A 279,564-nucleotide genomic window follows, 5' to 3' on the forward strand; every position below is an offset into this window, starting at 1 on the left:
CAGGGGTTCGGGGGCTGATGCACAGCTTTGCTGAGGGCTGCCTACTTCCTACAGCGATAAGGCACCCATGAGGCGGCGTGAGAGGCGTCTGACGACTGCCCAGACTGACGAGTCGTTTGTGGGGCGGGAGAGAGGGTCAGGCAGCGCGGGCACCGCCGCGCCTACAAGTGCTAGGCCCAACCGCAAGATGGCGGCCGCCCAGCCCTGCCCTACATCCGCCTGTCTCGGCCAAGATGGCGCTGGGGCACCTCCCCTCGCCTAACGGCCTCTCGCACGCGGCAGGTTGGGCGCGCGCCCAACTGCCGGCCCAGCCCCGCCCCGCGCCTGCGCGCTCGGGCCCGCCGGCGTCGTGCGGTCGCAGGCCTAGACGTAAGCAGTGTGCGCCGCCGCCTGCCGCCGTCCGCGGGGGTGGGAGCGCCTGCGCAGTGGGGGTGCTGCTCGGTGCGGGAGGCTCGGAGGGGCTGGCGATGGCTCCGGCGAGGCGCCGCTCAGGTACCGGCGGCGGAAGGGGCCCGCAAGCCCCGGCGGCCTCTGCGGTGCACGTCCCGGCGGCGCCTGGGGCGGGGGAGCACGGCGGGCGGGGACACGCGCTCAGGCCCGCATTGTTGGCCGGGGGCGGCGGGAGGAGGAGAAGGAGGAGGGGCGGGCGGCGGCCTCGCCGCGGCGGGGGGTGGGGAGGCGCCTGCTTCCCGCCCGCCCGGCCTGCCGCCGCTGCGCCGGGCCGGGAGGAAGGGCCGGCCCTCGCCGCCTCCCCTTTTCCTTTCTCCTGTGCTGTGTTTTCCGCTCCTCGGCGGCGGGGCCCGGTTACGCGGCGGGTATTAGAGGCTGCGCGCACAAAAAAAAAAAAAAAGGGGGGGGGGGATGTTAGCGGCGCTGAGGGGGTTAAAGTCGTTTTTAGAAATAATCGTTGCGGGGCAGGAGCGGGCGGTTCCCCGGCGGGTGCGGGGGGGAGAGAGGGAGGCCCGTGGCGGAGTTGGTGAGCGGCCCTGCCATGTTCGCGTGGTGACTTGCCCTTGTTCGAGGGGAGGGAGACGGCACCGTGGCCGAGAGCGTACCCTGTTCTGCCGGCAGCGCTTCCCGGCGGCCGCCTGGGAATAGCCCGAAGAAAGAAACCGTAATAAAAAGTAAAAATTCTTCGTCCTGCAGAGCCACCTTTCCCCGTAGTCTTCGCTGGAAAGTTGAATAAATTTTTGCCTTTAAATAGCGTTAGTCCCATTGTTAAGACGGGGAGGGTGGAGATCGTGCGTTAGGAAAACGTGATAACTTGTCTCGCAACTTTTTGTGTTTCCCACTACATGCGTTGCCCGCCAGGTTTAGGGGTGTAAAGATAATCTTTCAACACTTTTTTTTATTTTCTTTCTTTCTTTTCTTTTTTGACCCAGAATTAAAATAGCCTGACGGTATATGTTTCAAAGATTGTAGCTGCGCTTTATTTTAATAGATTGCAGTTATAGAAGATAGACACCCAGGAGATTTTGCCTTTCGCCATGGCTCAGTTTGGAGGACAGAAGAATCCCCCTTGGGCTACTCAGTTTACAGCCACTGCAGTATCTCAGCCAGGTCAGTTTACGTATCACTTAATGTTTGAACCCTGACATCTAGTAGATTTGGAGATTCCGTAGTTGGGTATGCAGTTAAGAGTGGCACCATGCTAACGAACTTATTTAAATTCTATTTAAATGGTTTAAGTTGGGAGTTTCTCACACAATAGAGGCATTAAAGATCATTGCCTAATACTAGCTGTTTGTTGGGTTTTGTTTTTTTTAAGGGGTGATAAGTAAAATCCCAGGTGAATTTTTATTGATTCTCTTGGTCAGTAAACAGCATATCAAGTTACTCATATCCAAAGATCTGTAAATCAAATTACCTTTCATCAAATAGCATTGCTCTAGATTAAATAACAACAGCACTAGTAAGGCATTACAGATTTTTTAAGTGCTGCCAGAGTTGCATTTCCAGGGCAGCCTAAATCAATCTTAACAAAGTATTTTGCCTGTATGAATATATTGGACATACTTCGCATAGTGAAGAGGTCTCTAATTTGTTACTTGAGTGGGGAGGGGGGTATATTTTATATTTTTTTTGATGCCAAGTTAGAACTCAAGGATCTCCATAACCCAAGGTATCCCCTGATAATGATAATTTAGGTAAGAAGCCTTACTTAATCGCAGGGTAGTGTATTCAGAAACCTAGCTGGCTAGATTTTCATGTTTCACATTGGTGTATAGCGTAAAAGGTTTTGAGGCAGGAATGTGAAGCTTGCTGCGTGGTGAATTTTGGTGCTTCCGTTCCCAGTTCTGGGATGCCTTTTTCTCTTCTTGAATACAAAGTGTTTACTAAATATTGTAGTTTCATTGTCTGATGTGAAAAGGCTTCACCAAAGCTGTGGTACTCTGAGGATTCAGGATGTCAAAATGTGAGAACGGGCAGTAACCTTGTTGAAGAGATGTCTTTCTAAAGAGTTGTAGGTTTTTTGCAGTTGTCCTTTGCATCTTGCTCTAGTTAGATACGAAGCTGAATGTCATACCTCCTTTGTCAGTGGTTTTACGGCTGGGAGCTTAGCAAAAGTTGGGAATGCCTACTGTTCTTTGGAGGTGCGTGTCAGGGGGGCGGTGCAGGGAAGAACAAATCTTTCTCCTGACTTAGTTTTCTTTCCCAAAATGACTCCTCCATCCCCAGTTTTTCCTCTGGGCACTGGTCCAATCCGAGTGCATATCCTCAGGGAACCGCCACCCCTCACACCATGTATTTTACAATATTCGTCCCAGCGTGCCTGTGCCTTTTCCTACATACCCATTCGGTCCCACTCTCTGCCTAAACTGTTGCTGTACCTAACCAGCTGCCTTCAAGCGGTTTTTCACTGATTAGCTTACGCTTCCCTTCTCCAAATGGCACTACTCTCCTTCTGTAAGAAATTCCATAACAGCTGGAAAGGGTCAGCATTGGGAACACAGAGAGACAACCATTGTTTTTGGTTCTTGTGTCTGACTGGGTGATGCCTTGGAGTGATCAAAGTATGGCAGCAGTGGAGCTGGAGTATTGTTGATATGATGGCTGATGTGACAGCTAGTGCATCAAAAACAGTGGTGGAAGACGGAGGGCCAGCTTCATGTCCTGCTTCAGAGGGAAAGCTGTTTAAAACCTGCTGAAGGGGAGGAGCTGGCAGCCATCTTAGACCTCCCTGAGCTAGAACCAGAAGGGGGCCCTGGAGAAGAGGTGGATAGAGCAAGGGCACTAGAAGCACCAGCCAACTTCTTACCCATTTTTTTAAATTCCTGTGACTGCCTTTGGTTAGCCTACTTCTGAGCCTCCTTAAATGAAGTGCAAAATTTAATTGGGATAGACTGGTCAGCATCAGTTGCTGTGAGAGATTTTTCACCTGCTCAGTGAGGACAGTATCTCCAGGGGTTTTTAGCTGTTCATCAGATCCAGCAGCACCTGACTTAAACATGAGAGCCATTAAAGACTAACGTTTGGTTGTACTTTTCCCTTCTTCCTATACTAGTTCTACCATCCTTCACATTCCTAGTGTCCCTCTTTACACTGTAGTATCTTCTTTCCAGTATCACTTGAAGGCATTCAGCTCCTTGCATCCTTCTGTGCAATCCTTTCCTATTCCTACTGCAATATACAATCACAGTGTCTGCATCCTCTTTCTTCCCTGCCTGTACTACTGAATCCAGTCCCTGGGTTTCTGCCGCCCAGCTCCTGTTTTACTACCCATGTACATACTTGTTCCCCTGCTTTTTTTTTATTGGCAATTCTGATTTATAATGATTTATGATACAGAGCACAGGAAGCTTATTTTGCAAAATATGCAGTGCTCTTTGACCTTACTGAGAGCTGAGGAGCAGTGTTTACCATTGAACTGCAGCTAAGTAGTCACCTTGCACCTTTCAACATGAAGCTATCTATGACTGTCCAGCTCGGGTGCTTGCCTGATGAGGAGAGATGCTGTCAGTGCTCAGGCATGCTGGCTAGCATCTATTACTTCTCACCTGTGGCTGTGCTTCAGAAGTTGTGCAGATTGGCTTACCTTTGTGAATCTCTGTGTTTGTAAACTGATATTTAAAAAACATTTACCAAATTTTTATGTATTTTCAGAGGATTGCCTTAAGGTGTACATATACTTATGCATGCCATTTCTCCAGAGCATCAAGGTGCTTGGGTGTGGGGAAAAGAGGTCTTGATTTTTATAACAAAAGTAACATGATATCTAGTTTTTTCCTAAGCTGTAATCAAAAGTGGTGACTGATGGTGTTATAAACCCAGTTCAATAATTGCAAGAAGGTCATTTCAGGAAGGGTTTTTTGTGATACTGACTTGGGTGCTGTCTTGGCCATTCCTGTTGAAAAAGTAACTATATGAGTTAAGGCTCTTAATTATTAAGGTGTGACACTAAGGTAGTTGTAGAGTGACATGCCGTGTAACGAAGGGTTCCTGGGATCCCTTTGGGATAGCTTACTAATTACTGTCTGTGCCTGTGGTATTAGAAGAGAGACGGGTAATTCCAGGTGCCAGCAAAGAACTATGTGTGAAGAGAGACTCCTACTTGTAACACAGTGAAATTGTTTCTCTACTCCTTGTCTCGTGGTTTTGTGCATCACATGACTAAAACCAGAATAAAGTCCCTGCTATGCTGATTAATCATTGTGAAAGCATAAATTAAATCATGCCTACTACAGAAAATTAAAGTTTTAAAAATTAAAAATTATAAAATTCCTAGATAGCCCAGAGTGGTTTTTGCAGGTGCTCTTTCTACTTTTAACTTGCACAATGATGTGCAAGTTCCTGAAGTGCCTGCAAAGGAAAATCGCCTCCTATTCTCTCAGCTATTAATTTTTGACTTGTCTTTGGCTTGTATCACCGTGCTTGGAAAATGCTGTTTTCAATGTTAAGATTTCTGATTGCATTTTTATAGAACTGTAGTCAAGGGGAAGTCCTAGCTATGCTGTATTCTGGCTGATTACTGTTGTTGTCTTTGCTGTATCAAGACTTCATTGCATTAGAGTAAAAACCAGTGCACCTGATGGAAGCAAAAAGTGCCTGAAGCTCAGTCTCTTGTTATTGCTGGTGGCTCCTGTGAGGTGACTAAAGAAAAGTGAAAGAGTAGGACAAGCATGTAATGGATCTCAGAGCCACTAAGAAATAGTAGCTGATGCTTAATTTGCCGGCTTGCTTTAAACGGATGTCCTGTGATAAATACGCTGAGCCTGGTTTCTGTTATGTGCCTCTTAAAAGAAATTTTTTTGGAGTAGGTTGTATGGCATTTGTATTGCAAGTGCGTTAAGTTTGAAGAAACTTAAAAACCCAAGGACCCAAACACACTATTTCTGACAACTGCAAAAAACGTCCAAAGCCCTGGATAGGGTACTCCTTTACGGTAATCCAAATAAATCTGCATTACTTACCAAGGAGAGGTACGTAGCTACGTACTTTGAAGATGTTTCCTTAATCTTAAAGGGTCTCTGGAATTTAAAAGCTGCAAGAGTGACTACTAAATAGTCAGTTTATTTGCTACAACAGAAATTTCTATTACGTAGAAAGATGCTTGAGCTGCAGCCTAGGACTCCCAATTTCTATCCAAGCCCTTTCAGATGGATGTGCCATGCAGTATTTGGTGCAAGTGGAAATTGTTCAGACTGCATTTGAAGGAAGGCATCTCCATCACTGTACTTACTGAGATTACAAATCCTAAGAAGCTATTGTTCATCACTGCAGATGCTTGTTGCCAATAATAATAACATGGCAGTTGGATGTCAATTCCACATTCAGTCTGTGATTTGTTCTCTGTCTCTTGTTTTTCTGTGTGATTTTTTTTCCTTTTTTTTTTAACTCATAGTACAAACACAGTTGCCTATGTTTGTATTACTGGTAATCGGAGCCTGTTTGACCGAGATGAGTACATAGATGAAAGGTAGTCAAATTAAAATCCTGGAATACTTCAGGGCAAATCAGTAGGAACAAGATACAGCTTTGAAAAACTTGTTACTACAGGTGTTAGCCGATGAGGGGATCTCAGGAGTCTTTTGTCTTTGCCCTTTGTTAGTAAGTTGATCTGCAGTATTGTAGATTACATGATACCCAGTTAATTTTAAGTGCTCGTAAAGTGATGGTGGAGCTGGCAAATTTAAATTTTTTTCTGTCTTAATGGACAAAATGGGATAAGAGTCTTAGGGTGGGCTGGGAATTGTTTGAGATAATTATGGGTTATGCTGGAATGGAAACTGTTATAGTGGAAATTAAAGAGCAGAGAAACTCCAAGATCTGGTTTTGGGAGCAAGAATGTTAATATTTTTGTAGGTATCGTTCGTACAAAAAGTAGGAGAGAACTTGTGAAACTTGCTTGATGACACTTTGAAACTCCATCCCCCTGTGTTGGTACAACATTAGAATAGAACATTAGACTGAATGACAATAGTTACTGTAGTCAAATGGTTTAAAAGGTAATAGCATGAAGTGAATTTATGCACTAATAGGAATTTCTGCTTAGTGTGTGGAAATAAGAGGAGAAGCATTAAGGCATTGGTTATTTGCCTTGAGTGAGCCAGCAAAGTAATGCAGCCAAGAAGAGTGAAAATTGTCCTAGGATGCAGCAGCAAAGCATTTTCATTAGATGTAAAGGTCTGTTTGAGGTGTGTGAGGCATTGGTGAGGTTCCAGATAAGAGCGTGCTTCTGGATGGTCAAAAATACACATTCAAATTGGAGCTGATGTACAAACAGGAGGCAAGAGGATCAAGAGACTGGAGGACCTGTCACAGGAGAAGCCTCAGATTTGGCTTGCTTGGCTTGTAAAGAAACCTAAATTTTGGAATTTTCAGGGGGGAAAAGTCATGTAATACTGGAAATACTGTATTTTTGCTGTACTATAGAATGCTTGATTTCACTATTAAAATAGTATTACTTCCTGCAATATTTATGTGACAATATTTGATACAGATCATAGTGATGGTGATTATTTTCGCTGTTGCTTACATATTTCTTTCATGTTTCGTTCCAAATATGTAAGATGATACGTGCCATCAACTTGTTTTCTGCTGGAAATAATAGCATGGTAGAGAGGATTACCTCATTCAGGATCTGTTGAGTTGGTTAAGCGTTTTTGTGTAATCTATGGTGATGATCACCAGCTACAAGCAAACTCTACTGCATCCCTGGGTCAGGAATCACAGCTTCATTTTGGATCAGTAAGAATGGTGTGGAGCACAAACTCTGCAGGAAGAATACTGTAAATCCATTCTTCATTTCATTGTGCCTCTTAATGGCTTTGGAAGAGAAAGGAACCCTGTTCAACTTGAATGTTGTTCAGTTCTGAAGGTGGCTGGCTGACCTGTTTTTGCTGGCAGTGTGTTTCCCTGCTGAGTTTCTCTGGTTTTATTTAAACATGTGGACTAGACTGATAGCTTGACCAAGCTATATTTGATGATGCAGCTGCAGGTAACTTTTTCAAAAATTCCTGCTGAAGAGGGAGTGGGTTTCCTCCAGATATGTTTGCAGTTCTTCACTTAGATTTGCATTGTGCAGGGCTCTGTCCCTAAAAGTTCCATCTGTAAGGCTTAAGCATACCTTGTTCAGAAGTATTGTGTGAATAAGAAGCATAGCATGTGGGTAGCCGCTCCTCATGATTTGCTTAATCATCTGCAGTGAATTAAAAGCTGATATGACAATAAAATAAACTAATTTTTCCTTCCAGGCAGCGTGAGTCTGGGCACCACAAACCCTTCCTAGTAAGAACTGGAGAGAGCTTGACTTGGTCCCTTTATACATTGGGATGGGTTAAACTCCCTGTTATAAGGCTCTTCCTTCTCTACCAGTCCCCACATCTACAAAATCCAGCTCAGTCGGGGACAAAGACAGTACTGAGTGAAGTGAAGCCTTGTGTGTCTCCAGAGGACACGTTCTATAAGCCTCCGTTTCATAGCTGCTATTACAGTAAAGATTTCTCTTGGCCTCAAATAGAATGGAATGTATTAGTTGATTTACAGAACAGAGTAACAATCTTTGTTGGGCTCATCCAAAACGTGACATATGTTCAAGAAAGGATGCAGTGTGTGTATATGTTGAGGATGGGTGCAGATGGGGATGACAACTACTAGAGCTATAAAATCATGAGCAATTTGAGAGAAGGAAATAAGTGGTCTCTATGCCTCTGCTGTGGTGTACTACTTCTAAATAAATTTAGAAGAGAAGTTAGTGAGCTGTAATCCTTTATCTTGACTGTGGAATTGAATTTATCTACTTCATGAGCTTGACTCAGGAGTGAAGCATCACACACTGCATCTAGTATAACTGTCAGAAAACTCAGCTGTTTAAAATTGCTTAGTGCTTATTGTGTGTGTTCTCTTTTCAGCTGCTCTTGGTGTACAGCAGCCATCACTGCTTGGAGCCTCTCCTACAATATACACCCAGCAGACAGCATTGGCAGCAGCAGGCCTAACTACACAAACGCCAACGAACTATCAGCTAACTCAGACAGCTGCTTTGCAGCAGCAAGCTGCAGCTGCAGCAGCTGCCTTACAGCAGGTAAAGAAAAAAGAGCATTTGCTGTTGACTGCATGAACTTGAACAATGTGAAACAGGAGAAAAGCAGAATGGGGAATGGTGAACATTGCAGTATAAACTTGTTCAAAAAACAGAGGGCAATAGTTGTATTAATCTGTGAAGGAGGGAATTTTGGCTTTGGAAGTGCTGACTTTTAGCTACGGAAAGCCTCTTGGGAAAAGGAGTTTTGCTGCACCTAAACTGAGAATCTCAAGTTCCAAGTATCTTCCATCACTATGTGTATCCTTAATAGCAGTTTGCATGATTTCATACTGTGTCCTAGATAATGTATAAGTGTCAGGCTTAAGAAAAATTACTGCTTCTCGCTAGAAAGAGTACATTGGAGTCTACTCTAAGGGCTAAGAATATTTGTTATGAAAGTAATATATGTTGATACCATTAGTTATGTTTTGTATTAGAATTGTTCAATGTGCATAGTTTCTGTCTAAAACTTGCTTAGCAGATAACTTGTATTGGGTATTATTGGGGTAATAGTACTTCCTGTTTATGAGATATTTTGCTTTTATCTGTTTCAGCAATATTCACAACCTCAGCAGACTCTCTATAGTGTACAGCAACAGGTTTGTCTGATTCTTACTGTGTACATCACAAATAACTTTAAAAATAATGTTGATTGTGTGTCTTGTAGGATTTGTCTCCGAAACCATCCTCATATGGGAAGTTGTTAAAGAAACTAAGTAATATTTCTTTGTAGTGAAAGAGAGCTTGAAGTTCATAAACTTGGAGAGACGTATCCAGAATGGAAGCCTGCCTACCTTCATGCAAAAAGGAAATTTAAAAATATATACCATTCCATGTGTACATGATTCCTGCTAAACTTTGCTCTAAACAGGGCCGTGCATTTTAACTGCTGGAAAGATGCTGTCCAAAAAAAGTTCCCTTTTAGGTTTTTTTTATGGTCTTTGAACTTAACAGGATTTTGAAAAAGAATAAAAGGACGTGGAAATTAAAGGCCTAAGCTTCTCCAGCTGCCAAAACTTTTTTTGGTATTGCTATTAACTTTCAGTTACGAAAAACCCAGCGTTTCTGCTTACTGAATAAACCTGGGTTATACAATCTTAAAATTAACCACATGAGCACAATTTTATGCATATGCAAACTGCTGAAATGACCAAACCCTAAAGGACTATTAACTGACTCAGATTAAGCAAAAACTCTTACTTGTAAAGAGGAGGTAAAATTGTACGATGTCCTTAAGCATATAAAATTAATTTATAACTTTATTTATTTTAAGTTGCAGCAACCTCAGCAGACCCTTTTAACTCAGGTTAGTTTGGTTTTATTGTTTGGTCTTCATCCCCAAACACAGATAATGCAAGAGTGCAAATTTGTGACATCTTGGGTAGTTTAATCTGTAGAATGAACTAATATGAATGGACATTTTATTGGTACAGGTTTATTTTATCCAGATGTTAAAATATGCATAGCCTTGGTTTCAAAAATTAATTGCAACCACTTTTCCTTAACCTTGAAGGGAATATGTGTGTTGATTACATTATAATTTTTTTGTTTGTTTGAACTTCAAGTGGTCAGTTGTTTTGCAGTAAGTAACAAACTGGGAAAATCTTTCTTTCTCTTTGAGAAGGAATTTAACTTTCTGTGTTAACAGTATTGTAGTATGTGTGTAGAGAGGTTTAAAAAGAATCCTGCTGAGCTTGACAGGTTTAAAACACGCAACCATTTAACACACTAAATTGCTCTAGTTCCGTTTTCACTTAATCTTTTAAACATGCTTTTTAAAAAAAGGTAAAAAGAAAGTTTCTTAATTTCATTATCTTACTGTGTTCTGCTTTTGTAAGAAGGCAAGCACATGAATTGTTGAGTTTAGGAAGGGTTTGTGTTAGCCTCAACCTTTACTGACATCCAGTGCTACAGTTGGGATATGAATGGGGAATAATCTCTAAGCGTGTATTCCTAGCAAAGTTAGGAACTTAGCTTCTCTTCAGGCCCGCTGTATGGGTTACCTGTAAACAATAATGCAGTCATCTTTTTTTTTTCCTAGACAATGTATATATTTTGGGAAAGTTGACTTTTTAAAAGAGAAGGATAAATAAAGCCAGTCGTCATTCAAAATAGAACAAAGTAATCTAAAAAAAAAACCTAAACCAAAAAACCCCCACAACTTCCACTTTCTGAAAATCTCTATTCAGAATAATTGCTTTAGAGACATTTTAAACTCCTGTCTACATGGGTAAAGGAACTGTTCCTTGTAGATATGTCAGCTGGTTATAAGATTTATAGTTTGCTTTATTTTGCTTACAGCCAGCTGTTGCACTACCTACCAGTCTTAGCCTGTCTACTCCTCAGCCGGCAGCCCAGATAACTGTTTCTTATCCGGCACCCCGGTCAAGTCAGCAGCAAACCCAACCACAAAAGCAACGTGTCTTCACTGGGGTAGTTACTAAACTACATGACACATTTGGGTTCGTGGATGAAGATGTCTTTTTTCAGCTTAGGTAAGATGTAAATACTTGCCTGCAGATGTACGCTGTGATACCCTCACTAAATAAAAGGTTTAGATTATTGCATTCTAATTCTGTGACTCCATTGATAGTGCCTGCAGTTAGTATGTTTTTCCTGTTGACACTGAAAGTCAATGGTCACATAAGTTAATAGACACTAGATCTGAGTTCCTTTATGTGAATTTTTGAATTTTCTTAGTGCAAAACCCAAAGCTGGGACACTCAGAAGGTTTTAAGCTCCTTATAATAAGAAATAGCACAATTCGTGGGTGATTAAATGCATATAACTTGCCATCTGCCTATCTTAACTCAGTACTGTTTAGGGAACTTCTGCTTTTGGGCCAAAGAAAGGAATTAAATTCCTGTGCATACTCCGAACTGAAGCAAATAGTACTTTCACTGAATTTGGGGGTAGATGCTGTTCCTATAAGCTTTTTAAAATGAACTTTATGTACTTTCTCTCACCTCGAATGTAACTTGCAAATGCAGAACTAGCTAGATAAGACACTCACAATACATTTTCTGTGATGTTTGCAGTGCTGTTAAAGGAAAGACACCTCAGGTGGGTGACAGAGTTTTGGTAGAAGCTACTTACAATCCTAATATGCCATTCAAATGGAATGCACAAAGGATCCAGACACTTCCAAATCAGGTATACAGGGTTACCCAGTGTAACTTGTACTGATTGCTTATGGTTCAAGCTTGCTCACAACTCGTTTTCTCCTCTGCCGTTAGAACCAGACGCAAGCTCAGCCGTTACTGAAGACACCTCCGGCAGTTCTTCAGCCCATCGCACAGCAGACTGCATTCAGTGTTCAGGCACAGCCGCAGCCACAGTCCTTGTTGCAGGCACAGATATCAGCAGCTTCAATCACACCGTTGCTTCAGACACAGCCTCAGCCATTACTGCAGCAGCCACAGCAGAAAGGTGATCTTTTAGTGCACAAAGTTTGTTGTAGTCCTTCTGGTGCTTAGTGTGGGATTGTTATTTTTTGTTAGTCAGAAGACTGAAGTAATAGTTGAAGTAATACAAAAGGACCCTATAGAATTTTCAGTTTGAATATGCATCTTACTGCAGCTGTAGGCAAGGCACATTGCCTGCAGTAGCTCAAGAATCACCTAGTTAGTGAAATCCCCATGGACTCCTGTTCATATTCAGATTTCATAATCTGAAAGCAAATTCAGTGTAGTTTTTTGTTCTGATGCTTTCACAGACAAGATGGAGAGTTGAAAGTGTTAACGGGAATTTAGTTCAGCATCTTCTGGAGTGTTCAACAAGATCAGGTTTCACACAGTTGTATTGTTAAAACTATTATTTCTATATTTGTGTTTTATTTCAGTTAGCCAAATTGGGATTTGAGAGAAGAAACACTGCCAAACGTGGCAAATCTAAAACAAAGGTTGTTGAGGGGTCACTTGAACTTTGAATGGCTGAAGAATCAGTAATAGGATTGATAATAAGATAAAATTAAGACTTGTCTTGCACACAATAAAAGCAAGGGTAGAAATCTTAAGTTGTCATCTAAGCAGAACTGTTTTGGATCAATGCTTTTTACGATCTAATTAGTCCTAGTTGTTCATTGGTATTTAGTAATGTGTGCTCCATTTACAACCAGTTGTTTAAATGTCTTGAGACAGCAAAAGCATGTGCTGGAGGATTGATGCAGCAGTATAATAAATTGATTTAAGAATAATTTTTCAGGAAGCTAATTGTTTTTAACAATGAATAGCCTTTAAAATGTTTTTTTTGTTTTCTTTAGTTCAATGAGTAGGTAGTATAGCTATCTTAAATTACTCTTCCAAGAAAAGGCTTAGCTATTTACTGTGAAAGCTTCTGTGTGTTTAGATTATATTAGCTTCTATCTTAAGAAGATAGTTTTAAACCAATTTCACTTACTTAAGTCTCATTTTGCATCAGTGAAGAAAAGCATAGATCTCTTGAGTTTTTTGGGATGGGTGTTATTAATAAATAGATTTATTTGACTTGAGAGTTAGTTTAGAAAATGTCCAAGTGATACAACTGTAAAGCAGCAGTGCTTGTAAAGTGTAGCTAGTTGCCCCTATTATGTATTGATCTTGTAAATTTTTGTTTCAGGTGGTTTGTTACAGCCCCCTGTTCGTCTAGTTTCACAGCCTCAACCAGCTCGAAGATTAGACCCACCATCCAGATTTTCCGGGAGGAATGACAGAGGAGGAGACCCTATGCCAAACCGAAAAGATGACAGGAGGTATGTTGTAGAAGACTAGACTATAATCAAAACATTCCATAAAGACCTGTCCTCAAACAGAGCTGAGCTGCTTGCTCCAGAGTGAGTCAGTGATATGAACAGGTGGCTTTACCGTTAGTTATTAGTGAAGAGTTCTTGTTTATCTGAAATGAGGGAATTGCATACTCGGTCTCTCTTGTAAAGAGACAGTGTACTGAAACAAACTATGAGGAACTTCTCTCCTTTTTGCAAGTCGTCTCTCACAGGCCTGGCTTCTGTTGTGCTAGAAAGCTTTTTGTGTTACCAGCATGCAAAAATATTTGTATCTTGTATGCATTTTTTTAAGTCGTGAGAGAGAACGAGAGAGACGTAGGTCCCGGGAAAGATCACCCCAGAGAAAACGCTCCAGAGAGAGATCACCTAGACGAGAGAGGGAGAGGTCGCCTCGAAGACCACGACGTGTTGTTCCTCGTTACACGGTTCAGTTTTCCAAGTTTTCATTGGACTGGTATGTTTACAGGGCCAGATATTTACCTACATCTAACATTGATTGTGGGCACCGATTACTGTGAGCTGTGTCAACACACGTGTGTGTAGTGAGCGTTAAATGATGATCTTAGAAGAAAGATCAAATATGTAATGACTGAGAACCTTGTATGATAAACTTTTTCTAGGTTCTTTGTTATTTTTGAATGCTGCTGCAGAATACCTTGATAACCCTGTTTAATAAATACTCCCTAACATGCACACACCTTAATTGGAAGAGTGTTTAGTAGTTACTTGTTTGTAAGCTTCAATCCATGACACTAACTTAAATACATTGCTCTTTAAATTTTTTATATATAGTATTAAATACATAATGGCTGTAATTCCAATTAATATGCATCTTAAGTATGTGTTTTGTTAATGCTTCTTTTATTGCTGTATCTTTCAAATAATGTTGTTTATTTCAGCCGTAGCTGTGATATGATGGAGCTGAGGAGGCGTTACCAGAACTTGTATATCCCAAGCGATTTCTTTGATGCTCAGTTTACATGGGTGGATGCTTTTCCTATGTCTAGACCATTTCAGCTGGGAAACTACTGTAATTTCTACGTAATGCATAGAGAAGTAGATCCTATAGATAAAAACGCTGCTGTCCTTGATCCACCCGATGCTGATCATCTATACAGTGCAAAGGTTTGTATGGGTTTCAAGTATTATGACTATTCATTAGAATTTTTTTTTTACTAATAGGATGAAAAAGTAAGTATATCTGAACTGAAAATATTCTACAGAGATTTGAGCAAAATACAGCATTTTAAACTCTTCAGTAAAGAGCTAGTATTTAGAGCTTGAAGACTCATGACTGAAATTCAGTTTGGTTTTCTGTTACTGGAGTTGTCCTAAATCTTGTTTTCACTGAGGTCTCTTCCATTCTCTGCACCCCGTTGCACTGATCTGCTTCTAGGAAAGAAAGCTAGCTCCTGCAAGATCTCTGAATGCATTTCTTAGGGAATTCAGTCTGAATAGTTAACTGAGGCCCCCCCCCTTTTTTTTTATTCTTCAAGGGTCCTTTCTGTGCAGTTTGTGCTCTTCTGTCTAGTGATATTTTATTTTCTTCTTTCAGATTCATCGCAATATTTATTATTTTGTTGAAAATATATTGAGCATTTTGGGATTATTTGAACATCAAAAAATGCTACATCAAGGGCTGTAATGATGTCTAAAAGACCTCACTGTCAAAACATCTCCCTAAAACCTGGTTCCAGTTGAAAGGAGCATTAAAATGGGTCTGAGATTTCTAGGTCAATCTGGTTTAGAAGTATTTCATGTTAAAGATAGTTTTAGAAACAAAACTTCCTGTAACCCCTGTATTTCTGAAAGATGTTACTTTGCCTTCTGTGTATAAAAACTTTGAAGCCTTGGCTCAAGTATCAGACATACTGTTGTTTTTTTCAGTTTACTGATGCAGAGCAAGAGCTGTCTTTCAGAAGGTTAAGCTTCAAAATACATTCAGTAACTGAGGAATAGCACCCTGTTTCATAATATTAACCTCTTTAGGATATAAAGCAACTTTGTTAGATTTGACTGGGCTAACAGGATGCTACAAGGATGCAGATGAATGTGTTGGTCAGTTCTCTTGTGATTCTGACAAAATGGAAGGAGTCAGTTATCAAAACCAGAAACATACTCTGTGTGCTTCTTGGTGTAGACTATTTGGCATATAGTGATAACATGCGAAGCACGTTGCTTTTATATGCTTCCAGTTTGTTGGGTTTTTTTAATAAGACCACGTGTTGCATCCATGTGGCACGGAGGGAAATTGGTTCTTGTCAGACATTTTAACACTCAGTTCTACCATTTTATTTTACCTTTGCTTGTTCTGATTTTTTTTGTGATGTTAAGGAAAAAGTACTGGTATGTATGTGTTTGCAAGTTGTGGTCGTTGTTTACCAGTCTTAGTGGGAGACCTTCACAAGACTGATCTGACTTACACAACAGGTGATGTTGATGGCTAGTCCTAGTATGGAAGATCTCTATCACAAGTCATGCGCACTGGCTGAAGATCCCCAAGAACTTCGTGATGGATTTCAGCATCCTGCTAGACTTGTAAAGGTAAATATGCTTCAATGCCAGACGCTTTTGGCAATAAAGGTTGGTTATAGAGCTTTAAAATATTTGTGGATAAGGAGGAGTTTGTAGGCAGCTAAATGATGGCTTCATTCTTCCTCTGAAGAGACCTAGTTTATACATCGGTTCTTTTTCCAGTTTATAGGAGCTCCATCTTCACTGCATTCACATTTACTGCTTGCTTCAATGTAATCAAACTCAAACAATAGATATTTGGAGAAACCGACATTGATTATATAATAGTGAATTTTGTTAGCCTTTTTTTACAAGCACTTAGAGTTTCTTGTTTTAAGGGCTCAGCTGTGAAGAGCATACAAATGACACAACAGTTAAGGAACCATTGTATTAAGTGAAATTTAACTATTGTTGAACTGAACAACCTGTAAGTGCTCTGGTGTTTGGGAACAACACAGACTTGTTTGCCAATTAAACTCCATCATCTTGAAGCAAATGGGAGTACTTGAATTTGTAGATATAATACTCTTGTAGTCTTGTCTTTTGTAGCTTTGCTTTATAGCTTTTAAGCAGGAACATTTATAAATGTGTATTGGAATTAAGACACCATTTAAATTAGTATCTGTCTCTTGTATTAGAACACTTTTAATTGCAAAGGAACAAGCCTATATCAATAAAGAAACTTGATGGAAAGTCTTGCAAACAAGAATGAGTGATGATGTTTTAAACCTATTCCATTACTGAAATACTCTGTGGAAAAAAATAACTGAACTCTTTCTTGACTGACTTTCATTTTCAGATTTCAAAATAATGTGACAGTTTACTCACGGATTTCAGTGTATGTGCTATGAAATATTCTTTGCGCTTTGGGAAAATGACTCTTTACCCCTAGTAGGGGAACATTCAGAAGACTCTTTTTGTCTAGTTTTTAGTGGGTATGAAAGGCAAAGATGAAGCTATGGCTATTGGAGGACACTGGTCCCCATCACTGGATGGACCTGATCCAGAAAAGGACCCTTCCGTGCTGATAAAGACGGCTATTCGTTGTTGCAAGGCTCTTACAGGGATTGACTTAAGTGTGTGCACACAATGGTAAGTACTGTACTGCAAAGCAAAATATGCTATAGAAATACTTGTCTGTTACCTGAAGTTTAAAAAAAAAGATGGAAAACCCTCTTTTTCTTTGTCTGCTGCTCTTGGTAGTGCAGGTAAACTACTCAAAGGATGTTCTGTTTTGTAATAAGCTTGATTGGTGCCAACTGTGGTGAATACTGCATTAAGAACTAATTAAAAATTCTGGATTTATTTTGACATGTTATGCTGTAATTTTTTTAATGAATGTGCGTTGAAAATATTTTTCATTTTGTGCATAGCTGGAGAAGATCGTCAAGAGAACTTCATTTCATTGTTCTTTTGTTATAAATAAATAGCCGTTCGTTATATAGCCATATTTTCTCTTGATGAGATTTTGTCCTTTGTTCACGTTCATTGCGGTTTTACTAATACCAGGAAAGTCTGTTGTGCTACACTTCAAGTGCTTCAACAACTTTATTTGCGCATTAAACCTATGTGTGCTAAACAAGTTACATTAAAAAAGAATTTTTTTGTTTTCCTCCTTTTCAATTGTGATACCTTTTTACAGTGTGCCAAAAGAGAAAATATGGCTTCCATAATTTTTTTCTTTAGATAAACTTCAAGGTCTTGCAGCAAAGTTTCTTTACTTGATGTGCTACAAGTGATCTAGGCTCTTTAAAATGTATTGTAGAATTTTTTTTCCAACATGCTTCTTCCCTTGCAACAGGTACCGTTTTGCAGAGATTCGCTACCATCGCCCTGAGGAGACCCACAAGGGGCGTACAGTTCCAGCTCATGTGGAGACAGTGGTTTTATTTTTCCCGGATGTTTGGCATTGCCTTCCCACCCGCTCAGAGTGGGAAACCCTCTCCCGAGGATACAAGCAGCAGCTGGTCGAGAAGCTTCAGGGTGAACGCAAGGAGGCTGATGGAGAACAGGCACTGAACGCTAATCCCTTTTTCTATTTCTGCTTCTCACAGGCACAGGAACACAGGCACAAAATGCACACCACATACTACACAACATACATACATAGGAGGAACATAACTGGTAACAATGACTGGTAAACCAGCTTTCAGCAGTGTAGTGAATGTTGGTTTTTATTTTTTTCAGCTAGTTCACTAACTTTAAATGTGTATGCTGATATCACAAATGGAATTAAATTGTGCTTATGATGCGCAGAAAATTTTTTATCATAGACGTAGTTGCTGGAATCTGGGACCAGTTGTTGAGTGAGATGCAGTTTATGAATAGCTGTCTCTAAACATTTTGCCATTTTCTAAAATTTCTAAATTCTCTCTTGTGGCCAGTTCTAATTGTGGTATTTGAAATCGAATAAACACTAGTCTGAAACATCTGAATTTCAGGCCATGTGGCTGATCAACATCTTGGAATAAGGGAAGGTCTGACTGAACAAAGTAATTTGGGGGACTTAAAATCTGGGGGAAGATCACACACTGTGTGGTTAATGGAGACCAGCAGTGTCTGTGTAACCCCGATATTCTTTGTGGTGTTGCTTATCACCCTTTTGTGTTCCACAGATCTGGCTTGTATTGGCTGAGTGGCACTGTGATCATTTATAAAGTGGTAGAATGTGTGTGTGAACTTGTCTAAATAATAACTTTAGGAGAAGACTATCTGAAACAGTTGTGACCTTGCACAGATCAGCAACAGAATTTAAAAAATAACTGAAATGCTTTCAAGCCTTCTGAATGATAATTTCTAAATTTTATTTGTCAGGACGAAGAGGAAAAGGATGATGGGGAGGCTAAAGAGATCTCTACGCCTACGCACTGGTCTAAACTGGATCCCAAAACAATGAAGGTAACTAACACTTTTCTTAAAACTTAATTCTGTCGTATATTTTAAGGCACAACCCGAAATACAACTGTATATTCCCTTCACTGAGCAAAAAACCTTCAGTAGTGTTTTATCTTCCTTGCTGATTTTACAGGTATTAGATGTGATAACGCAGTATGCAAGCGTGACTCCTGACAGCTAATTGAAACTATTTTGAACTTTGTACAATTAAAGTGTATCACATATGATACATTAACTGGAAAATGAAAGTTCTGCAGTAATCTGGTCGTGTCTACTTGTGTTTAAAAATATGGGGTTTAAAATACTTTAATGTTAGTTTAAAAAGGCAATAATTATACAAAAATGTATGTCAGGAGATGCAATAAAAAGTTTCCTTGAAAGGATTAGTAGTACGAAACTATTTTACTATAGTAAAATCTTTTCCCTGCCACTCTGAAAAGTCCCTCAAAAAGGGGTTCTTTGAGAACACAATTTTAAATGTAGTATGTTTGATATCAGTAAATATTAGTGTTTTTCAGCACGGATTTAAAAAATAGAGTTGACTTTTCAGTGATCTTAATTTTTACTTCACCTTTTCTGCTAATCATATGTTTTGCAATGTCACTGGTTGATACCACTTACAGAGCTTTTATTTACCAGGTAAATGACCTTCGCAAAGAATTAGAAAGTCGAACCCTTAGCTCTAAAGGACTGAAATCTCAATTGATAGCTCGACTGACAAAGCAGCTGAAAGTAGAGGAACAAAAAGAAGAGCAAAAGGAGCTAGAGAAGTCTGAGAAAGAAGAGGAAGAGGAGGAGGATAGGAAGTCTGAAGATGACAAAGAGGTTAGGCTTTGGACACATTTGCTTTAAGTCTTATTAAATATACATAAAATATTCTATATAAAATTTGTATAAATATATATACGTATAAAAAGTACAGGAGTATGCCTAGTTGTGTTGGGATTTTGTAGTTCTCAGATGGCTGTACTGGGAACTCATGCTGTAACTGGAGCTGCTGAATTGGAACAAAACCTTGGCAAGTTTTAATTTCTTTATATCCGCAAAGTCAACTGAAATGTGCAACTGCACTAAGGGTGTCTGAATTAATGTCAGACCTTAAATGTAAGGAAGAATAAATCCCGAACTCCCCAGAAAAACTATGCTCAAGAACAGGTAAATGCACTTAACAAGATCTTAACTTCTTAAACCTACATGAAAAGTAGCTACTTAGTTATAGTGGGTTTTAGTGGTATACAAGCCTTAGGGAATTATTGTGGAAATGGAGGGGAGGGCAGGTTCCAGTCTGTAGAAGGTTATAGTGTCTCACACAGTCACGTGGCTAATGGTTTGCTTAGGTTTGTTTTCCCTTACGATGAAGCTTTAATTTTTGCTTTTGGATAAACTCCCTGTGCATTGAAGTTTCTCAGTTTTGCTGGTGGTAGTTTCAGTACTACTTATTCTGTTTTGCTATTTCACAAAGATAGATAAGATCTGTGCAATAAGGCCACAGCTCCACCAGAGAAAAGGGGCGTAAATGTCTGAAGAATGTATTCTGTGTTAGTTGTTTTTGAACCTGCCTTTTTGTGTATCACTTGCTAACCAGTATGGGATGATATGAAATCTTAGATATCTCTGCAAACCTTGTTGAGGGAGCAAAGGCCAAGAGATTGCTGATTCTGTCAGCTGCTGCCTTCCCCTACAGCTTGGATGGGCTTCAACTCTCTTGGGGTTTCTTGCCACAGCTTTTTTTAAAGATTAGGGGAGGAAGCTTTGATTGTGCTTGCTTTTTTTTAAAAAAGCACAAGCTCTGCCATGACTTTTTTCCATACTCATAAAGCTTTAATATTTCTCTCTTGGTAATCTGCTTGGTTTTTTTTCTTTTTTTAACCTCTTGTTCCAATTTGCATCAGTTGTATCTATAGACATTGCATTTCCCATAATCAAGAGCTGAGTAAATTGTCATCTGGTAATTGTTAAAGCTGTGTTGGATATCTTTGGGAAGATGATGTATGAAGCCTTTACTCTTGCTATGTAAGGAGTAAGACAGCTTACTGTACTATACAGCTCTAGAAACGCCCCTAAACAAACAAAAGACCACTCAGGAGTATTGACTCCTTTGCTAGCTCACATACCATTTCTTGAGGTGAACTAGCTTGAGTCCTTCCAATGTCAAGTAAACATGCTGCAGTTAGCATCATAAGATAGTTGGAAGGTACTCGTTGCTCTGTGGGCTAAACAGCACTGCGTGTCCTGCTTTGTGCTGCTCAAGTTTCCAGTCATCTGAGGTGAGTGTTGGCAGTAGTCACAGTACACGTTCTGGAAATTCTAGTCTGTAACTTGTCTTCTGTGTTGCATTCAGCAGCTTAGGCTTTCCTTCGCTTTCTTCAAAGCAGTGAGTCCTAAAAACTGATATATATATATATATAGGCTGAAAACTTAGCTTTGGAATATACTGTATTTTTTTACTCTTTTTAGGAAGAGGAAAGAAAACGTCAAGAAGAAATGGAACGTCAGCGGCGGGAGAGACGATATATCTTGCCTGATGAACCAGCAATCATTGTACATCCGAACTGGGCAGCAAAGAGTGGGAAGTTTGACTGCAGCATTATGTCTCTTAGTGTTCTTCTGGACTATAGATTAGAAGATAATAAAGAACATTCCTTTGAGGTAATTTAGCTATAGTACTTAGAGTTAGCCATTCTTGCCTTTTTTTTAATTCGATGTGATAACTGCAGTATTTTTAAATTGTAAAAGTTTATGATAGCATGACAAAACCTAAATAAGTTAGTTTCTTTGTGTGATACCTAGAAAAAATTGTCCGGGCTTTGGTACATGGATTACAATAGCAGTGTAGTCACTGTATGATATCCAGATGAAATCCACAGGTTTTCGGATATGGAACTGAGTTTATAATTTATACAGCTAGTCTAGGTCCTAAACTACTGCAGCACAAGAAAGAAGCATTTTTTTATAAAGTAGTTTAAGATTTCCATATTCAAAGTGGACAGTAAGAAATCTGACACTACATAAAAATCTGACGTGGTTCAAGTTGGTAAGATAGCACCTCGTAGCTATTTAGTCATAAGTGTACAAATTTTTAATATATATTTTAAAACTTTTTTGTTATTTCTCTCTCCATTTTTTTTTATGCGCAGGTATCATTGTTTGCAGAGCTCTTCAATGAAATGCTTCAGAGAGATTTTGGTGTCAGAATTTACAAAGCACTGATTTCTCTCCCAGAGAGGGAGGACAAAAAAGACAAAAAAAGCAAAAAAGATGAGAGAAAAGAAAAAAAAGAAGAAAAAGATGATGAAACAGACGATCCAAAACCGAAGAGGAGAAAATCTGGAGATGATAAAGACAAAAAAGAAGATAGAGATGAAAAGAAGGTCTGCAGCTAGCTCACATGAAGTACTACCCTGTCTGGATCACAGTTAAACTGTTCCTATTTGAATTTTACTTTATTGCTTTCAAAAACTCAGGTCTTGTTGTGTTAGTTAATTGATTTGACTTGTTGATCTATTTTCAATCATATTCAGTAATTTAAAAGCTTTACAGATATATTGGGGGTATTTTAATGTTCAGCTATACCACATACATTTGTATTTGTTTGTGACTAAATATAAATGTAAGCAAATTTTGAATGAATGGTAGTGAGGTTTTTGCCTTCCTGGTTTTTAGTTCTGACTGGATAAACTTTTATGAACTTTTGTTACAGAGGGAAGATAAAAGGAAAGATGATTCTAAAGATGAAGAAGAAACTGAAGATGACAATAATCAAGAAGAATATGATCCGATGGAGGCAGAAGATGCTGAAGATGAAGATGAAGGTATCTTGAATTATGAATTTCGTGGCTTTCAGAATTTTTTTTATTGTCACTGTGTATGTTCTTTCAAGCTGGAGAGTGCACTGGAACTAAATAATTTAAAGTTGCATTATTAGACTAATTTTATTTTAGTAACTCTGACCAGATCTACTTAAAATGTAAGTGCCTTTATGCTAGGCATTGTATGAACATAGTTAATATAAACTAGCTGTGATAGTCAAAGTAAGGCATGCATATAGAAGTGGTTTTATTTTTTTCAGAATGCAGACCACTCGCAACTCCCATTGAAGTCAGTAGGAGATGTGAGTATTCAGCACCTCTGAAAAACCAAGCCACTTTTAAGTGCCTAAACTTCCTATTCCTCAGTTCTGAAATGTCATCCTGTTTTTATTAGGCCAGAATGCAGTGTGGGGTGCTCTTTACATCATGTTATGAGGAGTTGATCTCTGGGTGGAGTTGTGTTTGCCTGAAGAAATGGGGAAAGGGACTGGGGAACTTTTCTGTCTCCAGGGAGCTGCAGTAGCCCTCTTTCCCTACTCAGAGATTTAGAAATGTGTAAGACATGGTGTATACTCTTTGGTTTGTACTTCTTTGGGGTTTTTGTCCTTTTGTGGAGAGTTTTTGCTGGAGATGCAAGTTTTAACTGTTTAGATACTGTAGTCCTAGCATTTTCTAACCAGCATTTTTAGTTGTATTTTTGGCAGAGTACTGCATCAGCCTTAAAAAATTGGTGCTAATCTGTGGTTTCCAAAATAAGAGTTATTTGCTTATAATCTGGCTGTGAGATTGCCCTGGGCTTGTCTGTTCTGTACTTCCCATAATCTGTCCTTGTGCCATTCCCAGTTAGAGTTGCTGAGAACAATCCAACGTGCTATGGAGGTGCAGGAGAAAGCTATTGGTTCTCAGAAACCTGTTGGCAAAATTAGACAAGTGTTGTGATACGTAGTTTTTTCCAAAGTTTTCCTCACAAGAAAGGTGAGCTTAAAGCTGAGCTTGGCACGTCATTCTCTGACCAAAGACTTGCACATAAGGAACAGAGCTGCATGCCATAATCCGTCCCTGCAGTTGTCATATTCGTCTTTCTCTCTTGATTTTAGATGTAGTTTTACTGTACTGTCCACCTTTAAACAAAAAACCTGCAGTTTGTAATTCACATCCAATAAGTGAAGTGATCTGTAACTTCTTGGAGAATCTAAATCATAGGAGTAGTAATATCTCACTTAAGCATGAGTATAAACGCATGCTTTTAATTATGTAGTTGATAAGGGGTTTATGATAGAAAATATTTGAGAGTAAATAGTACTGATTTTGTCCTAACAGGAATAACCATAGCTGAATGCAGACTCCGCCAAGCCTCAGTAGGGAGAGTTGTGGTAATTTTCTGCACACCACTTAAATAGATGGTGATGTTGGTGGAACTCATTTTGGCCTAGTTTAGCATTTGTTTTGGCTCTTCTATCCTCTGTGTGTGAAAGAAACACGGGGGGGGGAAGTTCCAAATGGCTTGTGTTAAAATAAGACCAGAGAAAAGTCAAAATTTAACAGGACTCACTTAAATGCCATTTGTTTTTTTATTTTTCAGGGAAATATACTAATTTCAGATATTTGGGGGGTTATGTGAACTTTTTCAATGAACATATGTATTTTGAGATAGTGGTTATAGAATTGTTTGCTGTGGGTGTTTTGAATTTTCTTTCTGTTTTACAGACAGGGAGGAAGAGGAAATGAACAAACGGGAGGACAGAAGAGAGGGAAATAGGCATTGTAAAGAGAGGTCGTCTAAAGATAAAGTAATTAACACCTTTCTTAACCACATATAACCTTGTTAGAGGTGTCCTAATTAAAGGTTAACTTTATTTTTGTTATAAGACCTATTTGCACTCCTTGATTCCTTCAGCACTTCTGGGCTGAAACATTAAGCGTATATTGAAGTTAGGGAACATGTGACAGCTTTGGATAAGATGCTTACCACCTACTTTCACTTACATTGTAAAGTTCCTTGGGTGAAAGCTGTTGGAAAAACTTTCTTATATGAGATAATGATCTGTCTGAAAGGTGTGAGGACTACTGTGTGTGCATGTAAGAGGCAGCAGATGTGATTATTTTGTCCATTATTTTCAAGTGCTGTATTCTTAACATAAGAAATGCAGAAGCTTAGCTTGATGGATAAACAAGTTTCTGATTCTTTTCATTTTTTCTTCAAGGAAAAATGGGAGATGTAGGAATAGAAATAATGTGAAAACACAGTCTGCAGAACTGCTGTAGCTGTGAGCTGGACGCTCATTCATTATATGTTTGTGGGGATTTTACTCTGAAAACAGTTGTTCAGTAAAATGTATGATTGGGAGGAAAAGGGATGTTTACTATTCCTTGTTTAATTAGGTTAATTCAATTTTTTTTGCATATTAGCATGAAAAAAAGGAAAATGTGTCTACCAGATGTTACTGTCCATTGTACTGTAATTCTTTTAAATATATGAAGGATTACTTGTGCTAAATAGGTTGCTTATATTTGAGCTCCGTAGGTAAATGCTAGTTATATTAATCACTCAACTGAAAGTAACAACAAAATGAACAGAGGAAAACATTTGTTAACTGAAAAGTTTACGTGGTTTTACTAGATGGTGGGAGAATATTTTAACTTCCTAATGATCCCATGATGAATTTTCCATAGGAGAAAGACAAGACGCAGATGGTAACTGTTAATAGGGATCTTCTGATGGCTTTCGTTTATTTTGATCAAAGTCATTGTGGCTATCTTCTGGAGAAGGACATGGAGGAGATACTTTACACTCTTGGACTACACCTGTCACGTGCTCAGGTTTTGTATAGTAATAGAATTCTCTTTGAAAATATTACAGGGAAGATGTAAGTGGGAGGAATACAGTTTAGCTTCTAAAGTCTGTTGCTTACATACTTGATCTCTAATTTTTATGTAGCCACTTCATATTTAGAATTAAATGCTATTTTAATCTTTTGTAAATTGTCTTGGAATGAAAAGATGAAATTTGCAGCTCTTAATATGCCTGTATTGTATATGTAGCCTTTGTCTCAAAATTGTATATTTTTTTTTCCCTAGCTTGTTTTCATTTTAAGCCCCAGTGTGTTAAAGTTCAAAAAGCAATTTCTCTTAAGCTTTTGAAGTTAAAATATTCTTGTTTAGGTAATAGAATGTCTGTGTATTAAGTAACACTGTGTTTCTTTCCATGGCTGTGTTTTAGGTCAAGAAGCTGCTTAATAAAGTAGTGCTTAGAGAATCTTGCTTTTATAGAAGACTAACAGATACTTCTAAAGATGAAGAAAATCAAGAAGAGTCTGAAGAGCTACAGGAAGATATGTTAGGTGGTATTACTTTTTTTTTTTAATGCTGTAGACTTCCAGAGAATTGTTTGTGCGAATTATAATGAGGGTTCTGAGATTCTTTCTTTCTTGCAGAAACTAACTCAGGTCTGCAGGGAACCTGCCAGTTTGGAAAAGTAAATATTGGGCGGTTCACAAATTACAGTATTTCTGGCTTCCAACACATCTTGTTGCATTTACAGGATAAATCTTACTATCTTGGAACAGGAAGGAGGACAGGGGTTAATGTTGAATATTGATGAACAACATTTTTCATTCACAGCAGTTTTGCATTCAAGAGGATCAGTGCTGTAGGTAGTAGAACATAGCCTGAGTTTTGAAGACAAATTACTGCAGAAAGGTGTAGAAGAATGTCATGAAAGATCATGCTCCTTTTTTTGGGGGAGAGGCATTGGGATAAGGAGGGAGGAGAGAAATGTGATGGATAGACCAGCAAACCTGAATCTATATTTATTCTTTTAGGAATTTATTCTTCTGAGAAGCTTTTCAGGTTGGCCACTAGAACTGAAAAATAGCAATGACTATTTTCTAATGCTACTTAATCTAATACAGGAAACAGATTACTGTTACCATCGCCTACTATAAAGCAAGAATCAAAAGCCATAGAAGAAAATGTCGGCCTCATTGTGTACAATGGAGCTATGGTGGATGTTGGGAGCCTTTTACAGAAGCTGGAGAAGAGTGAAAGAGTGCGGGCAGAGATAGAACAAAAGCTTCAGTTACTAGAAGAAAAAACAGGTGGGACATTACTTTGAAGGTGGTACTTAACATTGATGCAGGAGGCTAAGACTTTTTAAGTGGATAAACCAATTTGAGTAAAATTTGTGATCTAAATTTCTTAGCTGTTTGCTTACCATAAATATTTTCTATTTCCCAAGCCCTTTGAACTTGCACACCAACTATTGTTGAGTACCATATTCACCATGCTGAAAGGCTTTTTTTTTTTTTTTTTTTTTTTTCCCTAAGATGAGGATGAAAAGACCATGCTACAGCTGGAGAATTCTAACAAAAGTCTATCTGCGGAGCTCAAAGAAGTGAAAAAGGACCTTGGCCAACTGCAAGAAAATTTGAAGATTTCAGATGATAAAAATTTGCAATTTGAGGGTCAGCTGAATAAGACAATCAAAAATTTAGCTACTGTTATGGATGAAATACAGAGTGTTCTTAAACAGGTTAGAGTTGTTTAATTCCATTTTTTATTATTGTACGTGGGCTTTCTGTAGACTAAATTATCAGAAAAAAACTTCAAAAAATTTTCACATGAATTCAGGGCAATAGTATCTTAACATATATAAAAGATGCTCAGTGTGATACTGATTATTTAAAGATAACAAAATGTATTATTTTCTAAGCTATGAAACACATGTTTTTGACTTAAATGTTTTAAAAAAGATATAAATATTAATGTAAATCTCAAACCATCTTAATGATTTCCTGTCCTGATCTTGTCCATCCCCAACAGTCCAAGTCTGTTCTTCTGTTTTATCAGTTAAGAGTAATTTTTCAAAGCAGAACTTAAGTATTTAAACTTATGTGGGGGTATGTCAGTCAAATGAGTTCTAAGCAAAACACATAATGCTCCAGAGCATTTCTATCCCTGTACAGAAAGATACTTGCACATTCCCTAGGAATGCTGTAGGGGCCTGTTAAGTAAGGCTGAATAGAAGTAGGTTATGAGCCTTGCTTCTACTTCTATCTACATTTATTTTGAAAAGATAATATAGCATCTACAAAAGCTCTAAAACTAGAACAAAACTACCCACACCAAAAAAAGTAGAAAACTTAACAAATGTTAGAACTCTTTTCCCCTCCTTGTAGGATACAAGTGATGCATCATATAAGTCACTGTAGCTTATTAAATTGGCAGTACCTTGCAGCTGTCTGCTGTCAGTACTTTTATGCAGTCCCCTGCTCACTACATGTTGTAGACCTGCTACTGCACCAGAACCGGCAGCTGAAGGCACTGCATGACCCTGTTTTGCCATGCTCTTAGCTCATTTAAATAGCCTTGCTCATTCAGCTGTTACTTTTGAGATGAAAATGTCTTCTAAGCCTAGGGTTCTCAGGTGGCTTTGACCAGTAAAAGTATTTTATGTTAGAACTGTTATGGTAAATTATTATCCTAATGTAATGGATTTTGCAAAAACTGTTTTCACTTGCTCTTTAAAGAAAAAAAAAAAAAACAACAACAAAACCCCAACAAACAGCTAAACAAAACAAAACCCAGCCAACCAAGAGGAGAAAAAAAAACCCAAACCAACAACCCCCAAACCTTTAGACTATAAAGTGAGGCTTCTGGGGATGTTTTATGTGCTGCTCTTCAGAATTGCTTTAATTTCTGCCCCCTCTATTTTCAGGAAGATACCGGAAATATGAATTGGTTATAATTGAACTGAGTAAGATATCAGTTTGCATAGTATTTAAAGCTGACACCAAACAGTATGTTTGTCTCATGCTGCTTTACAGTTCACATGAGAAGTATCACTTCTAGAATTCATGTTATCCTCTCCCTTTTTTGTTTTAAAGGATATTGTGAAGAAAGAAGATAAAGATCAGAAATCCAAAGAAAATGGAGCAAACGTATGATAAAACTGCTGCTGTTTAGAAGAATGGTGTTACATAATGTAATATAAATCATGATACCAGAATGTATGGGAAGTGATGCATGTTTGATTTTAGTAGTATAAATATCTTAGTTCCAAAAGATGTATAAAGTTTTATGAACGTGAGTGTCTGCTTCTGAAGATTGCTTGTAATTCTTAGCATTCAATTTGAGACACTCCTCGAGTGAAAATAATTTTGCATTGCAAAATGTTTTAGGATGAACTTTGTTATAGTTTTAACCCTAATAAAGTTCATCAACGTAATGAACAGTAGCAAGTATTTAATTACCAAATGTTTTTCATTAAAGTCTAGTGAAATCAAAATTTTCATTATTTATAGAATTGCCATTTTTAGGTTTTTATTTTTATTTCGGTCTAATTAGTCTTTTTAAATACAAATATAAATCACAAAATAGCATGCTGCTTAATTTTGCAAGTAAAGATTTTTTTTTTTAAAAAAAGCTTCTTGGATTTTTTTTTTTTACTTGTCACAACTTTCTTTCACTTCCACATGTAACTTTCTTCCCCAAAGCTGCTTGTATTAAAGCCTCGTAATATACAGTAGTTCAGATGACTTAAGAAAGCAATAGAAACCTACCAAAATACAGGTAGGGTTGTGAGATTTATATGAAAATACATGGGCCTGTTTTAAATGTATGTCATTTGTGTTTCTTTAATTGTTCTTATCTTTGGATTAATATATATGCTCCTTTTTAATAACAAATGCAGTGTATTAAAAGGTATGGTAGGGTACCAGGCCAGTAGATGTCAGAATAATGCCTTACATGGAGGAAAAGCTACCATTGTAAGCTGCCTTTAATTAAATTTGGACTTCTTTCTTAGTATGTGTAATTACTTCAGAGATTTTAGTCCAACAAAAGAATGGATACACAAGTATCAATACTCCATGTTAAAATTACTAAGGAGCAGGAGACAACTTGTTTTGTTGAAAGTGGGTAAGATTGCCTTCCTTTTGTGTTCACAAATCACTAGAGATCTAAACTTAAAACTGACATCATTGTCAAAGGCAACTTATTCAAATAATGTGGAATATGAACAATTGTATTTTGGTGCAACTTCCAGGAAAATCAGTTTTGAAGGTTGGGACAGAAGTGTTTTGTTACAGATACGGTTAATTTTAGTAGACCTTTTTTAGCCTAGGTGTCCTAGGTAACTACATACCTGTTAGAGTCCAAGTGCCATAATATGTGTGAATAACCTACATGGAAACTCATGTAGCTTTATCAAGATACACATTAAAATGCCTGAGTTTATGTCCAAAAGAGTCTAAGCTGGTGCTTTTACCACTTCCCTTCCTTGGCTCTTTTGTAGCTAGGCAAGTAAAATACATTTTCATTAAAATAACATGCATAAGCTTCCCCCTCATTCATCTCAGTTGAGTCACTGTTCACACTGAAGTAGGAAGTACTATAAAAATACTAATTATTGCATAGAAGTACACAGAAAATGCATGCTTTATGAATTAAGAGATAGCATCCCATTAGAATGGTGATAATTAATCTTATGAAAAGCGTTATCTGTGGTGTACAGATAGTGTTAACAAATTCTTTTGTAATCAAATTCTATTTTTCACCTTTACCTTTGTACAAATTGTTGACAGCATGTTTCATTTTTGACATTGAGAACCGTTTATTTAAATGGACTTGAAAGGATTGCATTTGAAATGCTTTGTTCATGAATTTTCAGCAGTACACATGAACATACAAGAAAATAATTCTAGAATTAAAGATAACATCTTTTTAGGCACACTGAAATGTCTGTTGAAATATTTTGCTGGGGTGTTTTTACCTTAAACTGCTGAGCTGAAAGCGGTTGTTGCAACAAGCAGGCTTCATCTTGTGTTTCAGCGAGTGGCCCTGTGAGATAGTTGCTAGGCCGATAAAGATTTTTACAGTATTTAAGAAAAAAAGAGCGTTTGTTAGAATGAGTGTAATCTTTATATTGCTTTGATGTAATAGTGTTTCATATACTATGTACAGTCTGCATTTATGTTGGAAAGGAAATTAAAAGGGTAAAGAATAAAGGAAAAAAAACAACAACAAGGAAAAGTTTTACAACCTACACACAGCTTGACCAGTCTCCTGAAGCACAACTAACCTGAGGAAGAACAGACGTCTCTACAGACTGTTTACGTTGCTTTACAAAACAGCACAAGGTTCTGTGTATATATATATAGCATCAATGCTGGTTGTTAGCTAAAGCTTCTTTGTAATATTTGCAGAAATATAACTAATTCTTAAGAAAATTGAATAGAGTATCAGTAATTGAGGTTGGCAGAAGCCATCTTACGTTGGTTTTAATTTATGAACAATGTTTTTCCATTTCATGTCCACAGTTCCCACCTCCCAGGCTTTCTACTTCTAAGTCTTTCATTACATATCAGTTGCTGGTGAAAGGCTAGTAAAATTGAGCCTAAGCCAGGTCTTTCTCTGATGCCTCAATGTCCAATTTGTTTGTAGTTTTAAAATCATCATAGATGCTCTGTGGAAAGTAGTAAATCTCAGACTGCCTTGTTCTGTAGCGAAAGCACTGCTACAGCAGGCCAGAAAATGGAATCTGATCTCAGTTTATAGATTATTTCCCTCCCCTTTTATATTTTGACTAGTTTGGGGGAATTAATGGGTTAAACCCTTACAAAGTGACATTCAGACTAGTCGATGTCTGCAAATAAGGCTAGGAAGAAAGTTTCATGTGATGCATCTATGTGCAAAGTGGTCTAAAATAAAGTAGACTCTGGAGGCACCTTTGCTTTTGCTCTGGTAATGAAAAGGCAGAAGTACAGCGTTTCAGCACTACATAGCACCAGTGGCAAAAAGACCAATACTGAATTTTTGCCACAGTTAATGGAGCTGCTTCCACCACCGCTGCATGTTGTGCCACTTAATGTTTTCCTGACTCACTCAGTGCTTGATGCTTGTGCCTGTGGCGCCTGGGCACTGCTGCAAAATCACTTCCCAGTTCTTGCTGGCTTTATCTGGTGTCCTCTGGCTCAGCCTGGGGCGCCCTGAAGTGTACGATGGAGAAGTTGGAAATCTCTGGTGCTCAGTGGGTTTCCACACATTGAGCATTTACAATTGAATCGTTTCAGAATCTAACAATATGAAGCCTAGTCTTTTAACATAACTTTTTTTTGTGTGTTTAACTGCTTTGAGAGAGGTGAATGGCTTTCAGTCCATCTTTCTGCTGAGTAACGTACTGTGTGAATATCTGTTTGGACTTACATAACACAGTTAACTTTCACTGATAATTTTATCAGGAATGTGCACAAAATGTGTTTTTTCTCTTGCTTCTCTGTAATCTTTCTGTACCCAGGTCAGGTTCTTACCTTGAATGCATTTGTTCAGTGCAGTTTATATTTAAAAATACAAAATATAAAATAATTCATTTTGAGTGACTGAGTCTTATGACCAGCAATAGATTGCAAAATGTGTAGGTAGCACAGTCAACACACGCTAATATTTTCCAGAAAGAAGTGGTTCAAGTAGAAAGTCAACTGGAACTTGGATGTTGCCATGTAATGCAACAATAAAAATGGCATAAATATTGAATACCTCTACTCAGCTGTCAAAACTGCCAGTGTTTTTCCCACTAGACTTTTATGTTTCTGCATACTGGGTCTCATTAGATCTATGGCACAAAAGTAGTTACAGTAGAAAGCTCTAATAACAAAGCAAAAATAATTTTCCCTTTTTATTCATCCACTATATAATCCATGGCATTATAATACAAAGTATAACTTCAGAGTTTTGGAACACCCCAAATATTGCCTGAAGTCATGTTTTGCAGTAGTGTTTCAACTGGTTAGGAACATTGCTTTTGAATTTCTAGATATCTGATACCTGAATTTGTATTGAAAACGTGCCACTGCAGTTGTATGCTGCTTTTGATTTCCTGTATCCTCCTGGGTTTTAACTTGTGCTCTTTAACAAGTGGATTCTAACTTGTTTGAGAATTCAGGTCAAGTACCCTACAGTAAGTGTGAGAACCAGTATCTTTTCAGGTGTGATTCAGTAATCCTGCAAGGTGTTGTATCTAGCCCAATGTTAGTTCAGCTCTCTTTATTCTTGTTTCTAAAATGACAGCAGAATAGTGGTGCTGAGTAGAGTCGTTGCATGCTGCAATTTGATTTTTTTGGTGCAGGGTAATGAGGTTAAATTACTAGTTTTTCCCTAGTTCCTGCAGTACTTCACTACGCTTGGCCCATTTACAGAGCCTATTGAGCCACAGGTGCATGTTGAAATACTTTGTTGATTGAAATTGTTCAGTGATGTCCTTCTGTTTAGAACTAACAGCCTTCCCCCAGGCTGAGGAAGGAGCTTTTATTCTTTTATTCTTGCTAATAATTTGGTCTGCAGTGTGAAGGCATGTTCATGTGAACTTCCCAAGGCAAGCAATCTCCCAGTGTGGTTGAGGTCTGAGTATTTTGTTTCTTTATGGGAGGCAAGTGATATGGTCCCTGTGGTGCCTCTGAAAGTCCCTTCTCTCCTATGCTCTGGGATCTTCCACCTGAGCAGATATGGGAGCGTTGTAGTGATCTTTTGGAACAAATAGGTAACGATAGTCGGGTGAGGAGGCTCTGAATATTCGGAGAAAGTGCTTGAGCTGGATTTCAGCCAAGACAACAGATTCCCCAAGCCACGTGTTTTGATGGGAAATTGATTCCTAGGTTATTTTTCCCCTCAGTCTAGTGAGGGGCACAAGTGAAAGGATTCTGTTGAGTGAATCATTGTTCACATTTCATCATGAACTAACAGCTGTAGAGGGGAAAAGGGGAGAGGAGGAACTGCAGAGAATCCCAGCCTGAACTCTGCCACTTTGCTTTTCAGCAAATAGTTTTAGAGTACTTACTTGCTTTATTACTGGCTTGCAACCTTTTTAGTGGTGTACTAAAAAGGAAGGATTTGTTTGAGTGTGAGTTGTTTGAGGTTTTTTTCCCTGTATTGCTTAATTCTTTTTGGTCTCCCTGACACAGGGTCATTCAGTTACATTCCTGTTTTGTCACGCAAGGGGCAGAAACAGCTGGAGAACAGTAACCTTCAATTTTGGTCCCTTTTTAGCAGGGCTGGATGGTAGCCAGCAGATTTGCATACAAAAAAGCAGAAATTGCTGCCATATGTCGTATCATAGAAATGAACAGTTGGAGATAAAAGTACCTTGCTATGCTGGTCTCAAAAACCACTGTTGTCTCTCAGACCGGCCTGATTTACTGTAAAACAAGTCCATTGCATGTGTGCAGAGGAAAAGTTAAATGAGAAGTAGGCAATTTTCCCTGTAAGTATAATGTACAGGCAGGTTGGGAAGATGGGTTGTTAAGCTTTCAACTTGGTTCTAAATAGGGAGTTTTGGAAGTTTTCTTAAACATCTGGAAAGACTCCTGTCTGTTTCATGAGAGTTAGTCCAGCCCTCCCGTAAGAGACTTTCCTTTTCAGCTTGTCTCCTGATGCCTTGATTTATCAAAGTACTATTAAATCAAATTAAGTACTTCTATCGAGTACATTACATTAAATGTAACTATTAGAATGTTCATGTTACAAGTTGTAAAATCTTGGGGAAGGGTTTCCAAATCCTACATAAGAATACTCTTAAAACATTTGTTTAAAGAGAAAAGCTTACACTTGTCAAGTATCTCCTCTGATATAAGGAAGCCATGTATAATGTGACTAAAAAGATGATAATGAGGATTACCATGGCTTACCAATATTGAACCTGATTTGCTGCCTTGGTGTCTTTTCTGAAATCAAGCTGATGACCTTTTTCTTTTTTTTCTTTTTTTTTTCTTTTTTCTTTTTTCTTCTTTTTTTTTTTTTTTTTTTTTTGAGGAGTGGGGGTATCTTTTCATTATACTGAGGAGAGGAAAAATAGATGACCTTTAGTACTGGGACATGTATGGGTGGCAGCACATCTATAAATCCTCTGATTATCCACAGGACCCAGTAATATGCTTGCAAGGAATATGCAGTAAGCTTTTTCAGTCTTGTGATTTGGGAATGTAATGATGGACAGCACAAAAGGGGACTTGTGGGGGTAATACAATGTACAATAATTGTGATCCATGGACAAAAGCAGTTGCATAGTGTGACCTTTGGGTAGCAGGGGCTCAGAATAGGTAAGATTGATAAGAGATGGCTGTGCAGATATTGTGAGCAGCGAATTCATTCCAATATATACTTAACGCTTAAAGCTTAAAGAAAAGAAAATGTAATCCACTTGAGGTCTTTTTTTTTTTTCAATGAGGACAGTTTGGAAAAGGATTATTAAAATGCAACCTGCAATTTAAGAGACTATGCAAATTCCCTAAAGAATGCACTGAATTTGACACAAAATAGATCTGTGAGCACCGGGTTCCAAACCGAGCAGTCCTCTTATCGTGTCTGACAAGGATTTTCCACGGTAGATGAGAAGATGCGCTCTGTAGCCTTGCACAACAGGAACAAACTGCACGAGTAACACGTAAAAAACGTGCGGAGCAGTGCTAAAGCGTGGCCTGTGCGCCTTTGCACCCGTGTCTCCCCTGCCTGCTCTGCCAGGGCCTCCCTTCGTGACAGTGTAATCTGAGACAGCTTGCTCTGATCCTGGGGGAAAGAAAACGCGGAGGTGGGGTGGGGAGGGAGTCTTTTGTGTCTCTGAAATTTTAGTGCAAAATAGAGCCAGGTTCCTCCAACTCAGAGTGGGATTTTCTGGAGGGAGAGTGCTCCATCTTGGAGCAGCAGGGATGGGAAGGGAGAGCTGAGGCAAGGCTGACGATGGTGGCAGCAGCACATAGCCAGTGCCACTGAATTTATTTGCATTCATCTTGACTATTTCTTATCTCCTTCACTGCCTGCCTGTGTGATCCTGATGGTGAGATCTCTCTGTTTTGCAGAGCTGCTGGCTGATTCAAGCAGGGCAGCCTGAGCTGCCATCAGAGGCTTTATCAGCTGGAAGTACCAAACCACTCTCCCACGGCAGGTAACTTCTGCCTGTGGTATTTTGTGATTAGCGGTATCAGTGTAAATCCTGGCAGGCAAAAATCCTGCAGTCGGGCTGGCAGAAAAGCGAGGAGCAAGCAGGGCATCACCACCACAGCTTTCTCCAGAGAGACAGCCTCCCTGTCAGTACAGACACTGGAACAAACGGAGTTTCAGCTGCTGGCAGTCCGGTTTGAAGTCAAGTCAGTGGTGACCTGGTGAGTCATCGCAATGTAGACATGGGCACTCAGTTTTTAGGAAAAACGTGATGGGAAGCAGGTGTGCTGCTTGGTTTCAGTGTTTTGTTGTGGGTAATGTTGTTTCCTGGAGGAGGCGACTGCATGTAATGTCTTCAGAGACTGATACTGCAATGAATGGGAAGGTGCATTCATAACCAGCGGAAGACTAAATTTGTTTCATTCATCATAGATGTTTTTAGACAGAGGATGATCTGTAGAAAGAAACACTGGGGCTGGATATTATGGATGGACTCAGCACAAAGATTTCTCTGAGAAAGAGCTACAGAACATGCTGCCACCAGAGAAGGTAAAGGTGGAGGGCACACAGCACCGCGGGTGGGGTGATGGCTGCCTGGGAGGGAAGGCACTTTGCTACCTAATGCAGATGTGATGCTCTGAAGTCAGCAGCTGCTTTTGACTTAATTCCTCTGAAAATGTTGACCAAAACAAAACAAAGAACTACAAAGAGATCTGGTAAATCTTTTCTAAAAACACATAAAAGGGAAATTGATGGAAGATCTAAGAAGAAATCAGGCTCAGACACATTCAGGTTGCTACCTTAAATATGTAATTATTCACATTAAAATTTTAATTATGAGAATTTTGCAGAAGATGACATATTGCAGCACTTTTTTCCCTGCCCTTCTTTTAAATGGAATTTATTAACTTTGATGGGATACACAGAGAACATGCTATCAGATCTAGCAGTAGTAACAACGACAAAACAACCTCGAGATAAATTTATAGGTATTTTTAAGTAGATTGTACTGGTGAGTATTTTGCCATCATTTATGTTTGCTACCTGCAATTAGTTCATATTCAATTAATTGTGCTAGTGACTGTAGTCTAATGAGGCCAGGCTGCAGTGATGGGCTTAGTCTATACATAAAGGTACAGCTGCTGGAACTATCAAGTGCTCCTAACTCAAGGCTGCCACAAAAAGTCTTCTGAAATGTTAGTGGTTGCAGAATACACCAGCCAGCATGATAATTGCTGTTCACAAGCAGAGCAGATTAAATTTCTGCTCCTGGTATTGACTGCTGCCTCACAGCTCTTCATTTTTTACTTGAGGCATTGGTTTTGGTCAGTAAATCCCTCTACTGTTTGCAGTTCCAGGAGGGGGGCACGCAGACTTTTGTATGCTGGGGTCATTAATCCTTGAGTCTGTTTTACCCTTGGTACTGTGGGGCTTGTGTTGGTTTGTCCTGTGGAGCATCCTGGAAGGCTGTTCTTTAGCAGGAGGAGACAATACCATGGCACTGCTTCAGTTCTTTTCTGTCTGGGTTTGACATGGTTAATCAGTATCACTTTCTGTTGAAGATGATTATAGGAGATACCAAGTTCTAATTACTGAGCGTAATGCAGGTAAGTGACGTGAGCAGTGTAGTCCTTGCTTCATGGCAGCTTAGATGTCTCCTTTAACCTTCTGACGTGAAGCGCTTGTGCTTTAACTTTCCCAAAACTAAAGGATCGGAAGCATTAGCAGCCAAACCAGGAACGCTGCTAACAGAGACCAAGTAGAAGATGCTGAAGTGAAGACTTACTTATGTTCAACCACGTATTAACTACTAGGTACCTGGTGAAATGCAAACAGATCCCTTTTCAATTGGATTTCCAAAGGTTAGTAGGGGGTTTTATATCTGTCATTATTTGAAAAGATTGTTGTTATTTTTCCTTGAGTGTAGCTCTGTAATCCTCTCTGTCCAGCAATGAATTATAGTTTAAGATACAAGTACATTTTACCTCAGGCAGAACTGGATATAATGAGATCACAACAGCTTTTTGTTGAAGCTAACTAGCAGTTCTTCAAGTAAAAGTGCAGTTTTGAATTCTTTCTTGAAGCAAGAAATTTGTCAGCTTTTGGAAGACCTGAGGAATTCTTAATGTTCTGTTTCAAAATTTTTAACAGGAAAATTTCTGATGTCTAACCTGTGTTGTCCTTGGCCAGGTCAGCCTCTTTATGCTTCTCTTAATACTGGCTTTAGCCTAAATCACATAGATTTTTTTTTTTTCCTTATTTCTGGTATTTACCCTTCTTTCCCAATAATTTGTAGAGAATAGCCACTCCCTGTTGCAGCCCCATTTTCTGACCAGAAAATTGATCTCTCAGTGCAGTCTCATTTCTCAGGCACTCTAGTAACTTTACTAAATTGATAACATCTGCTCCGGCATGAGTTCATCTTCCCTGATCATGAGTAGCCTGCTGACCTTTTAACTCTTAGCCAGATGAGGTATTATAAGGAAGAACAGTGTTTTACTTACAGGTCTCCATCTAAAAAGCAGTAATATCTCCAGGTATGTTGGGAATGGTTCTCTCTTACTATACTTATGTTTTACATCACTGGTGAATATTGATAATATTACTTGCCAGTCTCCTGGGGGTGATTTAGAGAGAGAGTCCTTGACTCCTTTGTTTTCTACCTCCTTGCTTCCCAGTAACCTCTTTTTTGATGCATAGCATGGCTGGCTGAATCCAAATGTAAATTACTTTGGTAAATGAATTACATAATTTCCCCTATCATCATCTCTCTTGCGGCAGTAACACCCAAAGGGGTTTCTAACAAGTTAGAGTTCTCACACTTTATTTAATGAATGCCTTTGAAGAAGCTTCTTTGTGAATTTCACTTTTGCAGACATTTGTTGTTGAAGTGATGTTTTCATGGTTTTTACTTCCATTTCTGGAAGCTTAACTGAAACCAATTTGCAATTTGCGTGTCTTTATTTAGGTAATTTTCTGGTTAAAACTGATCTATTCTGTGCCTTCTCTTCCATCAGTCATCATAATGACCATTTTCTGCTCTGGAAGACTTTTCTCCCATTTCTTATATGTATTTTGCTCTAGGAAAGCAAGTGACAAGTTAGACAACTAAAATGCAAGAGACAAAGGTGTCTTTGTTTTTGTTTTTTAAATTACTTGACAATATTTAAAAATGAAGCTGTTGGTATCACATTTACTGTCTTTATTCTACATAGAGAGAGGTTTGACTGTTTTTTTTAATCTACCTGCTCTCATGTTGTCCTTTGCAATCATGTGGAATCCAAGCCACTTGGGTTTTTCATGCTTCATGACTAATGGCTGGGATGTTGGGAAGCAAGCAATGTCCTAAGTGGTTCTTAGGAAACATTTCCTGCAGTGCATAGCAATAGCAGCATCTGCAAACTCCAGCAGTGTTTGGGGAATTTTCAGAGATATCTAGGGGGCACCAGGTGTCAGTGATGGGAATCACTTGGCCTGCAGTCTCTTTATCCTTGGCCATGGTACATGAAAAGTGTTGAGACTGAATTTTCAGACTCATGAGAAAAATCAGCTAACTGTTTTGAGGTTTGTTTTTTTTTTTTTTTTTTTTCATTTTTAATCCACAACCACTTGTTTGCTGGACAGTAAGTGAGAAGCAATGGGCACTGCAGTGCTAATTTTGCCCAGTCGCATTTCAGTGAAGAATTATACTAGGGTCTTGGCATGCTCCAGACCCTGTTGCATGCTGGTTTTAAAGGCCTCAGCATTCAGAAGTCCTCCTCACTGCTGTATCTCAGGGAACTTTCCTGGCTATTGCTCATCATCCAAAGACACTGTGGTCCCACAGATCTTTGAGTTACTCTTTATATCAGCAGTTTAAATGGGGTTTCTTCTTGAGAAACATACTGGGGAGTTGGAAATCCTGACGTTAGGGAATAGACTACACCTTGACTGATGTCAGCCACTGGAAGACTAATCAAATCAAGGGAAAAGCCATTCCCAAAAACTTATAAAGAATCACAAACTGTCCTGTATTTATTCCCAGGTAAAATCCAAAATCTCTGTCTCTATCCTTCTGATGCAGAGCCCAGCTCTGGTTTGCACGGTACACCCAGGACTGGGTAGGAGCTGTTATATTCTCCTCCTTGGGGGATGGAAGGGAAGAAGGGAAAATCATGGTAATTCCACTCTCCCTCAGCGGGTGAAGTAGGGGCTAGTTTAAAAAACCTTCTCCTCTTGATCTGATAACTGAGCAGTCTCTGTCGAAATGCTAACTTGCCTCTGTCGGACCATCTCCTGCGCTTAGATGAGTTCTTCAGTCAATTGTTAACCAAACGAGGGGAAAACTGCTCCCTCTCACCTTTCCTGTATAGCCACGGCGGATGCATGCAGGGCAGTGCTGGGAAAGGAGCAGGGTCTCTCAACTGAGATTTATAGATACAATTGGAAATACTCAGTTTGAAGGCACTGACCTCCAGAGCCTTTGAAGAGAAGCTGAGGTGATCAGTCCAGGAGAATGCATCTCAGTAGCTGCTTGCTTGTTGTCCTTGGTCATAACCAGCTCGTTTGTCAGCCCAGCCTGCCTTCTCCCTTGACAGCAGCATTTTCCACGTGCCTGAACTGCCCGACTCCCTTTTTGTGGTTCCTATCGGTTAGAAGCAAACAACAGAAAATCGAAACATTTTTGCTCAGCCTTTAGAGGTTGAATTTGCTGACAGTTCAGCAACTCAGTTGCAGGGCTACAAACTATTCACCAGGAAAGCTAAGAAAGCCCTGTGCTCTCCAGTTAGACTGAGGCTGGGATTGGCATGCAGACTGTGACTTTTCTGTGGTCATGTAACCTGTTGATTACATCTATTAATGAGAGGTCTGCTTGTTGGGCTCTGCTGAGCCTTTCAGTCCCTACTATAGGCTGCAAATTTATCTCACATGGAAAATACCCTATTGAAGAGTGACATTGGAAGGACAGTACACTTTTCTGTGAAGTGTTAATTTTTATCCGGTTTTGCTGGAGGCATTGACTGAACTGGAATGAGATCAGACAGGGAATTGTTTTGTGTTCCTGTTGTTTGTGCATTTGGTGGAGTAATCTGATAGGTCTAGCTCCTCACTTCTTTACCTTGTGTGAGTCTCTCCCAGAACTTAAGGAGAAGAGAAGCACTCAGAAAAGTAATTAAAAAATGGGTAGAGATGGTCTCTGAAGCTCCTTGATTTGGGGGGGGGGGGGGGGGAGGGAGGTTAATGCTAATTTGATATTTAGACAGAGTCCCGTGATAGGAGAGGGGTGGAACTGTATCTCCTGAAAAAAGGTTCAGCAACGTCTTGAAGAGTAAGGAGCAAAATTTCTGTTATATTTATGGGCTGTAATTACTTTCCAAAGTGGGAGGCAAGTTTAGGGAACTATATTTGTTTCTGTGTGATGACTCACAAGTGTAACCTATTTAGTGATCTCTGCAGTGCTCACACGTGGCTCTGCAGACACTGGCCACCTCATTGTGGAGGACCTCATATGCTGAGCCTCTCTGCATGTTTGTGCCAGCTTTCAGGAACAGTTTTGAAGTGCCACCTGCAGAATTGGTACACCTGGAGTCCATCTATAACTGCATACTTGAGTATTCTCTACTTCTTAGCAATTCTCAACATTGCTTAAAATGAGAGACTTTTTTTTTTCTTTTTTTTTTTTTTTTCCTGAAATGGACCTGGCAAGCTTTTAGGGCAGATTTAATTTGAATAATTTAAATTTATTCACAGCAATTAATGTCAGTATCAGCATCGTTCTGCTGCTGATTCCTGTTTTGCCTACAAAAGGTCATGACTCTGGAGTGGATGTTGTTTGTCAGGCACTCTGCAGTTATGCACAGGAACACACAATCTTAATGAGGATGGCAGCTCAGCAAGAGGCTGGGGATGTGCTTCATGGGATTCCTTTCTTTTGGAGTCCCTTTCTTCCAGTGCCTTTCATCCTGCCTCACAAACAGGGATGTAGGTTTGCAAGTCAAAAGAGAATAATTTTGTACTTCAATGGTGCTGGTTTCTGTGAAGCGTAGCTCACAGTATGTGGTCATACTTCGTATGGGACTGTTTAGGATTATTTAGAGTTCTGTTCCTTTTTATTTTTGTCAGGCCTGAAAAGAGTGGATGACCTAAAATGGTGCTTTATTTTGCACTGTTGTGTATAAGCTGTCACAACATGAAGAACAGTTTAATTGAGTTTTTAACTGTTTTAATCTCAAACATTACTTTTAAAGTTATTTTCAGTAAGGTATCTGATACAGAACTTACTAACATACATATTCTGTCGTAATTGGGTTTTCCTGGTTATCACAGCTGTTCCAGTGGTGACTCTTTTGATATATTTTCAGGAGGAAAAAAGGAAGAAAATATTTATACTTCTTGAAGGACAACTTTTTACCTACCTTGCTATTATTTGCTTACTAATTTAATTCTCTCCATGTAATGGCTATGTAAACCTTACGTTATTTCATAACACTTAGCACCTAATTTTAGATGACATTCAGCCCTTTCCACTGACTTCACATGAGATTACACCCTTGCATGTTTCATGCATTTCCATATCAAATTCTTACTAAGGTATTAATTCTGTATTATAACAGCCTGATTGAACTCACAGCAGCAAGGCACGTGGTACTGTAATGTTTTTCAAAATCCTGATGCATGTACTACATCTGCTCAGATTGAATTACCTGAAAGGTGTAATCTGCAAAAGCATTTGGGTGTGGAAATTTTTTCACTATCTCAGCTAGAAGTCTCTAGTCACACTGTTTAACAAGTACCATTGAACAGGAGTGTATAATACTTTTATAATAACCTCCATTCAGTTTCATTTACTCTGATTTTTTTCTAAAAATAACCTCTTACAAGATTAGTTGTGAAGAACTTGATATGTTTTGTGTATTTCTCAGTGCTAAAGATTTTCAGCAGAATCAGCTCTTGCTTCTGTCTTCTGAGTGAGAAAACAAAATTCAAGAAAACAGGCTGAGCTGTGCTATCCTCAGTCTTTTGAATTCTTGCACCTTGAATCCTGAATGGCAGATCTTAAATGCCTTGATGCTCTTTTAGGATAAGAGTAATTTGAACACTGCTATTTTTTCTCTGTCTCAGAAAAGACAACAGTTTGTGTTAATATAATGTAGTTTATGAAATAAATTGATTAATTAGTAGTGTTTCTGCTATGGTCATTGATACAGTTTCAAAATCAGACACTTCAAGGCTAGTTTTAGTTTTTCTTTACTGCCATCTTGCTTTAGGACGTATCCACTCCATCACTGGGGAGAGCACCAGCTCTAACAATGAGCCTGTACAGATGGAGTTCAGTTTTGAAAAAAAAAAGTTACAAAAACAGTAGCTATTTATTTGAAGGTTGAAGAGAAAAACCAATAGTTTTACCATACAGACACTGTTTTGCATGGCCTCATTAACAGCATGATGTAAGTGTAACCTTTTTTCTTTAACGTGGTGTAATTTCACAGCTAGGGGAGGTCAAAAATGCCATTGCATTGGGTTATGGAAAGCAGGGTGGTCAAAGTGTGGAGTGAGAGTGGCTGTGGGAGGCACAGGTACTGGTGTCCAACTAAACTAGATGACTGGACTACTGTTTTATTTCTGGGAGCCTATCCTACCTCACACTCAAAGCAGGGTCAGCTATGGGGTCAGATCAGGTTGCTCAGGGCTTTACCCAGTCACATTTTGGGAATTCCCCAGGATTGGAGACTGCACAACCTCTCTGGGCAACATGCTCCACTGCTGCACTGTCCTTAAAGGTAAAAAGGTTTTCCTTATAGCCAGTCTGAACCTCTCCTGTTCCAACTGATGCCTGTTGTCTTTCATCCTCCCACCACACGCTGCTGTGCAGAGCCCGGCTCCATCTTCTCAAGGGGCTGCTGTCAGGCCGCCCAAAGCTATTTCTTCTCCAGGTTCAACAAGACCTGTTCCCTTGGGCAAGTATTCCAGCCTTGACCATCTTGGTGGCCCTCTGCTGAATTTGCCCCCATTTATACATGCCTTTTCTATTTTGGGGCCCAAAACTAGTCTTAGTATGCCAGACATGGTTTAACAAGCAGCAAGTAGAGGTGGATAATAATTTTCTTTGATCTGCTGGCTCTGCTCCTGTTAATATAGCCCAGGATGCTCTTGGCCTTTGTTGCTATGTGAGTAATATGAGCCTCCTCAATAATGAGGAGCCTTGTTAAAAGGCTTACTTTCATTCTATACCAAATGAAAATTGATTAGAAGTATCAGCAGAAAGAGATGAGTGGCTTTAGTCAGACAACTTTGCTTTTTGTTTCATACTTAGAGAGTTTTAGTGATCTTTTGATTATACAGTCCATGAGCAAAAATTTGCAGAATGAAGGGTGACGTGCACAGAGAAGCTGAGGTTGATGACAGCATGATTTTCTTTAACCTGATAAAACTGCTGTGGTACTTGCATGAGATTTTTCTTGCTATCTATTGTGGATTTTTTTAAACATCAGGTTAGAAAAATGTAGATATCTGCATTTCTAAAACAACGTACATGCAGAGGCGCTCTGCCAATTCCTTACTGTGTTTTATAAAAACACTCCTGGGAGAACTGAAGTAAAGATATGCTGGTAGTGTGTATCATTAATGTGACTCACACAGTGCTATCAAACTGTTAACAAACAGAAAGCTTAATATGCAAACCCCAACAAACTGCCCTCATTAGTGAGAATACAGTGAAGCCCTTGGGAATAGTTAATATATGATGTGAAACATTTTTTCTTTTTTCCCCCTACTATGCTTTATGTTATACTGATGCATCAGCAGCAATCCATGTTCCATTCACTGGCAGTGCACAGCTTCTCCATAAGCAGCCCGATTTGTACTGAAGCAGAAAGATTAATGTCAATGAAACAACTGAAACTGCTGTTTGTTTAGCAAACTCAGTCTGTTTTGAAAGCTGAAACATTGTCTATTTGAAAAACTGAAATAAACTGAACCTCTGTGAACTTCATTTTGTTTTTCTAAAAAAAAAAGCGAGCTTTATTTTTTGTCTTGTAGCAATATATTTTTTTCCAGATACTATGGACACCTATATGCTGAGTTTCCAAGGCTGAAAACTCCATTGAAATTATGAAATATTTTGCTTGTTCCCAATAAAATATTGCAGCAAAGCTAGCCTGTCATTCAGGTCACTTGCTTAGGTACTTCATGGACTGCATAATTTACTTTTTCCCCTGGAATTGTTCTACATTTTCAACATCCCGCAGGCACCCGCACATATTTTGTAATTTCCACTGGAGGCTTCACCTTGGTCTGTGAGATCCAACAACCCAGTATCTTCACATTAAGGGTTCTGCTAAACTGTCTTTTGAAAAGACATCTACTGAGTCTTCTGTAATACAATGGAGGTGCTCAGTTGCTCTCTTTGTCTTTTATCACTTCCTTTTGGCTAAAATTTAGATGAACTGAAACATGGAAAAGGTGTTTAATAGAGCCAAAGCCATGGAGAAAGGGCTAAGGTCCTCAAGTCCAAACTAATGCTGGTTAGTCTGCAGTGTCCAAACAACTCCTCTGAGATCTCCTGTGGTGGTAAAGATGCTGCTTTTCATTTCTAAACTGGTTTTTCATTTCTAAAATGTTTTTTGATTTTTTTTTTTTTGTGGTTTTGGTTTTTGTGGGCCACAAATTCCAGCCCAATTAAAGGGTGCAGAAACTTACTTTCTAGCAAAGGGAACATCTTTAAAATTGGATATCCGTTTCAGGAGAGTGGAAGGAAAAGTGGATGTGCACATCCATCTACATCACGAACTGCTCAGGCAGGTGTGGTTACCTGTATACCATCAAAGCTTTTTCTCAGCTGAATGAAAAAAACCTCCCTGCAGTGGGCTATGCCCTGAAACAAGATCTGAGGACTGCTTCGCTCCACCTCAGTGTGTGATAGTGACTCCTGTCCTCACTGCAAGCCAGGGGCCTGGGTCTGAGGGAAGCTACAACTGCACCAAGCTCTCTGACAGTCTGACAGCTTCTTCTGCAGTGGGTGGGATTTGGCCAAGTGTTGCCTGGGAGTGAGTTGGACATAATAGCTATCATGTGTCCCCTGATTCATGGTTTGCTGGAAACCCTCTGCAGGGGGCTATGTTCTCTTTTGAATAGCTCTGTGGGTGCTGCTTCTCTGAAAGACTTGTGTGTGACTTTCCTTGGCTGGGGTAAATGTGAGCTGAACCCAGGGAGTGTGCAAAGAAGTGAATTTTTGTCCATTCTGGGGAGAGGAGACATGACCGTAGGCATATCTTACTCCCATGACTGTAGCTTTGTATTGTATACTTTTTGTGACTGCCTTTTGTGTGACAGCACATTTCTAGGCAAAGTAGTCAGCCCTTGGAATATTGCAGCAGCTGGAGTTGACCTTTAGCTAAGTAAGCACAGGAATGCACAACTGCATAATGATGTTTTTATAGTAAGTGTTTCACTGTATAGGTAAGCACCTAATCAACAGCCAGTAACGCTTTCTACTTTGAACAAAGCTTTTGACGTTAAAGAGCTATTTGGATGGTCTGAGATTTATTGCAGAAGAGAGGACAGGGCTGGGAGCAAGGAAAAGGCAGAGCTGTTTTAGTGGAGAAAAGCCAGGGTTGCAAAGGAGGTTTTTTTTTGGACGAGGCCAAGCGGAAACAAATTTCTGTAGCAGTGGATGCCACCACCTGCAGACAGCTGAAAGAGCCAGAGACATCGCCAGTGACTTTTTTTATTCCTGTTCTGTTGTTCGGCTCCATGGGCTAGTCATTGACCGTTTTGCAACTTGCCTGGGACTGTTTCATTCTGTGTTATTTTTATATCTCTGCAATGAAACTTTTGACTTAATCAAGATCATAATCTTTTACAATCAAGCTTGACACTGAATGCCGAAATGGTTACAAATGATCTTCCTTGCTATCAGCTGTGCTGGTTATGTTCAATGCCATATGTGAATTGATTTGAAAGCTGGACAGCGGAAATGCCCCAAAGGCAGATGTGTTTATATTATGGTTTTGCTTATTGGCTATTTTGCCAGCTGTTGCACATGAAAGACAGATCTCCACTGGACAACTTTCCTGCTAGTCTTCAAGCAAGCAGAAGTGCTGTTTTCTTTTAAACAGTCTATTTGAAGCTGCATGCTTGCTCATGTGTTCAGTCAGTACTTTTGGAGCCTGAAACTTGCTCCCGAGATGGTCTTGGAGCATTTAAGAGGACACGTTGGTGGCCTCCATAAGTGTTGAAGAGGTTGATCTCTCTGAAGATCAGAGATAACATGTTTCAATGGCAAAAACTTTCACACTGTGCTCGGCTTAAGGGAAACTGTACCACACTGAACATATTGGTGTCTGCTGTGTAACTTGTTCCTGGGGGCTTGAACTAAGATTGCAGGAGAGAGCTCTTGCCTTTCTTCTTGAATACTGCTTTGTTTTCACCATATCTGCCTATGTCTTTTTTTTTTTTATTGCTGATGAAAGAAAACATGGCTGTGGGTTGCCATTAGCCCTAAGATTAGAGTAAGGGTTTAATGGCTCTTGGCTAGGAACCTCAGAAAGCATTTACAAGTCATATTTTTAAAAGTTCATGACACTTACAATTGGGACTAGACTTTTGGTAGTTATTGAGAAGGCAGAAAAAGTGGTTGGGTTTTGGCTGGGGTTTTTGGTTGGTTGGTTTGGTTTGGTTTTTTTACAAGTTGCATGGCATCCTCTGTTTGTAAAAACCAGCAATTGAGTCCAAAAGGAGAACATTGCTTGCCTAACTGTCCTGACTTGGGAGTGTCTGTTCTTGAAGAAATCAGTAGGTATAGAAATCTGACATTTTGATGTGTTTGTAGCTGCTTCTTTAATATCAACTGAAGACCTGTCAGTGACCTTAACTGACACTTAATTGTTTTGCTTCTCTCTTTGAGAATTGTACAAAATAATCAAACAGAAAGATATTCTGTGCTGTTCCTGTGAGCTTTTGTTTGTATCAGTAACAGATTAAACGTTACAAGATTTGACAGTTTTAATGCAGTTGAACTACTTACTCTTTGCTTCAGTAAAAGGTTTCTGAAAAGAGGATCTAGTACACATTAGTTGTGCCAAAATAAGAGTTTCCCTGTTGTATACTTAAAATTTAAAATGTTTTTATGATCTTAATTCTGTCTGTATAATCTATATAGAATTTTTAGTCTTTAATAAGGAAACATCTTGTAAAATCTTCATTAATGTTCAGAAAGCATTTTACTGCAGTTCCCAACTTTCTAGGATGTTCTTATTAACTTTTTGTTGCTTAAAATTCTTCATCTTTAATTATAAAATGTAATTTTTCCTATAAAATGTGCGCTCGAGTCTACAGAAAAGCAGAAGCCTTGCAGTTCTAACAGAACTGTACTTTCTCATGGCTTTCCTGGTGCATTCCTGCAAAAAGCCAAGTACATCAAATGTCCTAGGGCTCTCATGCAAAGAGGCGCAGGATCTGTGGGATCTTTTGAATGTTCAGCTTCATAGAGCATACAAAGCAATTCCAAGACAGATCTTTCCAGCTACAAAACAGAAAAGTCAATCTTCTATTTCCAAGTGCTGTATCTTCTCTGTCTCAACAGATATAAGTGGAATCATACAAGGGAGTTTATTCTTGATTTGCATTTGGGGTTTTTTTCTGGAATTAATTTACTGTCAAGCCTTTATTGTTATATAAATCGTTGACCTGAACTTTTAAAAAGTAAATTGAACGCTATTGCAATAAAATGCCTCTCTGTTCACTTCCCCAGAATTAGCCTGGTTTTTACCCAGATAAAACTTGTCCTGTATGTAATTTTTCTTAGAGCCAAAAGATACAGACATTCTGCAATTGTTAAACTACTCAGTGAAAAATGGTAAAGCTCACATTACAGAGATGGAACAAAAAATCACTTTGTACTAGTCAAGAATACCCAGAGGCTTTTCTGTGCGCTGAGTTTGGTTATCCAATGCTTGTATTACAGATGACTTCCCTGCGTTGTGACTGATATGTGCTCCAAAAGGCTTTTCTTGGGTTTCAGGTGTCCAGATAATGAGCAGAGTTTGAATAGACAGGTAAACCAAACTGAAGGATAGTAATACATGAGTACTGGCAAGCTGCCTAGATGGGTGTTGGTAAACATGATTCTGTAAGAGCTACAGAGCATGAAACAGGAACTGTGTTGTATTTAAATGATCAAGAGGATTAGCCTGAGTTCCTTGACTGCTGACAGGTACCTTGCACATAGGCACAAGCAAGTCCTTCGTAAAAACTATGAAGAAACCAGGAAGATGATTCTCATCAGATGACTTAAGCACAGTAGGGAAGGGGGCAGGGAATTCTGCTGTCTTTTTCTGAGCTGTAAAGGGACAGGTACTGAAGAGCTTTAATGAGCATGGCATTTTGGTGATTTTGCATCAGGCCTATGAGACATAGCTTGCACAAATTATTAATAGTGCTCCCTGTGCAAATCTGAGGGATGCAGCTTTCATGTATATCCATCAAACTTGGGAAAACATCTGAAGTGCAATCGCAATGGTTATTTAGTTATGGAAAGTAAATCAACAAAGTTTTTAATAAGAAATTGATAGACACTTGTAGGGTGCTGCCTGGGCCTTTTCCAGCATTGCTTATCAGTGTTGCCAATGATCTAATTCTTGCTTTCAATATTTCAGATTTTATTTCACAGTGGGGGGGAATGATATCTAATATTCATGTTGTTAGCATATGTGTACTCTGGTGCTATTGATCTGCAACAATCATTTTAGATAGACTTGCGTTTGAACACTGTTTTAGTGGTGGGTTTTTTTTCCTGGCTTTTGCTTAATGCTTTGTTTTAAATATTATTTTGAAAGGACCCTCCTTGGATGGAGACATGGGATTTGAGGCTGCGAGACAGATGCAGACAATGATAGCAAGATAATAATAATAACGATAACAAATAAATGTTGATTACACTTAGTGTTTTACTCCTTTAGCAGTTTGGTGCTCTGCAGGAACAAATGGTCAAACTAGCAGCAGCGTGGTGTGCCTACAGCAGAGACTTGAGACAACAAACTATCCGCAAGAGTTATGGGTGAATGATCTTTTCCCATACAAAATGAAAGTTTGCAATGGTTTCTGCACCTGCAAGGAGTATCCTAGCAACATCACTGAGGAAACTGTATGCCAGGACCTTTTTCTGAGTGCTTTTTGTTGAACATAGCAGCAGTTGTAAAACAAAGGTCAAGAGCAATTTAAGCTCTTAAAAGTGCTGTTGCTTAGTTCATTTACTCACAGAAATGTTTGTGTTGTAGTTTTCTGCCTAAAGGATAAATATTGGATTACAGAGTCATCCAACAGACCATCCAATTGAAGTTTAGTTAAACATGAATATAATTTAGTCTAAGATGTCACTTCTTACTTGCGGGAAAATTACTGTTAGCATTTAACTCTAGTTTTTGCCTTGTGAAGTAACCAGGAGTCCCTGCTGCCTTCTGCCGGCTCTGGCAGCTGAGGATATGCAGGGGCTATCTGTGCAACCCAGAACAGGGAAGCACAGAACACCACCAGATAGTGGGAACAGACCATCGGTCTAATTAAAAAAGAAAAGAAGAAAGCTTTTTTTTTTTTTAATCTGAGAAGGTGTACGCGGTCATTGTCTTACTGTATACACAGACCTCAGGTGAGTCCCTGCTTTGTGCTTTGTCATCACCTTTTAGGGGAAATATTTATTTCAGGTTTTCCTACATCATGTCAGAAGTACTTGCTGGGCTTGCTCCTACTGGCCCTCTTGTGAAGGGGAGAGGGCAGTGTTTATCTTTGTGGTCTGTGGATGGGGGAGTTGAGGTGAAGGACTAAGATCCTTTTCAGCCCCCTGGGCTGGGGCTGCAGAGTTACTGGGGGAGCTGGGCCATGCTCTTAGCCCCTCTGAGCTTCTGCTTTTGTCATGCAGAACAGGGACAAGCCTACTGTCTCTCACCAGGAGAGATGGTGATGTAGCCTAAAAAATGCATGCAGTTGTAATAAGTTTTTGCCCTCTACCCAGTCTAGTAGATAATTTCTAGTTCTAGAGCCCAGTCTAAAAATGGAATTTTTACCATTTCTATTCAAATTTGTGTGCTAGACAAGGGACAGAGCCTGTTGCTAGTCTTTTTTTTCCCCCTGCATTCTTACTCAGTGAAAAGATTTTGTACTTGATAAAGGTAAACATCCAATCTCTTAGCTACTGAGAGAAATACAGGTTCTCCATGGTTTCATATGTAAACAGTCATCTAAAAAGTCAGCAGACATCAGAGGTAATTCTCTCTCAGCTCCCTGTTTATTAAACTAAATGATGGTTTAAGATGGAAGTTAATCCCAAGTAAACTAATGTGCTTAAGGTAACCTTGATTACAAAGGCACTTGAAAAATGCTAGAGCCATCTCCCTTCTCTGAGAAGTATTTCTGAGTAATTTGCCAAAGAAAATAAGGCAACACAAACAATTTTCAGTGAAAATCTGTCACAGCTAATAGAAAAAATGTAACATTATTCCTTTTTTTTCCCCACCCCCCTTCCTTCTGGACTTCAGGTGGTGAACCCTGTTTTCATGAATCCTCTCTCGCAGTCACACTTCATTTCTCTGTCAGAAAGAATATGCCATACTGTATCAGACATGAATGCAGATCATGTGATGGTCACACAGGAAACTTTAATGGAGCGGTTAGTGAAAAATTATCCAGGTAATGTGTTTGTTTCTCCTGCCTTTTAAAAGTGACTGTATCATCAAGCTTGAGTTTCTGATACTGGGCAAGCGATCACTGAATGTTTACGAACAAAGCTGGCAATATGAAAGAATATAAATTAACAGGCAACTGGTAGAATACATGTATGTGCGTACTATCATCAATCTGTGTCACTAACATTGTTTTGAATATAATCCTTTTTACAGATTTTAATAAATCTTCTTTGAGGATAAGAGAGGGAACTGAGTGCAGTAGCATGTTGAGAGTATGCCCCTTCTAGAGGGTGGGAAAGCATAGATGAGGTATTTAGGTGCCAGATATGGAACAGCATAAAATAGACTGTGTGTCAGATCACAAAGACTTTGAGTCTTCCTTTAAGAGACAGGAACATAGCTGACTTTGATGGCAAAGGGACTGGGTAGGAGTCTACATCTGGTGTTTGCTATCAAAAAATATAACTGACTCAAATTCAGATTCGTTGGTCAAATTCCAGCCCCTTCCTTCCTGAAAGCAAATTACTTACACTAAATGAGTTTTATTCCTTCTTTTCTGATGAGGTAGCAGCCACTTCCCTTAAATGCTGCATTTTCTTTTGAATCTGAAAAATGTTCAATTTCCCTTAGATCTGCAATATTGAAGTGTGCCTGTATGTGCACGTGTGAGACTTTGTAAAGGCTCATTACGGCCCTCTGCAGGAGATTGCTTGGTTTGTTACTGAGCTTCCTCTTTTGTGTCTTCATAATATCATAGCTCTGCAAACGTTACAAGTCGATCTCGTAGGCAGTTTCACTAGTGGGAAGATTTGTAATGCAACCCCATACACTGACCCAGAACCCTGCCAAGAATGTGATGTAGTCCATTTTTAGGTCAGCCAGAAGTAGCACTCGCAAAGCCTGTAGGGAGAGAGTATCTTTCTTGCTATTTTTTCACCTTGCTCAAAGTTTTCATTCTTGTGGGCAGGAAATCAGCAGAAACCTGGAGCAGTAGATCAGATGTCGCTAGACTAATGACCCTGGGACTGTGACACCTGAGGTCAAACTAGCAGCTGAGACCAGTCTCAGTGAGGTAAACTTAGGTAGCAATTGTCATCTGACAAAATTATACCAGAAGCTTTAGAAAAGGTGATAAAAGCTGCTGTTAAATAACCTGACAAGAAAGAAATGTTTTGAACAACACATTGTTTGGTTTGTACCTGGCAGAAGGTCTCTCCTAGGAATATCATATCCTGACAGACACAAAGACAACATCCTTGCTTATTTGAAGGAGAACATCCTAAGCTCCATCACAGCAGTGCTACAGTGACAACCAGAAATGCAGCTCACCTTTACCTTCTTCCTCAGGGGTGACCTCGCCTCATCAGTGAGGAATGATCTTGGCAGAGTTAAAAAGGGTTTTACTGATCCGTAAGACACCGGCGGGATTGCACCTAGCAGAGCCCTCGGCTGGATGATGTTTCTGTGCTGCCCTCACCCGGCTGGCCCAGGAGGCCTCGCTCTGACCCAGGGCTGCAGCCTGTGCTGAGTCCAAGATTTGGGGCTGCCCTCCACGTCTGGTCACCGCTGCAGAGTGGGGCTGTCCCTGTTGTGCAGGGAGCCCAATGCTGTGGGTGGGGACAGCTGGGTGCAACAACAATTTCTGGCCCCTGAAGCTCAGCAGAGTAGTGACATATTAAAAAAAAAAAAATTCTGCCTTTTGGCTGGTGATACTGGATGCTTTCATGTTGAAATTGAGTATGCCCTACTCAAACTTCAGTTGCCAGGTCAGTTTCAAACTTCTTTTGGAATCTTGTGAACTAAATATATTGGGTATTTAATTTTCAGTTGCTTCCAGATCTGTTGTATGTAAGTTATTTTTTGGCCAGCTCCCATCTTATTTGAAAACATATTTCTGATTTGAAATATCGGTATCTTTGTTGTAGGCCTTGCAGTTCCCTCCCACAATATCTTATATAATATCCTTGGCACTTTAATTAAAGAAAGAAAAATCTATCATACGGGAGAAGGATACTTCATTGTGACTCCCAACACATACTTTATTACAAATGATGCCACAGAAGCTAATAGAAGGGTCCCGTTGGAGGACAGTTGTTGCTGTTCATCACCTTCCATCACTTACCTGGTCAACATTGACCACTGTGCAGACCTAGTGAAGGAAAACATTCCTACGGTATCCCGTTACAGATCCTGCCATCATTTCCCTGACCAGAATATGCTCTGTGAACAAAGACATTGGCAGCTAATGAACCACAAACATTATGAAGGAGGTAAGAAAGGCTGCAGTGAATTGAAGCCTTCAATTCAAACTCAAAGGATCTCCACATCTGCTGAAAACCATTCCTGGGACACCATCAAATACCTGACATCTGTGAAAGAGAAACTGAAATGCAAAAGGTTTGGCCTTGGCCTTTTCTGGAGAAGTGCTTCTAAAAAAGAAAAATGTAAGGACGAGTACTCCACTTTTTCAGCCCAGTTTCCTCCCAAGGAGTGGCCAGTCAGGGATGAAGATGACTTAGATAATATTCCACGTGATATTGAGCATGAAATCATCAAGCGTATTAACCCTACTCTTACAGTTGATAATTTGATTAAGCACACAATATTAATGCAGAAGTTTGAGGAGCAGAAGAAATATATCAGCAAGGGTACCTCGGCTGAAGTGTCAACAGTCAGACAAAACCATCTTTCAAAGGATTGTGTTCAAAAGACACAAAGTAAAATGGCAAAATGCACCAGGAAAACCAAATCAAACAAAGAGAAGCAGATTAGCTTAAGCAACAGGAAATCTCATGTACATGAGCTTACATCCCAAAATGAGAAACTGGAAGAGAACCTTTCACTGCCTCTCAGAAACCAACAGCTGCTTGATGTAGCAGTGGAATCCCATGTCATATATAAAAAACAAATTACAAACCCTTTTCAGGGTCTGTCATTGAGACGCAACTTTTATGTGAAAGGGTACAAAGGTACTATTAACAATCAGCTGAAGTCCAGGACTCGAAAGCAAGAAAGAGCTTTACAAAGGCCATGGTCCTTGGACTCCTCAAAAACCTTTGAATATGGAACTGAACAGCTGGCTGCTGAAACACAGGCTGACAAAGTTAAGCAAAACAAACTAGTCCATGCTAATAGGTCTTCTCTCCATCTAAAGAAAGGTAGTTTAAGTGAAAACTTCAGTTATCCGCATGGCAGTACTTCACAAATAGAAAATAAATGCAAATACTTTCTGGAGAATGATATTTCTGAAGAAAACATCTACAGAAGAACAGTAAAAAAATATCCTGGGGATATTAAAAAATACCCTCACTCCTACACTGATAATGGTGTGTGCAAAGAAGATGCAAAATTTTCATTAAATCTGAAGGATAAGTATTGCAGGTGCAAAGCTGACACTGTATGTGAGTTGTTAGATCAAACAGCAAATGAATTTCAAAATGTCTGTCTTTCAAATTATACAGCCAATGTTAACTTGGTAAAAAAAAATGGTGTGGAATACAGACAAAAGACTGATAAAAAGAGTGAACTTATATTTAAATATGACTGTGCCAGCCATCCCGGATCAATGAAGCTGGAAAGTGAAGTATTTACTGAGAACTGCCATCTTCTGTACCAAAAAGCACATGATGGTGACACCTGTAGCTTGTTACATCTGGATGACAGTTTTGAAGACAGTGAACCACCTCACCTGCCTCCTGGCCATGCTTTTTCAGATACAAGAGACTGGAGTAAAGCTGTGCAAGAGCTGGGGACAGCTATGTCTCTAAAAAACTGTAAGGTTAATACTTATCCTGCCCAGTACAACACACCTGTAAATAAACATGACTCTGGAGAGCATGGACATAAGGAAAGTGCTAGTTTTGAAGAATCAATAGATGGCTCAAAAGAGCATCCAAAAACAGATTTCACAGAAGAAAGTTGTTTGTGCAGTCTGGTTCTTCCAATAGTTCACAGAAAGGAAGAAGAAACTGGCCTTACTGAATGCGCGAAGGTTTCAGCTGTAGCAGATATCTGCCATGCTAATGAGGCTGACTCAGATGCTGACACTTTGCAGAACTTCACCTATGAGATGGGTGAAGTAGCAGCATGCTGTGCTTTGGGCTCTCAGACCAAAGAAACGAGAAACCCTCTGGGAAAAAAAGATCTGTTTTTCAAGAATGCATGTGCTGTGATATCAGGACAGAAACACTCGGAAGGGACAGAAAACCACAGCATTACAGGAGACAGTGGAATTGAATCCCCAAGGTAAGAAAACACAGGTAACTATGTTATATGTTTTATCTTCAAATTAACTATCAGATTTACTGAAATGTTGCTGTAAGTCATAGCCCTTTCTCCCCAACAACAAAACTCTTATTATCTTTAAAAACTTCGGTGTTATGTCCTAGAACTAGTCAAACTATATAGTTCTACCATGTCTTTTTACGTGAACATTCCCCCTAAATCAGCTATGCAAATGCTGCTGTTTATATTTTGCATTTGTTTTCATAAGGCAAGAAAACAGTAAGAGCTCTGCCTTGCAGATGGAGATGGCCAAGTGCAGAAATGTTAAAAAACATGGTGATTGATAAACTCCTGTTAGCAGGCAGGTTCAGCTTGCATTGATCTTGCCATATGACATTACAGATAATGTCACAGTTTCCCCAGTTGTAGACAAAGAATAAAAAGTGCTTTATAGAGGTGTTCAATCAAAATTTAAAGTACAAAATACCATCTGACTTGCTTATAATAGACAGGAGAATGTCTACATCACTTGAGCTAGAAGCTTCTGCTTCCTTTCATAGGGTACATTTTGCCTGTAACTATACTTGAAAAATCCCTTAAAACCAAATTGGTATGAAATATTTTTTTTACACAGTTGCATGTGGAGAAGACCTACAAAACTGTTAACTAAATTGGCAAGAACATAAGTTAAAATGCTGTGAGGGAAAAATCATATCCATTTTTTAATAGCATCACATATTCTTAAGATCTTAATTACACTTAAATACCAGTCATTTAAACCATTTGAATTCTCAATAGATATGTAGTGTCACCTTGAGAAGTCAGTGCATGAAGGAACAAATAATATACTACAGTTTTTAAAGAAATTCTGCTGATTCTTTTTTTCCCCTTAAGCAGCTTTTGGCTGTGCACCTTTCAAGCCCACTTCTAGTGTATTACTTGGATATGAACGCTTGAAATCTGTTGGATGCTCTTTAGCAAAATATATTTCAAAGGGTCATTTTGATTGTTTGTATTGATGCCATCTGTGGTACCAGAAGCTAAGCCAACTCAGTTTATTATTAGAATGTGAAGTCTGATGTCTAATAATTCTGTTATTTTAGATGGACTGAAAAGAAGGTGAAGCTTCCTGCCAAATTCTGAAAGCGTAAATACTAATGCAAAGAGGAAGACAACATGCAAAGACAATTGCAACAAAATTCCTTGCTTCAGCTAACTCTGGTCGTGAATATTTGATTGGTTTTTTTAAATGTAAACTTTGTAAACTTTCCCTTTGTAACAACGCAACAATGTGATCAGTCACATCTGTGAGGCTGTCTCTACATCAAAGCCATTAGTTTAAAGTTTTGACTGTAGCATTTGGAGAGCTAATATATATTTCTGTTTCTCTCATAAAGTAAACATTTATTTAGTTTTTGCATCCCTGTGATAATAAAAATGAGAACTGATATACTTCATTCAGATCACACCGTTAACCTGGAAAGGGTATGTGTTACTCTAATAAAAACTGTATCAGTTGGACAGCACTGTTTTATGCCATAATTCTTGAAAGTGTTTCCTACTTGTGCCACAGAAATAACAGCACCCTCCATCTCCCCTGTCAGAAACCAAACAGACCAGATTGGCACGCACCTACAAAAAACTCCTTGAATCTTGAGGTTCTCTCACTGTGTCCTGAAGAAATCTCAGCTGTCGTCCTGTATCTATGTGGTGTGTTTATATCTGGCAAGCAGGATTTGGTCTTTGCAAATGAAAATGTGTTGGTGCAGGAGACAACAGGTAAGGTCGGTGGCACTGCTTTGAGAGAAACCCTGCTGCAGGCTGCCACGGTCCACTCTGCTCCTGACCACCCCTTTCCTTCTCTTAGAGGAACAACATTCTGGCAGTCACCAGGATCACTTTATAGCTTTTAGTTCAGAAGACTAATTTTGACTTCTTAATCCCGATTTCTTCCTGTAGCTAAAAGCAGACTGTGCTGGTTTCGTGATGCTAATCATCACAGGCTTGTGGTCCTTTTACAGAGGCACTCGGTCATGCTGTTATTGACGATGTTAGGCTCTTTCGCTATTGAAAGCTTGTCTCCAGTAGTTCTGAAGACAGAAGGCTAAAGTTGTAGTGATCAGTTTTTAAAGCTATTGAAGATTTCTTTTAGGGAAGGTGTCGCTGGCTGTGAAGAAGTGGAAGAAACTGCGTTTGTGCTGGCTGGGGCTGAGCAGAGCCCTGCTCTCTCCCGCCCGCCTCAGCTCACGGCCGGTTTCAGTCACGCTGCTACCGGGATTTCCCCCTCAGATTTCTAAACCTCTCTGCTCCCAGCGCCTCACGCTGTCACTGCCGCCAGCAGCTTTTCCGCTTCCTCCAAAACCCCTCCCAGAAGCTTACACGCGCAATGGGGGGTATAGCACAACGCAAGCCCTGGTAGAAAGCCGGTAGATGAGGAGCAAGCCGCCATTTTCCCACCAGCTCAGCCCGCCCCACCCGTTCATCATGGCGGACACCTCACGGTGAAGGCACAAAACTCTCCACGAGCCCCACCACCTCGCAGCGCGCGGGGCAGGCTAGGCCTTGTAGTTCTGGGGGGGAAGCCCCGAGGCATGCTGGGCCTTGTAGTCTGGTGGCGGGGGCGGCAGGCTATTGGCTGCCCGGCGGCTGTTGCGCGATACGGTCCCGCCCCGCGTTGCCGGGACAGTGGGTGGGTTCTGTTTCTGTCACACAGCGGCCGGCGGCGGCGTGGCGCGGTTGCCGGCGAGCGGAGATGCCTGAAGCCACCCGGTTTAGCGCGAGCAGTGGGGCCGAGTCGGATCCCGAGTGCCCTATGGAGACCGAGTCAGCTCTGGAGACTAGCCGGCGGCGGCGCAAGGTACCGGGGGAGGGCTCCGGGGCCATTCGCCACCGGGTACGGCCTGGCCGCGCCACGCCGCCTCGCCTGCACGCTGTGGCTCGTGTCCGGCGGGTCTTGCCTTGGATCGCTCCTTCCCACACACACGTGGTGGCGTGGACCGGGGCGGATCTGTGCGGCGCGGCCACGGGGCGTGCCGTGCCGTGCCGGCCGGCCACGTGCGCGGCGGCGGCGGCAGGGCCTGCCGGGAGGGCGACGGGCTGCACGGCCTGTGGCACCGGGCCACGGCCCCCGCCTGGTGTCGGGGCGGCCCTGCCGGGGGTGGTGGGCCTGCTGTGGGGCAGGCGTCCGGCCGTCCTCGTCGCGCAGCAGCCCGGGGAGCGCTATCGGGTGCGCTCTGTGCGGGGAAGAGTCCCGAAAACGAAGGCCCGGTGCCTCGTGGTCAGGGAAATGCCTCCTGGCGGCACCTGCGCCGCGGCGGGGAGGGATCTGTTGCTTTGCACGAGTGTGTGTGTGTCCCCCCGCCCCGTCGGTAACTGGAACGCGGGCTTTTAGTTTTAACTCTTCTGCAACGACTTCTCTGTTTCGTGTCGCTTGGATCACGTGCGTGTATTTTCATTTACCGCTGTGTTGCTCTCTGCCTTACCAGAAGGAGAAAAAAGAGAAGAAATCTAAACGTCGTGACAAATCTCGGAGGAGAAAGACTCAGACGGATGAAAGCGAGCAGTCGGAGGATGACGTTGAGCGCCCGAAACACAAGAAATCAAGGAGTGCAGTTAAACAGAATGGTGACGTGAAAGAAGAAAGCCCGGAGAACACAAGATTATCTTCCTTAAAAATTAAATCCACCCACAACAAGCAGCACAGTAATTCTAGTGAAACATCAAGTGGTGATGGTGACAGCGAGCAAGAGCAGGTAAAACTAATGATTGATTTAGTTGTAGTGGTATGTTTAACTTTCAGCTGCTGCATTGTAACAAGGTTAAACTTAGGTTATTTTTCCTTTTTTTTTTCCAATCGGCAGAAAGACTGCTGTAAATTTTCAGGGTTTAAAGTTACTTGAACTGTTCCTTCTGTCGATTATTTGTAAAAATTTTAAATTATAAAAGTCCTGAAGTTCTAGATCAGCACACCATGGTTTCCTCACTTCAGCAGTCCAGTACTGTGGTCGCTGTTGGCAGATGGACAAGCTGCAGTGAGATGGTGCTTTGATATGATTCAGCATCATTAGGTATGATTGTAATTGCCACAGATATAGTTTGATTGACTTCTTTTTGGTGTTATGAGTACGTCTCTACTTGGTTTTAGCTAGTAGAAAAAGAAAAGTTACGTATTAATATGTTTTTGTATCATCTTATTAAGTAGTAGTTGTTAATGTGATAAGATGGTCCTTAATCTAATAAAATGTCATGTTGTAACAGTTTTGTAAGTCTTTTTAAGCCTTTCTGTAGGAAAGTTTTTATTTTGTCTATTTCTTTTTGATTCAGGTTCCTTTAAAATTGCTTTACTTGAGTCACTTTTTTTTTTTTGAAGGGAAATATATTTTGTTGTACCTAGGATTTGTTTTGGAAAGGCTTTATACCTGTGTGTTCCGCTGTTGCTTGGTTTTGTTTCTTGTTCCAATTGATGCTTCACAAAGCATCCAGGGTTTCCATGGTTTCCAGGGTTCGCATTCTTTCCTCACGCTTAGCATTTTAATCACTGTGCTGTTAAATGGTATATGGAAGCGATGCATTACTAAGTAGGTGTGTTTGATGCTCTGCCTCGTAATGCTGTTCTTCTGGGGATCGATTTCTGTATCTGTAAATCACTGGGCTGTATTAGTTGGGAAGTAGGAAATAGGCTAGATATCAAGCGTGATTCTTGCATATTACAACATAATCTGTTAGGCCATTGGTAGTTATTTAAAATAAAATGTTAAAATTTAATTAAGAGTTTGCAGAGTTTTAATTTAGGTGTTTTGCATTTATAGGTTATGCTGTTAGATATGAAACAGTCTTAACTTAAATTACAGATCACTTTTGTCTAACTTTGAAATATGATAGTAAGTAAAACAAAGAAGGCTCTTTAGCTGCAGCTGTGATACTGTTACTGAAAATTTGACCCTTGGGCATGGCATCAGTGCCTATGTCATTACCTTGAATTTTCTGATGGTCATATGATACTCACATGGAATGTTATCTGATTTATTGTTTACCTAACAGGAGATGACTGAAGAACAGAAAGAGGGAGCGTTCTCCAATTTTTCTATTTCCAAAGGGACTGTTCAGCTTCTTCAAGGTAAATTTCTTGGCATGATGTGGCTACAGAAAGTAAATGATCTCTGTCGTGTGTTTTTATGCTCAACATATTCCATCAGTGAGCTTTGACACGTGCTCCGCTTGTGTGTATGCAAGCACAGATGCTATACAGAAGGCATATTGATTGCCTACTCTAAATACATCTTTGAACGTAGACTTTCTGTTTGCAGTATTGCCCATTTCGTCTTTTACAGTAGAATTTTAAATTATATAAGCAAAAAAAAAAAAGGTAATTCTGTGCAAGAATTTTTCAATTTTAAAAGTTATTTCAGTGTGAGTAAAGGAAAACCAGTTATATATTTAGTATCTTTGATGTTAGTTTGTGCATGACTTAGCATGAATTGAGAGAAGAAGTGCCTTTGACACATGTTTTATTTGAAAGGAAGAGATTTTCATAGATAGGTGGGGAGTATTACATAAATAAAGCCACAGTACTTAAAGGCTTTTAATTAAAGGTTAGTAACTTTGTCCCAGCTAGCACTATGTCTGGTGGTATGAAGTGGGACAATAAAATGGACAGTCCCAGGACACTCTTTACAGATGACATCTGTGATGAAATAAATCAGTGGAGGTGATGATATAATCCTGACTGACTTGAGAGTTGATTGAAGGAAGTTCTGTTTGGGATAACTTCCTCTGAAGAGTATGCAAGAACACTTGTAAAACGATCGTATTAAGGAAATCTGTTGAAATTGTCACAGCTCGAGGAGTGACGTACCTGTTCCCCGTGCAAGTGAAGACCTTCAACCCAGTGTATTCTGGCAAAGATGTAATTGCTCAAGCGCGAACTGGAACAGGGAAAACATTCTCTTTTGCTATTCCTTTAATTGAAAAGCTTCAGGGAGACTCACAGGAAAGAAGAAGAGGCCGTTCACCAAAGGTAACTCTGCTTAGTTAGAATGCTGAATTTTGCTTTGTCTTAGGTCAGAGTGATTCAGAGTTTTAACCTGCTGGAAAACTTCTTCAAGTTTGTGCATGGATAAACTAACCCACATTAAAGATTCTTTGAAAGTTGTGTATGTTGGGCTTCGCCTGCATCCTGTGCTGCCTCATACTCTCTGATCAAGGATAAAGAGCAAAATAGCTCTATCCACTTGTCAATTCCTTTTTCTGCTTCCAGGGAGACTGAAACTCCAGGTGTTCAATGTGTTCCTATTTAACTGTGTTCAGTCACCTTACCTGTTCAGATCCAGTGTTTACTGAGCGTTTTTCTCCCAAATTAGCAACAGATTAGTGACTTTTTCTGACTGATAAAAGCTGTCTACTTAAACATGTTTGTAGTGGGATGTTTTAAAAATAGACTTAGTTTTCACTAAGACCACCATCACCTATTGAAGTTTCTGCTCCAGAGAAAGCAGATTCATTATGAGCTCTCTGGATCCTGCTAGGTAACACCATGTATGTTTTTTCACCAAATTCTTATGATGCCCTTCAAAACTAGATAGGCCAAAGCTTATCGTATCCACAATAATAGTGGAAATTTTTTTGGTCACTTTATTTCATCTTGTCACTCATCTCATAGACTACTTGAAACTCATTTCGAAACTACTACTAGCTGTTTTATTAGCATCTGCCCGTAACGTTGGCTATCTGATTGGCAATGCTGGGTCTAGATTTGGCAGAGTGGAGTAGGGAAAGCTTTCTTTGAAGGAGTTACCAGTCTTAAAATAAAAAAGATTTCAGGCTTTGCTCTACCACACTACACTACTACTTTCTTTTTTATAATGTGTTTCAATGTTGAAAGAAGTAACAGGATAAGGATTTTAATGTTCCTTTTGTCAAGCCAGTGATGCCAGGTTTGAGAGCAGTACTGCAATCACATGTTAAACTAAATTAGTTCAAACTCCTAGCTAGTAGCTTGTCTGTCACCTGCAGTGAAACCTGTGTATTGGAAGAGAGGATGGTTCCTTGGTTGCTTCTGCAGGGATATCAGCACAGGCTCCTGATTCATGGTGAACACCAGCTTTGCAGACTGAACATATGTTTCCCTGAGTCACAGGGAAGCTGAGAGACAGTTGATGGCTCTTTCTTACACTTTCTCGCAGGACTGTGAAGCAAAAACCTTTTATTATCCAAATCCTTCAGTCTTGTAATCAAACAGCATATGCGCATGTAGAAGTAAACGTGTAGCTGAACTGTTCAAGAGCTGAAGTTAAATAAGATTTAAGTACCTCCTGTCTATCTCATTTAAAAAGAAGTTGGCCTGTCCTAAACGAGTATGTGCTGAAGGAGATTAATGATGTTACGAGAGCCTTAAGCAGTCTGTTTCTCTAATCTTTGCTTAGATAACTATTTAAACCAGATTTTTTTTTTTATTATATAAATGGTCAGACCTAAGCTAATGATTAGAAGTCTAGCGGTTTCTTGGCAGAAGCCATGTTGAGAGAACACACCTGTTTGTCTGTCTTCTATCCAGGTACTAGTTCTTTGTCCAACAAGAGAGCTGGCAAACCAGGTTGCCAAAGATTTCAAGGACATAACAAGAAAACTAACAGTAGCTTGTTTTTATGGAGGAACTCCATATAATGGACAAAGTAAGTGACATATCACTAATAATTGAGATGTCAACTGACTGACATATTTGAGAAATTTTAACTCAAGAACTGGAGATTATTCATGGGGAATTCAGTAGCTCAGAATATATTTTCTTATGGTGGGACATAACCGTGTTCTTCATGTTGTCTACTCGTGTACTTTAAAGTGAAAGAGATATACTGTGTGAATACAGGGTATTTGGGTTTAGGTTCTTGTAAACATTTATATTTTCTTTAAAAAAATGTTTGGTCTTAGAGTGGTGAGTGGGTGTAGGGTTTTTTGGTGTGGTAGGGGATATCTAGAGGATTTGTAAAGTGAGGAAGAATTTCTGTATTGTGATGGCAAAATTTACCATCTTGGTGGTTGTAAACAAGGCAGATGAGAGCAGGAATGAGAATAAGCTCTTTCATCGTAATACATCTTGAGACATTAGGGATGAATTTTTTTTCTCTGCGGAACTTCAGGAAGGAGGTGATTTCAGTAATTTGGATTGTCAAATAAAGTTGTGGTTTTTTTTTTTTTAAAGTTTCCAATTAAGGTTGACAATTTCGAGAAGAGCTATCTATTTCCAAAGTATGTTAAAAGAAGCACTTTGCCACTTATTTAAAGAGGGAAGGGAGATGGGAAATGTTTTTTTCCTTCAGGAAGAGCAGTGGAACTTACTAGTGTTTTCTCTTCCTGTTCATAATTTGTTCTCACATTTGTAAGGAGAGTACTTATGGTTTAAGAAGCCATTGTTTCATTATTACTTGGCTACCATGTGTTTCTAATGTAGAGTGCGCTCCCTAGTTCACTGCTAAACTCCTCTTCTGCTCTTTCCTGTTTATCAGTTGATCTCATGAGAAGTGGCATTGACATTTTGGTTGGGACACCTGGTCGAATCAAAGACCATCTTCAGAATGGCAAACTGGACCTTACCAAGGTGAAACATGTTGTACTTGATGAAGTCGACCAGATGCTGGACATGGGATTTGCTGAGCAAGTTGAAGACATTTTACGAGTTGCATACAAGAAAGGTAATCTCAATATTTAAACAAATAGTAGAAAATACTAGTAATAATTTAGTCTGCTAAAATTCACGTACATTGTTCTGAAAGTTGTGAGGTGGCTTTGTTTAGAAATTACTCACTACTATATATTGTAGGAAACGTGCTGTGAACACAGTACGTGAGGAAGTGTTGCTAAAGTGGGAATCATTCTTAGGACCTTTGCAAAGCTTAAAATCCACTACCTAGGGATCTGTAAATAACTTTCTTTGACATCTGTCTATAAGTTGTACTTGGACTTCTTTCATCGCTTGAAAATAGACTGGATTTTTGTGCATAGTAACTTTTTTCCTAATCTTGAAAATATTTAGACTTTCTAGAGTATTTTTTTTCTCAGATGTTGGTAATGTATAAATTTAAAAAGCAGAATTGCCTTCTTTATTTTACATACTGATATTTGACCTCATATTTTTAATAACTCATATAATCACTTGTATGCTTCTGTAACATGAAATTTGTGAAACATTGTTCTCTGTTTTAAGATTCTGAAGACAATCCCCAGACACTACTGTTTTCTGCCACTTGCCCACATTGGGTATATGATGTGGCTAAGAAATACATGAAGTCTAGATATGAACAGATTGACCTGATCGGGAAAAGAACTCAAAAGGCTGCTACAACAGTAGAAGTGAGTAATCTATGCAATGTGGAATATTTTCAGGCCTTTTCCCTTTTCCTTTGTGCAACAAATGGTCATCTCATCCTAAGGAACATTATCAGAGCGATGTTGAAAATTGTTTTGAGAATTATTTTTTAAGCATAAGGTACATTACAGCTACTCAGATTGTTTCTATGTTTAGGATCTGTCTCTCTTCTCATAGCATCCGGTAATCTTAGAGACGTCTCAGGTAGAGTGAGGATTCAGTTATCAGTTTTGTTGGTTTTCCAAGAAAAGCAGTATCTGAATTTATCTGAGTTGGAAGCAAAAGGCACATGTTAATGTTAACCAGGCTCTCTTAAATCACCACAGACATCACAGTGAAATTCTGCTATTCTGTTCACAGAAGGTTTTTTCAAACCTCCAGTGTTACCTCACCTCCCTAGGCCTTTGCTTGCTATGCAGTAAATGCCATAGCAAGGAATACAATACAATGCGTATATGCTAGAAGCCTGAATTAATTACCTTTACTTGATAAAATATTGTTTCCGCTTAAGTACTGCTTAGCGGTTACTTTACAGATCAGTTGGACACATAATTGTATCATTGGGATTGAAAAAATGTTAATCTTCTGCTTGAAAAAAGCTTTTAACACACTGTATTTATTTGTTTTGCTTTATCTGACATAAAGCTTTAGTTGATAGAACTGTGATAAAATCTTGTGCCCCTGACTGTCCTCCAGAGAAATGGTATAACATCTCCTGGGGTTTTTTTTCATCCTTGCTTTAAAAAAGTGATTTGTAGGCTGTAATCTTTTTTTCTATTTCTGTAATTATTTTGCTTGATGTTAGAATAATCATAGCGGACATAAGAGCCTTATGGATTTTGCATGTTCCAGGAACATGAGTTAGCATATCTTGCCCACCAGGAAACTGTATTAACTCTTTAGTATTTCTGGACTTTACAGTTTAAAATGTATTAAAAAAGAATCTTGGGGTTTTTATGTAAGCTAAATGCTGGCATTCTTTTCCATAGCATTTGGCAATAGAGTGTCACTGGTCTCAGAGAGCTGCGGTTATTGGAGATGTCATTCAGGTCTACAGTGGCAGCCATGGGAGGACCATCGTCTTTTGTGAGACCAAAAAAGAGGCAAATGAACTGGCTATGAATGCTTCAATCAAACAGGTATTTTATCATCTGTATTAAGTAACAAAACCTGTCAGAGATGTTGATACCAGACCTATGCTGAGTAAGTTTTAAAGAGAGAGAGTTTCAAAACTGCCAAAAAAAACCTTAAAAAAACCCTACAAACTAGTTGAAAGCTTACAGCATTGTAGTCGTTAGGATTAGGCTGCAGTAGCAGATACTGGGCTACAAAGCATTTTTTTCTTAAAAGAAGAGTTTTCATTGACATTAAATAAAACAGTTGTGAATTGTTTTCTCGGTAGAGAAATATGTTATGAAGAGTTCAAAAATGTATACACAGAAAGGATTTAATCTGTCATCTCTTGTGAGCTTTAGCGTATTCCTGAGATTTGTGGTACAGCACGCTCTAGCACTGGTGGAAAATAACTCGTTGATGTAGTGGTGCAATATTTATGATGTGTAGTGACACTGGCATTGCATGGTTGGTTTTGGTGGTGGTATCACAGCAATTATTTCTGAATGTGTTTTCATTGAGGAGATGGGTTAAGATCTATCTAGAAAGCAGTATAGCATTATGTTCTTAGGGAAAGGAGACGCTTTTTCATCTGCCACAATTGTGTTCAGGAGTGTTTCTCCCACACTCCTAGATGGCCTCACTAACAGCTAAACCGGAGCGTGGAGCCTTATCCTGCGTTACTGGTGGTGTTAGTGGTATCAGATCTTGCATAGGCAATGCAGAACTCTGATCTCGGCAGGTAAGAGAAGGAAATCACTTAGATGTTTCTGTTTTAGCATATTAATATGCGCTAACAGAATATATGCCTTACCAGCTGGCATTAATCCAAAACTGTCTGAAAAAAGAGTTTTTTAATTCTGTGCTCACTCTAGCATTGTCTTAGTATTTTGTCAAATCATTCTGTGTTTACATGTGGAAAACATGGTGGCCATGTACAGGCAAGCTGTGAAATGTGAAGTAGAGGAGAGAACAATTTTTGTATGTTTGGTCTTCATACTTGTTATTGCTGTGATACAGGACTTTCAGAATGTTTGGATTAAAAAAAAAATCTTTGAAGCTCTAGGGTTTTTTTTTGGAGGAGCACTTATATTTTAATCCTTTAATTGGTAGTGGGGGACATTAATATATTAAGGGGGACTACGAAGCAACACTATTTTGGGAATGATGTCTAAATGAATACTAAGAAGGCCTGAGAAAAGTGTTGATGATTATCTGGGAAAGCTAAGGCTTGCATAGATGGGGTCAATGGCAAGTTAGGGCATAGTTGTTTCCATAGGTCACAGTAATTAGAAGTTGAGAGAAGATACATGTTGCAATTCTGTTTTCCTACCTTTGTTAAAAGTCTTTGAGGTATATGAATGAGAAGTACTGAGCAAATATTGTAAGACACCTAAAATACAAACTCTGGTAATTCAGTTCTTCTGTATCTTGCAATATGGTATCTATCAAATGCCAAGATATTGTACCCAAAGCTGACCGTAAAATGGAGCACTGTCTTGGATTTTGGTACAGTCCTATAATAATACTGTTTTTCAGGATTGCCAGTCATTGCATGGTGACATTCCTCAGAAGCAAAGAGAGATCACACTGAAAGGTTTTAGAAATGGTACATTTAAAGTTCTGGTTGCCACCAACGTAGCTGCCCGTGGTTTAGATATCCCTGAAGTTGACCTGGTTGTACAAAGTTCACCACCAAAGGTAGGAGATGGTTATGTTGGGTATCTTGTAACAATTTATAGTTTTGTTTTAAAGTAGTAAATGGTATCAGGTGATGGTATACACTGCACAGAGCGTATCAGCGTTGCATTTAAGGGTAAGAAATGTTCTGATATATAGAAGTAGTTGCTTAGAGGATTTTTTCAAAGCGTGTCAATCCCTGGTATGTTTAACAATGGTCTCCTTAAAATGCCTTCTTTTAAGGCTGTTCAAAGTTTCTCCTTTGAAGGCCATGTATGGCGATTGCAAGTCTGGAAACAGTGGGAAGTGAAGACAGACTGTTTTTCTTGCAAGAACGATTAACTAAGTAGGGCCACATTTGAGGAGGGGACCTCAACAGTGAGAACATTGGCTGAGTTATGAGGGTTTAAAAGAAACAAGATAATTTGTCAGTGAATTAGCTATTACTATCTCGGTAACCATGCTCAAGTTGTTATGCAGAAGGGTGAGTGGGTTTGTTATAGAGGTATACACACTCAAAATGTTTTCTCATAGTCTCTGTGGTGATGCCAAAACAAGACTTAGTTGATCCATGCTCATGGTTCTGGCTTTCAAACCATGGTTTTTGAGGGTTATGGAAAAGCTTATTCGTTTGACTTTAGTGAAACAATGGTTTTTAATTTAATTTTCTGATGCAGTTGTTCTTCAAGCTTAACTGTAATAGCTTCTACTAAGTTATGTGACTGCAATGAATTGATTAAATGACAATAAATCAGATAAGTCATAAGGCTATTTATTTTGAAGGATGTGGAGTCCTATATCCATCGTTCTGGACGCACAGGTCGAGCTGGACGGACTGGGATCTGTATCTGTTTTTATCAGCGAAAGGAAGAACATCAGTTAAGATATGTGGAACAAAAAGCGGTAAAGTATAGTTTTCTTTTAATCATGAGCACTCAAATGTAATGTGTTAGGGTAGCGTGTAAAATCTTCAGGTTTTGTTTAATAATTCAATTTCAGAATGTGGCTTATAAAGCATCCAGTTGAGGTTCAGTTTCCCTGCAGAGTTTGGGTACACTGTCAGTTACTGTAGAGCAGGGAGCATGCTGCAGATTCTTGTGCCCACGCTTTTTCAGCAAGTGCCATTAAGATTGTACCTGTGGAAATGAGAAAAATCTAGCAGGATTGCAGTTTAGTGTTCACTCTGGTTTATCTTCTGATCAGTGATTTGCATATGTGTAGCTTTACCAAGAACTGTCGCTTCCTTTTTTTGCACTTTGCACAGTGTTCCATATGGTAGTTTTCTTGCCAATTAAGTATTCAGTTGGGATGAGATTGTTTAGTCTCGACACATAAAACTCAGATTTACATTTAGAAAGGCTGTGTAACTTGTACTTAATCTCCAGTAAATGAGACTAAAAATAATAATTTAGAATCCCCCCCCCCAGAATATGCCAAAATAGTCTGTATTTATTTCAGTTTAATGTCACTGGATCATGTAAACTGACCTGGTACATAAAAGGCTTTTAAGTGGTACCTATTTCCCTGTAAGCTTAACCTTGTAGTTTTTGCTAGCAACAGTTGGGAGTTAAAAGACGAAAAGAAGAAGAAAAATTGTAGATTTAAATGCTTCTTTCTTTGGAGTCCAATACTGTTTCTGTAGAACTGAATTATTTATGGTCTGCAACTTTCATCTGTATTTTGCTTTTTAAATTTCAGGGCATTACATTCAAGCGTGTTGGTGTTCCTACTGCAACAGATATCATAAAAGCTTCCAGCAAAGATGCCATCAGGTGTGTTGAGTGACTCAAGCCCTCTTGTATCTTCCTATCTTCCTAGTTCAGAAGGTCTGTTTGAATTGCCTGTTGCTGTCTCGCTGAGCTCTCTGAACTCATTGCTGTTAAAGTCTTGGACTGCTGTTTTTCTTCTATTCCAGAGCCTAGTAAATACTAGTGTATACATTTTTGGGGTTTTGGTTTTTTTTTTCTTTAATTACTTAGGTGTCTGGATTCTGTTCCTCAAACTGCTATTGACTATTTCAAAGAATCTGCTCGGTTGCTAATACAAGAAAAGGGACCAGTTAATGCTCTGGCTGCAGCTCTAGCCCATATTTCAGGTGCTACTTCCATTGAACAGCGCTCCCTGCTGAACTCGGATGCGGTAAGGGTGTATGGCTTAACATTTGTCTTGACCCTGGGAAAAAACCCAAGCAACGCACCTCTGTGGCGTTTAAATAATTATGTCTCCTTTTGATTTTTTTTTTTAAATGGGTACTGTACTTAAGCCGCTAGGAACTACTGATATAGTAAAAAGCAAGAATGTAGTGGCTCTAAATATACTTGCTCTCCATAACAGTATCCACTTGAAAACATAGTTTATGAACTGTAAAACAGCAGATTTCTTGTGTCTGATACATGTGAAAGCTTATTCCTTTGAATGGAGCATGCCCCATTTCTTACTCTTTAGGGATTTGTTACAATGATACTACACTGCTCTGAAGAAATTAACAATATGAGCTATGCTTGGCGAAGACTGCGAGAACTGTTGGGTGATGATGTTGATAGGAAGGTGAACAGAATGTGTTTCCTCAAGGGAAAAATGGTAAGCTTTTTTTGTTTGTTTGTGTTTTTTGTGTCTTTGCTACTGAGTTCTTCAGGTTGTAGCCTTTTCTTGGCAATTGTCAAGGAATTGTTGATAAGGACATGACTGGTAGAAGGATGGGCCTCAATCTGTTTTATTAGGGCTTAGGGTTCTGCTCCGCTGACTTGCTGAGGAGGAAGTATGATGCAGTATATAGCATGGCTATAGGGATAGCAGAACAGGTAAAAGGTACGAACTGTGCCTTAATGACAAAACACAGAACAGGGTTGGTAAACTAGAAAGCCTAAAACAAGGGGCAACCTACACTTGAACAACAGTTTAAAGAATAAAAAAAAAAAAAAAATCTTGTCTTTGGTGCTGTGTGTATTCTGTTTTTTGGTATATCTTTGTGTAAAAGTTAACCTGCATGTCTTGCTGTATGAATTTCACACATAGTTCACAAGGTTTCTTGGCCAGACACTTCTCATTTTAAATTTGACTCAAGGACACTTCTTTTATGTCAGTGAACTATTTTTACTATTTCCATCTCTGAAATTTTTTCTTAATGCATCCTAAATGCATGATATTTAATATTGCATTAATGGTAAGATTTGTTTTATTGTCCTTGCCTCTGTCTCTCTAATCACAGCATTGTTCTGTATTTGATATGCGGAACGCTATCTATGGATGGTTTTCCCTACATCAGATGTGTAATTCTCAATATCCAGATTGCTCATTTGGACAAAGAATAACATTTTAACGTGCAAATTATGTATTGTACTTAATCATTCCAGTAGTTTAACTTCAGATTTTCAGTCTGAACCTAAATATTCAGTTTACCAGATATATACATTTCTTAGGATAGATTAAAACTTCTGATTTGAAAGAATTTACAACATGAGTAATGCAGAAGCCAACAGACCACGGTTTAGGATGGAGAGGGTTATAAGCTTATTGTTAAAGAACAAGAAAATGTGAATTGGAAATAGTGGCTATGCAGAGGAAAGAGAAAACGTGTGTATCTTGAGGAAAACATTAAGAAAGTGCAAGCATTGGTGTTTTGAGAAGTATTGATGTGACTCTCAATGTTCAAAGATTTTGAAGTATCGTAATCTTTTAAATGTAAAACTGTTTGTTCTAGTACATAGATTTGTAGGCTCTATTGGGTTTTTTGTTTGGTTGGTTTTTTACTTGCAGTCAATTAAAAGGCTAAACTTGTATCCATTAAAATTATTCTCTCTTTTTAGGGCGTGTGCTTTGATGTTCCTGCAGCAGACCAAAAGGAAATAGAGGTACATTCATTGACATTTCTGGTTACAGCAGATTGTCGATAAAAGTGCCTGGACTGGGTTAGGCAGAAAACATTGCGTAGCCTATATCCTGCCTTTTCTAGTGGCAAAGGGATGGCTTTGAAGGAATTGAAGAACAGGACAAGCATACACTGTTCCTTTCCTAAAGTATTCCCATCTCTAAAAATCTGTAGCTTGAGATTTTTGCACTGAAAAGAGGTAGTTTGAACAACCCACCATTGTTACTGCTGCTGGATTAATCTTTGTAGGCAACGAGTCTCGTTACGCTATAAAATACCCTTTTTTCCATTTCCCCCCTTTCTTTTCACCCATAATTCTCTCCACAGTAAAGTGAATTCCAGGTTTTTGCTTGGCAGAATTAGTATTCCCATGCCAAAATTCCCTAGACTTCCAATCTTTCCTTCAGGTATTTCTTCCTTAATGCATCTCTGTACCCTCATGCCCTGGCATTCATTCACTCCTAAAACAATTTTTGGTTCTGGATTAGAGGGGAATTGAGGGGAGGGTATGGATTTGTGATCAGCACTAATTATAGTGGTATTCTTAATAAATGAAAGGTGGGGAAAGAGTTTACTGGTGAGGCTGCTCTGTAAAGCTGTAAGGTGGGTTTCAGTTCTGTAGTATGTGTGGTGCGCTCAGTCAGATGTAGCTCTTCCGCTTAAAATTTTGAAACCAGTATTGACCGTGCTTGAAACCCCTATGTTAGCTCACAATTTTTCCTTTTCAATTGAGCAAATGTAGTAATTATGAAATACCCTGTATATGCATTCCTAGAATGTAACTTAATATGTCTGACTTTATTTCAATAGGCAAGATGGGAAGATTCAAAACAATGGCGTTTGTGCGTGGCGACTAAATTACCTGAGTTAGTAGAATCACAACGAGGAGGTGGTGGCGGCGGAGGAAATGGCCGAAGCTTCTCAAGCTCCAGGAATGGGCGGCGCAGTAGCTCTGGTAGAAACAGATTCAGAAGCAGAGGCCAGAAACGAAGTTTTGACAGAGCATTTGATCGTTAACTTCAACAATCTGGAAGTGGAAAAAATAGGACTGCAGTATTTTATATTCTATAAAAAGAGGCTGTTCCTGTGTGTTTGTACCACTGGGAAAAAACTTATTCAGATTTTTTTTCCTCAGTACTACTTTGGTCATAAACAAGATCCTTTTCACTTTAAAAAAACCAAACAACACAAACCCACAAGAAAAATAAAACTTGCTCTTTCATTTCTTTCTCGTATTGCTGTTTCAACTGTAAGACTTAAATCTTTATTTCAGCTGTCACATTCAAAACTGTACCCTGACTCACTCTATAATATATAGACCTTAACTGTTGGTCAAACCTGTACATTTTCCAAAAAAATAAAAATATTATTTTACAAGTTCATATCCTATGTTAGAAGATTTTAAAAGTGCATGTGTTGGGCAAAGGTGAGTAGCATAGTTTGAGTATACACTGGAGGCATTTATGTCCGTTATTACATACGGTGAGGACTGTTTTGCAGGTATAGATGAGTGGGATGCAGCAACGTGGTTGCTGGCTCTCGAAGCGTGGTGGCGGGAGCTCCGTGAGGGGAGGAGGGCCCGGTGCTCGGGGGAAGCCGGCGGAAGGGACCGGCCGGCCACCGCCGGCGGAAGGGGCGGGCCGGCGGCGCAGCGGCTGCATGGGCGGCGTGTGGGGCCGCGCAGCGCGGCTCGGCTTCCCCGCGGCCCGGGCGGCGGCGGCCCCGGTCGGCGATCGGCGGCGACTGGGCTGGCTGTCCGGCGCCGGGGCGGGCCTGCTGCTGGCGGCGGCGCTGCCCCGCGGTCCGGTCCGCCTGCAGGCCTCCCTCGGCGCCGCGCCTCACTTCCTGCGCGCCGGGGCGGGGCGCGACTCCTGGGGCCGCCGCTGCGAGACGAGCAGCAGCAGTGTCGCCGCACATCTCCCGGAGGAGCAGCCGGCAGCCATGCCCGCCGCCGGTCCCGCCGTCAGCCCCGCCGAGCCGCAGGCGCCGGCGAGCGGCGAGTCCCTCCGCCGCGGCCGTCGTAGGAAGGCCAAGGTGGGAGCGGGAGTGGCCGCGGGCGGCCGTGCGCCACGTGCAGCCGCGGGGGCGGCCATTTTGTGCGGCCCGGCCCCGCCGCGGGCTGGGGGGGACCAGGGACACACACCGGGCGTTCAGGCGTTTGAAGCGAATAACAGCGCGTTGTCGGAGCGGGCGGGCGAGCGAGGCGGTTTCTCTGTGTAACGCTTGCTTTCCCTTGGCAGGAGGAGACCGAGGAGAAGAAGCTGAAGCGGCGGGAGAAGCTGAAGCGGCGTAGTAAGGCCGAGGGCGAGCAGGCTCAGCCCGAGGAGAGCGGGCTGGGCGACGGTGATGACCTTGACCCCCCACTGCCCAAGAAGACAAAAAAAATCAAGAGCAACGGTCCGGCTGCAGAGAGCGACAGCTCCGAGCATACGGTGAAACCATCCTCTGCCGTAAGCAAAGGCACGGCCGCTGGAGAGCAGGACAGCGACGCAGAGGTAGTAACGCTGTGCCCGCGGAGCCCTTGTCTTGCTTAATTAAGTCCCGCTTGTAGTGAGCAGGCTTAATAACACATCCTGGGTGCTGTGCGGAGACTTGGTGTGTGAGGGCTGTGGGAGTGTTAGGCTGCTGTCATAGGCAGCGTTCGCCGCAGATTTGTGGTACCCGGTCCCGTGTGCCTGGTGTCACACTCGTTTCTGCCCAGGCTGCGGGCGGGTGGGTGAAGCACAGCGGTACATGTACCAGACATCTCTCCTTGTCACGCTTTCCCCCTCGTGGTAAATGCCAAGCCGTGTGGAGTAGCTTATCCTGCAGCGGAGGGGGCTAGCTAGCAGGGAGCAGTTTCCGTGTGCTAGCTTGTCTTCTTGTAGCAACTCGTTTTGTGTTCTGCAGTGCGAGGGTTTCTCCCGGCTATGCAGGCAGTCACTGTCCCACAAATGTGTGCTGCTTTGTTGCTGTGACAGCGCTTTCTCTCCTGGCAGGCCCTTAGAAGAAGTATTTGGCAAGGTGTTCTGTAAGGGAAGGTCACAGTTATCCTTCTTAATTCCCACTTCTGGAGTTCTCCCTGATCAGATTTCACTTGTGTGTGAGAGGGCCCTGCAGCTTCCCTGCCCCTGTGTAGGGCTTTCTGTGGGTTGTTTCTCTCTTGTGTTTAAGATGGGAGTGTGAGTCAAGAGAGTGCTTTTTGTACCTTGGGTGTAATGATGTGATCTTATGGATCTTTGAAGTAGAAGCTAAATAGTGAGTTTCAAGTAAGCGTCTGCTGGTGTGCAAAGTTAAGCTGTTTGCATGGTGTACCGAGGAGGTGTGATTTAGAGGGAGATTTCTGCTTCATGCCGTGGGTTGTGACACCAAATATGTTTTGTTGTTAAAAACAGTTTTCTAATAATTTCAGTGGACTCCAGTTAAGATTTTTAACAATTAGTTTCCCTTTCCTGACTTGCCAAGCATATGCTCACGATGCAGTAAGATCACATGGAAGAGGGCAGTTGTTCCCTTTTGTTTGCCAGGGGTCTTAAAAGGTGGTGCAGGTGTATCTGAATTAGGGATGAGATAGCAGTAGCTGTGGTTTTGAACAAGTTATTGAAGGTAACAAGAGCAGGAAGACCTTTGGCAGGAAGTTTTTACTTAAGACTGCTGTAAAACCAGAATTTGCTTGTAGGAATTCTGTCACACTGAGTGGTGCAGCCTGTGTCAGTGCGTCTTGTCTTCTAATACAGGGTGGCTGGATTCAAATTTCCCACTTTACGGTGTGATGATGTTTTTGTTTATGGAGTACCTGCATCACAAGGATTTTCTTTCCCTTTAAACAGAAGGGATGTAGCTGGTGAAACTGCAGTGATAAAGTAAATGCACAGTTTTTCTTGTGTGCCCATAGGGTATGTTATTTGCTCATTTCTTAAGAGAAATAAGTTGTTTTGGTTTTTTTCCTTTTATCCTGTTAGGAGCTGACAGAAGAAGCAAAAGAAGGCGCCTTCTCCAATTTTCCTCTCTCCCAAAACACCATCAACCTTCTCAAAGGTTAGTTAATGTGGCAAAAGAAATTTCTGTAAATGTTTGTCCAGAATTGCGTTCGGTTACCCACGCAAGAGAGACAGAAGCCAAGGGTAAATTGTCCTAAATTCTTACATTTATTGTGGAGTAAAAATGCGCACATGAGTGGTCACTGTAGATTCAAAGAATCTATTGTTAGTAGGAACCGAGTTTCTGTTTTGTTCCATGTCAAGTTCTGTCATTTTAAGGCGAGTTTATTCTTTCATGGTGCGGTTATTCCTACATCTATGTTTTAGAGACACTGTCTTCTTACCAGCATCATTTTACTTGCTATGTATCTTTATTCTGGTATCTGCTGTCTAGAATATCCTTTCTTAAATAAGGGTAATGGTGTTTCCTGTATGAGGACTGTTTGGCTTCTGTGAATAGATTGTCTCTGATTATTCTCATACTTTGGGGCATTTTCATATCTATTCTAGATTAGTTTTGTTGTGAACATAACCACTGTAGAGTTCTTGTGGTTCTCTGTGTTGGGAAACTGTGATTCTTGTTTTCCAGACAAAATTCTAGTTGCTTTACATTTTCCTTGCTCAGAAGTTTCTCTAGGATGGATTGTTTGATGTCCGCAGTGCAAAATCTCTCTAAAGTCTTAGAATATCTTAAACACCCTCACCTCCTCCCCTGCCCTCAAACTCAAGCTACCACAAAATCATCTCCTTTCCCTCTGATTATCTTATGCCAAACATCATAAAGAAGGCTTTATTTCTTGGTGAGTACTCAGCTGTGTGCATAAGGGGGAATACTTTATGATCTAGAGTAGGAGAGAAAACACAGAGATACATATTTCTTCTAATTTGCACTTTCTGTTGTGTACAGGATTTGACATGATGTGTCCTACGTATTCAGGCTAGTTAGATATGAGGGCTTCTAGTTGTTTGTTCAGCTTGTGGTAGAATCAGCACCTTTTAATAAAACCTCTTTGGATTATTTACAGCTCGAGGTGTAAAATACCTGTTCCCTGTGCAAGCGAAGACTTTTCAGCCCATATATGATGGCAAAGACCTAATTGCTCAAGCTCGAACAGGAACTGGGAAAACCTATTCTTTTGCTGTTCCGCTGACAGAAAAACTTCAGAGTGTCTCGCAAGATGGGAGAAGAGGCCGTTCACCAAAGGTAACTTACTACTTAAGTTAGAATATGGAAGTTTTCAAAAGCAATTTTGTAACTGCTTTGGAGATTTTTTTGGGAACTTCTTTCTCCTTTGTTGATGTTTGTAATACTGAAGACTTTCGTCAGATAAGGAGCTACCATGTGACAGGTTTTGCAGCATCACACGTTTCACTTTTAGGGTTCCTTGTGACCTTATTTGGGAGGCTGCTATCCTCAGGAAGTTAGCCTATGGCTTTGGGGTTGAATCCCCTGCCTCTTCTCAGGTAGTGGTTGAGTCAGCTGGCCTTGTCTCCATTCACTGTTTCTCACTATAAATTCCATAGTGATAACTGAAGGCTTTTGGGTTTTTTTGATTTTTCCTTCACGTCTGGAGACTCAACTTAATGGATGCAAGTGGTGTTTACATTTCTACTTAAGCATGAGATGGAATTAGTAACCAGATACCTGTGATCAGATACCATATTCCCATGCAAATGAAGTGTGTATATTTATCATTAGACTGAAAAATTGTTACAGTCTACAGATTTTGTTGCCTACTTCATCCTTCTATTTTATTAACTTTAAGTGATGTAAGTTTTAAAATTTTATTGTCTGAAAGATTTCTAGAGAATAATTCAGCTCTTTGTTTTATTATTCAATTCTTAAAAGAAAATGGGGGGGGAGGGATAGACACTGGAGGAAGGTGGGTAGGTGGAGGAGGATATATGGCTAGAGTGTGTATTTTTGTCTCTTTTAACTCCCTCCAGGTGCTGGTTCTTGTTCCAACTAGGGAATTGGCCACTCAGGTAGCCAAAGACTTCAAGAATCTCACCAGGAAACTGTCAGTGGCTTGTTTTTATGGAGGAACTCCATATAAAGAACAGCGTAAGTAAACACTAAGGACTTATTACTGGATTGGAGTTGACATTCTCCAAATGCATTCCATGAATAAAACTGGCTTTTCTCCCCCTCAGTTTCACTGCAGTCAGGATCCATGACGTTGTTTTCAAAGGAAACCTGGGTTGAATTATTTTAGTTCCAATAAATCTTTATTTAAAAGAATGGTTGTAGGTCTGAAAGTGACTAGTCCTTTCAGTTTCTTCTTTATTGTGTGTTTGTGTGTGGACATATAGTGGGACTAGACAACTGTCCAAGGAAAAAAAAAAGAGAACCGTGTATGTCCATGTGGCGCGCTCTGTCTTCAGAGGTAGCTGTGAGGAAGACTTTAGCTGGAAAACTAAAGTGTATTTCTGTGATAAAGCTCTGAAGGTTTCTAATGCTGGTTCATTGGTGCTAGGAAGTTGGAGTATCTTGCTGTAACTCTGCTTGTGGTTTAGCTAGTATTCCTGACAGAGCAACTTGGACTGCTGTTAAGCTTACTTGTTTGTTACCTGGACTGGACATAGTGCTTTATTCAGAGATTAGGAGTGAAGGGCAGTAGCTTTTTGGTTCTAAAATTAGAAGTGTTGCTGTGTACTGGTAGCTTTTTACCTTGTTGTCTCTTAGCATTCTGACACTGTCCTTGTTTTTCTGTCTTTTCTTCCAGTTGATCTCCTTAAAAGTGGCATTGATATTCTAGTGGGAACTCCTGGACGGATCAAAGACCACATTCAGAATAGCAAGCTGGAACTTTCTGGCGTGAAGCATGTTGTTTTGGATGAAGTTGATCACATGTTAGACATGGGCTTTGCTGAACAAGTGGAAGAAATCTTAGGATTTGCTTATAAAAAAGGTAAATTTTGACATCAGGAGAGGAAGAGGGGACAATGCAGAAAATGCAATTATACTATGAAAACTGCTGGTTCACCCCCAACTTGAATCCTTTGTGCAATGCTAGTGTTGAACCTCAGAGAAAAGGGCAAGGTAGAATTGGAAAAAGTTCAAAGCAAGGTGACAGATGGCTGAAGGGCTGGAATGGCATCTCTGGAAGTGGAGGGGAAGCAAAAAAGCAACAAACCCAACTCCCTGAGCCCTGGTATTCTTCATCCTGAGAGGCGACTGAGCATAGGGATAGGGTTATGGTGTGTTTGCACACGCGTCATCACACAAAGTTGACAACTAGGGAATGTTTGCTCTTTTCTGATGTAATGGGCATTCAGCAAAGCCACCAGGTAGCAGGTACAGAGCAGAATAAGGTTATTTTAATAGTGCGAAATTCCTTGCTGCATTGTACTAATGCCAAAAGTTTTGCAAAGTGACTTGGTGAATTACCGGAAGTAGAAATACCAAGCATTACTGAAAGCAAGGGTATCACTTCTGGCTCTGGAAGCCACAAAAAGCTGGTTGCTGGCAGAGTTTCTTCATATCTTTGTTAACTACATGTGACTGCTATTGGAGAGAGTATACGAGCTTCATGGATCTTAGATTTGACCCAATACAGCCACTGTCATTTTTCCTTGATTGTTACATTCTCCCCATTTCTGCAGAATTGGTCTTCGCCCTGACAGCCAAAAAGTACAGATAATCTTCTAAAAAAGGAAATCTGTATAGGTTTTGAAAGAGTTGTCATAATTACTCAATCTTAAAAATTTTCTTCATAACTGGAAAATAAATTGTAGGGAATATTAGTGTTCTTTTGCAATGTGTGTTTGTCTGATCCTGTGGAGATCTGGAGGTAGGTTAAACTTTTACAAGATATTGTTCGTTAAACTGTTCTTACCTGGGGCAGTCTATCTTGTTTTAGAATTCTTCCCCCCGAGTCTGCAGAGCATCCTTTTTAGCCTGTCTTTTTCCTTTGCACGTAGCTGTACTGTTCACAGCTAGTTGGTATTGGAATACCAAGCAAGGAGGGATTGTGACAAGAGTTCTTTAAGGTATGTGGGAGGACTTTGAGCATGGTCTAAATCATTTTTAGCAAATGATCTAGAAATGTGTCTTGTATTTCTTTTCAGGCAGGATGAAGGATTCAGTTTGGTCCATTAAAAATGTTTTCACTGCTTCTAAGTTTTCTTCTTGTAGCTGACTTACTGCACATATAAACCTCTCAATTTCAGAGTAACTCTGTTGCTTTTTTATATCAGTTCTCAAGTTTCAGAGTCTGTTGTGATGACTGAAATCGATGGCTTTTCCTTCCAGGTTCTGAGAACAACCCCCAGACATTGCTGTTTTCTGCAACTTGTCCGCGATGGGTATATGATGTAGCAAAAAAATACATGAAAGATGAATATGTACAGATTGACTTGATCGGAAAGAAGACTCAAAGGACTGCCACAACTGTGGAAGTGAGTAATTCTGCTGCAGAGCGGTGGCAGGTCCTCAGAGTGTGTGGCCTGGAGGAGATGGGTTCTGCATTGGCTTTACAAATGGGGATGTGGAATGACGTTTCACACAATTGATGCAAATATTTTAAGCAAAGCTTTCCTATGGGGGCAGTAGTTTGCAAGCTTAAAAAAAATAAATACCTTTTTGCATTCATTTTGTCTGCACGTGCCTTAGATTTAACGTAGGTGCTTACCATGTTTCTTTCCCAAACAGCACTTGGCTATACAATGTCGGTCATCTCAGAGAGCAGGAGTTCTTGGGGATATCATTCAAGTCTACAGTGGCAGCCAGGGGCGGACCATTGTCTTTTGTGAGACCAAAAAGGAAGCAAATGAACTGGCTATGAATGCTTCACTCAAACAGGTACTGGGGTCTGAACAGTTGTGGGTATTTAGGGGTTGAATGCATTGAAATAAATATGAGATTGCAACTGTGTGGATGAAGTTGTTTCTGTGGGTGGTTTTAAGACTTAAGAAAGCTATTTCTAAAAGTAGAGCTTTGCAATTAAAATTGCTGTGATTATGAAATGATTTCTTTGGCTCTGAAATCATATAGGACAGAATTGATGGATTCAGCTTATGCTGAACAACCAGGAGATAGTAATAATGGTACTAAACGGGAGCTAGTCTAGTGCACATATTCCATCTCATGTCAGTATTCTGGAAAACCTAACTGATACGGTAGAACGGAATGTCCTGTTGCCCTTGGAATGTCATTAAATAGTTTGTTCAGATCTCAGGTGATATATTGAGCGGGTTTTCTCTGCTTGCTTGAATTATCAACCTTTTCTTGACGGTGGGGAAAGGTGCTGGATTTTTTTTCAGAGAAAATCTTGTTTGATACTAAATACTAATTCAGGGAAAAAGAGCAGAAGTGGGAATACATGATTTTCCCAGTGTTTGATGTGTGTCACATACCATCCATATTAAAATCTTGCAGGAACAATTTTTGTCTGTTGGCCCTGCTGCTTTCACAGTAAATCCAATGGGTTTGTTCTTGTGTCAGTATGTGATGCGTTTTTCTCTTACGCTAGTAAGTTCTGCTTTAGCGTGTTACTTGTTTGAATTCTGAGCTTGTGACTCTGCTCTTTCTCCTTGTCAAACACTTGATCTGTCTCTTGTCTTATTAAAAGTGGAGTTTGTTCAGATCACCTGTAGGGTTCGCGAATGCCCTGAAAACCTCATTTCACCTTCTGTGCGTTTTGGGATGGTTTCCTGGGGAAGGGAGCAAAGTCTCCTGCTAGCTTTTTACAAGCAGCAAGTACTTAAGTAAAGTTGCTTCCGTTTGTTCCAGTGGAAGTGAAAGCTGAAGTGGGCCCTTATTGGTGTGGCAGGCAAATTGTACAGTCTGCTGTTCATATGCTATAAATAATAACGTTATGGTAAAACTGCTTATGAGTATTATTGTCCCAGAGAAGGATCAAACCACAAAGTAGGATGCTTTATATTCCTTTGGTGTCAGCTGTGTAATTATTTTATGTTGCTGTGCACAATATTTTGGGTTTTGTCATTAAATGTCTTTACATACTGCAGCTTAGACTCCTGTATTAAATAACATGTTAATGGTTTGTTTCACTGACAGGATGCCCAGTCCTTGCATGGTGACATTCCTCAAAAACAGAGAGAAATTACATTAAAAGGCTTTAGAAGTGGTGTGTTTGAAGTTCTGATTGCAACAAACGTAGCTGCCCGTGGTTTGGATATCCCTGAGGTTGACCTTGTTATACAGTGTTCACCACCAAAAGTAAGTCATGAGAGGAAACTAAAATTGTAATTTATCCTTTTGTGACAGAACAGTGGGTTATTCCTTTGTTTCACCAGAATTATTATTCTGATTCACGAATGCAATGGATTTTTTGTAAATACAGGCCTAGAATTTCCTAGTTAAGCTTTTATGTTTTGAGCTTTGATTAAAATAAAATTGATGGGTTTCGGTTACTCTGGAAAGTTGTAAGATAGCTCTTGATATTGTTTCAGTATTTCTGAATCCCTTCCGAACATTGTTACATTGAGTTTCATAACAACTCTAAAATGCCTTTTTCTTCTTTTGAAACTCCAGTGGAGCTTTTTACTTTAAAGAACTTATGTCAATAGTGTTTGCTAAACCCGAGGCAGCATTTGTTAAAACGTGTGTTAAATCCTTGGGTAAGGTAGCGTACACAAACCCGAGTGGTTTGTGTGTAGTTACAAGTTTGGGTATAGAAACATAATATATCACTTCTTGGGCTTCTGAGTTAGAATTTAGCTTCCATTTTCTCTCTCTTACAATGTATAAATGTCAACAGTTTAAATGACGTAAGGTTTTCTTACGTTAATCTGAATTTCTGAAGGATGTTGATTCCTACATCCATCGTTCTGGACGTACGGGTCGAGCTGGCCGGACTGGGATCTGCATTTGTTTATTTCAGAGAAGAGAAGAAGATCTTCTGAAGCAGGTTGAGCACAAAGCGGTGAGTTCAACTTCAGACTTCTGCTTCATGAAATCATTCCGCTCCTAAAGGACTCTGGCACTGTTAGACCTTGTGACCCTGGGCTGCTTAGGACTGTATGAGTCCAGTATGGGACTGATGTCCCATAGTCCAGTAGGCCTAGGCCTAAAATGTTGATATTTGGTAAATGTTTGTAAATGATTTTGTATCGACCTGTTCTAATGTCTCATGAGTTTCTCCATGTTGGCAGTACTCTGTTGCTGTCAGCAGGCAGACTGTGACAGGAATACATGAAGGAGACTGTGCCTCACATTACAATCTGCATGTAAATTGGTATAAAGTAGCTCCAGATTAACAAAGATGGGAAATTAAAGAAAAGCTTTATTCTAGCTTTAGAAGTAACTTAATTTGAGTAAAGACTGTTAATACTCTGAACAGTAAGTGACTAGAGGTCTCAGTAATGTGACTTAGGTAGGGTTGAGTTGTAGAGTGCTGAAAATAACTGTAATTTGTTGTCTTGATTTCAGGGGATTACATTTAAGCGTATAGGTGTTCCTTCTGCTACAGACGTGATTAAAGCTTCAAGTAATGATGCCAAAAAGTAAGTTTATTTGCCTGTTCTTACAAGATGTCTAGAGTTCTTACCAACAACAATGTTGCTGATGCAAAACTTTAAGGGATCAAACCTGTATGTGAGCATGTCTTTGCGTATGTCATAAAAGTCAGCTGCTTTGCTTGTAGACACTGACTAGTTTTCATAAGATGGTATCAGTAAACCTCTGTGTGATTGAACATAGACCTTTTCACAGAACATAATGTGCTCAAAAGTTCTCGCAAAAAATCACCTTTGTTTATATCATCAGAAATCAATAGCAGAACAGGGAATTACCGTCATGCAGGGAAACTGATTTTGTCTGCTCAGATGATACAGTAGCAGTGCGTAAAGAGCAATACTTGGTATACTGAGGAGCTACTCTGCAGTAGTAAGGATGTTGTAGCCACATCTTGTGTTTCTTTGTATCATTTTATTCTGAAGGATTGTGGGGTTTTTTCCGTGCAGCTGTTAACGTTTGCTGCCCGATTGGTGGAAATTGCATGACAGAGATGATTATAATTAGTGAGGATTTGACCATTGTAAAGGAGATCACGGGCATGGTGTTGGGTTCACTGCTTACTGAAAAATGGTGGGAGTTGCTGGCATACCAAAAATAGCATTAGAGAAGTAGCTGTTCTTGGTTTCCCAGCTTGTTCTCACTGTCTCTCCCAGAAATAACCAATTTAATCAGCTTTCACTGAGAGCGACAAGTGCCTTGCCCCAGCCCAGCAGTGGCATTGTAGTGGTTTGCTTCTCTTCCTTGTGAAGTAAAAGCAAGGGATTCTTGGGTTTGCTGGCAACACTTTCTTGTGGATTCTTGGGTATGGCTTTAAGAATGCTGATAATTTTAGAGCCTTCCCTTGATGTTTTTATCAATGCTTTCAAACATGCCACGTGTACATCCCCAGTTTTGAACACATCTGTCAAGAGGCTTGGCTTAATGCACAGAGAAGGTGGAATTCACCTGGAAGTGTTGAGTTAAATGAGTGGTAATGAAGTGTGAGCATTACATCTGAGGCTTTTAGAGATAATTTGTTAACCTTGAAAGCTGTCTGTAATTTGATGTCTTGAATGTGACTGTACTTCACACTGGCCTTTGCTGATTGAACTCTTAAGCTTTTGTTGTCACCTTGTAGGTTGTTGGAGGCCATTCCTCCTTCTGCAGTAGACTACTTCAGAAAATCTGCTCAAGAGCTCATAGACGAAAAAGGGGCGGTTGCTGCCCTGGCTGCAGCTCTGGCCCATATTTCTGGGGCATCGTACATACAGCAGCGCTCCTTACTCAACTCGACTGCGGTAAATAACATTATACCTGTGTTAACAAGAAGGGATAAATGAATTGCTTGTGTCTAGTCCGAGTGTGGCATCTTCTCAGGCTCCTTCAGTGTGCTTTCTGAATAGCTCTTATCCCCAGCTTCTGGTTTGCTGCTCGTTCCTTTACTGAAATGAGCTCTTACCAGAGAAACTCAAAATCAGTTACTAAGTTTTCTTGTAATGAGTTAAAAGAATTTCTCCAGAGATCTAAGTGACAGAAGACTTTGATGCTCTGAGAGAGTTTAATAATGACATCTTACAAGTTAATAGATTGGTTTGTGCTGTTGTAGTTTTCCCTTCCCAGGAAGCTTTTACATATCTATAATATTTCAAGTCTAGCATGTGATTACCTGATTTCAAAGAGATCTTGACAGAAGAGAAGGACAGTCCTTCCTTTCTGATACGTTTAGGGAGAACTTGGCCCAGTTCGTTATGGGGTAACACAGTTTTGGAAATAGCATGTGACTGGACTGTGCTTCTTGTATCAGTTTGGGGGTTTTTTTACCCCTTTTCTAGCAGTAACTTTATGTATTGAATAAATGTGTCTCTGCTGCTGGCTAAAATACAGAAATGCTATTGGCCTTTATATCAATGGGCAGTCCTAGGTTAGATGGATGCCTTCAGCTTCTTAGAGGCTTTTAATTGCTTCACTTTTGGATAGCTGATTTCTTGGGATTAAATACTACATTACAATAACAAGTTATTGCGTAGTTCATTAGTTAGTAAGTTACAGGCTGTCCAGCCAAGTTTAGTCTTGTAAATGTTTTTCTCTGTTTCCTGAAGGGCTTCGTGACCATGGTGTTGAAGTGTTCAATAGAAATGCGTAGTATGAGCTATGCCTGGAGAGGACTAAAAGAACAGCTTGGTGAGGAGGTAGATGGCAAAATATCTGCAATGCGCTTCCTCAAGGGGAAGATGGTAAGACTCTGTGTGTGTGTGTGTGTGTGTACATGTATGGCCAGTTTTAGCAGTGATTGAGGCAGGTGTTCTGAAGTACTAGTGTAGAAATGTCGATACCTCACTCTATCCCTACTCAATCTCATTTATCAGAAAATGGTAACCTATCACGAGACCCCCTGAAACTGTTTATGTGTACGCTATTAAAAAACCCACAACATTGAAGCTAGTTGAGTGTTTAAAAGATGCTTACTTGAAGGGATGCATTGCTTCTAAATGATAATGCAGGAATTCTCTCCTTAAAAACAAACAAACAAACAAAAAACCCCCATCACAAATATGTACATACTGGGAGTGGTTGTTGTGACCTCTATTTTTTCATTATAAACTTGTGCTAACACTGTATACCATCTCCTGTGCAAGTGTGTTCTTAGAGAGCTTGTCGTGCCAGATGACACCCATCTGTCTTTTAAACAGACAAGCTGATTGCAAGCAGTGCTGCTGTCAGCACAGAGCATTTGGATCTACATTTTGTTTTGAGCTTTTGAGTTTTACCTGTTTTTTTTCTTCAGCTTATAAAAAGCTTCCCCCAAAAGACCATGCTTTCTGCCATTTCTGGTTTCTACACTTAGCATGTATGAGTGTTTGCGGGTGCTGCCTGTCTGGAGTTGCATGCCTCCATTCTTGGATATATCTTTGAAAAGCAAATGCCTCTTTTTTTTTTTTTTTTTTTTTTTTTTCCTGTTATAGGGGGTGTGCTTTGATATCCCTGTTGGCGAACTCAGTAACATACAGGTATGTTTTTGTAGCGAAAATTGGCTCTGGAACCTGGTCATTTGAAATTTGGTGATTGCTATATATAGGATTGAATGTAGGGTGGTTTGGGAGGATAAGGTTTGTGTTTTAATAAGGACATTGCATAGACAACAGTCATTAGAAAGAGCACAGCAGTCAGAAAATATCCTGTCATGCCTCTTTCTCAGTTCAGTTCTCATTATATTACCTGATTTTATTAAACAAAATCCCGTGTTCTTTGGCTACTATGGAATACCTTTGCATTCAAATGTTGCTTTTAATGCTATAGGGTACCTTGAACACACCTGCAGGCACATGAAGTCTCGTCGCATTGGTTTTGTTTCAGGAACAGTGGAAGGACACCAGGCGCTGGCAACTGTCAGTGGCAAAGGAATTGCCTGAGCTGGAAGAGTACCCCCAGGAGGCGGGACGAGGGTTCTCCAGGTTTGGAAACGGGAGGCAAGGTGACGGTGGCTTCAAGAGAAACAACTGGTTTAAGAATGGAAACCAGGGACGTGATTTTAACAGGTCACTTGATTAACCCTCCGGTACAGATATGGGACTGAGCTTATTTTTCTCAAAAAGTAAAAGCCTATTAGACATTCCTCTTTGTCTTTATTCCTTGATAAAGCAGCCTTTCTTTGAGGATGGCTAAAAATCATGTTTGCTGAAATGACTGCGTTTTTTGGAAGAATTTTCTTTTTGCCCAGCAAACCAGCTGCTGCCATTTTCTTGCCATTAAATGCCATACATGTCCCTAGGGGTGAGCGTTTCACCTGAAATTCGCCGCTGTGGGAGATCAACGCTCTTCTGAACATGTAGTTACTGCACCCTGCCTGTTCAGCAGTCCTTACATAAAAAGTCTGGTTCTAAAAAAAGTCTTTTTTCAGAAAAATTTCAGATCAAGTCCCTCAGTACCTTTCCTCGAGACTGTCCCACAGGCACGGGGGCTCGCTCTGGTGGCTGTGGGGGTGCTCCCGCTTGCCTGTTGCTGTCTGCTGATTCTGCACACTTGGCACCGTTTGCCCTGAACCTTGTCACAGAGGCTGTGAGGAAAAACGCTCAGAATTTGAAAAGAGCAGGAGAGGGGAGCGTGGGGACCAGCTGTGGCGGCGGGAAGCGAGGGCGCCGCTGCGGTCGCCATGACGGCGGGGCGGGAGGAGGAGGAGGAGGCGGGGCTGCCCCCGCTGCGCGGCGGTGATTGGCCGATGGTGCGTCAGGTGGCGGCGCGCGTGACGCTGGTCGGCCGGCGGAGGGAAGATGGCGACGGCGGGCAGCGGGTGGGCCGCGGTGTGTGAGAAGTTCCGCACCGCGCGGACGCTCTCGGCGGTGGAGTCTCGCAAGGACCCGGAGACCGAGCCCTACCGCTCCAAGTACAGCGCCCGAGCGCTGCTCCAGGAGGTCAAGCAGCTGTTGAGCGCTGCCGAGGAGGGCGGCGAGGCGCGGCTGCTGGCCGTGCGGCGGGCCGTACTGGAGTACGAGCTGGGCGTCAACCACACCGACACCGAGGAGCTGTCGGCCGGTGAGGAACACCTGCAGCGCTGCACGCAGCTCCTCGAGCCCCACCGCCTCTCCCCTGACTGCGTCTCCCTCTACATACAGGCCCAGGTGGGCTGGGGCTGTGAAGGCCGAGTGGGGTGTCTGGTGTGGGGCTGTGAGGTGGCGCGGGTGGCAGGGGCGGGTTTGGGTGGCGTGTCTGGGCCGTGCTGCGTGGTCTCTGCAACGGGCTGGAAAGGGGGTAACAGGGATTCACGGCACTTCGATCCCCTGATGGATGTGGCTTGTTTAATAATAAACATGAGGGCTGCTGGTGTTTATTTCATGCTCGAAGAAATAATTCACAGGTGAGGGCTGCGGAGGGATGCTGTTCTCTGTCAAGCTTGCTGCTGATGCCTCTGGGCATGCAAAGCATCTAACAGTGTGTTCTCTTAATAGAAGCTGGGTGTTGACAAAGCAGTGTACTCTTCAGGATAGACTGAGACAGAACTAGTAAGCAGTGAGCAAGAATAAATTAGTAGAAGACCTCAGTATGTCCAGAACTGATTTGTGATTCCTTAACTGGCATTTGTTGTCAAAGTTGGGAGGTGTTTTTCTTTGTGCAGTATCCTGAAAAGGTAAATTGTTCTCAAAAGCTGTCACTTGCTTGCTTTTCAGCAATTTATATTTAGGGCTAGAAGTAATAATATTCACCTCTTTATTCTGAAGACAGTAATACTGTTAACAAAATTAGTTCTTATCATATGAAGATTCACAAAAGGGCCTTTGCTCAACCACTCCATCATGGTTAGCTTGTATATAGTTAGATATCTATCTCTAGACTTTAAATTAAATAGAGCAGTTATTTAGATGTTTCTGTCAAAAAAGGCTGCTCTAATTAGAAAAGGTGTAGTACTTAGTACTTCCTTGTCAAATATTGCAAAACTGTCAAGGAATTGTGTGTTCATGTGGAACGGCGCTAGTTAAACAGTGACTTGTCTTACATTGGTCGAACTGAGTTCTCTGGAATTTATGAGGTTATATCTAACCTCTTCAGTGTGAGGTTTGGGTACACCTAATAAGCTATTACCCATTATAAGATTAGAGATTGCTTGAGAAGCCAGTCAAAATAAGGTAACATCTTCCCAGTGTGTGTTGCTGGGGAGTTGTTGCTTTTGTGGCTGAGGACCAGAGATTCCTCTGTGCTTTTGAACTGTTGTGTGTCTATGGGATGAATGCTGTCCTTAGCATGGGTTTTCCTGTTTTGGGGCCTTTAGGATACAGCAGGATAAAGTTTCAGTGTTACGCATGTGAAGTGCTGTGGTCCAATGGAAGACAGGTCTGCTATCATCTGGCATGCAGCTGAGAGCAATGATAAATGAGCGTACCCTCAGCTTTCCGTCCAAGGGCTGTAAAAGACTTGAGTATTTAATAAAAAACCCTCTGATATAAAAGCAGTAATTGTCAACAGTGGTCATACTTCTCTATCGACATGTTCTAGGCTGTATAGAGTATGTTGTCACGGCACTGACTTCTATTTTGAAGAAAGAAGCATTCCTTTTTCCTGCTGGGCCTGTTTCTGTAGCCCTATTTCTAATTCCTGAGCTTCTGCATGAGGATAAGTGTCATGGTTTATGTCTAATCAAATTTGGTCCCTTCCACTGCTTGACCATGGGCAAAGTATTTCTGTTCATAAACATCATGCTATGTGGTGTTTTCTTTTAAAAATAGTAAATAAGGTGGAATTGAAAGGGACCCGGATCTGGCACACAGCTACACATTCTAACTCGTTTGAAGTTTTGGGTTTTTTAGCCCTGTTGGATTTTGTAACAACACTGCCTAGGAATTAAATTAGCACATCAGACATGGATTGTTATTAATGCCTTCATCTTTATTAATAAAGGCAATAATCCATAGCTTTTGCATCTTAACAGTTCTTTTAATCTCTTTTCATTGTTGAAAATATACAAGCATTTATTCCTAGCATGTCTTTTTCCTGTTAAACTTTTCTAGAGAGTCATGATGACAAATTTCTAATTCCTTGGCTCTTTTTATGATATTTGTATGTGGCATAAAAGCTGCCTGAATCAGATGCAGAACATACTGCATGGAAACAGCTTGTTATTTGAAAGCACCTGTCCTATTTTAGCAGAGTAAACACAGAAAACTGCAGTTTGTTAGGTGACTTTTGTATGTATTTGTCACTGTGTGAGAACCTTCCTTTTTGAGCAACTCATGAAAAAATGAGTGGGCACAATTTTTGCTTTTTGAAATCCACTGTATTAGAACATATATAAGGATGAAGACTGATAAATTGTTTGGAGAAAATGTGTGATGTAAATGGAACATAATGGGAAAATAACTATTTTGTTTTTCCTTTTACCTTTAGAACAATCTAGGTATCCTGTGGTCTGAAAGGGATGAAATTAAAACTGCACAGACTTACTTGGAATCTGCAGAAGCCTTGTATAACCAATACATGAAAGAGGTACTGTGTTTATTAATATTGTGGCAGGTCTTACTTTGATGTGCCACTTATAGTTCTAGTAATCTGTGAAAAACATACGGTGGAATTTGAGTTTCTGAGCTTTACACTGGCTGCTGTGATATTTTCAAAAGTGATATGATTTGTACTGCTAACATAGGAAGAGGCAAACTAGAGGATCACTTGCTAATTTCAAAATGGACTTATTCAGGAAAGTAATTTTGCTCAAAAATAATGGCCCTTTTTGAAAGCTCTTTGAGTTGATAATTCAAAATTGAAGCCAGATAGAATTTGGCTTTTAATTAAGACTCTTCTTAATCTTATCTTGGAAATGCTGTAAAATGTCAATCCATTGCTTTCAGTGGGAAAAGGAAATAAAACTAATATTTGCATGGTTTGCTCTGTGCACAATATTTCATAGAGGCAAGTGGTTTAGTTCCATATCCAAGAGGACAATCTTATAAACAGCTAAACCCTTCATGCATATTAAACAACCTTTTGAGTTGTGGATTCTGCTGTGTATCAACAAAGACTCCCTTGTGCTATTTTTAAGCTCTTTGCAATGCTCTTCCTACACTGACTTGCCTCAGGGACAGTTTTTGAGTGAGCTAAAAACATTTGTGGCCTTAAAGGAGCAGTATCTGTGTTTCAGGACAGCTATAAAGAACTTAGTTTAATGAAATTGCAGTTCAAGTTTTACTGGAACTTAGTTGATAGCATGGATTACTCTTGTGGAAATTTTAGAATGGGTTAGTCTTTCTTGGTTGGTTCCTGCTGTATTGCCACTTCTGTAGACATGCCAGTCTGCAGTGATGGGAGAAGTAGGTAATCCAAAAAAAGCCCCCACTTGTGCTGAAAAGTTTGTTTATTTTTCGCCCTCTGGATCAATTGGTCCGACTAGAATCAAATATAGGTATGCCTAAAGCCTTTTTTTTTTTAAAAGGAGCTACAGCTAAAGACTGTTTTTGTGGTACTTTATTGGACTTTTGTCATGCTTCTCTGAAAATACTGAACTGTATTTGACATAATCTGCAAAGAATTAACAAAAAAAACCAAAAAAACACAGGGCATGGGTGAGCTTGTCTTAACTGCTTTTTGATTTATAAAGAGGACTTGAGTTCCTTGCAGTGGTGTTCGATCTGTAGGATTTATACGACCATGTCAACATTCATCATACACAAATTATAAAAATGTGAATATACTTTTCCTAATGTTCTCTATTTGTAGGCTATCAGGAAGCCTTCCTGTTTGGGAATCTTCGTTAAACTGTTGATGATTAAGGCATTTTCCTGAACTAGTGGATTTAGTTGTTTACTAACAGGGTCTAGTTAACTTACAAATTGGATGAGGAGGTTGTTTTTTTTCCCTAAAGCAACCAGAGCAAAACCAAGGCAAATGCAAGAATAAAATTATTTTGGTGGAGATAAAAGATCCTTTTACTTTCTGCTCCTGAATGCTTTGAGTTTACATATATTTTAGATTTTTTTTCCCCAAGAAAATAATTAGCTATTGTCACAACATTTTGCTAGTGGGAAAGCTGTTTGATTGTTTAATGCACTACAGTGAAAATCTGAGGGTGCTAAACTTTATGGGCAGGAGCTTGGGCTAATAAAGTCCACCTGGAAGAGGACAGTTGCAGAGCTCTCCCTGAAGATAATTAAAGCTATAAGGCTTGACATCAGAGGATAAATCTGTAGATACAGGAAGGAGGCAAGGGTCTCGCTTACCATGTCATTTCAATCGCTTTCTTTGCAGGAGTAGCTGTAGTCTTGCCAGAATATACTCCAAATCTTGTTAGAAGGTTTGGGAGCCGTTGTAAACCTTTGTATCTAAAGAAAACAAGATGGAGGGTTATAAATGCACATCTTAAAAACTAATGAGGTATAAACAGAAAATGCTAAAGATTAAAAGATCATATAAAAAAATCTACACCTCTTGGTAGGTTAAACACACTTTTATTTATTTGTCACTATCTGTTTCAGACCCATTTGTTCATCTTTGAAAATGAATAAAACATTTCCATTAAAAGCAAACAATTCAGGATTTTTTAATGAGAAAAAGTACAAACATAAGAATATATTTTTTTCCCTATAAAGTAAATGTATTCTCTATCCTTGCTCCTGTTCCTGCCTGAGTCTGTATTATCTTATGAAAAGTATTTCTCTGGACTGCTTTTTATTTGTTGCCTTGCTTTCTTCTGGGCTAAGAATTAAATGGAGTTAGGCAAGAGCTAGGAAAGTTGCATACTAACCTGGGTTCTGTTGCCAGCAGACATGCTGAACATCCTTCAGGATGCACTGTGTAATGGAAAAAAGCCACCTTTAGGAAGACAGCTTCTTTTTAGAATTGGTGTCTGAAGTTATTCACAGTTACGAAGGAAATTAGATAAGCACAGACTGATAAAACTTTGCCATAAACAACGTTAATCTGTTGGGCTTGCCAGTAATGCTGACTCTTAACTTTATTGACAGTTGTTTTAAGGCGAGGTTGAACAGAGGGCTGCTGAAAGATGTGTAGTTGTCACCGTTCTGCATTCATCTCAGAAACTAATGTCACAGAATGCATGAAAATAAGTTTTAAATCAGAATTACTTCTATGTGCACAGCAATATCTTACTTTCCGTTCTTGATCAAGGAAAATAAACTATTTTGTATGTGTCGTGAGATCTCTCTCTGTATAAGGATTCTGACAGAACTTATGGTTTAAAAAACAAAAAAGCACTTCTAAATGAAGTAGTTCACATCATTAATAACTTGCAGGTAGGTCATGGCTTATATCGAGGTTTAGCAGCTTCATCCTCCAAAGACGTTGCCTGTTGTCTCATTTATATATTTGAGTAAATGTCTTACTAGCTTGTGAATAAAAGGAGTCATTTCACAGTGGTAAGTCTTTACAGCAGGTCTGCTGAGCACTCTCTGCACATAATGTTCTTTGCAGTACTTCCTGCAGGATGTTTTCTTGTTACTGATTAGTGCAGCTAGGCAAACGAATATTTCACGCTTGAAGGCATGCTTAGTATTAAATTGATGCTTTAAAACTCATTATGTTATTGTACAAACCAAAAACCCAATTATAGTCCTGTAGAATCCAGGTTGAGTATTTCTGGTGCTGCAGAGAGCATGTATTACTTTATGTAACCAGAAGTCTTCTAAAAGCTGAAAACCTTGTAATTCCGTGTGGAATTGTGGCTTTCTTCCTCTAAATCTCCTGATTTTTGTGGAATTGCTCCAGAGATGTGACATTCAGATACGTGTAGATGCATTTAGTGAAATTTTACTGAATTTGGGATTGAAAAACGGTAAATTGCCTGCAGCCGGAAGAGGGAGCACTATGTTACAAAGTAAGAGAAATGTAGTTTACTGAATGTATCCTGTACCCTTGCAGGATGGAAATCCTCCCCTGGATCCCAGTGAGCATTTCATGGCAGAAGAAGAAAAACTCACAGATCAAGAAAGATCCAAAAGGTGAGTGCGTAACAGCATACCTAGATTATTATTACTTTTTTTAATTTATGAGGGTGTGTTTAGGGAGGGGAAAAAAAAGAAATCTAAAGAGACTGTTGTTTTTTTCCAGATTTGAAAAAGCCTATACACATACTCTGTATTATCTGGCACAAGTCTACCAACACCTGGAGATGATTGAGAAGGCTGCTCAGTATTGCCACACTACTCTCAAACGACAGCTTGAGTACTGTGGCTACTACCCAGTAGAATGGGCGCTCAATGCTGCTACTTTGTCACAGTACTATCTCTCTAAGGTAATATATCTAATGGTTTTTCTGCTGTAATTATATCATAAATGTAATTTTCAAGTAAGACAGTTGTTTAAACAGCTGTTTGAAACAGGGCTCCATGTTGAATTGAAAATGTGCTTCTAAAAAACCACAAGTTGTCTTCTGACATGACGCATGTGTTACTTTTTTCTGAAGAGGACATAGTGGCTTTCCTGTGGTGGTGTGATGGCAATGGGAAAAATGAGCAGAGGTGTAGACATAAGAAAAGCTCTATAGTTTACAAAGTATCAGCAGTGATGTGACACGATGCTCATAAGTAAAACTTGAGGGTTATAATCACTTAATTTTAAATTGTTTCATATATTGTTCTCTTACAATAGAGAGTTTAAAAACAAAAACATCTGAGGGCCAACGTATTGCACATCATATGTTTCCTCTAAATTATTTGTCCTTTGTACCTTAGCACGTGCTTAAGACTTGGGCCTATGTGAACATTAAAGTGAATATGTGAGATGGTAGCTGTTTGCTTCCACACATCTGTGTTGAAATGCTTCAGTTTTATTTAGGAGTTTTGATATTCCAGACTATTCAGATGCTCTTTTCTGATGCTTAAAAGACTTCTGCCATACCTAGGCCAGTTAATGCTAATTTCAAAAGTAACTTGTAATTTCCATGTGTTTTTGATGCATTGATAGCACTAAACAATGCACTGCTAAATATGAGTAAAGGAATCTAAATCTGACTCATAATGTTGACTTGTGTGTCCAGCTCATTCCAACTAACACCCCGTGATACAATCGTTACCACAAGACATCACTTCCTTTACCGCAAAGAAGCAATAGTAGCATAGATCAGAAGAGTGAAAATGTTCACAATGTACATATATTAAAAGCAAGGCTTGCTATTCTGGCTGTGGTAGAGAGAAAACGGTTGGTTAGAAAACATTGTATTCGGTAGTAGACGTGGAAAAATTGTGTCTTTTCTTCCAGTGTCCAGGGAAATATGCTCCAGAGCCTCTCTGTTCTATTATTTCTGTTGCATTTGTGTGTCTCTGCTATCTGAGGCGAGGGGTTTAGCCAAGCTGAGAGCAGTGCTTGGGCTGCTTATACCAGTGATAATCGCTGCCATTTCTGTTTCTCTCAGCAATGCTTTATGGAGTCCCGACACTGTTTAGCAGCGGCCAGTGTCATCTTTAGCCAAGCTGGACAGGTGCCCTCTGCTGAAGACAGTAAGTTCATATAAAAGTTTTGAATAAAATATTGTAAATTAAGCATCATTGATACATTATGTTAGACCTGAAGTCTAGCAGTATGTACAAAACTTATCTCTGTTAGTTTTCTAAAATCTAATTAACAGTAAAGTGGAATGTTTCTGAAGAGCTGCTACTACAGCTTCAGATTGGCTATGAGTGGCTACCCTGTGAGGAGAAACTCAAGTGCTTCTTGGTGGTGTTTCAGAAAGCATACCAGAATAAAAGTGAAATTTAAAGCAATATCCATTTCAGTAGTGGCAATGTCTCTGTTCACCCATTTGTCCTTGTACATGTGCTTAAAATGCAGCTTACCTTTGCTTCTCTGTGATCAGAGGGCAATGATTCAATGAACCAAACCAGCTGCTTCCTGGGAATAGTTTTAAAAGAGGAAAGGAAACTGCAGCTCTTAAAAACCCCAAATCCAGGAGTTACTTGTGTTGTCTTTTGTTGCTGGATGCTGCAGCCTCATTAATGGCTACTTTTGGAGTTGTAGCCCCCCTCCTTGTTGTTTTGGGTATTGATGCAAAGGAACAACTTTTGTGGTTCAGTGCAAAGATCAATAAAATAAACTTTTAGAGAACTGACCACAATTCTAAGGACCTGTGGTTACATGATAGTGTCAGTACTCAAGATAAAGGCTCTGTTTTAGGCTTAGTCTTTGCTTATCAACAGCACAGCTTCTTACATTCTGTGTCTTGGGCAACTGAAAGCTTCAAATCAATAGAGCTTTATCTCGTAGAGAGTAAGCAAGTACTCAGGGTAGCCCCTGTGTGAGTTCATAACTCTGACTTTGGACGATAACTTTTAATGGTTTGAGCTGTTTAGAACACAAGCTCTTTAATCCACTGATGTTGTTGTTTCAGATTAAAATATAACCTGAATAGACATGACTGAATTGAATTTCAGTGACAGTACGTTAATTGCTTTTAGTATTTCTCTTGGCTCAAAAAATATAGAACTCTATGCAGTTGCCTTTCTTATTTTTTAAATACTTTGAGGATGATGTCCAAAAGCTTTTTAGTTTCAGGGAAACAGGGCTGTCAAGGGTCAGGTTATGCTAATCTGTTAGGCTGTTTGAAAACAGTATATTATTAAATACTCAGTAGGTTTGAATTGGTGTTTATGGGCTTCTGTAGCTACCTGACTGCACAGTTGTCATTAATATGATACTTAAGTCAAAAAATGAGGTTACATTTTTGGTAGATGTGTAGAAACACACGTTCAATTATGGTCTCAAATTCAGGTGCAAGACTGGAAGAGGTAGATGAGAGTCCTATTTTTAATTGTATTTTATAGATTTCTTGTGTGATTTTTTTTTCTTTGTCAAGTCAACTAACTGCTTCTATCTTGACTTCCTCCTGCACCAAATGGGAGTAGTGATATTTGTGTTTGTTTCAGTGGAGTAAACGTTTATCCTATTTTCCTTTCCTTTTCATGGTACAGAGAGCTGTGCTGTGGACTTAAAGATCATTATGGAGGAAGTTCTAATTTACAGAAAGACTTACACACAGTCAGCACTGGCCACTCTCAAGCACTTTCATTTTATCACGTTAATTTAAATATAAACAAACACAGATATTTAGTAAAGCTGCCTTTTCTAGGTTAGCAACCATCCTTATTTCCTTCATAAGAACAACTTGTTTGGTTGTAATGAAAGATAATGAACCCAGTGGATTCGAGTCCGAAGCTGGCTTGTTGTTTGGTGAACAGGAATGCTAGCGTCCCCTTGTTGTTCAGCTAACTCCCTGCCGTCTGCCTAGAAACTGGGAAATGAACTCTGTTTGAGATCCATTTGGTTTCTGAAAACGTTATCCTGAGACATCAGCAGTGCTGCCGCTTATGACAGTGGGGAGAAAAATACAGAAGTTGTAGAGCTAATAAATTTTATGTTAGTACCAGGTAGATTAACCAAAGGCAGTTTCCTCTACTTTTGTTCCCTTTTTTGGTAGCAAGTCTGGGGCCCATTGCAATACAAATGCCCTAATCATCCTCAGAAACGGCTCCTGGGCAGGCAGCTGAATCTCAGAAAACAAATTACCGTAATTTCTTTCTCTTGTTACAAAGAGATGTGAAAACCTTTTCCAGTAAAACACTTCCAAGATCAAAGGTCTTTTTAAACATAGATTATGATTTTTTTTTAAGAATTCATGCATGACTAATCCATGTTAATCTATATGGGTTTCTACTGGAATGACAGTTTACAGAATTATTATATAAACTAACATTGAGAACATATTTCTGTCTAAAAATGAGGAAAAATTAAGTAAATACAAGTAACGTATTCTTTGCATGTAACATGTGAGGTTCTTGCTGGAATGCTCGATTTCTTCTAAGGTTTTTATGTGTTTATGTCCATTCAATAGATGAAACGGAGCAAGACCAACAGGACCTTCGACAGAGGAAAGCTGAAATTGCAAGATGCTGGATTAAGTATTGCCTGAATCTTCTGCAAAGTGCTCGGAAATTACTTGAGGTAACTGAATATCTGTTCTGTAGCTGTCGTTTAAAAACAAACAGTCTATTTTGATGTTTGTGACAGGAATCAATTCGTAGTTGGTAGCAAATGACATACAATTGCCCAATGAATAATATAACAGATGCTTGCAATGTAGCAGCTATTTCATAGTATGCTTTGACTTTAATGCAGCACTTGGAAATAAGCACAGATAGGAGATCGGCTCTGTAGTGTGATCAGCGCACTGCTTGTACAGCCGCTTCACAAATTTATCTCGTCTCTGCTGCATTTTCTTGCAGCTTGATTTGGCAGATCGCTTATTTAACTGCTAGTAAGAACATCATCTTAATATGCAACAGTTTTGTGTGTACTGGTGTTCTCATTCATTCAAGCCTGTGATTCATTCAAGTGTTCATTTCATTCATTCGAATGTTTAAGACAGCATTTGCTGAAATGCTTTGCAGAGGCAGGGCCTTTGGGCTTTACATTTATTGTTTTGGCTATATTGTCACACAGGGTGGGGAGACTAAATTGTCTTAGTCTTACGTTTTTACAGAGTTGAGACTCATTTACATGATATTTTGTGAATATAAGGTCTAACAGGCCAATGTGTCTTCTCTTCTGTCTTGTTGCTAACTAGTTTGTATTTCGAAGGTAACTCACAAATTAAATGATTCAGTGTAAGTCACTCTTTGTAAGCCAGGTGCATTTTTAATTAGCATACTTTGCTGTTTCAGGATAACGTAGGAGAACTGGATCCAGACCGGCAATTGGAACTCAAAGCCCAAAGGAAGAAGGAGGAGGATGAAAAAGAGAAGGGCAGGAAAAAAGCTGTCCTTTTTGGGACGAGTGATATATGTGACTCTGTCTTAGCCATGGAAGAGAAAGTGAGCAGCGTATATCCTTTAGATTTTCAAGAAGCCAGAGAAATCTTCTTAGTTGGTCAGAACTATGTTCAGGAAGCAAAAGAGTTCTTTCAGGTTGATGGTTATGTTACTGACCATATTGAAATTGTGCAGGATCACAGTGCTTTGTTTAAGGTACTTGCTTTCTTTGAAGAAGACTATGAGAGACGTTGCAAAATGCACAAGCGTAGAATAGACATGTTGGAGCCTATATATGCAGACCTGAATCCACAGTACTATCTGTTGATTAGTAGGCAGCTTCAGTTTGAACTAGCCGACACCTATTACGAGATGATGGATTTAAAGGTAGCTATTGGTAACAGGTTAGAGGAGCTAGACTCCCACACAATTAAAAAAATTAATTCTCTGGCTCAGTTAGCGATCAAGTATTATGAACTCTTCTTAGATTCTTTGAGGAACCCAGATAAGGTGTTTCCTGAACAGCTGGAGGAAGATGTTCTTCGCCCTGCAATGGTGGCTAAATTTCATATTGCACGACTATATGGTAAGCTTATCACTTCGGATAGCAAAAAGCAACTGGAAAATATGCAGACATCATTGGAATATTACACATTTCTCGTAGACTATTGTGAGAAGTACCCAGATGCTGTCCGTGCTGTTGAAACTGAACTAGAACTCAGTAGGGAGATGGTGGGTCTTCTTCCAACCAGAATGGAGAGGCTAAGAGCAAAACTGTGTCCATTCATTTAAATACTTGCCTTGAGGGAGATGTGCACTATTAAAATGATATCTGTCAAAACCAGTGATGTCAGACAGCTTCTGTACTGATTGGTAGAACTAAGGTGTCTACAGTTTGGTAGTCCACCTAGAGCCTGCAGTAGTGTAACTTTGTGAGAAACTCAGAGCTCTCCAGTTCAGTAGCTCACCCACACTAATGGTATAAACTTTAAGTGTAAAGTGAATGTCCAGCTAATGCTTGGTATTGTTTGTCCTGTATGTAAATATAAACCTTTTCTCCCTTATGGTTTTTTTCCTTTGGCATATGGTTCAATTTCTAAATGTAGTGCTGTATGAAACTTGTTTTTTTTTTAAGAGGATCTGTTTCTCTAGGAAAATTTTTCTAAGCGTATTCTTCCAACTATTTTACCTCTTCTAACCTTTGTCCCCAGAAAACTATATCCGTATGAAGGGAACTTTATGTTATTTTTGATATTTATTTTGTATGTTGCTCAGTGTTTTCTTTTCCCCCCTGTTAATCAAAACCTAGTTGATAGAGGCTCAATAAATGGACTAGCTTGGCTAAATGTTTTTTCAGATTCCTTAGAATTCTGTTTCCTTGTGTCTTACTAAGATGTGATACACGTTACAACTTTGGCCAAAATATAGTTGTGAAAGTATTTTCACAGGGGATGTGGGGAAAGTGAAGTGACAAGGTGATGGGGTGCACAAGAGCATGCCACTGTGCACCAGCAGTCTTAATCACTGTCAAGTTCACGGGAAGATGTTTACAGCAATAGAGGGCGTTGAAGGAGAATAGTCAAAACAACTGGATTCTTCCGGAAAACACAAGAAAAGGAGGAGGGAAAAAATGACATTAGCTCGGAGGGTATGAGGGGGAAGCATGCACAAGCAAGAAAGCGTGTACATCGCAGACGTGTGGTAAAAATCTCTAGTTTGCAGAATTCTCTGCAGAAGACTTCTAACCACAAACAAATAGGCCAGCACATGGGTCCTGGAAATGAGAGGCAGCCAACCTCAAAACTAGACCAGCTACCTGCATGTGCATAGAATAAGGGAGAGTGTGTGTGTGCGTGCGTTGTTTCCATTTTACTAAATACTTGTCTAGTCAGCCTTTAGGAGTTTATTTTTGCTCTGGGATCTTTTACTCAGTTTTTCCTGTGCCCTGAAGGTAGGGCAGCCCATAGTTTCTCAGTGAAACAGTTCTCAGCGGGCTGTACTGTGCATTATTTTTCTCTATGATTTCTATTAAAACTAGTGTGCACTTTTACCACAAACTCATAATTTCAAAGGGTTTTTTTTTTTTCTACTAATGTTTAGCTTCATATTTGAGTAGAAGGTGGTGATCTCCCCCCACCCCTTCCCATATGCTTTATTATTCCACCTATGAGTGCCTTTGAGTAAATTTTTTAAAGCAAGGATTGGCTCATCAAACTTAGTTTACTTGTAATTTAGGGAAGGATAGATTGTGGGCTAAACCAACATGCAAAATTACTTTTTTCTTTTCAAATAGAATAATCCTGTCACATCCTTCAGATACTGCTCTGAAGTGAGTGTTAAAAGTTACCTGCAAGGTAGGCAAAGCTGAGTGCAGTGTGCGGTGGTGTGTCCCTCGTAACCAGCGGTTGTGGGCAGAAAACACTCTGAATTCACCAAAATTCCAGTGAGGGCTGAGCAGAAATACGGAGTTACAGAAACCAATGATGCCAAGTTTTCATCTTCTATAGCAAATGTTCAAGACTGCCACCAGCTAAGTATATTTTATTACCAGAGACTATACCATGCCAGGTGCTCAGCACAACACACGATGTTGAGGTTCTTTTAAGGCATGTCTTTTTAAGGAAAGCTTTGGGATAATTCCTGTTTGTTCAATGATTTGAGAGAATGAACTTAAGTAAGATTGTGTATTCAGTTAAAAAAAAAAAAAAAAGGCAGTGAGCTTGGATTAGGCAGCAAAGCTCCCTTCAGGAATGCTGAGTTTTAACTGTAAAGTATGTGTGAGGTCAGGCATTTGTTTCAAAGATTAATTAAAGATTAGGTTCCTGTGAACTCCATTTAACCTGCATTTCTATTTCTTTTTGTATGGCAAAAAAAAATCTTACAACTGAAACATCCTTTCTGCTGTTCTTCTAGTTTTTTCTCCGAAGCTAGCATAAAGCAGCAAGAAGCCCATGTTTGTGCGGAATTCGTATCGAGTATGAGATCTGAACTTGGTGGCTATAACCTTAGCGTACTTCTTCAAATAGTGCCAATTTAGTTTGATTAAAAACACGGTTTTGTTTCAATTGAAATGCTCTTTAATTCTCATGTTGGCTAGAGACATGGTATGTGTTACGAGTCAATGGGGAAGGTTGTGCTGTGCTTAAATGTTTCAGGAGAGCAAGACACCAGTGCCTTGTTCTCTGTCTCTTCCTTCCAAGCCCATCAAAGGAGGCTCTTTATGTTTTTTTTCCTTTGAGGGGACCGGATGGCAGGAGAGTGGCAGGAGGTGACAGCTGTGTCCTTTGCTGTTCTCCCCTCTTAAGCCAGCTGAAATACCGGGGGAAGTGGGCAGAAGCGAGCCCTCGCTTCCCCTTTGCAGCAGGAAAGCGGGTTCCCCGTGTTGCAAGGGGAGAAGCCAGCAGCGGTTGCTACCTCAGTGTGGTAAAAGCAAAAGGTCCCAGGCTGGTTTGCTCTATTCACCTGCCCGAAAGCTCCTTCTCTTGAGAGTTTTGGTCCTGGCGAGGCAGGTGGTTTCCTTCTCTGTCTGCAAAATGGAGATATCTCAATGTATCAGTGCCGTGCTGGTGCTTGGTGTGATTGCTGCTGCACTTCCGCATCCGGAAATATTGCAGGAGCCTGATTAAGCTCAGCTTCAGACAACGAGAAAAAAGATTGATCTTGCTAATGCATGGCTTAACACATTTCAGTTTTGTTTGGCGTTTTCCTTTTGTTCAGCACTGAGACCTCAAAGACGAGCTTTACACGTTTCTTTTTTAAAAGACTGAGATAGTCATGGTTACCTAGGTGTTTTCCATAGAACTTTTCATTATAAGATGGTCAGAAGTAGTCCTGCAAAGGAGGACTTAGCTAGACTGGCAGCTCAGAAGGCCAACCATTCTGTAGTCTTGAAGTTACAGAACTAAAGACTGTTATGTTAAAATCAAGTGCGTAAATTTGTGGTGAGAAGCATTTGTCAACTTTCTTTCCTTCAATTGCAACATCTTTGGCTACTTTACAGCTTGCCACAAATGATTAATGCAGACTTTAAATTTGGTTTGAAAACTGCTTTTATGTACTTCCCAGGAACTCTGTCCAAAGCACCTGCTAGTACTTTTTAGTTTTGCAGTTTGGCTGGTGGTTTCTAGCTCTCCTAATCACGGGTAGGCGCACAAACAGTCAGTGGTTTCCTGACGAGGGCTATTTGTCTGGCTGCCTTTTTTCCAAAACCATTGTATGATTGTGTCTTTACAGCAGAAGATTTGGACGATGTGCCAGAGAGACTGTTGGGCAGAGAGGATACTAAACACAGTGGGTTTGCAAAGATATTACTTGCCTTCAGAACGGAAAATATCTGCGGTATTGAGCACTTAAAGAGAAGTGACTGATAACAATGTGGTCCCTTAACACCAAAGACCTTAATTTGGGTGGGTTTAGCCATGTTTTAAATGTTTAGTGCTTGAGGTTTTGGCATTTGGTACACACAAAATACAAAGTCTTTTTATGTACTCATCATCACGGTAAAAGAAACTGGTTGGCGTCAGACAAGGATGCAAGGATTTCACTATTCAAGGTTTGTAATGCAATTTTCTCCTGAAACAAAGAGGAATTGGATGAGTGATTGAGTGAAAGATCATGATGGGCATGTGATGGAGTGAGCTGGTGTTAGTCACTGAACACTGTAAGAGGAGTACAAGTGCTTGCGTCAGCTACTGAGATCCACGGGTGAAATGCGTGGGGCAAAAAAGAGAAGGAATTAATAAGATAATTTCCTGTACGCTAACTGTCTTGGAGGGGAGCAAGAGCAAGCGATTCCCAGGCAGGGTCTCAAACCACTCAGTGTTGGCCATGAAATTCCTCTTGCTCTCCTGGAGCCCATCTCTGGGTAGCCAGTGGGTTCAGCCATCACCAGAGATGTTTGCCAGCAGTCCATGAGAAGATGCAATCAGGTGGGCCCAGAGCCGCCTCCTGCCAGAAAGCCAGGACTTTTTAAGTAACAGGGGTAGTGACATCCTAGAATGAAAGACATGCTTCACATTCTGCACCATGAAGGCACGAGGTATTGCAGGTGCAAGGGTCTTGTGCGTCTTGGCTCCCTGGCTGGCCCGTCCCAGTGTCCCTGCTGCGCTCTTTGCTGGAAACGTTAGATGAGACAAATCCTTCGACTTTCCCTGCTGGCTGACCCCTATCTGAGTCCTCTTCTGCACCAGAAGAGATGAAAATACAGAGCTATTATAGAGTCCCTTTGAAGTAGGAAAAGGCAAAAAATGCTTTTTTCCCCTAATTAATGCAAATTGTGATTTCTAAAGGGACGTGCTCATCTTGAAATCCTCTGTGCTGCCAAGGGCAGAGCAGCTTCATCGGCATTGTGAGCTGTTTCTAAAGGCGAGGGAGAGCCGTTTGGAGCATGCTGCTTTGTGCTGCAGCTGTGTCCACCCCGAGAGTGCAGAGCAGATCGGTGGGCTGAGGTGTGCCAGTCCCGCTGGGGAGAGGCTCCTGTGGCAGGCCTGCTTCTCATGCCTTGCCTAGATTTTCTCTTCTGTGTGTGTCATTTCAAAACAAAAGGATATTTCTACTAAAACAAACACTTAAAACTACCTAAAAAATGACCAGCTCCTTTGGTCGATAGGAAATATAGCAAAACTGTTTTCTTCTACTCTAAATGTAATTTCCCCTCTTTCCCTAACAACTCAGTGAAGGTCACAAAATTACGGCGGTATGTAAAGGGTTGACTAATTGGGGACTGAAGATCTGGTTTACGCATGGGATGGGAGCAGTGGATCTGGTTCATGGGGAGATCTCCCCGGGAGTGTCCATGCTTCCCATTCCTTTTCATCTTCCCAAATTTACTGATGCCCTTTCTCCCCGCGCACAGTGTGAAGTTTTTACGTGACACCGGCAGTGCTTGTGCTCAGAAACAGGTTTGCACTCTCACAGGGAGCAGAGGCAAGGTGAGCTGCTCAGAGTGGCTCTGTGGGGAAGAGCCCAGGGCTGATAAAAAGCATCTTAAAGCTGCTGAGTGGCTCACTCGTGTGAGGTTGTCCTGTGCTGGAGAAACCATCTTAGGGAAAAAATAGCTGTATCTAATACCCAGGTAACCAAGCTCAAACCAGCTACATATGCAGCAATGCTAACTGGTCTGCAATGAAAAGATGCTCCTAGAGAAGCAATGGAAGAACAGGGCACCAGGCTTTGCTTTTAAAACATCTTTGTCCCACCATCCTTCTCTCCCTTGTTAATTCCTGGTGTTTTTAGGGGTGTTTTCCCAATGAGTAGCTGTGTGATGGCGACTCCCTTCCCCCTCGCTCGGTGCGCAGGTCCCGTGGGGCTGGTGCTACTCTGGGATGAGGTTTTAAAGAAGGAAGGAGGGCTACTGAAATTGCCTCCCTAATCAGAAACCAGAGCTTGACTGCTGTATCGTGTCTTAAAAAGTTGTTGCTTTTAAACTATAGTCCTGAATTTGCCAGCCAAAATCTCCTGCTGCACCAGGCTTCAGGGCTTGGAAGCAGAAAGTTTCGCACCTCTCAGCACAAAGGAAAGCTGCTTTTTTCCTCCTGAAGGACAGGCTGGTTGCTTGGTTAACGTTTTTGGTAGAGGCAAGATTGCTGATGGGGAAAGGCCGTTAGCAACTTCCCGTCAGTCAGCGACTGCATTTGATCTTGACACAGCTGTGGCTTTCAGGGAAGATCTCTCCCCACATGCTTGTTGACCTTCATCATGGGAAAAAAACAAGGAGTTGCTCTTCTGCGCGATCTAGATGGCAGCAAATGTCAGATTTCTACATGATGCATGTGAGTGTTAATGATTTCTTGCAAGATCTGAATCTTATCTTCATGGGCCAGGTCCTGTTACTGCCTTTGGAGGCAAGAGGCGGCGGCATGAGAGATCAAGGGATGTCATGTACTGCCCTGCTGCGCATGCCATGATGCTCTGGGCATGAAGCTCAGATGTGACCCAGATTAAGAATTCATCTTTGCTCGGGGCTGGATTTAGAAATCCCCTCAATTTGACTCAAACCTCCCTCTCTGGGTTGCCAGCTCTTTGCTATTTTGAGGCAGGATATATTTTTGCTTTCAGTCCCCAAAGGTTGTTTGGTTGAGCATGAGCTGGTGGCAGAAAGCACCCTTAAATCTAGCTGGGCTGCCTGCCTGGAGGGGAGCTCGCTGATGAGGGGGTTCAGAGTGATTGTGGGGCATTTAATAGGGCGGCTAACGGGTACTCTCTGAGATGGGTCAATGTGCTCAGAAGAAACCTGTTCTGCCTTCCCAGAAGACAAGATAGGCAAAAAACATGCTCCTCATGTTCAGCCCAGCTGCCATTCAGCCACTCTCCCCTTTGCTCAGTCTGACCTGTATTTTTTTTTTTTTTTTTTGGTAACAGATGTAGCCCTTTCTGTACTGGCTGCTCCCCAGAGCAGTCACCTGTACAAAATACGTATTTCCACTTTCCCAGCAGGATGGATAAAGAGCTGAGCATCGCAGGCAGGGCCCAGTGCTTTGGAACCCCCATCTGCTCCAGCTGGCTTCCAGCTTTGCTGCTCTGCTGGGGAGATGCATGGATCAGCCTGGATCCCCCCCCCCCCCGCCCAAAGCCAGGACCAAGCTCCTGCCAGCTGGGGCAGGAGAAAGCCCTGACCCCTGAGAGCAGAGTGATCCCACAGCAGTTAGGGTTTATCAGATTTCTGAGCAGTTACGAATGAGAAACTTCCTTATCAGGACCCCCTGTCTGGATGGATATTGCCTTGCCTGCATGCCTCACTGATAAACGCTGGGACCATGGGTGCCCATGCACCCATGGGAGCCCATCCACCCTGTCAACTGCTTGTCGGAAATACAGACTGCAAAATGAATCTTCGTTTCCTGGCGAGGAAAAGCAGCAGAACCATCTGATGTGGCTATGTCAGACTGCTCCTCTGGAGTGCTCCTCCGGACCGAGCTGCCCTGGCAGCGTTTCTCTGGGCTAGAGCATGGCAGGGGTTGGTGTCCACCACAGAATTGGCTGAAACACCCCTGTGATGCCCAGCCGGGTTACTGAAATGGGTTTGCTGGGAATTTTTTTTGCCCTACATCCCCTACCCTTGACAGCAGGAAGGAAGTCCTCATACCAGGCACTCCCATGGTGTGGTCCCCATGTAGTGATGTTACTAAATTACTTGTTTACTCCTGAAGCCCATTGGGAGACAAAAGAGCCCCAAGAGTTACAAGCAGTTCATCATTAGATTTTGAAGTGTTTATTACTGCTTAGGGGCTATTCCCAGATTTTTCAGGCACATAACGAAGAGTCCCAGGTGTCTGGTTGAGGGGCTGGGAGCATGATGCTGACCAGTTCCCTCCCTCTGCCTGCTCCCCAAATTAATGCCTTAGAAAAACACAAAGCTCTTAATCTGCTTTGCATGTGATTTGAAAATAATGGCAGTGCTTCAGTGTGGTAGTTGTAAGAAACGTTCCAGGAGAGTAAGTAGTGGGTGGGAAACGTTTATGCAAAAACACAGCCAGGAGGTGAGCATGGATGGTGACATTTCCATTGTGTTGGTACTGTATTTGAAATCCTCTCTCTGACTTCAAGATGTGAGCTGCGTTCTCACATATCTGCTCCTTATTTATTTTCTTCTTTTTATAGGCTTATTCTGTTGGGGCATTTAATCTTCCAATCTATACGCAGCATCTATGCAAGAGGAATATTATCCCATGAGCCTTCCTTGAAGTTTAAGGGAGGTAGATTTGAGGTAGCTGACCTAGGTACACGGACTGTCCTCTCTGTGGGTTTAAAATATTTGCCTTAAAAAACACCCTCCTTCTCTTAAGCTCTGATAGTTATACAATGGCACGTTTCCAGGTTAGCGTTCCAATATAGTATAGCTCCTGTGCTGTTCTCTGTTTAAAAAAAGGAAAAGCATGCTAACTTTCTGCAACTCTACCTCAAGATGGCATTTTTTATTTCTGCTGATTATTTGCATTTTATGTCCTGAGTGGCTTATAGAGAGGTAAATAATTGCAGAGTGTTCCTTGGGCATCTGTGATACTCCCCAGCGGGCATGCCTTTCTCATAAGGCTTGCACATCCCAGATTGCTTCAGATCCAGATCTCCAGTATCACTTCCCCATTCGTAGGAAGGTGGAAAGCTCTTTGCTTGCAAAGTGTGGGCACTGTCAGAGCACAGCAGGATGGGAGGAGATGGGCACGGGTTGAAGCTCCCCGCAGGTTTCTGACCCCCGTTACACAGGTGTATGTGAGACAGGAGAGTGGAAAATTTGCTTTGGTCTTCCCATTGTAAAGCAATCTCATTTCCTGAGGCATGACGCTGACACAGAAGAAAATAACAAAACCATGTGGCAAAACTGCCAGCGCTACAAGTTCCCTCATCGGCTGATGGTACAAGACAGATAACTCGGCTCTGCGAGATTCCCTTCCAGATACGGGGGTTTTGCAGCTCCCACCTCATCCCCTGGCAGCTCCCCTCACTTCCACAGGATCCCTGGCCCCCCGTGACCATGTGTGCTGGTGGGCACTGCTCTGGCTGCATCCTGTGGGGCTTCCACTGCCAGGGTGGAAAAAGCCCCGGGCTCGTGGGAAGGGCAGAAATAGTCGTCGGAGGGCTGCTTTCCCACATGGAGGGTTGTTTGTGCACGCTGGAGGGGGGCAGAAGGGGTAGACACCTGCCTGTGACCAGCGGAAAATTAGAGTTGTTATTGCAGGAACAGCTTCTGTAGCCTTCAGTGGGTGGAGGCTGATCACCTCCCCGCATGCATTCACCCGGCTTCCTATTGATGTTGAGCGCCACCTTAAAAAAAAAATAGAAAATAGAGTTGATGCTAAAAATACAAAGTAGAAAAGAGGCTGGTAGGAATAACTACTGCGCACGAGTCCTTCCGCACCTGCTTGGTTCGAGTCTCCAACTTTTCCCTTGCCGGAAAAACCCCACGTGCAATGGTTTATAACAAATTGTATCAATGCCAAAAGCACAGCTTGACCCCTCGGTCCAGCAGTAAATCCCAGCCCAGAAAGGGGAGCTGCTGGAGGAGTCTCCGCCGCCGCTCGTGGGGGTTTTGGTGGAGCGCTGTGCCCAGGGGAAAGTCACCGTTCAGCCCAGGTCCCCACCGGGGGCCTCCGTGGACTTTCCACTGTGTAAAAATAGATTTACCACAGACAACTTACATAATCACCTGCAGCATCATCGAAAGGTGCTGGCAGCACGTTAGGCCCACACGTCTGTGCCCTCATTAATCCAGCAGCTAATGGTATGACTAAGACCCCCCACCACTTAGATAACCTTTTTGTATGTAATTTATTCTGAAGTGAACTCAAGCTTGGTTTAATCACAACTAAAAGGTAAGCAAAAGGTACGAGCTAGCTGAAAGGCAGCTTCCACGTATCCATAGAAGGGCTTTCGTGGCTTTCCCAGCTGGGCTTCTCGTGAAGCCACGTGCTGCCCAAACCCTTTACACGCTCCCTGGGATGCTCACACCACACAGCAATGAGCTGGCTGCCCTGGATCAGCCGTGGGGGCCAAGCAAATCTGTTGTGACCTTTCATGTTTCTACCAGGATCTACTCTACACTTTTTCCATTTTTTTTTTTTTTCACTTTTACTGTGAACATCTAAGATCCTGCTTTCAAAATGAAGAAAAAAAAAAAAAGGTGTGAGATTCCTGAGGTAATTTACTTTTGTGGACAAAGATTACTTCGTAGTTGGTGAAACCTGCAATAACTGTGAGCAGCTGGCTCCCGGCTCTCCCAGTGGACTGACAGCTTGAGGCGGGGAAAATTGCTCCCGGTGCCAATGCCAAAACACAGCTGGCTGAAAGTTGGGGGACACGAAACATTGCTTTTTCTCTCTAGATGAAACAGCAAACGCCCTGGAGCCCTCTGAGCAGCGGGCAGGTGCTGGGCAGGATGCACGCCTGGACCACAAGCTGCCAGCAGCACACACCTTCAGTCGCGCGGGCTGGTCCTGGGTTTGCTTTTCTCCTCGGGCAAAACTGGAGACGAAGGTGGTGGGGATAATTTTTTTTTTTTTTGGAGTGATGAAGGCCGGGAGGGCAGAGTGCTGAGCTTTTCTGTAGATGTTTCACCCCCATGAATCAGGAAGCAGTGACGCAGGTTATGGGTTGGGTTTGAGGTTTTGGAAACCTTTGCTAAAAGTCGATCTCCTCGCCCCGCTGTAGTTCTGAAGTGTGAAGCCGTGGTGAAGGCTGGTGGCGAGCAAGGGGAGGCCGGCCAAAATGCAGCTCTTTATCAGATGTAATGGGAGGATTTTCCTGGCTATTTGTTTAATCCTCTTTGTGGGATACACAGCACAAGGTAAAACGGGGCGGTTGTTCTCTCGGTAATCCTCTTTCTGTGCTCTGCAGTGTAGGCCAAGTAGGCAGCCTCCGAATTTTTCAAACTGTCCTTCTTCTAGGGGTAATGAGATCTACTCAGAAAACCTGTTTCGCTAATATTTCATTTTCTGGAGGGGGAATGGTAAGAAAAGGTGCTTTTTGCTAGTGGAGCATTTCTGTGTCCCTTTCCCAGCCCCGATGAGAAAAAGACTTCATGAAATAAGTTGCTGTATGTGGGTATATTTTCAATCCATATATTTCAGTATAGAATTTTTTTAACTGACCCTTTCATAGTGGTCTGGTTACATACTGTTATTCAGCTGTGTAGTTACAGACAGACTTTGTAACAGTTCCCATGTCATAACTACTACGGTCTGCTTTCTTGGGGTGGCAGGAAAGTAGTTGTAAGTATGAGGAAATTAAACGGTTTATTCGGTACAATATTGCAACACGCAGCACTAAAACAACTCAAAGGAAATGTTGATTCATGATGACATGTACGCTGTGGATTTGTTTCTCACGTGAGAGAAGCGCTTCTCAAGCATGTAGAGAATAATTTGTCCCCAAACCAAGGCTGCGATAGTGATAGGCTTTCATTATGTATCTACCACTCGGAGGCTAATCTTTGAGAGATTACGGCCTGCTTTTTGTACGTTGTCTATTTGCAAATTATTCAGATGCAGTTGTTTATTTCGTTGCCACTGTTATTATTAAAAACTTTCTTCATAATACGCTAAGAGACGAAAATAAGTATGAAAAAGGAATGTGCTGTAAAAGAAGCAGGAAATGATAGTCGCAAGATCTTTTTTCTCTTACAGAAGAGCGCAGGAGGTAGCTGAAAGTTGTCTACTACTTTATGGAAATATATAGGGCAATAGAGAAGTGTAATTACAGGAAGATATTCCCAAGACAAATGAGAAAAAATAGATAAAGTGCCAAGAGGGGGAGAATGCACCAGGAGGCTTCAGAACAAATTAATTACATGAGACCAAGAGGAAGAACAAAATGCCGCTGTTTTTGTTTTTACTTTGCAATCGTTATTTCCTCCCATTGGTATTTTTTGAAGACCCGTTTTTCAGTAACAGCCCCGATCAGGCACCCAGGGTGGCACCAGAACCGAAACCATGGCTTTTCGTAACCCTGAGCCGTGTCCAGGAGATGCGTGAACTGTCTCTCCTCTGGCAACACGCTCCGAGAGCCTACGTAATCCCCAAATCTGCTCTCTGCTGGGGTGGTTTGTCCCCCAGAGATCATGAGATACCTCCACCAGCTTCAGGGAGAGCTGCAGGCGGCTGAACCCGCAGATGCCCTCTGTGCCCCAAGCTGGGAGTGAGCCCTGCTGCAACGTCAGCACGAGGCGGTGGCTTCCCATGGGGTTTCCATTTCTAACTCCTGTGGACTTCCTGGCGCTGTGTGTGAGAAGCGCCTGACGTCTCTGATAGCAGGGGTGTTGCTTAGGAATACCAGTAGCCATTTCAAAAAAAAGTCTACAGGGTTAATTTACTTTTTGGCAGTTGAGCAATCAGGGCCACACAAATTACTTTCTTCCACTCCTTTAAGCTTTACTAGGCGCTCACTAAAGTTAATAGGTCCTTGTGAATAACATCCTGGTCCCTGTGAATAATGCATGGCTGATTCAATTAGGTGCTCCGGTGCAGAAGGCAAGGTACAAGAGAGTGAGGTGCCGACCCGATGCCTGGTCCGTTAACTGCATCGAAGAGAAGGGGCCCTGGTTCTACATGCCCACGGGTGGAGCCAACAGGATCCTTCCTCCCATGGCAGACCCGTCCCTGTAAGTTCATGTGCTGCACATTCATCATTAATGCTGGCACCCAAAAATGTCCAGTATTCTTGTCTCGATGGTCCTGTCACAGTGTGGATCACCCATGGGAATGTGAGGCTTCAGTGTGTTCACTTAAGAGATACATTTGGAATAAACTAGCTGCCACTCTGCATTTCAGGCTGAAGAGCTACCAGGAGCTGAGTGATATATTCCCACTCTCGGATGAGGAGTCTGGCTCCGGGTCTGATGCCACAGTGGAAGCAGATCCAGCTTCTGGGTCGGGGCTTGGTGACGGCGATGGCTTCTCTGAGGTGAAGCTGCCCATCTTCCTAGCGGGCCTGCGAGGTGGCGAGCTGAAGCAAAAGCTAACGGAGGAGGATTTGCTCCTGTAGGGCTGGAGACATTGGCCTCGTGATGGCGGCGGTGGCCTCCCTTGCCTCCTGCACCCTTTCCCTACTGCCTGACCCGACGCAATGGTCACGAAGCTGTTTTAAACCAACTCCAAGTCAATAAAAACTTTGCCTTAAAATCTTTATTGCTTTCACTCACTTAAAAAAAAAAAAAAATCACCTTTGTTCGGTCTGAACTTGCTCTTTGCTTTTTTGCGGGTGGGGCAGCCATCCCAATCGGTGGAAAAACAGGTTTTGGGGCCCTGGCTGATCTGTGTGGATATTGTCGTGCTCCAGGGGTAATAAATTAAAAACCTTGATGTGGTGGGAGTCGCCTGTACTGTTACAAAACTCAGCTGATCACGTAAAACTCGCCCGGGCGGCTGCCTCGCACTTCCTTGCTCGCGTTTCCCTGAAAACCAGAAAATCTTGTTGAACCTTTCGGGACCGTTATTTCCTGTCAGCGACCAACACTCCCCCACGCGCGCGCACACACACGCTGCCGCCTCCCGGCCGCTAGGCGGCGCCCACTCGCCGTGCCGCGCATGCGCTGCCACAGCCTCGACCCGGGCCGGCCCTCGGCGGGTAAGGAGCGGGCGGCGGGAAGGCGGAGGAGAGGGGGGACAGTCACGTGCGGCGGGGGGGGCGTGGCGTGGCGTGGAGGGCGTGGCGTGGAGGGCTGTAAGGTCACATGACAGGGGCGCGGGCCGGGAGACGGCTGCGGAGGGGTACGCGCCATGGTGAGTGCGGGAGGGGCGGCCGTTACCGCTCCGTTACGCGGGCCGTTACCCGCCAACCGCCGCTCCGCGCACGCCCGCCGCCTGAGGCGCCGGCCTGGGTTGTGCCTGAGCTGTGCCTGAGCCGGGCGGTGCCTCCCTCTCTTCCTCCCCACCTGTGGCTCCGGGCTGTGCGTGAAGAGAGCCGCCCCGCTGGGTGCGGTTTGCCCTCCTGCGCCGCCGGTTGTCCCTCCTCTCTCCTCCGGTCCGTCCGCGGAGCGCCCGGTGACTTCCGCCGCCGGCCTGGCCGCCCCCTCCCCGGCCTGCGTCACGCGGCCCCGCTGCTCCCCGCCGCCCGCCTCGCCCGGAGCTGCGGCCGGGCCTGGCGGCGGCCGCCCCGCACCGGGAGGAGTTCCTCCGGGGAGGGAACCGCTGCTGTGCGGGGCGGGCTCGGGGGAGAGCTGGCAAAACAGCAACGCTGGGGCGAGATAGCGAAAAACAAAGGTTTGGGGTGTTTTTAATGTAATTTATGGATTAAGGCTTGGCGTATTGCCCTGCCGCTCCTCCGTGCGCACATTGCCCTCGGGGTTTAGTCGTGAAACTCGGCTTCCATTTTTCCTGCACAGCTGGGGTCAGAGAGGCTTTGGGAAAAGTGTATGTGATAGTCCCGGAAGCATCAGTAAATCTTTCAGCAGTCCCGTAAGGCAGCGCTTAAACTGACAGCAGTCGGTAGCGATCCTCCAGGGCTGGTGAAATAGCGGCCACTTCGTGCTTAGCAGGTTTGGCCTAGGCAAAGTGCTTGGTGTGCTCTGATGTATAGATTTGAAAAAATAGATATTTTAAAGAATCAGCCAGATCAATGCACTTTGGGTTTCTGAAGCATGTGGATTCCTTAATGTGTGTCTATCTCTGTTGGACGTGCAAAAGCTTTCTAGGGCTCCCTGTGAAGCTGAGGCTGGGATTTCGGCACTGTTTGTCAGCTGCTGGGAGTCCTACAAGTCCTTTAGTACAGCTATAACACATAAGGACGGAATGCAGATTGATTTCAGTCCTCATGTAGCAAAATATTCAGCATTTGTCTTTTGCATTAAATCAAGAACATAGCCAAGTGCTTGGCCAGCTTCTTAAAAGCTTAGTTCTCTGTCTTCATTTTCTTAAGCTGTAACATAATAAGCCATATGATGGCTTCTTAAAATACTTCTTGTTTTGCATAGTTTCCCCGCAGCAGTATCTTCAATAGCAACTGGAGGAGATACCAGCTGTTGATTTCTTTATTCCATATGTTCTTGTCCTCTCTGGATGAGATCATGGCTAATCTCTAAGGGGTACAGTTGAAATATTCATACGCAGTGTCTTGAAGTGATGTGTTACCAATGTTAGGTCTGACTGACTGCTTTAAATGATGCTACAGCTTCAGAATTTGGAAAGTACTGTGAGAGCATCTTGTGTAATGTTTACTTAAAGGTAACGTGTAGCTTTGCTTGGAGGGGAAAAAAGCATAAGGCTAATCTGGAGAACGAGTGCAGAATTTCTAAGCAGAAAGATATGGGCATGCCCAAAAGTAACTTGTGTAACAGTTTAAAATAGTCTAAAGACTTGGAATTCTTGTTGAAGTGTTCTTCTTTCTCTCTCCCCCTTCCAAAATCAAGAATGGTTCTAGTGTGCAGTCATTTAAAAAAAGTTTTATTTCTTGTTTCAGCAATTAATGCGAATATGTGCCTGGCAGAGGCTTGGAGGCCCATTTGATCTTAACGTTTCACCACCTTCTTGGTCATCTGCTTCTGCTTTCCTCTGAGAATGCAAGTAGATACAACTAGGTTTCAGTTAGTTCTGTAGATCTTTGTGGATTGAACTAGGGCCGCTTGCTATCTGAACAAATACAAAGTCAGTTTAGTCTTGTGTGAATTGGTTTTTTTTTTATAGCTCAAAATTGCACCATGTTTTTGCTTGACTTGTATGGGTAAGCAAAAAGTTATTCAGTGTTCTTGCTGCTAGGCAGCAGCATTCAGATTAAACTTCCTTCTAGACTTTTTGTTGTTAATACTACATTTCAAACTTTAGGTCCCCAGAGTGTCTTGAAATGTGTTCTTACTCAATTTTTGCGATTAAATTGGTTAAGTCAGAATGACTGCTTCACCTAGCTGAAGTGGATGCTCTTGTTGAGAACATAGTGTAATTCCCCCCCCCCCCCCCAAGTTGCACTGAATTAGTGAAGTGTTGTCTGCTTCAGTACACCAAAGCAGATTAGTGCCTAATTCTTAGGAGAAAACGTGTGCTTTTGTACTAATCTTGTTGAGTTTCCCATAGAGCCACTAGCGTGTTTTGCAGTTTTTTGTAAGAAATGTTTGTGCAAGGTCAAAGGATGGTCTTTCCTAATTTCTTGTGTTTGGTGCTGGTCAAAAGTTCGTACCTAGGAAATGCTGTTGTAAGGTGAGGACAAACATTTAATGCTCATAATGAATTGGTGCCTGAAGCAGTATTACAGATAGGATGGATGTTACAAGTTTATCTGACAGCAGAGTAGCTAGCGGAGACTGTATGAAGAACTGCTGTCTCTTGAACCTGCTAGTGTGCTCTTTACTTGCTGAGAGAACTGTGGGGTGTAGGAAAAAAGGGCGAATAAGTCCCTATTCCCCTTCGCCAAGCCAGGGGATGCTTTAGGCCTTGTATTATATACTTTATTGTTCCTTTTCACCCTACTTTGCTCTGTTATTCCTCCTACTTCTGAGCATCCTTGTTACTGCTGTTTATGCAGTAAGTTATGGTAGGTATAAAGCAATACGTAGTTTTTGGTATAATATCTCAAATCCTAAACCAGATGGAATAAATTTGTTAAACATATTTTTTGAAGTGTGGTTTAAAAACGATTTTTTTTTTTTTAAGTGAAATCATGATTGGAAATTTTGCAGTGACAGAAACCGAAGTTGTATTTGAAACAGTAATGTTTTAAATACTTGTTAGTATTTTAGTGTAGTAGTAATAATGGTAATTACGCTGTGTACTTTTTTATAAACATTATATTTTGTAAGAGCTGTCACTGCTTGTTACTGACTTGATTTCAATATTTGCTAGATGAACAACTGTCTTTTGTCATCGCTATTTCTTGGGTCTCTAATACATACTGGCTTTGTAACTTCATGGGAGCACAAATGTTCTTCCTCAATGTATAGTGTACAGCTGCAAGTAAATACCACATTTAAAATGGAGTGTCCACTGTGTAGTAACTTATCCAATTCTTGTTATTCCAGAGTTTTCTTGGAGGCTTTTTCGGTCCTGTTTGTGAGATTGATGTTATTCTTAATGATGCCGAAACTCGAAAAACAGCAGAAATCAAAACAGAAGATGGTAAAGTAGAAAAGCATTTTCTCTTCTATGATGGAGAATCTGTTTCAGGAAAGGTAATTTTTTTTAAAAAAAGTGACTGTTAATTACTGTACTGATTCTGGCATGCAAACACACCTAGGAAGGTAAATGAAAACCTGATATAAGAGCTGCAATTTCAGCTTATGATGTTATTCAAAGAGAAAACAGTGTTTTCCTGTATGTTATCTTTTTTACTATAGTCATTCAGGCAACTGTTAAAAGTGAACGTTTTGAATAGTAGCTGTTTATTTGTTTCCGATCATCTTGTACTTACAAATAAGCTTTTTGTGCAACCAAGTGCAATCCTGTCATTGCTTCTGACAAGAAAACCATTCCAAACTGGATCTCCATTCTTCCCTTTCCCCTTGAATTCCAAAATCCACAACCCAACACATGTAACCGTAATTTTTGCCTGTGCAGCTAACCTGCTTTGCATACCCTGAAGCTAAGCCTTAAAGTTTCATGTCCTGAAGTGGTTTCTGGAATTGCATCAGAGGAGCCATATATGAAGTTCAGCTGGCTGTTGAGTTGAGAAGAGTTTTTCTTGGTTGGGGGAGGGAGGGGGAGCAGGGAAGTTGAGATTGCCAGAGGGATTCCTCTGCTTTCAGTATTGCACCTAGGAACTCTTTGCTGTCACTCTGGTTTTACTGGAGCCATTCTCATTCTCAGAATGTTTCTGTTATGAATCACTTTTCCTCCAAGAAACTTGAGCCAGATACTGGGTTCTGAGATTGACTTCTAAGTACCTGCTTCAGTCTTGACTGACCGGTTGTTACTGGGCAGCTTCCTGCTCTTAAGATATCTCTCCACGTTAAGAGCTTGGTTGTCTAGAAAGGTCCTTTCAGGGGTGTGAACCTCTTACAAGATGAGCCTCAAACTCAGGAAACTGAGGAAACTAGCTTTCGTACGTTCACTGGCCTGAGAACAACTTGCTTGTATCAGCAACTCCTGAGAAGTGCCGGATGAGTTTTGAATAATGCAAGCACAAGTGGGACCAGTAATTTACTGGACATCTTCCACCTACCCCTCTCCTTTCCACCACAAAGATAGATTGTTCAAGCTTTTCACTTTGTACTCAGATGTTGATGATGCACTGGATTTTAAGGTACAGGAAATTCCTCATAAGGAAAAGTTATAAATATTTACATCTTTCCATAGAAAGTAACCTTATGGAATCTTTTCTTGTGAGGAGAGGTCTGTTTGTGAGAATTAAATTCACAAATGAGGAACTTGATAGTAGGTTTCATTATCTGCTATTTTTCATTGACTTCTCTAACACGAATACTGAGCTATCTGCTGAGGAGGGGACTTCAGTTCACTTGACTTGAAAGGAATGCATCTCATGGCAGTTCTTTTTTGGACTTCCAGAGGAGACTCAGAAAATGCTTTGAAGCTCTCTGCCTTCAAAGATGGCAAGAGGGTCATGACTGGCTTATGCAAACTCCACTGAAGCTCTGGCTTGGATTCTTAATTTTGGAACTCGAAATTTTCAAGATTACTTATTAAATTCAGTCTTGTGGATGATTAGATTTTTCTTAAATGCTTTAGTGGCGCCTTGGTAATGCTTAATTTCATAATCAGCTGTTCGATTTGGTTGTTTTCAAACTGAAGTAGCTTTGTGAAGAAGTCTCAGGATTTTTAGGCATGTAGTAATAATGCGTTTTTCTTTTTACTGAGATCATGTATTAGAGTGAAAGTGTTGGAAAAAATGTAACTGTTTTTCTTTTTTTGCCTTGATAGGTGAACATCTCCTTTAAGCAGTATGGGAAGAGACTAGAGCACCAAGGAATTAGAATTGAATTTGTAGGACAAATTGGTGAGTTTAAGCTATAAAGGGGATGTTAGGTGCATGTGGTTTATGGAACTTGGCATTTGCAACTGTAAGCGGTCTGGCTCAAATATTGCAACCTGATCGGCTTAGTGGATGACAAGTGCCAAAGAAAGATTATATTCTCATTTCAACGCAAGTGATGTACTGATTTGTGCTAGTCAGAAAGTCATTGGGAGGGAAGATACATACATGTGAGGGAGAACTGGGATGGTGAGTATTCAGTCTGTCTAAGACTGGTTAAAAGTCTGATTAAGAACCACTTGAGATTTCTGAAAACTAAACTTGAGGTCTTTAATTCTGGCTCTGAAAGAGAAGATGCATAGAAAAGAAATGATGGTGCAGCCTATAGCAAAATACTTCTAAAAATTCTTTGGTGGTTGGTTTTCTAAAACCTAGTTTTATACTGTTAACATAGACCAGTATTGACATTTTCGAGAGTCTCTGTGCTTTTTAGCAAGGTAATGTGGTATTGACATTAAAAATGTAATTTTCTTATAACTTGTATCTAAGTCTGCTTAGATTTGAACTATGAAGAATCTTGATCATGTCTAACTTCTTAGCAGTTGGGGTAATCTCTCTCTATATACCCTTAGGCTGATGCTACAATTCCTTCCCTCTCCGTTAGAGGGCTGTTTGCATTATTGTCCCCCTTGGAAGTAATCCTTCAAGTTTCAGCCTCATACAATTGACTTGGATTGGAATTTCAAGTCAGTAGGCTCCAGTATCCTGTCTCTGAACTGTTATGTAGTAGATATGACTGAGTTCTGACACCTGCTGCTTTACGCTGTGACATTTTGATCAATAGGGCTGTAAAAGCAAACTTTCAGAATAAAACCGCAGTGTGATGGGAATGAGGCATTTAGAGGTAGGGGAAAAAATAGAGCTCACATGTCAGCTTCATTTAGTCTGTTGACTTCTAATAGCTATACAGGCTCTTCATCTACACTGATGCGTAAATTTTATTCTCTGAATGACTTTAATTTGATGTAGCGTTTCTTGAATTGTATGTGTTTCTGGGACTTCCTGTTGTGCTACAGTTTAGAAGTCAACAGTTATGCAGAAGTGGTTTAAGCTACTGCTTTTTCTACTTCTCCATGTTTTCCTGCATCCTTTCAAGTTTTAATATAGTAATACGCAAAGCAACCCAGTAGCGTGATCTGTCTCTGCACTACTTGGAGGCTAGCTCCAGCTGCGTGTCAAAGACATTTTAAACCAACTCTTCAGAGTACAACTTCTCTGACTGGCACAAAAAGTACTGGATATGCAATAGTAAATAAACTTTGTATTACATGAATGCTTGTCATAGCAAACAAAGTACACCTTAGATAATTTGTATTAATATCAGAGAATAAACAGTTACTAGTTAGTGTCGGGTTCTATCAAATTGGCAATGATAAACTGCAGAGTTGGCATGTTTAGTTCATGTATTCTCTTCTGGAAAGCTTCAGTAAAACCAACTACTGCTAATGTTCTTAGCTGATGTTTTCAGTTGTGAATTGTAGAGAAACTTGATTTTTATATACTAAAGTGTTTGGATTTTTTATGGCAATGTTAAACCTTAGAAAGGTAGAAAAATTTATCTCAGTGAGAACTGCATGACATAGATCTAGAGATGAATAATAATGACAGTGGTCTGGCCTGGGGACAGAAGATGCCATTGCTGTGAAACTGGTGTGTCTGTACTTATGTGTTAAGAACTTGCTTCTAAATGACTGACTTAGACCAGTGGTCATAATAAGCCATTTGATTGTAGACCAGTAGTAATAATAAGCCATTTGATAGATGGTGTTGATCTGCAGGATACCAGTTGGAATAACTGGCCTGTCCTAAATGAGCAGGTCTTGATGTTGCTTAGATTTTTGTCCCTTCAGCTATAAATGCTGGAAGCCAAGATCAGGCACTGCTAATTACAGAGAATGCAAGGCAAGAAGTAGTTATTACAGTTAGCTAAACTGTCATTTAAAAAAAAGATGCTGTGCTAGTGAACCTTCAAATGTGTGTTCTGTTCATTGCAGTTAGCTCCTGAGGAATGCTTACTGTAGATTGCTGAAACTGAAGATAACTTTGGAAAACTGGATAACACATTTGGTCAAATATGTGTAACTTTATTGCTTCTGTTGTCCTCTCCCACCTCCTCCTGCTAAATTAGAAACAGTTTTGTTTGCTAAAAACAAACACTGAGTCATGTTTTCCTTTAACTTTCTCAACTTTAGAGCTCTTCAATGACAAAAGCAATACTCATGAATTTGTAAACTTAGTGAAAGAACTGGCCTTACCTGGAGAACTGACCCAAAGCAGAAGCTATGACTTTGAATTCATGCAGGTTGAGAAGCCATACGAATCCTACATTGGTGCCAATGTCAGACTGAGGTTTGTAACTGTTAAGCCTTCTCTCCCCTCCACCCCTACAGCAAACTCATAATTTGGCAATTAATTGTCCCCTTCCCCCCTTCCTCCTTTTGGATTTCAAATCAGACGTGTAACAGCCAGTAGCTAGTGCGCCTTGATTGGAGTTGTTGAGATTGTGTTATAACGTTGTCTTTTCTACTTTATTTGGAATTGCTCAGTGTTGTTTGTGTAGATGAAATTCTTTCAGTTTAATCAAGTGGAAACAGTCCATGTGTCTCATTTAAAAAACCCAAATACAACCAATGTATTGGCCCCCTCCACATTTCCACATATAAATGTTTTGTCTTCTATTTTGGTGTCTTACTCTTTTCTGCTTAGTCTTAAGAGAACGTACTCTTGTCTTTCAAAGAATACCTGTACTTCAGAATATAAGGGCTTTTACTTATGCAATTCTGACTAATTATGGTTAACTTAGTGGCTTTCTTCCTAGGTATTTTCTAAAAGTGACAATAGTCAGACGGCTGTCAGACTTGGTGAAAGAATCTGATCTGATTGTTCACCAGCTTGCTACGTACCCAGATGTAAACAACTCCATTAAAATGGAAGTAGGCATTGAAGACTGTCTTCATATAGAGTTTGAATACAATAAGTCAAAGTAAGTGTAACTTAGAGTGAAATGCAGTCAAGTAAATATCTCAGGATAAAAAGGTAGAGTACGTAATATTTGATGAACAACCTGGTGTCTGGGGACTTAAAATGTAAAGCAACATTTTCAACAATTAATGTATTGAGCTGTTTGGTTACTAACTACACAGTGGCCTTTTTTGAGGAATACTTGTCTGTTCTGTCTTCAGTACCAATAGGAAGGTCGTTAGCAAATACTGAAGACTTGATTTCTGCATCTAAGCTTTTTACTTCCTTTAATGGAAGTGTGCCAGTGATGGAAAGGTGCTAATTGCACTGGTCTGGCTGAGATGCTTAGCTCAGTGGGGGAGCAAGCTCTGAGTAATTAATAGTCCAGATAAGGTAACTGCCTGTATAACTTGTTTTCAAGAAGGTGTAAAAGTTGTCTTTATTCTTTAATGAAAACACCCATTCTGTTCTTTTAAAGGTATCACTTAAAGGATGTGATTGTTGGAAAAATTTATTTCCTCTTAGTGAGAATAAAAATTCAGCACATGGAGTTGCAGCTGATCAAAAAGGAGATTACTGGAATTGGTAAGAGAAATAAAGTCCAAGAGAAATGGCAGCTTGTATGCCGGTTGAACCTTACACAAACCAGGAGAGTGAAGTTAATAGTTGCAGCTTTGGCTAAACTGGTGCTCCATGTGCTTCTTTCTCACTGGTGTTTGACTACCATTGGCATTTTGTGCTTTGGTAATCATACTTTATCAACATTAGCTAAGGTCTGTGGCATTGTTCTGAGATTGTGAATGTTGGGCTAGCTTCACAAATGTGAACCATTGTTAATGGAACTCGGGCATAAATATGCAGCAGCTTAAGCAGCCTTGATAGATAATGAACAAGGGAAAAGGTGTAAAATGCATCCTGAAGACCCCCTCGCCTCTGCAGATATTAGCTGGTAAAGTGGGCTTGGTAAGTGTTAGCGTGAATCTCTCATGTTCTAGAAATGTGTGATTTTTTTTTTTTTTTTCCCAGTCAGACTAAAGCTAGTATGATGGAAATATCAAGAGGCTTTGAAGCAGAAACAGCTTGATTATTGCAAATCAAGCTTGCACACCCTTGAACTAGGAAGGCAGAAGGAGCTTGTGGCTCATGAATTCATTCCCTAGTGGCTGGGGCTCTAGTGAGCTGCTTGTGCAGAGAATGAGAAGGCCCCATAGCAATAGAGGAAGGGCAGAAAGCACTGGTTACTGCCTCTTCTGTGTCACTGTGGGCAGAGAGTAAGAAGTAGATGCTCTGCCTAGGAGAGGGTTTTGCTTGCTTTAGCTGTGTGTAACTTATATGCAAGACAAAGGCAAAAAAATGCAGTGTTCTGTAATTTAAGTGCTGCAGAGTAGAAATTGCTGTGATAAAGCTTTTGTAAATGTTTAGAACTGAAGCGTGTGTTCTCACAATGAAAACTTGTTTCACCAGGACCTAGTACCACAACAGAGACTGAAACCATTGCAAAGTATGAAATAATGGATGGTGCACCGGTTAAAGGTAAATAACTGTGCTTGTTTTAAAGGGTAAGCATTTTGAGTTAAAACTGAATTTAAAAAATAATCAGGAGGAGAAGAGATGACTTGTATAAATTTTTCTTGGAGAAACCACACTTCTCCTCAGGTTGCTGAAATGATAGTGGATTTTCTTACCCACAATAGACATTTTTATTGACTTAGGGCATTTCACTTGGGATCCTAGTAATTCTTACCCTTATTTACTGTTGGAAATTCTATAACTGATCCTTTTATCGCTTTGGTTCAAACCTGACTCCATGGTATAGACCAGCTTTAGAGAGTTCAAGATAACTGATCCTTTTGTCTTGCCTGGCTACTATGCTTCTACTGAGAAAGTGTTCCCACTGTTGGTTTCACAATTGCCTCTGTGCTGAGTGTTATGTTAGATGTTTTTTGGTGGTTTGTGTTTTTTGTTTGTTTTTTTTTTTTTAATTTAACCAAGGAGCACAGAGAGTGCTTAGGAAACTGCCTTTATCTGGCATGTTTTCTGAAACTGCATTAATGACATCCAGTTTTAAGGAACTAATTGAAACTTTTTTTTTTTAGGTGAATCGATTCCTATAAGACTGTTCTTAGCAGGCTATGATCCAACTCCAACAATGAGGGATGTGAACAAAAAATTTTCAGTGAGGTACTTCTTAAATCTAGTGCTTGTGGATGAAGAAGACAGACGTTACTTCAAACAGCAGGTATGGTCTATAGGAATATTGTTGCAGGTGCTCAGTGTCATAGAAATACCTTGCATTCTGAATATCTGGACAAAACACTTTGTGGGTAAAATGAGCTATAGGCGCACTTGTTTGCTTGTGTTTATTAAACTACTGCAGATAGATTTCCTCTCCCAGCATTAGCCCAGGTGCAAAATTGCAATAAAGGCTGAGACACTTGACTGAAAATGTAACAAAAGTTGAGGTGATGCTGAGGATAGGAATAGTGAAAAGGGTCACTGGAATGAAGCAATGTGGATTGGATCAGAATCTTCCTTTTAAAGAATAGAGAAGGCAGTATTATTAAACACGGAAAACAAAAGGTAACTGGAGCATGTGGTGGCTATAATTTGGTTTTAGATTTTGAAAAAAGAGGAAGAAAAACTTCCTGAACCCTTTAATACTATCAAAGTTGGGATTAGGATTGTTAAGGAAGAGCTGACTGCTCAATATTGATAAAGGTATGTGTTCAGGCAGTAACTAAAGATCTAAACTTAATTGTGTCATCTTTCTGTTACTTCCCATATGTACTGCACTGTTCTGTAAGTAATGGGGATGCAGAATTTTTTGTGGTGTGGGTTTTTTTTCTTTTTTCCTTCCAAGTCTTTGCCTATCAGGAACTTAAGATACTTGATGCTGCTGGCTTAATGGTAAACAGTGGTTTCAAAAGTATTTGCCTCCTCAAATAGGAAATAATTTTATGGAGAAGAGCTCCTGAGAAGCTGAGGAAACAACGAACAAACTTTCACCAGCGATTTGAATGTCCAGAATCACAAGCATCTGCTGAGCAACCCGAAATGTGAACTAGTCTAAGGTGAAGAACTTTGCGATGCTTCAGCAGGTTAAAGATGGCAGCAGCCTGTGGGAAAAGAAGGCCAGAATTCCCATTACGACTGTCTTCCTTCATCTTGCAGTGCTGCATTTACCATACTACTAAAGCGTTCTTCAGTTAAACATTCAAGTATGTATATACATTTAAAATAAAGTGCTTTCTCAAACACTGGAACTTTCTTAAGCTACTATTTTATACTGCACATTTACTTTCATTTGATAACGTTATATGCACTTGGATATGCATAAGCTTAAATCTAGTTATTTCCATGCATGGTAGGCTGGTATATTTGATTTTTGCTGATCACTTATACAGTGTAGACTAAAGCATTTTCCTTCTCTCATGTTGTTTATTGCATGTTTCTTTCCAATGTTGCTTATTTGCATTTGTTTTGTTTTGAAACTACAGTAAGACACAATTGACTAAATTACACTAAAGATGGAGGTTTACGGTGAATTTGTCCTGAGAATTCTAATTACTATTTTAGACAGGGTTTAACTGAAACTGTGTATATATGCACTATGACTATGATAACTGTGGAGCCTTCAGACACCTTACCAAGGTTTCTAAGAAGCTTTGAATCTGTCAGTAGCAAAGAATGTTAGGAAGCATCTTTGCCCTCCCTCCCCCAATTCTCTCCCTACTGTACTTCTCTAAGCCTTTCACATGGGAGTCATTCCTGACTTTTGGGGGTTCATTGCCCAGTATCTAGTGACTGTAGAGATCTTGTCATGATTTCACCTTCAGGTGGTGAGGGAGTAAAGTATTTGAACGTGATTATCTCTTATCAATGAAATAAATGCTGGTCACGTTGATTATTTTATGAATAGATGATACTGTGTGGTTCCTCCTGGCTTCATGCTTCCACTGTCTTTGCTGTCTGTCCCCTTGCTGTCCTGACAGGAGAGGCAAAACTCCTCAGAGGACATCCTGCCCTTTGCTGCCTAGTCCAGCTGGGCCTGTTACGAGGGCAAATGAGCTCTTTGTGGTCTTCTGGAAAGGTATTTTGAAGCCAGGCGAGCCTTAAAACTGTTAGAAGCTTGTCTGGCACAGCAGATCATTTGTCTTAATCATCTCATGTACGTTTAGTGTTTGAAGAAATAGCTTAAAGGAGTTAGCCTTCATCTATTCACAACTGAACATGTAGTCTGTTATCAGACGTGTGGCTTGGGCGTAAAACGAAGCCTGCTGTGTGGAAGGCTACTTGCGCTTGTAGTTCACTTGGCCTTTAAACCAAGACTTCTCAACTCCAGTGCAAGTGTCATTGGTAACCTTACTTTATGAGTAAGTAAATAATCAAATTACATTTCTGTAAGAACTGTTTTATTACTGTGGCACTTTGATAAAGCAGACAAAGACTCTGTGTACTTTACGCTAGCATACTTCTAATGATACCTTTGAATTGAGAGCAAATTTAACTCCCTCATGTAAGTGCCTGTTCAGAAATTTGAAGAATAAAGTAAAAAAGCCAAATATTTTCATGGTCACTTGCATGTTGTAATCTGGAAATGATTCCAAGAGACTTTGAAAACTTGATTGTATGTAACCAGCCTCAGATTGTGCAACCATCTGTAACAACCAGGAAGCGTACTGAGCTGCTATTTGAATTATTAAAACAGCTGTATTCTAATACCTGGCTCGTCGTCGTTGATGTCTCTGCGCCCCGCACCACGGCACCGCGGCCGGTTCCGCTATCAGCGCTGCGCATGCGCGGCAGAGGGCGGTCGCGCGGTCGACGCGCGATGACGCGCGAGCCCCGCGCCGTGCCGCCGCCGCTGCCCTTCGCCGCCGATGAGGAGGTGCGCGTGGCCGCTGCTGCGGCTCCCGGCGCGCGTGGGGCTCGTCCTCCGCCATGGGGGAGCCGCCGCCGCCCGGCTGCCCGCCGCCGCGTCCTCCTCTTCCTCCTCAGTCGGCGGGGACGGCGGCTCCCGGGCCCCCGACACCTCTCTCTTCGTGCCCGTGCCGCTGAAGCCCGTCGACGACGCGGCCGAGGAAGATGTGGGCGCCGAGCTCACGCGGCCCCTCGACAAGGGTGAGCGCGGGCGGCTGTGACGCGGAGGCGGCTGTTGGGTAGGGACCGTGAGGCGGCGGCGGGAAGGGGCAGCGCAGGCCCTGCCCGTCCTTTTCCCGCCAGGAACGGAGGGGCTGGGTCCTCGTGAGGGCTGAGAGGAATTGGCGCCGGGCGGCCCGCCCTGTGGGCGGCCGTCGTCTGTCCTTTCCCCGCGGCGCCCGCCGCTCCGTTCCGGTTGTTTCTTGGGGGTTTATCTGTTGAGAGCAGGGGGTCTTTCCTTGCGGCTTGTCTGACCGGTGTGGCCCGCGAATGTGAAAGTGGGATAAAAGCTGTCAGGTGAGGTAATATGACCGATCGTGAGGTTTTTACCAAGGCCCATTAAGTGTGCCCAGTGTGGAGGAAAACTGTCGACCTAGTTCTTCCACTCCCTATTTTGGTGCAGTCAGGATAAAGGTGCTTGATGTGAGGGCTGGTCCCATGGCTAACCTGAAAGCATTATGAAACCATAACTGCATCTGAACTTAGAAGTAATAGTTTTCTCAAAACCTGGCATATTTCTCAAAACCTGCCTGCTATGTGAGGAAGGACTGAGCAAGTTGAGTTTGTTCAGCCTTGGGACAAGAAGGCTTAGGGGAGACCTCATCACCATGTTCCATTACTTAAAGGGTGGCTACAAAGAAGATGGAGACTCCCTTTTTACAGAGAGTCATATGGAAAAGAGGAGGGGTAAGGGGTGCAAGTTACTTCTGGGGGGATTCCAGTTGGACACAAGAGGAAAACTTTTCACAATGAGAATGACCAGCCATTGGAATAATCTCCAGTGATGGATTCCCCAACATTGGACACTTTTAAGATTCAGTTGGATGAGGTGCTGGGCCATCTTGTCTAGACTGTGCTTTTGCCAAGAAAGGTTGGACCAGATGATCCTTGAGGTCCCTTCCAACCTGGTATTCTATGATTCAAATATTGGTGTTACAGACGGAAGAGCATCATTGGTGTGTGAATGTGCCTGGATCAAAATTGGGCAAAACATTCAGTATTTCTAGTTATGGGCCATCAGTTTTAGAAACTTAAGTATAATTTTCAGTTAGAACAATGCAGGTCTGTTTGTGTATTCTTGGGTTTGCACATCTTAAAGTATGAGCAAGTAAATGTTAAGTATAGGTTTCTGTTTAGCAGCTGGGAAAAGCTGTGTCAAGAGCTATCTGCTTCAGTGCCCTCTGTGTCATGAGAGCTGCTGAGTATGTCAGAAGCAGAATAGGAGTTTGAACTTCAGTCTTGAAGTAAAGTAACATCTTTCTCAAAGTTTTATGTTTCTCTTTTATGTACCTGCTAGGTATATATCCTGTCAATTTACTTGACACATTAATTTTTGACACTTAAGTGGAAGCAGAAGAAATTCTGTTGTTGATCTTTAGATGCTCTATACTTCTGTTCTTTGATGTCTTTATATGCAATTATATCTCAAGAACTATTGATTGAGTTGTAACTGCTTTTTCAGTGTTTGCTTTAATTATAAACCATACATCTTGTTCATTATTCATCCGTGTTTAGTCTTCTGCTCAGGAATGGTCTTATTTTATCTAGCTGTGCCAGAACACTATATTTAAAGACTCGATAAATAAGAAACAAGTTCTTGCTCCTTTTGATGTTTGGTGATCCCAAAGCAAGTAAATGGAAACTTTTTTCCTTTATATGTTCTCCTAAGTAAGTGTTCTGATGGCATATTATTTGTATTAACCCCAGGTATAGGAAACATGGGAAAATGATCTTAACTTGTTCAGAGCCCTTGAGAAAAAGATACCTGGCCCTGACAGCTAAAAAGTCTAGCTAGGAGAAAACAGCTGAACAGCTGTAATGCAAAAAAACTGTGTTGTTTTCAGACTTGTTTTTGAGTGTCACCTTAAATTAGTACTGCATTCCTCAGATGCCAATAAATATGAACAGTGGCATCTTACTTGTATGTTACTCATCTCATTTATTAAATAAGTGGTTATGTTGGATTTCTTCAAAGTTACAACTAAAATGCTCTGGGAAAATAAGTATAGATTCTGTTTGATCTCTGCTAATTTGTTGAGAGAGAACAGATTGGCTAAAATTATTCAGGTTCCCACAGGTGAAAATCAATCACTTCAAACTGCCTGAAGTTCTTTCATGTGAGACTTACAAGGAATACCAGCCAGGTGACCAGTATGGTGCTTGTCTGGCTTGTTGGCCTGTAGTGCTCGCTCTCTGTTGCTGTCAGTAATTTTGTATTTTGAAACTCATCAATAATGTTATAGAGCAAACTGAATGAGACCTTCCTTAGCAAATATAATCCATTCTCTTTTATGAAATAGTCTTCCTTTGCTTCCCCCTTCAGATTCTGACCATGCACAGTATCATGCATCTGTGTTTTTTGATATTTTGAATGAAGATACTCTGTCAGATTCTACTGTCAAATATTGGACTAGATTCAGTAAAGAAAATTGTATTTACAGGTTTTATGATTACAGCTTGTGAAGAAACTTTGTTACTTATAGTGCGCATAATTCCAGTGTGAATCACCTTGTTAGCTTGCTAGTTGCTGAAGTGAGACAATGATCATAGTTTTCACGCTAGTCAAAGACTGTCAGTATAACAGAAGCCTTTTTAGAAGCTTACTTTTGCAAAGCCAGTTTTGCAAAACCTTTCTAACAAACCTGCCGCTTAACAGCATGTAGTGGAATTCATTCACAGCTGCATCTGTTTTCCACAACTTCATGGGAAGTGTGTCCTTATGATTGGTGATGTATGCTTTCAATTATTGTGCATCAAATAGGTTACAGTTAGAAGGAGCTTTGCTATTGAGCTTCTCTTACAGAGGTTATGGCAGAATCTGTCTTTCTGTAGCCTTTCATTGCTTTTACATTAGTAATGTTTCTGATATATTTGTGTGATGATAGTATGCTTGTGAAAAGCCCAAATACACAGTGTTATGGGTAACAATAGAGCAATATGAAATACCGTATGATGGAATGATTTAAGATCTAAGTAGGTGTTTGCTAAACCCCTTGTATGATTGCCTCATTGAACAAGCTGATTGTTGAGTGAGTAGGTAATACATGAGCACATTATAGTGAAATATCTAAGGAGCAGTTATGTAAAAAAAAAAAAGGAAAAAATAAACCATGATGTTAAAATTAGATAGGAGGGTGAAAGGGACAAGAGGTCTGCTAATGCATGTGCTATCAAAAGAAAGGAGTGTAGAGAGCAATGAGAGAAGGTGTCATAAAGGTAAGTGATCTGCTGTCAGCAGAGGTTGAAAGACTGGTACCTGGCTTCATGATCTTCAGTACCAGGCCTGAATGCTGCCAAGTCAGTGGGCAGCACAAATTAGGTTTGGTTTGAATATGGGCCTCCTGATGTGCAGATGATCCATTAACGATTATATAAATAAATGTAAACAGAAAAATCTACTGTATGAAAGATCAGCCCTTTGTGCCATGTGGCTTTGCAGAAACCTTGATATGGTTGTTGATTTAGAGCCCTAATGCTCAGTTGTCATATTGAATGTCAGTTCTGTGGCTTCACTTGTCAGACCATGGGGCTGTGCTTACTGGTCAGAAATGTATGCTAGGGAAGACAAGGTTGTTGTCAGCAATTCATGCATCAGAAACAGGAGGCGCCTGAACAAGTGGATTAGCTAGATGCACAAGGTCACTTGGGCTGGACAATAGAAGTCTAATAGTTCTGGAGGAATTTTAAAATAAAGCACTTAACTGCCTCAGTGGTAGCACACAGGCTTACTGAAATGGACTGTTGTCATCTCAGATGCAGGAAAATGAAGTTTTCCTGCAAATAGGGCTGAAATATCTAAATGAATCTGATACATTGGAGGCTAACAGCATAATTTCTGAACTTAACTGCAGAGTCAGGCTGTCTTTTTACACACAACCATAAAAATGCTGCTGAGATGTCGAAGTAATTGAGGAGTAAGAGCTAAAATAATGTTCTAGAATGAGAAAATAGTAAAGAAAGGGAAATCTTAAAACAATTGAATAGTAAAAAGGGTAACGGTAGAGGCAGGACACAGGTCTCCTGAGTACGTACCCTGACTGCTAGCTGTTGCTGTAGAAGTAGTACTACGTGCAGTTCGATTAAGATCATGTGGGCATGTCTAGTTGGAGTGCAATGCCAGCTTTGTTTTGTTTTGATGCACCTTATTGTTAAGAGAAGTATTTGTGCTTAGGAAGGATCGTGACCTTGGATGTTGAGGGCTGCCACGATCCCAATGTCATGTTGCCTTGGATAGTAACAAGTGTTTTGGCATTGACCTTTTCCTCTTGTAGTAAGGCCAGTATGTGGTGAATTTAGATACGTGGCTGATGATGTGTTACTGTTACAACTTCATATGGAAGCTCTGAAGAGAATTTAGCCCTCTGCTTTCTTTTAATGCAGTGTTTTCCAATCTCTCTTTGATTTCTGGGCCCTTAAACATTTTCTGTTTATGTATGAGTTTGGATGCCTGTGTAGTAAATGTAAGCCTGCTGGCAATCTTGCTGAGTTACCTTTGTGAATGTTTCAGACTGTTAGTTAATCCGTTAATAGATTACTGTAACCACACACAGGGTATGGGATGTAGCCACTGCTCTCCTGCTTCTGGCTTTGCCTGCAGTTGAACTTTGCTGTATTCTTGTCACTTGATGATTTTCATTATGCAAAGTGGGTTATCTCTGTTCTAGAGTATAGTTCCTTGAAAAGAGAGGCAAGATCGATCTCATGGGAAGCTTTCTGTGTCGTGGCAGAGACTTCGAAGAGTTAGTTATGGAGTTAATTGGAGAGAGTAGAGCTTGGCAGTGTTCTGTTCAGTGACTTGTTCTGACAGACCAGTGGTGTGCTGCATTATGTATCGGTCCTAGCGTTTTATAATATAGGATTTGTAGACTTGAATTTTGAGAATAATGTAAGTTTATGGATATATGTCATGATATTTGCTAGGTTGGTGTGAATTTCTGATCTGCTGTTGGTGGGCAGGGGACGCGATTTTGCCATTGTGATTTAACTAACCTTTAATAAACTAAATTCAGAGTGTATGTTAGTAAATACAATTTTATTGCAACTGTGAACTTGCCTTTCAGGGGACGGAAAGCATTTATTAATAACTTTACAATAAGATATGTTTACAAACAAACCTGAGTAATTTGTGATATATATGAAGAAAGTCTGTTAAGTTTTCTTCTCTCCTCCTTTATTTAACATGAGAAAGAGGAAGAATACCGCATCTGACTTGCCTGATCTTTCTGGAGAGTGTGTCTCGGAAGCAATGTGGAGGGAAGAAGGTCTCTCAGGATATTTTAGTAAAAGCTGTTACCAAGTGGTTTAAGCAGATTTACTTTCACGTTAAAATCTGCTGTTTCCCGATAGGTGCTGCTAAAAAGCAAACAAAACCACCCCAAAACCTTAATTACTTTGTTCCATAGTATGTTTGCCGTAGGTTCACACCTTTATGCTTTCCTATCAAGTACCAGGGAGAGTGTCTCTGAGATACTGACCTCATCTTCGTGGCAGTTCTTACTCTGCTGCAGTTTAAGATTGTTCTTTTCTACAATAGATTCAATCATTGATTGTGTTTAATTTAGGGAGGGAGACATTTGAGTCTGTTCAACTTGGCAAATACTCGCTCTCTCCAAAATAAAGAGACTATGGGCCATGATCTTTGGGTCAGCAGAATTGATTTAATTTTGATCAAACTAAAAAAACATTACTCTTTTTCTGCAGGTGAAGTTCTAAAAAACTTAAATAAATTCTACAAAAGAAAAGAAATCCAAAGACTAGGAGCAGAAAATGGATTAGATGGTAAGAAAATGTTGTAAGATTTTTATTAACTTTTTTTAAATGTGAAATCTGTTTTTATTTGGTAATGGTATTAGGTAGATCTGATCTTTTATGGATCTCATGACACTGCTTGTTTAGGTTCTCTCTGTCACTCAGTTCAAATAACCTTCATATTTACTTGTAATATCTCATGTTAAGTTATAGGTTTTTAATGGGGCTACTTCAGTGGTTTGTTGAGTGTTTACAAATACGGGTTTGTGATCCCAGTCACATTCACTTTGTTCCTTTTTTTGGCAGCTCGCCTGTTTCACCAAGCGTTTATAAGCTTTAGGAAGTATATCATGGAATCCAGTTCTGTGAGTGCTGATTTGCATATTATTCTCAATGATATATGCTGTGGTGCAGGCAAGTATCTGGAGTGCTTGTAAAATAAAATACACGGGTTTTGTCTTGTTTTTGACCTGTATGCTTGCCTACGTAACTGTGGACCCCCCTGCTATGCCATAAAAGAGGTTAAAAATCACTGCTTCCTCTTCAGAAACATTCGTGCCATCCTATGGAGTCCTTAAATCTTCTGAAGTGGAAACAAAAGAGGTGGAGGTCTTAGCAAGAAGCAGCCTGTTGTTTTATAGCATCCATTCACTGCTGAAATGAAAACAGTACTGTTCAGTTTATTCCTCTCTTAAAAATTCAGTAGTCACTAGGGGGCACTTTGAGAGTTTTCTCCTGGCTAGGTGGCTTTACATACTTGGGAATACAGCTCCGTGACTGCTCTGTGTCCCTGTGGCACTAATAGGAGTGTTGTTTCCTTGTTTACTGCATGGTGTGTTGTAATTAACGGCACTTAACCAAGAGGTGATGTGAGCTGGTAACAGCAGAAACAGCCTTCTGCAGAGTCTGAGCTTCAGATCTTTGGTGTAGTTATCTGTGTCTTTAATTATGGTAATTTAAAGGTTACAGTGGACATAAGTTTTGTCTTAAAATGTAAATGTGTAGATTTTAAATGTTTATCTTCTTAGGAAATTTAAAGTGTCTTTTTATTATAGTTGTGCATAAAATCTTCCATATGATTCCCTCATTTCCATTCCTTATTTACTTGTATGTGAGCATTGTTTATGTTGCCTTAAAACTCACATATATAGGAGTGTAAAAGGTTGTTTATTGTGGCAGTTTTGAAGTTTTTTAGTTGAGCTTTGCTTGTCCAAAGATGATAATTGAAAATATTACACTTTTTAAGTTCTTTAAATTCTTAACAATAATTTTGATTCATTGAATACTAATTCTCAATTTTAAAAAACCACCTCAAATCAAAAAATACTACTTTTTTTTTTTTTGTATGAGTGTGTTTGATAATAAAAGTTTTTTAGATCCAGATGGTTCTTTGAAATTCTGTGAGAGTTGGACAATTGGAGTGTGACCTGAAATGACACCTTTAAGGCCACACGTTTATTCTGCAAACATTCAGAAGAGTGAAATTGGGTGTCTCTCCTGAGTTGATTCTTCCATTTTTGTTTTCTCACCTAGGAACTGGAGACTCACAATTTTGAACCAGCATCCCAAGTTTTAGTAGCTTAGAGAAGCTATAAACTATTATGTTTTTCTGTGTTCATTCATAAAAGCATTTTAGAAGCTTTTATTTTATTTTATTCCAAAGCAGCACATGAATTTAAGAAGAAGAGGCTAAAATCTTCTTAGGACAGAAAAGCTGTTTCTCATCCAACTTTTCTGTAGCTTCTCATTTTATTTGGAAGTTCTCTAGACATGTGGGCTAGCCAGAGTGAATATACTGAAATGAGATTTTTTTTTCATGCTATTATGTTTACATTACATTGCTTAATGAGTCATGTTAGTTTACCTTTCTGCCATTGAGATAATTATTGAACTTTGTAGAGAGTCAGAAGTTGAAAGAATTACGTAAGTGTGTGGTGGAAGTAGTAGATTCTTTTTTTTTTTTTTTTGAAGTTTGTTATGAAGATGCACACCTTCAGACAAGCAAGCGAACTTTCCTAAAAGAGTTTGTCTTCTAGGTCACGTGGATGATCTCTTTCCATTTTTCCTGAGACATGCAAAGCAGATCTTTCCGATGCTGGACTGTATGGATGATCTGCGCAAGATCAGTGATTTAAGATTGCCTCCCAACTGGTCAGTGTGTTTAAGTAGTGTCATAGAATTTCATAGTCTGTGGACTTAAGCTTTATGATGCATAATTGCACTATATTTTCAGTTCCATTTTTCTGTTTTTACAATAATTTGTGTCAGGAATGGGACAGACTTTTTAGTAGGGCCTGTAGCGATAGGACAAGGGGTAATGGTTTTAAACTAAAAGTGGGTAGATTCGGACTAGATATAAGGAAGATATTTTTTATCATGAGGATGCGGAGACACTGGCACAGGTTGCCCAGAGAGGAGGTAGATGCCCCATCCCTGGAAACATTCAAAGTCAAGTTGGACAGGGCTCTGAGCAACCTGATCTCGTTGAAGGTGTCCCTGCTCATTGCAGGGGGGCTGGACTAGATGACCTTTAAAGGTCTCTTCCAACCCAAACCATACTATGATTCTATGATCTTTGTTACAAGATATGTTGTAAGCAATTAAAAAGAAAATAAGATTATATCAGCTATGAAAGTTGCTGAGTTGGTATTGCCTTTCCAAAAAGCTGCCTTCTGGCTGTATCTGTTTGGGAGGTAGCGCGCCAGAACCTTAAAATGCTAATATACCCAGGGAGAGAGACCATGATAATGAGAATTATTTTGAACACGATGTGTGAATTCCACTCTAAATCTTTGAAAGTGTTGTATGCTGTAGAAGATGAACGTATAAGACATAGTAACCTCTTTATACTGTCTCTATTTAAGAATTTGATCTTTCTGTTTTCAACACACGTTAATAAGTCCATTACTAAGTAAATGTTTAAGCTAATTTGCAATTTCCCCTCAGTCAGTATCCAGAACACCAGATAAATCTGCAACAGATCTGCTTTTTTGTGATTGCTTTAGGTATCCTGACGCCAGGGCTATTCAGAGAAAAATAATATTTCATGCCGGTCCTACAAACAGTGGAAAAACGTACCATGCTATCCAGAGATTTTTGTCAGCAAAATCTGGAATATACTGCGGTCCACTAAAACTTCTGGCTCATGAGATCTTCCAAAAGAGTAATGATGCTGTCAGTATGTTATATTACTTACTTACATCCTTAGTACTGGAACAGTCTCATGAATGCATGTTTGTAAAGCACTGTAGTTGCTTAAGGTAGTCCACGAAGCAGTGTGCTTGAACCTTTATGCCTTTACTTTGCAGTACTGTCAGCTCATGTGAATACCAGTTGTGCATTTCTGCTTTAGGCGTGCAGAATGGAACATTGTTTCCCCAAATGGAACATCACTTTCCCCAAAGCACATGCTGTGCAATCATCCCTGTAACCTGCCTCCATTTTCATGTATTTTTTCCCTCCCTGGGTTTAGCTAGGTTCTACCAGTAGCTTTTTCAGTGTGAAAACCATGTCTTCTTTTACCCATGACCTTTATTTTAGCTTGTTCGCAAGAAATTACCCTTGCTTAACTCCCCTCAGCCTTCTGTTTCAATGTTTAAATATATTTCACTCAACCATCTAACAAAAAGTTCTGCAGCTTCAGATGTGTTGAGAGCAGTGCTGTGTATCAGGTCCCTAGAGGAAGCTTTCTTTAGTACTTCTTTTTTTTATTGCTTCCAGCATCTTTTTTGAAGGCTCCTCACTCACCAGTGTGTATGTACAGTAGTGTTTACCAAATGATCTTGTGTTTTCTCTTTTTTTAATAAGTCTATGATTTAGAATTTGTAATTTCCTGTTATTGGTTTATCAAAGCAACACATGAGAAAGATTGGCTTGTCCTAGGAGATACCTGTAACATTTTTACTGTGTAGTGAATGTGGATAGCATGTAGTGGTGTTCCTTGTTAGCAGCGTTACTGCACACAGGGTGGTGGCCCCTGCTGTCTCTCACAGCTAGTCCTCATGAACTCTTGCTGTGTGAGTATGAGACAGCAGGGCAATCACCAAATGAACTGGAGGAGGCTGGAGCTTGCAAGGCTCCTTTGCTGCTGACCTTACTTTATGAGCCCCTTGTACTACAGCTCTTTGACAGATCTTTTGTTGCAGATGTGACAACTCCGAAATGCTCAGAGGAAGATATAATCTCCTGCAGGAGTAGGGGAGGGCATCTAATTACAGATACTACCTCTTCATTATACTCTTCAGTCTGATAGGACTTAAATACAGGGCACAAATCTCAAAAGGCTGAGTAGTTATTTTCTGGATAGCTTCCATTATACTGTCTTAAAAAGTACTCTTAAGAAACTGATTTATTTTTTTCCCCCTTTGGAAAGGATATTCTGTTATAGTCAAGAAATTTAACGTGAGTTTTCTGCTTTCCTTTAGAACGTGCCATGTGACTTGGTGACAGGGGAAGAGCGCGTGTATGCCAATGAAGATGCCAGACAAGCTCCTCATATTGCTTGTACCATTGAAATGTGCAGCACTAATACACCTTGTATGTATACAAAATTATTTCAGTCATATCTGTGGTACCTTTATGTTTATTATTGCTTGGACTCTGAAGTAGCCAAGCTATTCTGAATCACTCTTACTTGAACAATTTCTGAACTGTGTTAGAACAGTTAATAAAAGCTGGATCATCTCAGAATAGCTTTTTGGTGGTAGAGGATGAGCTTGATTTGAGCAACTTTTTTAGAAAGCCTTCAAGTTCCTTCCTGTGTTGTACTGCTGTTCTAGATGCTCTTCCTTGGCGCATCATATTTTTCTTCTTTGTTTTAAGATGAAGTTGCTGTGATTGATGAAATTCAGATGATCAGAGATCCTGCCAGAGGATGGGCTTGGACACGAGCCCTTCTGGGTAAGCTTGTTAGTGTCAACAGTGAACTAGTTTAATGTGACTATAATGGTACATTAAATTTAAGCTTAGCAGTCAGTATATTTATAAGTGGTTACCATGTGTGATGCAAAATAAAAGCGAGTATTGTTTCTTCATGTATCTTCTCACAGCAAGTTAGAGAGATACTCTGCCTCAAAGGATTTGTCTGTATGGCAATGAGCTCTCATGTTTTACTTAATGAATGTTTTTTTAAAAAAACTATTCTCTAAGTTATACAGATGCCTTTTTTAGTTTTGCTTCCTTGGATAATACAGAGTCTTTGTGTTGTTACACTGTGCTGTCCTTTGACATTGATAATTTTCTAGAAGTACGGGGTTTTTTGTTCAATTAAAGCAACACAATTTTTCAGAGATTTCATTACGAAGACATACTGTTAAATGTATGGCAACATGGTGAAGATTAAATATTTTGTAGTGTTAATTTCAAATGGCTCATTTATAGAGCTTCATTGGTCTGTTAATTTCTTTTAAAAAAGCTTCTTTTGATAGTTTCAGAATTTTTCAAGAGGAATTTTTGAAACTAATTTTTCCTCAAATTTGGAACAGAAGTTTAGAATCTGATTCCCGCTGTGCTCTTCCCTTCACTGCTTTTGATGCTAAGTTTAACAGGATGATTTGTCACACTTCCCCTACCTGCCATTTTTTCCCCTTTTTCTATTCTGACTGCATTAGAGATGTATTCATAATTTTAGGTGGTCATGCAGAAAACAAAGCTCTTCAGTTCTGCTGTGGTTTGGGAGTTAGTAAAACATTAGTAGTAAATAAAACACGCTCAAAGCTTTGCTCCATTTGTTCAGTGGTTGAGGGTATTTTGTTTTGGCTGAGAGGATGCAACAAGGTGTTAGCTGCTGCTGATCATACTAATGGATTTCCAAGTGTTGCTTGCTAATACAAGATCAAGAGCAGCTGGAGCTCTTCTAGGAAGTAGTGTATTGTGTGAGAGGCTCTAGGTACTGGTTTGGGATGTGGAAGGAGGTGAAATAGAGTCCTCATTGATGTGTTAAGCAAGCAAAATGTAATTTTGGGGTAACTTAAAAGTCAGCTAAAGCTACTGTTGTCTATAAATATGTAACATTTTGCATTTTATTTCATTGGATCTTGTTCAGGACTCTGTGCAGAAGAAATCCACGTTTGTGGAGAAGCTGCTGCTATTGACTTGGTGACAGAGCTCATGTACACTACAGGGGAGGAAGTTGAAGTGAGTTCTTTAATTCCGTAAAGTTATGGACAGAACATCAGTTTTTCCTTGCTGGAAAACAGGAAAAAATTTAGAGTCTTTTGGGGATATCACTGATCAAAGTTATTCTTGCAGGAGTTCTTGTTAAAATGTTTCTCAATTCCTGTAAGCAAAAGGAGATGTTGCAGATTTTTTTATTTTTTTTGATAGTGGTATTGTTTTGCTTAAAGAAGATAAATGCTTTCCTAACTTCCCCTCAGGGAATGCTACAGCTGTTTAGGGCCTTTCTTTACAGTTCTGTTCTTCCTGGAGGAGTACACAGTGCCCTCAAGTTTGCTTAGGTTACTGGATTTGTTGATAGTTATTCTCCATATGATGAGGAGAGGTGTAAAAGAGCTAACGCCTCCGGAAGAAACTCATTGAAAGATCTCTGAAACCCAACTTTACTGCCATAATTTTTTTGTTGTTGGGAAGATTCCTTTGTGAGGAATATTTAAAAGAATAAAATGTGGTCCTAAGAAAGTCCAGCCTGCATGACTTCTTTGTGAATTAGCTGTAGCTGTATATATCTGTGTGTGGTGGGACATCTAATTCTGAAAGGGGACCAGTTACAGCATTCAGGTGACTGACTGAAAACAGACTCATTTCTTGACAGAATGGCTATTGCTACATAACCTGTATACTTCTTTTTGTGAATCTAGTTTACATGTAAAAATATATAGTTCTTGTGTTTCTTGAAAAGGCTGTATAGTTCTCAGCTTGGGAAGTTCTGCAAGTATGCAAGTGCATAAGGTGTATGTCACCTTCTCCCAGTAGTTATCCTTTCAGGACTGTGAGAGGTCCCTCAGTGTTACAGTCAATTGAGATAATAGCCATGCTGGCCAATATTCTACAGGAATTTTTCATTTTAAAACATATTATCTCTGACAACTCCTTTAATTCTAGGTGCGAAACTACAAGAGACTCACTCCTCTTACTGTGCTGGATTATGCCTTAGAATCTTTAGATAACCTCCGGCCTGGGGACTGCGTTGTCTGTTTCAGTAAGAATGACATTTACTCAGTCAGTCGACAGATTGAAGCCAGAGGATTAGAATGTGCTGTCATATATGGCAGTCTGCCACCAGGTAAAGCACTCTTCCTTTTATTTTTAAGAGAATGTTCTGCTTCTTGCTGCTTTCTTAGAATTTTTTTTTAAAATGAAGCATTACAAGTTTTCCTAGTTTTTCATCTCTATAGTCAAAATTATCAACTTTTCTTGACTGATGTTTTAATCTTGGGATTAGACTTTTATTATGTACTTAATATTGATCTCCAGATAGGTGTAAGTAAATGAAGTCTATCCGCAGCTCTGGAAATGATTTAAATCCCTCCTGCCCCCTTCCCCCAACCACAGCCAAATACCAATCAAATACTTCCCCCCCCCCCCAGCCTGTTATAAAGGCATTGGGCTTAGTGATACATTGTCTTTGTTTTGTAAGAAGAGTTTGCTATGTGAACTGTTTTGTCATTCATTTAGGAACAAAACTTGAACAGGCAAAGAAATTCAATGATCCTGATGATCCATGCAAAATTTTAGTTGCTACAGATGCAATTGGAATGGGACTCAATTTGTAAGTACTTGGAACAGGTTACAGTATGATTTTTTTGGGTTATGTAATATGCATTAGTTTCCTCACTTGTTTTCCCCCAGTTTGACTAATTTGGCTGGATATCTGCTATGTCTAGGTAACAGAGTACATACATTTTAATTCTGAAGTAGTGATCAATGTGATTGGGTAGAGCTAAGCTTTAATTCTAAAACTGACTCTAAGAATTAAATGGCTAATTTGGCCTAATTCTGTGTGATTGTAGACACTGTTAAGATCCTTTTGATTCACTGGGGTCGGATGTGCTAGGTTGTCAAGAGTATCAGTGCAGTTTCAGATATATTATGTTGCTGAAGGCAATGCAGCCATTGTTATAAACTACTGAGGCAGATGATGATGAATGGATTGGCACAGATTAAGATTGAGATGTGTGTAGGGATGATGATTCTCCTGCAACTAACCAGTAGTCCTGTGCTGCCCTTTTGAATATGCTGTGTCCATAAGTAGCACTTGTGGCCACTTAATTTATGGAGGGAAAAAAGTCCTCAAAATGGAAAAAAAAAGAAAAGAAAAAAGGCTTTAATTCTTCTGTAGTAGGTTATTTATTGGAAATAATTTGCAAAAAAAGGATTTATCTTGGTTTTTTTTCCCCCAACTATTTCAGGTGTATAAAAAGAATAATTTTTAACTCCATAGTAAAGCCAACTATCAATGAGAAGGGAGAAAAGGAAATAGATTCCATTACAACCTCTCAGGCTCTACAAATCGCAGGCAGAGCTGGGCGTTATGGCTCATCCTTCAAACAAGGAGAAGTCACTACAATGCATCGTGATGACCTTATGCAGCTGAAGGAAATTTTGAGTGAGCCTGTGCGCCCTGTGAAGGTGAGAGGCTTAGTACCCAGTTTGTACAGATGTGCTCTGGAGCTGTTTTACTATGTTCTGATACCAAATTATTTTTTCTTGTGTGTTTACAACTTAGTAACAAAAATGGATTGTATCATGACAGAGTGACTTTGAATATATGGCCCGTTTGGAGGCTTGCAATATTTTAATGTATATATTGAAACTGGTCTTTTAAGAATTAAAAGCTCAAACACAAAAGTTCTTAAGTTCCAGATAAGTGTGCTAAACAAACTGGACTCTGTAGGGTGCTTTGGTGTCTTGCATTTTTGTCTTTTTTGTGTTTGTTTCTGATGCACTAACTTAAGAACAAAATTGAGAATTGATGGAAAATGTTTTCTTTCTTTTCCCTTTAGGCAGCTGGCCTGCATCCTACTCCTGAGCAGATAGAAATGTTTGCTTATCATCTCCCTGATGCCACTCTATCCAATCTAATTGTAAGAATGATCAAAATATTAACTTCTGCTTTAGAAACTAAGCATTGCTTATAGTCACTGCTTTTGTACGAACATGCACTTCGGGAGCCTAACAGCCAGCCTTGTGTGTATCTTTTATCAGTTGGATTCTTCTCTTGACCACAGCAGTGACTGCAAATACATTTAGAATGCTTAACTTTTTAGTGTTATAATAAATTTGAAAGCTGTTGAAGTGTTTAAATAAGTTTATGTGTGTTGAAGATTGTGCAACAACCTTTTCATTTCACCTTTCCTGTATTTTAAATGTAGACATTTTGGTCATAGGCTGAAAATATTAGAGATTGAAATTTTGATAAATTTATGTGAAAATTCCTGGGAAACTGGGCTGGTCACGTCAGATTTCTGGACATCTGAGCGCTACCTGATTCTGTGGACTTTATGGTAAAACAATGTCTGCTTAATGTGGAGGAAACAGATTTTTGTGGGATCTACTTGATCTCATCATTAGCTGGATAGTAGAAATTTTAGAAGTGCCTAAACCTTTTAAAGCAGACATCAAGCTTCCACTACTGTATCTAAAAAAAGTAGTACACTGAGAAATTCTTAGTAGCTTTCGTGGATTTAAATGCGTATTATTGTTCTCTGCTCATGTACTGTTATGTAGCAAAGTGTACGATTTCTAACCTTGAGGTAGAAGATTATTCTTGGAGACCTCCTGGAAGACTTAGGCTGGTAGGGTAACAACACACTTTTAAAATTTTACTATTGAGAATTTCTGGGAAAGTATTTCATGGAAGTATTAAGATAAACAAAGTGTGTTATTATTGATCTCTTAAGTATTCAGTCACATATTTAATTAAGCAGCTCAGTGTTTCTTTAAAGAGCTTTTTAAAAATCTTTCAAAGATGTACACTAGATAAATAATTTTGGGGGCCCATAAAAATTCCCCCTGCAATGTGCAGTGGCATCTCTTCTTTCTTCAAACCTTGGATATGTTTCAGGTATTCTTTGAACTCTATTGCAATACCATATTTATCTTTTGATTTCTTTCTTCCTAAAATAGATCTGTTTCTGACATTGGGCTAAAAATACCTCAATTATTGAATTTTATGCTGTAAAGTTAGCTTTTTGGGTCATGCTAAGTGACAAACCTGGAATGAATTCTAAACATCGTAATAACTGGTTCCTGTGATTGTGTTCATTGTAACTAAAATGTATGCTTCCAGAACTTTGTATTGGATACTTAGGTGGTAATTGAAAATGCTTAAATAAAGCATAGTGCTTTATGTCTTTTCCTCTGATCCTCTGTTAGAGAATTTAATGAAAATCCTGTTAAAAGAGTAGAGACAACTCCCCTGCCCCCTTTCTTATTACTGTGAGTCAAATTGGAAATATTTAACTGTTCTTTCAGTATAACTAGCCTTTGAAAAAACTAAATCATTATTTGGCTTGTTAATATAAACTTTAACAACCCTCTCCTGTAATAACATCCTCTTCATTTGGTTATGTTTTCACAGGATATTTTTGTGAGTCTCTCACAAGTCGATGGGCTTTACTTTGTCTGCAATATTGATGACTTTAAATTTCTAGCAGATATGATTCAGCACATTCCACTAAATTTGCGATCACGATATGTCTTCTGCACTGCACCCTTGAACAGAAAAGAGCCTTTTGTGTGTACCACATTGTTGAAGGTCAGTTATTTTTTTTTCTTCCAAAAAATGTCGTGTTTATATTCGAGCAAGTGGGTCTTGGTGCATTGAGACTGTAGCTGCTCTATTTATTGTGGGTTTTGTAATTGGATCATTTGAGAGCATTCTAAAAGTGCTCACAAGTTGTGATATAAAAGAGCTGGAGATATATATATTAAAAAAGTGGTTTTTAAAAATTACATTCTTCACCGTTTTTGTTGGCCAAAGCTTTTAACTTCTGAGAACTGATTCTTATTTTGTGATGTAAATTAAAATTTGGATAGCTTTTATGCTGTTTGCCTCAGAGAATCCCACTGCTTGCCTTGCAGGTGATCTTTGAACTGGGAGAGATCAAAATTGTATTAGGTAGTCAGTTGTGCACTAAGCTTTGCAAGACAGTGTGTCTAAAAGTAGTCCTTAAAAACTGAGATACTGCTGCTTCAAGGTGTTAGCTTGTCAACAAAAAAAAAGAATGTGGGCTTAAGTGTGATTGCTGATGTTGTAATACAGTTGCATAGAATTAAAACCCCAGAAAATACAGTGCTGTAAGTTGCTCTCAGTATTACATCATTTCACTTTTCAGGCCTGGATGAACTGTTTTCCACTCTGCCCTCAGAGTGATTATTTTGAGGAATCTGTAGGAATTTTAGAGACTGTGTTAAACAATTTTAATAAAGTCTAAAGAGGAAACTGATGTGATGCACCCACATCCCAGATATTAGATGTGTGCTTTCAAAACCAGCTAATAATGCTGATTGATTTAAAGACTTGGGAAAAAAATTACTAAGTGCCTCATTAAGAAAATGCTGAGCATTCAGATCCCAAGTAATGAAGGTACAGAGGGGCATAATATGATGTCAGAGGGAGGTAGGCTGTTGTGAATGCCTGCGTGAATTTAAGCCCTGTTCACTGACAAAACAAAACAAAACAACTTCTGGTGTCAGCCAGTTAGGAAGCAGTTATTCCACATCATCAGTGCTCCTGAAAATGTTAAATTTAAACCTTATTTGGCATGTTTATCTGTTAGTAAAAGAGCTGAGATGTCTAGATTTCAGAAGGGCTGATTTCTAGTGCAGATTAATCTGTTTGGGTTGTGAATAGTGTGTTTCTTAAGTAAGGGAACACATTTAACATTTTCTCAACCCTGGAAATTCTGAGACAAGTTAATTAACAGAATAGGAGCAGGAGAAGACAGACAGACAAAGCCCATCTGTTTTGCTATATGAAATCATATGCCTTCAGTGTTATGCTTTTCTGATAGCTCTATACTTTTGTTGCTTAACTCTGTGCACAGCCCATGGACAAATTGTGTTAATGAGGCCCGGGAAAGGAGAGGTGACTCCTGTGTTGAGTAATTAAGTAAAAGAATGTTTGGCATTTGAGCTGTGTAAAACAAAGCAGGTATTTTCTGGAGTATTCTATGTATATGGACTCAAGGGCATTTAACTCATTTGGGTTTTCTTCTTTCCTAACTGAGGACTTCACTGAGTCTGCTTTTTTTTCAGTTTGCAAGACAGTTCAGTAGAAATGAGCCTCTGACGTTTGACTGGCTTTGTCGGCACACCAAATGGCCGTTAGCCGCTCCGAAGAACATCAAAGAACTTGTACACCTTGAAGCTGTCCATGATGTTTTTGACCTCTATCTGTGGTTAAGGTATTGGTTTTGTGCCTGGAAATTATTGGTATTTTTTCCTAATTTTTATGACTTACAGTCCTAGAAAAGCAGTGTCTTCGAGCCTGTGTGGGCTCCTTTGATGGCCCTTTAGAGGATCTTGACAAATGCAGATGTAGCTATGTTGTGGGAGCAAGTCGCGGGTTCTGCAGAGAACAGTTTGTGACTGACAGAGGGAGAGAAAGTTAGAAACAAGGTGATCCTGGATTGGAGCAGCTGAAATGCCACTTAAAATACTGTGGCCGTCCCATGCAACACGTAATTTTTTTTTTTTTTTACTTTACATAGTATTTTGTCCCAGTCAGCAATCCTTTAGTAAAAAGGTTTAATTGTGTGTTGTTTTGCCTCTCTTCAGTTACCGCTTCATGGATATGTTCCCTGATGCTGTCCTTGTAAGGGATATTCAGAAACAACTAGACGACATTATACAAGTTGGTGTCTGCAACATCACGAAGTTGATCCGAGCTTCGCAATCTGCTTCTGCTCCTGGCACAGCAGAAGTTGTGTCAGAAGACTTTCCTTTTTCAAGGACTAAGAGGGATACTAGGGCGGTTTCACACCATCATGGTGCAAAATCCACAGAGGCATTCTCTCTTGCGGTGGAGGTTCCGACAGAAAGAAGAACAAGGAACTTGAAAGGCTATCGGTCTGCTACAAGGCAGGAGGATCTGAAGAGCCATGGACGTGGATCTCTTGCCAACAGATTGCTGCGTGAAGGACTTCTAACACAAGAAATGCTGAGACAGCTGGAGAGTGAGTGGCAGGATCAGCACAGGAATGGTAGAGAGGGCCTTGGTTCAAAAAGAGATGATCAGAATAATCCAAAGGAAACAGGGAAAAAGAAAAAATAGAATCCATGTCCTAATTCTGTTTAGTTTTTATTCATAAAATAAAATACTATTTTAATAACTTCTTTGGCATTTCATGTTTACACTGCTCCAGCTCATTGATGTTTTTCCTTCTCCTGTGACCAGTTAGGTGAAGCACTCAGAGAAATGGACTCTTAAAAGCTCAGAGACCATAAGTTTGCTTTTACCAGTCAGCTGTACACTTCTTCAGTCATGGTGTTCAGCCTGAGTGTATGATCTACTGCTATGTGAAAATCTGAACTTCATGTCTTCTTGCAAGATATCCTCACATCATTAATAAACGTCAGATATTTCACTAGTAATGAATTAGCTACTCATTCCGTCCCTTCCCAAAGGGCAGAGTTTAACAGATAACAAACAAGTAATGAACAACCTGGCAGGAACTTGGATCAGAATGGTGATAGGAGACATGCCCCTCTGACCTTTGTGTCCTGTGAAAATGCAGGAGGAGGTGAAAAGTGTTTGTGTTAATGCATTGGGGAATGATGAAATTCTGCCCACAGGAATTTTTGAGTAAATTTCAATTCTGTCATCTGAGGGGTAATTACTGAAACAAAGCAAAATCTGTCATTGCTCTTTAAATTGTATTCTTTCTCCTAGGAAAAGCTCATCACACTGATTCAGGCAAAGTTTGGGCAGAGAAAAAGAAAAAAAAGTTTGGATTATGATTTTTGGAGGAAGGAGGAGATGTTAGAGGCATAGGTATAATTTACTTACTTTTGAGAGATTCAGATGTCTGTTTCTCCTTGACTTTTCTAATTCAGTTTCATACAAATTATTTTGTTCTGTTGCACTTCATAAATGCCTTTTTGCTTCACGTGCCAGTTTGTTTGTGATATCTGAATTCTGGGAGGAGACATAAAATGTTTTACTTAAGCTCACATAACAGCTTATAGTCTGGTGGGTTGATATTTGTGCCAATAGTAATTCCACATACCTATCTTATCGTGGCTATCGTAAACTGGAAAAGTTAGGTGCTTACCACATGGAGGAAGGTTTAATTTGTTGGAACTAAGTTCTCGGGAAAAGCACTTCCCCCCCCCCCCCCCCGATGTAGTGTCACTGAATGATGTTTATGGCAGCACACCACCAGGTTATGCCTCTCATGCATATGCAGATGCTCTGCCATTTGTTTTTAGTGTAAGCAGCTTTAAGGTATGCTTCTGAGCTCCTGCTAGGGATACTGGAGAGTGAAAAGAACCAGATGCTGAAACTGCTGTGTGTATTCACAGAAATGGGTTTCAGCACTAGGACGTGTTGCTGGGGCTGCCTGAGGAGGAAAATGTCGCAGCAACCATATTTTTGGGATTGGCTGTTTACAAGTCTGCAGATCCTGCTTGTGTTAATCTTGGGATACTTGTAAAAGCCAGGTTGAATTTCACTGGATCGAATACCTGACTTTCTAAAATGATCAACCACATATCTCTGCTGTTTGAAAGTTTGCTCTGAATCCCCTTTGCTTCATCCTAGTATCAATCCTTTAAGCTGTTGTTCAGAAACAAGTCTGCAGCGGTTTGAACAAAGTTTTTAACAGCTGTTTTCAATGTATTTCATGTACTCTTCACCATTATTTACTAAAAAGCAAGCAGTGCGTAAATGTTTCTAGTGCACATGATCTCCTGCTGATGTCAGTGTCAGACTGGTGGGGAGGGAAGGTTTTAGGTCCTTCCTCTGCAAAGCCCCATCTTTCTTTCCTTCCCCAAGAAAAAACAAGCAGCTAGGTATGTGTGGCAGTGGCCATGTGAATGTCTTGAATTTTCTGCTTTGGGGATGAGTAATCCTGCCTTGCTTTCCCAGAGTCCAGACAGCCTCTGCTTAACAGCAACATGACTGGCACAGAATGTGAGCTTGCAATTAACTCTTTCAAATGTATTTCATTTGACAGTGTTCACATAGCTTGTGTGATGTGGTTCACATGATCCAGTGGTATCAATTGTCTCCTTGCGTCCTTTGCACTTAACAGACTTGATGGGAAGTAGGAGTTGCTCAAGCCTGCAGATGGGTTTTGACAGCATGCATTTGTCCACTTAGCTCTGGGACTGCAGACTCCTTGATGGATCTGCAAACCACCGTTTAAAACCACACTTGTGCAAGGATGATTCTTCTGTTTTCTGTCCCCCAGTGCACGTGGGGCTCGGTTGCAGGAGACCGGTGCTGCTACTGTGCTTTGCTTCTAGTCTGTTTTGATAAATTTATCCTTTAATTGTATGCTAAGCTGCTTACTAGTGTATATTTTTGAGCAAGGAAAGAGTGGCTGGGACTTCGAGGTATAAGCCAGCCTTGTGTTTGAGCAGCAAGCCTTGCAACAAGGAAGCTAAATGACTATAAGCATTCTTTTTTGTATTTTGCTGAGATTAGCACTTGGCTTAACTGTTGCTTGTTTCCATAGTGACTCCATAGTAACTGTTTTAAGAGCTCTGAAGTTTATTCAGGCGTTTCCAGACTGACTTTTTATGAAAGTTTTCTTTTCTTCTGAGCTAATAGTGTGGCTGTCATTGACTCCCATTAGAATGGCTGCCAAATTGGTCCCATGTGGTACAATCTGGACTGGTGTGGTGCAAGCTATGCCAGCTGCACATTTTTAACGTGCCCTGGGCAAGCAACCCCCTGAGGGAGGATCGAGCGGCCTCTTGCTCTTCTTCATGGGGCTGTGCCGAAACTTTTTCTTTTTAAACTTCAACAACATTGTTTGCTTGATCTGGGAATCACATTTGCAAAACTGTTTATTTCAGGTGTTCAGATTTCCAGATTAATTTTTAGGCATTCAGCCTACAGATGTTTGGAAGTTTACTGATTTCACAATTTAATTTTTTTGCATTTATTTGTTATGCTTCAAACAAAATGCTGATTATAATAGCACTCTGTGGTAGAAGTCGTCTTTCTCTTAAGCCAATGTGCTCTTTTCTGTCTGCTGTCTCCATCTCTTCTAAATAGTGTCTATCCTTGGAGTGGATTTTCCAGTCAATCCCCTCAGGTGTTCTGCCTTATTTTGCACCCTGATGTTGCCTGTGCCCTAAGAGGGGCATATGCAGGATGAATGCAGGAGAAAGCTGTTCTGAGTTTTGGTGAACTTGTGGGAATATAGTGGGGAAGCAAAGCTGCTGCTACTGAGAGGGGAAACGTTCTAAGGGTTGGTCTTGGAAGTGTAAGATATAACAAAGAAGTATTTCTTCTGATGTGGATTACAGGATCACCTGTAGCCTGGTCCACTGTCTCCTTGTTAACCTCAGTGCCAAGCTCAGCAAACAGTGTTGCTGCTACCTCTGATACCTCACAAAAGATAGATGTGTTTCTCCAACAACAAAATGCTCATTAATGGGATACCTCTTTCTGGAGGTAACTGGTGCATGTTTAGCTTAGGTACTCATAGATGTTTATCTGAATTTCCCCGTTGTAGCTGTGAGCTCCTTTTCTCTACAGGCCTTTAACTGCAAGACTGTGGGAAGTGGATGGGATACATGAGCACCAGCCTCTTCAGGATTCGCCATTTGCCTTGAGACAGGGTCTGGAGGGAGAGCTGCAGGAGAAGAAAGTAGGGAGAGGGGTATAATAGCTTTGAAGTCTTGCTGGCCCTTGCAAAGGGAGGAGGGAGGGTTTGTGACTAACTTTTTTGGGTCCAGCTCTAACAAAGGGAAAAAACCCAATATTGTCTCAAGTCTCCAGGCTGCAGGTGGTTGGAACTGCTCCGTTCACTTGGTCCTGGATTGTTTCCCCTGTGCTGGCCACAATACCTTCAATATGGCTGTAACATATTTGGGTATTGGGCCCTTAGTGCATTCAACTGCTGTCTGAATGGAAATGAGATAATGACTTTTCTTTTCTTGCACAACAGCCGACCTGAAGCTAGGATGCACCAGGGTTGAGCGAACAAGTTACGCAGTGATTCTGACATGTCAAGTATTTAACAGAGCTTGCTGCCAGTTTAGTAGCGTTTAGATCTTTTGAGACCCTTTTCCAGTGCCATCCGTTAGAGAAAGAAAGAAAAGAGAGAATGAAAAATAAATCTACTGTATTACAGACACAATGAGCTCTGGATCAAAGTGGGATGGAGCTTGAAAGGTGATGTTTTCAATTTTGCTGGCCAGAGGGGTTGTGACTCGGATGGCATGGGTAAACAATGAGGAAAGAGACAGTCCCTCTGGGAGTCAGTGTCTGACTTAATGAGCCAGCAGTTATTAAAAGATGAATACAGGAGAAGTGAACCATGCGTTCTGGCTGGAAGCGTGGCTTTTTTCTTCTTTCTTTTCTCCCTTTCTCTTGAAGATCAAAGGCCTAATTTTAGCACAAGCCTTATTTACGGACTGTTCAGCCACTCTGTCTGCTTTGCTCTTGTTCTAGAATAGTAGAAAATAAATAGAGCTGGCGGGATCTCCCAGCATCCAGAGCTCATCCCTGATGCAAGGCAAGAGGAAAAAAAAAAAACCCTCAACCTTTCCCAGCAGAGTTTCTGTATAATTTGTCTCTGCAGAGGCAGTTCCCGTCCCTTCCCTCAGCTCTTTCAGCCTTTCCTCGTGATCAGAGACTGAAAACACGTAACCTGTGACCACTCCTGATGCTCAGAAAAGAGCTATCTCCTCCTGATGCATGCCTTCTTGGCGTGCTGTAGCTGCCAGGACTGGGCAGAGTCCTCTTCCTGAGACTGGTGCCCAGTACAGAATCGAGTGTTGTTTTGTGTGTCTGTGGCTTATACTCTTGTTCGTACAGCCCAGCATGATGATGGATTATACTTTTCTTACAATAGCACGAGATCCTTGGGTCCACTTTAGGTTATGAGATCCCTTTCTGCTAATTGGCTGCTTGTGCCCCACTCTGTTTCAGTGTAGGTGATTTTCTACTTCTGCTAAGTAGTTGTTTCCTCCCTTTATTTGGCACTGCCCCCCCAATTTTCATCTCCCTCTTCTCCCCCAGCCCCGAGGCTGTTTTTCTGATTTATCAAAATAATTTCTCATTGTAATCTTGTTCTGCAAAATGTCAGGTGGCAATTGTCTGCCAATGCAGTAAGTGCTCAGTTCCAGATGAAATACTGAACAGTATTTGGGGGGAAATGCACCAAGTGTAGGTGTAGTTTGAGGACAAGCCTCTGATTACCCCATGAGAATGCACTTTTTTTTTCCCCCAGCTTTTTGTTTTTCCTACTTTCCCCCCCTCCCTCCTTTGTATGAACATTTCACCCAGCTTGCTTTGGGTGATGTTTCCATAGTCCATATCACTTGATACAATGACAAAATCCTGGGAACACTTGTTTTTTCAGAATGAACTTTTGGAGTAATGGTTAAAAGCTGTGTCAAATTCAGCTCTGATGGCATAAGGAAGCTGCTCTTGCTCTATGCACTTTTGTGCTGCCAGTTAAAGGCATTTATCAAGTGAGGCATTCCGATATCGACACTGGCTTCCAGGTAAGCCTGTCCCCTCCCCAGGTTTTGCAACACGGAAGATCTGCATTGATCTGAAACTTTGTCTTCAGGATGGGTGAAGGGAGAGTAATCTGTACAAAACCTCTCTGCTGGAAGTTGTGCAAGAGGTATTTCAGCTGGGGGCAGGGGTCTCTGTGTCTCTCTGCTCCTTTACATGGCTGAAGCTTAATTGGAAAAAACCCGCAGATAAGGGTGCACTGTGTGGAACTAGAGCAGAGTTAATTCATGCAGAAGAGCTTGTCTCGCAAGTGGGAGCACTGAGCAGAGAGAAGAAACCTCCTAAAATCCTCTCTAACTTTCCAGATTCCCTGCAGCACTTTGTTGCACGCTGTGCTGGTGGGACCTTGTCAGCCCCCCTCCCGGGAACGAAGCGGGGCGAAGCAGGGCAGGCTGCGTAGCAACTGCATTGCGAAGTGGTAACAATTCCCAAGTGGGGCAGTAACAAAATCGAATTTTCTCCCCTTCAGCTTGGCAGCTCTCCAGGTGCCTGCTCTGGCACAATGAAGTGTGTAGCTGGGGAGGGAGGGACTTTGGGTTGATGGGAGGGGGTGATACAAAGAGACAGAAGTTTAATCATTGAACCGATCACACTGGATGGATTTATTTCTGGACTCAATTTCCCAGGAACTCCACTATCTCGCCCTGGGGAAAATGCCTCAGCTGAAGTTTCTCTAGTTCCAGCTTCGTGAATAAAGATCTGTCGCTTTGGAGTTACTCACAGCAGCTCTGTCACTACTGGCTCATCCATCTGCTTCAAGAAAATGTTTGCCGTCCACTTGCTAGCTTTCCATTTCACAAAGCTTAAAGAGGATCAAATAAAAAAGGTATGTAAGATGCAGCGTTAGCTGATTCCTATTTTGAGAACTGCATTACTCAGATACTGTGGCATCTGCAGTATGTAATGCAGACTAGATAATGGCATTAAGAAGTATTTGGAGTCTAAACCATCTGATGAGTGTGAAAATAGGTCTGGTTAGTGCTTTTCCCTGCACAGTTGTAAGTTCTCTTCCAGTAATGGAGCAAATGATGTTCAGTAAGGAAAAATGGTGCTTAAACTTTGTCTGGCATGGTGTGGTGTAGTCCAGAGGGCAGAAAGGAACCTCTTGCTGAATCGCTTTGCGAGTGTAGCGTGAAGGATGGGATTTCTAAAGCTGATTAGGAATTTCACTCACACTGTAGCAGGGGCAGGGAAAACTCCTGGGGTCTTTGGGCCAGGTCTTCTGGGACTCACAGTTCCAGCTAGTGTTGGTGTGGGAGAAGTGCCTGTGGCCCCTCTCTGGTTGTCCAACCCTGGCCAATGACTCTGATGCTTATACATGAGAGCTTTAATTACAGTTGGAAAAGCTCAAGATGGCCCAGATCTGAAGCCGTCAGCACTGGGAGTGAGCTGCCTAATGGTTGCGCTTCCCTAATCTACTTTCATGGCCATGCTGCAATGGGTTTTTTGGCTCTCCACCATAAGACCACGTGGGACCTGGAGGCTTCTTGGGTCAGAGATCCTCTAGTTTCTAGACATGTCCCCTGCGGGTCCTCTGTTCTCCTGGCGTCTCCACTGAGGGCTTTGTGATGGCCATTGCTGCCAGGCTCTGTCGTCTTGATTTCCAGCCAGCTGGAGGCAGGGCTGTCTGCAGATGCGTGGCAGTGTGGGAGATCCAAGGTCCCAGTGGGTAGATCTGCCTGCATCACTGAGCTCATCAGTAAAACGAGCAACACTGACTTGTCTTCTCTGTGCCCTTGCTCAGACATGGAGTGGTTTGTTCTTAGCGGGGCTTCTTCCACTAATTCTACCTTGAAGAGAAGTGTTCCAAGAGGTTCTGGTATCTCAACAGTCAGATGTCTCTGGCTGTCACTCATTTATCACCCTTTTATCCCCAGGGTTTAACATGATCAGAAGGGGCCCCCAATGCCTTTTCCTTGTGTGAGGATCTGATCTAAGATCTCTCATCTAGACAGTGCTATTCCTTCCTACTTTTTACTAAGAAAGGGAGAGACCTTGTGGAGCAGTGCTTGGGTGGAGTGGGCTCTTCAGAGAAACTTCCAGAGTGTAGTTGAGGGAGGACTTTCCTGAAGTGAGGACAGTGGATAGGAGGGGGCAGGGGGATTCTGGCAAAGCCATTAAAAAATTAAATCTGCTAGGGGCAAACTAGCCCTGCCTGAAGGCAAGAAAACACGTGCTCTTTAGAGATGTCTTTTAAGAAGCCGAGGGTAGGCTGTATGGAGCAGAGTTGATTTCTCCCTAATTAAAAGAAGGGACTGCTTTCCCATCTCTCCCTTCCAAGGCTTGTTTGCTCTCTGGTGGCAAGAACAAGAGCCTCTCTGCTGTGAAAACACTGCTGTTTCCATTATTGAGGCAAGACACTTAAAAACAAGGACTGTCCTTGTGCAGTGGGTGAGACGCAGCAAGACAGTTTGGTGTTGCATGGCCTCACCATTCCTGTGTTTACAAGGAAATGGTCTGCGAGCAGGCCCTTGCTCTGGTTGTAAATCAGGCTAGGGAGCAGGCGAGCTTGCCTGAGCTCTGCCTTATCTAGTCCCTCAGAGAGGACTGTCTCCTCCTATGATTGTAGGTAAACAGGGTGGGGAATGCAGTTTCTATGGGGAACAGGGAGCTAGTGTGTGTCCTCTGCAAACAGAGATGTGGTCGTTTTTATTACTGTCTAGGTTGTTTTCCACAAGGACTTCTGTCACAAGGTTGTTTGGGTCTGTGTGGGATTGCGTGTGTGCTGTATGTCTCCAGTCATTGTATTTTCTTTTTTGTTGTTGTTGTTTGTTGGGGTTTTGTTTGTTTTGGTTTGTGCATGTTCTCCCAACCCTCCAGAACTCGCTGTGTAAATGGGACTGATGAAACCCTCTGAACAAATAAAGCAGCATCATAATGTAGCCCATAGAGCAAGAGCTGAGTGTCTGTACTAGCAAAGTGTGGGAAGCTGTCCCACCTCTCCCCTGCCCATTGCCTCTGTCCCTGACCCTCACCTCATGGGGAGTAGGATGTTAACATGGATTACCTTGCAGGGGACATCCAGCTGTTTGGAGCACAGAAATATTATGCCTGCATCATGTTTGTTCATACAGCACCAAAGTCGGGCCAGTGGAAAAGCATTTGGATGCTGACAGACTCTTATTTTGCTGTGTTAATCCTTGGTTGTATCCAGCTATGTAGTTTCTAGGCCACCTTACTTACAGCCATGTGTTCAGACCTGCAGGTAAATGTCAGTCCAAGCAGAGTGTGGTCCTGAAGAAAAAAAAACTTAAATTTTGTCCTGATAAAGCTGTACAGAAACACTGGTTGGCTTCTCTACCAGTTTATCTGAATGAGTGTCTGCTACTTCATAGATGCTTTTGATTCCCTTTAAATTTGACTGGCTTTTATTTTGATTGTATGCTGCAAGTTATAGATCCTTAAGAAAGGATATTGATTGCACCCAAAAATGTGGTTTAGATGTAATCCTATAATCACAAGAGAATGGAGGGCAGAGCTGGGGTGAGAAACAGGCTTTGAGCTCCAGCCTGGCATGCCAACAAAGTTAATTGTCTGTGGAGTGAAGCAGTAGCTGAATAGATGTTTTCAGGTTGTGGCTGACACGCTTGGGTACTGATGGCATTTTCTGGACCTGACTGAGAGAGGTCAAAGTCTCACCAGGTCAAGATACTTTGCAGTTCTAGTTCATTACATGTATAGGATGGTGTAAAAACAGCTTTTCAGGGTCTCAAGCAAGTCTTACGGGTTCATGTATGTTGGCAAGTTACAGAGCCATCAAAAAAGATGGCTAACTTTTTGACAGTAATTCACCAAAGCTGCATTTAGCATTTTCAAAACAAAGGTTTTATAAGAGTAAATGTTCTGATGATGTTCTGGAGCTTGCTTGCATTGATGATCATGGGAATTTAGGCGCTGAGGTAAAAAATGAAATGAACTTGTAGAATCAGACATAAGGTTTGCATAGGTGATATGCTCGCCTTCAGTTTGTTACATATGTGAAAGGAGTTCTTTTGCCTCCTTAGGATCTGTTTAGCCTCATGTCTGTCAGGTGGGTAGGAATGAGCATAGTAATCCTTGTCCAGCATAATGCAGGGGTGCTACTGGAATTGGAGTTCAGGATTTTCAGATCCTTCATGCCAAACTGCACCCCTCATGGTTAGAGAACTAGTGCAAATGCCTAGGAAGGTTCTGCATTTTCTCTGCTCGCGGAGATAAAGGAAGCCTCCCCAGTACACGCAGGAGAATCCTTCTGTAGTGTGAAAACAGCGCTCATCCCAGCCAGCTGCTGAGCACTGAGGATGCTGCATGCTTCCCAAGTAACACCTTTCATCTTTCCAGGTTGACAGGTACCTGTATCACATGCGTCTCTCCGATGATGTCTTGCTGGATGTGATGACTCGATTCCAGGCCGAGATGGTGAAGGGCCTGGGGAAAGACACGAACCCCACAGCAACGGTAAAAATGCTGCCGACGTTTGTGCGCTCACTTCCCGATGGCTCAGGTAGGTTCCCCCTTCTCTATCACAGCAGTGCTTGTTTAGGAAGATGATGGGTTGCTGCCAGCACTAAAGGACATCACAACAAAGACACAGGGCAGCCAGTGGCTTTGGGTTACTGCCTGTCTCATGTTGAGAAAGCAGGTGTGTATGAGGGGACAACAACTTGGGGGAGTGCTGGCAGAGGGTTTTTTTTACCTGCACCAGGTGGATTTTGACCTAGTGCTGCTTGTTTGAGGAAAGGACTGAGTAAGTGCTCAGAAAACAGCCTCTTTCATCTGCAAATGTGGCTGTACCTAGTGCAGGCCTTGCTGCAGGAGCTGTGGCTGGATACGGCAAGGGCAGCCTCTACAGCCCAGACCTTGCAGTGCAGTGTACTGCAGGTGTGGGGATGTGGGCAGTGCTGTGGCCCAGGAAGGACTGGTGTTCGTGGAGCTGCGGGGAAGGCAGGATGTCACAGTGAAATTGCAAAGTGACCTCAAATTGCAAAGTGGCAGCAATGTTGTGTTCTCAGAGCTGTGATCCCCTCTTGGCTTCTGACAGCAAACTCTGTGCTGCTTTCTTTATTGCCCCAAAAAGTGATCCTCTCCTGCCCTTCCTTGCCTTCAGCACTGGGAAAATCTGCTTCTGGATGGGGTCTACGAGGAAACAGCCTGCTCTGCTACTGCAGCTGGATCCTTGTTTGCAGTTGTCCCTGAGACTTAAACAGAGAGGGAGAGTGCAATGGTGTCCTCTAGGAGGATGTGAGGTGAGGTAGGAAGGATCTAAAAGCCTATCTTGTTTGGAGAAGTATGCACATCCAAAATAACTCTCCTGGCTTAGCTGGCTCTCAGCAGTACAGGCTGACAGGAAATGATGTTTTTCCCAGGTTTAACCTAGTCTCTGAATTTGTACAGGACTCTGTCTGGCCTAGGTCAGGACTCAGTGCGTAACAGCTGTTGATGCAGAAAACTTAAGAGAAATGTTGGTTTTGTACCTCATTTCCACAGGACTGTATTCCCTCTGAAGGTAATTTTGCTACAATTAAATGAGAAGTCACGACTTTAATGGTATAAGGGGAACATTTGGAGGCTATTCCCTTGAAATGAGGGACATCTGAGAGAAATTATATACAACCCCCTCAAACTGCCTGGCTAGAACTGGGCACTCTTCCTTTTGCCGCTACCTTCATCAAATAAAAAGAAATATTAGCTTAGCCCATGCTATCTCTGTGACCATCACTGGTTCTGAGGTCTTACATGACACTGACCCTGGACACTGACCCTGTCTTGAAATAGCAGAGAGCCCCTGAGGTCAGGAGACTTGGAAAATTGCATGTAATGTCATCACTGTCCGAGTTTGGACAATGCTCTCCTGGCCTGTGTGACCTTTCCGCTGTGTCAAGGACATGCTGCAGAGTGAAGTTGGGCTATGTCTTATTGACACACTGCCTATTTTAAGTATCGCATTGATTTTTCTATTTTTGCTCTCTTGCAAAATCCTTGTTGGTTATTTTGTTTCCAGGCAAAACTTCCAGTAGGTTTAAATGCCTCAAACTTGGCTGGGTTTTCCCATTTGTGGTAGCAATGAACTTTCAGATTTTCAGCGCCCTCAGTGTTGCTACCTGAAATGACCCATGTGGAGCATCATCAGTTTTTAATCATTTAGGGATTAGTAGTCTAATATCACGGTTTACTGAGTAACCCAATTTGCCTCCTCACCTTTGTGATATCTGCCCATGGTATTACAGGTAGAATTTCCTGCTTCCTTCCCTTTCAGGGCCAGATTTGATAAAATTTAGTCAGGATCTTTGGACTGTGGAACAAAGATCATGCAAAGCTACGCACATGCCACTGCATTTTCCTATGGAGAAGGGCCTTCTCCTGTGCGTGGGACGAATAGATGATTGCATTATTGTAGCAGTGAGGCCACACTGTCCTTCCATCTGAGGTCTCTTGCTAGAGAAGAATGTGTTGGAGCTAAGAGTGCTGCTGGCTGAAAAACAGAATGGTACTTTTACAGAAACACCTAAAGGCATTTGGAAATGCTTGCGTTGGTTGACTTTGAGTGGCAAATTAGTCTTGCCCCACTTGGAAGATGGCTTCTGCAGTAGGGCCAAGTCTTAACATGGGGCTGCAAATCTGCATGGTTTACTGGACGTAGGTAATGCTCGCAAACTCCCATTTCCCCACGTTACAGGTGTATGGTTTTGCAGCCCCTGTGTGCTCTGGTTGGCTTCGCAGTTGCTTTGTGTCTGTCTTGCTGAAAAGCTTGAAAACTTGCTATCGTATAAGGAGCAGGATGGGCAAAACCAGACTGCTAAATAAAAACGAAATTAACTGCCGCACAGCAAGCTAAAAGGAGACACCTGACACCCTTGCTTAGGGTTGCCAGCTCAGCCTCCCTGGTGATGCTCCCAGGCCCATAGGATAAGGTCCTGCTGTGATGAGGCAGGAGAGCCTGGGGCCGCGGTGAGGTTGTGGCCTTCAGCATGGCATCTAGGCCATGCTTCTTGGCCATCACTGGTGATGGTTGCCCACTTGTGTTTCAGAGAAGGGTGACTTCCTTGCTGTTGACCTGGGTGGCTCCCAGTTTCGTGCCCACCAGGTGAAGGTGTTTGATGACGGGAAGCAGAACAGCCAGCTGGAGAGCAAGTTTTACCCCACACCCAAGGAGGTCATACAGGGGAACGGAGCAGAGGTAGGGCATGCAGGGTCTTCGGTGGTGGTGGTGGTGTGCTTCAGCGCGTGCCTGCCGGGCACACCCTAACTCTGTCCTCTCCTTTCTTGTGCAGCTCTTTGATTACGTTGCTGACTGTCTGTTAGACTTCATGGAGACAAAAAACCTCAAGAATAAGAAGTTACCTCTTGGCTTTACATTTTCTTTTCCATGCAAACAGACCAAATTGGAAGAGGTAAGATGCAAAAAGAAATATTATTGGCAAGCTTAGCTCCTTGCAGAACCTGGAGAAGCTATTGCATGGGAGTGTTAGCCTATGGCCTTTTTGTGGTGTACGTTTACATAGCGCTCTGAAGAAGGCATGGATGACCATTAGCATTTCCCTAGGCTTGACTACCATTCAAATGCTCATTTCTGATCTCAAGGCAACATGACCTTTAAGCTAAAGCTATTCTTTTACTTAATCAGTACCCAATTCCATAGTAAACGTGTATCCTTGTATGAAGGCTGTTAGACTGTAAAACACATACTTTTGTGTCCTGAAGCATGTGTCTTTTTTAATCACTCTCATTCATTTTCTTTTTTACAGTTGATTCTAAACAGGAAAAACCTGTAGCTGAGCTGTTTGAGAGGCGACATGGGGAAATGAAGGGGTGGTTGCAATTATTTTGTGGCCTCTTATTCTAGCTTCCCTTTTATTTCTAGGGATCCGTGCCTTGGGTCCCAGTCCTGTGAATGCTTTGTGCTTAATGCTATTAGTTTGTGACGAGCATCAGTAAAGCCACACATGCTTTAAACAAAGCACAGAGAGATGCATTTGCAGGATTGGGACTTAATACTGTACCTGTTCAGTTGTGTTTGTATTGACAGGCACTCCAACTTGAGATGTTCTGCTGTGACTAATTTTGGCCCACATTTTAATGTGCAGAGAGACATAGTGGGCTTTTCCACAGACTTTGGTCTTGGCTGTCTTTGTGGCAGGTTTGTATGCTAAGGTTGGAGCTTTTGGGTCACTGGATTGTTACTTTGTAGGGGGTTCTTCTTGCCTGGACAAAACACTTCAAAGTCCGAGGAGTTCAGGACACGGACGTGGTCAACTCTCTGCGCAAAGCTCTCCAGAAGCATAAGGCAAGTTTTGCACCTGCAGGAGGTGAACCTGTGTGGCCCCAGATTGTCCTCCTGGGAGATCTGTTATTGGTGTGTGGGTTGTTTTGGGAGTTGTCAGACATCCTTCAAGGATAGCCAGTAACAAATGTCCAACATGGCTGTATATCTAGTAGATCTGTCTCTCCCTTGGAGCTGAAGCTGTGGAAGGGGACATGCAGCTGCAACTTAGGTTGCGCCACGTCAGTCTAATGGTGATGGCAACTGCACACTGATAAACCAGGCTAGCCGTGTCCAGTATGGCCCCACTGTCTTTCTGAGCTAAAGGAAGTCTGTTGTGAACCTATTTGCTAAGATGAGGATACACGCTGTGTTTCGTAGGCTGGCTTGTGGGATGAAGGTTGGGAGGGGGAAGCTATCATCCCAAATTGGCACACCTAACTCTACCAGGGCTTGCCCGTCCACTTCAATCTGTGGGATGGAGTGACTGATGGTAATTAAGGTCAGCAGTAAGACATGATTAAATCTGCCCTTGAACTAGTGTATATCTTTGAATAACATTATGTTTTAATATTTTGGAAAGCCTTGTTTTTCATGTTTGCTGCTATTGGTAACATCATTTAAGAAATACAAAGCATCTTTCCATATCTTGACATCTTTGTAGTAAAGAGGAAATTCCTCTGTTTTCTCACATGGTAAAAATCCAACCTTGATTTTGGTTCACTTCTTTCTCTGTCAGTCTTGCTGTAGTTAGCAGGAACAAAGGACCTGAAACTTCCTGGGTGAAGTCTGACCCCCTGCTAGTGTTGGCATTTGAGTTATAATCAAAGTTATCAAAGGATTCTTGTACTTTATCAAGTTACCTAAGTGTGAAAGAAAAACTTCACAGCTCCAATGGAAAGGCTCCTTACTTGGGTGTGATATTGGTGTATGGCCTTGTGTTGAATAGTTGCATTTACGTATGTATGTTTTCTGTCCCATTTGGTGGGATCTGCTCAGGGGGTAGGACATTATCCTAGGATGAGCAAGCTACCACAATGCAGTGCATAAGGACAGGTACATGGGTGCTAGCATGTCACAAAATTCATACCGATAAGACATTGCTTTTCTCGCAAATGAGGTTGGATGGGGGAAAAACAAATCAAGCAATCAAAGATCCTGGCTGGCCAAGCACTTGAGAATTCAGAGATGTTTGTTACTTTACGGGATTGTGGGGATAACATTATAAAAGGAAGTAGTGTGTCTTTCAAATGAAGAGTTTTCCTGAACCAGATCTTCAAAGTACGACCCTGGAGTATGTCTGCATGCTGTTGCTTTAACACACAGGAGGCTTTCTAAGCTTTTTTTCTGCTAAACACCCATCTTTATGCTATTAGGACATAGACGTCGATGTTTTGGCACTGGTCAATGACACTGTGGGAACCATGATGACTTGTGGATATGATGACCAGCGCTGTGAAGTTGGAGTCATAATTGGTAATTTTTTCTGTTTGCTAAGTAGGTTTTTCTACCCCCCCCCCCCATTTGTTTAATCTGAACAAATCTGGACTAGAAGGGAGTGTCCCAGTACAGGAAAGAGCAGGAAGAAAATGGAAAAAACAACGGTCAGATTTTCAAGCCTGGCTGCCTTCTGTAAAGCAGCTGTTTTTATGCTGATCACATTGCCATCAAATACCACAGTCCCCATTTTGTCTGGGTTCAGTTGTGACCAGCATACTAAACTTTTCTGCTGACTCCATAGAAAATTTCTGTCTGTCTGTCCAGAGAAAGCTGAATTCCTCTCACGTCTGGTAGTTGGGATCAGCTACGCTTTCCAGAATGTCTCCACTTTGTGCACCGTGGTGGCTTTTTTAAGGCACATAGAAGTATATTTGAAAAACAAAAAAATGTTTTTAAACAAGTCAAGCCTTAGATTAATTTCTAATACTTTCACTCAGTGTGAAATGATGATTTAACAAGTGCAAGTGGCTTGATATTAGCATCCTGTACCACAGGGTTATGTATTTATATTTTCTTCCAAAGACAATATATTGACTGACTCCCAAACATGTGGACTTAAACCAAACAAAAAGCAAAACTGGGACAAACAGGTAATTTATTCACACTGACTCCAACGTGCAGGTACTGGCACCAACGCATGCTACATGGAGGAAATGAGGCACATTGATCTGGTGGAAGGTGATGAAGGGAGGATGTGCATTAACACGGAGTGGGGTGCCTTCGGAGATGATGGTGCTTTGGATGACCTCCGCACAGAATTTGATCGGGAGCTCGATCTGGGATCTCTCAATCCTGGAAAACAATTGTAAGTGATTCCATGCCTGATTTGCCTCAGCAATCTGAGTTCTGTGAGTGCATTTCCAGTGTATGCCAGGAGCCCCTTTGGAATAGGAATTGGGTTGAGTGAAACTGCGTTGACTTGATCCTGGTCCTGTCCTACCCAGACCTTTCCCTTCTGGGAAGGGTGGGTACCTTTCACACCTCCCTGCCTCACAGGCCAAGGGATTGCTGCTCCAGTTGCTAATGTGTTGTTAAAATTAGGTGCTTGCTCTGGTATGATGCTGTGGAAGGGTAAAGGAAGGAGGAAGAAGGTTAAAAAAAGGGCATATATAAAGCCTGGTTCATCAAAACTGCTTCTACTGGCTGAGCTGCTCACAAGTCTTTTGAAAATTCTCTTTAATCATTCACTTATGTTGAGGGACTGTTGCTGGGTCCCAGGACCTCAGGATAGCATCCTATCTGCAACATAGCTCCCAAACCCCATGCTTAAATGTGATCAACCTGCCTAAGAACAGGATGCTCATACTTGAACTTTTCATAGCTCGGGCTAGCTGGTGAACACCTCTAATCCTTCCTGTGCCCCATTCCAGGTTTGAGAAGATGATCAGCAGCCTGTATTTGGGGGAACTTGTAAGACTCATTCTCCTAAAAATGACAAAGGAAGGTCTACTCTTCAATGGGAAAGTGTCAACAGCTCTGCTTACTAAGGGCAAGATAGAAATGAAACACGTGTCTGCAATGGAAAAGTAAGAACCTGCAATATGCTGTTTGAGAGTGGCTGTTAGTCTTTCACAAGCACGGCAATGATAATTAATGTGTAATTATAATCTGTGAGTACTGGGAACAATCCTGAACTGTTCAACTTGATTTTGCTTTTGCCTAGGAGAAAAGTTGGTTTTTCTGTAAGTAGGAATTGGTGGAAGATAAAGTTTTAGCAAAGTACCACAGTAACAAATGTTTTGTTAACCATCACAGATTCAGGTTGTTTAAATAACCTCTTTGAAGACCTGAGCACGTGGGATGATTGTTGCAGTTTTCAGCTTTTGTGATGTGGAAATACTGGGGTTGTAGAGACATAGTACAGACTCTGGATCAGCTAATGGATGACTACATGCAAAACTGACAGATTTTAGTGTTTTGAAGAGGAATCCTGGTCCTCATTCTTACTCCAGGAATAATTTTCTTAGTTGTATCGAGTGAAGCTATTCCTGTGCTCTCCTTCCATGGACTAAATATTTTATCCTGTTGTCTTCTTGGCTAGCTAATTGGTATGTCTCACCAAAAACTGAACCCCAGGAAGCCGCCTCTTAAAAGTCTGGTCTTTCCCCCCGGGTATCACTGTTCCCAGGTAGTTTTGGGAATAGTGCAGGAAATACATTACTGATTTATGGGAACCAATTATGATGCTGCCTGATAGCTTGTGCCCTGCTCTTCTGTCATTTCTTTTTGAGCCAACATGAAGATACTGATTTATGTGCTGCCTTACTATCCTTGCATTAGATGATACATTCCTTTGTTTTGGGGTAGATATAAGGAAGGTCTGAGCAACACAAAAGAGATCCTTACAGAGCTGAACCTGTTTCCCTCCGAAGAGGACTGCATCGCTGTTCAGCATGTCTGCACCATTGTTTCCTTCCGCTCGGCCAACCTCTGTGCTGCCGCCTTAGCAGCCATACTGACCCGACTGAGAGAGAACAAAAAACTGTTAAGGATGCGAACCACTGTTGGGATTGATGGGGGACTCTATAAAACCCACCCCCAGTAAGTAGCTAAAGAGGATTTGGTAATTGCTGGCCATATGTTGATGTTGCAAAGAGTCTCCATCTGCATATATGTGTGGCTTTTCAGAGAACTGCTGATTTTGCTGTAGGGTTGGGGTGAGATCTGGTGGAGTCCAGAGGATCAATGTATGTGAAGTAAACCATGCATGAAATGCCTGTGAGAGTCTAAAGAACCTCTTTGTTCCTGTAGATACGCCAAACGTCTGCACAAGGTGGTGAGAAAGCTGGTCCCAAACTGTGACGTTCGGTTCCTCCTCTCTGTGAGCGGCAGTGGGAAGGGGGCTGCTATGGTCACAGCGGTGGCGTACAGGCTGGCCGCTCAGCGCAAGCAAATCGATGCTGCTCTCGCACCATTTCTGCTGTCCCTGGAGACTCTCAGAGAAGTTAAGAACAAAATGAGGACCGAGCTGGAATATGGGCTGAAGCGAGAGACGCAAGCCAGTGCCACAGTGAAGATGTTACCCACCTATGTCTGTGGGACACCAGATGGAACAGGTGAAGTAATTTCCTGATCACCTGAGGGTGGTGTAGGAAGTTGCTTGTCTGGTTTCGGCAGGGGGAATATGCCAATAATTCTGGCAAATGTTAGGGTGATTTCTGTTGGCAAACCGATGCTTCCTGCGATGTTATCTGGCTGGCCCTTCAGCTCCATGCTAGCACACTGATGGGATAAATGCCATAGGGAGCAGTGTGCTATCATTGGCATAGATGAAGGTTCTTGGGGATGTGTGGCATTCTGACTGGCAAACATGCTATGAGAAGCACCAAAATGAAATACCTTTCTTCTCTTACAGAGAAAGGAAAGTTCCTTGCCCTTGATCTTGGTGGGACAAATTTCAGGGTTCTGCTGGTCAAAATCAGAAGTGGGAGAAGAAGATCAGTGCAAATGTATAACAAAATTTTTGCCATTCCTTTGGAGATCATGCAAGGGACAGGGGAAGAGGTAACCTCTAATGAACGGTTAACTGATCCAGCCAAGGCCCATTGCAGGGGATTACTATGAGACTTATGCGCTTTTTCTGTCCTTCCAGCTCTTTGACCATATTGTCCAGTGTATAGCAGACTTTCTGGAGTATATGGGGATTAAAGGTGCTCGACTGCCTCTGGGCTTCACTTTCTCCTTCCCGTGCAGGCAAGCCAGCATCGACAAGGTAAGAATTGCAACACAGAATGGGTGAACGCAGCTGTGCATTTGCTTGGAAAGTGACATCATTTTGGGTGAGGGCGACTTGTTGGTTTGGAGGTTGCAAGCAAAAAGCTATTCTTCTAAATGTTTTCTTCCAAGTAGGACTTTGCGAGGTTGACAAGATATATATGCATGTGCGCACATGTGCAAATTAGTCTTTGGAGAAAATATTTCACCTGTTTTATGGGGATTTTATTACTCTACTTTGCAAATTAATTGTCTTTCATGAGAAAGTTATCATCCTATATGCATGTGGGAGGTAGAACTTTCACCTCTTGTATCTGATAAGAGTTGTATATTACTTACTTTTATTCTCTAAAGATTAAGCCCTTATGGTAGTGAAATGACTACATATGTTTGACAGCCCAGGAATCTCTTATGCTGCCTTATGTCTTCCATGGCAAAAGATAACAGATGCTTCCTTCTGCTTGCTCAGCTACAATCCCAGGGTGTTTTCCTAACTGTGCTGCACAGCTGTGACTTCTGCACTACATTAGTTTCTTTTTGTTGAGTGTCAGTGGGCAGAAGTGAGCTTGCTTGTTCAGCTTGGAAGGGTTGGACCTCTCAGATTTGTTAATTTGACACATATAGCTTATTGACAGATAGCATGTCTTCATCTTTCCAGATCTGACATAAGAAAAAAAATTGGAATAAAAAAATCAAATTCAGGAAGAAATAATTTTCAATTATTTTGATGCATTTCCAAAGAGGGATGGGGGAGGTTGTGCTGTTTAATTCTAGTCAAATATGTAGCGTATTGGGGAAATGAGAGACTGCTATTTTATTGAATGTTTTTATGTCCTGGTGGTTTTCATAACAGCTTCTAAGTCTAGAAGCCAGTCTGTCTCAATTTTTCAGATCACAGTTGAGGGTATAGCAATAGGACTTGGCCATTTGTGAGGAGACTGCTCAATATGCCTTCCAAACCTACAGCATATTATTTAGGTCTTGACAAATGATGAGGAAACAAATTCCCCCAGCAGTGATGGTAAACTGAGGGCGACACATCTGTGTCAGGGTTTCATAGTATGTGACCCAGTGCGTTTGATCTCTTACTGTTGCTAGAACTTGAGATTTTTGTAAGAGCAGCTTTTTTTTTTTTCCCAGTTGCCCTCTTTTTTTACTTATTTGGACAGTCCAGAGCCAGTTACCAAGTGGAAGGCTAATTCATGTAAGCTGAAAAACTACTTCTGTCAGGCCAGGTTGCTGTCCAAACCCAAACAAATTAGTGTTGCCTTGAGTAGTAGGATCATACCAAGTGTCCTTCAGTAAACGAGTCAAAAATTAACAGCAGATGTTCATTAATGTTTAATTATTTACAGCAAAAGCATATTTTATAGCCTTTCCCACCCAGATAATGCAATGGCTGTGTGCACAGAAGAAGGTGACATGGGAAGATATTTCAAATGAGAAAAGAGCATTAGAGGGCACTGAGTTGGTAGTGTCTTGATAAATAGCTGAGTAAATCTGGAGTCATTACCATCAGCAGCTGAGTAACGAAGATACACGTGCACACACTCTGTACCAGACACTCACAGTAACCTGTGCAGGGAAATACATTATTTAAAAAAAACAAGGAAGTGGAGAGAGGTGGAGACAAGAAAAGGCTGATGCTTGGAATTTCCAGTCTTCTCTCTATCTTCACTCACAGTTTCTTCCTCTTCTGTTTCAGGGAACACTTGTGGGATGGACAAAAGGTTTCAAGGCAACAGACTGTGAGGGGGAAGATGTTGTTGATATGCTGAGAGAGGCCATAAGGAGAAGAAATGTGAGCTGTTCTTTTCCGCTCTTTTTGGTGTGTTTAATGCACGCTCTGTCTTCGTCCAGGACCCCCCTACTGACTGTGACTTGTGTTTTAGGAGTTTGACTTGGACATTGTAGCAGTGGTGAATGACACTGTTGGGACAATGATGACATGTGGATATGAGGATCCAAACTGTGAGATTGGCCTTATCGCAGGTACAGTGATGTTGAAGTGACCACTATAAGAAGCACGTATGCAGGTGCTAGGCTTTGCACCCTATTTTGGAATATGTAAAACAACATCTTCTATTTGAGCTTGATATATGGCGTTACTAGGTGCTTGGGGTTCTTGGCAGATTTGTGTGGTATTCAACAGAGAATGTAATAGCACCTGTAGCAGATAGGATCCTGAATCTGTTGGAATTTTGATCATATCTCTGATGGTGCCTAACAAACATGTACATGGTAAAAGAATGTGGGAACGGTAGATAGAGCATGAATTCTTGTTTTGACAAGTGTATTGATATTTACTGTGTAGCCACATCACAGGCCTTTGAACAAGAAAATATTTTTTAAAATTTGAATGAATTCTTTTTGGGCTTTCCAGATGATTCCCCCAGTAGGTCCCTCAAAGTTTTCAGCCAGGAATATATCTAAGCATGTGTGATCTGAAGCCTCAGTTGGAAAACAGACTCTTCTGGCTGGCTAAGTGCACCAGCTATCTCATTTTGTTTGGAGAACTGGTTCTTATATTAGTTAATGTAACCCATGATGTAAGTGATGAGGCCCTGTTAACCAAATCATTTCAGACGTGGTAGCTGCTTGACTGGCTGCTGGGCTCTTGGCAGGGCTTGCTTTTGGGAGCATGCTCTCATGCAAGATGGTTTGTGGTCTGTTACAACCAGACTGGCAGCAATGACTGATCAGTGCTCGCCAACAGCTGCCAGAGCCATTTCTGACCTCTAACAGTGAGTTTTCATTCCTCTACACTGGGAATCTTCTGCGCAGGACCCATTTTACTTGGTAACATTCTGTTGTGGTAAATTACAGCACTCAGCATTATTGGCTAGTACTTGCTTCTGTAAGATATGGAGAGATCTTTGAAATTTGGGATATGGAGAAGAGAGCTTTTAAGATGATCACTGCATTCATCATCTTCCATGTGTTTCAGCTGCTACTTCACTTTTCTGGCTGGAGTCTTGTCATTTCTTTCCTCCTAGGAACGGGCAGCAATGTGTGCTACATGGAGGACATGAAAAACATAGAAATAGTGGAAGGGAATGAGGGAAAAATGTGCATTAATACAGAATGGGGAGGATTTGGTGACAATGGCTGCATTGACAACATCAGAACAAAGTATGATAAAGAAGTAGATGAAGGCTCACTAAACCCAGGGAAACAGAGGTAAATGTGATGGTCCTGATGCTAAGAGCCTGATGATGTCAGTCTTTGAGACACATATTGGCTGCTTTTTAAAATGTGCTTCATAAATGAATAATCAGAAAGGAAATTTTACTATATTTAATTCATTGCATGGTAAACAATGCAGATATCCAGAAAAAAAGCAAAGACGTACATTGTTTCTGTTACCACGGCACTGTTTTCACCTTAGGGCAGTTACCAAACAGTGCAACTCTTAAAATTTCCCTGCAAAGTGTAGACCTTGCTGTGTTCCTCCTCTTGTAGTGTTTTTTCAAAGGTAAAATACAACTCGTGCAAGAGTATAAACCGAACTGACTGTTCTTCGTTTGGTAGAGATGGTATTGGTTATATATGACTCACTGGGGAATGCGTGGGGGGAACAAGGAAATGTTTCGCTTCAGTGTGGACTCTGGCTTTAACACTATCTTCTGTTTAATAGTGCAAGGTTTTTTTCTGTAGTTCTGTTACCTTTTAACATAGGAAAATATGTTGTAATAATGTTTGCACTTGAAGTCACTGCAACAGATCTTTGATAGATGAGAGATGGAGTTCAATAGCCATTGGTCTGCAAGCTTTTACTGCTTTTTCGAGAGTTGGTAGGGCATGTACATACCACTCGTGTTAAACAGAGCTAACTTGCCATCTCCTTAAAAGCACTTTTTTTTTTTTCCTTTTAAAACATAACAGGTATGAAAAAATGACCAGTGGAATGTACCTAGGTGAAATAGTACGGCAAATTTTGATTGACTTAACCAAACAAGGACTGCTGTTCAGAGGACAGATTTCAGAATCACTCAGGAAAAGAGGCATATTTGAAACAAAATTCCTATCTCAAATTGAGAGGTAAAGTTGTTAGATTTACATGGTTTAAATCCTCAAGGTCTTCTGGGACCTCTAGAAAAAATCTGCAAATGTATAGAGCCCTTTTCTTCAAGAAGTCAATAACAGTTTTCTTCTTTGCGCACTGCCACCCCCTGAGCCCCAGAAAAAAAGCCAAAACCAAGGAACTGGGGGAGTTCCAGAATTATTCTGTAATTATATGAATTATCATTTCCTCTCCACAGCTGTGTTATCTTGAATGCCTTAACCATCAAGCATGATTGTACTTGTAGTGTTTCTTGTAGGACTTAAAATAGTACTTAGGTAAAAACAAAAAGTCAGTGACAAATTAATACCCCATGGATATGTGCATACCTACATATCTGTGCATGATTGCAATGGTCTTCCAGGCTATTTGAAACCATTTCTACTTTTGAAAACCTTGGAAGGTAGTGTCTCAACCTTGATATCAAAAATAACAGTCAGGTGGCTGATCTGGCTCGGCTCCCTCATGATTTTGGGAGTTAGGTGAATAACTACTGTTTGTGCCTTCTGGAAATACAGTCTAACATAAGTAGTGGGTATGCCAAGAGTAAATTTTCAATCTGAATTCAGACCAGAATCTGCCTTAAAGCAATTGGAGAGTGTTAGAGTTGGAGAAGTGGTCCCATTTCCTTTGAATCATGGCAGAGTCTCAGCTGTAAGACTTTCACTTTTATGCCTGCTGAAGCTTCCCCCTAATGCCTTGCTGCTGCATGTGTTTCCCTCTGCGCAGTGACCGGCTCGCCCTCCTCCAGGTCCGGCGAATTCTGCAGCAGCTTGGCCTGGACAGCACGTGCGAAGACAGCATCATTGTGAAAGAGGTGTGTGGAGCTGTTTCGAAGAGAGCCGCCCAGCTCTGTGGGGCAGGACTAGCGGCTATTGTAGAGAAGAAGAGAGAAAACCGAGGTGTGGAGCACTTGCAAATCACCGTTGGAGTAGATGGGACTTTGTACAAGCTCCATCCACAGTGAGTACCTTGGTACCACTTCCCTTTGCTGTTTGCTCATTGTTACCACTGGGAGGCTCTTTTCTCTGGGGTGTTGAGCAAACTTACTCTTCCAATATTTATTTTCTAATGTTTTGGGGGATTTCTGCAATATCTGGGTGTCCCAGATGGAAAGCCGGGTTGAGTTTTTGAAGTTGGGTCATTATTTTGTGAGCAAGGCCTAGAAGTAGATGCATTAGCTTTTGAGTTGGGAGAGCCTCCTCCGTGGTCTTTGAAGGCAAGAGGGGTGTCTGGCATCATGCTGAACAAAATAAAAGTGGAGAAATGCAAATTAAAATCTGATTGTGTACAGAAACTTGTCTCTTTCCTGAATAGGAGGAAAAACAATCAGAAAGGGATGCTGTGAAGAACCAGTGGAGGATGTTGGCTGAGGTTACGGTTCCTTGCTAATATATAAAGATCTCAGACCAGTCAGCGTCTGCTAAAATGTTCTCCTTTCTCTCTCTCAGTTTTTCTAGGGTCCTGCGGGAAACAGTGAAGGAACTGGCACCTCAGTGTGATGTGACTTTCATGCTCTCTGAAGATGGAAGTGGGAAGGGAGCTGCCCTCATTACTGCAGTAGCAAAAAGATTGCATAATGTTGGACAGAAGTAAAAATGAGAGGTCAAGTGATTTCAGCACTGCCAGGCGTGTGCACTAGAGATTTGCTGAGCGGTGATCCAAGGTAGCTTTGCCAGACACCAGTACACAGGTACCTGTTTCCAGGGAGCAGCTGTTTTTTGACCAACCAGGACTGTGGATTTTTGTCCTTTGATAACTTGGATCAGGTGTTTCTGCTCCCCGACGGCATTATGTCTCAGCATACCGCAGTCTGCTACTCAGTTCTGTACTTCCTGCAATGCATCTATAATGCACATGGGAGAGTGAAAACAAACCAAACAAACAAACCAACCCCAAACGCGTCTTTTTACAATGGCTTGCTTAAGCTACTGCGCCACAACTGAATTTATCACCAGTTTCTTAGGATTTTTTGGTGGTTTAGTTTTGACTTGGCCTGGCTCAAGGAATATTGAGATCCTGGCGTTGCACGTATCTAGTGGACATGTTTGTTCAATGCTTCACAGGTTTTACAATAAATCTGCAAGTAAAATAATTCATGAGCTTTGCTCAGTGATGTTCCCCCACCACTGCTACATTGGTTGCAAGTGTGTTGTATTGTAAAACTTCCCCGAGGACAGGAGGTGTGTTTGATAGATGAATGTAAAGGAAAAAAAAAATATGATTCCACAAAATATCCGTTTGTATCAAAATATATTAGTACATTTGAGTGCACATAAACCTAAACCAATGCTGGATGGATTCTGACTGTGACTGATTCTTTTGATACTGGGGGAAGGAGAGGATGTAGAAGCAGCTACAGTGTCTGCTACGTCTATGTCAGAGCTACCTAGAGACTATCAAAGCTCTTAATCTTTAGGCCACCCAAATAGCTGTGTAGAGAGGAAACAAAAATCACCTGAATTTCTGGAGTTCTCCTCTTTGTTTTCCTTCAGTTATCTCCTTGCCTGTTCATGGGAGGATAGTTTCCATGTTGTGGGAGTTTATCGTTGTTTTTCATTTTCTGTTGCCCGCTGCTCTGCCTGTCTGTAGTCTGTTGTAAATAAATCTGTGGTGCTGTGAGCCTTTGCTCCTCTGTCTAGTGCCTCTTCTGACTTGTGGGAAGAACATGCAGGCAAGTGGGAGCTTTCTTTAAACCCATCTATATCAGTGCTCAGCAGCACTGCAGTTATGATGAAGGTGCCTTGTGGATAGGGCCTGTCAAATTGCAGCCAAATTTACCTGTTTCTCAGCACTGTTAAAGCAATATTTTATTTGGCAGTAGCATGCCCAAAGGCATACAAACACCAGAAAAATAACCCGTGCCCTTCTGTGATCAAATGTTCCTCACCTGATTTACTCATCTCAGAATAAACTGAAAAAATACTGTGGTACAGAGGTACAGAGGAGCAGCAAATCTGTGGCCTGCTATTCTCTGTTCCCAAGTATTCTTGTATCTCCTTTAATCCTCTCTTCTTGGGTATTTGCTTCCTTTCAGGCTGGCAGCAGAAAGTGGGGCCAAGAAATGTGCCGTAAGCCTAGTTAAGTCAAAAGTAACTATCATGCAGGAGGATAAGCAGTTGGTTTTATGTAATAATCTGCAACAATGCTGATGGGTTTAAATTTAGCAATGGCAAATTCAAAATTTGAAGCTACAGACCTTTCCTGTTTTGTAGTTTTTAAAACAAAAATGTCAACAGCTCTGTGTCTGTGTCAGAGTCACTGGATGGGACAAAAATAGTACTTGGAAATAATTTTCACTTCTGAAGGGATTCCTCATGGTGCTGAGCTCACTATGCTGAGCAATTGGGAAGAGACAAGTTGTGAACTCATATTACCTTTAATGTTTTCCTCTGTTTGTCAAGAAACTTAATATTTTACTTTTTCTTTATATTTCAGAATCCCCAGAGCTACAGAAACCAAAGCTTGCTATTTAGTGGGGGCAGAGCTATTTGGAACAGATTTTTTTTTCCTTGTGATGAACAGGCAAATTTGGAGGGGCTGGATATAGAAAAAAACTAATCGTCAGGGCTTGGGGTGATGTGGGGCCTAGAAATAGCCTAGACTAGCTCTTCTACATTGGCTGTTTCTCCCCTCGGCACTCTGAAATCTTGTACTATCTGTGTACTTTTGGGTCTTTTTGGGGAGCAGTTTGTGCTAATCTGCAAAAGTGCATCTGTGGATGAAGTAAGTCCCTGCGTAGTTGGAATGAGGTGACGTGGGCTTGCCCCAGGATGGCCACGTGAGTATGGTGCAGAGTATCTTTTGCACTTTTATTCTGAAGTCTGTTCTGCACAATTGGAATGCGAATCAGTAACAAAACAAGGTAACCCCCTTCTGTGGATCCTTGCTTTAAATTAGGAAGAAATCCTATATTGCTTTGATTTTTCTTTTTAATCTTTTTTGGAAATTAAATATTTGCACAGAGTCATTGTACACCTCAGCTGCAGTTATTCCTTTTCTGCAGTAGATTAGGCCCACACAATAATATTTTTTTGCATCTGCAGTTTTTTTCCAGTGAGTCTGTGGGTGTTGTGGAATCCGATCACATGAACCTGAAACTGCTCACAAAGTGCTGGGCAACCTACGGCTCTTGTCAAGGTCCCTAAGGCCCAGGACACGCATGCTCTTGCATTTTCTGCAGGCTGCTGGCTTGCTCTGAAGCCAGGCAGCTCCCACGCGGATCTGATACACATCTGCCGGGGAGGGAGATGGCATCCAAGCTGGGAAAGCTGCTGCTTTCTGAAAGGGAATGAGCAGAGATTCACTGGGCAGCCCTGGAGAAGGGAAGGATTGGCTGCTGCAGGATTTTACCATGGGTACAAACTTCTCTTGTTTCCCAGGGATCCCATAAACACACTGATGCTTTCGGCTGACTCTAAAACAGAACGTTCTCCATCTGGGTAATGATGCAGCATCGTGTTCCTGGTTATGTTGACATGTAGAAACTGAAGGACTGTTGCAAACTTGCAGTCTTCCTTGTATAGGTTTTAAGCTGCTGAACCAAAACCCTTCTCTGCACGTCATGTGTTGTGATTCAGTTTAAAACCCTAGGTTAAAATAAAAGTAGAGGCCTTCCATTAAATGTAACACAGCATACCGTATGCGGAAAAATAGGTAGTACAACTGATCACATGAGGTTGGTAGTGAATTTAAAATAAAATGAGATTCTTCCAGTTTCACATCTTAGATGTGCTTTTCTACTACATTTTGGATAGCTTTGTGATGCTTCATTTCTGTGTGTTTTGTGGGTCTTCCCTCCAGTCAATATGTTTAGTACTTCTTGAATTTACTGATTTTGTTTTGATGCTTCTTGAAGACAAGAACATCCATTCTTCAGATCTAGGTCATACATTTGATTTGGAAATTTGAAAGATCTTTCAATCACAGATGTGATAGAAGTATTTCTGGGTATTACTAAGTTTTGTGCTCTTCAGAAACTCCCAGGAGATTATTGCAGTCACCCTTTCATCTGCAGGGAAAAGGTGATCCTAAATATGTTGGTTTGCCTGCTAGAGAGACATTTCAGTGGCTATAGATTTGGACAGCTCTGGTGCTTGACTCGTAATCCAGAGAAAAAGCAGTAGCAGCTCAGTGGTGACACATTCCCTTTGTCACTCTGACAAAGTTCAAAAGTAAGTATAGGATCATGTGTAAATCCTTCAGAAATCCTGATTAGCATAATCTCCCTTCTTGGGAAGTCAATATTATATAGGATTAGCAGATTAGCTTAAAGGAGTTTGAGTCTGAAATGTAGGTAATACTAAAATGAAAGTATTGCGATTTGTTTGTGTTTGGTGCAATGAGCTGGCTTTTGTTTGGGAGTCTCAGATACAATGTCAGTGTAGCAGTAGGTGCAGAGGGTGGGAGGCTGGGAGAGGGGGAGACTCGGTGAATGTTGTCCAGCTACAGGTAAACTTATAGTTTCTCTAGAAAGGACCTCCACTGCCTTGGGCTGTCATTGAGGGCTTATCCAGAGCATTTCTCAGACTTGTCAAGTGGGTAGCTTGTCAAGTGATCGATCGATTGATCTATCTATCTATATGAATTACATATATATATTTATATAAAAACATTTAAAAAAAAAAACCCAGAAGACCTATTCCTGTACATGAGAATTGGATTGCCTGTTGGGGTGAGAGTAGGAAGGGAAATGAGGTGTCTGCTTTGTCCCAGCACTGCATCCACTCTGTAAAGCTGATGTAAAGCAAGATATAAAAACACCAGAAGTTTAATTATGTTTTCTCCTCTCTCACTGATATTATCACATTGCAGGTGCACATTGAAGGTGCTGTAAACATGATGGGTCATGTCTATCTGAGAGGAGAATGCCAAAATAATTTTGATCTTGTTGCGTGCTTTTTAACGTCCTCCAGATGCCAGCCCCTTCCTTACCCAGCCTTACACTTTGTCTGCACTCTGTGTCCGAGGGCCTCGTGCAGCCCAGGCACCTCTAGAGACAGTAAAAGCTGCGTGCTGTGAAGAGAGAACAGATTTGGTAAGAAACCTGGTAAACACTGGTTCCTCCAGGAAATCCTTGCCAATGGGACAAGGAATTGGCTACAGGAAAATGGACAAAGGGCTCCAGCCTGGAGGTCTCCTGTGCAGGAGTTGAAGAACCACGTGCTAGGGAACCTCAGCAAGCAGGAGCTTGCTGGAAGGAGTGAAGGAAGGTCCTTTCACCCTTGATCTTTCCTGACTGGTTATTTAAAAAAAAATCATAACACCAAAACCCCCTAAACCCAAAATTCTGATTTTTATCTAGAAAATCATAAGTTAAAACCAAACAAAAACCAAACCAAAGCTATATTTAAAAAAAGAAATAAAGTGATAGGGGAAGACCGAGAATGTTTCACTGCCACTATATTTTCTTTTCTCCTTTTGTTGGGAAGGATAAAGGCTGTTTGGAGAAGAAGGGAGAGATGTGTGAAGAGTATGGCACATCAACAGTCAAAGCTTCCCCACAGATTTGTTATTGCATATCAGAACAACTTTAAAGTATGTCATAATAGTGGGGAAAAGGGATGACAGCAATGCAAGGCATGATATATTAAAAGCCGTGAATTACAAGGACTATTCAAGGATGTAACTGAGTTAACTGGTTCATTTTTTTATTGTTCTGTGGGCAGGACAAAAGGGGAGGGAGGCAATGGGGTTGCTACCTTACCGGCATCCATTTTCTTTGGACTTGGACATGAGATGTAGCTCCCAGCCTCAGGCTTTTCAGAAATACCTGGGTTCAGTTCTCAAAACCACCAATGTTGTTGATTCAATTTACTTTTCTGGAGGGCTGTTTTTGTTGTTCTTCATTTGCTGCTTGTTATTTGGATGTTCAGCTTGCCGAAAGGTTTCTGTGCACCTGAGAAGTCCCTGTTCCTATAGGGCTGGCTTGGCCAGTGCCAAATCATACGGTGATGCTGGGCCATCTGTTTAGCTGTGGGACTGGGACCACTGCCTGTGAGGCTGTTGTAGAGGACTGTCCTCATCATTTCAGGCTGCATTTTCCTCCTGGGAGCAAAAAAAGGCTGTCCTCTGCTGCCAGAGAGAGTTGGAGAGCAGGGAGATGTGGAGGGGATGAGACCCACGGGGCTGAGGGGAAAGGCGGGGGGGAAAGGCATTTTATGGGGTGTGCTGAGATCCTGGGGCAGCAGCCGTCTCTGGCTGCGACTGCGTGAAAGCATAAATAAAGCACGGTTAGGGTGAGCAGTTATTGGAATGTAAGCGGTTAATGGAGCAGATTAGCTGGTGATGGACAACTTCGTCGTAGAGGGGAGCTCTTTGCAGGAGGAGAAAATGGATGGCGGAAGGGCACGGAGGGAAAGTCTGTGAGGGTCTGAGCAGGTAAACAAGGAAGATGCTTTCCCAACAGGCGTGTCCTGAAAACTTCAAAGTGGAAAGTTACGGATGCTGATTTGGGAGCTGCAGCTGATTCTGGAAACAGATGGGATAAATACTGGCATGAGGAAAAAAAAAAAAAAAGTTGAAATGCCTGAAGGGCACATCTGCTGTGGCCAGCGATTCTACAGGAAATGCACTGAAACCAGAGAGAGACGAGGAAGCTGGACATAAACACAGTTCCCAGTAAAGCCAAATGAAGGCCATGGGCCTCAGAAGCACCTGCGATAGCATGCTGAGGATTTGGCTTTCTTTCCTTGGCTCTCCAATGAAGTAGCTGTGGTTAACGTGGGCCAGAGTCCGGCTGTGCTGAATGAATTGTAAAGGTGTTTTGCGTTCTGAGCTCGGAACTTCTGCTCTAGAGACTTTTCTGTTGCTTTGAAGTGTGTGTTTTCAGAGCAAGGGAGCAACACTGTAGGTCTAAAGCCCAGTCTGTTAGTCTGAAATTTGAATAATTGCATGGTCATTAAATTTTGCACAAAAAGGAATTGACTCTAAAAGCAGCTGATATGTTATCACGATTAGAGCAATAGCAATGCCTTCTTTCATCACAATGAACTTACATTGTTAGAGAGCATAATTGACATTTTTTTATTGAAAGATTAAGAAGAATTTGTTTACAGCTTGCAAACAAAGAGGTTTTAATTCAACAAACTGCGGCAGGAATAAGCAGTAAGTGGCATTTTCATCTGCTGGCTGGCTAGCGCTTTAGCTGCAGAATGCTGTGGATAGAGAAGTATGAAGGAATTTGCAGCTCGATATCTGCCCAGTAAAGCGTGCACCACGCTGGCAAATGCCAGAAAGCTGACAGGGAGAAACCTTGAGTGCAAAGAAACAAAGGGCTATAGTTAATATTAGCACCTTTTGAGAAGACGCTACGTTTTTGGAGATCAGCTTCATGCCGCCTATTGTGCAAAGGTCAAGGTATGGCGTTTCTGAGGATGCTTTTACCACGGAGCCCTCGGGATAACACCTGTCAACTCAACTGGGTGCTAAAGTAGGTATCCGGGTTATTTTTGTTTCTCTGGGTTTATTGCTTCATGGTCTAATAGACTCAGGAGCTAAGTGGTACTGGCATTTCAAAGTGGCATGTTGTGATTGGAAGGGGGTGCTGTGTAAGTGTTTGGAAAGCAGATCCAAATGAAGCAACATCGTCACCCGACTGCAGAGAGGCTCTTTTGCTCTTTAAATATATTTGGGATCCTGTTTGTGCTGGTGGTTGTGTCTTACTGTCCAGACTGCTCTCCAGATAAAACCAAGGGTATGTGAAAAGTTCAGTTTTATTTTTAAGCAAATTCCTCTTTTGCAGTTGGAAATCGTTTGGATTTACTGTCAAAGTTTAAGGAGTCCAAGTAGAACTCTGTTGTTCTGAATATGCAGTGCTGCAGAGACAGGCAAAAATCCACTTAGGATACTTGGGGTGCTGTCAAAGCTCTGCAAGGAAGGTGCTCGTCCCACCACCCGGGAGAGCATCTGTTAAACCACGTGCAATGACAGTGCTGTGCAGGGGAAGGAAGGGATTGAGCAGGCTGGTACTGAAAAGCACAAGATCTCCTCAGCTGCACCATACCTGCATCCCTGCAGCTTCATTTGATACTAATTGCATTGATATTAAGGGCAGGTGGTAAAACAGCTGAGGGTATTTTCTGAATCTCAAATGTTGACTGATAGCCACAGACTGTTGTTGCCATTATCTGTTTAAAACACGGTTATAGATAAAAGTTGTGATTAAAACATTTGTTTGTATCGATGTCAAATGTCAGAGCAGAAATATCTGTAACTCTGCTGGGAGACAGAGATGCCCTGAATGAGTCCACAGGTCTTGCGGATGCTGGGTCAGGTCCCAGATGGTGAACTCATGGCAGCTGTCAAAGGAGCTAGCAGGGGACGAGTTGTAGTGGCTTTTGTAAGGGTGCTTTTGCTTTGCCAAAAATTACATCTTCCTCAGGGAAGGGTGGGCGAGAGAAGCAGGATGGGGTTATGTGTTGCTGCAGTGAGCGCTGGGGACCGCTGCTGAAATCTGGGGCCAGAGCTGTTGATCAGGAAGCCCATAGAGGTGGGTTGCCCATTTAAAGCACTGAGATGATGAGAAAAACTTCTTGGTTTAGATTTTTAAAAAAGTGATTCTCCATCACCCATCTCTTGTAGCTGTGCTGTGAAGCCAGACTCTCAGGTTTGCTACCAGGAATGGGTCAGAGGGATGGAGAAACCTATTTAATTAAAATAAGAACTTTATTTCTGACACATACGTGAATTTTTGAAAATTGTTTTTTTCCCCCCTCTGCTTCTTGTATGTGTGTGAAAATCTGAGAATGAAAATAGGGGTCCAGAATCTCTTCTAGGTTTGTATTTGACCTGGTGTGGCAGGCTGACTGTGTCTGGCCACCTGACGCCCACCCAGCTCGCTCTCAGTCTCCTCCTCAGCAGGATGGGGGAGAAAATAGGAGGAAGAAGCTCATGGGTGAACATGAGGATGGGAGATGGCTGACTGATTGCCATCATGGGCAAAACTGACTCCACTTGTTGAAAATGAATTAAAATAGATTTGAATGGTGAGAAACAAAGACAAAATTAAAACACCACCTTCCTCAGTGTAGAAGGGTTATCAGTGTGCACCAGCATCCACCAGTATGGATACTGGCCCCACCACAGTCTCCCCACAGGCTGCAGGAAGTCCAGCTTGGGGCAGCTCCCACCTCTCCTTGTGGAGACCCCTCAGTCCCACTGCTACCCGCTGGGCACAGGCACCCAGAAAGACCCAAGAGAGCCAGAGTGGCTTGAGGGAACAAATATTGGGATGGGGAGAGAGGAGGACGCTGAACAGGCCCTTGGACCTGGCTGGAGCAGGCCTCATTGGGTTTCTGATCCTACCCTAAGATGTTTTGTGATGACAGCCTGTAAAATTGCAGAAGCCAAAATTTTGCTCAGAGGTGCCATTTGCATGAGGTGCTTCCAGTCTCTGTTGAGACAGATTTGGACTTTGGCCAAAAAAAGGTATCACCAAATTGTCACAGAGCAGCTCAAAATCTGTGGTTGCTCCTGGATGATGCTCAGCTGCAAGTCCAGCATCTGTAACCATCTTCCCGTACTGATTTTTAATGTGAATATTTTGTATTTTCAAGGCTTGGTGGGTTATTCAAATTAGGATAACAAACAGGACTCAGGTGTTTTATTGCACAATGTTTACTTGCTAAGCCCTCCTTCCCTGTGTGCGACAGGAATCCTGTGGCACCACTGTATCTTGGAGCCATGCAAAGGCCAGTGCTTTGCCAACACATTCCCCATTTCCACCATTATTCTGGGTCACACTTGTGGTCCACAGCCCATACACCCCCAATTTCTCCTCTCTTGGGGTGATCCTACCAGTGGGTCTGTGTCTGCTCTATCCCAGTCACTGGATGTTTTTTTAAGAGGGCACCTGTCCGTGGGGCGTGTGGTTTTCAAAAGATTCCTGAGGTTGTGGGGGGAGATGCGAAAACCTACAATTCTTCCTCCTTTCTTGTTGGCAGCCCCCTGTGATGACAATGTGACATGGCAAGAGGTGCTCCTGCTATGGCCACATGGAAGGAGCCGAATGCCCTGGATGTGCCTGGCTGCTGCTGCTCCCCATTGTGCAAAGTAAGTACCTGCTTTGCACCTCTTTCTGGGCTAAGGGAAGGGGTGGGGGTCGTTAACTTACTCTTGGGGAGAGCTCTGTATCCTGAGGATATTAACCTGGCCTGGGAGGAGAGTCTCTTACACTGGGTCTTGCTGGAAAAGAAGCATGAATCTAAAGCCTCTGTAATTAATGTCTGCACCCCTGTGGATTTGCGACTCGCGATGCACACTGATTTTCCCTAGCGTCGAATGCTGGATCAAGGAGAAAAGTGTATACTTAGTGGAAACTGGCCTCCTAGCCTGGGTTGAGAGGTATTGCCTTGTTTTGAACTGGTTATTAGTGGATAGCCAAAAGGGAGGGGCAGGTCCTGTTCTCTATGCTGAAAGTAAAAGCTCTTCATTACTGAATTTCTGCTTGTATAGAAAAGACCCACTATAGTTAAAAGGCACCGATTTGGGCTGTGCCATTAAAACCTTCTTGGGATAGTGCACACTAGTGCACAGAAACCAGCTGTTTGCAGGAGGTTAACTGCCTTTGTGCAAGGATGAAGGATTTGCTTTGTTTTTGTAAGTCTTCCCACACAGTGGGTGTTTTTCAGCTAAACTTTGACGAGTGAATTCTATGATCTGTGAGGAGCTGAAAGCAGATTTAGGAAAGCTCTGTATAGTACAATAAATTAGGTTATATTTTCTTTCATTTAAATAATTGTAACTGCCTCATCAATTAAGTGAATTGCTGGTTATGCAGACATCCTTTAACTAGTATTGAGCTGCCTCTTCTCAAGATAAAAAATTTGAATCGAGCAACTGCAAATACTTTAAACTTATCCCTTGACTTCTGAAATTTCAAACCAGTTTGCACTCTATATTTTGCACTTTTTTCAGTGTGATTTCTTTTCACATTTTTTACTACCATTGGAGTTTTAGTAGAGTATCAGAAATTTGCTTTTGTGCTCGTTTCAGTTTGCTGGAGTCAAGAGCTGTTTTATGAAATGAAATAAATGCTTCACCTCCTGGTCAGGAAAGGCAACTAATTGACATTAGGTTTATCGCTATAACACCACTGCCCTTCTATTGCCTTATAAACTGAGTTTGTTGATGTGCTTCTGTGTGCATATAAATATACGTGCGTGTGTGTATAGTCTGCTTTATAGGTACATGATCTGCAATAATGACTTACTACCAATGCACTAGAAAAAGAGGTTGCTTGATGCAGCAGTTCTCACCTCAATGGAAAAAATGTTAAACTAATGCAGGGCCCCAAGTTGAGTCAGAAAACTGGGCTGGTTATCGCTTTCCTTTGCAGGGATGTAAAATGAGTTGTAATTCTGGCACTGGGAAGAGAGGAGTTGCTGTGGTTGAATAACCAGGACAGGAGGGGAAAGAAGAAAGAGAGTTTGGATGGATTACACTTGTATTTCATTTTTAGGGAAGAGCAAAGTGAGTGGACTTGCATGCAAAGTGCCCAGGGATGTAAGCAGGCTGGATCTATGTTGGGAAAACACAGTGGGTTGGAAAACCTGTTGACTTAATTCATTGTAACTCACACTAATACATGACCCAGCACCTTGCATGGACAGGAATGCATTGTGTTCTGTGTTGGCTGCTTACTTTTAACCAGACATCTTTTCATGGCTGGGGACTCTTCTCGGAGTGGGGGAGATGCCTGTAATCACCCACAAAACATTTTATCACAACAGTGACTTCGCTTTCTTTGCTGGGCAATGAAAGCTTTTGGGGAAACAGTTCCCCAGTTTATCCATCAGCCCCACAGCAAAAGGGGCTGTCTCTTCCAGTTGGTCCCCACGCTGCTTTTGGGGATGCCTGTGGCACAAGGGAGACGTTGCTGTGAGAAAGATGCCTCTTTGCATCAACCTGCTGCATGTTGGAGCTGTTGGGTGCACTGCTGCGGGGAGAAACTCATCATGAGACAGTTTTTGGAGTTTCAAGTTGCTTTTAAACATTATAAAATACCAGAGAATAGGCTCCTTTCAATACAGTAGGGAAACACCTCGCCTTGTTCCACCTCACCTCCAGCCAGCAGGGGAGGCTTGGATGCAAATAACCCTCCTCTTCCTCCCTGCCAGTCATGACCCTTCAGCTGTGCTGCCTTTAATGCCCACACACGTGTATTAGATTTTTTTCTCTCTCTTGAAACACTGCACAAGAAACCACTAAAGAACTTAGAATTTTTAGCAACTTCCTCAGCTGCCCAGAGTAGCTCTGCTGTGCAATGCAGGAGCTAGAGGTTAAGTTTTGGGATGGTGTGACTCCTGGGAGCTCTTTCCTCTTTTCCTCAGGTATGTGAGGCTTTGGATAGAGAAGTTCTTCACAGTGTAGCTCGTGCAGCCCATAGCTTTTGGAAATATCAATTAACTAAAGATGGAGTAATCAGTTTTCCCCCCAGTTTAATGAAGCTTGCCCTCACTAAGATGTTTAAAAAGAAATAGTCATCCACGCCTCCCAAATAGTGGGCCTTTATTGTAAGCCATGTGTTTCGGGCTTGTGCTTGTCTGCTTTCTGGTTTGCATCTCCTGGTTTTCTGGGGGTCATGTTCTCTGCATCCCTCTGATGCTGAAGAACAGCAACGACTTTAAAGAAACAAAAGCAAACACAGCTGCCTGATGCTCAGACGTGGGGACTTGAGACATGGAGCGTCTCCCTCTGCCCCAGGAGTCTCTGTTCCCGTGTGAACTAGTAGACAATGCTCCTCCTTTGCTGGATTTGCTTCCTTCTCCACTTTCCTCTCATCACGGCCATCGTCTAGACATGGCTGTTTGTGGTCCTTAGTTGTGTGGTATGCAGCTCACAGGAACACTGCCCTGCCTTTGGAGGTCACTGGGATTTCAGTCTTGAAAGCCATAGCCCTGCGTAGTGTCGTTTGGCTCGCAAGTGCTCAGCTCAGTGAACGGTGCTAAACTCCTTCCAAAGGGACTTTATTAAAATGTAGCTTGCCCTCTCCCTAGAGCAACTCCAACAAAATAGGGCAGAATCCCTTGTTAGCCTTTGTGCCTAAACCACAGCTGGGTATTGTGGCAACCCTCTTGAGAGGCAGAGGACGAAATATGTGAGATGATTTCTCACGTTATTATCCCCAACATTGTGTGGACTCTGCGCCCTGTCCCTTTCCTGGGGGACCTGATGAGGACAGCATCGGGGCTGGGCACAGACTTCTCTGTGCTGTGCTCCCACAGCAGTGGTGCTGCCCAACAGTCCCTATGCATGGCCAGGCACGGAAAATGGTGCTAGCTTTTTCATTAAATTATTTTAATTATAAATTATAATTTTGATAATATATACAATCTATTTATTTGCATATCGCATGTATAAAATAAATATAAAACTAACTTATAAATTAAAAAGAAAAAACAGCTGTTAGCCAGTCATTAGCACTGGCAGTCCTTAGCCTTTGTTGCCGGAGGGCTGGAGATGGAGGTCCTGCTTTCTTGGGGCCAGAGGTGCTCATCCTCTCTCTGACCACTCTTACTGGAGCAGAGCCGGCAGTCTCACACAGTCCCTGGCTTCAAGCCCTGCCAGTGTTTGGATGCAGGCAAAACTTTCTTGGCTGTGGTGGTTAGCTCGGTGAGACGCACCGAGCACGTCACAGTACTTTGTTATCCAATGCCTGGCTCCATGTTTTCCAGGGAAAGTGCTCATCTTTTGCAAACCTACTCCTGGTATACCAGGAGCATAAAAACCACTTTATAAGCGCATACTGCTCTGTCTGCATGTGGCGCAGCCTTTTCTGTGCATGGAACGAGCTCCCCTTGAGGCATTCCTAGCTAATCTCGTTTCTTAATAGGGGAAACATGAGATAAAGCCTGGTGGCTGGCTATGTGGTAGTGCCTGCTTGCTGTGCCTCCTGGCAAGGTGAAATTGCATAATGCATTTAACCTCGTTCGGCTGAATTGCTTATCAAATCAATATCTCTGCTGCTTTTAGATTTTCTTAGTAGCTTCTGCACCAATTTCAGCACAAATGAATGATTGCTTCTTTTGTGCAAACACATAGTTTCCTACCTTGGAATCGGAGCTTCAAAGGCTACTTAAAAATTCCCTTGTTGGTCAGAGGTGCTGTCACAAACTGGGGACTTACTGTTTCTTAGAGATGATGCTTTCTTTTGCTTTACTTTAAGTGTTGTGAAAAGGAAATGCAATGTGGGGAAAAGTGGATCGATCAATTTCCAGACACTTAAAAAAAGAACAACAAACACAATTACAACTTCATTGTTTCCTTACAAAAGTAGAAAGCATCTAGCAACTGTGTACATCAAAACTATGTGATGGATGGAGGATTAACGACAAAATCCCCTCAATTGCATAAGAGGTAAATCTGAACGCAGACTTACGTAGAGCAGTAAACATTTAACGAAGAAATAGGCAAAGCAGAAAAAAAACCCCCACACACCCGGGAGATCTGATGCACTGAATTACTTCAGTCAGTTGAAACACTGCAGTACAGTTAAACCTGGAGAATAAGATTAGAGCACAATCAAAATAGCTGCAAGTCATCAGGTGTCACGTTCAGCCTCCAGTAATTTGTCTTAAAGGATGGTGGCTTTCAAAATAGGCTGCTGGATGCCTGGCAGCGTACATTAGGTGCTGGTAATTAATTGGCTGCTGAATTGATCTCTTCCAGTAAAGCAGAAGGGAAAACCCAGGGCTAGATGGTAAGGAGGTACGAGAAACTCGCAGAGGTGGAGATGAAGAGCTGGTTGGTTGTGCCGGGCAGCCTGTGCACAGCTCCTCCTGGGCCCCCCGAAATAATGCCTGTGTGCTCGCTGCTGGCCTAGCAATGCACAAAGGGCTTGCAAATGGTTTTGGTGTCCACAGGGATGTTTAGATGCCCTTCCAGCTGTCTGGTGGGAGGAAAGCTCAGTCATCCCGGTGCTGGTTACAGCATCAAAGCTGGTCATGTGCTCTTACTCATCCTTGCAAGGAGCAGTTTAAAACTACTAAATGTTTAAACACTGCAGCTGTGTTGCCTTGGATGGACTGTTACTGGCTTTTAGGTTGTAGAGTTCATTTTTTTCCTGAATGCCATGCTCAGCAACTGAAAACAAACTAAATTATTTGCAATACTTGTTTAACCATCCCTTAATTGCTTTCAACTTTGTCACATGAAGCACCTCCTGCTTAAGTGTATACTTTATGCTTTGTCACATGAACCACCTCCTGCTGAAGTGTATACTTTATTTATTTGGGGGATTGTAACGTGTGTGGGTTTTATTTTCATTGCACAGAACCAAGAGGGCTTCAGAGTAGCGATGTTTTGAACTTCTTGGTTTTTGTAGTTTAAAGGAAACCTGAGGCAGTTGTTTCTAGTGAGTTTTGAAATATGCTGAAATATGAATGGTCAGTGGAGCCAAAAGCCACCTTAATGATCTGTGACATTTTCAATTCACTTCTAAGTCACAATTTTGGCAGATGAAGAAAACAAACTTGTCCTCCTCTTGCACGTTCTTAAGACAGGCATCATGTTAAAGGGAAGACCATTCTTATTCGTAAGCACTTTAAATATTTTGGACTTCCCAAACTTTTAGCTGACTGATTCAAATTCCTTGAGAGCCAGAGGCAATGGCTTGAATTGCTTTCATTTGATCAAAGATTAGTTGAAAACAACTGGAGGTCATGTCCAAGTGTTCTAATTGAGTGAGTAAGCACGCCTGCAGCAAGGTAACTGGGGGGGAATATCATGTATTTAGGTGGTGTTTTGGTGTCTGAGCTGGAGGGGATAGAGAGCAGGGCTTGTAATCCTCATGTAGAGGCAGCTCTGTGAACAAGAGCCTGTGGGAATTGAGCAGTGCCAGGCAGTGTTCATACAGCGACAAAAGGTAAATGTAAATGCACACGTGCAGAAAGTGACTTTTTGCTTCTAAATTTTGATCTGGGCTGCTGCAGGGCAGCTTTTTGGTGAGGACATCTCTGGCGGCCAGGATGCCATTGGCCACGCTGGGGAAGCAGGAACAGGGATGTTTTTTGGTGTGGGGTGAAAGGTCTATTGTCTCCTGGGAGTGGTGGCTGATGGCATGGGTGGATCTTAGTGTCCTGGTTAAGCTCAGGAGCCTCAGGGTTTGTGCTTGTTAATGGGAAGGGGTTTGGTCTCATATTTCCAGTAGGAGAACCGTGAATGTCAGCACAGGGGTTTTGGCTTTCTCTAGAATAACTTACCCTTTAGCCTTCAGCTTGCTGTGTTTGACAGACATGAGTTCAGGCTGGAGCAAGTGTGGAAAAAGGCTGCTAAACCAACCTGGACTTTTCAGGGAAAGGAGACCAAAACAGAGCTAGGTCTGTCTTGCCTATAGTGAAGCAAAAGCTGAGGACATACACGGTTACTTTCCTCTGTATTTATAGAAAGCAAACACCCGAGAGCCACGAGAGCAATTTCAGCTGAAAGACAAGGTTTAGCAGATGACAGATGGATCAAAAACAGGAGCGAGCCTGGGCAGAAGAGGAGGAGCATGGCTAAACAGTGAATTACATCTGAGTGAGAACTCTGTCAGCCTGCGTAAGGGATTGGGTGACGTTGCCAGACGCTGTCGGGACGATGCCGCTCAGCCCCATGTTTCTGTGCTGCCTGCGATCTCCAACTACGTCTGGTCGCAGGGCGATGCTGCTGTGCCTGCAGCAAGGCAGCCTGCCTGTGCTGGGGAGTGCAGGCATGTTTGCTCATTAGCTTGCCAAACAAACGAGCAGGAGTAATGTGTGCAGATCAGTGAAACGATTGATGAAAATCTCACCGAGAATGAGCTTAAGGCTAATGTAGTGAGGTGAAGGAAATCCTGCCCACACCGCCTGCAGCGACTAGGGCAGGCTAAAGGAGGATGTGTCTGCCAAAGCAGCTTGTGATTTTGGCCAGTGCAACCATTTAATTAAAGTAGCACTGAAAAGGAAGCCGGAAACTCAAGAAACAGGTTTTTAATCACTTGGACTTTGGTAGACAGTCTCCACGCAAATCACACCTCCAGCATCACCGCCGTTTGCATGGGTGTGTGTTCCTGTCCCCGCGGACAGACTGGGTGCAGGCAAAAACCCCGCAGGCTGCTGGCATGTGTCGCCTTTGGCCTTCGACTTTCAGAGGCGCATTGCGTCTCTTCCCTTATGTGCACGTGGGACCCTCAGAGGCTTCACAGAGGTGGATACGTGCTGGGGAATGCACCCTGATGCGGCAAAAATGTGGGCAGCACGCACTGGGAGGAGACGTCCTGTCTGTCAGTGTGTTTGATGTGGGGATTTTATTGATGGAATAAGAATGTGGGATCCCCAAAAGTACAACTGTCAAAGTGATTGTTTACTTTCGGGGACCCCGCGTGTCTCCCAGCAGCTCAGCCCACAGCCCAGGGGGACCAGGCTGGGTCCCACTCACAGTGGAGGAGGCATCGCTCCTGGGCAGGGGATGCTTAGTGTTAGTTGGAGGTTCCCGCAGTTTTGCTATTTTCTCAAAGATTTCTGAGCACAGAGGCTCTTCTGAAAACAGCTTTGATTTAGGGTTTTTGGTTTTTTTTTTTTTTTTTTTCTTTTCACTTTGCTCTTCCACAGCAGAGTTAAAAGAGTGGCGGGAAGCCTTCAGCAGTCTGTCTCCCAGGCTGCTGCATAAAGACCCTTTTGGAATACGGCAGGGCATTGCCCTCCTCCTCCTCCTCTTCCTCCTCGCTCTTGCCTGCCAGAAATAACACCGAGAGCGCTCCGTGCCGCGCCGCCGCCACGTCCCCGCCCGGCTGTGGGAGCGGGGCTGCGGGCGGAGCCCGGGCCGGGGCTGGGGCCTGCCCGGAGGAGGAGGAGGAGGAGGAGGAGGGAGGAAGGGGAGGCGCTGCGGCGGCGGCGCGGCCATCCCCGGGCCCCGCATCGCTGCGTGCGCGGAGCCGCCCGCTGCAGCCGGCAGGATGATCGCCGCCCAGCTCCTGGCCTACTACTTCACGGAGCTGAAGGAGGATCAGGTCAAAAAGGTAGACTGAAATCCTTCGGCGGAGGGCTGTGCCCTCCGCCCCCAGGCGAGATCGGGTTTTTTTTTAATTTTTATTTTTTTTTTCTTCCTTTTGGTTTTGTTGCTTTGTCCCCATAGCGACCCTGCTATGGGAGGAATGGGAATAAACCCGTTTTCAAGCTCGGCCGAACGGCCACCCAGAGCATCCCCGCTGGAGAGCGGAGCAGCGTTTGGGTATGGAGAGTGCCGCGCGTGGGTGATGCACACCGGCTCGCTGCCGCTCAGGCCGCGGAAACCCAGCTCGGCCAAGTGGGCAGGAGTCGGGGCCACACCGTGGGGTTTTGGTGATGAGGGTGGTGGTGATGATGGTTATCCTTTTGGGCTTTTTGTGGGCACCAGCATCCCTGGGAAGGGGACTTCTCCTTGTTCCCCAGGGTGCTTGTGGGCATCTGTCACTCCAGCCCGGGGGTGACGAAGATGAAGAGCAGGTAGTTTTTGGATTATGTGTCACTGCAGCTTCTGAATTTACAGGAAGTGGTTGTCAGTTGTGCTTAAAAAAAAGAAGTATTTCTACAGACTTATTTTCCTTTAGCATTAGGCGACTGTTGCTGTAGGGTTGGTATAGCCCTGGAATTTAGCACTGCTACAAGGAAATGGGTGCAGAGCACAGGATAAATAAAAACATGGCAGTTAGGTCCCGGCTGAGCATATTGCAGAGCTGTGGGGAGTGGAGAGCATGGGGCTAGGGACATGGGGACACAAATTAGGAAAATAATTGTGAATGTCACCGAGCCCTGTCACAGAGCCAGGCTGACGTCAGGAAGCAGAGGCTTCCCCTCTGCCACCTCCTCCAGCAGTGCTGCCTGACCCACCTGGGCTGAATGCCTGCTGAAGGCATCCCTAAAATATTTTGGGGAAGCCTCAGTGACAGTGTTAGCAGGGCTGATTTGTGGTGGTCTCGGGGCTTGTCCCGGCAGGAGGAGAGCACCTCCTCCCTTTGGGCTTCTGGCTGTGCCTGGGGAGATCTCAACTGCTGTGTGTGGGTGACCCATCCTGACCCACTCGAGACATGTTCACCCATGCCCACTCCTCTGATGGATAAAACCCGAGACAGTGCCCCACGTTTTCCACATCTCCTTCTGTGGTTTAGGTCTTTTGCTTTTCCGCTCAGAGGTTCTCGCGAGGAGCAGCAGACTGTGCACAGCCTGCAGCTCTCTGCGTCTTCCTGCCCCACATACATGGCCCTCCCTTTTCCCCAGGCCCTTTATTTTTCCTTTTCCCGGAAGATTTGTAAGTGCTGCTGCTGGCACCAGGCATGCATGCCTGGGAAGGCCTTCTCTGTCTTGCTGTGCCTGTTATATTTAGAAACCCAAGATAAGCACACGGGTGCGTGCTGGCTGAGGAGCAGCAGAAGGGCTGCGTGAGGAAGGCACGGTGGGAACGTGCAGGCAACGGGGGAAACTCTGGTGTTCCCGGGGGTTATTTATTGTGGGCTGGTTTGGCACCGTGAGGCTGCTATTGTCTGATGGCATGGGAAATCGTTTGGCCAAGGAGCTGTAAAGCATTCTTACAGATCAATCTTGTTTTGTCTGAAAAAGAAAATAAAAAAAATCAAATTAAAAATAAAAGGCAGGCTATTGGTTTTAGAGGATGTAAGGCATCTTTTCCTGTTCATATCCTCTTGGAACGGATATTGAGCCCCCTGGCTTTTGGCTGTCCTGTGAGGAGGGTTTCTGCGGCAGTCAGAGGCTCTGCCCCATTGCTCTGTTGCCCCACGGCCGCTGGGAGCCGGTGGGCTCCGCTCCCTGGGACCCCGCGGGGCAAGGGGGTTTGTGTTCCATCTCAGCATGCCGTTTACGGGAATACGTGCCTGCATGGCTTCATTTCAGGTCCCTCCCTCTCGTCTCTACTTCCGGAAGAGCAGCACTTGCTGCTGTACGTGCTTTTGCAGCCGGGGGCTGCCGACCAAGGCGTTGCCCCCCCCCCCCCCCGCTCGCCACTTTGCCTCTTAGGGCTCCTGGCCCCCGTGGCTGCTCCTCTGCCTAGCTTGTCCATGGCAGCAATCGGCTCAGCGTTTGGTGGCACAGTTGGCAGGTCACCTTGAGGATGCTGCTGTGGGTCACAGGAGGGATGTGAAGGGGTTAAAAGTACTGGCGAGGTGAATTTGGGAATGGATTTGTTACAGGGGTCTCCACTGCTCTGAGGCTGAATGTCCTTCTTCCCTTGCAACCCTGTTTCCTCCTTTTTTTGGGTTCCTATCCCTGCGCGGCACTAATGCTTAGCATTGCCTATCTATGGTGGGATCCCTGCCGAGGGGCACAGATGGGGCCGGTGGTTTCAGGCCCTCAGGGTACCCTGGGTCTAAGAACTAGTGTGTGCTGCTTCCGTGCTGATTTTGCTGGATTTTAGACGCTCCCTTAAGTTTCAGTGTCAATTTTTTCCACTTTGCAGTTTCTGGAACATTTTTCAAGATGATTCGTGGCGAACGGGAAGAATAGGCAGAGTGGATGTGTAGCGGGGAGGATGCGGGTGGTTCATCACATGTTGGCAGCCCCATGGCCCAGCAGCCCCCCTGCAAGGGGGCATTTTCCCATGAAACCACGTGTACGTGCACTTGCAGGTGACCCTACCGTGCAGAAGCAAGCTGGTGATGTACGATGCCCTGTACCATATAAATAGGCATGTGGTTTTACTCCAAGCCGGATAAATTATCCAGATGTTTTTGAAAACATCTGCTTCCTGTACATGTGTGATCTTCCAAGGGCAGCAGCTTGAGCTTAGCATCCTTGCTGTGACAGAGGACTTTGCACAGCCTGAACCGAGGCCTCGATTTCTCTAAAGGGCTGACTTCCATCCTCAGGGGTGCGGGCACCACGGAGCATCCCTGGCATCTGTGCCGCTGGCCTGTGCGCAGGGGAGCTTTTATAAAACTGCCTTTGAGTACCTTTGTTTCCAACAGGTTTGTACCTGCAGTAGCTGGCCCCAGCAAAGGGAGCCTCTAGGTGTTGCCTGGTTTCTGTCAGTAAGGGGAATAATACCTTTTTGTCATATTATCTGATGAGAGAAGAAAAAAGTCTTGCAATCCAAGAGTGACACTTAAATGTCGTTTAACCTTGAAAAGAATGTGATGGAACAGGGTGTAAAATGTAGCAACTGCCATCAAAAAAAAGACCTGTAATGATGACCTGCCGGTGTAAAGGCTCTGTAGGAACCAATCTGAAAAATCAGAAGCAAGCACAAAGAGTTTTAGGATGTCTAAACTACTTGTTTTAACATGCCTTGGCTCCTGATGAATCTTCTTGGTGCTGAAAGGAGTATGGAGTATGATTAGCTCTGCAGAAAAATGTTTACATGCTGAAGGGTTTTTGTGCAAAGCCTGTGTCAGTAAAATAGGTGCTAATGATTTCTGAAATTGTTGTGGGAGTACTCTGTTCTTGGATACCATCAACTGTTGTCAGTGTCCAGCGAATGAGACACGTATTTAAGGAATGACCCTTGGTGCTACCTGTTTCATTATGCACTTGTAATTATTCACAACGTCCCGTGGAGGCTGCTGTGATTGCTGGATTTTCAGAAACTTCTTTTCCCCAAGTACCAAAAGTGTCTTTCCTATGTGACCAAGGAAAATTATGTGCATATGGTTCAGATTATGAAATCCTATTTAAAAAAAAAAAAAATTGCTCACAGATTCTGTCTGGCTGTTTTGTTGGGGTTTTTTTAAGAACAAGAAAAAAAAAGAAGTGATTGAGCTCGTGGAGGGCTCCCATAGTGGCACTCTGGGAAGATGCCCTTCCTAGGGGTGTGACTCTGAGATGGGAGCTAAATAAAGGAGCGTTTTCTGCTCCTTGCCCACACAACCGCCTGCCTGAAATTGCTCCTGCTGTCCGCCATCTCCCGGGAAGGGCTGGCACCCATCTCCCACGGGGCCACAGCCACAGGAGCCTCAGCGGGGCTGTGTGTCCTGCCAGCAGCTCCTGTCTCTGTCTCTGCCAGCCCCTCCACTGCTTCCCTTCGGATAAGGCTGAGATTTGCTTTCTGATCCGCTTTTATTGCAGGCAGAGCAGGGAGTTATTAAACCTCCATGCTGTAATCCAGCCTCCAGCTCCCCCCCCCCAGTTATTTATGGCTATCTGCTGAGGGTTTTCGCTCAGAGGGCTGCCTCTGCTGCCAGCACAGGAGAGCAGCGCTTTTTCCCTTGCAGCTACACTGCTCCAGTGACTAACCCTTTTCCTGCCTGGGGAAAAAAAAAAACCAAACCCAAACCTGCTTTTTTTGTTTTAGTTTTGGAAAGTGTAACAGAGGAGTGATTTTGTTTCAAACCGAGGTTCAGTCCCCATCTCCCCCCGCTCCCCCCCCCACCCCGTGAGTCTCAGCGGTGAAGATGGCCTCGATGCGACGCAACGCGATGCAACGCGATGCAACGCGAGGTGATGCTCCCTGCGCGCAGGAGGGTCCAGCCCAATTATGTAAGGGCGCTGACGGCGCTCATTGGTTTTTCACAGGAAGAAAAAGAGCCCTCCCTCCCGTTTTCCCTGGCTGCTGTGGGTAGCACAGGGGCAGAGGTGGGGAGAACGGGCTTGTTTGGTCCTGACTGTGCAGATGCCAAAGCCGGCATTTACAACAGGGCTTTTGGTGGGGGGGAACCCTTTAGCCCTGTTTTTGGGAGGAGGATGCAGCAGTGGGGCTTTGTAGGGGTATTTTAATTGCACAGTGAAGTCTGACTGTGTGAATGATGTGTTAGTGTAGTTTTCACTGGGAGATTTGGGGAATTGGGCCTCTGAGCGTCAGTGTGGGCTGCTGAAAGCTCAGCCTTAAAAGAGTTTTGTTTGGTTTTTTTTTTTTTTTGTGGTGTTTTTTTTTTTTTAAACCCCCCTTTGTAAGGGAATAACCTCATGCTCTGACATCATGGCTTGACAGTCTCTGTTAAAAAAACCCCTATGGCAGGGTTTGCCGTGGAGGAGAGACCTTCCTGCCCAGGCCGACACCAGCCTCTGCGTCCGTCCCCACACCGTTTGGGGCTGCAGCGAGGGTGCATCCCGTCCAGGTTTTTCTTCTTGGAGTGAAATGACACCGGTGGCTGGCTGTGGTTGTCGCTGCGACAGGGCTGTCCGCCCATCGGGGTGGCACAGGACACAGCTGGGATGTGGGGATGCTGTCCTGGGGTCTCACATTTCTCCTCTGCAACGGAGAACCTGAGCTCAGACTCTTCTGCCTGCACCGTCACTTCACCGGTTCGTGGAGCAAATGCACGGTATCATTTTGTTGCACTGTAACTTCCCCCTAGCATCTATTTGATGACTCTTTTGCTCTTTCTTTGCGAGCGATGGCACCAAAAACTTCGCAGCTTGTGCAGCCTCTGGCTGTGGCCCTGCAGTTCTGGCTTGCCTGGCCCCAGCTCTGCGGTTCGCGATCAGACTGGGTAGCTGCGCCCAGCAGTGCCGTCCATCCATGCCTTCCTCCTTCGGCTCTGTAAATGCTTGGTCATGGTGGGAGGGCGTCTGGCTCGGGGAGATACGCTGTCTTTGGTGCAGATCTCGACTACGTGCGGACAGAAGTACTTTCTGCAGGAGCAATTAAATTGGTGCTGATTTTACAGTCAGTTTAGGGTTTAATTACATTTTGATTGTCTGCATTTCCTTCATGAATGGCATTATTCATCGCTTTCTGTCTCAAAGTCCCTGGTATATGGAGCACTTGCTTACATACTTTTGGCATGAGCTGTTTTATTGTGGCATTGGTCCTGTTAGGACATAATGCCACCTGAGAGATGAGTTACTCTCAAGGCTTCCAGAGAAGCGAAGGAGGCACAGGTGACCTTGGCACAGAGATGGCCTGGGGTTTAACACGAGGTAGCTTTTCCAGTTTTGTTGAGGACAGAAAACATGGGCAGGGTTTTATTTTCTTGGTACTGCTAAGCTGGAAGCAAAAGTGTCCCAAAGGTGTGGCTTTGGTCTGAGCTGTTTACAGACCCAAATTTCCAAGGCAGGTAATGAAACAAGGCAAGAATCGACTGGCAGCCAAGGTAAAAGGGGTGGGACGTGTGCGTTTAGCAAGAACCCCCCCAAGGCTAAATTGTATTTTTGAATCATCAAAGCATCTCTCACTCTTCTTCCTGATGCAGAAGATGGGTGTAATATTATGGAAAGCAATTTTATTGGAAAACTGGAACCACCTCCTTTTTCCAGGGAGGTAAAGAAAGTTCCTGTCTTGGGAAGCCACAAGGGAGAAGTCAACAACTTTTAATTTTATGTTTTATCTTGAGGAGGAAGACGCTACCTGCCCACGGCCTAGTTCTGCCTCTCCCGACCCTCTGGCTGTGATAGCTTTGGAGCGGGATAGGGAAAATTGTCTGCTACACAGAAATAATTTCTCAGCCTCGGACGTAGCCCCGAAACCGCTGTGGCAAGTCCTTCACAATGAAAGGCTTTAAATACAAGGCACCTCTGTGGTCTGCAGCGACACCCACATCACCCCAGTTGGGACAAGGTGCCAAAGGAGGGATTTGTAGCTGCAGCTCTTCAGCTCACAGACAGTCAGGAGAGCTGAGAAGTGGGGCGAGGCTGTGGGTGAACTGTTTTGTGTGGAGAAGAGGAGGCAGAGTGATGTGGGATTGGGTCTTGCCTTGGGAGGGCAGTAGGGTGGGGTGGGCTTCAGCTCATTCTAGGTCCTAGCACTTGCACGTTTTCCTTGATTTTGAGTCAAAAGACAAGGCACAAAGCGTGTGGCTGTGTTGTCAGCTTGGCCAGGGCCCCGGGGCAGTCTTTCACTCTGTGGTGGTGTTTGTCTTTTTCCCCAGATTGATAAATACCTTTACGCCATGCGGCTCTCCGACGAAACGCTGATAGACATTATGGCTCGCTTCAGGAGAGAGATGAAGAATGGCCTCTCCAGAGATTTTAACCCAACGGCTGCAGTGAAGATGCTTCCTACATTTGTGAGGTCCATTCCTGATGGTTCAGGTAAGGAGCTGAGTATTTGTTTTCTGTGTTAAACATGGTGTGCTTCGTGAGAAACCTGTTAAAAATAGACTGATGTGCTACCAAGAACAAGAGCAATTTGCTTTCTGGCAAGCCCGGACAACATTTTGAAGACAGCCTCCCCTCTGTGTGCAGGTCTGTTCCCACAGATGCTGGAGGATTTTGTGATTCCTATGTCAAACCCACTTTGATGCCAATGGAAGAGCCCTTCCTAGCAATCGGTCCACTAACAGTCAATATGTTTACGTGGAGATTTGTCTGCCAACAATCAATACCTCGCATAGGGAAATTTTTGATTTATGCAATTCACACTCATGCAATCTAGAGTCTTAACAAATACGGTGGCTTTTAGTCATTTGCTGGTTTTGACTCAACATCTCTTCTCCTCCTTATTTTTTCCCCAGTGGAAGCGTGGACCCTTATGTGCTGAATTTGAGTTTCCTGGCTTTCGTTTTGCTTTTTGTAGCTACCTCTTGCAGACTGTCTTAGGGCAAACTCACAGAACTCAAGGAGGCTGCAGTGTATGGCTCGAAAGCTGCTGCTGTGGTGTACTGAGCTTTTTCCATCCAGATGTAGGATTCGGTTTTCCCATGCTCACTGTACCTGACAAAAGTGGCACAAAGAGCCATCGGAAAACAGAAAGATGTTGTGACTGTATTTGAGACCAAGATTGCCCCTATTACTTATTTTCGCATTTTTTAAAAAATAACTACTCTATGTGGAGTATATAAATGTATTTATAAACAGTATATAATAGTGTTTATTATTTTGTGGTAACATTGGATTTCCTTCTCATGTAGCATGAGTTGGTTAACTGTAGTTTGGTGCCTACCACAAATTACGTCCCTGTGTGCAGAAATTGCACAGTCGCAAGAACTGCAAAGCATGGTTACCTGTTTTGAGGCTTTTTTGGAGTTAAAATTAAGAATTTGTTGAGTGAAAGAACACGAAGCCTGGTGCTTTGTGTTACATGCCGTTGTCTGGCAGGTGGAAATCTCTGATAGTTCTGCTTTGCTGTTGCTTTCTGCCACCTTAAGCTTTTTAGTTGAAACATGATTCTCTGTCTAAAAAAAACAAAGGGAGAACAGACTTGAATCCCGTGTTTCCCTTAATTTAGCACTACTGGCTGTTATGTTGAAATGTTGTGTTGAAATTCGCAGCCTGTTGAGAAAGCCAGAAGCTGCCACACACAGCTGGGTCACGGGCAGAGGCTGCTCTAAGGATTTGCAGGTGATGAAGTGACTTGAGGGCTTTTGCGTGAAATCCCAGCATTTTTACCGACTCTGAAATCCCTTTTTTTTCCTTCATGTGTGTTTTGAGTTCAGCTGAGTACAGACCTGTCCCCAGTACCCTGGTTTGTCAGGCACTGCAGGACAGCAAATCTGAGCTGCTTACAGTGAGTCAAATAATTTTGCAAATTGTTCCATGGCACAAACTGGGGACACTTTGAGATGCAGTACGGCACAGGGAAAAGGAGGTCTGTGCCCGGCCAGGAGAGGTGGGAGACATTGCTAAATGCTGCTGGGGGACTGAGCGCGAGCCAGAGCAGTGGGTAGCCCTGGTGTGAGCGTATGTGTGTCTGTATGTCAAGGCATTAATACCAGATCATGTATTACGCACCTACTTAAAAAAGCAACCTCGTGTGTTGTGCACGGAGTGCTTGGTTCTTGATCCTGTGCCCATTTGGGTCCTGCCAGCCTCTCTGGGACAGGCACGCTGTGGGTAGTGTATTTGCAGCACAGGTTAGAGCAAGGCAATGCTTTGCCCCAGACAATTTCTGTAGAACACGATAATAATCTGTGTATGCACGCTGCAAGTGTCTCTTTGGATAGCTGGTAGAAACACAGGCAAAACCATTCCATTATTTGGCTAGAAAAGGCATGTTCTGACCCAAGGCATGAACAATATTTGGTGTGGATGGGTGTTGTTGCATTTCTTTCCCTGACTCACCTGCGCGTGCCTGCCATGTCCAGCTCAGCCACCGCACAGATGCAGGCAGGGCAGACGCGGAGCCCCCTTCTTTTTTCCTCCGAAAGGCTCTGGGGGGCCCCTCGCGGATGTGTCCATGTTGCTGTGCCCGAAGCGTCGGCTCGGCTCCCGGCCGGCGGCAATTTCTGCCTTCAGCTGTCCCTCCGTGAAAGCCAGAGGCTGAAAGCCTGCCCTTTTCTCTGGCCCGTCTCTAATTACTGCCTTGTAAGCTCTTTCCTCTGAGTCTGATTATTATTATGGGAGCTGACTATTCAGAAAAATACTGTTGTTTAGTTTCAGGTCTGTGCTTGTGTACTTTATTAACAAGGAGCTTTCGAGTAATAATTTTGGAGACTTTTGGAGATGTTGGTGTTGCATCTTGGTGTTAAAAAGCATAGATTAAATGCTGCTACTTGGGTTTAATTCCTGAAGTACACTGAAAGAAAACAGCTACTTTCCATATAGAAAGCTTTACATTCTAGTTCAGAGTTCTTCTTTTTAACTGAAAAGGATAATTCTTAATAAATTTTATCTTGCAATGAGATTGATGGTGCTGGAAATCAAACCTGCTAATCTGTTAATTTACTGCCAGGGAAGATATTTCTGAAGTGCAGTATTTGTTTAGGTATGTACCAAGGTGCATTTAGGCTTGAAAAAGGGCCATCTGGTCCAGTGTTGATTTTTCCATTATTTATTGGAGGTAATGACTTGCATTCAACAAATGATAGTCATATGATAAAGCTTATTTGGGTATTTGGTTTGATGAGACACTTGTGGTTAATGTTTTGCTTCCGGTCTTCTTGTGGCGAAGGGGGTTATGAGTTACTGAATTCGTTATGCCGAACCCGATAAAGGGAACTGCACCTACAGTTTGGATATGTTCACGTTTTAAATGACATTTGTACTGGAGCAAAGCGATGTTTAAAGCCACACTGTTCAGAAACAGATGGGGAAGCGACGCAAGATCTGTATTTCAACAAACTCTGAGTTTGCCCATGTCTTAAGCAGCAAGAAGGAAATGTTGCATTGCAATGAAGTAAAGTTAGGATGATTTTTAGGAATTCTGGGCTCCAACTGTCGTTTCGTTACATTTTTCTGTATGGAGGTTGTTGTTCTTTGTGATTTCTCGGATGACAGTGTTTTGTTTCTGTATTACACCGCAACCTTGGAAAACCGTACGGGCTTTTGCAGTGTCTTTGCCTCTCTTAGGGTGTTCCTACCAGAGGTCCTGCTCTGAGGGACGCCCCGTCCAGCTAATCAGCTTTGCTGAGCAGGATGGGGCTCCTGGAGGTGCGTGGGGTGATGAGGAGGAGCAGCTCACTAAGCTAGGCTTTAGGAGTTTTGGTCTGAGATTGGGCAGAGCAATCTCAGAGGTGAGTCTGGGTCTGTAAATCCTCGTGGATAAATTGCATACCTGATATTTTGGTGACAGCGTGGGGTCAGAAGGCTCTGAGAGCTGAGTCGAAGTTTGAGGTAACACATCAAAAGATACCATTCTTCCCAATTGCTAGAGGTCTTTCCACATTGAATTTAGGTAGAAATGGAAAAACGGTGATGTTGGGAATTGGCCTTCCCAAAGTCATAGTTTAAAGTTGGAAGGCAGAATGAAGAGAGGCCAAAGAGCACTGCAGGATGGGACTGGCAATATGCATCAGTGGTGCGGGATGTGGGGGAGGCAGCTTGTCCTGCTGTGGCACAGAAAGTACAAATCGATGGGGAAACCAGGATGAGAAAGCGCCATGCGCCTCTGCTTCACCACCCTCCGAGCAGCCTCGGTGAGCCTGGGGATGCCGCGCGTAGGCACGGATGCTTGCAAAGAGCCTCAGTGATTAACTGCAGCCTGGATGTGCGCTCCTGTGTGATAAGTTGTGCACACTGCTTCCCTAAATATTATCTTTCTGCAGACTTTAATGATTGCTGTCTTTGTTTGCTCCCTCTTTGATAAGGCAAGATAGCGCAAGCGGTTCAGTGGGATATATTTGCCTTGCTCTCCAGGGGGTGCTGGAAGTGTCATTCCTCAGATAGCCAGACCACGCGTCTCTTGCCTGAATTACACCCTGAAGTCTGTGGAGGTGGGCTGGTAGGGGATTTGGCTTCAGACCTTTGAAATCCAAATCCCTCTCCACCACAGAGACAGATGGAGGTATCCTAACTCTTTCCCTGTCTCCTGGGGAGGTATTTAGGAGCTCTGCGCAAGGGATCGCAACTTCTGAGTAACTCCTGCAGCAGTGCACGGCCACCCTGTGATTTTTCAGAATGTCGTCGCTCTGACTTCTGTTATCTGACTGCAGTTTGCAGTGAATCTCAGCTTCCAGGCATGAAATAAGTGGTTCCTGCTTTAACTAGCTCTGTGTGTAATTTTTTGATTTATAGAGTAGTGGACAATCCAGCCACCATTCGCTGTTATTTGCCAAAATGACACAGGTTCGTTTACAGCAAAAGGCTGTTCATCAGTGGTCTGGCATCCCTTTGTTGTACTGTCTCTGTTTTCAACGTCTTTTTGGCTTTCTCCTGAGGTCTTTGCTCTGCCAGCTTCATCATGAGATGTCCATACACACTGTCCACTGTAAGTCCATTCTTTTTGGATAAACCCTCGTTGCACTTGCCTGTGTATCAATGGTGTTTGACGTTGCCATTGCACCAACTTCATGTTAAATTGTAGGGAATCAGGTTGATGCTTCACATGGATGCCCTGCAGCTAGAACTTCCTTGCTGTAGGCACAGGACATTTGCCTATGCATTATACTTAACAGAGCTTGTTGTTTCCCAGATCTGTGTCGTATACAGTTTTTAATCATTTGTGTCTTGTCTTCCATGTAGAGAAAGGAGATTTCATTGCACTGGATCTTGGCGGTTCTTATTTCCGAATTCTGCGGGTGAAGGTATCGCATGAAAAAAAGCAGACGGTACAAATGGAGACTGAAATTTATAATACGCCTGAAGATATCATGCATGGCAGCGGAACACGGGTAAGCATCTCTTCCTTAGGATGTGTTTCTAAAGGCTAGCTGCTTTCACACTTCCAGTTTAGAAAAACACCACGAGAATGACCGTAGCATCTTAGCAGTTGCACTTACAGCGTGCACAGACTCGACTACAGCTCTTTGTTGATACTGAAAATAAATAAACAGTAGTTACTGTAATAGAGCATGCATGGGTGCTGCAAATCTGCTGTAATTGTGTGGGAGACTTTTGGCTGAGTTAGGGAAAAAATGGCCTAGAAATAAAAATTCTGACTTTTACAGTAAAGTTAATTTCCACAAGTAGGAATGGGGAGCAGGAAAACAGCTTAGTCTTTGTAAGCAACGAGTGTGACCAACCCTGCAATTGTAATGTTAGATGAGGGACAGAAATACCCATGACAGCCACATATCTGTCCTGGCAGTCTGAGCAACTCAGCATTCACGAACAGTACAAGTACATTAGAAAAATTACAGGAAGCTGATAGAATGTTTTGGCACAACTTCAACTTAATTTTTGCTGAATAAATGTAGGGTGTTTTTTTTTAATCTCCCATGTTCCAAGAGTAGAAAAAGTTTGGATCCATTTACTTGGATTTCAAATTGGGTTCTTTGGAAGAATTTATTTTCTTTTTATGATCAGGAAGTGGATTATAATGAATATTTTACTGACAGATTTGTCTCAGTGTCAGTGTAAGACAAACCAGGTAATTTTCATTGTTGGAAAATGCAAGGGTTTTTATACTTTTTACTAGAGTAAGGTGTTATTTAGGAGTATAAGATACCTGCAGGAAACGTATAGCTTGTTTCAGAAGAATAAACAAAAGAGGAAAAAAAGAAAAATTGTGCAAACAGTATTTCTACCTTTAATGTGTTTTCTGTAGTCACCTTAAGACCCTTAGCATGTGTATCTAACTGCTGCTGCATTCTTATGCAGTAAGATGGCAATCATGGCTTGTAAGTAGCACGGACATAAGCATTGCTGTGATATCTGAACCCCAGCAATAAAAGACCTTTCTTGTAAAGACTTTTCCTAACATTATTTCTTTGTTATCTGGCCAAAAGGTCATGCAGTGGCTTTCCCATAGAATGGTTTTGGAGGGGAGCTGAGCTGCCTGTTGCTGGTGGAGGCAGGGAAGTTGGGTGGGTGCCCGGAGGCAGGTTTGGAGCTGGGGTCGCTTGTCCATCGAAGGGTGTCAGGAGCTGGAGACCAACAAGCAGCTGCCCGCACACCCAGGGGACAAGTGTCTGTCCTGGGGAGGCAAGGCAGGCTGACTTAAGGTGAGGCTTGATGGACACATGATAAGGATGGTAAGGAGAAGCCAGGAAAGGAGACATCAGGTCTGCATTCTTTCCAGGGCTTTGTCATGTTTACATTTTAATTTTTAAATATCCGAAGGCCATTTGGCTGTCGGGATCCAGCAGCGTGGAGCTCAGACTGGTAGGCTTTGTCATGGCTTTTAAACTGAGGGAGAGGTGAGCAAGGCTTCTGCTGACCCTGAGGGGACGGTCGCTCCCGGTATTTAAGTACCAGGAAAAGAGGAGGAGAACTGGAAGCATCATCAGAATTACATCCGGGTTTGAAGTCGTCTCATGACAATATCCAACCACGACTAAAATGCTTGCTGTGAGACTTCACAGGGGAGCATGGCAGATGCCTGGGAGGTGCACAGGCAGGTGATGATTTGGTTCTTAATGACTGATGCGTACGGTTGAGGTTCTCTGGAATCTCTGAGCCAGATTAGTGGAATACTTGGACTGAGCTGACTGCGCAGGGTAGTTTACTAATATGTTTTTCAGCAAGCTGTGTCATTAACCTCCGTGAATTATACTCCTGAAGCCTAATACATAATCAGCTTATTGAAGGGATTGCGATTTATGGTTTCATGCCTCACTAGCATGGTTCGTTTTGATATTTTCTGCTTCATTGCATTCAAACTTCTATTTTTGCCCATCTGTCAGGCATGGGCTGACAGCTTTGGCAGTCGGAGACAGTTCCCTGTCAAAAGTCAAGGGCAAAACTCTCGTTGACTTCAGCAGTGTAACAGCAGGTCTAAAATTTGTAAGAAGCCTGTCTTCCTTGTCAACTCAGCAAATGAGAGCGTGCCTGAGGCTTGATTTTGGTGTTGCTTTTTGCATTCTGCCGCCACTGGAGGTAGGTGATGGATTTGTGGCTCTTCTCCCAATCTGAAGCTGTGGTTTCCTTGGTCCTTAAGTCTTCCCCATTCAGGGGCTTGAGCTTGAGCTCAGGTCTTCAGCTGCTTGCCAAAGTCTGGTGGCTGCCAGCCAAATGCATCCTTGTGGAGACTTCTTGGAGCCCAACCTGAGCAGGCAACTTCACGGCCAGAGGAAGTAATGAAGCCTGATATCATATTGCTCAGCGTCTCGTGGTTGTATCGCTTCAGGTCTATAAAGGTGTAAAATCTGATTGACCCTAGCATTCCCTCTGTCCGTCTCTTTGACTTTTGCTAAAAAATTTGGCTCATGCTTCCCTACCGCACATCTGTGGGTGGCTGGAAATTTGGATTTTTCCTCAATCCGCCCGCCCTACTCTAATGAAATCCAGAGGAACTCTGTAACGTTGCCTCTACTGTCCTGTCAGGGTTACTTGGCTTTCGTAAGGTTTGGACGTTAATATAGGCATGGGCGCATACAGATGCTTCCTTGAGTCTCCTTAGGAAAAATCTTACGACTCTCAATGGTAGCAAAATTAATAAATGCCTCTCTCTTTCTTTTCTCCTTTCGAGCAATGCCTTCCCTCTGTGCTTTATTAAAAACAGTAGCACAGCCAGCCCTTGCATTCCTGACTAGACACTGCTACTGTAGCATCAAGAATGTGGCTAATAGTTAACCGCATTTGCCCGAGCAGGCATGAGTTATGCTCGTGTGCCCCGCTACCAGCCCAGAGCCCTAATGACTCACGGTGCATTGCTTGCAGCAAGCGCGTGTGCTAACTCACGGAGGCGAGCTTCGGCAGGTTGTGCCGGGACTGCACGGGCAAATGCCGGCAGATGCATGGACTTCCCGGAGTGCTTTGGGAATGCCCAGGGATCTTTTTGTAGTTGGACTTACAAAGCAGGTCCTGTTTCTTCTCTCTGCGGTTGTGGTTCATTGCATGAGAGGGATTTTTGTAGTGACACCCACAGTCAATATATCTGCTTCCTGCTCTCTGAATTCCTGAGGGGTTTGAGGTTGGCCCCTGGTTGTTTGTAATCCCAGGAGCAGCTGAAAGTTTAGTAGGATTGAGTATTTAGCAAGATACTTTCAGATGGAAAGCATAATAAAAACATATGCTCCTGTTATTTCTGTGTTTCTCCTGGAGAAGTTGCCATATTTTATTACATAACTATAGTTCTTCTTTTCATAACTCCTTTTCCTCTCTCCCTCGTCTGGAAAATAGTCTTACAGAAGTGGAGCAGCATACATTGCTTTCCCATGCTGTTTCTCTGTGTGTGCTCAGTTGAAATGTCCTCGGTTTGCCCAGGACCATGAATGGCAATGTTTTCCTTGGGAAACTACTGTACTTCTCTTTAATCAAATCTGACTTCATTTTAGGAATGGGGTTTAGATGCTCTGTTAAAATGTAACGTTACATTTCTTGACCTGCTTCAAACGGCAAAATATTCCTCTTCATTTTTTGTAATTGCTGCAGCCTGTCTCTAGTGCTTTCCCATCTCTCTGAGACTCTATAAATTGTTCTTAATAAAGCTGCGCAGGCTAATTGCAACCAACAGATATCTTTTTGTACTCCCTCCCAATTATCCCCAATCTTCTGGGCAGTTTTCCTGGCCTCATCCTGCCAACGCTGCGGATAGGGTTGGATTGTTTTTTTGTTTTTTTTTTTCAGGGAGTTAAAATGTGAAGCACAGTTATCTTCTGGGGCAGGTGGTGACTTGTCAATAGTTTGACATCCATTTGTGGTACGGATCAGTTCAAGGCATGTCTGGCTCTTTGGTACTGGTAGATGCAAATGTGTATTTTTGTTGCTTCAATTGCTAGGGCTTGATTTCAGCTTTGTGTGTTGCAATCTACCTGGGGGGCTTTCCAAACAGTTTGGTGTGAGAGACATCCCTCGCCTTCGTGCCCACGCACTCCCTGGCATGCCCGGCTCCTGGCCTGGCTGCAGGGACACGTAGTGCTGTTGTCACAGGGTGCTACTGAGGGGCCATCGAGGTGTCTGGGTGGGAATTGGTACCCCCGAGCCTGGTGCAGCCTGCCTGCATGGTTCAGCATTTTAAAAAAATGCAGAAAATGTTCCCATTTTGGGTTGTTTCTCAGAGCATGTAAAATATTTAGATGAATCCCCTGGGTTTTCTTTTTGTTTGTTTGTTGTGTGCTTTAGGAATACATTTGAGAGATGATGTCCTTTTGGGTGGCTCCTGCAAAGTGCTGAGTTCTCTGGTCTCAGCAATGCTTGAGTGAAGCGGATGTTATCTTCTCTGCATCACTGTAAAAGTGCTCAGCCCCCTGTGAGACTGGATCCCAAATGTTCTTTTGGGATGCTTCTTACTGTTACCAAAAGGTTAAAAGAACATTTTTGTTCTCGTCAAGTGGAAGGGTTATGGCAGGCCCCCCTTGTTTCAGGAAAAGCGTTTTTGTATGGGTGTAAAGGATGCTATGCAGAATTAAGTCCATAAAAGGACAATGTATTTCATAATTTATTAATTATTAAGGTGTTAATATACACTGCCTGAGAGTATTTTCATAGCTATGTCATTTATATATCCTTAAAAATTTGGAGCAGATATTTTCCCCTTTCCCCTCACCCAGTACAGTTTTCATATGGAGTTTGAAATATTTTCTCCCTGAAGCTGTATCTCTACTCATGGTGGTTTTATACTTTTCATTTTCTTACAGCTTTTTGATCATGTTGCTGAATGTCTGGGAGACTTTATGGAGAAACAACAAATCAAAGACAAGAAATTACCAGTTGGGTTTACGTTTTCTTTCCCGTGTCGACAATCCAAGCTAGATGAGGTAAGAAGATTTCACAATTTTCTTAATACGCAGAAGAGCTACCATGTTATTAAAACACTGCTATGAAAGCAGTATCCCAGACAGGTCTCATTTTCAGGATAAATGAGTTATAATTCACTGTCAGACTTCATGTTTGTGTTTATGTTTCTGTCTGAAAGAGCTGGTTAACAGATGACGAAGAGGCATCTAATGTTTTCTACTGCCTCTGCGTGAGTTCCTCAGTATTGCGAGCTCCACAGTATTATGGTTTACCGTGTAAACACGGCAGCAGGTTTTCCTGCCTCCTGTGCAGCTGTTTTCACCTCTCCATGGGGTGTAACTGGGAAGGACCCAGCCCAGCAGCGTTTGCCCAGATTCTGCTGAACTTCACAAGTGCACGCACCAATCCAGATCAGGGTCTGCCTCCTGAGCAGCAGTGCTGAGCCGTGCTATGGGCTGGGTGCTCAGCACTGAGGGCAATCGGGCAGGCCACCTGGAAGCAACGTGCTTTAAAAGGGATGGAAATAACCAGTGTTGTATGAAGTCACTGATGAGGTTCCCATGACAAGGATGCTACAATATTTTCCTTCGTTGGCTCATTATATCACAAATGACTTGGCAGCCTCCTGGTACAGCATTGCCATGGCAAGGTCTAGCAAATTAATGCGGGAAAGTTAAATCCGCACAAAACGCGAAGAGGTTGCGCTGTTAAAGCACAACCTGCTTTTCTAGGTTGCGTGTCTCTAGGCACGACTCACCAGATGTTGGTGCTGAGGAGGGTCAGGTGAGGCACGATTTTTATTACATTTCATACTTCTTGAGTGATGCTGAGAGCTGAAACCAAGGGTGCTTACTAAATCAGGGGCTGAATGTAGTTGAGAACAGAGAGCTGCCTTTTCCGGCATCAGTTCAGAAAAGATGAGTTGATTTTTGGTGCAGGTCTCCAATCTGGCCGTGATGCATAGTAAGGCTCAGGCTACTGACCGCAGCAGAGTCGTGCTGGGGATGTGGTTGTGAAGTTGTGAGTTGCCTGTGGAGACTTGGAGGTGAGCAGTGGCAGAGTGGAGGAGGATAGTAAGAGACAAGGGAGGGTGTCTCTTAATAAAAAAATTAAAAAAATAAAACTCTCTTTCTGAGAATTTTTGTGTTACTTTGGGCATTTGAAAAATACGTTTTTCTGGATTCTGTGGGCCAGATTTGTTCCTGGATTGCTGCTTCTGTGAGGCTGTGCTTGCCTGGGTGCTGGTTTCTTGTGCTTGGTGAGCAGGAGGAGGCAGGGTGGTCCCTGGTTTCTCCAAGGGTGACAAGGTGGCACTGCATGGTTGGGCCCTGCTCAACCCTGCTACACTCCAAGGGCTCCTCCCTGCTGCCAAGGCTTTGCTGGTGAAGCCAAAAATCCTTCCAGCACAGCGGGCCGATCACACTGAGAGGAGCTGCTCTTTGCCAGTATGGTTTGACCGGTTTCCTGAATGATAAAAGTTAATGTGGAACAAGCGGCCCTTTTGCCCATTAACGCTGTGCCTGTAGGGTGGGCTTTGCCCCTGGTTTCCTTGCGCAGCAGCACGGGGCTTTGCTGGTTTCTAAATGATGCTAACGAGGGCAGCACAGTGGCAAAACTTATGCAAACTTGAGTTTGTGATTTAGTGTAGGAGAATACCTCCTGGCCTGGAAAGAGCTGCCCTGGCCCCTCTGTCCCCTGTTGGGGGGGTGAACATGCACAAGATATGTGGCTGATTTTTAAGCTGACACCTGGGCAATGGCTGCTTGTGCCTATAGGCGTCAGCTTTTCTGGTTGTTGGCTTCTTGGACTCCTGCTGTGATAGATGTGAATATTGTGGTGGGTACGAAAAGCTGAGCCGATTTGAGTCGTCTTTCCTGTTGTCAATGCTCTTTGCTTTCCATTGTCAATGCTCTTTGCTTTCTTTTATTATTATTTACTTATACATTGAATGCTCTGAATCGGCTAGGCATTATCTAAATAGAAAAAAAATCAGATGTAGTCATTACCTTGGGGGTTTTGCAGACTCTTTATGACAGTTTGCAAGCAAGGAATTCAATACCAGGATTTCTGTTTTGATGCATGCTGTAAGTCGGGGACATACATTGTGACATTTCCAGTATTTCCATTTGCCTCAACCCATAAACATGATCCCACAGTGAAACAAGCCCAGACAACTGGGACTCCAGGCAGCAAATGTGCAGCAGTCTGATCCCCGCTGCAGCAGAGTCCTGGACGTACAAACATCACATCCCTTCTCTTTAGCGAGTCCTGCGCAGTCAGCTTTTTCTGAAAGCAGTCAATTTCCATGGCCCAAAAGGATTAAATGGTTTTCCAAGAAAAACTGTCGAGGAGTAACAGGGAGAAGAATGGGCTGAAAATACAAAATGCAAACAAACCATTTTCTAGCAAGGGAGGGGAAAACAATTTCCCATCTTTCAACTTACTGTAATGAGAATCAAAGACCACCAGTTATCTCAGGTTGGGTTGTTAGGTCATATAAGAAAAGAGACCTGAAGATGCATTTGAAGTATAAAATCTTGTTTTTAAGGGGAAAAAAAAAATCAACTTGTGTCTTATGGTGGCATCCTGTTGAATATTGCTCTTTTGTTTTATCAGGGCATTCTGATAACCTGGACAAAGCGCTTCAAAGCAAGTGGCGTGGAGGGAGCAGACGTCGTGAGGCTGCTTAACAGGGCCATCAAGAAACGTGGGGTAAATTGTACTTCATTCTTTTTTTAACTCTGTATCACAGCAAACTGATGTTTCTTTGTCAGGGCCCACCCTTCATTTCGCTGACTTGAGCGTGTGATCAGTGATGGTGCAGCTCTCCTTTCTTGCATGAAGATGTGCGGTTTTGCCGTTGGCTGGGAAAACAGAGCCACGTCAGAGTTGCTATGTGGAAGCTGTGATTTTCCTCATAGCCCGAAACTGAGTTACTGTGTTGTGGTTTGTCACTGGCAACCTTCAGCAATTTTATCACTCTCCCAAAAAAAACCTGAGAAAGTGCTGTATGTCAGTGCTGCAGCTTTTCAGCAATACCGACACGTCCCATTCCTGAGAACCTGCGTCTCATGGTCTGGACTCAGCTGAGTTGTGCAGCTGCCTTGCTTGGGAGCAGGAGAGGAGCAGAGTAGAAGAGAAGAGGGATTTCAGGGTCAGTGGGCTGTGTTGCTCCCTGCAGTTTCTCATTGCTGATTTTATGGAGGGTGAAGGTGACCAGGTTGCTGATTTAAACAAATAAAAAGGCACTGAGCGTGAGATGGAATGAATTTGGGTTTGTGCAATGCTTGCAGCCAGGTGATATGTTGATTACTCAGCATCCAAGTTCATTGGGAACTGGGCAATACTTGCTCTATTTGGGCAGTTGTGGACTCTTAAGCAAACCTGAGTTTTACTGTTACCGAACAACATTACTGTAGTTAGTTACTATCATCAGGTTTGGTATCAGGTAGAATAACACCCTGAAGAAGCTGGGAGGGAATGAGTGCATGTCATTTCAATAGCTTATTTAATTGCATTATTTGCTTATATTTTTGTATTAAAATCTTCGCTTGAAATAAAACTCCTGGATATTTTAAGTGAATTCTATGAGAAATATGTAACTTGGGAATATTTTCTAGATTGACTCCCCGAGCAACTGTATCAAATTACTCCATGATGATTAACTGCAGAGTTCCTTCCTCCCTCCCTTGTGTATAGCTCTTTCCTTTCTTGCCTAAGGGTGCTTATGTGAGAGCAAGTCTTTGCTCTCTAGAATTGTGCTACTGCTGTTTTATTGTTTGCCTGGTGCATTAGTCTGTTCTCATTGTCTTCTTGGGTACGTGGGATAGGGAACTGGCAGACTGAACAGGTGACATTTAAAAAGATGAGCTGTGGTATTCAGACAAATTGTTCATCTCCTGTTCCGTGTGAAATTAGTTGATATAAGCAAACCAGTGATAAACACAAGCAACGTTTTCCAGAGAAGCCATATGGTCCCAGTAATGTTTTGTTCCTCCATCAGGACTACGATGCAGATATCATGGCTGTTGTGAATGACACCGTCGGGACTATGATGACCTGTGGTTTTGATGACCAGCGTTGCGAAGTTGGCTTGATCATTGGTAACGCACATTGCTGCTGCAGCATGCACATGGCTTTTCTCCCTTTGCCTCGCCTGTTTGGTTAGCACCTTCTGATGTCCTTTCCCTAAAGGCACTGGCACCAACGCCTGTTACATGGAGGAGATGCGGCACATCGACCTGGTGGAAGGGGATGAGGGCAGGATGTGCATTAACACGGAGTGGGGTGCCTTTGGAGATGATGGCTCGCTAGAAGATATCAGAACCGAGTTTGATCGAGAGATCGACCGTGGATCCCTTAATCCTGGGAAGCAGCTGTGAGTGAGGCAGTTATTTGTGAGCTTTGCTTCTTTTGCTTTCCATGCTGTGCTCCCTTTTCCACTTGTGTTAGGAGTTCAGCAGTTGAAGAAAGCTCAGCTTTGCCCGTGGTGAGGAAAACTGCAGGCTGGGCCGGGCGGTATGGTGGCACAGCTGGGCCCTGCCTCCCGGTGTTGCCCGTGGACCGGTGGGTGACTGCTGCTGTCCTCTTCTGCAGGTTTGAGAAGATGGTCAGCGGGCTGTACATGGGGGAGCTGGTGAGGCTCATCCTGGTGAAGATGGCCAAGGAAGGGCTGCTCTTTGAGGGGAGAATCACCCCTGAGCTTCTCACCAAAGGGAAGTTTGAGACGAAGCACGTTTCTGCCATAGAAAAGTGAGTACCTCTCCTGTCTCCCCCTTTGGGGTTCACAGTGACGCTGAATGTTAATTTTCCAGCATCTCTTTTTGCTTTGTGGGGAGATGTGCTGCACGGGGGATGGCTGCCATCCTACAGCACAGGTGCAGAGTAGAGACCCCCAGCAGACAACCTGTGCCCTTTTCCCTGAGATTTCTTCCTTTTTTTGTGTTGTGAGGAACTGTGAAAGCCAGCCAATCTGTGCAGCTACAGGGTATGTGCTGTGCTACCTCTCAGCCTTCTCGCAAAAACTCAGAAGTTGCTACCCTGCAGCTAAACACGGCAGTGCACTGGCTTTGTGCCTCCTTCCAAATACTTGTGTTGCTCCTTGCTGTATCCACGGGATCGCTGGGCAGAAAGAAAACAAGCGTGACAAGGCAGAGCATTCAGTCTCGTAGGCAGTGCTGGGTGCTACATGGCGACCTCTGAGCTATGCACCAGTTGGTTTCTTACGGTGTCATCACCCCTTTGGTCAGTACTTACTGGCTCTTCCCCCCCCGTGGTTTTAAAATTCACATCACTAGGATAGTTTGTACTGCAGTCATTGGGCTGGCTTTTCTTTTTGAAATGCTTCTGATTTCGGTGCACATGTATAGAGGTACTGTTGATTGAAGTGCAACGCTGAGGGAACAGCCAGTAACTTCTACAATGCCTGTTGCCGCCTGCCCCATTTTACTCCTACCCCGTCTTACCTGAACGGTTTTCCATTAAATGTGTGTGTCCATTCCTCTTAACCACAGAGGTCCATGTGGAGCCAGTGTAATGTTGAACGAACAATGAGAAAAATGCAGTTATTGAGAAATTCCGTTACTAAGAGCAAAATTTGCCCTGGAATTCCACCTCACTCTCTAAAGGGCACTTTGGTTATAAGTAGGGGGTACGTCCCTGTGCAGCTTCAAATTTCTAGCTGATGCTACCAAGATGCAAGGATCCTTAAAAAGATGTATGGAGTGCAGTTAGTAGTGGCAAGATATACTCCTTGTTTTTTTGTCTGGGAAATGACCAAGGTGGACGTGGGTAAGTTTAGCCAGAAACTTTGCTCTCAGGCTGGGTGTAATGTGGGAAAATGCAGTGCAAGAGGCAGAAATTCAGTGAGGTTGTAAAAGTTTGAAAAGAGACCCGTTAGGGTGAAATCACTTAGGCAACCTTCGCTCAGGGTTTTGTTTTTTTACACTGGGCTTAATTTATTGAGACATACAAGCAAGTGAGCATGGGATTAGGTGTATGCTCAGGCCTGTGTTGAATTGTGGGGCTGGTGCTTCCAGCTCCAGTGAGGAGAAGCTGTTTGAAGTCTAAAGCATCAGCGTGATGAAAAAGCATTCAATTCCTTCAGGTCTGTAAAAGTGCTTGGAAGTCACTAACTTTCTTGGGGGTGCACTGAAGGAGCTGTCAAGGGGTTGCTGCTCTGCTTTGGATCCAGTTGGACCAACAGCAGCCTGAGCTACGTGCTGTGCTCCCGGGGGACGCCTTGGCTCCGCAGAACGGGGCTGGTCCCGGTCCCGTGCTTCGTGCTTTTGCTTTCAAAGTATAGGAAGCTCACTCTGTACGAGACTTGATCTGACCATCTGGCACAACGAAAATGCGGTCTGTGTTGGAGAGGTTATTGTTCGACAGGTTTCCAGTGACATGACGTACTTGTTGCCTTGTGGGAAATGAACTTGGAGGAGGGCAGGCTCTTGGGGACCGTGTGGGAGTAATCCTGCCCATAGGGTGGCTGCTATAGTACCTGGAATTGCATGTTTTATAGGTGGCATGTTTGCACCAGGTTTTAATTGAAAGTTGATTCTATCCATGAATGAATGCATATTTAGAGCATTTTATTTTAAGCCTCATGGAGCTTCCCAGTCCAGATATCTAAGAAATTTTCTTTCTAGCCCCTTTCTCAAACCCCAGGCAGGGACACCCATGGTTGGATGCGCCTCTGTCCTGCATTTTGTAGCTCCCCCACTAAGGGGTACCCTTTACTACTCTCTCTTTGTAGGAGCAAAGAAGGTTTGAACAAAGCCAAAGAAATTTTAACCCGCCTGGGGGTGGAGCCATCCCATGAGGACTGCATCGCCGTCCAGCACGTCTGCACCATCGTGTCCTTCCGCTCAGCCAACCTGGTAGCGTCCACCCTGGGTGCCATCCTCAACCAGCTGCGGGATAACAAGGGGGTCGGCCGCCTCCGGACCACCGTGGGGGTCGATGGCTCCCTCTACAAGATGCATCCGCAGTGAGTCCCTCCGCTCTTGCCGTTAACACTCTTCACCTGCTGTGGCCTCTGCTTTGCGAAAGGTCAAGCATTGTAACCCCAAGATGACAGCCAAGCATGCAGTTTGGGTGGGAGACAAAGGCACCCAAAACATGTGCGTGGGGTTTGGTCTGAGATGAGGAGCTTACTGGAAAGGAGAGATGTCTTTAACTGAAGAAGTAGGGTGAGATTTTAAAAAACCAACAAAACCACAAAGAAAAGAACCAAAATTGGATACTGCAATATCAGTGAAAGCTATGGTGGTCTGAGTACGTACCTTAAGGGATCTCGATAGACTCTCTCTTGGAAGGAGAGTTTCTTTGTACAAAATATTACTGTGTGCCCATGGATTGGGCTTTGAGGAGACCTGTGTTAATGCACTTTGATCTCCATTTTCAGTTTAAACTCTGTTGTTTTGAAAATGACTGCTGAACTCTAATTTTTTTCAGTCTTTTCTGCTGAAGATATACCTGGAAAACAAGGGGGGAAAAAGGGGCTTACATTTCTGTGGTCTTTTAAAAACTGGCTTAGTCTTGGTTTTCCCCATCTTGAAAGTTACATTTTAAATCAAGCAACTGCTTAGATTTATGTAAAAATTGGAGAGGAAGTTGAGCTCTTTTGCTGTGGGTATACCCAGTCCTGTTAATAGGGTTTGGTGTGAGTCTTAGTGTAAAAATAATCTAAGTGCCCAAGACCCAACGCTGCGGATGTTCATTAGTGGCTGCTGCCCTGTGTGCACTGGGAGAACAGCACCTGCGAAAGAGTTTCCAAGTTCAGAAAAAAAGAAATGGAAGAAATAGGCAGTGTTTAGCTATGGTTGATGCACACATGATAAAAGGCTTTTATTTAGTAAATAGTAACAGGTGATAACAAATCTCAGTTTCCAGTCCCAGCTGTAGGATTTAGTTCTGGGTACTGAAGAGGAGCAGAAGACAAGTGCACAGGACATACCTTGGCATTGGAGCTGTCTGGAAGGGCTGGGTGTTGTTTATGGTGAAACTTTGGAAAGGATAAAAATGTTTAACGTTTCCTTTCTCAGTTTCCCATTATTTTGCTGAAAAAAAGATTTTCCTTAGTTAAAGAAAAACATAAGATTTTAGCAAACAAAAAAATTTCAGAATAGCATTCTTGGAATAGTTTTTTCAGATGGGCAAGTTCAGGATGTGTTAAGATAACATACAGGGGCAATTTTTGTTTCTGAACTGTTTCCCCACATGATGTAAATCAGTGAGTTGAGGACAGCTGCTGAACCCAGGAGAGGAGATCGGAGCAGCATTGGAGTCTGGAGGTTTCTCCCACCTAGGGTTGCGTTCAGGGCATGAGACTGATGCTCCATTCTGCTTTTTGCTAGCTTTTCTCAGGTATTCAAGAGGAAGGAGGCTGTAGGGAAGAACTACATTTCCCCTGGCAGTTTTCCTACTTGGGAGGCTGTAGCTAGCTCGGGCACGGTGAGGCTCCTTGGACCCCTGATGGTCAGTCTATGTCAGCAGCATAGATTTTGGGGGCCACGGAGGGAAGGACCTCAGACAGCGGGCTTGCAGCCTCTCCTCCCCGCAGGTACGCCCGGCGCTTGCACAAAACCACCCGTCGCTTGGTGCCTGACTCGGAAGTGCGGTTCCTGCTGTCGGAGAGTGGCAGTGGGAAGGGAGCAGCGATGGTGACGGCGGTGGCGTACCGGCTGTCAGAACAGCACCGACTCATTGATGAGACGCTGGCCGAGTTCAAGCTCACCCATGAGCAGCTGCTGCAGGTGAAGAAGAGGATGAGGGCAGAGATGGAAGCAGGGCTGAAGAAGAAGACTCATGAGACTGCCAAAGTGAAAATGCTTCCTACCTTCGTCCGCAGCACACCAGATGGGACAGGTAGAGGCATGCCCTCGCTGGTGTGAGGGCACCGGCTTGGCTGCACGGCACCCAAAATGGGCTCCCAGCGTTGGGGATTGGGTTTGGCAGAGGGTGAGCAGATCTGGTGCAATGAAAGAGGAGCGTCCTGAGCTGTGCAAAGGAGGAGATCCCAGCCCCAGGCAGGGCAGCCTGTGCTGCCCTTGTGCTTGTTGCTGGCAGACTGACCCCACATCATTGCCCCCAGGTGCAAGCAAGCCAGGGCCTGGGGGGAGAAAATCACAACAGCGTTCATAACCCAAACCCATCTGCACTCTGTCCACACAACCTGGGCAGTTCTTTGCATTTCAGGGTGGCTGGCCAAATTTCTGCTTTCTCTCAGGAACAGTTGTGTAGGTCCTCTTTCCCTTGTTGGTTTAAAACAAAACAAACCCAAAAACTACAAAAAAGGGGCTAAAATAATCAGAGCAGCATCTAAAATCCTCCTTTGATGAAGATCTTCCCAACTGAATGTTTCTAAGAGATTTTATATCTTTTTAAGATTTTGCTTATGGTTCTTTAAACACACATGCATATTCTTTTACAGAGAATGGAGACTTTCTGGCACTTGACCTTGGAGGGACAAACTTTAGAGTTTTGCTGGTGAAAATCCGCAGCGGTAAGAGGAGAACAGTTGAGATGCACAACAAGATCTATGCCATTCCTATAGAGGTGATGCAGGGAACAGGAGAAGAGGTGAGTTATTTGCGTTTCTCTTTTGCAGCTCCGCTGCTTTTTCAATTCCTTCATAAGAGCGTGTAATATGTACAACTTCAAATGCATGACTTTTCTCTTTAAAGCTGTTTGATCACATTGTTACCTGCATTTCTGACTTCCTGGATTATATGGGCATAAAAGGCGCACGTCTTCCTCTTGGCTTCACGTTTTCCTTCCCTTGCAAGCAGACCAGTCTGGATGCTGTAAGTTCCTTAGTGTCTTTTGAATCTGCCTTTGTGCTTATGCTAGGCCTGATTTCTCTGTCTTCATATCACCTATGTGACACTTACAGGGAGGTTGTTGAAGGGAAGGGTTCATGCTCTGACCCTGACCAGTACAGCTGCTCCTATAAATAGTTCCTTTAAAGGTAGTAATGCAAATGCTGCTCAGCCCATGACTGTGACAGATAAGAGCATTTAAATTTTCCATGGTGGTGATACCCGTTTTTTAAGGTACCATATTTTTTTTAATCACATAAACCTGCTGGACTGTGATACTTCCCAGGTTTTGAGAGCGCTAAGCAGAAGTCCATCCCTGCTGCCAGCTCCTGTTCCCTGGCTGATCTGGTCTCCCCAGGTACGGTGGATGGACCAGGGCCTGCTCGGCTGTGTCACCCTGCGGGTGACAGTGTAGCCTGCAGCGTGTCCCTGTCAGGTGTACCCTTTTTCTCTTCATTTTCACGTTTAACTTCTTCACTGCCACATACTTCCACCCTGTGTAGCTGTTAATAGTTTCCTGTCTACTTAGCACTTTTTTTGAAGACAGACATATTTTCTGTCATGCTTTTTTTTTTTTTTTTTGAGTTTGTTGCATTGCTCTGGAAATCTGGAGACCAAGCATGATTTAGTAGTTCTAGATGCAAATTCCACATATATAAAGAGATACTCCTTTTCACAGAGACTCTTCTCTATAACATCACACTAAAGCATTTGAAATGTCAAATGTACAGAATTACATTTGAGTTTTAGCAATAATAAGATGAATATTCATATATAAGGAAGGGGGAAATAGGCAGTGATGCTAGGAGCAGCATTCAAATGTCCAGCTCTAAAATGCTGTCATCTTGCTGATGATAGGAGGCTTGGTCAAGCCAGGGAGACTTTGGAGTGTGACTGGGAGAGAAGACAAGTTGTTCAGCAAAATGTAACACCTGTGTTGGTGAATACTGGAGAACCTCCTCCTTGAGCAGAGGGCTTCCAAGAGTCCATGTACTCACTGGCCGTAATTATTCACGGCCATTTGCTGGGACTGTGGGGTCAGAGCCGTGGTGTGCGATAAACTGGTGGTCACCTGTGTGAAGTGGTGTGATTTTGTGCTTTTATGGGCTGGGGAGGTGAGCAAATGCAGGGAAGTTATCAAACAGAAATCCGCGATCATCCCTTAGAGGACTGTAGGATTTTGGGGCCAATCTGTAGTGTACCAGGGATACCTGATAACCTATTTTATTTCTTTTTAGGGTATCCTTCTCAATTGGACAAAAGGCTTCAAAGCTACAGACTGCGAGGGAGAAGATGTGGTGTATTTGCTTAGAGAAGGAATTAAAAGAAGAGAGGTGATTTTTCTTTTGGTTTTGTTTTCATTTTCTCCTCCTACTTCTCCCTCCCCTCCAGACTTGACAGACCTCATGTGTCAAGCTGGTTCCCTCTCGCAGGGTTTGTGTGCCTTGAGGAACCGTGCTGTGCCTCCTGTCCTGCACAGAAGGCATTTGCTTTGCAGCAGGTCCAGATACAGCAGCCCTCGACACCGTGTGGCTGTGCTGACTCTGATGCTGGCCTGACCTGATTCGAGCCTGACCACCACGTAGGATGATCTAGGGGGTGTGCTGTGGAAATGGGAGAGTTGAGACACCAAACCAAAATTGCTACTCAAAATGAGCCACACTGGGGATTTTGTTTTGTTGCTCGTTCGGTTTTTTCCCCCCAGAGATGTCTAACTTGCTAAATTTGGCAGAACTTTCAAGGCTTCTTTCAAACCCTGTAGCAATTTTCACTGCATCAGAGCATAGAGAAAGCAGGAGTTTTCAATGTAGTGACTGCAGGAATCCACCTCAGTGCACCCTAAATGAGAGTTTTCCCCCCTCCCAACACTTGTTCTTGAAAAAACCTCAAGCAGCTTAGCTGAATCTTTCTGGGAAGGGATGAAATATAGCCTGAGGAGAGCGTTAATTTAAGCAGAGTTTTATCAGCAAGTGAAAAGAGGATCTTAAAAACCTTTGCTACTGGATTTGCTACTGCACTGCTGTAATATAGAATGGCGATAGCCCTCTACCATGTGCCTGTATACGAGATCTCTACTTAAATATATCTAAGTCAAAGAGAACAGCCATGAATATACTTTCTTCTGAAGACATAGTGTATTGTAAGTAGAGCATGTGAGGAGCCTTAGCTGGTAGATTAAGTTCCTATTTCTACATGTGTAAAATCAGGCTGGTATGTTCAGTTGTTTGTTTCCAGTGTGCTTTGACAGAGTTCCCAATGGTGTACTCCTTTCTTGTCCCCTTTGGTGTGAGGAGTTGCCCCAAACCCAGAGTTCTTACTGTTTTATTTCTCTCTTCTAAAGGAGTTTGACTTGGATGTGGTGGCCGTGGTGAATGATACGGTGGGCACAATGATGACTTGTGCTTATGAAGACCCAAACTGTGAAATCGGACTCATTGTGGGTAAGTGAGAGCTGCTTTTTTATTTGGTATTTTTTTTATTAAGCAGCACATCAACACATCTGTCTGTATTCTCGTGGGAACATCCCCGTGGCTAACTGGAAATACAGCTAGGGTGTCCAGGAGTGAAAGATTTTGAGATTAACAGCTATCCCTTCAACAGCAAGCTGGGTGAAGGAATTAAGAGCAAAATTCAACAGCCAGCTTAGTTCTTTGCACGATCAGTTGAGATAAGCACAGGCTGTAAATGCTGAACAAATCCTGCCTGTTTTAACCGGGAAGGCAATGTGCTGCTTGGGCAGCAAGCAAATGTGGGCTCAGGTAGCCTCACCAGCTCCTGGAGTATCTGTTAGTTTATCCCATAAGAGTTTCCCTGCCAGGGCGTTCAGGTAGTCCACAGCTTCCCTCAAGCATGTGGTGTCTCAGAATAAACTTGTAAAGCACAGCCATGATTCCCGAATGGCATGTGATGGAAAGCTCTGATAGACAGAGTGCAGCGACTGACAGCTCCCTTCCCAGCAGTGAGACAGCTGAAATAATTCCACAAGCGACTGCCACTGCCTTTGCAAATGCCACTCCTGGGGTGCCTGTGGCACAAGGTGGTGTGAATTCCCAAAGCTTTTCCGGAGAAGTGAGTTTTTAGTGGGAGAGAAGGGGACGAGGCACCTTCAAGCTTTAAGAACGCTTTCAGTTGCAAGGTGGCTTATAGGAAAATAAACCGCCACCGATTTCTCCTCCAGACAGTTGGAAAATGTCCAGGATGAGTCAGCACAGTGCAGTGTGGGTAGGAAGCCGTGCCTGCGCAGCTCTGTCGGTGGTGTGTTTTCAGGGACAGAGTTCCCTGCAGGAAGGACAGCCTGTCCTTGGGGTGCTGAGAGCATCGTCTGAGGACTGTTTGCTGTAGCCCTGCCAATATGCTCACCAGCCAGCGTGTCTGTGGGCAGAGCAGGGGGTCAGAGGTGGCCTGGGTACATCTAGGATAATGAGATCAAAAGCCCTGGGGCTCTGACAACTCCCTCTGCCATGCCTGAATTGCCTTGGCTGGACTGACAGCACTTGTTGAGGAGCCTGCGTGAGCCAGCAGTCGCCCTGCCCTCCCCAGTGCAGGCAGGTGGGTGAACTTTCCCGCTGTTGCTTGGCAGGGAAAAATATTCTTGCAAGGGTGAGTTCACGTCACGCTGGTGCCCTGTCTCTGCCCAGTGCCACCTGTCCTGCCCAGGAGAGCTGATGTTTTGAGTCTCCACTGCTGAATACTTTGGAGGCTGCCTCTGATGAGACCAGGTCTCTGCTGGCAACAGGAGATCATCTAAAAGCCTGTCAGTCTAACAGCCTGTGTTTAATAGGTATCCATGGGTTCAGGCATCCCTTACTTAGCTTGTTCTGGACAACGAGACTTGGCATTGGACGGTTGGCCAGTGCTGATGGTCCACAACTGTGCTTGGTCTGGTTTGGCCCTGCAAACCTGGGTCTCAGTCTGCAAGCCCAGACTTCCCCCCCCCAAACCCTGCGTTGTGGCTCAGCTCTCCTGCAGCAGGGTAGTGCTGTGGGAGGATCTCTTTTTGCTCAGACTTTATTGATACAGTACATTTAAAAAAAATCTCAAAGGAAAACAGACTTGCTGATATAACTGGTGCAGAATCTGTGATGCAGGGTTAAATGAGAGTTCGGTAGGTAACTTTGAGAAAACTTGTGCCCAGGTAACAGCAAAAGCTGCCTCTCTTTGCTAATAAAGCTTTGCTCCCTAAGACCTCTGTGTACATGGAGCACTTGCAATTGCCACACTCATTGGGATCCCCTTTAAGCAGAATCAGATATGGCATCATTTCAACATGGAAGTAACCTTCCTGCCAGAGAAACTATTTAAGCAATTTGAATCAGAAAAAAACCCAAGCAGGAACTAAAAATTACCCTGCAATTAGCTGGTTAAAACCCCTGGGGTTTTCTTTGCCTGCTGCCTCAGAACTTGCTGAGGTTTTCACTTTGGTAAATTTTCCCCTGAACTTTGTGAGCCTGCGGGCTTTGTGGAAGGTGGTTCCTAACTTCAAAATCCAGATGGTTGCTTGCTGCGGTTTTGGGTTCAGAAGCACGTGAGGGTTGGTGTGCCGAAGCTGCTGCACTGCTGCTCCTCCCTGGAGCACGGGACCCTCAGCCCAGCTGGCGTGGGTGAGCCTCTTCTTCTCTAGCCACCCTGAGCACTGCAGCACAGCAGTAATGTTCTCCCTCAATTTAGAATTATTGAAGAGTGGGGTTTTTTTTGCAGTGTTTCAAATAACAATTGACTTCATCATTCAGAAAAAGCACATCGAAGATTCCCCAGAAGGTTTTGTCAGGGCTGTCGTGCTTTTTCTAGTGTTGTTTTCCAAACAAAGAGTAATTTCAGTATTTTCTTCTTTCAGGAACTGGCAGCAATGCTTGTTACATGGAAGAGATGAGAAATATAGAGATGGTGGATGGTGAGCAAGGCCGGATGTGCGTGAACACGGAGTGGGGAGCGTTTGGAGATAATGGATGCCTGGATGATATCAGGACAATATATGACAAAGCAGTTGATGACTATTCACTAAACGCTGGGAAGCAAAGGTACTGCAGGATAAATGGTGTGCTAAGTATAAGCCAGGCTGTCTTAAATGCTTTTAAGAGAGAGTTGGATTTCTCCCACTCGGAGAAGGGAGAGGTTGAGTCAAAAATGACTGCGGCCCTGCTATCCTGTGGGATCTCTCTTCTGTGCTTTTCCTGATTGCTGCTTTTTGCAGCTTATTTGCTGCCATGGGATTGCAGCAGGGTTTTTGGTGAGAACTTCAAGAGTCTTGAAATCACTAAGAGAGCCTTTTTCTCATCCCATTTTGTACTGAGGGGGTTAAGATTGCTTGTCATTCTTTTTCTCTTGGTCTCAGTTTAATCTCTTTTAGCTGAACTCTCTTTGTAGAGGGCTCTGCTTCTAGAAGTCCTCAGCCTAGACCAGCCAGCATGGTTGAAGCTTGGAGCTCCTTACTGTAAAGCAGTCAGAAGCTTTCTAGCAGTTGCAGCCAGCTCTTATTTCAGGCAATTTTCTGGATGAAGTATGTCATGTTAGAGGACCTGCCTTCCTCGGCCCTGGAGGTTGCATCTCATTTTGGGTGTCCAGCTCTTGTTTGGGCAAGTGCTTCCCTGCCCCCTTTAAGAAAAGGCTGACAAGGAGGTGTACCCAGCACTGAGGAAACTGGCCTGAGACTGCTGCATGCCCAGACTGCAGTTTTTCATCATTTCTCTGCAGCAATGCTTTGATGCCAGGAACTATTAAAAAGATTTTGTGACTAGAGTAAATCTGCCTGAAAACCGGGGAGGATGCAGACAAGTTGGCAGGTCCCTTGGGAAGCTCTTTAGAAGTTAGGGCTCAAACAGACCCAGAGAGGTGGATGCTGAGCGAGCCTGATGCAGTGGCGGAGTTGGCATGGAGTAAGCAGGCAAAAGCAGTAGTGGAGACTGCCAAGGGGGGGAATAATTTATTCCAGAGAGAGTTAGGCACTCAAGAGGGAGGACGCTTGCTGGGTACAAGCCTGAGAGAGCTCATAGTATTAAATGGACTGCATGGCCTGCTTCCAGGGGAATGGCATGCTGGGCTCCGCTCAATCCAGGGCAGAAACCCTGCTTAGAGCTTCAGGAGGTGAAATAAAGGATGCATCACAGAATGCCCTTTTCAATACATGGAAAAGTGTTCGGTTCTCATCGGTAACAGCACACTCACAGACCACAAAATGCTCCGTTAAAACCAGAATGATGCTGGAGGGGAAGGAGAGCGAAGCAGACTCCTCAGCACAGGGCTGTCCTGTGCTGGTGCCAAACACCGCTCGTGGACTGCTCCTTGTCCAGACTGGGAAGACATCTGCAGGTGGAATATATTCCCCCTCTCTAGCCTGGGGTGAGGCCTGCAAGTGGGAAACGCGGGTCCTGTGTGCAAAGTGGGGGACAAGAGGAGTTCAAGACAGCTTGGTTTCTCCCTGTGGGTTTTGGGCAACTGGTTCCCTACTGGAAACCAGGTGCTGGAATTAAGTGAAAACAAACCTTGGTCCCCCAGCTTGCTAGTTTACAGGTCAGTGATCCTGGGAAGGGGCTGGATGTAGCTTTTCACATCTTTTTAACTTTCACAGGGTGTTTTGCAGCACAGGACTCCCTTAAAAACGCTGCACTCACAGTGACTGTACCTTGTGGTTTTCTTGTAATTTTGCTGTATGGAGCCACTGAGCTTTTTCTGTTGAAGGTCTCAGCTGTGCTTCAAGAGGGCTCCCAGACGATGTGCAGTGGAGATGCGTTTTCCGTGGGATCCACTCAGGGCTGTCACTGGGGGATGCACTGCAAATTTGGCTTTCATCTGAGCACTGTTCTGCGCGCTGGTGACGGGTTTTCATTTCTTCCACCTGGGAGAAATACCAGCCATCATTAACACAGCCTGGCTGGGGGAACATGTGAGTGAGGAATAGGTGAAGTGTTTGTAGATGGGTTCACAAGGCATCACACAGAGTGTTCATGGTTTTTCTTAACAATTTTTCTAGCAAATGGCTCTTCTGTGTAAATTGTTTTGCATATTTCACATCCCTGGTGTGTGCGGGCAGGATACCTGGCTGATAATGCAGCTGCGATGCTGCCTTTGCAAATGCGAGCAGCGTCCCTCTGAGCTGTGCCCCTGTCTTTCATTGCAGGTACGAGAAAATGATCAGTGGGATGTACCTGGGGGAAATCGTCCGCAATATTTTGATCGACTTCACCAAACGAGGGTTCCTGTTCAGGGGCCAGATTTCAGAGACACTGAAGACCAGACATATCTTTGAAACCAAGTTTCTTTCTCAGATTGAGAGGTAAGAGCACTGCACGGGAGGCTGTTGAGGGTGAAATGGTGTGGTAACGCTCATTCGGTGACACTGCTGGAGGGGAGGGACAGCTGCAGAGCATCGCTTGGATCTCCAGAGATAATTTTGGTTTCAGTAAGAGCCTGCACGTGTGCAGAAGGGCTCTTTACAACATCTGAATTTCTAGCAGTGCTCCCTGCTAAATGATGAGAATTGACTGTCAAGGATTCCCTTATTGTTTGCTTGCTTGGAAATCAAGCCATTTTCCTGTGCCCCTTCTGTGTGCTATAATTGTTGAACTGAATGCACACTAGCTGAATGAGCACTTTACTGGATATTTTTGTATCTTTATTGCTCAGACTCTGTATTTTAAAGTAATCTCAAAGCCTGTTGAGTCTTTATGGAGGAAAACCAACCCCAAGTTGGTCATTAAAAAAATTTTCCTGAAATGCCCTTTGGTAAGAAAAGAGAAGGGGAGGCAATGCAGAGCTGGACCTGGAGCCTCCCTTACTGCCTGTGCCTCTCCCCTGTGCTGCAGCATGGTGTTGAGGTGGATGAATTTGCATTCCCCGAGGTCTTTTGCCCTGGCAGTACGGGCTGCTGCCTGGTGTGGGTGTGTGGATGCAGCCATTGACGCAGTGGGGGTCGTGGCGGTGGCTTGACAGAGGGAAACCTTTAATTTTAATGCCGTGCTTCTCTGCTTCTGCAGTGACAGGTTAGCCTTGCTGCAGGTGCGAGCCATCCTCCAGCAGCTGGGGCTGAACAGCACCTGCGATGACAGTATCATTGTCAAGACAGTGTGCGGAGCGGTGTCGAGGCGAGCAGCTCAGTTGTGCGGCGCTGGAATGGCTGCGGTTGTAGATAAAATTAGGGAGAACAGAGGATTAGAGCACCTGGAGATAACGGTTGGTGTGGATGGGACTCTGTACAAACTACATCCACAGTGAGTATTCCCTTCTCAGCATTTGTTTGCCAGCAACCTGTAGCGCGTTGCTTTTACTTCTTTTCTCTTGACGCACCAGACTGATCTCTTACTGGCTAGGATAGGAGCCAGGCAAAATAAGTCTTAATCAGGGGTGGTCAGGGCTTTCTAAAGGGCAACGAGAAGATCAAGGACTTGTGAAGGATTCTTGGGGCGGTGACAAACTGAAGGGGACGCAGCTTGCCGAACAAGTTGGAAGCTGCACAGCAAGGCATGATCTCTTGGCAAAGGCAATGACAGAGCAATGCTGAAACGCCTGGTGCCTCTTTGGAGGATGCTTCTGTTCAGTGTGCAGAGGAGATGGGTTGCAGTGAAGCAGTGGCAGGCAAGGGCAGGAGTCTAAAAGAGTTGGCAGCAGGAGAAGGAGAGGACTAGTGCCCATCTCTGGTGTGCACGGAGAGCGATGGGTGGGAAGGAGGTGACTTTACGTGGTCTCTTCTCTCCCCTTTGCTGTGGTACTAGCAGTCTGGGTTAACCCACACAGACAGAGAGTCAGGGGTGGGATTGCAAGTGCTTTTTCCCTTCAAATCCCATTGCTCCCCATCTTCAAACCCACCCTAGTTTCCAGCATTTTAGTTCTTTCCCCAGGGAAAGGGGGAGCGCTACAGAGGCCTGTGGCGGTGCTATGCTCTGTAAGTGCTGTGGGACCTCCCTCACCCACTGCCGTTGTTTCCTTTCACAGTTTTTCGAGGATCATGCACCAAACGGTCAAAGACCTGGCACCCAACTGCGACGTGACCTTCCTGCTGTCGGAGGACGGCAGTGGGAAAGGGGCAGCGCTTATCACAGCGGTGGGATGCAGGCTTCGTGATGCCGAGCAGAACTGAACTCCACAATCCTGGCCCCGGTTCTGTCTTGTGAGCACTTTCTCATAAAGCAGCGACTGCGTAGTCAGAACTGGTAAAAACCCAGAACTCACTGCTTTATCGGGGAGAAAAAAAAAATACAACTAATGACATAAAAAAATAGGATACAAGATAGAATGTGTGCTGTTAATAATATCTCCTGTTTCTGGACCCCAATCTGCATGTTTCTTATTCACCTTGTTGGTACCTTCCCCATCTGTAGGTCATGGAAAAATCAGTCTATAATTTCTGCAGCTGTCAAAAATCGGTTGTTGTCTGAGACAAAATTGCCCCCAAGTGATGTGCGTTGAGAGCTACTGTTGCATCGTACCAAATGTGTTCTTTGCAGCATCCCTGTTAAGCGCACCGCCAGCACGCTGACCACCAGACCTGGGTGTTGATGCTTTTAGTGAAGGGGAAGCAACAGTTCCCTCCTGCATATCTACCTGCTGTTGTTTCGTATAAAGCGATTGTGAAAACGTTATGGTGTGTCAGCACTGTGCACGCACGTAACTCTATAGTGGGACTTGACAATGCGACTTACTTGCTTCCTTGATGCCTGTTTTGTCATGGTAAAAGTAAACGCCCTCGTCCCACAGATCTGGTTCCACTGGTATTTCCCATTGCTTCTGTGAATAGTGTTGTGTTACTGGGCAAAATCTGTCACGTTTCAGCAAGAAATCCCTAAAGAGTAAAACAAAGTGGTTGGTGATTGGGGTAATCCAAATCTCCAGACCCGGGAAATCGGTAGATTCGTGGTCCCTACGTGGGCTGTGCTGTATTCTTCTGTTCAAGAGTTCTTATAAAAACTATTTTCTATCTCTTCTTGTTAGTCTAGATCAGGGCACTGCGGCTGCCCTTCTACCGTCTCTCGCCTTAAATGGGTATTTGCTTCCACACAAAGCTTTAATTTTTAATACTGTTAAGTAGCCACTCAAAACACAAACACTGAGCTAGAGTTAGTGATCAGAAAGGAATATGAGGGTTTGATTTTGATCTTGCCTTTGAGGACCCGGGTGCATAAACTAAGCAAACCACAAAGCCAAAAATCGGACCCATCTTATTCCAAGGACAAAGATCACATACACTTGATGTATCCTGTCCTCTGTTGAGTCAATGCCATTATTATATTTGCATACCAGTTGCATTACTTAAATTGAGAAGCAGTTAGGAAGGCAAACGTTGAATAACATTTGCAAGTCACGCCACTTTCTGCAAAGAGGGAGACCACACTGTAGTCCTTAATTCCTGCTCTTCTACCAAAAATTAATTTGAGATGTCTGCATGGTTTTCCCTGCTGCCTTTTCCTGCAGAAAGTAGATGGAAATTTGCAGGCTACTCCTCTTTGTCCTCGTTCCACTCCCCTAAGATTTGGATTGCCCTACCTATCGATAACATTTCAATATGCATTATGGTGCACTGTGAGTGAATGTTGTAAAGTAACATGTGAGTCACAGTCATTGCAGCTTTAAGTGTGTGTCTACCTGAAAAATTGCATGCCTAACTGGTTTTGCAAAGGTAGAGAGTCTTTTTACTTTGCACACTAGTAGCTCCAGTACTAGTGTTACGTGATACTTGTGAAAATATTAAACTTTTTTGATGTGCGTTAACTGGTGTTTAGTGGTTCTTTCTGGAAGAGGTGCTGTTGGCTGGTGGCTTAGTGCTTTGGGAAGAGCTATTGTGTAGGGAGAGCTGCAACCTAATCCCAGTGGTGCCTGCGTTTTGTGTGTGTGTTTTTATTCCCGGGCATTCGGGGTCAGATTCAAACAGGGTGGATTTCACCCAGGTCCCCGTGCCTCCTGTTTCCTAACGTAGTTCAGCAGAGGCACAGAGCTGACAACGCCCAAATCTTAGGGCGCATGTAGTTTGTCTGGGTGTATCTCGTGCCCTGTCTTATGCAGGGAGATCTGCAGTGCAGGAAAACCTCGGCCCACTGCATCAAAGCCAACGTGATTATATTAGGCTTTGCCAGATACACGGTGATGGATATGTTACAGTCGCTGTGTCCCCGCAGAAGCCTGATGCACATCAGAGTCTGTAACCTCCCTGTGTGCGTAGGGTTAACGTTTGCAGAATCACAGTGTTAGGTGCTTATACACCGCTGGTTTGCACGTCCTGTGTTGGAGTTGTCTACGAGAGCCCCTTTTGCATACACTGAAGTTGTGCTTCTCCAATAACCCATCTTACGTTACAGCTTGAATAGTCTCTGACAACCTTGATGTGCAGCTATGACCCCAAATAGGAGACAGAAGAAGGTGAGAAAGTTTTTGGGCACAGGGGACACATTGCATTTTAATTGCTTGAAGATTTGCAAATCTTATGCCTGCCGTCGGCAGTGCTGTAGGGGTGGTGTGAGCCGTGCCTGGGGACCTGGGTTTGGAGCTCTTCAGCATCTGAGGGTTAGGCTCAGTGCCGGATAGACGATGAATGAGAAGTGGAAGTTAAACTTGGTCTCAGGGTGACTGTGAATTTTGGAGATGCTGGCATAGGTCGTTTTGTTTATTGGATCCAGCTCATAACAAATAGGGAGTGAGTTTGTGTTTCTAACAGCGCAACTGTTCCTACTGTGGACCATAGGTGATGTACTCGATAAGACACAGCAGTTCTTTTCCAAAGGGAGACCTGGTGGGATTTTTCATTTCCAGACTACTTCTTACCCCTAGGAAACTGTTCCAAGTGAATCACAAGCTATAACTGTCCGAAGAAATGTCTCCAATGTTATCCAAGCAATGACTGAGATGTCTTACTTAAAGCTTTTAGGCTTGGTGAATAAAAATCATAGTCCTCTTAATTGTTAAGCTGTAATTACTGCAATATGAACACAAAAATCTTATATTTCCTGGGGAAAAGACCATTTGCATACCACTGTTGTAATGTCATCTGCTCCTTACTCCTCTGGGGGTTCTCTCAGAAGCCTTTTGAATGGGTTTTAAAACAAGCAGACTTTGTTTTGTTTTGTTTTCTTAAGAAAATAGCAGAAGGCAAAATAAAGTGTTTCTGAACTTCTGAACCCCGTTCTGTGCTTTTTGTTCATTCCTTTGCCATAAAAGTGAGATTCTTCAAATATTTTTCTTTACTGACTGCAGGGACTCCGTTGCTGCTTAGAGCACGAGTAACTGCAGAGGAGGGATTTATTGCTGACCTGGAGGTGTTTTACTGCTGCGTGGTATTTAATCATGTCTACATTTATATGAAGAATTGCATGTATTTACTATGAAGCATGGTGTTCCTGTTACCTCATATATCACAGGAAATAACGTAGTCTGCCTTGGCATGCCTTTTCTTCCAGTACCTAACGAGGGCTCAGAGCATCTCTGCTTCCTTAACTGTTGCTGTTTCTAGCAGAGAAACATCTCAGGATGCGCGGTGTGAGTCCTTCAGGGCACGGGGAGTTTCGCTTGCAACTGGAAGAAATCATCTTCTGCTTTCCGCACCCCAACAAGAGAGAGATGCCGTGAGCTGTCAGAAAACGTCGGTGCCTGTCAGGGACTGCACAGGGGAGACAGTGCCAGCACGTGCGTGACGCTTGCGCATCTGAAATAGGCTCTAGCTGGCGGTTAAGGTGTGGTGGAAGATGGAGGGGAAGATGTGATGCTCGGGATAGCCCTGTTTGGTCTAAAATGTTCCTCATTAGAAAGCTGCAGGATTTAAAGGTTTTAAAGGCCTTACGATCACATCGGCTGGGCATGGGAGAGGTACAGCTTATGCATGTGAAATAGTGAACTCGGTGTGTAGGTGTTCTTCAGTTCCTCGGAGCAAGAGCCTTTGCAACCTCTAGTCTGATCCCAGAGATGTGTGCCCCGCAGAGCATCCCTCCTAAATTGTTTTGAATCCCTTCAGAAGAAAGACTTGGTGGTGGCTGGCTGTAAATGCCTCTTACTGCTCTCCCTCTGCCCTGCGTGCACCCCAACAGTACAGTCAGAGTACAGAAGAGCAGGCTGACCAGTAAAGGGGGCTGGACAGATAACATCAGCGCTAGAAACTGCCTGCTGGAACTATTTAAAATAATGAACTTTTTAAGAAGGGCACCCAGTCCCATCAGTGAGACAAGTTTGTTGGGCCTCTGTAACATAATTGTTACCTGCAGCAGCCAGGGAGGTGAAGATTAAGTGGAGAAGGAAGATGGATCTGCTGGTTCCTGTATTGAAACAGATATGGGAAAACAACGTCCCTGAGTGCGCTTTCAGTTCAAGCCACGGATCTTTTCTCTGAATTTACTGCAGAATTTAAGCCTGGCAACAATTTGTAGTTTTGCTGTCCCAGAGCGAAGGGGAATATTTCAAATAACTGGATCTTGTTGACATTGTAGGAGCTTTTTGTATGGTAAGGTATGGCTCTGTGATATTATATACAAGCCTGTCATGAAAGACGAAGGTGATTGTGAGGTTCTACTTATCACACCAGTATTATATGCTGTATTACTTTTATATAAATGTTTATATTTCAGCTTCTCCTGTTTTGAATGCCTGCACGTAATGCCTCAGGCTTTGAAGATGACATATTTCAGCCTTTATTTTCATATCTGAGAAGAGAAGAACAGTGATGATAAATATGGGGTAAGTCTGGGAAAGGATGATGAAGGGACTATCTGGGAAAAGACGGGGATGGGTCAGACTGTGGTTAGGACTAACAGAAGGTAAGGGAGATGAATTCAGATTGGATCCATGAACCCCGACCAAGCCAGTGAGCATCGCATCCCTGGCTACTGACTGTTCAGACAGCCTCGCTCTCCAAATTAGGCACCACAATTAACTATGTGAAGTTGGGGGAATCACTTGGGCACAGTTTAATAGGAAAACGACCTCATATTTTGGTACAAGGTTATAGAAATCCATGCAATGATGACATCTTAAGGAACTGTTTTTCGCTTTTAACTGATGAGAGATGGTGCTGATGAATTTGCTGGTTTGAAAATCCCAGAATTCAGAAAATTTTCAAGGCAGACTTTTCAGTCTGGATGTGTTAGTATTTGCCTTTCTCCTAAACAAGCTTTGCTCCACAGTCTTCTCTGCCTCAGGGCCGCTGAGCCATGGGGTTTAGCTGCCCATGCAGCCCCGAGGGTCTATCCAAACTGGACCAGATGTGCCCTGGCCTTTCTTCTCCATCACCTCTTTTCCAGATGTAAGTGTCATGGTGGAACAGAAAGCAGGAGATCGCTATCTGGAGGAGAATAATTGCTATTCCGCTGATTGGCACTGCCTCAGGTCTGCCTCACTGCTTTTTTGACCTCATGGGCAAAATCTCTCTGTTCTGTATTGTAATTGTTGGTGTAAGGGAGGGCTGAACTTGCATCCATAGCTGGGTGATATTTGGACCTATGTGGATATAAGTCTTAGCAGCAGACTGCTTTCAATGCTGATGGTATCTGAAAAAGTCCCGCAGGAAACAGTTGCTGCAGAAAAAAAGAACTGTCCCAGGCTTCTACAAATGTGCTGCTTTGAAATGGTGTGTTAGGATAGAGCCAGAACTGGGAGGAGAAAATCACAGTGTTAGCTGGGTGAGGGTAAATGATGTCTTCTCTTTCTCATTTGATTGAGTTTCTGTATTGAAACTTGTTGTTCTTGACTTCCTGTGGGTTGTCTGGTAAAGAGATGGGGACATAAGTTTAAGTTTGTCTTTCTCAGTTGCTTTTATGCATGGACACCACCGGAAGGCTAATTTGAAGCCAGAACGGAACCTGTAAATGTAAGAAAAGAAAGTAAATGGTGAAACGATCTTTTTAATTGCACAGAGAAAGAACAAATGCATGAGTTGGTTCTACCTCTGAATGACCGTGGAAATAAAAAGTTTCTATTGAAATCAAAGGGCTAAAGAGCTAAATGTATAAAACCACGGAGGAAAGAGCAATAGGAGTTTGTGATCAGATTTCCTGATGTTTTAAGTAAATAGATAAGATCAATGAAATGGCAGGATGTTCGATGTGCTCAGTAGATGGTGCTGACCATGCTGATAACAGCATTTGAGAGAAGCAGAGCATCTGAGGAATATATGTGTGTTTACCCACTGGAAGCTTGAATAATTAAATGAGGAAGCCACCTACTTTGAGAGAGGAGGAGGATGCGTTTGGGTGTTTCACGTTAAACACAGATTGGCTGAACGGGCTGCAAAACTGCCTTATTTTGCGAGCTTACGGGCAGCATGCTGTTTGAAATGCTCTGAAGGAGCGAGCCTCCTAGCATCACTCTGGAGTCAGGCATTTTGCTGATGGAGTCCCTGTGAAACTGCACTGGAGGTGCTGGAGAAGCTGTGCCGATAACTATTTCTTACCCTTAAAGCTCGCTGTGCGTGCAACCACGGTGAGGAGAGATGCGGGTTAGGGAGAGGTCCGGCAATGGGATGTGCAGGCAGGAATTGGCATGGAGACCCGCAGGGCAGCCAGAGCAGCTCCTCGAGCCCAGCATCCCCCCCCCCCGCACCAGCGTCCCGAGAGCAGCCCGTTCTCAGCGCAGAGCAAGAGGGACATCTCTTGGCACGATGAGGTTGCGCTCTCCCAGCTGCTCGCTCGCAGCGGTGTGCCCGGACAGGAATCTCGGCAGATCACCCGTGGGCTGCTCCTACTCCCCAGGGGTGAGCCCTGCGCCTGCGTGGGGGGGCTCAGGGCTGTGCTGGGGGTGGTGGTGGCACAGGAGGAGCGGGTGGCCGAGCCAGCCTGGCGTTAGGCCAGCAGATGTGTTGCAGGGATTACAGGTTGCTCGCTCCTTCCTTGGAAATAAGGTAGTCTGTGTATGGAAGCTGGTGCAGATGTGGCTGTGCTGATCGTACGCCTGCTGCCTGTGCTTTATTCGGAGGCAGAAAATCTTAAGGGTCGAGTTAAAATCTCACTCGCATAGTGTGGCTAATCTCACACTATTAGCAGAGTATAAATTGTCTAGCTGGCCTATGGACTGCAGTCGAAAATCACAGTTGTTCTCACCTCCAGAGATTTATGTTTTTTCAGATTGAGATTTTCGTTTTCTCTGCGCACATAAGCACATGCTACTCACCTTTGGTTAAGACAGCAGTATATGATGGGGTTGTACATTGTTGAACTCATGGCAAGCAGAAAGATTGCGAGATAAACCTGCTGAATATACTTCTGCTGGTAGATGTCTTCCTTGAAGCTCCCCAGGATGAAGTATATGTGATAGGGCAGCCAGCAGACAGCAAAAATGATCACAACTACCACCATGGTCTTCACAAACTAGAAAAACAAAACCAGTGTGTTATTCCTGGGCCTTTGGGTGATCACCTGCGCTTGCTGGGGGAATGTGAAATGCTGGTTTTGTTTTGGGTCTGTTTTGCCCTCCCGAAGCACTGTGCACGGTATGTAGACCTGGGCTGCTATGGCAAAGAAACCAGCCCTGATGATGGAAACTGGGAGCAGGGAGAGAGGGAGAGCAAATGTTTCCCGGTGCACCGAGTGGACTTTCTGCAGAGGAACTGCTTGCAGCTACATCGGAAAGATGTGGTAGGGAAATGTGAGATCTGCTGTTACACTGAAACCTCTCCACCCCGTCCAAAGTTTTTCCCCGGTTTATCCTGCGACGTGCGGATTCACTGGACACAGCTTTACTCTCTAAGGACTGCTGGGAACTGGCTCGCTGCCTACTGATGTAAGCTTTTCTTCCTTGGAAGCTGGCTGGTGCGTGTAGATCACCATTTCTTTCATACTTGCTGGGCGATGCCCTTTACCCCTTCCCAAAATATGTTGTCAGCCATTCACGCCCGATCTCACAAGATTTTGTATCAAACGCAAGCTCCATTTTTGAGTTGGAGCCTGCAGGGCTGGTGCTCTGAGGGTAATTATTTTTAAGTTTCACTTCTGACCTTTTTTTTGGCATTAACTTGGTGTTCGTAGCGGACCCTGTTAAGGTGGTTGCCTGGAACCGCGCTGCTCCACAGAGTAATTCCTATAATGCTGTATGCAACAAACATCACCATTAAAGGCAGTAAATAAATCAACACGATCACTGCAATGTGATACCTGAAAAAGAAGAACAAGCACGTTTTCATAGTCAGTATGTCTCTTGAAGGGCTCTTTCAGAAATTTTCTTTTGGACATGTATGTCTGGTTCCCATTAACTTCAACCCCAAAGCATAAAGAAGCAGAAATTTTGCCTGCAAACATCATTACAGGGACTTCTGTAAACAGCAAAAGCTCATCTCTCTTGTGTGGTGATGATTAGTCCTTGGACTAGATCCACTGCTCTTTCAAGGCAGGGTAATATCATTTATCTTTTATCAGAGGGTTACAGTCCGTGGGCACCTGCCCCGAACTTTGCTATCCCACTGCAGTCAGGAAAGAGAGGTGTCTGGGACTTGGGGCTGTAAAAATACAACCTTTAAATCACAGATACGGAAGAGGAATATTCCAAAAACTACAGAGTAACTTGACGAATGCGATAGTGCCAACAGCTTAATTCAGCAACAGTGAAAAAACCTGGATCGGGGACTGCAAAATGGAGCTGGCTGCTAACAGCTGGGTGCACAAAGTCGGCAGGGAAGACTCCGCAGATAGCGAGGAAGGAATATTGCCTGTTGATAGCATGCAGAAAGCGAGCGGCAGTCGTTGCTGTATTTGTGTTGCTGGCTGGTTTTATTTGCGTGTGCACGCACAATTATGTATCACCAACAGGCAACTCGGTTACTGCTCCAGCCAAAAGCGCTGGCATCTCCTTCGGCTGTGTTTTAGCTCGGCCCTTCCTAGATTTCCATGTCACCCCGCAAGCTTCTGCTGGTTCCCTCGTGCTGGGGTTTGATTATTTTAAGGAACCACCATTTATGGGGAGGGAACAACCTGCTCACTCGGTTACAGCAGCTGTCAAATTAACATAAACAGTGTAAAAACTAGGATTAGTCAGGAGGGCTCTGGCACACGCTGCTGGCAATGACCACAAAAGGCTGGGTGCAAATGGTCTTTCTCAGTATGACAACGCTCTGGAGTTACTCGCCGCGTTAGCGAGCGGGATCAACTGCTTTGCAGGGCGCTGTTGAAATGGGTGTTGGGGCGCTCGGTGGTGTTTATTCCTTGGGGTGGTTGCAAGTATCAGAGGGGTGGCTGCACATAGAAAAATATTATATTTGTGAAATGTGGCAAGTTTATCACTGCCTGTTTTCCACGCTTCCCAAGTTTCCTCAAAGTGGTACCTCTTTTGAAGGGCTAATACTGTGCGTGGAGCGCAGCGGAAATGCAAAGCCCTTTTAGAGTTCCCATCCTGGAGAAGGAGAGGATGGGAGCCTAAGCTTGAGCACATGAGAAAAAGAAAATTTTAGCCTTTGCTGCAAAGTTAACCTGTCACCAGAAAAAATAATCTTCTGTGGTTAAGGTTCTTCACTTTGGTTATTCTTTATATTTGGTTATATTTTGGTTAAACTTCTACAAATTTAGTCCCTTCATATTCAAGATTTCTTAGGCACTGGCAATCACAGCAGCACATCGTTTGGGGTTTTTTTGGACTTGTTTCTATCATAATTATAAACATTTTTCCTGCAGAAATGGATTTTCCTTTGTTCTGAAGTCTAGAAATCTTGAAAGCTGGTTTTAATCGACTGAGAAGGATTTGGAGGACCCACAGTCAACAGAGGAACCTGGTTCTCCATTTCTTTCTTTTTTTCTTTGGGTTTCTTAATATTTATTTTCCTCGGCATTTGGACTAGGACATGAATGGCTGCACGTGGCTTTTTCTCCCTGGTCTGTATTGCAGGCATTTGTCCCAACACATCCATCACTCAGGATGATTTCTGGGGAGCGCTACTTCCAACTTCCTTTCTAGGAGAGCTACTGAAACCTGCAAATCTGAGGCTGTTCAGGCAGAGTGAGCTGGTGAATGAAGTGATTTAATGTGTTCAGGAGCTGCTGCTCTTCAGCTGGGGATCCCAGGAAGAACCTGCCCCGTTATTTGCCCTCGTCAGGACCCAACCTTTCCAGCCCACATTGATTTCGTTGGCATGCTGGTAAACTCTTGCTTCAATCCTTCCCAAACAGTGCATGTGGGAGAAATAAACTTAATACTTTTCATCTGAATGAAATAGTCATCGGTGACTTTATAAATAAGTGATTATCTACTATCCCTCAATCGACAGGAGCCTGGTATATTGTGTTCCCCACCATGTGCCATGGGGGTACCAACCAAGGAGCCCTGGGAGGAGCATCACCCAACATGATGTGAGCCTGATTTTGCTCTTCTCTGACTCTGGAGACTGGGGACAACTGACCGCCAGTGGCTGAATATGCTGCAGCTCAGCCAAACTTACATGAAGCTCTTGGGACTTGGCACATATTAGCGTGAAAAACAGTTAGTTTGGTAATAACGGACCACAGGAAGCATCCAGCTGTCTGCCAGAGATGAAGACCGAGAAGGTGAAAATGTCCCTGGTGCACATAGCTGGGCAAAAGCATTCACAGCGAAGAATGGATGCGGGGAATTTAGCACTTGGGTTTGGTTTGAAAAATTGTTTCCATTTTGTTAATCAATTTGCTCCTTTTCCGCAGTTCTTCCATTACTACTTCGTATAAATATGTTTTGCTTGATAAATTTCTCAAACTGCTCTGGGTATCATGTGCTTTGAATAATGATTAATCACAGCAGATCCCCTAAATGCAGGGTATGGCTTGTTTCGTCTGTCTGAACAATCCTGCTTTAAAGCGGGAGGAAATTGCTGTGAGCGTTAGGAGCTTTTGGGAGTGCAGATGTCTACCCAGATAAGTCAGTCTATAAAACCTTAGGATGTTTGAAACATGGTCTTCTTTCCCCCCACCAAAGAGCAGCATAATTTTTAGCCAATTACGTGGCTTCTCAGCATTAAAGGTGGAGGGAGAAAATCCAAAATCTTTGGAACCAGGATTTATTGCTTGTTTACAGACTTTCCGTGCTGATTTCTCTTAAATCCACCAAGCCCTGTATCTAGAGTTTCTAGATCTTATAACCAGTTTTCAAATCAGGGGAGGATGGCGTATAACCCTTCTTTACCCTGAGCCATGATCACCTGGCAGCTTTTTCAACAGCTGGCTTAAACTGAGCTTAGATGGGCTGCCCCAGACCCGTATTCCCCTGCTGCATGGTTTTCCCCCCAGAACTGCCTGTAACCAACAGTTTGGAGACAAAATTAATTTCATAGTTAACTTTTACACAAGCGGAGAATTTTTTTGTTTCTCTTACGTGAGCTGGTGCTTGGATCCGACGTCATCCGGCCAGACGACGATGCATTTCGTCGTTCCGTTGTCCGTCAGGATCTCGGCGTAGAAGCACTGGGGGAAGGCGAGCCCAAACGCCACCAGCCAGATTATCCCTATGATGACTCTGGTGCTTCCAGCAGAAAGCCTGGGCTTGAAGGGATGAATTATCGCCACGTACCTGCAAGAAAATTAGGTAATTGCTTTTACGGTTGCATTGGTAAACTATACAACAAATACAGTAAGTGTAAAAACTCACCAGACAGTATGGTGGGCTTTATTTGTAAAGGCATTTTGACAGGTTCCAGGCTATAAATAATTGGAAGGAGCTAAATCCTTTCTGAAAAGAATGCAAGTCTTAAGGCAGAATATATTAAACCCATGTGGATGGATGCTTATGGTGTGAGGAGGAAGCAGTCATCTATGCCTTCTGCATACGGTCTTTGTAAGTATTCCCCTTACTTTGAATTTTTTTTCTCTTTTTCTTTTTTTAATTAATTTTTAAATGCTTTAGATCTTCGGTCTGAAATTTCATGCAGTGAACTGTTTGTATTAGTCTGGAGCTATGCACTATTTAATACCATGCCCTTCTCTCCTTCCTCTACCAAAAAAAAAAAAAAAAGCATAAACACCCTGTTTCCCCCCCCCTAATTATATCAATCTCCTCTGACACCCCGTATTATCACAACAGCAGATTGGGGTCTTGAGTATCCTTCACCCTGAATTTTCCTCCACTGATTTTTAGCCATGGAAAACTCATGTGCCATCCACCTCTGCCTGTAAATGCTCGAGGGGAAGGCTGACCCTTTCATCCCACACCTGCTCCGAGCCCTCATGGCACATCTGACTATTAGATTACTCGCAAGCCCAGGGTGCTCTCTGGTTTTAAGTTCCCCGTGTAGAAATGCATGGTATCGTAATGAGTACATAATCAATTATGCATTTCTTGTCATGCTTTCTGTACTCTTTGTCATGGTTGTTAGAAAGGCAAAATAGAGTGGAAAATGCCAATTGCCTCCTGGTTTTCATAGCGAAAATCTGACAAACTCTGTGCTGTCTCCTGGCCAGGCTGTTGGGAGGGAGCTCTGTCTGGGTGCTGCTGCAGGACAGAGGGCGGCCGCAAGGACAGACAGCAGAGTAAGTAAGCCAGAGCTGCACAGCAGCAGAACCTTATTTAGCTATAAAATTTTCACGTCACCTTGCTTTTCTTAAGCTCGTTGTAGGCAGTATTATGCAATGCTTGAATCTGGTCAGGGAGGAATCAAGTGGCAAATGTTCTCCAGAATACTTGCTCACAGAAGTGCCCAATTCCACGATCCGTGGCTCTTGGTGATCAGCAAGTCCCGGGTACAAGTGATGCCACCCACCGTACTGCTGAAGCAGCGTGACGCAGCAGCCCGTGTTGCAGATACCGAAGGTGTTACAGGGCTGCTGGGTGGAGGCTTTCCCACTCAGCCAGGGGTGAACCCCGAGGCGAGCTGCACTGTTAGGCAAGCTCCTGCAAGTTGGGAGATTAACCAAATCTGCTGAGATCTCCTGGCTGCTCTTGCCGTGTGGCAAGGGCTGCCTTTGCCCTCCTGCTCCCTGTGCCCTCTCTCTGTGACATCCCAGGATGCTGGGACCATGCTCCCAGCACCCTTCCTCCGGTTCTCGTCCCACGCAGACCAAACAAGCTGAATTTCGGACACTTTTGCACACTTTCCGAAGAGGGCCTAGGAAACTTTGCTAATTGGAGTGTGAAGCTTGAGCTGATATACTACATTTCTGCCTGGAGCGCTGCGGAAAGCGTGCAGTGGAAACAGCTGCTCTGGTACACAGAGCAGCCTGAAACGGGGAAACAGAGTGGTCATAAACCCAACAGTGAGCAATATCACATGGGTCTTTTCCATGGCAGACAAAGATGACTTATAGAGCTGTTGCTTCTTAGACTCCTTCCTTACAATAAACCACTTCAAAAGACATCGTTTTATCAAAGTTAAACAACGGAACCCAAATGGACGCAAGTTCTCATAACAATAAATGGAAGCTGCGAGTTTCCAGGAGACAGCGTCAAGATCTATTTTAAGGTTAAGCAAAGAATAGCTAAATATGGTTTGCAGCAAGATGCCAAGTTTTCTTTCTGATCCGTGCCATGTAACTAAAGCAATTTTGGCTGTATAGGCACTTCCACCAAAAGTCCCCAAGGAACGAGAGTAGGGAGACATGAGGACAGGCTGAAATGGATTTATTTTTTTTAAAAAAAATAGTATTTTTTTGGCAGACCACATGTATAAAATAGCATTTACCACCAACCCTTGATTTGAAGCCAGGAACAGCAAAAGAATATTCGAGTCTAAAACTGAGCCACCTCAGTTTAGTTGCTTCTAAATAGGGATTTGCTTTCACCTGGACAACTGCAGGCTGATAAACACATCACTCATCCCTCTGCTTACTGGCAATCCTTCCAGTGACCGCAGGGGCCACTGCCCCGTACCGTGGCAGTTGCGTGTCAATCCGGGCCGGATCCCCAGCTGAAGGTGCGGGTTTCAGCCAGCGCTACTTGCGCTTCTTTCTCCTGCCAGTTTGTTTATCTGGTTTGATTTGTGTATCGCTTGCTTCCCTGGGTGCGCTGGGGTGAACCGAGCTGCGAGCAGGGGCGGGAGTTATGAAAGCGACCCGATGACTCACGGAGCAATGCTTTTCGGATGGCTCCAGAGGGACGCTGGCTCGGCTCCCGAGGGAGGTGGAAGGGCCCTTCGTGGATACACATGCTTGATAAGGAACAGAGGAAACCTTGAAGGGAAACTTTGAAGTCAACAGGAGGGCTTGATAAAGGACCGCCAGGTATTTCTGGACTCCAGGTCCGGCTGCCTGGGGGAAGACCTTTGCCGTGGGGTTGTGGCAGGGACGTAGGATGGAAAAGATACAGATGTTCCCAGCACTGGGCAGGGACTGGAAGTAACGGAGGGAAGACGGGAAGGATGGAGGGAAGGAGGGCAGAGAGCCTAGAAGGGAGCTTAACCTCCCGTACTTCTTTTACATGCCATTGCCTTTAAGAGATGAAATTCCCCAGGACTTTTGGCCACTTTCTAGTAAAAAGAAAAACAGCGTCACGCTACTTAACAGTGAGCTGTAAACACAGACTCCACAAATTTAAGCTCGAGTAAAAAAGACTTGGCAGATGGAAGAGAGTATTATGAAAATACTAAATTACCTCAGAAGTCAAATGGAATCACTGTAATTACTTTCCTCCCTCTTGGAATAAGTCATTCTTGTGAACTATTGGAGCAGACTCTGACATTTCTGATCCAATTCCCATTATTTCTGGTGGTTTGCTGGGATTGTGGATGCTGATGCTTTCAGCATCCAGCAGCATATTCGTATCGCTCCAGCTCTGTCCAAATGAGAGGTCCTTCTCATGGTTTAAAAAAAAACCCCACAAATTTGCAGGATGACTGGGAAACAATTTCTGATCAGTAACATGGGAACAACAAAATACCAGCCACTTCCACTCACTACACATTTGGGTGTGATTCAGACCAGGGATCAGACAGAACAGCCTTCCTTTCATGCCATAACTAGCATCTAACCCCATAGTCTATTTGCCTGGCACTCCTCCCACACTGCTGATAAGGCACCTGACGCGGTAGGTGGGAGCCAACTGCACAAAGTATCGCAATAATTTTTTTATAACTTAAAGTGAATTTTTCGGACCGTATCTTCTCCATTCGCCTCTTACCTCTCTGCAGCCACGGCTGTCATGGAGTAAATGCTCACAAACATCGCGGTGATGGGAAACCAGTTCTGAAACCTGCAGAATTCCTCGCCAAAATACCAGACGTTGTGGCTGGCGTAAATAAAATTGAAGATGGTATTGAAAGCGGACATCAGCAAATCCGAAAGAGCCAAATTAACGATAAAGTAGTTGGTAGCAGTCCTCATCCTCCTGTGTGCAAGAATAATCCAGATGATGGTGACGTTGCCAACAATGGATGTGATAACGATGAAGGAATAGCTGATAGCCCACAAAGCAATTTGCCATCCCGGCTGGGTAAACTGGGTTACAGCTGTCCAATTGTCGCTATCCTCGAGGGAGTCAGCCTGCGAACTGTTGCTAGCATTTAAAACGGAAAATGTGCTCATGGTTTTTTCTTCGGCTAAGCATAAAATAAAATCTTCTGGCATCTGCTCATTTTCTTGCAGTAGATGCTGGTGTTATGAATTCCCATGCATATGACTAAATGCCGTTAAAAAGACATCGGGATGAGATGTCTCACGTCCTCTCATCCTGTTTTCCAAGTGATGCAATACAGTTCCAGGAGATGAGCGATAGCGAGGGCCTCCTCCTTGCCTGGCATTTTATCCTGCGCTTGAAGAGCAAAATCTAAGGAACGACTCTCCTCCCTTGAGTTTCTTTTTCCTCTAAAACAGAAAGAAAAAAGGAAGGAAAAAAAAAAAGGGGTGGAGGAAGGTGTTTTCCAGGTCAGTGACAGGTGATGTCTTCCTTCAGATTATTTTTAGGGCCAAGAAAATATAAATGCAAGTATCAAGCCAGAAAATGCTTCAATCCAAGTGGAAATCCTTCTTTATCAGGGCAGCGGTTTTCCAAGGCACCAGGTATCTGAATCCTCTGGAGCGGGACCGAGGACATTTGTTTTTCTTTGCCTGTGTAACTGTTAAGTGCGAGGCAGGAGCTGTACTGGGATAAATTCTCCTCAGGGTTTAAGGGGACTTTGAAAGGAGGTGGAGTCTTGCAGGCAAAAACTAAACAACCAATTTGACATCAAATGAAATGCGGCAAAGTGGTACTTGAAATTTTTTTTTTCCCCTTCTCCGTTTGTTTTGAAATAATCTCTGAAATGGACCTGCTGCTATATCAGGGTTTACAGGCTTAAATGCAAGGGTAGCTACTTTGCCGGGTTTACCAGTCCTGCAGTCCTCGCCTTTCCAGGACCCTCCCCGGCTTCACGAGAGCTCTCACAGCAAGAAAGAAACTAAACATATTGAACGCAATTTTAGCAAGGCGGTATTGCTCTCTGCAACTATTTGGAGGCTCATCCGCATTTTTAATGCATTTTCCTTAATGACGACTGCCCTATATAATACGCCTCGACTAGCCATATTTAGTAGATTTCGTATGATTTAATTTAAATAAATTACAGCAACGTGTCCCGTTGGTTCTTGAAGGGTCGCCGGCGAATAATGCCAGGAGAGAGGCATTTGCAAAGACCAGACCTGTGCTGGGACTTCTAATAAGGCTTCAGTGGGAAGTTGGCACCCGGGATCTCATCCGGAGCTCCAGAAATCCTTCTCCGGCTGCTCTCTAGCATAGAAACCTCCAGAGGAGCCTCAGTTCCCAGCCTCCATCCTCTGCGATGCTGAGGGGCTGAACGAGGGACGTTCCCCCTTTAGACCATTGCATCCCCTTTCCCAGCGTGCGCTGTTGAAACTTACTGACCTCACGCATGCCAGAAGGAGCATCTGTTCCTCGTAGGAAAGGGGAACCCCTAACTCCCGTCTCCGCTCAGAGCACAGCGCTCTTGCTCGCTGTCAGCTTTGCAGTAAAGGACATAAACATAAGCAACACGTCGAGGCTGAGATTTCAAAGAGTACTTGGCACTGGCTCGTGCCTGCTCTGCTGGAAGCTCAAAGTGTCGCAGGTATTAAAACCTGTTTTCAGATTATTAAAACCTGTTTTCAGGATTTGGAAAGTATGGAAAAAAGGAAAAAACCTTCCCCTGTGCGTGCAGCACTGGGATGGCAGTAGTTTTCCGGCTCCCGTAGTTGCTGGAGCTGCAGCGGTGCCAGACTCCCCTGTAACAGGGCAGTATTCATCGGTTCAGGATCCTTTCCACCAGCTCAGCCTGCGCTCTTTCCTTGCTTCATTAATTTCTGGAGGCAGCCTTCAGTTAACCCGTCACCTAACCACCGCAGCTCTTTAAAGCAGGTCTTCTCTGATACGGTATTACCCAAGTGTCGTATTTTAGAAATTAATACCTGTAGTACTACATGTAGTATCTCCTTCTCCTCATGATGGACTTTCCTGTAGGTAATCCCACTCACTTCCCTACCCAGAAACTGCAAAAGTACACTTGTGCGTATCTTCTCACGTGCACTGCAAGGCTGTTCCAGGCTCTTCTTGAAAGTCTTCTGCTGACACCTCATTAAACAGCTTATGAACCTTCCACTTTCTGTACACAGTCCAGGAGGGCTGTTCGTGATTTGCAATATGAATTCAACAGCTAATAGCGTTCTTCAGATTTTTTTCTTTGTCTCTCTCAAATCTCTTCAAATTCTAAGGAGAATATGAGCAAAAAACCTCCATATGTTTAGCTGAGAGTGGAGCCAAAATGCTTTATAAATCTTTGTTATAGAAAGCAAGCGCTTAGAAAAAGGACTGTACTTTTTGATGTGTCAGTGGTGAAACCATAACTTCTCTTGGCTGACTTTGGAGATGGTCAGGGTGCCCACGTTTCGTAGGAAGCACCGTTGCCGCCTTCTGAATCATCTGTCCCCGTCCCTTATCTGTTACTCAGGTGCTAATTGGAAAGCAGCCGCCCTTTGGTCAATATTTCATTATACGAGTCAGCAGGGACTTGCTTTCGTTTATACACATCCACACCTTTTATTCATTTGCTGGTTGTGCATTGACGAGGTTATCGTCCTGGAGCCCGGCCAGTGATGTAGCATGTGCTATCAGCCTTTTGGAGCGATTTTTTTTACAAAGACAGGCTTCAAATGCCTCAGGAAAGTCACGGTTGCCTGGGACTACACGTAAAATCTGCCCCTCCAATGGTTTTGGAGTTATACCGGAGAAAGGAACTATCCGAGAGCAGGGTTTTTGGGTTTGGCTGGTTTCACTGTTGTTTTTATTATGGGCAGGATTGTTCAAGGCCAAACGTTACCGTGCTGAGTCACTGATCCCAGCTCTGAGCAAAGGGTGAGAGATGCAAACAAAAGATGTGGGTCTGGAAGGTCAGGAAGGGTGAATAAGGTGCATTTTGTGTTTTGGAAAAATATTACAAGGTAATACAGGCAGTGAAGGCTTTAATTGTATTGCACTTTGGACTCTGCGTTGGGAGGAAGGACCTTTGTCCAAGGAGCAGCTCCGAGAGCTGGATGTGAGGACCATGAGCATCCGCCTCGGGTGGGGCAACGTGCAGCCAGACTGCAGCTTTATCAGCCAGGCTTGGGCTGGAAGAAAGCAGCAAAAATGCTGCTGGTAGCTCAGAAAAGCTTAGGGTCTTTCTGACACTCCCCAGTGCAGGGCTAGCTGCAGGTTCCCTTTCCTTTTCTGCAAATCTCCTAAAGCCCTGGGTCAAAAGCTCTCCAGCCCACGGCTTTTGAAGACTGTCCATTGGATCTACCATGCCTTGTACATGCTTGCAATGACCCCGGTAGCTCTGGAGGTGAGGGAGGATATGTGGAAGTTACCGATCCTTAACATGAACAAATCCATCGCTAGTTGAGCCATCGGATGGTCTCGGGAGCAGATGCTGTAACGCGTGATCTGCCTCGATGCTGGCAGAGATGCCAAACTCTCGGTTGGAAAACTGCAGCTCTGTGCTGCATCGGGCTGAGGTGGAGAGAGCGCAACCGAGAGGCACCCTCAGCACCGCAGGCAATTCATGACATCTTGCTTTAAACCATCATTTGCTGCTAGACTATACTAATTGTGTCCAGAAATCTTGCCATTTCATTGTCTAGACAAAGTCTGGGATTGAGACAAAGAAAAGGATTATTCAATTATTTTCATACGGTTTCATAACAGGAACCTGTTTTGACGTATTGGCTCAGTTCAGAGTGAAAGCAACAGGAAAATGGGCACTCCTTTTAATCGGCTTCCCCATCCAGCCGGTTGTGCCCTGAAATTTTATTTGCAGAAATCAGAGCTCAGATGACAAGGTATGGCATTAGGAAAGTCAAACCAAAACTATTAATTTAGTTAAATACACAAACAAGGAAAAAGTGTAAGTGACGGGAACGTTTGGATGTGAACGATGCCCGTGAGACATGAAGAACGTGTGGCAGGCACTAATTCCCAGCACTTTACACGGCATGTGATGCCATTTCCAGCCTGCACGCCATTGGTAAGTGTCAGGGGTATTTGCAAATTTGTTTCAAGACTGAAGTTGTTGATATTTTAGAAGATGAATGCTCAGGGACATTGTATTCTGTATTATTCTCAGAAATGTAAGAGGTGATGAGCTGTTCTGTCGCTGGCAGGGACCTGGGCTGGATTATTTGTTTCCCTGAAGCAGAGTTTAGCACTGTGTGCAAAAGCAATAGCACTTTTTATAATAGAATTATCCAGGAATATTTTTTCAGGCTGTATAAAAGAGGCTTTGGTAGCAACTACTGGTTTATTGTACGTACCTAACAAAATGATGTGCGACTGACCACTTAAACAGTTCTGGATACGCAGCTCAGAGGTTTTCCACAGTCTCTTTGCTAGGTAATTTAAGAATAAATGCTGCCACACTTCATCTTCTCTGATACTAGATGCTGATTTTCAATGCTGTCTGTCTCTGCTCCGGGCCAGGATACAACAACCAACTCTGTGACACTTGTCTGCCGCTTTGAATGAGACTTTTTTTCCCCAGAGGAAAATAGCCCTTTGTAGGACAGGAGTGCAGCAGTGCCAGCTTGAAAGGGCTTATTTCATCTCGTAGGCATGAATGGCGTTTGCAGTTCATGATTGCTGCGTAAGACCCAACACTGACCCACTGTCACGGCAGCGGGATGTGGATAAACGCCCGCGCAGGCAGAAAAGGCAGCCAGGGCAAAGTGCATTTGCGTGGTGGTATTTGCAGGACGTGACCCTCTTTGCACGTGCAGTCGCCTGGGTGTTATGAGGACAGGTAAATGCTCTGGTATTGCTTAATTGTGCCACCGTAGAGAGCGGGGATTCTGCTTCGCGCCGTTCACGTACGCCTAACCAAAAGCGGCACCCGTACATACATCTATGCCTTTCTGCCCGCTCGAATTGCAGAGGTTTGTGGACGCCCGCGTTGCTCTGGGCTCCGGCAGCACTCTTAGATGGCTGTTTGAGTAGCGATATATATATTTTTTTTTTTCTGACGTCTCCAGCTGTGGGGTTACTTCTGACCGAGCAAGCCCTCGGCAGCTAGGCATCTGCGAAGGAAATTGCGGGGGCGGGGGGAGAAAGAAAGAGCCGGAGCCGCCGCCGCCGGGAGCGTTTCGGAGCTTTGCATTCACTTCCGACGTCCCCCATCCCCCCCCTCCCCGTGTTATTTGTGCCACCCCCCGGCACCCACTCGGGAAATCCCCCTCGGTCCGAGTGCCGTTCCCAGAAGCGGCGGCGCCCTCGGACCCGCCCGGTGGGGCGGCTGCTCCCGCCCCCGGGCACGGCGCGCCGGGGAGGGGAGGGGAGGGACGGGCAGGGAAGGAGGGAAGGAAGGAGGGAGGGAGGGAAGGAAGGAAGGCGGGAGGGCGGCTGCGGGCGGCGGCAGCAGCAGGTGCTGCGGGGCGGGAGGATGGCGGCGAGGGACGCGGAGCAAGCGCGGTACTGCGGGCGGCTCTCCTACGTCTGCCTCAAGCTCACCCTCATCACCTACTCCACCACCTTCTGGGTGAGGGCGGCGGCTGCCCACGCGTGGGTTGCTGCGGGGGGGGGGGCGGTGTGTGGATGGAGAGCGGCAGCGCACCCCCAGCTTGACGCTGTGCGAGAGCGCGGCCGCGCATCGGCGGTCCCGGGGTGTGTGTGGGGTGTGCGTGGGGTCTGAGCAGCGGGGAGTGGGGTCCCGCACTCGATTCCCGCGGGGAGCGCTGCGTCTTTCTGGGAAATGGGGTCCCTCCTGTGCAAGGCATCATCGGGGTTTTTCAATAATTAATGCTTCCGCTGCTGAGCCGGCGGCTGGCACACCTGTACCTGTGGGCGTAGCTCCCTGGCCTTCCCTAGGGACCGGCAAACTGGTTTTGGCGGATGGGGACTTGTGGGGGTGGAAAGTTTGGCAGCTAAAAAATCATTTATGCGTGTATTAAAATACTGCTTTTTCCTCTGGGGGAGCTGGGCAAATAAAGCCTTTGCCCTACAAAGTCAGTCGTCAGTATATAGGATAATTCCTTTCCCAGCCTTGGCTGGGTGATACCGTGAGGCTTTAAAGGTGTGTCGCGCTTGCTGTCCTCAGCCAGGTGCCCGATAAAACCCACGTGCTGTCTCCTGAAAGTGATAAAGTCCTAGCCTTTGGGTGCAGACTATTACCGCTGACTTCTCACGTGTGGCAAATTTGCCCTGACCGGGCACCCGCTGGGCTGGAAGGAGCCGTCGGGGCTCCTTGTAAGGACCCTGATTTTATAAAGTGCTTTTTCAGGCTCCGGGATACTGGGGTGATGCTGTCTGGCTGTGCTGGCTGATGGATGAGATGTTTAGGCAGGGTTTCTTTCTGGCTCTTTCAATTTAAATGTCGCTTAAGCTCTTGTTTTGCTGGTCTGTGTTTCTGTCTTAGTAGACGCAGCGTTTACAAGGTGGGAGCGTGTAAAGCTTTTGGTGTGTTTTGTAGAAGGTGTTTAGATCCACCAGGTCTGATAGTAGATGTCTGATTAAAGCTGTGATTTAAGGAAAAATTGAAATGCATAGTGTTCGGGTGTAATTCAGGCTTTTTGGGATCCTAGATGTTTTTTGTTTTTCTTAGCAGACAAACCAGCCAAGGAAACCCCTTGGGTTTAGAGTCCTGAAGTTTCCTGCGTTACTCCACAGCCGCTATTCCACAGATGCAGTTTTCTGAAAAGGAAAATCTGTTGCATTGTTTTTCAACCCCCCACTTCCCCCCCCCTTTTTTTTTTTCAGCGCGTCCTTCCGTGCACACTGTCTATGCCGTGTTTTCCATTGGCAGCAAGGGCCCTTGCTGGTGGGATGTAACAATTAATCTCGTAGCAGGAAAAGGGCCCTTCTGAAATATTTCTCTCCAAGTGTACCTGGACGACAAAGCCTCTCAAGCAGCCTCAGGATTTTATTTACTCTTTGTAGTCGCTTGCTTTGGATTTTCAACGCTCTACCCTTGTTTGTAACCGAGCGCTTCAATCTCGCTGCTCTGCCGAGGAGGTGGTTTGCTCAGGGCGGGAGGGCGGCAGGCATGACGGGGGCTGCAGGAAGGGGAAGGATGGGGGTTGACGGCTTTTGGAGGGTTGGCGCTGGGCAGCGAGCTCCCGACGTTCGGGCCGAACACATGCCGTGTTGCATGAGGTACGGCGCGTGGGTTTCTCTCTGAAAATTTTCTTTTGTTCTAGCTTAGTGAAGTAGATCTCATTAGCCATAAATATGAACGGTCTGGTTCTTTTTTCAGCTGTGGTAGTCTTCCTGCCCTTTTTTTTTTTTTTTAATAGGTGTAAACAGGAGTAAAATTTGGCTGTGGAGCGTTGGCTTGCTTAAATATTGGGTGATTTGCGTGCTTTTGCTGCTTTTTGGGGCTCTGCTGTACGGGATGCTGAGGCCATTCGGTTTCCTCCCTGCAGTTTCTGTTTACTCCTGTAAACATTTGCAAGTGACAAACACCCGGATTCGAATCCCCAGAATTGCTTAAAGTCCCCAGGAACTGAGTACCAGCCTTATCCAAAAGCAGAAAGGAAGTGAAAGCATCGCTGGGAGTGCTGGAGGGGACGTTTGCTACGGGCCCTGTCACTGCCGTGTTTTCCCCGTGTCACCCGGCGCTTTTTTTTAAAAACCAGTCCTCGCTGTGACTTTTTCAGGCAACTGTTTTGCTGGTGAATTGAGGCCGTGATGTAATTTTTTCTCGCCCGGCTGAAACAACGTCCAGCGTTTTAAACGGAAGGCGCTGTTGTTGAGCGGGAGCTTTATTTAAGAATAAGTATCGTAAATACAGGGTTAAACCCACTACTCTAGAAATAAATGCTTTTCCTTTCTCTTGGGGAAAGCAACTTCTGTGCATGAAAAAACCCCAGAAAAAGTCCCTGATATTTGCTGGCGGATATTAATTTAATGTGAGTTAAGGCCAGTTAATTTTTCCCGCGGACACAGCGTGAATTTCCAAGTTGGGAGCTGTTGTGAAGGATGCAGGATGTAAACAGTACGTATATTTGTGGGATACCTACGGAAATGTGGCATTTCCGCCTCTGGTCACAGGAAGGGAAAGCGCAGTCCCGGATAAGAGACACAGGTGGGATGATTGCTTAGTTAGCACATCTGCTTGGAGTAAATAATTGCTGCTATTGGTTTGAGCGTATTAAAGGTTTAAAAGATTTTTATTAAATGCGTAAAAGAAATAGAAGGTAACAAAAGCATAAATCCTGCTTGTGAGGAATGAGGATTTTAATTGTGTGCTTAGGTGGGTTTTTTTTCCCCTCCCATAATAGCTTTCTATGCTTCAAAATCTGTATAAAACTTGGAATGCAAGCGTGTGTCTGCTATTTGATAGGTCAGTCTGAGTTTTTTATTTGCTAGCTGATGCTTTTCCCCTGGCATTAGCAGCGATGCTGCTGGGTGCAGCGTGAAGCCCTCCTGCCTCCCTGCGGCACGTGCCTTCCGCGTGCCCCAGTTTGCAGAGGATTGCTGGAGGGAGTTTGATTACAGGGGTATTTTGTAGCCCTCTACGTGGGGAGTGACGTCATTTCGATGTCTGGTATCCTGGAGCCTTCCAGAGCAAGTGGCTTGGTGCGCTTTTTGGAAGAGAGGTGAGAAGCTCCCTGTTTATCCCCCGTGGGTCACGAGATATCGCACCCCAGACGAATTAGGGGATTAAAGCGATGGGGCCACCTTGGTGCTTGGGACAGTAAAAGCTGTAATGTGTGGGAATTTGGGGAGGGTTATTTTTTTTTGGGGGGGGGGGGGGGGGCAAGCTGGTTTCAGAAAACAAAAGGCAGGACTGAAGTACACCTAAAATGTTAGAAGCAGTTTTGGAGGGTGTGTGAGGAAAAGTGCGACTAGAAGCGGGTGAAGATACGTATGTGTGTAAAGATGGCGATAGGTGTCTGTGTATCTTGAGCTATTAAAAGTGGGAATGTGTCTTGTGTTTCTACTCGCAGGTGCCTTTGAATCTTTAAAATATCTTAAATTGAATGTTTTGGTGAGAAAACTATGGCTAAGAAAAAGACGTTTCAGTAAAACGTTCTCGTCTTGAAACAACTCGCTTCTGAAATTCAGATAATCCCCGTCAAGTTTTAATGCCTGTGTTTTATGTCTGGTGTTTGGGGTTTTTTTAATTTTCTAAACAAGGAATCTACCAGGCAAGCGTTGAGCTTGTTAACGGTGCTTTAATGTTTGCAGGAGAGTCTGTCTATAAATTGTATTATCTGCTGCTTTCTGAGCAGGGTAAATGCAGTCTGGACAGAAAAGTATCAGGTTTTTAGGTTTTGGGGTTGTTTTTGTTTTTTTTTTTTTTAATAATAGAACTCCTGAATCGCTTATACATGTGCAGTCACCAATTTTATAATCTGTAATTATTTTGCATGGTTCTGAGATTCTTCCCTCAATTGTTATAGCTGTATTTTAAAATTTCAAAGTCACTTGTTTATGTTGTCTTCTGCTTGAAAAAAAATTTCATAATTTATTACCCAAATCATTGAATTTTTTAAAGAATAAAGCTAACGCTACAAATTGACCATTTAGTAATAAAAAAACCCTAATTACAGTTTTACAGTAGAAGCATATAGATGGTAAATTTGGGTACCTGTTATTTCTCCCCCGTTTTCTGCCTTCCATAATCGGTACAATTTCTGAATTTGTCAGAGGGGGAATTACTCTGAATTTGGTCGTGTAAAATTTTAAGTTGCTTTTTAAATACCTTCAGTATATTTATTTTCATGGGTGAACCTTTCTGAGATTTTTCTTTTTTTAAATGACAACTTGGTGGCATTCCACCCATAACGTCCTTCGCAGTTTTTTTATTCTTACCTGTAGAAAATCAAGGTATTTATTTTAAGATATCCCATAATTTAAAAAAAAAAAATATTATTTCAACTGTTGGGCTCACGATCTTGCAACTAAGTATGTCGTGTGTCCGTGTAGACCTTTCTCTGGGATATACCATGCGATATCCAAAAGCCTCACATAATTAAGAAGCGTGCTGTCCCCGCCGTTGGTGTGCGGGGAGCAGACTCGGGAAATGTCGGATCAGAAAAGGGGAATGCTGTTTATCAGATTGCCAGAATGATTGATTTGAATCTGGGCTCTTCTCTGAGGATGTGCCTGGCTGTTGGAGTTGGCAGTAATTTTTGTGATTAAGTGTTGTGGTCTATGTTATGGGTTTGGTTTTTTTTGTTTTTCTCCCAAATTCAGCATAATTCAAAGCTACTTGCAGCATGCTGTAAGTTTAATACTAAATGATTTTGACTTAGCTGTAATTATTGTGATTTAAATACCTTGTTAAATGAAATGCATCACTTCTTGCTTCACTTGTCAGGTTTATCTGGTAGCGCTCAGAAAGTTGCGTAATTTCAAAACTTGCAGGTTTTCAGGTTTGTGGTTTTTTTTTTTTTTTTTAATCTGGTGCATTTCCCCCAATGGCAGGAGGAGCGGAGGTATAGGATACACTTGGCCATATTTAGTGAGCCTGTTTACAATAGGAGCTGATAGGGAGGGACACGTAAACTGTTGATTGCAGACTGGTTTAGAAATTGTGTTAGGGCATATATATATACACACACGTACACATAGAGGGAAGGATGGACAGACACGCAAAAGAGGAATATTAATGCCATGGCATTTGCTAGTGTATGTAATATATATGATCTCAGATGAGTAATAAATTGCATTTCAACCAGTGACATATGTTTCAATTTGTTTAACTTCCAGAATGTGAAAAAATTGTTAAATATATTTTTGAAATGAGCAAATCTCGTTTTTTTTTTTTCTAACTCAGCTTTTTTTCTGCTTTAGTCTTTGAGCTGTTTGTTTGGTGTGGTTTTTTTAATCCATACTTCTCATTTGAGTATTTCGTTGTTTATAATTAATTCTGAAGTGAGTAGTCACGGGTTCTTGTGTACTCACAAAATGTCATCTCTGTGTTTACTGGGAGAAAGAGTAACATCTGTGCTCTCCTCTTTTTTGGTTTCAGGTGATTGGAGCCCTTGTCCTCGCCGTTGGGATTTATGCAGAAGTTGAAAGACAGAAGTACAAAACTCTAGAAAGTGCCTTTCTAGCCCCAGCAATTATTTTAATACTTTTGGGCATTATAATGTTCCTGGTATCTTTTGTGGGTGTGCTGGCTTCTTTAAGAGACAATTTATGCCTTCTTCAAGCAGTAAGTGTTGGGGTTTTTATTCTTAATTTTTAAGGCTCGTTGCTTTTGCTTTTCAGTGTCGCCTGAATTCAAACCCATAACTATGTCTGCATGGAAAAATATTTTAATAAAGTTGCTTTTTTTTTTTTTTAAATTAAATCTGAAACTGCTTTATGGCAGCGGTCCCCTAACCGTGGTCTGTGGGTGTCCTTCCATCAAGGAAGGGAGCAACAGTATTTCGTCCTGCCAGGGACAGGACAGGCGAGGGTCAGAGCCCGGTGCTGAGAAAACCAGCTTTCCAATGGTTAAGGGTTTTATGGAAAACAACCAGGAATGTGAATCATTATCAGCTGGCGTGGATCTTGTGCAAACTCAGCTGTTGACGTACCGTTTCACGCTACCCTGGCACCACGGTGCCTGCTCTTTCTCTGGTCTGGCCGTACCATAGGCACGTGCCCTGCGTAGGGGAACCGGGTGCTTGTCCTAAAGCCGTGGACCTGCTTGCTGGGACGTTAAGCGCAGAGGTGAGTCGCGGTCTCTGATGGTTCTCCAAATGCTTCTCGTTTCAACCCGGAGGAAGCTGCTAGAGAAAGAAACCCCGGCTCGAGCTGACGTCCGTCAGGCTGGCGGCAGCTGGGGTGCATGTGCCTTCAGGAAGCGGAACATAGCAGGGAGATGGAGAAACGTGCGTTACGATGTTAGTTTTGTAGCACCGCAGGGCTTTGAGAGAAGGGCCCTAAGGGAGAAATGAAAGGGGGAAGTTTTTTCTCTCCAGCGCCTCTGAAAGGGTAAATTTTAGGGAAGTTCCTGTACAACGCTGTGGTTGCAAATGGAAGTTGCACAGATGACTAATTAGAAATAAAGCGTGAAAATATAATTTTCACCTTCACGTGAGTTCAGTCTGAAGAAATGCTAAATACGTGGTATGTTATGTAGGACAAAGCAAGAGGTAGCTGTGGATTTTGAAATTATGCTGGAATTTTACTGAGACCGTGTCCTTAGGTGGTGGTGGTGCTTGCTTTCACTCCGAGCGTGGCGGTGTGTCCTCTTCTGGTGCCGAGGACGTTTTCTCTTCCCGTTGTGGTAGGGTATTTAAAAAAAGACAGTCCCCGATGTCTGCTGCTCAGGCTGCTTTCAGATTTAGCAGGAGAAAAGATATGTCTGGTGAATTTGTGACACCGATACCGGGTGTTGAGAGCACAGAAATTCAACCAGCTTTTGCGGCAGAGCATTAGTCTTAGAGATTATTTTCAGATGAGAGATTGTGAAACTTCTCTCATGTTGAAGTTCGCCAGTAAGAAGCAGACCTAAATGCATGTCACAGCCATCTTTTACGCCTGAAGAGTCTTTTGGGTTAGAATAACGTTTCGTGTACTGGCACGTCGCAACTATCTCTTGATGTTGGTCTGGATTTCTTCACGTTGTTCGTGTTTTGCATGCGCTTTGCTAGCTAGTCGCAAATGCACACGTTGCGGTCGCGTGTGAGTGCATTTGTGAGCATGGTACGCAAGTAAATAAGTAGAGAGCTAGCAGATATAATTTTTCTTAGCACTGAGCGTTGTAAGTCCTGTTGGTGCCCATCGTGCAGCCTCTGGGCTCAGCTGGCTCGATAACGCAGTACGGCTCAGTTCCCTCTTCTGAAACAACCCACTAACAGGTACCAGACCGGAATTTCGCTTTGATTTAACTCTGGCAATTTAATAGAAAATGGTTTGGATTATCTTAAAGCACTGCTTTACCCAAGAAATGAAAGCTGACAGGTAATTACTGTTTTTGTAGGAAGCATAAAACCATGATGTTCGGTGTGGTTTGTAGCAGTTTGGGATGCCGTCGTGGAGAGAAATATCTTGGCGTGATAAATGCATCTGTCGGGTTTGGGTCCATTCAGAGCAGAAAAATAACGTGTTTGCCAATTGGGCAAAACCCAGAATGACTCAAGTGAGGAAAAAAAGGCTTTCTTGCGACATGAAGAGTTTTATAAGAACAAAACCGTAATTTTATATCTTTCTTTAAAACAACATCTCATGCAGAAAGCCAAGCATGTTGGCAATTGAACGTCACAGACTTCAGGACGCTCGCTGACAGAGCAATTGGGGTTCGTTGTGTTTAAGGACTCACTTGCGATTGTTTTTCTGCAGTTCATGTACATTCTTGGAATCTGCTTGCTGATTGAGCTGACTGGTGGAGTGGTGGCTCTGATCTTCAGAAACCAGGTGAGCTGCCTGCATTTAGGGCTCGATCACCAAGAGCGTTACTCGCAATCCGTGATGTTACAGCTATGCTACTGAGCAAATCAAAGGTGTTAAAATTGTCACCTGAGCGCTGGTTGATGGAGGTCTGGAGGCAGGTCCAGACTTCTCAGGGTTTTTCAGGTTTGAGGGTGGGTGGGATTGGCCAGCCGTTGTGGACATGAATTCCAGATTAAAGAGTTTGGAGAAAATCTCGTGACTAAGAATGTGCAATATAGGCAAAATGACTTTCCAGCTCTTCATGTATTACAAAGCGCTTTCTTCTTATTTGCCATCTGGGTCTCAGATTGCTGATTTGGGACGTTTCCAGCTGGATTTGGAGATTTTGTTATTTTTTTAGTGGCCAAAATGTTTTACCTTACCTAAAGGGCAGCTCTTCCCTGCGCACATCCGTAAGCAACGTAACTGATTTCTGTAGGAGACCCCAGCATTTTCAAGCATGCTATAACTATATATAAAAACCTTAATTTTTCTAAACAGAAAGCAGCAGGCTATTTTTTTCTGTTAGAAATGTTTTAAAACATAAATATGTTCACTATGGCAAGATTTCTGTGCTTTGATTTTTTTTTTTTCCCCTGATCTGGCAAAATTTGAGCATTAAAAGGAGATGCTGGATAATAAGACCTCTTCCCTCCCTACCCCAATCCTACCAATTTTATTTCCACAAAAAGAAGTCGTACATACTATGTTACATATGTTATTTAAAAAAAAAAAAAAAAAAAAAAAGGATTTATTCTGAATTGTGATGGGAATGCCAGGCTCATCCGAAGGGAGCAGATCAGCCTGCCTGGTGTAGGAGCGTGGGCATCGCGGGATGCAGAGAATTTGTTTGGTGGAAAACTAAGTAGATGCCAAAGATGGTATTTGCTGAGAGGGCGAGGAAGAATTGCTGTTGACTTTCAGACAAAGAAAATGTATTGTTGGGGTTTTGTGCATTGTTTTCCGACATGTTTGTTGGCTGTCTGAGCAGGACAGCTATGCTCAGGGACAGGCTCGCGTGTTTGTTTTACGAGGTTAATGAAGAAGTAGGGGTTAGTACAGGGAGGAGAAGGAAGTATTTAATAAAAGTTTAGGGTAATAGCCTCCATTTTAAATGCTGATTGTTTTGCACGTCTCGTTGGTTTTTCCCATTTCTGTCTCTATTTCCTTCTCCGATCTGTGGAGTCTAAGCGAGGCGATGCCAGGTAGCACGAGAGCAGTTGGGATTTGCTGCTGTTTGTTCTTTGGCCAGTTAGGACAGTCCTGCAAAATCCCTTCGTATTTTTAATCACTGATGTGATAATTGTCTTTGTTCTGTTTTGATTTTAAGTGTTGCAGTGTGTAATACTGAGAAAATGAGTAGCCGTATTTCAGGTTTCTTTATGACCTGCACGGATGTAGCTTTGATCGTTTTAGCAGCTGGGTTGAAAGGAAAATTGTTAAATTCTGGTTATGTTTAGTCTCAATTTTTGCTATGCTATAATGGTGCTGGATGCTGAAAACTAAATACTCTCCCCCCCTTCCATCTTCTGAACTTTAAAAGTGTGTTGTTGATTTAATTCCTTATATTCCTGGGGGGGCAATGGGACCATCTCTAGGAGATGCTTGGAGAGTCTCAGAGAAGCAGCACCTCGCTGGAGGGGTGTCGCGGTGTCAGCGCTTCTCGGCACAAAACCAGCAGTGAGGCTGCTTCCTTGAAAGAGAACAGAGGATCAGTCCCTGCGGGACTGTGCTATGATTGATTTTTAACTGGTATTTGGGGTTTTTTTAAAGGAAAAAAAAAAAAAGCAGTGCCTTTTCTCTTGTGCTTATCAATTACACTTGTCGCTTTAACCTGTTCTTTTAATTTTGTTCCGGCGTGTGTAACCCATGAATCTTGTTTTACTTCTGCCTTCTAGACAATCAGTTTTTTGAACCATAATATTAGAAGAGGAATTGAGAATTACTATGATGATTTAGACTTCAAGAACATCATGGATTCTGTTCAAAAGCAGGTTTGTTTTGGTTTGGGGGGTTTTTTGGTTTTGTTTGTTTGGGGTTTTTTGGTTTGGGTTTGTTTTTTTTTTTTTCCCCTGGGACTAATTCATTGCCAAGATATGGTAGGTCGTGGGCAACAGCTTTGAGGGGTTTTTTTTTTCCGGTGATGTGATAATCAAATTCTCATTGACGAGGGGGATGAGCTCTCATGCGTCACCTGTTACGGCGTCGCTGCGGTCAGGACTCCTCCAGCGTCCTAGCTGGCATTTGCAGCCCTCTGAATCACCGCAAGAAGCGAGGGGCAAAAATGCATCTTTTGCCTTGGTAGATGTGATTCGGATGCTGAAGGCCAGATCCTGCAAATACGTAGGTTTACAGGGGCCCCGCAGCTGGATTCAGACAAATTCAGCTTCAATTCCACCCAAGCTGTTGCGCTCAGCATTGCTGCTGGCTGGTCCAAGACATTCAAAAGCATCTCGTTAACAGGAGGTACCGCATAAAGAGAAATTAGGTGGCAATTAGGCTGTTTGAACCTGGGCCGTTGTATTTTCACTCGAAGGCATGTAGCAAGCTCTTTAACGGGGTGGTTATTCAAAGGAAGCATGTATACCTGTAATTCAAATTCAGAAATTGTGTTGAGCCCAGCTGAACATTACTTAATGGCACGTGTGGTTGACTCACAGCCTTTTTATTTTTTGTTTTGCTTTTTGTTAAGGCTGGTGTGCTGAAATGTTTATTGGATTATTGAAGAGCTCTGCCCTACAGTTCAGAGACTGTAGAAGAAGCAGAAAATGTTCAGAAATGTGATGTCAAGGCTCATGTGATGTCAGTGACCATGCCAAATAATGATTTAAAAAAAAAAAAAGTTAACTTAGGAAGTGATATGTATATTTTATGACATCGTTATGGAGATGGCAGCCTGCTTTGAAAAACAGAGTTAGCATGGAAAGTCTGTCAAAAGCCAACCATCCTGAGGAAATTTAGTCATTAGACTTCATAATGCTTTAAAGTTTCCATGCACTGCCCATAATTATGTGCATGTACAGCGACTATACATTTTAGTGATTAAATAAACTGCCGCTTTTCCCTGCATTTAAAATACAAAGTGAATATTTGTATTAAGTCCTGTGTAAACAGGATTTGTTTGCCAGATTTCGGTTCTACTAAATTACACCCAAAATGTTTTAGTGAGATTATTTTTTATGCCTTCTAGCAACACTTTTGTCTTTTAGACTCATTTAGAAATGTAGTCGCAATCCTTAAAAAAATCGAAGAAGTATATGACAGCTTGAGAGGGAGTGAATGTAAAAACATTGCTTAATGATGTCCAGACCTGAAAAGATAAATTTTCAACTCGGAAAAGATGGGAGGTGGAACTTAGCACTGAGTGCTTTGCTCTGGCACCCAGGGTAATAGCTCAATGAGTGACAGAGGAATGCCACCTATATCTTTAATTCTTTTCAGTTGTATCTATCATATACATTCGTATGTGCCTTGCTGATAAAATGACAGAATTCCTGGGGAGCTCAGTGCTCTTAAAATTGTTTTATTCTTACTTTTTTTTCTACTTATTAGAAGAATTACTGTTAAGATAGGATTTCCCCCCCCCCCCCCCCCATTGCCTTTTGCATCTTTTTCCCCAGTTTAAGTGCTGCGGTGGGGAAGATTACAGAGATTGGTCACAAAACGTGTACCACAACTGCGCGGCGCCGGGACCGCTGGCCTGCGGGGTGCCCTACACTTGTTGCATCACAAATAAGGTACGTCCTGGCATCTCAGCGTCGCTGCTCTCTGCCGGCTCGCCGGCGTTCCCTTAAAAAGGTACCTTACTTTAGAAAGTCTGGGGGAAGAAGCGAAGGAAAACGGGTCCCTCCTGAAAACGGGAGCTATGGATCCAGCTTGAAAAGGAGAAAATATTAGAAGGCTCTGGTCTGTGTTACTGTCCCGCTACACAGTCCTAGAAACGCAGAAGGGATCTTGGCATCTTCTCTAACCTCATGGCTTGCCTGGACCAGGGCTGCTTAAAGTTTTGCTGCTGTTTTCCCCAAGTTTGCTGCTCCAGCTTTGCCAGGAAGCCTGGGCCCCGATCGTTTCCCTGGGTGGGTGTTGCGGTGATGTGCACCAGCTGCTGTGTGAATTAAAACCCAAACGGCACGGACCCCATCATCCAGAACAATCCAGAAATGGGGGCAAATGACCTCAGGTCCAGCGCATCCTTCTGGGCGCAGGTCTAGGCTGGAGCAGCTGCTCTGCCCTAACCCATCCTTGAAAACCGCCCTGTAAAATCCTCCCTGGGAGGACACCCTGTCAGCTGGAGTCTGGACCAGTTTCTCAGTCTGTGATAAACTGGTATTAACTGGTGCTGGCAGCACTAGGAGCAGGCATTATGTTCCATGTAAACATGTTTTATATTAATTCTGGCAGTTTTAATTCATCGCCCTTCATTTGAGGGATGGATGTAATGCTGAATTTGATAAGGAACTGTTCTCTAACATAAAACCAGTGTGGGCAATCCCTGCCTCGCTGGGTTTTGGCCTTTGGTCTGAACACAAGACAGAGAAATTGAGTGTGTGTAAGAGCAGACGCAGCAGAGCTCATGATGGATAGCCTACCGCTGCCTGTTATGTGCTGCCCTTTCAACGTCTGCCTTGAGCATGGCTGTTTAATTAAAAAAAAAAAAAAAAAAAAGGGAAAATAAAATGCAATAATTGTGTCAGTAATCCTGCTAGGTGTTGCTGAGAAATGTGTATAATATGAAGGTGTTTATTACGTATGCTTACACATTTTTTGTGTATGAGACGAGTCTGTTTAAATCTGCGCTGAGCTTTGATTTATTCTCAGAAACCAAAGCTAAACAGTTATGCTTTAAGTCTTAGGTGTTTGAGAATAAGAAAGTCGTGTATATGAAAATAATACCTGCTGATCCACAGCTGCACTGAGCAGAAGAGCTCAGGATTTTGTCCTCAGTTGATGGTAAAGGAAGACAGAGCTGGCTGGTAAAGAGCAATCTGGCTTTTCAGGGGTCATTCAAAATACCGCTTGTTCCTCTGGAGCTCTCGTTTCTCTGTTGAAGTCTTATTTTAAAAGGTTACTTGATGTGCGTGGAGATACAGCCGTACCGAAGGCGAAGCGTGGCAATAATCAGTGATTAATAACGCCGCGTGCCTTTTCAGCCCTGGCACAAATAATCAGACCTGTGGATTTCAAATGCACCCTGTCAGGCAGGAAAGCACTAAAATAAAACCAGGGAGTATATATTCTCTGAATTGCTGCATCGGCAACCGGCGAGGGAGGGATGAGACTACTTGCAGGCTAAAGGTAGCTCAGGGAAGTTAATGGAAAGGCGGGGAGAAGCCCCAAATTACCAAGCAAACTTGTTATTTAAGGGTAGGCTGTTCAGCAAGATGCTGCGGTACGTTAGGGCTTGCAGCTTTGCCGCAGCGGGATGCCATCGATGTGCCTTGCGAAGTCCGAGCAGCACGGACGCGGGCTCGGCAGGATGAGGCTAAACACCGTGGCTGTATGGCCAGCTGCCTTGGGAGGGGGGAGGTGGGTGGGCAATCCCACCAGAAGATGCATAAATCTTGTATGTTTGACAAATGCTTCCAAATACAGGCTGGTTTCTGTCCTGGAAAACTGCAGATACGGTTTGTGATTACTCATTCACTTTGTAGTCATGGAAAACTCCCGCTAATGTCAGAGGTTGGATTGTGGTCCTCTGAAAAAGCCTGGTGCTAAGTCGAACCAGGCTCGTGTTGGGGGGGGCTCTGAAGGGACTGTTTTCAAGTCAAAGCGGTTATTGAAGACTTACGCTAGTGTAACGGGTAAAAATTAGCCCCCAAATGCCTATAAACCTCTGTTTCTAATGCATTTATCTCTGTTGCGTACATTGCCTTGTGCCACAATATCCTGTTAGCAAACGCTGCGTTTAAAATTAAATGATGTGACCGCGTTCCGTGTTGGCAAATATTTCGCCGATGGCTTGATTTGGTGCCAACGGGCTTTACGTTGTCTGATGTATAAGTGGGCAGTATTTTCGTGTTAGCTTTGGCAGGCCAGGTGGAGCTTCAGCACTCAAGCAAAATATTGAATGGCTACAGAAAATGTGTGAGTAATCTGTGATGAATGCAAGTGCTCAGTCTTTTTTCAAAATGTATGGATTTTATATTCGTATATATAATGGCATTTAAAAATGGATTATAATAAATTTGGTCCTGCAAAATGCTCATGTAAGCATTCATAGTATTGGATGTTATTTGGGCTTCACATATTTCTGAGTTTAAATTTGTCATCGTGATGGTATGATGGCTGTGTTAGTTCCTGGTTTTCTTAATAAGATGTGTTAAGTTATTAAAGCCCAAAAATTAAACCCAGCTGTTCATTCTGTGGAAACAGCTGTAGCTTACAGCTCTGTTGTAGCTAGCTTTGGTTTCTGATGCCACACTGTTTTTTCTGGATAGATACGGTTCCAATGCCTTGTGTCGTGACACGCTGGCAACAGCGATTTCTCTAAAATCCTGTATCTAAATCTGACCCTGGGGCTGCTGGGAAGAAATCGGTGTTAGACTGAGGAGTGACCCTTGCTGTTGCTTTTATACGAGCTGGGTGAACACAAGGCTAAAAATAATTTTTTTGGTGATCTTTGTTTTCTGCTATAGTTTATATTTGTTGTTTTCTTTTCAGACAGACATCATCAACACGATGTGTGGATACAAAACCATTGACAAAGAGGTAACGTAACCAGCGTCCACCCTGTCGTGGCAAAGGGCGGTCCTTCTCTGTAGTTTTTTGTCGGTCTTCTGCAAACTTAAATCTACCAGACAGTTAAATCAGCAGTTAAAATGATTTTATCTGGAATACCTTCCATATATATATATATATATATAAAAATCTTGTTTGATTGTGGTATCTTCCACGATTCCTCATTTGACATGTGTGAAGCTCATCCCCCTTACGCTAATTGCACAATTAATACAAAGAAAGCCGCTTCAATACTTTTAAGCGGTGACTTGAGTTGGGGAAAGCTTTTAATACTTGAAGCCACAGTTTCTCACTGAGTAAAATCGATTTCGGTAAAGCCAACTTAGCCGTTTCTAAGTATTTTATATCCCAGTAGCGAGCGTTTTATCTTTAAGCCTGTAGTAGTTATTCCTGGAAGAGGAGTGGGACTTCCCAGGTTGCAGCCTTCTCCTCCCTCCAGGAGCAGGATGTGGCCTCCTCCGTTGGTTTTCCCTCTTGGGAATAGCCTCCGTGACTCCAGAGTAGAGACTGCCGGTTCAAGGCACTAATTGCAGAGTGATTAAGCGGGGAAATCAGTAATTGGATCTGCTGGCGAGTTCTCCACTCCTAGCTTTGTAGTGCTGGTGCGGGGAGCTGGTCTAAAAAAAGCCCCCTCTCCCCAGCTCGTTGGAGGCACTTGGCGCACAATGCCAGCTTCAGTTGTTGGTTTTTGGGATTACCGGTTATCTTTACGTATGACCCGTCTTCATTTAGATTCATTGATTTATGGCTTAATCACCTAAAAGCTCCAGCCTGGCTCTAACGCCCGAAGCACTTAAGCGTATGCTTAACTTTACCCCATTCATCTGCTTAGGACCCTTTGCAGCCTGAAGTGCTTTCTATATTATGGGTTGGGGTCACAGTGCAGCGCAGCTTGCAGGACTGAATCTGAAATCCTCTTGTTCCTGCCCCGTTTAGAGTCTATTGCAAAGCACTTGGCCCGCAATTTATATTTTTCCGCTGCTGTACTTTCAACTTGGAAGCAGGGAGAAAAGCTAAAGAGGGACTTCTCTACTTTCCAGAGTGGTCTAAAATGAGAATTGGATGCGTTTCTTCTAGAACAGTGGTTGCAAAAAAAAAAAAAAAAAAAAAGTTAAAAAAAAAAGTAACTTTTTCAGGTGTGGAACTACTTAAAAACAGATGGAAGAATTAACGATGAGATCTCTGTTAAATTCAGTGAGTTTAAAGAGGTGGGCAGGATGACCAAATTTGCCTCCCTGAAATTTGAATGATCATGTGTTACTGTATCATACGCCAGCGCAACTGCCCGTTTGAACATCTGCTCCGTTATTTTGCAGCGCTTGAGTGTTCAGCACGTTATATATGTCCGTGGATGCACGAATGCGGTGCTTATTTGGTTTTTGGACAACTACAGCATCATGGCTGGCGTGCTGCTCGGCATATTGCTACCCCAGGTAAGAAGGGGCCAGTGCGTTGTCCGTTAAAAGCAGTACCTGATTCGTGGCTATGGTATGCGAAATCCCATTTGACTATACTTAATTATCTTTTTTTTACTTAAATTTGGTGTAACTGATAAGCTGAGGTGGCATTCCGGTAATTTAGTAGCATTAGTGTGATATATTGCGGGATTTGGTGGGTTAATTTGGTTTTCCTTGGGTTTTTTGAGTCCTTTCCTCCCCCTAGCTGCGTCCACTAAGACTTTCTAACACCCCAAGGCACAGGGGTGGTAATTCTTCTGCTGTATTAGCTCTTCACAGAAACGATCCATTTATATACCCCTATACGCAAAGAATAACAACAACGCGAGTTTCTGTCTGTACGTATACCGCGTACCTGCCCGTATACCTGACGTACGTATACCTAATTTGTAACAGCTGTGCTGGGAGAAGCGTTAGGTGAGCAATATTTGATCTCTGATTAGAGATGCCCCTTCCTTTCTCAGTTCCTGGGAGTGTTGTTATCCCTCCTTTACGTAACTCGGGTGGAAGATATCATCACCGAGCACAAGCTGAGCGAAAGACTCTTTGAAGTAGCGCCGCAGAGATCTGCCCCCGAGTTTGCTGGAGCCGGCTGCTGCATGTGTTACCCGGGGTGACTTCGGAAACCTCAAATACGGTTAAAAAAAACAGGCGAATCCACCTCTTCTGGTTTGTGCCGGCCTGTTACAGACCGCAGGTGTAATGAATCCGCCGGCGGGTCGGCGGCGAGCCGATACCTCCATAGCCTCGTCGTTCTCGGTGCGTCTGCAACCAAAGACGCGCCAGAAGATCTCCGCGCTGCCGAGTGACGCTGCTGCGGTATCGCAACGCTGCCGGAAGGGTGGGATTATGGATCATTAAATTTTTTTTTTTTTTTTTTTTTTCTGAATGATTGCTGAGTGATACGAAGCCGGGAAAACTATTCCGGAAAGATTTGAAGGTAGATTTCTAGGGAGAGCCTTTGCACCTTGCGATGTCGTATTTCAATGTTTGTCCTTTTCAACTTTATTTTCTTACTCCTTCCAAAAAAGATTTCTTACTGATCTACATGGTGAATATTAAATGTGTTTAATAATTTTTTTTATGCTAATCTTGATGAAATTACTGACAATAATGGATGTGATGCTGAACACTTTCATTGCTCAGTCTTTTGTGCCTTTTAATAATGGGGCAAATGCCAATGTCGGATCAGTCAGGTAATGCTTGATGTATTTTTAATGCAATTTATTACTGTCTGGCTTTTGTATAAACTTATGGGATGTTTGAGTCTTATACGTACTGTATTTTTCCTCTTTAGTAAATTAACTAGGTGATTTATGATTTTTTTTTGAGTTCTGTATGTTGAGATGTTTCTAAATTTTATTTTTCTTGTCATAATAAAAATGATTTTTTTAATTAAAAAAAAAAGTACAAAGCTTTTGTTTAAAATGCGTTTTATTTTCTTAATTAAGTTAAGCCTTTCCCTCAAACTCTGACTCAAAAGGTAGAAATACTTTGAGCTGTGATTGTGGCTTGGGTGCTGCCTTGCCCGGGGTTTTGACAGAGCCACTCCAGGTCTGTGCCTCGCTCGCTTCTCTTAGGGAATCGGGGATAATACTTGGGAAGTCACCGGGAGCTCTGGGGTTTTTATTCTTGTCGCTTTGTCCTGAGCATTTCTCTGCAGGCTTTCCAGCCCCGGCCAGGCTTGCAGGCAAAATGCAAAACCTAATTATCATGATGCTTCAAATAAATAAATTCAGGATGAGAATGAAGCAGGTTTGGTTTGCATCCTGTCTTGGTAAATCTCTTCTTCTCTGACACTCCACCAAGGCACGCAGAGGAATGTCTGATACTATTCTTTCCTTGCTGCTTTTCTTCTGCTTTCCTTAAATTTTTATTTCCTTGTCCTGGACGTGTTTTCTTTCTTCAAAACTCAGTGTTTGCCGCTTAGCTCTCCACCTTCACCAAGGATTTCTGAGGAAAAGCTTCATGCGTTTCCAGGAGCCGGAAAAGGACTCGGCCAGTTCTTCGTGTTCCCGATGGTGTCTGGAGAGAGATCCCGCAGCGTTATCGAGCCCGTCATCCGCGGCGCGAGGTTATTTCCTACCCAGCGCACCTGAGCGTTGGGTCCCGCACATCGTTACGTATTTAATCGCTCCATATCGTTGTCACCTAAATTTTCCTGGTCTCTGTCCTGAATAACGTATTTTGGTAAGTTCAGGAGTAGTAAGGTGTGCTTTTAAGGGTGGGTTTGTGTACAAAGAGAGGGAGGGGAAAAGGAAGGGACAGCTTTGGAGGTCCGAGCTGACTGCTGGTGAAGGACAGGAAAGATCGAAGCCAAAATTTGGTTTATTGTGGCGAGTGGGCTGGGGAGGTGGGAGCTGAGGTATCACCAGAGGCAGAGCCGTGCCCTCGCCTTTAGCAAGAGGGGACCAACGCTCGGATTTGAGACGGCAGGAAGGCTGTAATGAACTGTGAAGGAGGGAATGACAAAGGTAAATTTTATTTGATGGCGAAAGTAATTTTTCTTTCTTTGCTAATAGTGTCTCATAAACGTGGTGGTGGTTTGAAGTACAAGATATCCGGGAAAGCAGGAGATAGCAGAAGCTGATTGATGGATGATGGTTAAAATTTGGGTGGTTTAAATGGAACAGGGAGAGTATTTGGGGATGCTGGGGAGCAATTCTTCTTCAGCAAGGAGATGTGTGGGCTGTACTGAATTTTCAGCCATCCTCGGTGCTCTCCGTCACACGCAGTGTTTGAAGGAGGGAGGTTTACCTGACAGTCACGGACTAAACATGCGTGACTTTGTTTAATAAGTGATTAATTAAAATACTGTTGGCCCTTCCCATTCCCTCAGATCTAGGGAAATTAATTCTTGGCTACACAGGCCCATGGTGACCCGAGGGAAGGATGATGCTGATCAGGCGGCTGGAGGAGAGGGACGCGGCAGGTCCCTCTTACCCGTGAAGCTTGGCTCTTCTCAGTGTGCCATGCTATGTCCTGTTAGTAGGCAGATTTTTGAATGGGTTTGTAGCGTGCACAAGGTGCTTTGTGTGCTTACAAGTAGTTGTTTTTATCCTGAGCCGCTGGCCCTGCGGGAGCGTGCTCCGTCCTGCCCGGTTCATCCGCACGAGCGAGGTCTGGAGGGGATGTGGTGCAGCGTGAGTGAACCTGCGGCTCATCTCCAGCTGGTGCTCCACACACATCGCTGACCCCACTGCCAGCATTTTCTTTTTAAATATGCACATCCCAGTGTCTACAAACAACTCAACTGGAAGCATGCAGAGGGCTACACCCAAAATGTTGTCCTGGTCTGATTTTTGCATTTGGCTGCAAGTGAAAACCACTGCAGCCGCGCTAGCGAAAGTCATCCGGGCTTTTCCAGACAGCTGATGTGAAAGTTGATTTTAAAATGATGAAGAACACTGATCTAATTCAATCCCTGTCTTCCTGGCAGGAGCAGCCACAGCTGCACTAGTCCTCACAGATGCGTTCTTAAAAATGCTCCTTGCCTGCTGTGTAAAAGACTGAGGCGACTCTGCAACATCCCAGAGCTGTTACAGAAATTTGGTGGGTGTGTGTGCAATTTTTAAAGTGCTCTGATAACTGTGAGCATCCTATGGTTCATCCTCCGCGCGCTCCCGCTTTCCCCGTTCCCCCGAAAGCCCTGCCCTCTGCAGATGTTGGGCAGCTGTTTGTGCTCCCTGCCTGCAAAAATCACCCCTGCCGGTCCTTGCCGCCTGACCCTTGCGTTGCCTCTCTCCTGCCTGCATCCCGGAGCTTTCCTGCCTGTCCTGGGATGGCTGTGCGGAGTGCAGCGATACCTAATTTAACCGCTCTCCCCTCCCCTGTGGGTTCGGGGAGCAGGGTCACCGCGCCGCTTCAGCAACGTGGAGGGGTTTTGCACTGAGAATCACGCGCCGTTCGGCTAGAAATAGAGATTTATCTCTGCATTTTGAATAATTACAGGCCGTCCAGGCGCAGTCTTGGCACGGCACTTGGCACGGCTGGAGCGTCGTGCATGGTATGTGCTGTATGATGATGTTACGGGATGAAAAGCTTTAATTAGCGCAGTTCCTGAGGAGAAATGCCGAGCAGCTCTCCCTCTGGTGGTGTGGGTATGCCATATCGCAAGGCGCTAATTAAATCTATGCTCACCGTGAATTAAATCTCCGTTTGGCGTGTCCGTACGGTACCGGTGTTTCTCCGGTGGCCCTGTCCCCTGCCTTGCTTCAAGAAGCCGCCTCGTGTGGGCACAGCTTCCACGGGCTTCATCCCCCGCAAAGCTGGAACACCCCTCATTAGCCCCGAACCTCTGCAGCAATTAGCATCTTTTAGTGAGACCGAGCGGGGTACTTGGGATACGGCTGCTCGTTACAACCTGACCCGGAAAATCAGCCTCGGAGGCGGGATGAGCTAATTTCCTACCCATGGGAAAAAACTTGGTGTTGAAGAACTAAAAACTATTTAGCTAAAAGTTGTTTTGCAGATTTGTGTTCCTACAGCCCTTTTCTTCGCTAGGACTTCCCACTGCTTGTGACTTTTCTGTACAAGCTGATTATTAAAAGGTGCTTGCGTAGGTTCAGGAATTGCTTTTTGGTAAGAAATAATCTGGTGGGTGTTCAGCTGCAGAGTGCAGGTTCTCCCGCTGCCCGGGATCTTCTGGGCTCCGCTGAGCCACTGAGATCAGCTTAACCCCGAGCACACTGGTGGCACGGGAAGTTGCTTTGGGTTTGCATCCTTGTTTGATGTCTACGCCTTTCTGGGGAGGGGGGAGACAGGGCGGCATCTTCGTCTGCGGTGGTGAGAGCAACACTGCTGTTTAACTTGTCAAAATTATATTCAGTCCACGGTGCTCCTTAAAACTGACCCAGACTTGGTCTGGTTTTGCACTTGGGATGGGAATATTGCTTTCTTTTGGAATCAGCTCCTGGTCTGAAGTCTGTCTCTGCAGTTATAAGGGCTAAAATTTTGCCTCGCAGCAGCGGTAAGAGCCCTTGGCAAAGGCAACTGTTAAATCCCCTTGGGAAAGTGGGTGTCCTGCCCGTGTCCAGCACGCTCCCTCGAAGGAGGTGTTTTTTCTTTCTTCCCTGGAAAGTTTTTTCCTTGATGAAGAGGTAGAGAGGTAGGTGAAAGCTGCCATCCTGGAAAGGAGAGAAGGAGAAGAGCCAATCTGCTGGAGAGTATTGCCTCTTGGAGAAGTTTGCATACAGGGCTTTGAAGTGTCTGGGGTTTTTTTTTTCAATGAACTGGGATTTGCTGACTGGGACAACCGCCTCCTCTCCATCTCTCCCAGTGGGAGTGTTGGGGGCTCTCTGGTCCCATGCAGCACGCTCCTTTGCTGGGATGGGTAAGTGCGAATTCAAAGGGCTTCATGCCAGTGCTGGGAAAGGTGCCTGCGCCGCAGGAGTGGTGCAAACGGTGCCCGAAGCTCGGCTGCAGGGTTGCGGTGAGTCGGGGAACACGGTCCTCTGGGGGAATGGCCGAGCCCACGGCAGAAGGGGAGAAGAAGCAGGTAAGGAATGTAAGTGCGAGCTCTGAAAGCCTCAACCTTTCCAATCACAAGAGTAAGGAGCCTGCAACGAGGTGTCCCTCAACCCAAGACCTTTGCTGCTGGTGCTCACGGTGAGTTTGGCAGCCGTCGTGCTGGAATCAGGCATGTATAACGCTGCTGTCGGGAGGTGCCTTTGCCTCTCTTGGGTCTTCTCCTCACCCTTCTCTCCATGGTGAGGGGCTATGCAGCTGCGAGCCCTCCTGGCTCATCTCAGGGCCCTCAGAGATGATGGTGATGATTTTCAGCCCCTGGCTTGCCACAGCATCAGGCATATCCCAGGTTTGATGTAGCTTTGCTGGCTCATTTTTCTTGTAAAATGGCATTGCTAAACATGGCACCGAACAGGACCACTGCTGCTGCTGGTGCTCACAGCCCTCCCAGCGTCTTTCTCCCCGTGCATGGGGCTGGCAGACGCATGAGTGCAGCTTTGGGAAGGTTCCTGTCCCAGCAAAGGGGACAGACGCTGGGGCTGTGCCTGTGCTCAACCGAGCTGAGACCACGGCTCAGATAAAAGTGGTCCATGCCCTGATGGTCCCCAGCTTTCCAGCATTTGGTGTCTCCTAAAATAGTGTTCATCCTCCAGGAAAGGGACATGAAATGTCCAAGCCCCCCCAAACAGCTTCATCTCTGGGCTTAGTTCTGTTCCCAGCCACCTGTTAGCTTATTTCTGTACAAAACGTATTTGTGCCGCTGAAAGTGTCTGATCCACCTGAGGAAATGAGCTCCGTAAGAAATACTCTCTATCTCAGTGGGATGTGTGTGTGTCAGGGGCCATCCCACAGCCCCTGGCCCGGGAGCGGGGACAAAGGGACTGGGACAGATGGGATGCGTCTTTTGAGCATCCCATGGTGAGCAGCTCCATTGCCCAGCAGTGGAAGGAGAGGCTGTTGGTACCTGCGGGGCAGCTGGAGCACGCCTGCCCCACCTCGCCCTGCCTTCCCAACCCTGGCACCCCATGAACGGGGCAGGATGCGGCCCTGCTGCCCCCAGCCCTGTGGCAGCAGCAGCGGCGTGTCAGCCCCCCGCCCCGATTATTGTTGGGTGTCGAAAAAGACATTGAAAAGCAAGGAGGAGAGCTGTGAAGAGGGTCACTTTAGTGGCTCTTTCTCCTTTTTTTTTTTTTTTTTTTTTTTTCCCCTCGAGAAGAAAGTTAGAAAAGCAGAGCCCTCAAAGCCGCATTGAAAGGGTGACAGAGACGGGATAATGCGTAAGATGGAGGGAAGGAATCTCAGAGCACTCGCCACGGTGTTTTAATGATCTGTTAACAATTACCCCTTTCAGGGGAGAACATATGGTAGATGGTTTGCTTTAAAAAAAAAAAAAAAAAAGACAAAAAAGAAAAAAGAAATTACTTCAGAAACTTAAATGATGGTGGAAAATAGTAGGGATTGCAGTGAAGAGCTGGGGGAGGGAGGCGTAGCCCCTGGGGTGAAAGGACGTTGGATGATGGGGGATGTCAGGCAATGTGTCCCTGAGCACAGGGGCTTTGCTGGAGCCAGAGACCCCCAAAAGGTGCCGGTACCCGGGAACTGCCGGGGTGGCTGGGGCAGGGTACCCGAAGGAGCTGTAGTAGGTTTGAAGAAATGTGATAATGAAGGAAACCGATAAGGGTGCTGACAAAACCCAGAAAGCTGCTGGGACCCTGGGACACGTGGGGGACGGCAGCCCTGTGCCCCCCACGTCTCCGGTGCCGGCGCTGTGCCGCAGACCTGTGGCAAGGTTGTGACCCAGCTCAGACCCTCTCACAGCTTCAAAGGACTTGGCAGTGCTTCACGGGGCGGCCGGGGATGGTCTCCGTCCCCGAGGGGTTTTGTGGGCGAGAGCCCCATCCGAGCAGGTTGCCCTTTGGGCTGCAGGCTGGAGCATCCCCCCTGGCTCGGGCTCAAGCCCGGCTGCATGGGCACAGCCGGCAATGAGCTGGTGCTCCCCCGCCCCTGGAGCTGGGGGCTGGCGTAGCCACGCAAATGGCTCAAATGCTCTGGGTGCACCCAGGCGGGAGAGTGCTTTGAGGCTTCCCTGCTGGTACCTGCCATGACATCACTGCCTTTCTCCCCCTGTTACAACCTGTTGGCGTGAGATTCGGTTGTGACTCCTTTAAATTGCGTTGCCAAGCACTGATACAGGCTGGTGGTCGCTTGTCTTGCAGAGCTGGGCTGCAGCTAAAACTATGTGTTATGATTGCAGTGTTTTGTGTGAAAACAGCCAGAGATTTTTTTTCCTTTTTGTTGCAAATACATCGTTTCTCATTGAGATACAGAAGTCAGGCTGGCTGCTCACCTTCCCAGAAGTCCTGGCAAGGGTTGGCAGAGGGGCTGTGCCACTTGTGGGCTCCCCAGTTTCCCCCTTGACTCGGAGAAGAAAATGATCCCTTCTGGATATAAACTTGTCTTCTCAGCACTGCAGTAGTGCAGGGCAGGCGAAGGCTCCAGTTCAAAGGTCAAGGTCTCAGCAGATGGACCCCAAGGCTGGATGAAGGGTTGGGAGAGGGGTACCAGCATCAGGAGCTGGGATAGAGTGTGTGCAGATGGGCAGGGATAGTTGGGGAGAGCTGGGATGAAGCCGCCCCGTGGGGACACCAGCACAAGGCGTGCCCGGAGAGGGGCACGAAGATGCGGGGATGGGAGCGAGGGGATGGCGAGGCCGGGACAGAGGAAGGTGGGTGAGGAGGGATGCTTCTTCCTGTGACTGGAAAGAGAGAGGAGATGGGAAGAGACAGGGCTGGTACAGGGATGGTCCGGGAGGGGATGGGGTCATGCGTTGGGGGTGTGGGCAGGTGAGCCACAGCAGCTGGTGTGGCTTGGCTTGGCTTGGTGTGGCTTGGTGTGGCTTGGCTTGGTGTGGGGGCTGCAACCGCATTCAACTCCCTGGGATGGTCAGTACCAGAACTGTCATCACAGCACCGAGGGCTGCCAGATGTGTACGGCACAGCTGAGAACGGTGCTGGGAGGAGCGTGAGCTGGTCCTGGGCAGGTCACGGGGCTAGCGAGCAAAATATCCACACGCCACACCTTTATGGATCGCATCCCTCCTGCTAGCAGTGATTCAGCTCGAGCAGTGACCCCAGCGCCATGCTGGGCACATCACCCGGACGCGGCAGTGATGTGGCAGCAACATCAGTTCAAAGAGGAAGGGTCAAAGCCCTCATGTCTCCCTCTGTCTCCTGTTGAGGGCTTTGATGAAGATCTGGAGAGGGGTTAGTGGTGCGGGAGTCCCTCAGGGCACCTCTGCCCTTGTTTCCAGGCCAGGTGAGGAATTTCCTTTCAGACTCCTGGCTTTTAGCAACTTTTTCAGTTCTCAAAAGTCAGCTCTGGTGCTTTCTGGTATGTTCAAAGTTTGACCAGTGGAGTCTTTAAATCAGAGAGGAAAGCACATCTTTATTTTTGGAGGTTGGGAAGCACTGTCTGTCTGTTTGATGGGCAGCTGGGTAGTGAGGAGTTCCACAGCAAGCCAATATGCCCAGTCTGCACCGCTTATACCCTCATCGTGCATCAAAATGCCAGAAGTTCGATTTTTGCCCTTACAGGAGAGAAGTGCCGATTAGGAAGACAGTAGTCTGAGGTCAGCATGTCCATGGTGCGTGACTATTTATTGATGGCCAAAGGAGGGTTGATACAAATGACTACTGAAGCCTCAAGTCTGTCTTGTCCAACTGGTAGCTGAAGATAACCACTGCCAGATGGTGAAGTCTGAGTGCTGGAGGTATCCTGCCATGAAAGCTTCCTCCTGTTGAATTGTAGCTGTGGAGACAGCACATTTCTAATTGCAGTTATTCTTTGAGATTTCCATGCAGGCAGATACACAAGTATGGGCTTACTCTGGGCCACTGGGGCTGCTGACAAGTTAAAGATGGACCTGTGCTTGAACGCCTGTTAATCCCCCATTGCGTTTCATTCAACCACCAGAGGAATGTCGCGGTGCTGGTGGCTTCTGTGAGATCTCGCCAGAAACTTGTAAAGCTTAAAGCACTTGGAAAAACCAGAATGAGAGAGTCTGCTGCATGTGTAACCCATCCTGCCTGCTCAGGCTCTCATCAGGGTAGATGAGAAACCCTCTTTCTGGCAGGTGAAACGGGCTGGAGCAAGGAACCAGTTGCCACAAGTGGAGAGGGGAGCATGCCCGGCAGAACTGGGAATGACGGGAGGCCGCCGACTCCCAGAGAGGTGAGGGCCACCTTTCCCTACCTGGGCAGATACTCAGATGGCTGGGTGAATACTTTCAGGTAATAGGTTTCACAGCACCCACCTGTAGGCACCACAGCCCAGTATCCGACCAGCCCTTTGGTACTTGGTATTTGTTCCCTGCCTTTCCTTCCCGTGGTATCTCTTTTCCTTTCCTCTCTCTGGGACGGGACCCGCTTGCTCGGCGCTCACCGGCTAAAGATTTCCCGGGGAGGCTCCTTTCACCCCGGCGGTCACCCCTGGCCCCTGCTCGCCCTGGCCGGCCGCCTGCCCGGGGACGCGGCGGGGTGTCCCCGCGGCGCTGCGCTCTCCCTGCCGGTTCCCTCCCCGGGGCCGCGGCGCTGCGCCCGGCCGTGCGCCCCGTCGGGCGGCTCCAGGGGGGATGCGCTCCCAGCGCTGCTTGCCAGGGCTTTCCTTTCTTCTCCCTTTTTTTTAATTTTTTTTTTAAAATATTTTCCTTTTTGCGCCCCTTCTCCTCTCCCTCTTGTAGGAAGGGGGGGTGAGGGGGTGGAGGAAGGGAGAAATATTGTTTGAATTCACAAAGGGGGGCATCTGGTGCACCTTGCGCCTGGCATCTGTGCTCCTTGTGTCCCGAGCAGCGCGCTCGCACCGGGGCGAGGGGCAGGAGGGGCAGGCGTGCATCTGTTGGGCGCCACAATAAAGTCACAAAACAGAGGAGCGGAGCCGGCCCAGCCGCGCTGCCCTCTCAAAGGGGGACGCGGAGCTGCGGCTCCCAGGTATTATGCGCCGGGTAGGTAGGGCCGGGGCAGCAGCTGCTCCGGCTCTGAAGGGCTGCGCTCCGCCGAGCCGCTCGACATATGGCACCGCAAATCACGGTACCTCCTGAGCAGCCCCGGCCCGGGGGGGAGCGGGGGGGGGAAGGAAGGGGCGGCCCCGCCGCAGGTGCCTCCGCCGTGCGGCCCCCGCTGCAGCCGCAGCCCCGTGGGGAGGAGGCGCGGGCGCGCACCGGAGGTCCCGGGGCGGGCGGAGGGCGCGGAGCGGCCGGCGGCCCCTCGGCCCTGGGAGAGAGGGGTCGGGAGCGGACTCGGCCTTATCTGCCCTCCTCTCTCCCCAGCAAACAGCCCCCGGCGGGCAGGCGGGCTGCGGCCGAGCCCCGGCTCGCAAAACGTCCCCGACGCCTGGCAGGCGAGAGATGCGCCGGGGCTGGGCTGGTTACCATATGTTTTCAATAAAATAAGACAAATAGGGCCGGGAGATAGGGATTGCAGTAAACCTGTTATAAAGCAACATAAACTAGGCCAATGTAAACGGCAGAAGGGCCCCTCCTGGAAGGGCCGTTGGGTGCCAGCTCCGCGCCGGGGCGGCCCGGCCAGGTGTGAGCGGGAGCCCGCCGCGGTGCCCCCGGAGATTTTTATCACGTTTGTGGTAATATGGTGCTTGTTATGCTAACTATGAGTAAACATACCCGGCCGGGCTTTGTGGCGACGGGAGGGAGTTATCGGAAAGTGGCAGTGGGAAGGTGATTTAACAATAAAGTTGTCTTGTTTGCCAGCAGGTGATGTCTGCCCCCAGCCCCATGATTAATGCTTCCCAAAGCACTCCACTTTACAATCTCTTGTAATTATTTATTAAACGAAATCTATTTATTATTATTTTAGCAAACAGCGGTACCAGGTGGGGCTTTCTTTTCCTCTTCAGCTTTTGTTTGAAGGACGTTTGAAGTGGGCAGTCTGAGGCTTGGAAACTCGCTCGCCAGATTTTTTTGTCATCCAATTGCACAGGCACAAAAAAAAACCCCAACAAAAACCTCAACAAAAAACCCCGCCGGGCCCTTCCTATTCATCCTTCCCTGCCCTCCCGAGCCGCCCCTCGAGAAGGGGCGCCCGAGCCGCCGCGGTGGCCGGCCCCCCTCGGCCCTGCTCCCCCCGCCCTCCGAGCGCCGCTGCCGCGGGGGAGCGGAGCTGCCCGCCCGCCCGCCGCGCCCCTGGAGAGGCAGCGAGCACCGTCCCGCACCTCACCGCACCGCACCGCACTGCCCGCGGCCGCTCCGCGGGGCCGGGAACCGGGCCTGGCCGGGGGAACTGCCCCCGCACCGCCGCAGCCCGGGCGGGCCGGGCCGGCCGCTCCCGGCGCCGGGATATCGCCGGCCGGGATCCGCCGCGCCGGTTTGGTGAAGGAGCGGGGGGCTCTCGTCCCGTCGGGGCTGCGCCCTCCCGGCGGCCCTGCCCGCACCCCCGGGGGCGCCGAGTAGTGCAGGGGGGGCCCGGCCCCGCCGCCTCCGGTCCCCCGCCCTCCGCCGGGGAAAGGTGTCCCGGGCCCGGGCCGGTCCCCGCCGCCCGCCGCAGCCGGTGCGCAAAAGTCCCCGGCACGTTTTGCGCACCGAGCCGCGGCGGCGGAGCAGTCCTCTCCGGGCCCAGCGCCGGGCTGGCGGGGCAGGGGTGGCCGGGGGCTGCGGCGGGGGCCCTTCCCCCGCGGGACCCAGTCCCCGTTTCCCCGGGGGGAGCAAAGACACGGCGCAGGGAGACAGGAGAACGACGTGTCTCGTCCCCCCCTCCGGTGCCAGCGCTCGCCGCCCGCACGGCAGCGCCCGCAGCTCCGCCGATCAGGTGCCCGGGGGGCGCGGGGCTGTCCCCGGTGCTGCAGGGGCGAGGAAAGGGGCCGCGGGAGGCGGCGGGGTCCGCTCGCTCCTCCTCGGGGGGCGGAGGGGGGGTCCCGGAGGCGCCTCGCAGCGCCGGGGCGGCGGGAGGTGTTTGTGGCTCTGGAGAGGGGAGCGGAGCCGGAGCGGGTCCGGGGGGATCCCCCACGGCTGGCACCGAGGGCGAACCCCGCCCGGCCCGGCGGTGCGTCCCCGGGCACCCCGGGGCGCGGGGCCCGGCGCTGCTCCGCTTTGCGCAGCCGGGTTCTCGGGAGCCCCCTGTCACCCCCGGGGCCCTCGGCCGGGGCCGCCATCCCCGACCCCCGCCGCAGCCCCCCGCGAAGCCCCGGCGTGTGCGATCGCCCCGGCCGAGGTGCACTGGGGGGAGTGAAGTGCGCGGGGTCGGGCGGCTCGGCCCGGGGGTCCCGGCCCGGGGGAGGGCGGGTGGGGGCCGGGCCGGGGGGGGGAGAGGGGGCGGGCGGAGGTGGGGGGGTCCCGGCGCGGCGCGGCGTGGGAGCCGGCGGGGTCTCGCGTGGCGGGGCCGGGGCGGCAGGCGGTGCCGGTCCCGGCACGCTCCCGCCGGACTGATAAGATAAAAGCGTGCCAAGGGGTGGGTGCGGGCGGGGGGGCGCACACGCCGCCCGACCGGGAAATCCCCATTGTCTGCCGGCCCTATATATATAGGGGCTTAACGGCAGTCGTGTGCCGGCCGCTCAACCTTTCCTGCCCGCACTCGAGGGAAAGCGGGGAGGGGGGGGAGCGGCGGGGGGTGCGGAGCGAGAGCCGCTTTCCTGCCCCGCAGCCTCGCCCGGGCTCAGCAGGTACAGCCGCGGGGGAGAGGGCTCCCTCGGGCCGGCAGCAGCGCCGCTCCCCGCCGGCTAACGCGGGCTTGGCTTTGCAGGATGGCCCCGCAGAGCGACCGCTCGCCGGGCGAAGGACAGCCTTATTTCGGCGGCGCCGAGGACGCCCCCTCCGCGGCCGGCGGAGGCTCCGCGGGCAGCCGGGGCGCCTCACCGGCCCGCACCGCCCTGGCCCCGCGGGAGGCGGCGGCCCGCAGGAAGGGGAAGGCGCGGCGGGGCCGCGGCAAGGCGCGGAGCGAGGGGCTGCTCAGCAAGCAGAAGAGGAGCCGGCGTATGAAGGCCAACGACCGGGAGAGGAACCGCATGCACCACCTCAACTCCGCCCTGGACGCGCTCCGCAGCGTCCTGCCCACCTTCCCCGACGACGCCAAGCTCACCAAGATCGAGACGCTCCGCTTCGCCCACAACTACATCTGGGCGCTCACCCAGAGCCTCCGCCTTGCCGAGCAAGGCCTGCCCGAGCCCCCCCCGCCGCCGCCCCCCGTCGCCGCCGCCTCCCCCGGGTCCTGGGACTCGCCCTGCCCCGCCGCCCCGCCGCCCGCCGCCCTGCGCCGCGGCCCCGCCGCCTTCCCCGCCTTCCTCTGAGCCCGCCGTCCCGCTGCTTTCCCCCCGCTTTTGGCCTTCAGATAGCCGGGGGGCGGAGAGGGGGCTCCCCGCGCTGCGCGCCGGGGGGCGGCGGGCGCCCCGCTCCCCCCTGCCCCGTCCCGCTTGGCTGAAGCGCAGCGGGAGCGGGCGGACAAAAACAAATCACGGTTTTGTACTCTGAAACGGTAAATTATATTAATTTGTCGCTATCGGTATTTATTGATTATATTTCGTAACAAATATATATTTTGTATATAAGAGTATTTTTGGCAGCGGTGGTTCGGCTGTTTGTACCGGGGAGGGGAGCCGCGGCTGTATTTTGGGGTTTTTTTCGAAGAAGAAGAGGAGAATAAAGTGTGTCGCGGTCAGACCTGTGCAACGCCGTGTTTTTTCCACTGACGTCTCTCTGGGGGTTTCAAAATCCCGCGCAGCCCGCGCCGGGTAGTGCAGCCCCAGCCCTGCGGGGACTTGCCCGGTGCCAGGGCGGTGTGCCCGGTGCCAGGGCGGTGTGCCCGCTGCGAGGACGGTGTGCCCGGTGCAGGGGCGCTCCCCTGCGTGGGGAGGAGCGGCGAGGGAGCAGCGGGGTCCTGCGCCTGTGCGCACGGCGGTGCGCGCCTGTGGGGGACCACGCACGCATTTAAAACCGGCCTCTCTTTGCAGACGCACTTTCCCCGCAGGGCTGCGGCCGGCCCGTGTTGATACCCCGTCCTTCCGGGCAGCCGCCCCGCTCCGCCCGCCGCGTCCCGGTAAGGTGCGCCCGGCTGCAGCCCTCCCCACGCAGGTGCATTTTCAGAGCCCGGCTCGGCCCTGGGGCTATTTTGGGGATGTCCCCGGGGCACAGCGCTCCAGCTCCCGGGGCGGTGCGAGTCCTCGAACGTAGCCTTGCCCCAGGCCGACCCCATCCTCCCCGGGGGAGGGTTTAGCCCGGGCAGGCGCGGTGCTCGGGGGGCAGCGGTCGGCCCCTGCAGCCCTGAGCGGGGGGCTGGAGGTGGGGGGAGAGCGCCAGGCCGGTTAAAAACACAGGAGGTGGGAAAGGCAACACCTCCCACGCCACGGCGAGAAGAGAAGCCTCATGAATCCCGCAAACCCTTCCCGGCCCTCTCCTCCCAGGGACTCAATTTGTAGCTGGTAGATTTACGGCCGGGCCGCCTCCCCTCTCCGCGCTGCCCCAGCGGGGCGGCAGTCGCTAGACAAAGCGGCCCGCGAGGCCAAAAGCCCATTGTGATGCTAATTGTTCTCAGCTGAGCCCGTTTGCCCGCGGCAAAGAGACGCTATTGAGGCAATTTGTAGAACAAAAGAAATTTGGTTACTGGAAACAAAGACGCACGCACAAACACCCCCCAACACCCCCCTCCCGCACCGCAACAAAAGAGGCGAGAGTGAAACCTGACCGAGGACGGGATCCCGGGGGCCTTGTCCCGCCGCTACCCCCCTTCGCCCCCCCCCCACCGCCCCCTTGACGGGGGTACATCCCCCTCCATCCCCCCCCCCTCCGCGCTGCTCCCGCTCCCCGGGAGCCTGTGGCACGGGCTGGGGTGGGGGAGACCCACTGGCGTGGGGAGGGTTTGGGCGATGGTGGGTGCGCGGAGCGGTGCGCGGAGTGGCGCGGGGTGCGCGGAGCGATGCGCGGAGCTTCCCCTGCGCCCCGTCCCGCACCGGCACCGCGGGCTCTGGCCATGGTGCTGAAGGCGGCGGCCGGGCCCGGGCCGGGCCGGGGGCGCGGTGCTCCCCCAGCCCCAGGCCTCCGTGAGCCGCTGCCTCCCCCCCCCAGCTCTCCGGGGCTCAGACTTCGGGGTCTGCCCTGGCCAGGCACGGGGTTATGGGGAATCCCGCCCGGTGCGGACCCTCGCCCGGTGCGTTTCTCCTCGGGCTTGGTGGACTAGGCACAGGCTAGCTGTGGAGTGCTGTGTGTTCAGGTGGGCTGTGGGCAACGTCGCCCAGTCCTGTGGTGGAGGGAGAGGCCAGCTTGGCCCTGGTGATAAACAGACACTTTGCAGCTCAGAAAACATACGGGACTTGGTGGATTTTGGAGAAGTGGTGATCTGTTCTCGTGCGCTTGATCCAGCCTCAGTCAACGAAGTGTCCCACAGAGAGGAGCTGCAGGTGCTCCATGCACCCTGGAGAAGAGCGTGAAGGCACCGTGGTGCCAGTGCTGACAAACAAGGTGAGCAGATCTCACTTTCTACTTGAGCTTTTTTTGAGATCTGCTCTTTCTGCTGCCTCCTGGGACCCGGTCATCCACGCAGAGCCCCACTACTTTGCCTATTCATTGCTTTGAGAAGCAATACCCACATTGCTGGAGAAACGCAGGCCATGGGGCAAGGTTGAGGACTAGGAAAAGGCAGTGTGTGCCTATCTCTGTGTGTACTGTTATAGTCCTGAACGTGATCTATCTGCGTCGTAGATCAGATAGGCAGAATGAAAGACCTAATAGTATTCCTCCCCCTTCCCCCCCTTTCTGGTTGAATTGCGTATTGTTTTCATACTCTAACAGTCTGTGAAGTGCTCCAAGGCCTCCGTGTGTGGCCACAGGCGAAACACTGTGATTATTTGGGTGATAAAATCATTTAATGTTTTCCCTGCTAGTCCAGCTCCACTCTGATATCTCCCTACGGGAAGTATCACCTTGCCCTAGCTATCTGCGTGTGCTGTGGGACTGAGGATAACACCACAATCACTTAGTCTCCAAAAGTAGCATTTTTGCAAAAATATTGCAAAAGGGAGCTCAGGGTCTATATGGGCAAGAAAAGGGGCAAGAAGAGCCTGAGAGCCCTGTGAAGAGCAGGTATTACAAAAGTCCCCAAAGATGTCTGTCTAGCTGTATTTTCAGAAAGTGATCACTTTAGTGGTTTTTACTGTGTTGCAGATTATTTTCTCTGGAGGCTTAGGATGCTTCTGGTCTTCCAGCCGTGGGGCTATATGTTGGGGGGGGTGGGAGGGCGGGCCGGATTTACTACCTCTGGAGAACTAGTGACTTCTTTAGGGGCTTGAATGCATTTTTTTTTTCTTTGCCTCCACATTATTAGGTTAATCATTGCTTGAACTGGTTGCTATGGTTTTGGCAAACCCATGGAAACTTGATAATGAAGACTGAAAGACTCCTTTTCCATTTATCTTTTCTCTATGTTTAGTGCATGATGGTCTCATTTCTCTTGACGGGGCTGTCCCAGCGCCAGTGCCCGGCCTTTATAACCATGGCTGCTGTAATGGCCTCCGGACTTTTTGATGTGGAAGAAACAGGTGGCTGCTGGGACCAGGACCGTTTCAGAGATGCAGGCTTGTGCCCTCACATACTTGCAGGCGACGGGCTGGAAACAAACTTAGCCCGGGCGCTGCCAGGTTTGGTTGCTGAAATCCCATGCACGGCGCACTCGACTTTTATGTTTGCATCTAGGGGAGACCCACTCGCTAAGTGCTGATGTTTTCATGCCCCCAACACTCAGTTTTAGGTCTCTCTCTGTTTGGACAAGAAGATTTTTGAATATGTGATATTACCCTCTATTACAGAAATAAGAAGGCTTTAAACCTGTCTCTTCCTGAACCTTCCCTCTCCTCCGTAGCTGCATTTTACTGTTGAGCTCTGGCTGCAGGGATATTCAGCAAACTCCAGCCATGCCTCCAAAGCGGAGTCTCCTGCAACTGCCTCCCCAATGCTCTGTTCTGCTCAAGGTTAAAGTGGGGGATTGAGGATAACGACCAGTTGAAAACAGAGCCTGTAAATTATTTGCATGGCTCAGAGAGGCCAGGCTCATTGCCGGGGCTAGGGAAGGGGAAACACCGGGATCCTTTCCTCAGCGACAGACTTGTCCCCCTCCTCCTTGCTCCTGGCCGGCTCCCTCGTGTCTGAAGGCTGGCGAGAAAATGAAGGTGATTCCCATAATCCCAGGGCAATTCCTTTGACCTCAGGCCTCCACTCTGTGCTCTAAGTACGGCTTTAAGTGAGTCGCCTCCTGCCCTCTCGCATTGTCTGCCTCTGACATTGCAGTCAGGTTTCCTGGACGAGGAAGCAGCCGGGGCTCTGAACCGCTGCCTGTCCCCTCTGCGCCAATCAATGGGATCTCCTGCAAGCAGAGCAGACCCTCTCGCCTCTTCCCACATGCATCGGGGTGCCCCGTGTCCCCCCAGAGACGCTCCTGCACAAGGCCGTGGCAGGATGCTCGGCTGCAGCTGCGCGCCCGTCCTCCCTCACCGCCCGCACGTTTCGGTGTAGCTGCGCTCGCCGGCAGAGAAAAGGCGAAGAATCGGGATTCTTTCACATGGTCAGCCCTCAAAAGTCTGCCTTTCCCCCCCCTCCTCCCAGCTATAATGACAATCCAAAGAGTTCCTGATAGGGTTTTAAAAGATGCTTATTCATTCACCGTCCACCAAGCATGAAAATCCAGCTCATTTGTTCATTTGTTGCCATTCTTTGCCCAAACGACCCCACAGGGGCTGAAGCCTGTTGCCGAAAACTTGTCACTCACACTTTTAACTTCTTTTTGTTGTACTTCTCTTTATTTCATTCTTCTGGGTCCCCACCTCCGCCACCACCCCACCCTCTCCTCCGGTCACAAAGGCAAGTCTGGGAAGCTCTTTAAAGCCGCAGTGCCCCCTTTTAAAAATCAATACAAAAAAAGCAATAGCTGAAAGGAGATCCCAAGTTTGTGCAAGGAAGGGGGAAACTCCATCCCGTCTGCGCAGCCCAGACGGGGAGGGTGGGAGGGGGGAACGGCACCGGGTGCCGGCGCTCCCAAATCGCCTTCAAGTCCTGCCTGGAGTTCACGTGGCGCCCTCGCCAAAAGAGTTGGGCCTTTCTGCATCAAAGGAAACATAACCTGAGGGTTTAAGGGGCTTTTAAGGGGAGGGCAAAAGCATCGGCCAAGCAGTGAGCTCCCTGAAGAGTGGCCACCGGCGTGGTCTCTCTCCCCACAGTGTCCTCTCCTCCGCTCAGAGGCTTTGCAGCACACGCCCATGCGTCAGCTTTCTAACGAGACCGACCTGGTGCACATCTCCCCTTTGGAGCTGTGGGCTTCATAGTGCAGAAGAAAAGCATAAATCAATGTGTATTTGTATTTGGAACTGGGCTAGACCATGCTAACTAACCTCTGAGCAGGTCCTATCTGCTGGAAAGTCAGACTCCTCCCAGCTTAGACCATTTAGTGATGCTCTCTCTCCCTCCCTCAAGGAGGACGAGCGTGATAACACCCACAGCATCCTTCTTCATTCCTGGACACACAGTGTCCTCGGGTGGGTTTTATGGCAAAAGGTCCGTGCTGGCTTTGCTTGCATCATCCTCTCTCCCTGGCCATTCTCTGGCTGAGGATGCCCCTGGAAAACCCATGCTGGGGCAAACAGGAGACGTGAGTTTTTTCCACTGGATCCTTGCTGGCCCCTCCACGGCTCTGTGTGCCCTCGTAGCAATGTCTGCCAGGGCATGGGTGAGAGCAGGGCGGTGGGGATGGGGCATCTGCAACCGCCTCAGCTCCCCCATCGTCTGTGGGGCTCCTGCCCTGGTCAAAGCATGAAGCTTTCCTCCCTGAGGGACACGCACAGGCTTTGTGTTGAATAGTCCCCATGGACATTTCTGACTGCATTTTGCCAGCTGTGCAGTTGCAGCCATGAAGAATTGCTGCCTTTTGCTTTCGTTTCAGCCAGAGCTGCGAGGTTTTACCTCATTTTCCTGGGGCCTCAGATGTGATTTTTTTTCACCTGGACTTGGTGCAGCAGGAGCGAGCCCCGGCGTGAGGAATCACATCTCCATCTTCACCCTGAAGGATGTGGGCAAAGCATGGGCTCCTTGCTCAGGCTCAGCTCATGATTTCAGATAGCAATTGAGGGGACACTATCTCCCCCTCCCTTCCCAACCTGTGCACACAAGTGAAGCTCGTTTTCTCTTTTCAGTACCCGAGTCTTCAGTACCCAAATCTCAGCAGAAAACGCTGCCACCAATATACCCAGGCACCTGCCCGGCCATGCTCGCCTCCCCAGGGCAAGGGCAATGGCAGGAGCTAAAGGGAAAAATAAATACCCTTTCCCTGTCACCTCCATCATCCATCATCCCTAGACTCCGGGCACCAGTGGCCCGAGCCCTCCCGCTCCCTCCCTAGGCAGGTTGCTTCAGCCACCGAGACCTCGCGCCCACGGGACAGGGGGAAGATTAATGGGGCAGGTGCTGGTGCCCAGAGCTGGCCCTTGCCCTGATAAGGTAGGAGCTGAGATAGCGCTGGGTCAATACTCAGCGGTGGCCACCTGGAGCTGCGGCTGGAACCACCTGAGGGGCTCCAGGGAGGAGAGGACACAGGGGGTCCTTCCCCCTGCGCGTCCCAGCTGTGTCCCGTGGGAGATGCAGCCGCCGTACCCCGCCACAGCCCCCTGCGCTGTGCCGGCAGGGACTCCCCGCTCCTGGCTGGACCCCAGCCATCTGCTCCCCCTGCCCGCTCCCCCCCATCGGCTTTCACCACGCAGCCCAGGGCAAAGCCAAGGTTTCAGTCTCCCCCGCCGTTAATAATTCCCAAGGGAGCGCGGCATTCCCATTTATCACCCTTCCTTTAAAACCCAGCTGTTATTTATGAGCGTGCCCCCCTTCGCCTTTCCCAGTGCGCTGGTGTGCCCTCGCTGCATCCCACGATGCCCCAACGTCCCCACATTTGGGCAGAAGGGGGTTTTGCATGTGCGGGGGTCCCACCATTGCCCCCCCCCCCCGCTTTAGGTGCCAGAGCTTGGAGATAAATGGTACTGCCGGCTGCGTGCGTTAGAACTACAAAAGGGCACCCGTTGCTGGAAAAAATTGCAACCCAGGGTTAGCCGAAATCTTTTGTGGTTTGAAACTGCTCCTCTGGTAACAAACCTTGATGTGTTTCATCCTCACCTGCTCCTGGAACCGGGCTTTGTCAAATATTTCATGGTGGGTGGATGCCCCCGAAACAGCCTGCCAAATT

The 279,564-nt window shown here is 43.8% G+C and overlaps 13 protein-coding genes, 1 long non-coding RNA gene and 1 other non-coding gene across 24 annotated transcripts; 14 read left to right on the plus strand and 1 right to left on the minus strand.

The window, feature by feature from the left end:
* The first annotated feature begins 385 nt into the window (after window positions 1–385).
* On the plus strand, window positions 386–31,929 carry CCAR1 (cell division cycle and apoptosis regulator 1). Of its 5 annotated transcripts, none has more exons than XM_054831437.1 (26): window positions 386–492; window positions 1,442–1,560; window positions 8,352–8,524; window positions 9,079–9,123; window positions 9,798–9,830; window positions 10,826–11,019; window positions 11,563–11,677; window positions 11,761–11,953; window positions 13,121–13,253; window positions 13,579–13,740; window positions 14,186–14,411; window positions 15,717–15,830; window positions 16,726–16,892; window positions 17,602–17,815; window positions 18,618–18,698; window positions 19,335–19,520; window positions 21,153–21,344; window positions 21,833–22,066; window positions 22,396–22,507; window positions 22,765–22,806; window positions 24,212–24,294; window positions 25,178–25,324; window positions 25,725–25,845; window positions 26,416–26,601; window positions 26,830–27,035; window positions 28,390–31,929. In XM_054831437.1, the coding sequence occupies exons 2-26, from the start codon at window positions 1,488–1,490 to the stop codon at window positions 28,447–28,449; spliced, it is 3,492 nt and encodes a 1,163-aa protein (XP_054687412.1). In that variant the 5' UTR covers window positions 386–492; window positions 1,442–1,487; the 3' UTR covers window positions 28,450–31,929. The 5 variants fall into 5 exon arrangements, with proteins under 5 accessions (XP_054687412.1, XP_054687411.1, XP_054687415.1 ...); XM_054831436.1 differs by having other exon boundaries at window positions 17,602–17,812; window positions 18,615–18,698; XM_054831440.1 differs by having other exon boundaries at window positions 9,804–9,830.
* LOC129209075 (small nucleolar RNA SNORD98) lies at window positions 16,511–16,574 on the plus strand. Its single transcript, XR_008577974.1, has one exon. It is a non-coding gene; the product is annotated as a small nucleolar RNA SNORD98 (small nucleolar RNA).
* A 3,916-nt stretch (window positions 31,930–35,845) lies between the features above and the next one.
* Window positions 35,846–56,781, plus strand: STOX1 (storkhead box 1). The gene is made up of 4 exons (XM_054832002.1): window positions 35,846–35,980; window positions 50,941–51,091; window positions 53,013–55,332; window positions 56,415–56,781. Exons 1-4 carry the CDS (start codon window positions 35,963–35,965, stop codon window positions 56,452–56,454), a joined length of 2,529 nt encoding a protein of 842 aa, XP_054687977.1. The 5' UTR covers window positions 35,846–35,962; the 3' UTR covers window positions 56,455–56,781.
* A 1,203-nt stretch (window positions 56,782–57,984) lies between these two features.
* On the plus strand, window positions 57,985–72,697 carry LOC129208897 (nucleolar RNA helicase 2-like). Its single transcript, XM_054832342.1, has 15 exons — window positions 57,985–58,168; window positions 58,797–59,063; window positions 60,352–60,427; window positions 61,149–61,327; window positions 62,864–62,981; window positions 63,813–63,998; window positions 64,511–64,656; window positions 65,662–65,811; window positions 67,325–67,486; window positions 68,249–68,368; window positions 69,164–69,237; window positions 69,445–69,604; window positions 69,911–70,045; window positions 71,272–71,316; window positions 72,144–72,697. The coding sequence occupies exons 1-15, from the start codon at window positions 58,064–58,066 to the stop codon at window positions 72,348–72,350; spliced, it is 2,130 nt and encodes a 709-aa protein (XP_054688317.1). The 5' UTR covers window positions 57,985–58,063; the 3' UTR covers window positions 72,351–72,697.
* A 133-nt stretch (window positions 72,698–72,830) lies between these two features.
* LOC129208623 (nucleolar RNA helicase 2-like) lies at window positions 72,831–86,367 on the plus strand. The gene is made up of 15 exons (XM_054831631.1): window positions 72,831–73,367; window positions 73,574–73,828; window positions 75,275–75,350; window positions 76,318–76,496; window positions 77,240–77,357; window positions 78,019–78,204; window positions 79,548–79,693; window positions 79,947–80,096; window positions 81,315–81,476; window positions 82,063–82,182; window positions 82,689–82,762; window positions 83,893–84,052; window positions 84,854–84,988; window positions 85,718–85,762; window positions 86,109–86,367. The coding sequence occupies exons 1-15, from the start codon at window positions 72,840–72,842 to the stop codon at window positions 86,301–86,303; spliced, it is 2,529 nt and encodes an 842-aa protein (XP_054687606.1). The 5' UTR covers window positions 72,831–72,839; the 3' UTR covers window positions 86,304–86,367.
* Window positions 86,368–86,509: 142 nt separating this feature from the next.
* KIFBP (kinesin family binding protein) lies at window positions 86,510–99,333 on the plus strand. Its single transcript, XM_054831632.1, has 7 exons — window positions 86,510–87,370; window positions 89,628–89,726; window positions 93,108–93,187; window positions 93,297–93,480; window positions 94,600–94,684; window positions 97,072–97,181; window positions 97,901–99,333. Exons 1-7 carry the CDS (start codon window positions 87,023–87,025, stop codon window positions 98,777–98,779), a joined length of 1,785 nt encoding a protein of 594 aa, XP_054687607.1. The 5' UTR covers window positions 86,510–87,022; the 3' UTR covers window positions 98,780–99,333.
* Window positions 99,334–109,107: 9,774 nt separating this feature from the next.
* Window positions 109,108–111,598, plus strand: SRGN (serglycin). Its single transcript, XM_054831239.1, has 3 exons — window positions 109,108–109,265; window positions 110,930–111,077; window positions 111,247–111,598. The coding sequence occupies exons 1-3, from the start codon at window positions 109,187–109,189 to the stop codon at window positions 111,458–111,460; spliced, it is 441 nt and encodes a 146-aa protein (XP_054687214.1). The 5' UTR covers window positions 109,108–109,186; the 3' UTR covers window positions 111,461–111,598.
* A 538-nt stretch (window positions 111,599–112,136) lies between these two features.
* VPS26A (VPS26 retromer complex component A) lies at window positions 112,137–125,068 on the plus strand. Of its 2 annotated transcripts, none has more exons than XM_054831236.1 (9): window positions 112,137–112,197; window positions 115,422–115,571; window positions 117,277–117,352; window positions 119,581–119,737; window positions 120,207–120,371; window positions 120,828–120,934; window positions 121,814–121,882; window positions 122,446–122,588; window positions 123,296–125,068. In XM_054831236.1, the coding sequence occupies exons 1-9, from the start codon at window positions 112,195–112,197 to the stop codon at window positions 123,407–123,409; spliced, it is 984 nt and encodes a 327-aa protein (XP_054687211.1). In that variant the 5' UTR covers window positions 112,137–112,194; the 3' UTR covers window positions 123,410–125,068. The 2 variants fall into 2 exon arrangements, with proteins under 2 accessions (XP_054687211.1, XP_054687212.1); XM_054831237.1 differs by lacking the exon at window positions 112,137–112,197 and adding an exon at window positions 112,549–112,677.
* Window positions 125,069–125,159: 91 nt separating this feature from the next.
* Window positions 125,160–144,790, plus strand: SUPV3L1 (Suv3 like RNA helicase). 2 transcript variants are annotated; one of them, XR_008577835.1, is made up of 15 exons: window positions 125,160–125,470; window positions 131,189–131,266; window positions 131,543–131,650; window positions 133,273–133,387; window positions 134,242–134,410; window positions 135,661–135,772; window positions 136,058–136,135; window positions 137,280–137,371; window positions 138,296–138,476; window positions 138,869–138,962; window positions 139,603–139,822; window positions 140,197–140,277; window positions 141,774–141,950; window positions 143,453–143,877; window positions 143,975–144,092. XR_008577835.1 is itself a non-coding variant. In XM_054831235.1 (15 exons), exons 1-15 carry the CDS (start codon window positions 125,230–125,232, stop codon window positions 144,468–144,470), a joined length of 2,391 nt encoding a protein of 796 aa, XP_054687210.1. In that variant the 5' UTR covers window positions 125,162–125,229; the 3' UTR covers window positions 144,471–144,790. The 2 variants fall into 2 exon arrangements, 1 of the variants encoding a protein (XP_054687210.1); XM_054831235.1 differs by having other exon boundaries at window positions 125,162–125,470; window positions 143,453–143,601; window positions 143,975–144,790.
* Window positions 144,791–150,439: 5,649 nt separating this feature from the next.
* LOC129208990 (hexokinase HKDC1) lies at window positions 150,440–169,668 on the plus strand. The gene is made up of 18 exons (XM_054832650.1): window positions 150,440–150,726; window positions 154,221–154,383; window positions 156,908–157,056; window positions 157,151–157,270; window positions 158,068–158,163; window positions 159,516–159,615; window positions 160,261–160,444; window positions 161,010–161,165; window positions 161,947–162,180; window positions 162,391–162,695; window positions 162,995–163,143; window positions 163,232–163,351; window positions 165,059–165,154; window positions 165,246–165,345; window positions 166,350–166,533; window positions 167,239–167,394; window positions 168,146–168,379; window positions 168,868–169,668. Exons 1-18 carry the CDS (start codon window positions 150,664–150,666, stop codon window positions 169,010–169,012), a joined length of 2,754 nt encoding a protein of 917 aa, XP_054688625.1. The 5' UTR covers window positions 150,440–150,663; the 3' UTR covers window positions 169,013–169,668.
* A 16,568-nt stretch (window positions 169,669–186,236) lies between these two features.
* Window positions 186,237–225,151, plus strand: HK1 (hexokinase 1). Of its 2 annotated transcripts, none has more exons than XM_054831404.1 (18): window positions 186,237–186,392; window positions 193,167–193,329; window positions 198,136–198,284; window positions 203,133–203,252; window positions 205,849–205,944; window positions 207,236–207,335; window positions 207,427–207,610; window positions 207,829–207,984; window positions 209,987–210,220; window positions 211,796–212,100; window positions 212,666–212,814; window positions 212,919–213,038; window positions 214,292–214,387; window positions 215,395–215,494; window positions 217,888–218,071; window positions 220,168–220,323; window positions 221,024–221,257; window positions 221,979–225,151. In XM_054831404.1, exons 1-18 carry the CDS (start codon window positions 186,330–186,332, stop codon window positions 222,121–222,123), a joined length of 2,754 nt encoding a protein of 917 aa, XP_054687379.1. In that variant the 5' UTR covers window positions 186,237–186,329; the 3' UTR covers window positions 222,124–225,151. The 2 variants fall into 2 exon arrangements, with proteins under 2 accessions (XP_054687379.1, XP_054687378.1); XM_054831403.1 differs by lacking the exon at window positions 186,237–186,392 and adding an exon at window positions 191,446–191,601.
* Window positions 225,152–227,036: 1,885 nt separating this feature from the next.
* On the minus strand, window positions 227,037–237,430 carry TACR2 (tachykinin receptor 2). The gene is made up of 5 exons (XM_054831408.1): window positions 237,012–237,430; window positions 233,280–233,474; window positions 229,948–230,104; window positions 229,125–229,321; window positions 227,037–227,818 (listed from the first exon to the last, which is right to left on the minus strand). The coding sequence occupies exons 1-5, from the start codon at window positions 237,413–237,415 to the stop codon at window positions 227,623–227,625; spliced, it is 1,149 nt and encodes a 382-aa protein (XP_054687383.1). The 5' UTR covers window positions 237,416–237,430; the 3' UTR covers window positions 227,037–227,622.
* On the plus strand, window positions 231,710–232,668 carry LOC129208544 (uncharacterized). The gene is made up of 2 exons (XR_008577848.1): window positions 231,710–232,074; window positions 232,204–232,668. It is a non-coding gene; the product is annotated as an uncharacterized LOC129208544 (long non-coding RNA).
* A 3,748-nt stretch (window positions 237,431–241,178) lies between the features above and the next one.
* Window positions 241,179–260,306, plus strand: TSPAN15 (tetraspanin 15). Of its 3 annotated transcripts, none has more exons than XM_054831406.1 (8): window positions 241,179–241,362; window positions 248,305–248,490; window positions 250,608–250,682; window positions 252,596–252,691; window positions 254,318–254,434; window positions 257,358–257,405; window positions 258,752–258,868; window positions 259,357–260,306. In XM_054831406.1, exons 1-8 carry the CDS (start codon window positions 241,273–241,275, stop codon window positions 259,507–259,509), a joined length of 882 nt encoding a protein of 293 aa, XP_054687381.1. In that variant the 5' UTR covers window positions 241,179–241,272; the 3' UTR covers window positions 259,510–260,306. The 3 variants fall into 3 exon arrangements, with proteins under 3 accessions (XP_054687381.1, XP_054687380.1, XP_054687382.1); XM_054831405.1 differs by lacking the exon at window positions 241,179–241,362 and adding an exon at window positions 242,732–242,865; XM_054831407.1 differs by lacking the exons at window positions 241,179–241,362; window positions 254,318–254,434 and adding an exon at window positions 242,732–242,865.
* An 11,798-nt stretch (window positions 260,307–272,104) lies between these two features.
* On the plus strand, window positions 272,105–272,647 carry NEUROG3 (neurogenin 3). The gene has a single exon (XM_054832594.1). It carries the CDS (start codon window positions 272,105–272,107, stop codon window positions 272,645–272,647), a length of 543 nt encoding a protein of 180 aa, XP_054688569.1.
* Window positions 272,648–279,564: the final 6,917 nt, after the last annotated feature.

Source organism: Grus americana, chromosome 7 (assembly GCF_028858705.1).
Source record: "Grus americana isolate bGruAme1 chromosome 7, bGruAme1.mat, whole genome shotgun sequence".
Lineage (NCBI taxonomy): Eukaryota > Metazoa > Chordata > Aves > Gruiformes > Gruidae > Grus > Grus americana.

Bases quoted from the DNA above. Each gene is read 5' to 3' on its own strand.
- CCAR1 (XM_054831437.1), top strand. From the start codon at position 1,488: ATGGCTCAGTTTGGAGGACAGAAGAATCCCCCTTGGGCTACTCAGTTT. The intron at 8,525-9,078 runs GTAAAGAAAAAA...TATCTGTTTCAG, and splicing joins CAGCAGCTGCCTTACAGCAG to CAATATTCACAACCTCAGCA. The intron at 14,412-15,716 runs GTTTGTATGGGT...CTTACACAACAG, and splicing joins ATCATCTATACAGTGCAAAG to GTGATGTTGATGGCTAGTCC.
- STOX1 (XM_054832002.1), top strand. The intron at 51,092-53,012 runs GTAATGTGTTTG...TCTTTGTTGTAG, and splicing joins GTTAGTGAAAAATTATCCAG to GCCTTGCAGTTCCCTCCCAC. The intron at 55,333-56,414 runs GTAAGAAAACAC...CTGTTATTTTAG, and splicing joins AGTGGAATTGAATCCCCAAG to ATGGACTGAAAAGAAGGTGA.
- LOC129208897 (XM_054832342.1), top strand. From the start codon at position 58,064: ATGCCTGAAGCCACCCGGTTTAGCGCGAGCAGTGGGGCCGAGTCGGAT. The intron at 61,328-62,863 runs GTAACTCTGCTT...TCTTCTATCCAG, and splicing joins GAAGAGGCCGTTCACCAAAG to GTACTAGTTCTTTGTCCAAC. The intron at 62,982-63,812 runs GTAAGTGACATA...CCTGTTTATCAG, and splicing joins AACTCCATATAATGGACAAA to TTGATCTCATGAGAAGTGGC.
- LOC129208623 (XM_054831631.1), top strand. From the start codon at position 72,840: ATGAGTGGGATGCAGCAACGTGGTTGCTGGCTCTCGAAGCGTGGTGGC. The intron at 77,358-78,018 runs GTAAGTAAACAC...CTTTTCTTCCAG, and splicing joins AACTCCATATAAAGAACAGC to TTGATCTCCTTAAAAGTGGC. The intron at 84,989-85,717 runs GTAAGACTCTGT...TTCCTGTTATAG, and splicing joins GCTTCCTCAAGGGGAAGATG to GGGGTGTGCTTTGATATCCC.
- KIFBP (XM_054831632.1), top strand. From the start codon at position 87,023: ATGGCGACGGCGGGCAGCGGGTGGGCCGCGGTGTGTGAGAAGTTCCGC. The intron at 89,727-93,107 runs GTACTGTGTTTA...GTACCCTTGCAG, and splicing joins ATAACCAATACATGAAAGAG to GATGGAAATCCTCCCCTGGA. The intron at 97,182-97,900 runs GTAACTGAATAT...TTGCTGTTTCAG, and splicing joins GTGCTCGGAAATTACTTGAG to GATAACGTAGGAGAACTGGA.
- SRGN (XM_054831239.1), top strand. From the start codon at position 109,187: ATGCAGCTCTTTATCAGATGTAATGGGAGGATTTTCCTGGCTATTTGT. The intron at 109,266-110,929 runs GTAAAACGGGGC...TGATTCAATTAG, and splicing joins TGTGGGATACACAGCACAAG to GTGCTCCGGTGCAGAAGGCA. The intron at 111,078-111,246 runs GTAAGTTCATGT...TCTGCATTTCAG, and splicing joins CCCATGGCAGACCCGTCCCT to GCTGAAGAGCTACCAGGAGC.
- VPS26A (XM_054831236.1), top strand. The intron at 119,738-120,206 runs GTTTGTAACTGT...CTTTCTTCCTAG, and splicing joins GGTGCCAATGTCAGACTGAG to GTATTTTCTAAAAGTGACAA. The intron at 122,589-123,295 runs GTATGGTCTATA...CTCCTCAAATAG, and splicing joins GACGTTACTTCAAACAGCAG to GAAATAATTTTATGGAGAAG.
- SUPV3L1 (XM_054831235.1), top strand. From the start codon at position 125,230: ATGAGGAGGTGCGCGTGGCCGCTGCTGCGGCTCCCGGCGCGCGTGGGG. The intron at 133,388-134,241 runs GTCAGTGTGTTT...TGATTGCTTTAG, and splicing joins TTAAGATTGCCTCCCAACTG to GTATCCTGACGCCAGGGCTA. The intron at 138,963-139,602 runs GTAAGTACTTGG...CAACTATTTCAG, and splicing joins ATTGGAATGGGACTCAATTT to GTGTATAAAAAGAATAATTT.
- LOC129208990 (XM_054832650.1), top strand. From the start codon at position 150,664: ATGTTTGCCGTCCACTTGCTAGCTTTCCATTTCACAAAGCTTAAAGAG. The intron at 160,445-161,009 runs GTAAGTGATTCC...GCCCCATTCCAG, and splicing joins CTCAATCCTGGAAAACAATT to GTTTGAGAAGATGATCAGCA. The intron at 166,534-167,238 runs GTAAATGTGATG...AAAACATAACAG, and splicing joins CTAAACCCAGGGAAACAGAG to GTATGAAAAAATGACCAGTG.
- HK1 (XM_054831403.1), top strand. From the start codon at position 191,512: ATGTGGGGATGCTGTCCTGGGGTCTCACATTTCTCCTCTGCAACGGAG. The intron at 191,602-193,166 runs GTTCGTGGAGCA...CTTTTTCCCCAG, and splicing joins CCTGCACCGTCACTTCACCG to ATTGATAAATACCTTTACGC. The intron at 212,101-212,665 runs GTAGAGGCATGC...ATTCTTTTACAG, and splicing joins CAGCACACCAGATGGGACAG to AGAATGGAGACTTTCTGGCA.
- TACR2 (XM_054831408.1), bottom strand. From the start codon at position 237,415: ATGAGCACATTTTCCGTTTTAAATGCTAGCAACAGTTCGCAGGCTGAC. The intron at 230,105-233,279 runs GTAAGAGAAACA...CTTCTTTTTCAG, and splicing joins GGATCCAAGCACCAGCTCAC to GTATCACATTGCAGTGATCG. The intron at 227,819-229,124 runs GTGAGTAGCATG...TTACATTTACAG, and splicing joins TACTGCTGTCTTAACCAAAG to GTTCCGTTCTGGCTTCAAAT.
- TSPAN15 (XM_054831405.1), top strand. From the start codon at position 242,770: ATGGCGGCGAGGGACGCGGAGCAAGCGCGGTACTGCGGGCGGCTCTCC. The intron at 252,692-254,317 runs GTTTGTTTTGGT...CTTTTTCCCCAG, and splicing joins TGGATTCTGTTCAAAAGCAG to TTTAAGTGCTGCGGTGGGGA. The intron at 257,406-258,751 runs GTAACGTAACCA...GTTATTTTGCAG, and splicing joins ACAAAACCATTGACAAAGAG to CGCTTGAGTGTTCAGCACGT.
- NEUROG3 (XM_054832594.1), top strand. From the start codon at position 272,105: ATGGCCCCGCAGAGCGACCGCTCGCCGGGCGAAGGACAGCCTTATTTC.